Here is a 233,637-nt window from a genome sequence, read left to right on the forward strand (position 1 = left end):
CAGATGAGTCATTTTCTCATGGTCTTCCACATGATTTTATTTTCAGAAAATCATCTTTTTTGTGGACTATCACTGACACAAATACCTGCATCCCATACTCCATTTTCTGCAACTGTCTTTGAATGAAGTTCAAACTCTTCACCACTGAGGTGTTGGTTACTCAATGATTGCTGAAGTGCTCATCATCTTTCATTTCTGGTCTGCTGGTTTATTTCATTATAGAATTTCTAAAGTGTGGAAACAGGTTATTTTGCCCACAAGTCCACACCAACCCCCCTCCCCCCGAATAGTAACCCACCTAGACCCATTTCCCCTACCCTATTACTCTAATTTTACCCATGGCTAATGCACCTATCGTACACATTTACCTGAACACTGTGGGCAATTTAGCACGCCAGTCCACCTAATCTGGACATCTTTGGATTGTGGGAGGAAACCAGAGCACCTGGAGGAAACCCATGCAGACACAGGGAGAATGTACAAACTCCACACTGACAGTTGCCCGTGCTGTGAGGCAGCAGTGCTAACCACTGAGCCACCGTGCCGTCCTCAAAGTCTATGCCTTAGTAATTACTGAAAGTTGATTGTATTGACTTGGGGGATGTTCCTGCTTTGTTTTTTTTTATTATTGGTGAAAGTACAGTGTTACTAACCCGTTACAGGTGACATACATATTCTTCACATGTGACCAAAACACTTGGTAGTAGTAGGTGGTTTAACAGCTGATCCATCCTTTTTGGCTTCTGTCTGCACATGAAGTCTGCTCCGATTTCAGGTGATGTAATATTGAATTCAGATCTCAATATGAGACACAGCTTGAGAAACCACAAGTTTTGTTTACCACGGAAGTCCGTCACTAAATATATTCACAAGAAAGTTGCCAACATATCTTTAACCAAATAACAGAGTCAAGAGTGTGTTGCTGGAAAAGTACAGCAAGTCAGAGGGTATTCGAGGAGCAGGAGAATCGACATTTCAGGCATATGCCCTTCTTCAGGAATGAGGCTTGTAGGCCGGGAGCTGAGAGATAATTGGGAGGGGAAGAGTTTGGGGGGAAGGGAACTGAGAAAGCAATAGATGAAGGTGAGGGAGAAGGTGCCAAGCTGGGGTAGGGGGAGGGGTGGTGGGGTGGATCTGATAGATGGAAAAGGTGATGGACAGGTTAGGAGGGCGGTGCCGAGTTGAACACTTGGGACTGGGATAATGTAGGGAGAGGGGGAATGTGGAAGCTGTTGAAATCCACATTTATCCCATGTTGTTGCAGGGTCCCAAGGCGGAATATGTCCTTGATGGAGTGGGAGGGGGAGTTGAAGTGTTCATCCACGGGGCAGTGGCGTTGATGGTTGTGGTGTCCCAGAGATGTTCTCTGAAACGATCCACAAGAAGGCATCCTGTCTTCTCGATGTCGACAGCCTTCCTTAACCAAATAACAAAGTTTTATTACGTAACAGAAGGAAAATGTGCACCTAGCAATAACTATTTCAAGCAGTCTTATTAGAAATATAAGAAATTAAGATTCAACATTCATAACAACCTTGCATACACCCAGATCTCAGTGAAGGGTCGCCATGCCTTCCAGCTTAAAGCTGCTGGATCAGTTGGCATGACTATAATCAATTATTTTCAGCAATATATTTTCATTTACCCAGAGCTATCTTGTTTAGTTCATCTCTTATTTCGTTTCTTAACTAAAATGTTGGTCATTTCTTAGTTAATGCTTATTTAAAACTTTCTGCTTCTGGAGTTTGCTTCAAAACAAATCATGGCGTCTTTCCAGCATTGAATGCTTTGGAGACTACTATTAACAGGACTTCAGCTGCTAACGGCCTCTTCATTCTGAATAAGTCATACATATAGTTCTTCTTCTACATGCTGCTGGCTTTCTGTGTCACTAAACTCCTGTTGCTAGGCAAAAGCAGTTTATTTTTCTTCTGAAAACAAAAAAAATGCTGGAAATCACAGCAGGTCAGGTAACATCCATGGAGAGAGAACAAGTTAATGTTTCGAGTCAAGATGACTCTTCATCAAAGCTGATGTGAAGTGTGGAGGGGGCAGCATTTATGCAATAGTGGGGATGGGGTTGTTTTGCTGGGGGAGAAAGGATGTTGATAGTGCAGATTAAGTAATGAGAATGGCAGAACAATGGTGTGTCAAACTGCCAAATCAAAAAGAACAGATAGAACATTGGAGTGGGGGGAGAGGAGGGAAGACATGGTGATAGAGAATGCAACAAGTAAAGCTAAAAGAAGGGGAAGAAATGGGAGTGAGTTCACAGTCTGAAAGTGTTGAACATTTTTTTTATCCAGAAGATTGTATCATTCTTAGTCTGAAGATAAGGATGTTCTTTTGGGCTACCTTTGGGAAGATGGTAATGGAATAGGATGCTCCAGCTGGAGCTCATCTGCTCTGCCCACCCTTATTCCTTTCACCTTTTCTTTGTTCTCTTCACATTCTCTTCCTCCTCGTGTTTTTTTTACCTTTATCTCCTTCTTCCCTTCGACCTCTGGCCTTTGATGACTCCCAGCATCCAGCAACCTCCGGCAAGAGACAGTGATTCCCACATCTGGCAAATGATGATTCCCAACTTCCGTGATGATCTCTGGCCTCTAGCAAATGACGATTCCCATCCTTTGGCAATGAATCTTGACCTAGTGCAGAGACCTCCTGCCTGGTGTAGTGGTCTCCAGGCCTTGGTGTGGTGATCTCCTGCTATGGCACATGGGCTTCCTCCCATTGGGACCTTCTGGTGTGGCATGGCAACCTTCTGGTCTCCTGCAGGGTGGAGGAAATCCTTAGTTAATGGTGTTTTGGTTGTGAAGCTGCGTTTAGAGCCACGGAAATGTTACTGCACTGAAGGAAGTAATTAAGCTCATCATGTTTGTGTCAGCCAAATAAAGGTGTTCCCTTCCCAGCACGGGTTGTACAATTACAACATTGAAAAGGCATGTGGATGAGTGTATGAACCAGGAAGAGTTTAGAGGGAAATGGGCCAAATGCTGACAAATGGTGCTAGATTCATTTGGGATACCTGGTCAGCATGGACAAGTTTGACTGAAGAACCTGTTTCCATGCTGCACAGCTCTATGACCTGATCCATAGCTTTGTAGATTAGAGCACTTCAGGTGTAGATTTAGATTCCTTACAAATGCGTTGAGTGCCTCAGCCACCAAACTGGGAAATGAATTCTCGGCACCTACCACCCTCTGAATGAAACAGATTTTCCTCATGTTCCCTCTAATTATTCTACCAAGCACATTAAATCTGTGCCTCCTTGTAATTGATCTGTTTGCTAGGGGACGTGAGTCCTGTCTGTCCTCTGTATCCAAATGCTATGTTACCTTGTATGCATAATTAAATCACCTTCTGTCTCTTCTTCTAAGGAAGACAACCTAGTCTACCCAATCTTTCCTTGCACCTGCAATTTTGAAGACCTTGCAACATTATTGGAAATCTCCTGTGTAGTCTTTCTAGACCAATTATATTATTCCATAATGTGACCAGAACAGTATACAAAAAAAGTTCTAAGACTCTGAGGGGCATGAATAGGTTGGATAGAAAATGGTTGTTCCCCTTATGGTTGTTCTCACATAGAAGGAAGGTATCCCATTTGCCATCTTTGTTACCTTTCCACCTGCCCTTCAACCTCAGAAATTTGTGGATGTGCACTCCAAAATCTCCCACTCCCTTTTAGCCTTCCCTATTGTGTTTTTCCTTGCTTTGTTTGCCCTCCCCAAATGTTTCTCTGCATTGAATTCCATTGCCACTTTTCTGCCCACTCAACCAAACCATTGATGTCATTCTGTAGTGGACAGCCATTTTCTTCGGATTCAACCATTTGAGCAATTTCTGGATCATCTGAAATTTCCCAATCATGGAACCTATGTTTAAGTCTAAATCATTAATATATATCACAGATAGGAAGGGACTCAACATTGATCCCTGTAAAATACTGCAAGAAGCTGTTTTCCATTCATAAAATGATCCATTGACTATTACATGGATGTAGGTTTGCTTGCTGAGCTGGAAAGTCCAGTTTCAGATGTTTCGACACCATACAAGGTAACATCATCAATCAGCCTCCGAATGAAGCTCTCGTGGTATGGCCTGCTTTTTATTTATGTGTTTAGGTTTCCCTTGAGTTGATGCTGTCATTTCCTGTGGTAATGCCATTTCCTGTTATTTTTCTCAAGGATTGGTAAATGGAATGCACATCAATGTGTTCGTTGATAGAGTTCTGGTTGGAATGCCATGCTTCTAGGGATTCTCGCGTGTGTCTCTGCTTGTTTGCCCTAGGATGGATGTGTTGTCCCAGTCGAAGTGGTGTCCTTCCTCATCTGTGTGTAAGGATACTAGTGAGATACCACTCTGCCTGTTGAATCTCACTTTGAATGTCACCCACTGATTTGTCACTGACTTTCCGTCAAGAAGCTGTAACCTGTCCCGATGCTGCCAGATCTTCTTTCAGCCTTGTAAAGTATGGCTTGCCCAATCCAGCATCTGCGGTCCTCACTTTCTCCTCCAATTTGGAGTTCCTATTGTTACTTTCCATTATGATGCTCAATATAATTGTATTCTCCTCAAAATGCTATTCATCCACCTGCCCAGCTTCATTTGCCAAAACTAAATCCGGAATAGTGCCCTCTCTTTTGGACATGTTATGCGCTGGCTGCTCATACTTATTCGAGACCTCATGGTTCTAAGCAATCTTCTATACAAAGAATAGCTTGTGCTGAACACCCGTGACTTTATATTCTTCTCTTTGGACCTGCAATTTTCAAATCTGAAAATTAGGATGACACAAGTGTTCATGATTGAATAGAATATCCTTCCTTATTCTATCAACATTTTTCATCATTTTGAAACATCTCAATAAGGTTACCTCTTAATTTTCGAAAGGAGAATAAGCCCAATTTCTCTAATCTTTCCTTGTATTTAAAATCCTTCATTCCTGGTATCATTCTAATAAATCTCCTTTGAACTTTCTTCAGAGATTTAACATTCTTCCTTCAATAAGGTGCTGAGAACTTAACACCATGCTCCAAATGTGGTCTGACCAATGATTTGTTGATGTGTAGTATTCCTTCCTTGCTTTTATATTCTATGCCTCTATTTATAACCCCAAGGATTCTTTAAGCCTTCTTAACAATGTTATCAACTTGCCTGGCCACCTTCAAAGAATCAATTGTACCTATGAACTCCAAGGTCCCTTTGCTCCTGTGCTCCCCTCAAAGTTGCATCATTGAGCCTGTATTGTCTGTCTATGTTTCTTCTATCTAAATGCATTGCCTCACATTTCTCTGCATTTATGTTTGTTTGCAAGGTGTTCATTTGCCCAACTTGTCAGCGTCCTTCTGAAATCATTCAGCATCATCCTCACACTTCAACTATTCTCCCGAATCTAGTGTGATCTGCAAATTTAGAGATTTTGCTCTCAACACCCATCTCTAAATTGTGTATATAAATCAGAAAAGGCAGGGGTCCCTATACTGATTTCTGGGCAACATTACATTCAATTTGTCTCCAATTGTCTATACCCACCCTCTATTTCCTGTATTTTAGTCAATTTCTCATCCATGCTGCTAAGGACCTATCAATCCCAAACATTTCTAATTTGCTAACCAATTTGCCATGCAGCACCATAACAAATGCTTTCTGAAAATTCAAATGTACAACATCCACATCGTTACCCTTTTCCACTGTCTAGTATCACCTGATCAAATAGCTCAATTAAATGTTTCAGATGTGACCTGTCTTTGACAAAACCATGTTGACTGTCTAGTATTAACTTATTTTAATCTAAGTATATATTTACCTTCTCCCATATTATTGCCTCCATCAGTTTTCCAATTATTGATGTTTAAGATGTTTTGAGATTGATGTTTATTATCCCCTACCTTATCTTGCTTGAAAGTTTCATGACCAAGGATGTTGAGCTGACGTCCTTGCCTCTCCTTAAGCCAAGTTTCCATTATGGAAATGATAGCATGCTTCCATGTACCGATTGGTGCCTTCAGCTCATTCATGAGACTCCTTGCATTCACATGTATATCTTTAAATATTGCCAATTTTCTGTGCTCTATGTTGTTTGACTTCTTTTGCTTATGGACAATGCTGCAAGTGCTGAAAAGACAGGACAAGATGATAAAATGCCAAGATTTCAAATAATTTGCAAATGGTTTGACCATGAATCATGAGGTGAAAGTGAGGACTGCAGATGCTAGAGATCAGAGTCAAGATTAGAGTGGTGCTGGAAAAGCACAGCAGGTCAGGCAGCATCCAGGAGCAGGAAAATCGACATTTCAGGCAGGAGCCCTTCATCAGCAATGAGGCTGGGAGCCTCCGGGGTGGAGAGATTAATGGAAGGGGGCTGGGGCTGGGGCTGGGGAGAAGGTAGCTAAGTATGCAGTAGGTGAATGAAGGTGGGGATGAAGGTGATAGGTCAGAGAGGAGGGTGGAGCAGATGAGTGGGATGAAAGATGGACAGGTGAGACAGGTCATGAGGATGGTGCTGAGCTGGCAGATTGGAACTGGGGAGAGGGGAAATGAGGAAATTGATGAAGTCCACATTGATGCTTTGGGGTTGAACTGTGTGGAGACAGAAGATGAGGCATTCTTCCTCCAAGTGTCGGGTGGTGAAAGAGCAGTGATGGAGGAGGCTCAGGACCTGCATGACCTTAGCAGAGTGGGAGGGGAGTTGAAATGTTTGACCACGGGGTGGTGGGTTTGATTGGTGCAGGTGTCCCAGAGATGTTCCCTAAAGCAGTCTGTGAGAAGGCGTCCAATCTCCCCAATGTAAAGGGACCAACCGATACAATAAATGACATTTGTGGATGTGCAGGTGATACTTTGATGGATGTCGAAGGCTCCTTTGGGGCCTTGGATGGAGGTGAGTGGGGGAGGTTGGGTGCAGGTTTTGCAATTCCTGCAGGGGAAGGTGCCAGGACAGGAGAGTGGGTTTTTTGGGGGTGCGTGGACCTGTCCAGATAATCACGGAGGGAACCGTCTTTGTGCAAAGTGGATAGGGGTGGGGAGGGAAATATATCCCTAATGGTGGGGTCTGTTGGTAGCGGAAATGTCGGCAGATGATGCAGTTTATGTGGAGGTTGGTGGGGGAGAAGGTGAGGACCAGGGAGTTCTGTCCTTGTTGCGGTGGGAGGGTTGGGATTTGAGGGTGAAGGTGTGGGATGTGGATGAGATGCGTTGGAGGACATCTTCAACCATGTGGGAGGAGAAATTACAGTCTTTAAAGAAGGAAGCCATCTGAGATAGAGTGACCATTCATAGGCATACCTCACTCCTGTCTTTCTAGTCATGTTACTAGGTATTGTTGAATCAGAGCCACCCTTTCCTTCTCTAGCATTAACCCTGCTTTTAAAACCATGGTGTGAACATGATGAACAAAGTCTAATGCTTGTGATAGAACAGCACTCCTTGTCTGTGCACATCTATGCCATGAGTTCTCAAACAGACACACTTTATCATATTGTTGGGTCAGACATCTATTTTGCCTCAGCGGGTTTTGGGAAGATTTGTAGCTCAGATTGAGGTTTTGGGTGTAGGTTTGCTGGCTGAGCTGCAAGGTTTATTTCCAGACATTTCGTTCCCCAACTATGTAACATTTTCAGTGGGTCTCAGGCGAAACAAAGCTGAAAATTCCTGCTTTCTATTTATATGTTTGGGTTTCTTGGGTCGGTGATGTCATTTCCTGTGGTGATGTTATTTCTTGTGGTGAAGTCAATTTCTGTTCCTTTTCTCTAAAGACTCTAATCCTCTAACGCTGTGCTAGATCCTTGCTTCCTCCACCTTACGTAAGCTGCCTTTTTCCTTTTGACAAGAAGGTCCTTTGTTCTCGTCATCCAAGGCAGCAGTGCTAATCATTGAGCCACTATGCCATTTCACTGGAATTCCGATGAATGGAGGGGGATCTAATGGAGACGTATAAAATTTTAATGGGACAAGACAGGGTAGATGCAAGGACAATGTTCCTGATGGTGGGTGTGTGCAGAACCAGGGTTCACCGTCTGAGGATTCAGGGTGGGTCATTAGGACAGAGATGTGGAAACATTTCTTCACCCAAAAAGTGGTGAGTCTGTGGGAATCATTACCACAGGAAGTAATTGATTTCAAAACATTGAATGTATTCAAGAAGCAGCTAGGTATAGAACCTGGGACAAATGGGATCCAGGATTAAAGGGGAGAAAGCAGAATTAGGATATTAAGTTGGATGATCAACCATGATGGTGAGGAATAGCAAAGCAGTTTCAAAATGCCGAATGGTTTCTTCCTGCGTCTACCTTCTTTGCTTATGTCTCTGTGTTTCTATATGTCTATGTTTTTAGATGAATATTCAATTCCATTTTGAATGCCTCGATTGATCCTGGCTTTATCACACTCTCTAACAATGCATGTCAAAACTGAATCACTGAAGAAAAGTTTTCTTTGTATGCTACTGAAGCTATTACCAATTTCCTTGCATTTGTGTTCTCCATTATTGAGCCTTTCACCAATGGGAATACAGGGTATTTGGTTTATTGTTTTGAACTGGTCTGTCAAATCTCTTTTCATCGTTTTCTTACTTGATGAAAAAGGGAAGATTTTTCCAAATCATCGTTTTAAATAAAAACACTTCACCCTGATCAATGTGGATTTCCCCAAATCGAAATAGGATTCTCTGCATGATCGTACTATGAGTGATTTGATTTAGTAAACTGTGAAGGATGGATGGTCTCAGGGCGTGAGGGTATCGGAATTGCACATGGGTGATCTTGGCTCTCCAAGATTCCAACCTTGCAGCTAAATGCGTCATCACCACTGTCTGAGGTCAACCAGTGAGCTGGTGGTTAAAAATCACACAACACCAGGTTATAGTCCAACAGGTTTAATTGGAAGCACACTAGCTTTCGGAGCGACGCTCCTTCATCAGGTGATCCTGATGAAAGCTAGTGTGCTTCCAATTAAACCTGTTGGACTATAACCTGGTGTTGTGTGATTTTTAACTGTGTACACCCCAGTCCAACACCGGCATCTCCAAACCATGAGCTGGTGAGTTGTCTGCCCAATGGGATTGAGCAATGCAAAGCTTTGGTGATCAGTGCTAGGACCTGCCGACGCTAACAATGGAGTGTGGCGTGTGGGCTGAGGCCCTCAATGTCATTGTGACCAAACAATGCTGCGGGGGTGTCATAAGCGAGCTGTGGCCAGAGGCAGAAGGGCTGGCTCAGGGGATCGGCTGGAGTCAACACCAGCAGCAAGACCGCTACACCCTTCAGCACGCTGGACAGCGACAGCCGAGACCTCCAGTCATGGTGAAACAGATCTGAATTACACTCCTTCAATTGTGACAGAACTCTAACTCGGTGAAAGGGAATCCTTTGCTTTGACCTCGGGAGCAGTAGGACAGTCCCTGAAGAATCATGCGGTTTGGGAATTTGTCAGCGTTTGATCAGTAAACCAGCGGGAGTTTCAGCCTCTCGCTCCCGACATGTTTTCAGACAATCTGTAGCTCGGCGGGGGACACTCAGAACCGAAACATGGAAACGTTAGTGGAATCTACCGAGTTTGTAACGAACACTCTCCAAATTTCCCATCACAGTCCCACACAATCCCGCCAGTGGCAAAACATCGTCAATGTGATCAGTAAGCGACAGGACCGCCTGACCGATATCGATGGCGTCCCAAAGCGGAGGTTCACCATCAAGAATGAGTACATCGAGGACATTAACCAGCAGATCCAATCCAAGCTCACCGGCAGAGCCAGGAGCTCCATCTTCCCGGCACTACAACCGACAGCAGCCGTCAGCGAGAATCTATCTGACATCTTCGTGTCTCCTGGATATACCTACCGGGGAGTCTTACTGCCCACAATAAACCAAACATTCAAATCCACTGAGTTGGAGAAGCTGTACCAGCGCTACTTCGCCCGGCAGAGACGTATCTCCCTTATGATGATGAACATCATAGACTGTTTCACCAAGTTTAACATTTTGATGGTGTTTTTCTTTTCTACACCTGAACTGATTCAGCCCTTACTGAGTGGGGTGACTGGCCTATTCATTCTGTTTTCTTCCATCTTGTGTTTTCTGGTGCAAGCCGGCAAAGATGCCGTATCGCACAACTACCTGCAATATCTCGGCCTTGCTACATGGTTCTACCAGTCTACACAGTCTCTCCTGAGCTGGGGCATGGGCTTGGAAACCAATGAGACCTGGTTCATTCTATTCATTGTATTCGGCACTTATACCATGCTGCCTATTCCGCTCCTCTGGGGTATCCTTGCAGGCTCCGTCACCTCAATAGTTCACTTGCTAATTGAAGGATTTCGGTATTCCAGAGGGACCATTCTTCTACATCAGGTACTTCTCAATTGCTATCTTTTTCCCCAATTCTCCTGAACTGCTTACTATTATACGTTTATATTAATTAAAGAGCTATTTTAATCCGGAATATAAGCGGGGTAGGATCTAGCATAATCGTGTTTTCCTCTACCAAATCTCTCCGCAACTTCTTTTGATCCAAGGAACAATGTTCACATCCTTTTGAATATACTTGATAATTAATATACCTCAGCCCTGAACCGTTTGGTAAGTCTTCACTGCAGCCTATCAAGGCTCTTCCTCCTTCAGAACTGGATGTAATAGTCTGGTTAGTGAATAACCAAAGTTTTATCAAGATTCAGTATACGTTCGCTGCTTTTGCATTCAGTGACTCCACTTCATCCCAAGCTCAGGAAAGTTTGCTAACTGCATTCTTAATACATTCCATTATCTTTGAATTCTTAGATCACTGCTATCCTTAAGTACTCTCTAGAAGTGTTTTATTATGTTTATTTTGCCTCTCCCAATACCTTCTCTCTCACACATCTATGCATTAAATTATATCTGCTTTCCTTTATTGGTCAGAGTATTGAGTACAGGAGTTGGGAGGTCATGTTGTGGCTGTACAGGACATTGGTTAGGCCACTGTTGGAATATTGCATGCAATTTTGGTCTCCTTCCTATCGGAAAGATGTTGTGAAACTTGAAAGGGTTCAGAAAAGATTTACAAGGCTGTTGCCAGGGTTGGAGGATTTGAGCTATAGGGAGAGGCTGAACAGGCTGGGGCTGTTTTCCCTGGAGCATCAGAGGCTGAGGGGTGACCTTATAGAGGTTTACAAAATTATGAGGGGCATGGATAGGATAAATAGACAAAGTCTTTTCCCTGGGGTCGGGAAGTCCAGAACTAGAGGGTATAGGTTTAGGGTGAGAGGGGAAAGGTATAAAAGAGACCTAAGGGGCAACTTTTTCATGCAGAGGGTGGTACGTGTATGGAATGAGCTGCCAGAGGAAGTGGTGGAGGCTGGTACAGTTGCAAGATTTAAGAGGCATTTGGATGGGCATATGAATAGGAAGGATTTGGAGGGATATGGATCGGGTGCTGACAGGTGGTACTAGATTGGGTTGTAGTATCTGGTCGGCATGGATGGGTTGTACCGAAGGTTCTGTTTCTATGCTGTACATCTCTATGACTCTATGTCTTCCCATTCATAGACTCTACACTGTTTGCTGTTCTCTGAATTTGTAATGAGCTACTTCCAGTAATGGTAATCATGAAACTATCATCAGTGGTTCTAAAATCCATCTGGTTTACCAAAGTCCCTTAAAAAAAGAAATCCAATATCCTTACTTAGTCTGGCTTCCATTTTTCTTCATACCAACAGCAATGCCCTCTTAATTGTCCTTAGAAATCACCTAGCAAACCACTGGTTATATGTACAAAACTGCTACTGAAAAGTCAATAAGGAGTGTAACTAGACTAACCTGACACCAACCTCGGTGGTGGAAATGTCAATGGTTAACCCAGGCTTGTTGAACCAGAAAATTCTAATTCCTAATGGATCAAACATTAATGAGTATTGTGTGCAATTCTAGTTGCCACATTATTGGAAGGATGTGGAGGCTTTGGAGAAGGTGCAAATGAGGTTTACAAGGATTTTGCCTGGATTAGAGTGAATCAGCTATAAGGAGAGGTTGGATTGCTTTGGCTCCAATGACGAAGGCTAATGGAAGTACGTAAAATTATTAGAGGTATTGAAAGGGTGGATAGTCAGGTTTTTTTTCTTAGGGTGTAAATATCAAATACTAGGTTGAAGATGAAAGGGGGATGTTAAGAGGAGATGTGTGAGGCACAATTTTATATAGAGGGTGGTAGGTGCCTGGAATGTGCCAGCCATGGGATGTGGTAGAATTAGATACATAGAACATTTACTCAGAAAACACATGAACAGGCAGGGCATAGAGGGATACATGGGCCAAGTGCAAGCAGATGGGATTAGTTTGTAATGGCATCATGGTCCGCACAGACATAGTGGGTTAAAGGGCCTGTTCCTGTGTTATACTGTTCCCTGTTCTGTGTTCTAATGTCTTGTGGCTTGTGTGAAAATTTGGCAAGGCTGATGAAAGGATTTTGCCCAAAATGTAGATGTTACTGCTCCTCGGATGCTGCCTGAACAGATGTGCTTTTCTAGCACCTCTAATCCAGAATCTGGTTCCCAGCATCTGCAGTCATTGTTTTTATCTTGAAAATTTGGCAAGCCATTCCATAGATTCATTAAGCAACAGCCTGACATAGTCATACTCACCAAATCAATCATACTGTACAGATCACCTAGATTCATTTATCACCTTTCAGGTCCTGTTCCATTGGCACAAAACTGTACATCTGAGAGAGAGTTGTCCATGAAGTCATCAATATTGACTTCAGACCTCAAGCACCCTCACCGCATCTGGTAACACATAAGCAAGAAAACTTGCTGCTGGCTACCTACTATCTTCCCCTCAGCCGATGAGCTATGACTGACAGAGCTCACCAATCCCAAAGGGCATAATTAGGAATGTTGCAGATGGTGAAGGAAACAATAAGAAGAAAAGCAGACTTGATCTGATGCTCACAAACCTACCAACCACAGAAAGAACAGTTCACAAATGTATTGGTAGGAGTGACCACGACATAGAATTTGTAAATATGAAATTCCGCCTCACATTGAGCATACCTTCCATCATTTCTGTGTCACGACCATCATTCTAGACATATAGATTTAGGATAGCTCGACCACCTCATGACTGGGGGCAATAATGAAGCACTGTGGGATGTAATGGATTGCATTGAACCACTCTCTGAAACCTTATGGCTGAGCATATCCCTCACTCTACAATTTACCACAGATTAATGAAGAGGGGCAGCATCAGGTGTACCTAAATACTAGGTGTTAATCTGATTAACCTACAACACAGAGCATGTCAAACTACATTAGCAGCAAGTAATAGACAGAGCTAAGTGACTCCACCACCAACAGATCAGATAAAGCTCGGCAGTCCTGCCACTTTGAGTCATGAAACATGATGTTCAATTAAACAATTCACTGGAGAAGGTGGTTTCACAAATATCTCCATCCTCAACCATGGGTGAGCCTAGCACACCAGTGCAAAAGATAAAGTTGAAGCATTTCAAACAATCTTCAGCCAGGTGCACCGAGTGGATAGTCCATCATGACCTCCTACTGAGATCCCCAGCATCTTTAAAGAATTTGTTTCACTCAACATGATATCAAGATGGGTGGAAGGCACTAGATATTACAAAGGCACTGGGCCTTTGCAAACGTCTGTCAGTGGTACTCCAGATATGGAGGTGCTGGTGTTGGACTGGGGTGGACACGTCGTAAGTCACATGACACCAAGTTATAGACCAACAGGTTTATTTGAAATCACAAGATGTCAGAGCACTGCTCCTTTGTCAGGGGAAATGAAGAAAAGCATACAGGCACAGGATTTACACGCAGAGAGATAAAAAAAATCATACAAGTGTTGTGAGTGGAGTGTCAACAGACTGAGTATTAAGTCTCTGCAGTGATCAAAAGTGTCAGACAGTGTGAGTAAAGTGTCAACAGCTGAATAGCAAGTGAAGGGATGACCTACAGTCCAATTCACTGAGGCAGAGAGATAATTACAAAAAAAAAAGATGGTGCTGAGACAAACCAAACTGCTGAAATAATATGATATTATAATATGGTAATATGATAGGTAGAGGAGTCACATGCCAAGGGTGTAATCAAAGTAACAAGTCATCCAAAACTGTACAAACTACTTAAGGTTGAGAGATCATCACACGTTATCAAAGTTATTATGTCAAAATAAGACAGTAAGCAAGATTTTACAAATATAGAACAATATGATGGGGTTACATGTAGTGAAACATGAGCCAAGATCACGGTTCAGGCCATCTTCATAGGTATAGAACTTGGCTATCAGTTTCTTATCAGCGATTCTGCATTGTTGTGCATCTTGAAGGCACCTTGGGAGACACTTGCCGAAGATCAGAAGCTAAATGTCCCTGACTGGGAAGGAACATTCTTTGTCCTGAGTAGACAACATTGGTGAGTCATATGATTACCTGCTTGTACTGTGGTGGATGTGTTCATAGTATCCATGTTGATGAGCTGGCATTTCTTGCAAAGGTTGTGTTGTGTGGTGTTGTGTTCGTTGTTGTCCTGAAGGCTGGGTAGTTTGCTGCAAACAATGGTCTGTTTAAGATTTGGGGATTATTTGAAGGTGAGAAGTAGTGGCGTACGGATGATCTCAGCAAGATGTTTGCCAACAATAATGACGTATTGAAGGCTGCAAAGAACATGGTGCAGTTTCTCTGCTCTAGGGACATATTGGGGGATGCAGGGTGGTACTCAGTCAGGTCTTGTATCTATCAATTGAGGAGGATGAGGACAGGTAGATGGTACAAACTGGTTGGTCAATGGGAGGAATTGATCAACCAGCTCGTACCCTCTACCTGTCTTAACCTATTCCCACTTCCCCCCTCTGCCCCCACCACCCCCTTTATCTGCAGCTCCCACTACACCCATCCCCAGTCCTGAAATATTGACTTCTCCAAAGTCTGGGAGAAGATTTGTAGCTCGGGTGCACGTCGTTGTGGTTCTGTTCGCCGAGCTGGGAATTTGTGTTGCAGACGCTTCGTCCCCTGTCTAGGTGACATCCTCAGTGCTTGGGAGCCTCCTGTGAAGCGCTTCTGTGATCTTTCCTCCGGCATTTGTAGTGGTTTGAATCTGCCGCTTCCGGTTGTCAGTTCCAGCTGTCTGCTGCAGTGGCCGGTATATTGGGTCCAGGTCGATGTGTTTGTTGATTGAATCTGTGGATGAGTGCCATGCTTCTAGGAATTCCCTGCCTGTTCTCTGTTTGGCTTGTCCTATAATAGTAGTGTTGTCCCAGTCGAATTCATGTTGCTTGTCATCTGCGTGTGTGGCTACTAAAGATGGCTGGTCGTGTCATTTCGTGGCTAGTTGGTGTTCATGGATGCGGATCGTTAGCTATCTCTCTGTTTGTCCTATGTAGTGTTTTGTGCAGTCCTTGCATGGGATTTTGTACATTACATTGGTGTTGCTCATGCTGGGTATCGGGTCCTTCGTTCTGGTGAGTTGTTGTCTGAGAGTGGCTGTTGGTTTGTGTGCTGTTATGAGTCCTAGTGGTCGCAGCAGTCTGGCTGTCAGTTCAGAAATGCTCCTGATGTATGGTAGTATGGCTAGTCCTTTGGGTTGCGGCATGTCCTCGTTCCGTTGTCTTTCCCTTAGGCATCTGTTGATGAAATTGCATGGGTATCCCTTTTTGGTGCAAATACAACCCATACTCTGGGTCAGATATGTAGATGATACCTTTGTAATCATTAAAAACACAGAAATGGAGAACACACACCGGATCATCAACGCCACACTCACAGGAATCCGATTCACGAGAGAGGAAGAAAAGGACAACCAGCTCCCATTCCTGGACGTGATGGTACAGAGAACACCGAACGGAGAATTCAGCACGAAGGTATACAGGAAAGCCACACACACAGACCAACTCCTGAACTATGAAAGCAACCACCCCAACACACACAAACAAAGTTGCATCAAGACACTGTTCAAAGGGCCACAACACACTGCTGTACAGCAGAACTGCAAAAAGAGGAAGAAGAACACTTATATAATGTATTCACCAAAAACGGATACCCATGCAATTTCATCAACAGATGCCTAAGGGAAAGACAACGGAACGAGGACATGCCGCAACCCAAAGGACTAGCCACACTACCATACATCAGGAGCATTTCTGAACTGACAGCCAGACTGCTGCGACCACTAGGACTCATAACAGCACACAAACCAACAGCCACTCTCAGACAACAACTCACCAGGACGAAGGACCCGATACCCAGCATGAGCAAAACCAATGTAGTGCACAAAATCCCATGCAAGGACTGCACAAAACACTACATAGGACAAACAGGAAGACAGCTAACGATCCGTATCCATAAACACCAACTAGCCATGAAACGACATGACCAGCTATCCTTAGTAGCCACACACACAGATGACAAGCAACATGAATTCGACTGGGACAACACTACTATTATAGGACAAGTCAAACAGAGAACAGGCAGGGAATTCCTAGAGGCATGGCACTCATCCACAGACTCAATCAATCAGCACATCGCCCTGGACCCAATATACCGACCACTGCAGCGGACAGCTGGAACTGACAACCGGAAACAGCAGATTCAAACCACTACACATGCTGCAGGAAACATCACAGAAACGCTTCACAGGAGGCTTCCGAGCACTGAGGATGTCACCTAGACAGGGGACGAAATGTCTGCAACACAAATTCCCAGCTCGGCGAACAGAACCACAACAATATTGACTTCTCCACCTCCTGATGCTGCCTGGCTTGTTGTGTTCTTCCAGTCTCCTGCCTGTCTGCTTTGGATTCCAGCATTTTCAGGTTTCTTTTGTTTCTTAAAATTAAGACAGCATTTGACTGAATGTGGTATCAAGGAGCTCTAAACTTGAATCAATGGAAGGCAGGACAAAACACTTCTAGGAGTCACATGTGATATCAAGGAAGATAGGTGTAGCTAGACTCTTAGAGTCAGCCTAGATTAGAGTGGTGCTGGAAAAGCACAGCAGTTCAGGCAGCATCCGAGGAGCAGGAAAATTGACGTTTCGGGCAAAATGTCCTTCATCAGGAATACATGATGAAGGGCTTTTTGCCTGAAACGTCACTTTTACTGCTCCTCGGATATTGCCTGAACCGCTGTGCTTTTCCAGCACCACTCTAATCTAGACTTTGGTTTCCAGCACTTGCAGTCACTGTTTTTACCTCTTAGAGTCAGCCTTTACAGTATGGGAGGAGGCACTTCAGCTCATTGGACCAATGCCCGTCACCAAATGTCCATCTGAGCCCCATTTTTCAGCATTTGACTTCTGGGCTTATAAATTTTTGGCCTGTTTAGTTTCAATGTATAAAGGTTTTAAATGTCTTGAACCTGCCCCTACTACCCTTTTAGGTGACAAAAGCTATAAGCAGTAAGTACTCCATCAATGGTCTAACTGACATAATTTACAGATTTATCATAACCTCTTTGATCTTGCATTCAATACTTTGACCAATAAAGGCTGGTTTCTGGAGGTCAATCATCTCAATCCCAGCTATTTCAGCAATAGTTCATCAAGTTGCCACATAGAATACTGCTAAGTAAGATATTAGTGACGAGGTACTGGCGTGGATAGAGGTTTGGCTGACTGGCAGAAGGCAGAGATTAGGGTTAAAGAGATCTTTTGCATGATGTCAACTGTTGACTTGTGGACTACCACGGAGATCTGTATTGGGACCACAACTATTCATGTCATACATTAATAATCTGGACAAAGCAACTGAGGGCATTGTTGGAGGGGCCGATAAGTGGAGGGGCAGGGAGCATTGAGGAGGCAAGAAGGCTTCATAAGGATTTGGGCTGGCTGACATTTATTAATGCCGGAGGAAAGATCACAGAAGCGCTTCACAGGAGGCTCCCAAGCACTGAGGATGTCACCTAGACAGGGGGCGAAACGTCTGCAACACAAATTCCCAGCTCGGCGAACAGAACCACAACAACGAGCATCTGAGCTACAAATCTCCTTACAAACTTTGAGCCCATCTAACCAACACTATTCCATTCTCATCCATATGTGTATCCAATGACCATTTAAATGCCCTTAAAATTGGCGAGTCTACTACTGTTGCAGGCAATGCATTCCATGCCCCTACTACTCTCTGAGTAAAGAAACTACCTATGACAGCTGCACTATATCTATCACCCCTCAATTTAAGGCTACGTACTCTCGTGCTAGCCATTGCTATCTGAGGAAAAGGGCTCTTACTGTCTACCCTCTGTAACTGTCAGGTTATCTTATATGTCTCAATGAAGTCACCTCTCAACCTTCTTCTCTCTAACAAAAACAGCCTCAAGTCCCTCAGCCTTTCCTCGTAAGACTTTCCATCCATACCAGGCAACATCCCAGTAAATCTCCTCTGAACCCTTTCCAAAGCTTCCACATCCTTCCTATAATGCAGCGACCAGAACTGTATGCATCAATCCAAGTTGCAGCCTCACTAGAGTTTTGTACAGCTGCAGCTACAGATGATCTCATGATTCTGAAACTCAATCTCTCCACCAATAAAAGCTGACACACCATATGCCTTCTTAACAACTCTATCAAGCTGGGTGGCAACTTTCAAAATTCGATGGACCTTGGCACCAAGAGCCCTCTGCTCACCTACACTACCAAGAACCTTACCGTTAGCCCAAAACTCTGTACTCCTGTTACTCCTTCCAAAGTGAATCACCTCACACTGTTTTGCATTAAACTCCATTTGCCACCTCTCAGCCCGGCACTGCAGCTTGTCTATGCCCCTCTGTAACCTACAATATTCTTCTGCACTATGCACAACTCTACCGACCTTAATGTCATCCACAAATTTACTAACCCATCCTTCTATGCCCTCATCTAGGTCATTTATAAAAATGACAAACAGCAGTGGATCCAAAACAGATCTTTGTGGTACACCACGAGTAAATGACCTCCAGAATAAATATTTCCCATCAACTACCACCCTCTGTCTTCTTTCAGCGAGCCAATTTCTGATCCAAACACTAAATCACCCTCAATCCCATGCCTCCATATTTTGTGCAATAGCCTACCATGGGGAACCTTATCAAACCCCTTACTGAAATCCATATACACCACATCAACTGCTTTAACCTCATCCACTTGTTTTGGTCATGTTCTCAAAGAACTCAATAAAGTCTTTGAGGCACAACCTACCCTTCACGTTGACTATGCCTAATCAACTTATTCCTTTCCAGATGATTATAAATTGTATCTCTTTCACCCTTTTTAACACTTCACCCACAACTGAAGTAAGGCTCATTGGTCTATAATTATAACTCTACTCCCCTTCTCGAACAAGGGAACAACATTTGCTGTCCTCCAGTCTTCTGGCACTATACCTGGAGACAATAATGACATAAAGATCAAAGCCAAAGGCTCAGTAATCTCTTCCCTAACTTTCCAATGAATCCTAGGATAAATCCCATCTGGCCCAGAGGACTTATATATTTTTACACTTTCCAAAATTGCCAACAGCTCCTCCTTGTGAGCCTCAGTCCCATCTGTATTTCAGTATTCTCCTCAACAACATTATTTTTTTCTCATGTGAATATTGATGAAAAGTATTCATTAAGCACTTCCCCTATCTCCTCTGACTCCACGTACAACTTTCCACTACCATCCTTGATTGGTGCTAATCTTACCCTCGTCATTCTTTTATTCCTGATATACCTATAGAAAGCCTTAGGGCTTTTGTTGATCCTATCTGCCAATGACTTCTCAAGTCCCCTCCTGGCTCTTCTTAACTCTTATTAGGTCTTTCCTGCTAATTTGTAACTCTCAAGCACCCTAAGTGAGCCACAACATCTCATCATAACGTAAGCCTTCTTCCTCTTGACAAGAGATTAAACTTCCTTAGTAAAGCACGGCTCCCACGCTCAACAACTTCCTCCTTGCCTGACCGGTACATACTTAGCGAGGATTTGCAGTAGCTGTTCTTTGAATAAGCTCTGCATTTCAATTGTGCCCATCCCCTGCAGTTTTCTTCCCCATCTTAAGCATCCTACATCCTGCCAATTTGCATCGTAATTGCCTTTCCCCCAGCTATAAGTCTTGCCCTGTGGTATATACCTATCCCTTTCCATCACTAAAGTAAACCTAACCAAATTGTTGTCACTATCATCAAAGTGCTCACTTACCTCCAAATCTAACACCTGGCCGGGTTCATTCCCCAGTACCAAATCCAATGTGGCCTTGCCCCTTGTTGGCCTTTCTACATACTGTCAAAAAACCATCCTCCACAAATTAGACAAAAACTGATCCATCTAAAGTACTCAAACTATAGTATTCACAGTCAATATTTGAAAAGTTAAAGCCCCCATGACAACTACCCTGTTACTCTCACTCCTATCGAGGATCAACTTTGCTATCCTATCCTCTATATCTCTTGAACTATTTGGAGGCCTGTAGAAAACTCCCAACAGGGTGACCTCTCCTTTCCTGTTTCTAACCTTAGTCCATACTACCTCAATAGACATGTCCTCAAAAGTCCTTTCTGCAACTGTATTACTGTCCTTGACTAACAATGCCACACCTCCCCCTCTTTTACCATCTTCTCTGTTCTTACTGAAACATCTATACCCCGGAACCTGCAATAACCATTCCTGTCCCTGCTTTACCCATGTCTCTGAAATGGCCACAACATCAAAATCCCAGGTACCAACCCATGCTGCAAGTTCACCCACCTTATTCTGGATGCTTCTGGTGTTGAAATAGACACACTTCTAACCAATTTCTTGCTTGCCGGTACCTTATTGCGCCCGTGAAATCTTATTTCTGACCTCTTTACACTCAAACTCCCATATACGTAAACTACAATTCGGGTTCCCATCCTCCTGCTGAATTAGTTTAAACCCACCTGAGGAGAATTAGCAGATTTCCTCCTCAAGATATTGGTGAAGCAGACTTGATGGGCTGAATAGCCTCATTCTCCTGCCTTTTCTTATGGTCTTATAGTCTAAGGTAGAGTCCCCGGCTAATTGTTTTTTACTAACTGATGAATTTGGGCATTACTGACTGGGCTTGCATTTATTTATCATTCCTAATTTCCCACACGGCAGTTCGAAGTCAACCATATGACTGTAGGTCTGAGCTCTCATGTAAATCTGACCAGGAAAGGCTGGCAGATTTCTTATAATGAACACTTGTGAACCAGATGACTTTTTACAAGGATTGATCATCACGACCTGGTTGCCATTCGGCTAGCTTCATTCATTCAAGATTTTCATTAAATTCAAAGTTCATCATCTGAATGGTGAGATTTGAGCTCAATTCCCTTGAACCATTAGCCTCGGGCTTTTGATTTCTAGTGATGTGCCATCCCTTACAAAGTTGCCAGAAAATGTTGCAAGTCTTAGTATTTTGAGAATTTTGGAATTCAGTAAAGATGAGCCAAATAAATGATAAGGGGAGAGTAAAATATGAATGTAAAAATACCAAGAAACATAAAAATGAATTGTAAAATACTCTGTTGCTGTGTTAAAACATAAAGAATAGCAAAGCAAAATATGTGTCCATTACATTTATATCAGGAGACAGAGAAATGGCTGAGAAACTAAGTAAGTACTCTGTGTTTGTCTTCATACAGGAAGACACAAGAAGCCTCACTGAAATGTTTAAGATACAAGGGTCTCGTGACAGTGTGGAATGGAAAGAATTAGTATTAGTCAAAAAAAGTAGTATTGTGGAAATTAATGGGACTAAAATATAACAAATCTAGGAAATCCAAAGACTTCCCCCAGAGCACTGAAGGAGCTGGTCACAGAGACACTGGATGCATTAGTGATCACAGATTCAGTCAGACAGATGAATGACTGTCGGGACAGATGAGAAGGTAGCTCAGCAATGTCCTGTGGCTATTCCTGCTCAAACATGGATCAAGTTTTGGGTGCTGTTGAGGACGATAATCTCTCAGAGGAAAATAGAAGTTGCAGCCAGATCTCGGGCACCAAGAATAAATCTTAAGCAGAGTTTGTTGAGATTCAAAAGAGTAATTGTTACAAGGGACTCTCCCATCAGGGGCACAGACAGGAGATTCTGCGGGCGTGAGCATGAATTCAGGATAGCATATTGCCTCCCTGATGCTACAGTCCAGGACGTCTCAAAACAATTGCAGCAGTTTGTAAAAGGGGAGAGTGAGAAGCTGGGAGTTGTTGGTCACATTGTTAAAAGCGACATAGTTATGGAAAGAGTTGAGGATTTGCAGAGTGAACATCGGAAAAGTTATGTAGAAGATTAAAAAGTAGAATCTGTAAAAGGTAGTGATCTCTTGATTACTCCCAGTGCATTTGCTAGTGAGAGTAGGAATGATAACATACGGCAGATAAATCAGTGGCTGAGGAGGGGGTGCAGTGGTCAAGGATTCAGATTGTTGGATCATTGGAATCTCTTCTGGATTCACCTGAACTGGAAGGGAACTAATCCTCTGGTGGGGAGATTTACGAGCGCTATTTGGGAGCCTTTAAATTAGTAGGGGTGGGGTTGCTGTGATGTGATGGATCCTAAGTGGTAATGAGAATGGGAAGACAGGTGAGGTGGTCCTGAATTAAAAATGAGCAAGTTAATTAGAAAAGGCAGGCAACAGCAAGTCAGCTAAATGCAGGCAAATGGGATTAGTTTAGTTTGGAAAATGTGATTGGCATTGATGAGTTGGACTGAAGGATCTGCTTCCATGCTTTATGACTCTATGACTGTATCTTTAAAAATTCTACCTGTTTTGCAATAGAAGGCTGCAAATGTAACCCTACTATTTAAGAAAGGAGGGAGAGAGAAAAACACAAGGAATTGTAGACCCGTTGTAAAGCTAGACATTACAGACACTGAAGATCTGAAATGAAAACAGTATGTGCTGTAGATATGCAGCAAGTTTGGCAATATCTCTGGATAAAAATCAGAGTTAGTCTTTTTAAATCTGATATGTCTTCTTCAGAACTGTTCTTCAGGAATATGGTGGTGAGATGATTGATGAACTAAGATCTAAAATCGTAGATTAGGCTCAAGGGGCTGAGTGGCCAAATCCTGCTCCTGTGATCTTCTGATCATCCTTGCATCCTTTCAAATAGGATCACCCCCAGACTGCCTGTAATTCATCCTGTCCAGCACAGCTCAGTGGGCTTCACTCTGTTCTGAGTCAGAAGATTGCAGTTTGCATATCACTTTGCTGGCTTGAGAACATGATCCAGTCTGTCTCTCTCATGTCAGGACATTGCATGGGTTAATGTGCTGGAAGAAACATTAAATTGTAGCTATTCATGCTCCTTAAGGCAGATGCTAATATGTTAAAAAGTTATTGAGAAATGAGCTGTGGAGGTGCCTTTAATAAAAACTTAAAGAACTGTGGATGCTGGAAATCAAAAGCAAAAACTGAAATTGCTGGAAAACTTAGCAGTTCTGGCAGGATTTGTGGAGAGAGATCAGGGTTAATGTTTAGGGTTCAATGACTCTTCCTCAGAACTGATATTTTTAGTGTCTGGCTAATAGTTATCCCAAAACCAGCATCATTGTGGCTAATTAAATGTTGATGTTTATGGGATATTCTTGTGTGTAAATTGGCTGCCATATTTCCACATTGCAATGGTTACAGAAGTACTTGACTGTATGTAAGGAACTTTGGAACATGTGTAAGTAGTGAAAAGCATTAGAGAAAAGCAACTCTTCCTTGTAACTATACTGTGAAATGTGCCATGTCATTGATCATTGGTCTTGCAGTTCATCCAGCACATGGCAGATACCTTGCCATCACCTCCACACTTTGTAATCAGAATGCTTTGTGTTGCTGTTACAGGTTTATGTCAAACTGCTGTTGCTGCTTTGTACGAACCTTGCCAGTCTTTTTATAAGCTACCTTTCTGTCCGGGCACAACGAATGGCATTCTTGGAGACCAGGAAAAACATTGAAGGCCGACTCCTGCTGGAGGATGAAAATGAAAGACAGGTAAAAGAAATGGGGAAGACTTATTGATTTCCACAGATTATGAGTTACTAAGTATGTTTTTTGCTGAGGATTTCCCTCAGTTCCATCCACCTATCCTCTGACCACATCCCCTAGTCCCACTACTCACAGCATCATCATATTATTCAGTCACTGTGCCCTTCAATCCTACTGACTCACCTTCTTACCATATCCCTCAGCATAGTACTGTACCCTTCAATCTCACTGACATATCCTCCTACTGAATCCCTCAGTACTGTTTGGTGACCTTCAATCCCACTGACTCACATCCTTACCATATCCCTCAGTACTGACCAGCCAACTTTATACAGTACCCCTCATTCCTAGCTGCTTACCTTTGAGTGGAATGTGCGGGTGGTGACATTCTCAGCTGCCCTTATTCTTCAAGGTGGTAGAGCCATAGACCTGGAAGATGCTACTGAAGGAGCATGAGTGAATTGCTGCACTGCATTTTGTAAGTACCACACACTGTTCTTTCTGGGGGTCTGCCTGTGATGGAGGATGTGAATGTTTAAGGTGGTAAATGTTTTGGCAGTTAGGTGGACTTCTTTGTCCTGGAAGGCATGGAGATAATACAACACAAAAGGAGGTTATTTCAACCTATCAAGTAAATGCTAGCTCTTTGCAGAATAGTCCAGTCTACCCAGGTAAGGTTCAAGGACTTAAACAGGAAAAAGATTTAAATTGTTGGGTCCAGGTTAGTTTTTGTTTCGGAGAGGGGTGATGTCGGCATTTTTAAGGAGAGAGAATCAAGACTTAAAGAGAGAACATCAGTCACAATATCAGCTAACAGGAGAGGATGCTGGGTATCCAGTAGTTCAATGGGAATAAAACTGGGAGAAAAGTAGGTACATCTCATGGATAAAGTGGGTTTAGAGAGGACATAGGGACAATGGGTCAGGGATTGGAGAAAGGGGCAAATTCAGGCTGAGGGTGGAAGGAGCTTAAATAGGGTGTCATCGGGTGTATTCGTTGAAGTGAGGGGCAAGGCAGAAGCAGTTGATTGGATTTTCTTGACCACAAAGTCCTGACACCTCACACTTAATGGAAGTTAGGCTAGGGTGGCAGATGGATTCCAAAGGCAGCTTATGACAGAGAAAAGATGCACTTCTTTTCCTTTGTGTTGACGAGCAGTACAAGCAGATCACAGGAAGCAAGGATGTACAGATCAAAAAGACCGAGACAGAGGCATACAGGTTACATTGCACAGGGCCATATCGACGTTAGCAAAATCAGCGTTATTTAAGGCTGGAGAGTCCATTCATCAGTCTAATAACGGCTGGGAAGAAGCTGCTCCTGAACTCACTGGTGCATGTGTTCAGGCTTCTGTATCTTCTGCCTGATGGAAGAGGTTGTAGGAGATCATTACTGGGATGAGATGGGTTTTTGATGATGGTTGGCAGCCTTTCCACAGCAGCGAGCCGTATAAATGGAGTCCACGAATGGAAGGTCGTCTTCTGTGATGGTCTGTGCCAGTGAGAAACTTCTGTAGTTTCTTATGATCCTGAGCAGAGCAGTTCCCATAGCAGGCACCTGGACAGTATGCTCTCAATGGTACATCTGTAGAAGTTGATGAGGGTCCTTCTGAACATGCCAAATTTCCCTAACTGCTCAATGAAGAAGAGGCGTTGTTGGTTCCTCTAGACTGTCACGTCTACATGGGGGAAATGTAAACAAGACCGAGGCTAATCCCCTAGGATATGGGTTCAAATCCCAAAAAATGGGAGCTGGTGAAATTTAACTTCAGCCATTACATCTCGATTACAAAGCTAGCCTCAGTGATGGTGACCATAATAACTATGTTCTGTGTGGGGTTGGGCGGGAGTGTCAGTTCAGTTTCATGGAAAATGATAAGGTATTTCTCCTTCTATCAAATAGATATTTAGTTTTTGGAACTGTTAAAGGGGATTGTCTCTCCGAGAAAAATGGAAGGGCCAATCAGTTATTGAACACTTGGAATGATTTTTATGTTAGGCAATGTTTGATAAGATTTAATAGAATTATTGTTATAGGGGACTCTTCTATCAGGGACACAGACAAGAGATTCTGTGGCAGTGAGTGTAAATTTAGGATGGTTTGCTGCTTTGCTGGTGCTAGGATTAAGGACGTTTCTAAACATTTCAAGCATATTGTTAAAAGTGAGATTGCCAGAACATGTTGTACACGTTGGTAAGAATGACATTTTTAAGGAAAAGATTAAAGCAGTACAGTGTGAATTGAAGACATTAGGTAGAGGATTAAAAAAAACCTTGAAAGTAGTAATTTCTGGTTTGCTCCCAATGCCAACCTCAAAAAAGGAAAGGAACAAAAAGTTAAAGAGTTAAACCAATGGCTGAAGAGCTGGTGTATTGTTCAGGGATTCAGGTTTTTAGACAATTGGAAGGTCTTTTGTGAAAGAAACAACCTGTTCAAAAGGATGGGTCTAATCTAAACTGGAAAGGGATCACTATCTTAGCAGGGAAATTTGTTCAGCCTATAAAAGGAGACTTTATAGTGTTTGAGAGGGCGAGTGGAGGAATCCTCAGTAGCGGTGTAAATGGAAGGATCGATGGGTAAGGTTGTGAATGTGACAGCATGTCAATTAGAAAAGAAAGACAAGAGAGAGTCAGAGTATATAGTAACTTTGAAGAACTAAATTGCATTTATTTCACTACAAGTGGTATCAGAGTTAAGGCTGATAAACTCAGGTCATGTTTAAGAACATGGGATTAGAACATCAACTATTACAGAAACTTGGCCGAGAGATGGACAAGACTGCTAGCTTAATGTTCCGGGTTTTATATGCTTTAGGAAGCATAGAAAAAGAGACAAGAAAGGAGGGCGTTAGTGTTTTTGATTAAGGGATATATAACTGCTGTAACTAGGAAAGATAGTTCTGAAAAATCATCCAGTGAAAATATATTGGAAGATATTTCAAATCAGAAAGGAAAAATCACTTTGTTGGATTGTACCTTAGGGTCCCCCAATAGTAAGAGAGAAATTAAGAAAGAAACATGTAGGGAGATCTCAGATATATGTAATAATGGAAATTTTAATTTTCCTAACATTGACCAGAGCTACCATTGTGTTAAAGGTTTGGATGGTGAAGAATTTGTCAAATGTGCTCAAGAAATTTTCTTTATCAATATGTGGACCTTCCTACTAGAGAAGGAGCAAAACTAGACCTTCTTTTAGACAATACGGTAGGGCAGGATTTAGATTAGAATGGTCATGGAAAAGCATAGCAGGTCAGGCAGCATCCGAGGAGCAGGACAGTCGACGTTTCGGGCAAAAGCCCTTCATCAGGAATAGAGGCAGGGAGCCTCCGGGGTGGAGAGATAAACAGGAGGGGGGCAGGGCAGGTGACTGAAATAAAAATGGGGGAACACTTTGGGTCTAGTGATCATAATTCTATTAATTTCAAACTGGTTGGGGAAAAGGATAAGTCTTTCATAAATGTTAAAGTTTTTAATTTAATTAAGGCAAATTTTAATGTTGTGAGACAAGAACTTTCAAAAGTTGATTGGAATAGATTGTTCACAGGTAAAAGAATGCCTGACAAGTGGGAGGAGATCAAGAGTTTGATGATGAGAGTTCAGAGGTATTTTGTTTCCATTAGAGTGAAGGGTAAGGCTGGTATGATTAAGGAACAATGGATGAATAAAGATATTGAGGTTCTAGTCAAGAATAAAAGAGAATCTTACTTTAGATATAGACAATATGGTTCAATTGAACCTCTTCATCAGTATAAAAAGTGTAGGGCCATTCTTAAGGAAGAAATCCAGAAGGCAAAGAGGAATATGAGAGAGCATTTGCAGAAAAGGTTAAGGATAATCCAAAGAGATTCTACAAATACATTAAGAGCAAAAGAGTAACTGGAGACAGGGAAGGGCCTCTGAAAGATCAAGGAGGTCATCTTTGTGTTGAACCCCAGGAGACGGGAGAGATAATAAATGAATATTTCACATCAGTTTTTACTGTGGAGAAAGAAATTGAGTCTGCAGAATACAGAGAAATAAACTTTAATGTTTTAAAAACTGTTCACATTAGAAGATGTCTTAGACAATATAAACATAGAACATAGAACAATACAGCACAGAACAGGCCCTTCGGCCCACGATGTTGTGCCGAACATTTGTCCTAGCTTAAGCACCTATCCATGTACCTATCCAGTTGCCGCTTAAAGGTCACCAATTATTCTGACTCTGCTACTCCCACAGGCAGCGCATTCCATGCCCCACCACTCTCTGGGTAAAGAACCTACCCCTGACATCCCCCCTATACCTTCCACCCTTAAATTTATGTCCCCTTGTAACACTCTGTTGTACCCTGGGAAAAAAGTCTCTGACTGTCTATCTATTCTCCTGATCATCTTATAAACCTCTATCAAGTCACCCCTCATCCTTTGCTGTTCCAATGAGAAAAGGCCTAGCACTCTCAACCTATCCCCGTGCGACCTATTCTCCATTCCAGGCAACATCCTGGTAAATCTCCTCTGCACCCTCTCCAAAGCTTCCACATCTTTCCTAAAGTGAGGCAACTAGAACTGCACACAGTACTCCAAATGTGGCCTTACCAAGGTCCTGTACAGCTGCAACATCACCTCACGATTCTTGCATTCAATCCCACTGCTCATGAACGCTAATACACCATAGGCCTTCTTACAAGCTCTATCCACCTGAGTGGCAACTTTCAAAGAGCTATGAACATAGACCCCAAGATCCCTCTGCTCCTCCACCTTACTAAGAACCCTACCATTAACCCTGTATTCCACATTCTTATTTGTCCTTCCAAAATGGACAACTTCACACTTGACAGGGTTGATCTCCATCTGCCACTCCTCAGCCCAGCTCTGCATCATATCTAAGTCCCGTTGCAGCTGACAACAGCCCTCCTCACTATCCACAACTCCACCAATCTTCATATCGTCTGCAAATTTACTGACCCACTCTTCGACTCCCTGTTCCAAGTCATTAATAAAAATTACAAACAGCAGAGGACCCAGAACTGATCCCTGCAGAACTCCACTTGTAACTGGGCTCCAGACTGAATATTTACCATCCACCACCACTCTCTGACTTCGACCGGTTAGCCAGTTCTCTATCCAACTTGCCAAATGTCCCACTATCTCATGCCTCCTGACTTTCTGCATAAGCCTACCATGGGGAACCTTATCAAATGCCTTACTAAAATCCACGTACACTACATCCACTGCTCTACCCTCATCCACATGCTTGGTCACCTCCTCAAAGAATTCAATAAGACATGTAAGGCAAGACCTACCCCTCACAAATCCGTGCTGGCTGTCCCTAATCAAGCAGTGTCTTTCCAGATATTCATAAATCCCATCCCTCAGTACCCTTTCCATTACTTTGCCTACCACCAAAGTAAGACTAACTGGCCTGTAATTCCCGGGGTTATCCCTATTCCCTTTTTTGAACAGGGGCACAACATTTGCCACTCTCCAATCCCCTGGTACCACCCCCGTTGACAGTGAAGACGAAAAGATCATTGCCAACGTTACTGCAATTTCCTCTCTTGCTCCCCACATAATCCTAGGATATATCCCGTCAGGCCCGGGGGACTTGTCTATCCTCAAGTTTTTCAAAATGCCCAACACATCTTCCTTCCTAACAAGTATCTCCTGTGGCTTACCAGTCCATTTCATACTCTCCTCTTCAACAATACGGTCCCTCTCATTTGTAAATACTGAAGAAAAGTACTCATTCAAGACCTCTCCTATCTCTCCGACTCAATGCACAGTCTCCCACTACTGTCCTTGATCGGACCTACCCTCGTTCTTGTCATTCTCATGTTTCTCACAAAGTCCTTGAGGTTATCCTTGATCCTACCCACCAAAGATTTTTCATGCCCTCTCTTAGTTCTCCTAATCCCTTTCTTCAGCTCTCTCCTGGCTATCCTGTATCCCTCCAACGCTCTGTCTGAATCTTGTTTCCTCAACCTTATGTAAGCCTCCTTCTTCCTCCTTACAAGACATTCAACCTCCCTCGTCAACCAAAGTTCCGTCACACGACCATCTCTCTCCTGCCTGACAGGTACATACATATCAAGGACACATCGTATCTGTTCCTTGAAAAAGTTCCACATTTCGACGACATCCTTCCCTAACAGCCTATGCTCCCAATTTATGCTCCTCAGATCCTGTCTTGCATTATCGTATTTACCCTTCCCCCAAATGTAAAACCTACCCTGTTGCACGCACCTATCTCTCTCCATAACCAAGGTGAAAGTCACAGAATTGTGGTCACCATCACCAAAATGCTCACCCACTAACAAGCCCATCACTTGTCCCGGTTCGTTACCAAGTACCAAATCCAATATGGCCTCCCCTCTGGTCGGACAATCTAAATACTGAGTTAGAAAAGCTTCCTGGACACACTGCACAAACACCGCCCCTTCCAATAAAGGTGGATAAATCTCCACGACCTGATCTGATGTATCCCAGATTGTCGTGGGAAGTAAGGGAGGAAATTATGAGACCTTTGCAAAAATGTTTGCATCATCTATAACCACAGGTAAAGTGCCTGATGACTGGAGGGTGACTAATGTTGTACCTTCATTTAAGAAAGGTTTTAAGGATAAACCAGGGAACTCTTGACTTGTGAGTCTGACTTCGGTGGGTAAATTGTTGGAGGTGGTTATAAACAATAGGATGCATGGACATTTAGAGATGAAAAAATTGATTAGGGATAGTCAGCATGGTTTTGTGTGAGGAAAATAATGTCTCACAAACTTGATTGAGCAGAAGTTACCAAAAAGGTTGATGGTAGCAGAGCAGTAGATATTATTTGGACCTCAATAAAGCCTTTGACAAGGTTCCGTGTGGTAGACTACTTAGTAAAGTTACATTTCATTGGGTTCAGGATGAGCTTGCCAATTGTTTCACAGCAGGAGACAGAGCGTAATGGCGGAGGGTTGCTTTTCAGACTGGAGACCTGTGACCAGCAGTGTTCCACAGGGATTGGTTCTGGATCCTTTTTTGTTTATCGTTTATATAAATCATTTGGATGAGAATACAGAAGGTATGGTTAGTAAATTTGTGGATTCCACCAAAATTGATGGCATAGTAGAGAGTGAAGAAGATTTCTAAGTTTACAAAGGAATCTTAATCAACTGGGTTAATGGGCTGAAAACTGACGGAGGGAGTTCAATCTGGATAACTGCAAGGTATTGCATTTTGGTACAACAAACAAGGGTAGAGCTTATACAATGAACGGTAGAACAGAGGGACCTTGGGGTGCAGGTATATAATTCTTTAACATTTGTGTCACATACAGACAGAATAGTTCAGAAGGCATCTGGCATGCTTGCCTTCAACTGATCAGTCCTTGGAGTATAGGAGTTGGAATGTTATGTTGAGATTGTACAGGACATTGGTGAGGCTGCTTCTGGAATACTGTGTCCAGTTCTGGTTGCCTAGTTATAGGAAGGATATTATCATGTGCAGATGAACAGACAGATCTCAGTGTCCAGGTGCATAAATCCCTGCAAGTTGTCACCCAGGTTGATAGAGTTGCTCAGAAGGTCACCGCATTATAGGAAGGATGTGGAAGCTTTGGAAAGGGCTCGGAGGAGATTTACTAGGGTGTTGTCATGTATGTAAGAAAGGTCTTACGAGAAAAAGCTGAGGGAACTAAGGCTGTTTTGTTGGAGAGTAGAAGGTTGAGAGGTAACTTAATTGAGACGTATAAGCTAATCAGAGGGTTAGATAGGGTGGACAGTGAGAGCCTTTTTTCTTGGATGGTGAAGGCTAACATGAGGAGACATTGCTTTAAATTGAGGGGTGATAGATTTAGGACAGATATCAGGGGAAATTTCTTTACTCAGAGAGTAGTAGGGGTGTGGAACGGCCTGCCTGCAACAGTAGTAGACTCGCCAACATTAAGGGCATTTAAATGGGCATTGGACATACACGTGGATAATAATGGAATGGTGTAGGTTAGACCAAGACTCGCTCGGCGGACCAAGTAACGGCTGTCTGGTGGTGTTTTTGAAATCGCGGGGTAAGTCCAGTACGTGGTTTTTTTTCAAACAGCTAAAAGTTTTCAAGTTTTTTTTAAGCGCCTAGCGGACCCGGAAGCTGGTGCCGCGCTAGGTTACCTGGGTAGGGTTTTTTTCTTATATAAGCGCGCAGGCGAGGAACCTGAGGCACTACAGGGGTAGAGCCTCCCACCCGCCCTCCTCCTCTAACCTAATAATAAGACCCATTGTGGCAAGCAGGTAAGTGCTGCATTTTGCTTGTTTTTTTCTTTAGATTTAGTTTCAAAGCTTACTTTTTCGAGGGATGGCAGTGCAGGCAGTGCAATGTTCCTCTTGCAACATGTATGAGGTGAGGGAAGCCATTAGCGTCCCTGCTGATTACACTTGCAAGAAGTGCACCCATCTCCAGCTCCTCCAAGACCGTGTTAGGGAACTGGAGCTGGAGTTGGATGAACTGCGGATCATTCGGGAGGCAGAGGTGGTCATAGATCAGAGTTTTAGGGAAGTAGTTACACCGAAAGTTATAGAGAGATGGGTGACAGTGAGGGGGAGTGGGAGGAACCAGCCAGTGCAGGGACCCCCTGCGGTCATTCCCCTCAAGAACAAGTATACCGCTTTGGATACTTGTAGGGGGGATGGCTTATCAGGGGTAAGCAACGAGGTTCAGGCCTCTGGCACGGAGCCTGTCCCTGTTGCTCAGAAGGGAAGGGTGGAGAAAGTTAGAGCGATAGTTCTTGGGGACTCAATAGTGAGGGGTACAGATAGGCGGTTTTGTGGGGGCGACAGAGACTCACGATTGGTATGTTGCCTCCCAGGTGCAAGGGTACGTGATGTCTCTGATCGTGTTTTCCGGGTCCTTAAGGGGGAGGGGGAGCAGCCCCAGATCGTGGTCCACGTTGGCACCAACGACATAGGTAGGAAGAGGGATGAGGATGTCAGGCAGGCTTTCAGGGAGCTAGGTTGAAAGCTCAGAGCTAGAACAAACAGAGTTGTTGTCTCTGGTTTGTTACACATGCCACGTGATAGAGAGTCGAGGAATAGGGAGTGAGAGCAGTTAAATGCGTGGCTACAGGGATGGTGCAGGAGGGAGGGATTCCGGTTTCTGGACAACTGGGGTTCTTTCTGGGGAAGGTGGGACCTCTATAAACAGGATGGTCTACACCTGAACCTGAGGAGCACCAGTATCCTTGGGGGGAGGTTTGCTAGTGCTCTTTGGGAGGGTTTAAACTAACTCTGCAGGGGCATGGGAACCTGGACGGTAGCTTCAGGGTACAGGACCTTGAGTGTAGGGAGGTTAGGAACAAGGCATCGATTTCGAAGGAGGGTGCCTGTAAACAGAAAGGTGGCTTGAAGTGTGTATACTTCAATGCCAGAAGTATAAGAAATAAGGTAGGTGAACTTGCAGCGTGGGTTTGTACCTGGGACTTCGATGTTGTGGCCATTACAGAGACGTGGGTAGAACAGGGGCAGGAATGGCTGTTGCAGGTTCCAGGGTTTAAATGTTTTAGTAGGGTCAGACATGGGGGTAAAAGAGGGGGAGGTGTGGCATTGCTTGTCAAGGATAGCATTACAGCGGTGGAAAGGACGATGGAGGAAGACTTGCCATATGAGGTAGTTTGGGCTGAGGTTAGAAATAGGAAAGGTGAGGTCACCCTGTTAGGTGTTTTCTACAGGCCTCCCAATAGTCCGAGAGAAGTAGAGGATAGTATTGCGAGGATGATTCAGGAGAAGAGTGAAAGTAGCAGGGTGGTTGTTATGGGGGACTTTAACTTCCCAGATATTGACTGGGAAATCTATAGCTCGAGTTCTTTAGATGGGTTGGTGTTTGTCCAATGTGTGCAGGAGGGTTTCCTGACACAATATGTAGACAGGCCAACAAGAGATGAGGCTATACTGGATTTGGTTCTAGGTAATGAACCAGGCCAGGTGTTAGACTTGGAGGTAGGTGAGCACTTCGGCGACAGTGACCACAACTCGGTGACTTTTACTTTAGTGATGGAGAGGGATAAGTGTGCACTGCAGGGCAAGAGCTATAGCTGGGGGCAGGGAAATTATGATGCGGTGATGCATGACTTAGGATGCGTGGATTGGAAAAATAGGCTTCAGGAGAAGAATACTAATGATATGTGGAGATTGTTCAAGGAACACCTATTGAGTGTCCTTGATAAGTATGTACCTGTCAGGCAGGGAGTAAAGGGTCTTGTGAGGGAGCCGTGGTTTAATAGGGAATTGGAATCCCTTGTGAAAGGGAAGAGGGCGGCCTATGTAAGGATGAGGCGTGAAGGTTCAGTTGGGGCGATTGAGAGTTATAAGGTAGCCAGGAAGGATCTGAAGAGAGAGCTAAGAGCAGCGAGAAGGGGACATGAAAAGTCCTTAGTTGGTAGGATTAGGGAAAACCCAAAGGCTTTCTATAGGTATGTCAGGAATAAAAGGATGACTAGGGTAGGTATCGGTCCAGTCAAGGATAGTAGTGGGATGTTGTGCGTGGAGGCGGAGGAGATTGGTGAGACACTAAATCAATACTTTTCATCAGTATTCATTCAGGAACGGGACTCTGTTGCTAGTGTGAATATTGAGTCACAAGTGATTAGAATGGATGGCCTTGAAGTATGTAGGGAGGAGGTTTTGGGAATACTGGAAAGGATGAAAATAGATAAGTCCCCTGGGCCTGATGGCATTTACCCTAGGATCCTCTGGGAAGCTAGGGAGGAGATAGCAGAGCCATTGGCCTTGATTTTTATGTCGTCATTGTCTACGGGAATAGTGCCAGAAGACTGGAGGATAGCGAATGTGGTCCCCTTGTTCAAGAAGGGGAGTAGGGACATCCCGAGTAACTATAGGCCAGTGAGTCTCACTTCTGTTGTGGGCAAAGTCTTAGAGAGAATTGTAAGGGATAAGATTTATGAACATCTGGATAGGAATAATGTGATCAAGGATAGCCAGCATGGTTTTGTGAAGGGCAGGTCGTGCCTCACAAACCTTATTGAGTTCTTTGAGAAGGTGACTAAGGAGGTGGATGAGGGTAAAGCAGTAGATGTGGTGTATATGGATTTTAGCAAGGCGTTCGATAAGGTACCCCATGGTAGGCTAATGCAAAAACTACGGAGGTATGGCATTGAGGGTGCATTAGAGGTTTGGATTAGGAATTGGCTGGCTGGAAGGAGACAGAGGGTAGTAGTTGATGGACTAGGTTCATCTTGGAGTGCAGTTACTAGCGGTGTACCACAGGGATCTGTTTTGGGACCGTTGCTGTTTGTCATCTTTATAAATGATCTAGAGGAGGGGCTTGAAAGCTGGGTGAGCAAGTTTGCGGATGACACAAAGGTCGGTGGAGTTGTGGACAGTGAAGAAGGATGTGGCAGGTTACAGCGGGATATAGATAGGTTGCAGAGCTGGGCAGAAAGGTGGCAGATGGAATTCAATGTAGCTAAGTGTGAAGTCATTCACTTTGGTAGGAGTAACAAGAAGATGGATTACTGGGCTAATGGTAGGCTACTTGGTAGTGTGGATGAGCAGAGGGATCTTGGTGTCCATGTACACAGATCTCTGAAAGTTGCCACCCAGGTAAATAGTGCTGTGAGGAAGGCATATGGTGTACTGGGCTTTATTGGTAGAGGAATTGAGTTCCGGAGTCCTGAGGTCATGTTGCAGTTGTATAAGACTCTGGTGCGGCCTCATCTGGAGTATTGTGTGCAGTTTTGGTCGCCATACTATAGGAAGGATGTGGAGGCATTGGAACGAGTGCAGAGGAGGTTTACCAGGGTGTTGCCTGGCATGGTAGGAAGATCGTATGAGGAAAGGCTGAGGCACTTGGGCCTGTTCTCATTGGAGAAAAGAAGGTTTAGGGGAGATTTGATAGAGGTGTATAAGATGATTAGGGGTTTAGATAGGGTAGACACTGAGAACCTTTTACCGCAAATGGAGTCAGCTGTTACTAGGGGACACAGCTTTAAATTAAGGGGTGGTAGGTATAGGACAGATGTTAGGGGTAGATTCTTTACTCAGCGGGTTGTGAGTTCATGGAATGCCCTGCCAGTAGCAGTGGTGGACTCTCCCTCTTTATGGTCATTTAAGCGGGCATTGGATAGACATATGGAAGTTATTGGGCTAGTGTAGGTTAGGTAGGATTTGGTCGGTGCAACATCGAGGGCTGAAGGGCCTGTACTGCGCTGTATTTTTCTATGTTCTATGTTCTATGTTCTATAGATGGGCATCAGATTATGTTCACAGGTCAGCTTAACCTGAAGGGCTGAGGGCCTGTACTGCGCTGTAATGTTCTATGTTCTATGTAAGCTGCACAGGATTCAGAAGAGATTTCCCAGGATGTTTCTGGGTATGGGAGGCTTGAGTTATAAAGAAAGAGTGATAGGCTGGGACCTTTATCAACCTTTTTTACTGGAGTATCGGAGGTTGAGAGGTGACCTGATAGAAGTTTGTAAAATAATGAGAGGTATGGATAGGGTTAACGGTAATTGTCTTCTCTCTAAAGTAGGGAAATTCAAGACTAGGTGGCACATTTTTAAGGTGAGAGGAGAGAGATTTTTAGATTAGAATCCCTACAGTGTGGAAACAGGCCCTTCAGCCCAACAAGTTCACACTGACCCTCTGAAGAGTAACCCACCCAGACCCATTCCCCCCTGACTAATGCACCTAACACTATGGGCAATCTAGCATGGCTAGTTCATCAGAAATCATAGAATCTGTGTGGGTAGAGATGAGGAACTGAAAAAGGAAAGAAGGATCCTGACAGGCCTTATGACCAGGCTTTCCAGCAGTAGTCAGGTTGTGGGGCAGAAAATAAATTAGGAGATGGAAATGGCATGTAAGAAAGGCACTGTTGTAAGACTCATGACAGACTGGGAAAATTAGGTTAGTAGTAGACCCCAAGAAAAGGAATTTGTGGAATGATTGGAACGATATCAGCCAGGTAGAATCTGAGTTCCCTGACTGGGATTTTTAACCTGATCCTAACCGAGGGAGTCCTGGCTAACAAGCTTGATCCTGGTTTCGGTGCTCAAAGTTTAGAGTGGGACTTGAATTCACAACCTTCTGAAATGATCTAAGGCTAACAAAAGTAGATAATAGAAAGATGATAAAATTAAATTTATATTCTTACTTTAGTATCCCAAGAGAGCAAGAATAGGACAAAAAATAAATTCAGATCCAATAAACGTTATCAGACAACAAATTTTCAGTATAATCGAGAACAATTGTGGTTTTAAAACACAAATTTATGGGACTGAAGAAATGAGCTTCATTGGATTAAGTTAAGTTATGTAGTTAGCTGGAGACAGTACTAATTAACATCATAACTGAATTTCTGCACAGGTTATATGATTTTCAAAATTCACCTGGATATCAGATATCAGTGAAAAGCTGTCCAAATCAAAAGGAAGTCCATTATGCTAGACTCAGCATTTAAAATATTGATAAAAATGTTGTTAAAGTTGATCTATTTTAATTAAGGAAATTCAACTAAAACTCGAGTGGATTTATTGAATGCCATTCCTTTTAAAGTGTTCATTATAGTTGGGTTAAACAAACCATCCAGAGGTCAAGGAGCAGCTGCATACATAATAGCGTTGTCTTTTCCCAGTCTATTGATAAAAAGTAAAATATCCAAGTTGCATAAGACATGATAAAAAATATAGAGTTGACAGTAGTATCTCTAAGTTCCGTTCGGAGAGTGGACCTCAGAGGTTCATGTGTGGCATTGACCTCCTAAATCATAGGTCAGAGGTTATTCTGTCAGCACACCAACTGGTATTTGCAGAACCTCAAAGGAACCTTGGAGCAGTGGCTGCACAGTTTAAAAGGAGCATTGGCTGAAGCCTCTTTTCAATATATTTTCAAATCAACCTGTTTGGAAGTTATTACAAAGCACGGTGGCTCAGTGGCTAGCACTGCTGCCTCACTGCACCAGGGGCCTAGGTTTGATTCCAGCCTTGGGTGACTGACATTCTCCCTGTATCTATGTGGGTTTCCCCCGGGTGCTCCGGTTTCCACCCGCAGTTCAAAAATATGCAGGTTAGGCAGATTGACCGTGATAGATAGCCCTGTAGTGTCCAGGATGTGCAAGATAGGTGGGTAAGGCTTAGTAAATGTGGGGTTACAGGAAGATGGTGGGGGTTGGATCTGGTTGAGGTGCTCTTCAGAGGGTTGGTGTAGACTCAATGGGCTGAAGGGATTCTACGATTCTGTCTCTGGGCAGGTGGGACTTGAACCATAACATAAAACAATTTGCACAGTATATCAAGTCAAGGATACATACCATAAATTGTCAAAACGTGTATCATTTCATTTTGTTGCCTTATCAATACAAGAAATCAGTTTATTTCCTCATTATATCACCAACCTAACCTCAAGATTTCAAAACAAATACACTATGATTCCCACAGGAGAATCAATTCTAATCACTAATGATCACATCATAGCTTTCAATCATTTCATCAGCTTTTCAGTAGGAGGAGACAAAATGCCGAACCTCAACAGCTGTTATGTTGTTGCCAAATCTCCGCCTGATGGATTACACTTTGCACAATAAGCCCAAACTCCGGGTTTTTTTGTATTGGAGAAATCAAGGACTTGATGTGCTTATACATCCCTGAAGATAACAGGGCAGGTGGGTAAAGTGGTTAGGAAAACATATGGTATTCTTGCCTTTATTAGTCAAGGCATAGAGTTTAAGAGCTGGAAGGTCATACTGGTATGATATAAAATGTTGTTTAGGCCACAGCTCGAGTATTGTACACATTTCTGGAATCCACATTATAGAAGTGATGTGACTGCACTGGATCGTGTGCAGATGAGACTGAACAGGATGTTGCCTGGGTTGCAGAGTTTCAATCATGAAGCAAGATTGATCAGACTGGGGTTGATTTCCTTGGAACAGAGCAGATTGAGAGGGAACATGTTTGAATGTAGAACATAGAAAAGTACAGCACAGAACAGTCCCTCTGGCCCACGATGTTCTGCCGAGGATTAATCCTAATTTAAAATAAAATAACCTAACCTATGCCCCCTCAATTCATTGCTATCCATGTGCATGTCCAGCAGTCACTTAAATGTCCTCAATGACTCTGCTTCCACCACCACCATGGGAAATGCATTCACAACTCTCTGCGTAAAGAACCTACCTCTGATGTCTCCTCTATACCTTCCTCCTAACACCTTAAAGCTATGACCACTTATGACAGTCAATCCTGCCCTGGGAAATGTCTCTGGCTATTGACTCTATCCATGCCTCTCATTACCTTGTGCACCTCGATCAGGTCTCCTCTCTTCCTCCTTCTCTCCAGAGAGAAAAGTCTGAGCTTTGTCAACCTCTCTTCATAAGACAAGCCCTCCAGTCCAGGCAGCATCCTGGTAAACTTTCTTTGCACCCTCTCCAAAGCCTCTATATCTTTCCTATAGTAGGGCGACCAGAACTGGACACAATATTCCAAGTGTGGTCTCACTAGGGTCTCGTAGAGCTGCAGCAAAACCTCATGGCTCTTAAACTCGATCCCCCTGTAAATGAAATGCTTTAAGCATCCATCTGCTTTCTTAATAACCCTATCCACATGGGTGGCAATTTTGAGGGATCTATGTACTTGAATCCCGCTGTTCCTTCACACTGCCAAGAATCCTGTCTTTAATCCTATATTCAGCATTCAAGTTTGACCTTCCAAAATGCATCACTTCACATTTATCCAGGTTGAACTCCATCTGCCATTTCTCAGCCCAGCTCTGCATCCTGTCTACGTTGCGCTACAGTCTGTAATAGCCCTCAATACTAATAAAATCTACAAAGAGAAGAGGCTCAAGAACAGGTCCCTGTGGGACCCCACTCAACACTGACCTCCAGGTGGAATACTTTCCATCTACGACCTTCTCAGCCTTCTGTCAGCTAGCAATTCTGAATCCAGATAGCCAAATCGCCCTGTATCCCATACTTCCTGATTTTATGAATGAGCCTACCAATATCAAATGCCTTGCTGAAGTCCATATCCACCACATTCACTGCCCAACCTTCGTCAATCTATCTCATCACCTCCTCAAAGAATTCAAGATTTGTGAGGCATGACCTGCCCCTCACAAAGCCATGCTGACTGCCTTTAATCATGCCATGCTTTTCCAAATAGTCATAAATCCTATCCCTCAGAATTCTTTCCAAAATCTTGCTGACCACAGATGTAAGACTGACTGGTCTGTAATTGCCAGGGATTTCCCTATTCCCCTTCTTGAAAAGAGGAACCTCCCTCCAATCCTCCGGTACGACTCCCGTGAAGAGTGAGGAAGCAAATATCCCCGCCAGCGGCTTAGCAACCTCCTTTCTCGCTTCCCAGAACAACCTAGGATAAATCTGGTCTGGCCCTGGGGACTTATCATTCTTAATGATTGCCAAATTTCCGGCACATCAACTTCATCAATCTCAATCTGTTCAAGCCTGTTTCCCGGCTCCTCAAAGTTCTCGTTCACAGCAAGGTCCCTTTCCTTAGTGAAAATCAAAGCAAAAAACTCATTTGGGGCTTCCCCTATCCGCTCAAACTCCACGCAAAAGTTCCCTACACTATCCCTGACTGGTCCTACTTTCTCCCTGATCATTCTCTTATTCCTCATATATGAGTAAAATGCCTTTGGGTTCTCCCTGATCCTTTTCACCAAGCCTTTCTCATGCCCCCTCCTGGCTCTCCTCAGTCCATTTCTGAGCTCCTTTCTAGCTAGCCTGTAATCCTCTAAAGCTGTGCTAGATCCTTGCTTCCTCCACCTTATGTAAGCTGCCTTCTTCCTTTTGATGAGAAGCTCCTCTGTTCTCATCATCCAAGGGTCCTTAATCTTACCCCTTCTTACCTGTCTCAGTGGAACAAATTCGCGCATCACTCACAACAACTGCTCCTTAAACAGTCTCCACATGTCTGCTGTGCCCTTTCTGTGGAACAATTGCTCCCAATCTGTATTTCCCAACTCCTGTCTGATAGCGTCATAATTTCCTTTTCCCCAATTAAATATCTCCCTCAGTAACTGCTCCTTTCCCTCTCCATGGCTATGATAAATGTGAGGCAGTTATGGTCATTGTCACCAAAGTGTTCTGCCACCGCGAGATCTGACACCTGTCTTGGCTCATTGCCAAGCACCAAATCCAAAATGGCCTCTCACCTTGTCGGCCTGTCTACATACTGAGTAAGGAAACCCTCCTGAACACACCTGACAAAAACAGCTCCATCCAAACCACCTGCACCAAGGAGATTCCAGTTAATATTGGGAAAGTTGAAGTCACCCATAACAACAACTCTGCTATATCTGCATTTTTCCAAAATCTGCCAGCTTATGAGTTCTTTGATCTCCCTACTGCAATGAGGGTGTTTGTAGAAAACCCCCAGTGAGGTGGCTGATCCCTTGATGTTCCTAACTTCCACCCATACTGATTCAGTAGAGAAACCTTCCTCAACAACCTTCATTTCTGTAGCTATGATGCACTCTCTGATTAGCAATGCCACACCCCCTCCTCTTTTTCTACCCTCCCTGTTCTTTTTAAACGTTCTAAACCCTGGAACATCTAGCAACTATTCCTGCCCCTGTGAAACCCACGTGTCTTGTATGGTCACAACATCATAGTCCAATGACTGATCCCAACTTGGCCTCAACTTCATTTTCCTGCCTGCCATAACCCTTCAACCGAGTTTTAATTAAAAATCCTTTATCTCCTCCTTACATTTACTCAATGTCCAAAGATATAGTTTGAGATGGACAAAATTATGAGGGGGATAGATAGGGTAGACAGGGAGGAGTTGATGTAGTGATCAATGATTGGGGGTATAGATTTAACATAAGGGACAGGAGATTTTGAAGAGATATGAGAAAAATCTTTTTCACTCAGAGTTTGGTGGGAATCTGGAGCTCACTGCTTGTAAAATGGTGGAGACAGAATCCCTCATAATATTGAAATAGTACTAAGGTGTGCACTTGCGATGCCAAGGCACACAAGGCTATGGATCAAGTGCTGGGCAATGGGATTGGAGTGGTTCGGTACCTGTTTCTGACAAGCGCAGATGTGATATTGATCGTTATGACTACACATTTCAATATGTTATGATTTTTACCAAATTTCTCCTCCAATTCTATTTTAATAATAATGTTTAATTCAGGTCTTCATCCACAAGACTAAACTTCTCATCTTTGGATTTTATGATATTAAGTCCATACTGAAGCAGCCCTATGAATGTTTTGATTCATGTTAGTTAAACTATTCTTGAAAATAAACTCATAAGCATGTATTCAATTTTTAACCCTCTATGTAAGATGGTCTAGTTATTTAGCTTATTCATTGCTTAAACCTACTTACCACTGCTTTTCAGAAAATCTTAGTAGGAGGAAGACCACTATTGAAAGTGGTATTGAGATGAAAATATATAATTCAAACTGCAAATATCATAGAATATTCCACAGGTTACAGTGCAGCATAGAGTTATGAAATTGTAGGTATATACTGTACCTTTAAGAGAGTTGCAAAGCTGGCAAACCTGTCATGTGACTGACTGCAATCACAGAGTGTGCTGAAAAATTTAAAAGTGTAATATTTGGCTGTGAAACAAACAGCTGAGTTGAGTTGTTATGTCCCACAACAATTCAAGTTTAGCCAATCAGTTTAAATTATGCCCCAAGATACCAAAACCCAATTGAGTTTGAATTTTACTGTTTTGGCGACATCAAACCAATGAGACAATACAATGTTCTGGGGAATAAAACTCAGGCATTTTGAACAGTTAGCCAGAGCGGCAAAGAGCACCAATACAGACGGCTCACAGACCCACTCTCTGAAAGGTACCTTTATCAATGAAAGACCTGTGCAACAGAAGACCAAAGAAAAGACACCAGAAAATCTACACAGGAAGATTGACAGCTGGCTGGTTTTGAAACTTGATTTTTTTGTAAATCTTAATCAGGGTTTTGTTTGGATTGGTATATTGTTGTAAAGTGAGAGATAAATGGAGGCTTACAGTGTAAATAGCTGTTGTTTAATGTTCTCTTTTCTTGGAGTTAAAGAATAAATTGTTATTTTTTTCTTTAATTAGTGGGATTTGGGTAGTTCTTTGTCACTCGTACTTAACAGATTACGAGGTGAGGTGAGCTTTTCTGTGGGTCTGGTTTAAATTAGCAGAAGGGTTTACTGGGTCATAACAATAGCTAGATGGACAGAAATTGCCTCTATTCACTACGACAGTTTTATGAATTCAGATGATTTCTTAAATCAGTGCTGATAAAGGAAAAGTTTTGCCTTACAACGTAGCGATACAATCACTTTCAAAAATCTTCATTGTATCAATATAATGTTTTGGCAGGAATTAGAGAAATTCATTGTTTACTAAAACTCTGCAGTAGTTACGTTAACCTAACATGTGATCTTTGTGCATTTTTCATTTCTTATTTAGTTCTAATTAGGCATAGAATCAAGTGCAGGTTTTTTAACTTAGCAATTTGCAAAACCAGTGACTAAAGTTCAACCATCTTACATTTTCATAAGCACTCTGAAATAAGCTTACAAGTAAACTTCACCTACAAATGTTATAGCAATAATTAAGCGATACAGGAGCTTCCTTTGATTTAAAGTTATGATGTGTTGAGGTCATGAATGGGTGTTGTATATATGCAAGTTATTTATTTCCAAAAGTATTATTTACTATTGATCACAACTTTCATGCATTATCTGTGCCACGTTATTGGATCAATGACATTCAAACTACAATACATGTAGTTTTTACAGTCTTTAAGAGGGAGGTGGGGAAAGAGTAGATCAGGAGTTTTGCCTGATTGTTGTCCTAGTCTGCTTGACATCGAGTATAGACAATGGATGTTCAGTTAGTCTATGCATCCTTTGCTTAAATAGCTTGCCAACATTCATCAATGAGGATATACGCTTAGAGAAGGGGCTACTGGTTTACATCAAACTCAAAATATACCATGTACTTTTAATTGGAATAGGGCAATAGGATAGAACAAACCTTACCGAAAACTAGAAGCTCATTTCACTAGAATGAAACATCCAATTTTAAGAATACAAGTAGAATTTATGGGTGGCTGTTGTACCCTTTTGTCTCTTTTGTGTAAAGCATACTTTCAAATCCACTGTGCTGATCTTTTGATCTATTCTGAATAGTACATGGGTAGAGATGAAAAGGCATTGGAGTGAAATAATCTATTATAGTCGCTATTGTAAACCAATCATTTGATAACTGCTACCAGTAGATTTCTAAAAGCAAGCCTGTGCTTGCTTATTTTGCAAATAAGTTTGATATCACTCAGCATTGCAAACAAATCATCTAGCCAACTGACCCCCTCACAAAGACAGGCGAATCAGGCACCTTCTCACTGCTATCAAAAAACAAAGAACAAAGAAAATGTACAGCCCAGGAACAGGCCCTTCGGCCCTCCAAGCCTGAGCCAATCCAAATGTACTGTCTAAACCTGTCGCCCAATTCCTAAGCATCTGTATCCCTCTACTCCCCACCTACTCATCTGTCCAGACGCATTTTAAATGAATCTAACGTGCCTGTCTCTACTACCTCTGCTGGCAACGCGTTCCAAACGCCCACCACCCTCTGTGTGAAGTACTTGCCACATGTATCCCCCTTAAACTTTTCATCTCTCACCTTGAAAGCATGACCTCTCGTTATTGAATCCTTCACCCTGGGAACAAGCTTGTCTCTATCCACCCTGTGTATATCCCTCATGATTTTGTAAACCTCAATCAGGTCCCCACTCAATCTCCTTTTTTCTAATGAAAACAAACCTAACCTACTCAACCTCTCTTCATAGTTAACACCTTCCATACCAGGCAACATCCTCATAAACCTTCTCTGCGCCCTCTCCAAAGAGTCCACATCCTTTTGGTAATGTGGTGACCAGACTGTACACAGTATTCTAAATGTGGCCGAACCAATGTCTTGTACAATTTTAACATGACCTGCCAGCTCTTATACTCAATACCCCGTCCAATGAAGGCAAGCGGACTATATGCCTTCTTGACCACTCTATCCACCTGTGCAGCAACCTTCAGGGTACAGTGGACCTGCACTCCCAGATCTCTCTGCCCATCAACTTTTCCCAAGGCTCTTCCGTTCACTGTATAATTCGCTCTGGAATTAGTCTTGCCTAAATGCATCACCTCACATTTGTCTGGATTGAACTCCATCTGCCACTTCTCCACCCAACTCTCCAGCCTATCTATATCCTCCTGTATTCACTGACAGTCCCCTATGCTTTCTGCTACTCCTTCAATCTTCGTGTCATCTGCAAACTTGCTGATCATACCAACAGTGCCCTCTTCCAGATCATTTATGTATATCACAAACAACAGTGGCCCCAATACTGACCCCTGTGGGACACCACTGGTCACCTTTCTCCATTTGGAGAAACTCCCTTCAACTACAACTCTCTGTCTCCTGTTGCTCAGCCAGTTCTTTATCCACCTCGCTAGAACACCCTGCACACCATGTGACTTCACCTTCTCCATTAGTCTACCATGGGGAACCTTAACGAACACCTTACTAAAGTCCATGTATATGACATCAACAGCCCTTCCTTCATCTAACAACTTGGTCACTTCCTCAAAGAACTCTATCAACTTGGTAAGGCACGATCTCCCCCACACAAAACCATGCTGCCTATCACTGATAAGCCCATTCTTTTCCAAATATAAATAAATCCTATCCCTCAGTACCTTCTCCAGTAACTTTCCCATCACTGACGTCAGGCTGTCTGGTCTGTAGCTATTTGGAATATCCCTACTACCCTTCTTATACAGGGGGACAACATGAGCAACCTTCCAGTCCTCTGGCACCTCACTTGTATTTAAGAATGCCACAAAGATATCTGTCAGGGCCCCAGCTATTTCCTCTCTTGCCTCCCTCAGCAACCTGGGATAGATCCCATCCGGCCCTGGGGATTTATCTACCTTGATAACCTCTTGTTTACCCAACACATCTTCCCTACTTGTGTCAACATGATCCAGACTAATCAAACTTCTATCTCTAATCTCACGATTCATCATATAATGAAAACAAATGATTGCAGATGCTGGAATCTAAAACCAAAAGACAAAATGCTGGAAGATCTCAGCAGGTCTGGCAGCATCTGTAAGGAGAGAAAAGAGCTGACCCTTTGATAAAGGGTCAGTTTGACTTGAAACGTGAGCTCTTTTCTCTCTTTACAGATGCTGCCAGACCTGCTGAGATTTTCCAGCATTTTCTCATTTGGTTCAAGATTCATCATGTTCCTCTCCTCAGTGAACACTGATGCAAAGTAATCATTCAGAATCTCACCCATTGTCTCAGCTTCAACCCACAGCCTTCCTTCATTATCCTTTAGTGGACCAATCCTTTCTCTAGTTACCTGCTTGCTTCTTATATAAGAATAAAAGGCTTTGGGATTCTTCTTAATTCTGCTCGCTAAAGCTGTTTCATGACCCCTTTTAGCCCATGTTGGCCTGAAGAACAAGATGGTTTGTCAAACATAGAAACAAGGAAATAATAGCAGGAGTAGACCATTTGGCCTTTTGAGCTTGTTCTATCATTCATTACAATCAAAGTTGATCATCCAACTCAATATCCTGTTCCTACTTTTCTCCTCTATCCTTTGATCCCTTTAGGTCAAAGTGCTATACCCAACTCCTTGATATTATGCAATGCTTTGGCCTTGACTGCTTTCTGTGGGTGGACACATTTCTCCTCACCTCAATCCTAAATTACCCACTCTGTAGCATTAGATGATTATCTCATATCCTTAGACTGTGACCTCCTGGTTTTGAACTTCCCTGTCATCAGGAACATTCTTCCTGTATCTACCCTGTTAGAATGTTATAGGTTTCTATGAAACCGCTCTCATTCCTCTAAACTGCAGTGAATACTATCTGAATCTTTCCTCATACACCAATCCTATCTTCCCAAGAATCAGTCTGGTAAACCTTTGCTGCACTCCCTGTTTGACAAGAACATCCAAGGAGACAGAAACTGCTCACAATATGCCAGTGTCTCTTCATCAATGCCCTGCATAATTGCAGCAGGATATCCCTGCACTTGTAGTCAAATCCTCATGCTGTTAAGGCCAACATACCATTTACCTCTTAACTATCTCCTGCACCTACATGCTTACCTTCGGTGACTGGTGTGCAAGGACACTCAGCTCTCGTTACACATTCCCCTGTCTCAATTGAGAACTATACAGATAATAATCTACCTTCCTGTTTTTGCTCCCAAAGTGAATAACTTCACATTTATCCACATTATCCTGTCCCTGCCATGCATATGCCCACTCACTCGGCCTGTCCAACTCACTGCAGCATCTCTGCATCTTCCTCACAGCTGACCCTCTCACCTGGCTCTGCAACATCTGCAAATTTGGAGACATTACATTTAGTTCCCTCATTTAAATCGCTGATATATATTGGGAATAGCTAGGATTCAAGTATTGATCCCTCCGGCAATCTCCTATGTGGGACTTTATTGTAAGTCTTGTGAAAGGCCAAATAAGCCTCAGCCAGTGATCCCCCTCATCAGCTTTACTGGTTATATCCTTGACAAATTCCAATAGCTTTGTCAAGCCCTTTCATGAATTCAGCCTGATTCTGTTCAATCCCTGTCGTTATTTTCCTAGTACTCAGCTATAACATCTTTTTTAATGAACTCCAGCATTTTCCCGTGCACAATGTCAGATTCACTGCTCAATAAATCCCGGTTTTCCCTCCACTTCCCTTCTTAAGTTCTGAAATATTGGGTTATATTAGCCACTCTCCAAACCATAAGAAGTCTTCCAGAATTGATAGTATCTTTGGAGGTGACCATCAATGCATTCACAATTTCGAGGGACACTTTCTTAAGTACATGTGGAATGTAGATTATCAGGCTCTGGGGGTTTAATGGCCTTTAATCTCATCAATTTCCCCAACAACATTTCAATAGACAATAGACAATAGAAATTAAGTGCAAGAGTAGGCCATTCTGCCCTTCGAGCCTGCACCACCATTCAATATGATCATGGCTGATCATCCTCAATCAGTATCCTGTTCCTGCCTTATCTCCATAACCCTCGATTCCACTATCCTTGAGAGCTCTATCCAACTCTTTCTTAAATGAATCCAGAGACTGGGCCTCCACTGCCCTCTGGGGCAGAGCATTCCACACAGCCACCACTCTCTGGGTGAAGAAGTTTCTCCTCATCTCTGTCCTAAATGGTCTACCCTGTATTTTTAAGCTGTGTCCTCTGGTTCGGCACTCACCCATCAGCGGAAACATGTTTCCTGCCACCAGAGTGTCCAATCCTTGAATAATCTTATATGTCTCAGTCAGATCCCCTCTCAGTCTTCTTAACTCAAGGGTATACAAGCCCAGTCGCTTCAATCTTTCAGCGTAAGGTAATCCCGTCATTCCTGGAATTGACCTCGTGAACCTACGCTGCACTACCTCAATAGCCAGAATGTCTTTCCTCAAATTTGGAGACCAGAACTGCACACAATACTCCAGATGTGGTCTCACCAGAGCCCTGCATAGCTGCAGAAGTACCTCTTTGCTTCTATATTCAATTCCTCTTGTTATGAAGGCCAGCATGCTATTAGCCTTCTTCACTACCTGCTGTACCTGCATGCTTACCTTCATTAACTGGTGTACAAGAACACCCAGATCTCCCTGTACTGCCCCTTTACCTAAATTGATTCCATTTAGGTAGTAATCTGCCTTCCTGCTCTTGCCACCAAAGTGGATAACCATACATTTATCCACATTAAACTACATCTGCTATGCATCTGACCACTCACCCTAACCTGTCCAGGTCACCCTGTAATCTCCTAACATCCTCATCACATTTCACCCAGCTGCCACCCAGCTTTGTATCGTCAGCAAATTTGCTAATGTTATTATTAATACCATCTTCTATATCATTAATATATATTGTAAAAAGCTGCGGTCCCAGCACTGATCCCTGTGGTACCCCACTGGTCACCGCCTGCCATTCCGAAATGGAGCCGTTTATCACTACTCTTTGTTTCCTGTCAGCCAACCAACTTTCAATCCAAGTTAGTACTTTGCCCCCAATACCATGTGCCCTAATTTTCTCACTGACCTCCTGTGTGGGACTTTATTAAAAGCTTTCTGAAAGTCCAGATACACTACATCTACTGGATCTCCCTCATCCATCTTCAGAATTACATCCTCAAAAAATTCCAGAAAATTAGTCAAACATGATTTCCCCTGCATTTGTGTCGTAATTTCATCTGGAACTTCATTCCCTTCCAGATGCGTCGTAATTTCATCCTTTATAATAGCATCTTTCCCACTACTGACGTCAGACTAATTGGTCTATAATTTCCTGCTTTCTCTCTCCCACCTTTCTTAAAAAGTGGTACAACATTAGCCACCTTCCAATCCGCAGGAACTGATCCCGAATCTATCGAACTCTGGAAAATAATCACCAACACATCCACGATTTCCCGAGCCACGGAGACTTATCAACCTTCAGACCTAACAGCCTCTCCAACACCAATTCTTGGCAAATATAAATTCCCTTCAGTTCAGGTCCTTCAGCCACTGTTACCTCAGGGAGATTGCTTGTGTCTTCCCCAGTGAACACAGATCTGAAGTACCAATTCAATTCTTCTGCCATTCCTTTGTTCCCCATAATATATTCCCCTGTTTCTGAACTCAAGGGCCCAATTTTAGTCTTCACCAATTTTTTGCCTTTCATATACCTAAAAAAGCTTTTACTACCTTCCTTTATATTTTGGCCAGTTTACCTTTGTACCACTTTTTCTCTCTGTATTTCCTTCTTAGTAATCCTCTGTTGTTCTTTAAAAGCTCCCCAGTCCTCTGTTTTCCCATTTATCTTTGCTATGTTATACTTTTTCTCTATTAACTTTATATGTTTCTTAACTTCCCTCGCCAGCCACGGCCGCCCATGCCTCCTCCTGGGATCTTTCTTCCATTTTGGAATGAACTGATCCTGCATCTTCTGCATTATACACAGAAATATCCGCCATTGTTCCTCCACTGTCATCCCTTTTTGAGTTTTCTGCCTCATTGATACAGTTGTCTTTCTTGACTTCCCTTGTTCCAACTTTCCCTTCAATTTCCTTCTTAAATATCCAATGTGTCCCCTCCCCCCTCCCCCCACCCACTACTTAGTTTAAATGCAGCATTTCCCTACAAATACTGATTTTCTTCAGGTCCGTGCTATCGCTAAACATTGTCTTTTTCAACATTTCTGAGATGTTCATTGTGTCCATCTCATTGGTTCCTCAATTTATTGGTAAAGAAAACCATTCTGTATACCATTAAAGCTGTGGTTTGAATGTCTCCTTAATACATGGAATCAAAAGCACACAAATGCCATTTTATGTGACTCAATAATAGGTAATTCCATACTAGAATAGTAAAACTACGTTGTGCATAGAATCTACTTTCCTGGAATTTGTAGTTTGCTACACTTGACATGCTGAAACATTGCCACTTGGTGGTGCTGTTAGTAACATTTGAAATCATGATGTCTCTGAGCAGGCAAATACAAGATTTTATCCCAGGAAACACACCTAGAAGTACAAGGTGATGTATATTGGGGGAGGATGAGAAAAATGATCCCTACACTGAAGGGCAAGTGCAGAAAAACTTCAGGCTCAGAATTAAACACATAAAGGGACAGAAAAGCTGGTGAAATCCTTTGAGGGAGTGCAGAGTGAGTCAATATGATATGATGAATAAGGTTTTCTCATTATAAAATTGGTGAAGATTAGTGGTAGATTAAAACAGGAAACAATTTTAGAACTAGCAAAATGAGACAAAAAAGGGCGAAAAATGAGTGTGAGAGAAAGCTAGCTTTAAAGATGGTAAATAGTCCATGTTCTTACAAGTGTTTAAATGGGAAAAAGAGTTATTAATGCTCCTCAAATGGAAACATAGAAACAGCAGTAGGCCATTCAGCCCCTGAAACCTGCTTCACCATTCAATAAGATCATGGCTGATCTGTGGTTTAACTCTCAAGGTACCTGACTCGTGTCCTTACCCTTTGATGCCCTTGTTTAATAAACAGTTGTCTATCTCAAATTTAAGTTTGACAATTGCAATAACATTGACCACTCTTTGAGGAAGAAAGTGCCAAATGTCCATGACTCTTCACATTTAGAAGTGCTTCCGAATATCTCTCCTGAATGGCCTGGCTCTAAACCTTAGACTATGTCCACAGTTCTAAAATCTTCAACCTGGGGAGATAGTTTATCTTTATCTACCCTGAGTCTCCCCATTAATATCCAGAACACCTTGATTAGATCATTCCTTAACTTTTTCCATCTTCAGAGAAGAAAGGCCTAATCTGTTCAGTCTCTCCTCATAACATAACCCCTGAAGTCCAGGTACAAACCTTGTGAACCCATGTTGAACTCCCTCCAGGTCTCATATACCCTTCCTCAGATATGGTGCCCAGATCTGTTCACAGTACCTTAGTTGGGCCTAACTTGGGTTTTGTGTAGCTGCAGCATTATGTCTACAGCCCTGTACTCCAGCCCTTTAGATATGAAGACCAGCATTCCATTAACTTTCTAATTTCTGCACCTGTCCTTGGCATTTTAAAGAGACTCCCAAATCTTGTTGGACATCCGCTGTATTTAACTTTATGCCAAATAAATACTACCCATATCTATCAATATTTTGGTCTGAAATGGATAGGAGAAAGTGAGGACTGCAGATGCTGGAGATCAGAGCTGAAAATGTGTTGCTGGAAAAGCGCAGCAGGTCAGGCAGCATCCAAGGAGCAGGAGAATCGACATTTTGGGCGTAAGCCCTTCTTCAGGAATGAGGAAAGTGTGTCCAGCAGGCTAAGATAAAAGGTAGGGAGGAGGGACTTGAGGGAGGGGCGTTGGAGATGCGATAGGTGGAAGGAGGTCAAGGTGAGGGTGATAGGCCAGAGTGGAGTGGGGGCGGAGAGGTCAGGAAGAGGATTGCAGGTTAGGAGGGCGGTGCTGAGTTCAAGGGATTTGACTGAGACAAGGTGGGGGGAGGGGAAATGAGGAAACTGGAGAAATCTGAGTTCATCCCTTGTGGTTGGAGGGTTCCCAGGCGGAAGATGAGGCGCACTTCCTCCAGGCGTCGTGTTATTATGGTCTGGCGATGGAGGAGTCCAAGGACCTGCATGTCTTTGGTGGAGTGGGAGGGGGAGTTGAAGTGTTGAGCCACGGGGCGGTTGGGTTGGTTGGTCGCTGAGGAAGGAGATGTGGCTGTGGTAGCAAGTCTGTTAAACCAACCAACCCAACCATCGCGTATTCCCAATTCCTCCGCCTCCGCCGTATCTGCTCCCAGGAGGACCAGTCCCACCATAGAACACACCAGATGGCCTCCTTCTTTAGAGACTGCAATTTCCCTTCTCACGTGGTTAAAGATGCCCTCCAACGCATCTCGGCCAAATCCCACACCTCCGCCCTCAGACCCCACCCCTCCAACCGTAACAAGGACAGAACGCCCCTGGTGCTCATCTTCCACCCTACCAACCTTTGCTCAAACCAAATCATCCGCCGACATTTCCGCCACCTCCAAAAAGACCCCACCACCAGGGATATATTTCCCTCCCCACCCCTTTCCGCCTTCTGCAAAGACCGTTCCCTCCGTGACTACCTGGTCAGGTCCACGCCCCCCTACGACCCACCCTCCCATCCTGGCACTTTCCCCTGCCACCACAGGAACTGTAAAACCTGTGCCCATACCTCCTCCCTCACCTCTATCCAAGGCCCTAAAGGAGCCTTCTATCCATCAAAGTTTTACCTGCACAACCACTAATATCATTTATTGTATCCGTTGCTCTCGATGCGGTCTCCTCTACATTGGTTCCTTGGACTCCTCCTAGCAGAGCGCTTTAGGGAACATCTCTGGGACACCCGCACCAATCAACCACTCCGCCCTGTGGCCCAACATTTCAACTCCCCCTCCCACTCTGCCGAGGACATGGAGGTCCTGGGCCTCCTTCACCGCCGCTCCCTCACCACCAGACGCCTGGAGGAAGAACGCCTCATCTTCCACTTCAACCCCAGGACATCAATGTGGACTTCAACAGTTTCCTCATTTCCCCTTCCCCCACCTCACCCTAGTTCCAAACTTCCAGTTCAGCACTGTCCCCATGACTTGTCCGGACTTGTCCGACCTGCCTAGCTCCTTTTCCACCTATCCACTCCACCCTCTCCTCCCTGACCTATCACCTTCATCTCCTCCTCCACTCACCTATTGTACTCTATGCTACTTTCTCCCCACCCCCAGCCTCCTCTAGCTTATCTCTCCACGCTTCAGGCTCACTGCCTTTATTCCTGATGAAGGGTTTTTGCCCGAAACGTTGATTTCACTGCTCCTCGGATGCTGCCTGAACTGCTGTGCTCTCCCAGCACCACTGATCCAGAATGTGGATAATCTCCGCCTCATTCCATTAAAGTCTACCTGACTTAAACCCAAAATTCTAATATCCAATCTTTGCTTATCTCTTGTTATGATCACTATTTGACAAATGCTTATGAACAACTAGGTCACTAATTACATCAGGCTCATTGCTCATTACTAGGTCCAATATTCCTTGTCCCCTTGTCACATCTAAGACATATTACTGGAGGAAACTATCTCGGACACACTCCAGAAATTCACAACCTTCTGGCAGGCACTTGTTAGTCTATTCCAGTCAATGTTAAGATTAAAATTCAAATACTTTGCTTTTGCTACATTGTTGCCTAATTTCAGTTTTCATAAATTTAATGAAGCACTTCTGAGCTGCGATCAGGTGGTTTACCTATGAGATGTATTGTCGTTTTAGTTCCTTTATGGTTCCTCTGTTCCACACATAAATTTCTCACTTGGCCTACTCCCCTCATTACATCCTCCCTCATCATAGAAATGGTTTTGTTGCTAATCAGCAATACCACTCCACCCCATGTGCTGTTTTCTCTATCCCTCCTTTGATCCTTATCACCTGACATGTTTAGTTCCCAGTCCTGACCAGCCTGTAGCCCTGTCTCTGTAATGGATACTGGAGCATAGTTTCCAATTTAAATCTGTGTTTGCAGTTCATGTAATTTGTTCCTTACACTCTGTGCATTTGTATAAAGACCTCTTATTTTGCCTGTACGCTCTATCCTATCCTTCAGTATCTTTTTGTTATTTCTCTCTCTTGTCTTATTCAAAACACTATTTATAGCCTTGCCTTGTTCATCAAACGGGCTCTGCTTTTTCATCCTATTAACCCCTCTACCTTCTCCTCACGTGCTGACCTGCTGCCTTCTCCTCACGTGCTGACCTGCTGCCCTTGTTGCCATGCCCCTGATTTAGTTTCAACTGTCTCAAGTGGCATGAGTGAATTTTCATGCAAGGATATTGGTGCCCTTCCAGTTTAAGTGCAATCTGTCCTTCTTGTATGGGTCCCACCCGACCTGGAACAGATCCTGATGATTAGATTCCCTACAGTGTGGAAACAGGCCCTTCGGCCCAACTAGTCCACACCGACTGTCTGAAGAGTAACCCACCCGGACCCATTCCCCCTAACTAACGCACCTAAAATCTGATTGAAGATTTGTAGCTCGGGTATCCGTTGTTGTGGTTCTGCTCGCCGGATTGTTAGCTGTCTTCCTGTTTGTCCTATATAGTGTTTTGTGCAGTCCTTGCATGGTATTTTGTAAACTACGTTAGTTTGGCTCATGCTGGGTATTGGGTCCTTTGTTCTAGTGAGTTGTTGTCTGAGCGTGGATGTTGGCTTGTGTGCTGTTATGAGTCCTAAGGGTCGCAGTTGCAAATACCATGCAAGGACTGCACAAAACACTATATAGGACAAACAGGAAGACAGCTAACAATCCGCATCCATGAACATCAGCTAGCCACAAAACGACACGACCAGCTATCTATAGTAGCCATACACTCAGACAACCAGCAACATGAATTTGACTGGGAAAACACCACTATCATAGGACAAGCCAGACAGAGAACAGCCAGAGAATTCCTAGAAGCATGGCATTCATCCCCAAACTCCATCAACAGACACATTGACCTGGACACCATATACAAACCACTACAGCTGAAACTGACACCCGGAAACGGCAAGAACATCCATCAACAGACACATCGACCTGGACCCCACATACAAATCACTGCAGCTGAAACTGACACCCGGAAGCGGCAAGAACAAACCACTATAAATACCAGAAGAAACATCAAAGCAGCGCTTCACACGAGGCTCCAACAGCACTGATGATGTTCCCTAGCCAGGGAACGAAACGTTTGCAGCAAAAACTTCCAGCTCGGCGAGCAGAACCACAATAACGCACCTAACTCTATGGGCAATGTAGCATAGCCAATTCACCTAACCTGCGCATCTTTGGACTGTGGGAGGAAACCCACGCAGACACGGGGAGAATGTGCAAACTCCACACAGACAGTTGCCCGAGGCTGGAATCAAACCTGGGTCCATGGCGCTGTGAGGGAGCAGTGTTAACCACTGAGCCACAGATACCTGACTCCCTCTTTAGCTATGTATTTAGCTGTACTGTCTTCCTATTTCTGGCCTCACTATCATGTGGCATGGGGATTAATCTTAGAGGTAAAAACAGAGAATGTTGGAGAAACTCAGCACGTCTGGCAGCATCCAGAGAGAAACAAAGTTAAAGTCAGATAGAATGTTTGTGTGAGAAACTAAGCTCACACACTTCAATAATTTCAGTCCGAGACAAAATCTGAATCAGTAGTGTCCTTTATTTTACTGTTGCAAGAGAGTGTGATGTCCACTGTCTGTCTACAAGGCAAGGGACTCATGCACCGAATTCAACGAATACTAGATATTTATATAATTTGGTTCCTATATTTTGTTTTTTATTTCATTGCTCCTCCCCTGTTTACATCCTCCACTTCCCTAAGCCCGGTCCCCATTACTCCTGTTTATCTCTTGCCTTATCCGGCCTTGTCTGTGACAAAATGTTCATTTCTGGCCTCACAAGGCCGTTTGACCTCATCCTGCTGTGGGTCATTGTTAGGCATATCCTTTCCTTACCATTATCTACTCCCTCCATCTGTGCCTCCCCTCACAGCATCTTATCGTTAAGACCCTTTTAATTGGGGTTTGTTCCTGTGTTTCTGTAAAAGTGGGAAACAGATGTTTATACCTACCGTTTGTCCAGGCGTATCGAGCTTAACTGTCTCCCCTCACAGCATCTTATATAGTCGCCTGTAATATCTACCATTGTTTTGCAGTCCCGTTTCCTTCTTGCATACAATTTTAGCTAATACAAAAAAAAATTATGTATTTCCTCCACATAGTTTCCATTCTTGTTGACTCAGCTCTTGGCTGAAACAATTACACACTGGTGTGAGTTCATTTACTTTGTATAAGTAATTATAATTGCAGAAGTAACACTACCCCACCCACATCCCACATTTGGATGGTTGTTCTTGATTGGTACAAATTCAATGGGCCATAGGAACATTTTCTATGCTGGAGATGTCTATGACTATATGACTTGTAAGTAAATGTTTTGAGTTGACATGACACTTCTTCAGGACTGAAGAAAGCTGGAAAATGGTGATTTTGATGCTGTTGACGGGGGCAGGAGGTGGGGGGGGCGGGGAGAAACAAATCGAACAGAATGATGTGGGTCCCCAGAGTAAAAATGAAAGTCAGTGCTAATGGTTTAAAGGAGGAATAGAAATTCAAAATAGTGTAAATGATTGACGTAAAAAGGATAAAATGGATCAGCTGTACTGAAAGCCAAGGGTAAAAAATGAGGTCTGCAGATGCTGGAGATCACAGCTGAAAATGTGTTGCTGGTTAAAGCACAGCAGGTTAGGCAGCATCCACGGAATAGGAAATTTGACGTTTCGGGCATAAGCCCTTCATCTGATGGGCTGTAATCAGTTGTTGGACAGAGGTCATGCTCTGAAATTGTTAAATATTGAGTACTAAAATCTGTAAAATGCTTAAGCAGAAGACGAGGTGGTATTTAAAGGGTTTTGAGAAGATTTGTAGCTCAGGTTGAGGTTCTGGATGTAGGTTTGTTCGCTGGGCTGGAAGATTCATTTTCAGACGTTTTGTCACCAACTAGGTAACATCTTCAGTGGGCCTCTGGACGAAGCACTACTGATGTTTCCTGCTTTCTATTTATGTGTTTGGGTTTCTTTGGGTTGGTGATGTCATTTCCTATGGTGATGTCATTTCCCGTTCTTTTTCTCAGAGGATTGTCAATGGGATCCAAGTCATTGTGTTTATTGATAGAGTTCCGGTTGGAATGCCATGCTTCTCGGAATTCTCGTGTGTGTCTCTGTTTGGCTTGTTTGTCCTAGGATGGATGTGTTGTCCCAGTCGAAGTGTGTCCTTCCTGATCTGTATGTAAGGATACTAGTGATAAATAGAACATATAAGTAGAAAGCTGGACTAATCAGCAGTGCATCGTCCAGCGGTTCACTGAAGATGTTACCTAGTAGGGTGATGAAACGTCTGAAAATGAACCTTCCAGCTCAGTGAGTGAACCTACATTCAGAGGTGGTATTTCTCCAGTTTACATTCAGCTTCACTGGAACAGCTGCAGCTGGCTCAGCTTGGATTTGTTAGCATGGCAGCAAAATGATTTTCTAACATCAGTTATTAGATTCTCAATGTCATCTCCATTTTGATTACATACCCTTCTCAATAATCAATACCACCACCTTTCCCACTTTCTTTCATTTTCTCTCCAATCTTTGACATTCAATGGTGTTACCATCACTCAATCTCGTGTATCCACAACATGGGATTTAACATTGACCACAAACTGGAATTAAATTAGACTAGCCATAAAAATACAGTGGCTACAAGAGCAGGTCAGAAACTAGGAATACTGCCATGAAAAACTCACCTCTTGACACCTCAAAGCCTGCCCACCATCTACAAGGCACAAGTCAGGAGTGGGATGGAATGCTCCCCACTTGCCTGGATGGGTGCAACTCCAACAACACTCAAGAAACTTGACATCATCCAGGACAAAGCAGCCCACTTGATTGGCACCACATCCACAAACATCCACCCCCTTCACCACTGATGCTCAGTAGCAATAGTGTGTACCATCTACAGATATTCACGAAGGTTCCATCAGCAGCAACACCTTCCAAACCCATGACCACTTCCATCAAGAAAGGCAAGGGCAGCAGATACATGGGAACACCATCACTTGCAAGCTCCACTCCAAGCCACTCACCATCCTGACTTGGAAATATACTGTCGTTCCTCTGGTGTCATTGCGTTAAATCCTGGAATTTCCTCTTGAATGGCATTAGGCTCCACCTACACCACATGAATTACAGTGATGTGAGAAGGTAGTTCACCACCTTCTGAAGGACATCTTGGTATGGGCATCACAGTGGCTCAGTGGTTAGCACTGCTACCTCATGGCACCAGAACTCAGGTTCAATTCCACCTTCAGAAGACTGTCTGTGTGCAGTTTGTACATTCTCCCCGTGTTTGCGTGGGTTTCCTCCAGGTGCTCCGGTTTCCTCCCACAGTCCAAAGATATGTAGGTTAGGTGGATTGGCCAATCTAAATTATCCATAGTGCCCAGGGATGTGCAGGCTACATGGATTAGCAATGGGAAATACAGCACAGGGTGGGGTTGGAATAGTGTTCAGAGGGTCAGTGTGGACTTGATGGGACTGTAGGGATTGTATGAATAAATGGTGGCCAAGCCAGTGATGGCAATATCCTGTGAATGACTTGCCCTTCTTTGAGCTAGATCACTGTTACCATCAGAACACCATACTATCATGTGACAGTCTATGTCTCTAACTCAGCAATCTTAATTTACCACAATCCATCCATTTATATATATTCAATATAATCCTAACTTTATTACTTATCTCCTTGTGCTGAATCTCCCAAAATTCTTTGTCCCTTGATATCCCACTTTTGTGTTTTCTTCTGGTTATCATACCTCTTTCAAGTTTGATTGAATACTCTCAAACAGCACTAGCAAATCTCCCCATCAAGAATCAGATCTGCATAGGTCCCATCTCTCCCAGAACTCTTATCAAGCTCCTGCGAATCTGATGGCCTTCCTCCTGCACCATTCATTTACTGTATACTTCTAATTCGATACTCATTTGCATGCATTAACTTTTATGCATTAATTTGTGAATCCTATATGACCTTGATTGAGCTTCTAATTCCATATTCTTTCCACCACAAAGATTATCGCCTTCCTCTAAAATATCTTGTTTTAATTCATCCATCACTGTTGACCGCACCCCCCCCCCCCTCCACCCCAGCTCTGTGATCTGCAATAGCCCAAAGTTCCATCAGAACACTGCTTCCCTCTCTCCAGGAACTTACACATGCTCACCTCCAAGGCTCTACCATCGGTGCTCATGCTAACCAGGCTGCTTGACCTCCAAACCCTGGAGTTTCCTCATTCTCCTGACCTACTGTATCTCTCTTCTAACTCTCTCTGTCCTCCTTCAAGATCCTCTTTACATCTATACTTTTGATAAGCTTTTGATCCCCAGTAGCATACATCCTGGCTCAAGAAAGGGTAGGACTGGGTATTAAATATGTTTGGAGGCAAGGTTTTCAGGAAAGATAGGAAAGACCTAGGGTGGCTTGAATTCAAAACTCTTTTGAAATGTTTGGAATTTTTTATCACCCTAAAGTGCAACATGAGTGCTTGTTCTAAAGGTGCACACTGCTTTCTATAAAAGTGTAATTTTATTCGCATTTAATATTATTTGATTTTAGACCAATCAAGGATCAGGAGTTCCTTTTGACTGGTTTCTGGAAATGGAATGTATCCCATGCACGGAGTGCAGACTTTGCAACCAAGAGGCCTGGACTGTGGTGCTCAGTCACGTGATTAGTGTCAGTAGCTGTCACTTATCACTCAACCACAGACAGTCCCTCTCTTCAAAAAAACATCATTAATGTTTACTGCTTGACCTGCAAATGTGCTGTCAATGTGTAGGGTGGGTGATGAGAAGAGAATTGTAGGGTGTAATTGTGAGCTAACAGGGAGTGCAGGATAAGACCCACAAAGAGGTGGAACACTATTGAGAGTGATGGAGGAGGACAGGGGCAAAGAAGGTTAAGAAAATGTTATGGAACAAGTTGGGGAAGCACACATACTCTCCTGGCTCCCTGGCAACTATTTTGTTTTTAAATGTGCTCAACAAAGGATGATGTCTCTCTTTTAGATCTTTTGTTGTCAGCCTTGACTGCTTTTTCGATTGTTGTAAACATCATCTTCTGCTGTTCAGCTCCTGGTCATTGTTTGCTCAAATCTTGGAGGTGTGTCAGTTTGTGTGAGACTTGTGCCATTCTGCTTTGTGTCTGGAAGAAAGGAAAAGTGAGTTCCCATATCTCTATCTGATTCCCACCTAAAAGTAATTTGCACTTGTTTCATTTTTGAACAGGAGAGGCTGGTTCTCTCGGTGTTACCACGTTTCATGATGTCGGAAATCATTAATGATATGTCTGATGCAGCAGAAAAGCAAGGGGCATTCCACAAAATCTATGTTCATCAATATCAGAATGTAAGGTGAGTACCTATAGGTGAGCACTGAAATCAAGCTGGACACTGAATGAAATGTTGGACCATGTACACTGGGAGGAGTCATTCAGGTGCAGAAGGAGTCCCATCAATTGTACCATCAGAGAATGGGAGTAGCTTCACTTTGGTTACTTGATTTGAACCTGTTATAATCTTGTGCAGCTATATTAAATCTCCTCTCAATCTCCTATGCTCCATCCATGAGCATACAGATTAGGAGTAGGAGTCGGCCTGTCAACACCTTGAGCTTTACCATTCAACAGGATTATGGCGAATCTGATTATTCTACATTCTCCCATACCCACAATGACATTTCACCCCTCACCCCTTGTTCCTCAAAGGGGAACAAGCCTACTTTTTCCTACCTATCCAGATAGCTGAAATCTCCCATCCCTGAGCCATTCCGATATATCTTCTCTGTGGATTCTCATGGACCCTTCCATCTTTCCTAAAGTGTGTTTGATGCATTACTCCAGTGTGGATCCGAATGATACATGGGGCCAAACACCCACTAATAGGAAGACAGTGAAATGGGAAAGTGTGTTCATGTTGGTAGGACAGATGGTGGCAGTAATATGTAGTGGGGGTTTGGGGAGTGTGAATAGACAGGTGGTGGTAGATGATAGACAGGGAGGGCAGGCAGGCATTGCTAGGATGAGGGATGTGGGCAGGAAGCATAAAGATGTAGATTAGAGTTTGTGTTGAGGTTAGGAGAGGGTGTGGGGAAGATGGGCTTCATAGCACAGAGGGTGCCAGAATGGTAATGGCAGGCGAGACAGTGCAGGTGAGCATCATATGATGTTGGGGGTCGAAGGGTGTTAGTAGGATTTGGAGGGAAAGGCATTAGGATGGGGGGAGAAATTAGCTTTTGTAGCATGGTTGGGAATAGATATGTGCTGAAAGGACAGATGAAGCAGACAGCTGTCAGAAGAATGTGTGGGGAGGGGTGCAGATGGAAATTGATAATGGTTGTGGTGGGTGAATTTAACTTCCCATATATTAGTTGGGACTCCCTTGGAGCCAGGGGTTTGGATGGCGGGATATTTGTTAGGTGCGTCCAGCAGGGTTTCTTGAAGAACTATGTAAACAGTTCAAATAGGGAATGAACCCAGCCAGGTGATTGAAGTTTTAGTGGGGGAGCATTTTGGGAACAGTGACCATAAACCCATAAATTTTAAGTTATTTATGGACAAGGATATGAATAATCCTTGGGTGAATGTATTATATTGGGAGAATTTTAGGCAGAAACTGAGAAATGTTGATGAGGGTGGCTGTTTGAGGGTAAATTCACATCTCGTATGTGGGAATCTTTTAAAGACCAATTAATTAAAGTTCAGGACCTGCATGTTTTTATGAAAATGGAGGATAAGGATGGCAACATTTGGGAACCTTTGATAACAAGAGAAATTTTGAGGTTAGTCAGAAAGAAATTGAGGCATAAGTAAGGTTTAGGAAAGTGAAGACAGACAGAGCCCTCAAGGAGTATAAGGAAAGCAGGAAAGAACTCAAACATGAGTTAGGAGGGCTGAAAGAGGCCAGGAAATAACATTGGTAAACAGGATTAAGGAAAATCCGAGGGCTTCTTATACAGGTATAAGAAGTAACTAGGCGAAAAGATAGGTCCACTTACTAACAAAGCAGGTAACTTATGCTTGGAGCAAGAGGATGCGGGTGAGGTCCTTGCATTGGTATTCACAAAGTTGAAAGACATGGGTGAATGGTGAGTCTCAAGAGGGGTATGTTGATATTCTAGGGTATGTTGATATATAAAAAAAGGTGTTGGTTGTTTTGAAAAGAATTAAGGTAGACAAATTCCTAGGAGCTGATGGGATCTATCCAAGAATACTGAGGGAGGTGAGTAAGGAAATCTACTGGGACTTTCTATGAAATCTTTGAATCATCTTTAGTCAGGAGAGTGCTCTTAGAAGCCTGGAGAATAATCAACCTTGTTCCCTTAGAAAAGCAATTAGTGATAGTTTGGGAAATTACAGGCTAGTGAGCCTTATGTCAATGGTAAAGAAATTATTGGAGAAGATTCTTAGGGACAGGTTTTATTCAAATTTGGAAAAATATGGACTTACTAGCAACAAGCAGTATGGCTTTATGTAGGGGAAATGGTGTCTCACAAACCTGCTTGAGTTTTTTGAGGAAGTGATAAAGATGGTTGATGAGGGCAGGGCAAGGAGTTATGTTTACATGGACTTTGACAAGGTATCCCCATGGTAGGCTGATACAGAATGTGAAGTCACCTGGGGTCACCTTGTGAGCTGGTAAGATGGATACAGAACTGGCTTGGTCAGAGAAGAAAAAGGGTAGCGGCGGATGGCATTTTTCTGACTGGAGATCCATGACCAGTCATGTTCCACAGGAATAGGTGATGGGACCCTTGTTGTCTGTAGTAAATATATACCATTTGGAGGTGAATGTAGGTGTTCTGATTAATACATTTATGGATTACACAAAGTTTGTGGAACCTGTCAGTAGTGAAAAGGATTACCAAAGCATACAGATAGGCTGGAGACTTGGGTAGAGAAATGGCAGATGGAGTTTAATCCAGTCAAATGCAAGGTGATGTATTTTGGGAGATCTAATGCAGGAGAGAAGTGTACAGTAAATGGCAGAAACTTGAATAGCATCAACATGCAGAGAGATCTAATTGTAAAGATCCACAATTCTCTGAAGTAGTGACAAGTGGACAAGGTGGTGAAGAAGGCGTATGACATGCTTCCATTCATCATTCAGGGCATAGAGTGTAAAAACTAGCAAGTCATGTTGCAGCTATATAGAACTTTAGTTAGGCCACATTTGGAATATTGTGCACAGTTCTTGTCCCACATCACCAGAAGGCCTAACATATGCTGATCGGCTCAGGATCCTGGGGTTGTATTTATTAGAGTTTAAAAGGTTGAGCGGAGATCAAATAGAAACTGACAAGATAATGCATGGCTTAGAAAGGGTGGATACTGGGAAGTTGTTTCCGTTAGGCGGGGAGACAAGGACACGTGGGCATCGCCTTAGAGTTAGAGGGGGTCAATTTAGAATGGAAATGAGGAGACATTTCTTCTGCCAGAGAGTGGTGGGCCTATGGAATTCATTGTCACAGACTGCAATGGAGACTGAGACGTTGGGTGTCTTCAAGGTCGAGATTGATAAATTCTTGATCTCGCAAAGAATTAAGGGATACGGGGAGAGTGCGGGTAAATGGAATTGAAACACCCGTCAGTCATGATTAAATGGCGGAGTGGACTCGATGGGCCGAATGGCCTTGCTTCCACTCCTATGTCTTATGGTCTTATGTGGAGGCTTTGGAGAGGGTACAGAAACATATTACCAGGATGTTGTCTGGTTTGGAGGGTATTAAATATGAGAAGAGATTAGTACATAGAACAAAAATCTTTGTATGTTTTCACTTGAACAATGGGGGCTGGGGCAACCTGATAGAATTTTACTAAATTATGAGACACAGAGATAGAATGGAGTGATGGAGTTTTTTTCCCCCAGGGTCGAAATGTCAATTACAAGGGGTCATAGGTTTAAGTAAAAAGGGGAATGTTTAAAGGAGCTGAGAGAGGCAAGGCTTTTTTACAGAGGGTGGGAAGTACCTGGAATGCACTGCAAGAGGAGGAGGTGGAGGTGGATACAATATCAATGTTTAAGAGACATGTTGACAGATACTTGAAAGACAAGGAATAGGATGATACAAACTGTGTAGGGGCATAAAGTTTTTAGTTTGAAAGGACATCATGTCTCAGTGCAGACTTAGTGGGCTGCAGGGCCTGTTTTGTGTGGGGCAGACAGAAATAAAGTAGGGTAGCAATGAAGGTCTTAAATACATGATGTTATTTTTAAAGCCAATACTAACTGTGGTTTGAAAGTCTCCTTAATACATGGAATCAAAAGCACACAAATGCCATTTTATGTGACTCAATAATAGGTAATTCCATACTCAAATAGTAAAACTATCTAACTTGTACATAGAATTTGTAGTTTGCTACACTTGACATGCTGAAACATTGCCACTTGGTGGTGCTGTTAGTAACATTTGAAATCATGATGTCTCTGAGCAGGCAAATACAAGATTTTATCCCAGGAAACACACCTAGAGAGTACAAGGTGATGTATATTGGGAGGATGAGAAAAATGATCCCTACACTGAAGGGCAAGTGCAGAAAAACTTCAGGCTCAGAATTAAACACATAAGGGGACGGAAAAGCTGGTGAAATCCTTTGAGGGAGTGCAGAGTGAGTCAATATGATATGATGAATAAGGTTTTCTCATTATAAAATTGGTGAAGGTTAGTGGTAGATTAAAACAGGAAACAATTTTAGAACTAGCAAAATGAGACAAAAAAGGGTGAAAGATGAGTGTGAGAGAAAGCTAGCTTTAAAGATGGTAAATAGTCCATGTTCTTACAAGTGTTTAAATGGGAAAAAGAGTTATTAATGCTCCTCAAATGGAAACAAAATTCATAACATTGCAGGGTCTGACACAAAAACTGGTCTGGTAACATTTGTGGAGACACAAAGTAAAAGTCAATTAGAATGTTTCGATGGTTGTCCTGGATAGGCACAGACAATGGGCTGGAGAGCTCTATGACTGTATGACTCTACCCATTTCACCAGTTTCCTCATTTCCCCTCCCCCCACCTTACTCCAGTTCCAACCTTCCAGCTCAGCACTGTCCTCATGACCTGTCCTACCTGCCTTTCTCCCTTCCCACCGATCCACTCTAACCTCCCCTCTGACCTATCACCTCCATCCCCACCCCCATTCACCTGTTGCACTCTTTGCTACCTTCCCCCACCCTCCCCTTTGACCTATCACTTCCATCCCCACCCCCATTCATCTATTGTACTCTATGCTACTTTCTCCCCACCCCACCTCTCTCTCATTTTTCTCTCTACCCTGGAGGCTGCCTGCCTCTATTCCTGATGAAGGGCATTTGCCCGAAACGTTGATTTTCCTGCTCCTCGGATGCTGCCTGACCTGCTGTGCTTTTCCAGCACCACTCTGTTCTAAACCCTGACTCTACCCATGCCCATGTAGAAAGCTTCAACAGTGATCTTGAGTTTATATCACGCTACCTGAAACCCCACCACACAGTTCTGTACTGTCATTACTGCCCTGTTTTAACACCATCACCTTGATAACTTGTTATGGTCTCTCTACCCTAATTAGTTTGTATTTGTTTCTTTAATAGACCCTCAGAATGTGACTCTTAAACCTATCATGTTATTCCTGCCACTTAGTTTGTCTCCAGCATCACATTTTTGAAAATGTTTTCTTTTTTTTTCAAATCTTTATTCAATTTCCACCACCAGGAAAATAGGAAAACACCCGAGTGGCCTGTGACAAGCAGTGCCCTTCACATCAAAGGGCAATGCTGTGTGAACAAAACAGTGAAGGGGAGGGCAGGGACTAAATCAAAATAGAGTTGGAGGGGGAAATGATGCACTCCACTCCCTGCGGCGCCCACCTCTCCCTGAACAACTCCAGGGTGTTGGTGGGGACCGCGTGCTCCTTCTCCAAGCACACCTGGGCTCTAACGTAACCGCGGAAGAGGGGCAGGCAGTCGGCCCTAATGACCCCCTCCACAGCCCGTGAAAATGTTTTCTAACTATCTGTCTGCCTCAATTAATTGGATTATAGGTAATCTTTTCAATTCCTATTCAACTAGTGACACTTTACTCACACTGTCTAACACTTTGGTCACCTGCAGAGACTTACTATTCAACACTCCACCCACACCATTGTTTGATTTTTTGAATACTCTGCCTATAAATCCTGTGTCTGAATGCTTTTGTTTACTTCACCTGACGAAGGAGCAGCGCTCTGAAAGCTTGTGGTTTCAAATAAATCTGTTGTGCTATAACCTGGTGTCATGTGACTTCAGACCTTGTCCGTCCCAGGAGAAAGTGAGGAGATCAGAGTCTAGATTAGAGTGTGGTGCTGGAAAAAGGAACAGGAGAATCGACGTTTTGGGCATAAGCCCTTCTTCGGGAATCAGGAGGGTGTGCCAAGCAGGCTAAGATAAAAGATAGGGAGGAGGGACTTGGGCGAGGGGCGCTGGGAATACGATAGGTGGAAGGAGGTTAGGTGAGGGTGATAGGCCAGAGAGGGGGTGGGGGCGGAGAGGTCGGGAAGAAGATTGCAGGTCAAAAAGGCGGTGCTGAGTCTGAGGGTTGGGACTGAGATAAGGTGAGGAAAGGGGAAATGAGAAAGCTGGAGAAATCTGAGTTCATCCCTTGTGGTTGGAGGGTTCCCAGGTGGAAGCTGAGGTGCTCTTCCTCCAGGCGTCGTGTTGCCATGGTCTGGCGATGGAGGAGGCCAAGGACGTGCATGTCCTTGGCGGAGTGGGAGGGGGGGTTAAAGTGTTCAGCCACGGGGCGGTTGGGTTGGATGATGCGGGTGTCCCAGAGGCAAGTAGGTGGCCTGTCTCCCCAATATAGAGGAGGCCACATCGGGTGCAGCGGATGCAGTAAATGATGTGTGTGGAGGTACAGGTGAATTTGTGACAGATATGGAAGGATCCCTTGGGACTTGGAGGGATGTGAGTGGGGAGGTGTGGGCGCAAGTTTTGCGTTTCTTGCAGTTGTAGGGGAAGGTGCCAGGAGTGGAGGGAGTATGGATCTGACAAGGGAGTCGCAGAGGGAGTGGTCTTTCCGGAATGCTGATAGGGGAGGGGAAGGAAATATATCCCTGGTGGTGGGGTCAGTTTGGAGGTGGCGGAAATGACGACGGATGATACAATGTATATGGAGGTTGGTGGGGTGGTAGGTGGGGTTCTGTCCTGGTGGCGAATTGAGGGGCGGGCTTCAAGGGCGGAGGAGTGGGAAGTGGAGGAGATGCGGTGGAGAGCATCGTCAACCACATCTGAGGGGAAATTGCGGTCTTTGAATAAGGAGGCCATCTGGGTTGTTCGGTAGTGGAATTGGTCCTCCTGGGAACAGATGCGACGAAGGCGAAGGAATTGGGAATATGGGATGGCGTTTTTAAAGGGGGCAGGGTGGGAGGAGGTGTAGTCCAGGTAGCTGTGGGAGTCATTCGGTTTATAGTAAACGTCCGTGTTGAGTCGGTCGTCCGAGATAGAAATGAAAAGGTCTAGGAAGGGGAGGGAGGAGTCTGAGACAGTCCAGGTAAATTTGAGGTCGGGGTGGAAGGTGTTGGTAAAGTGGATGAACTGTTCAACCCCCTCGTGGGAGCACGAGGCAGCGCTGATACAGTCATCGATGTAGCGGAGGAAAAGGTGGGGGGTGGTGCCAGTGTAGCGGCGGAAGATGGACTGTTCCACATATCCTACGAAGAGGCAGGCATAGCTGGGGCCCATGCGGGTGCCCATGGCAACTCCTTTGGTTTGGAGGAAGTGGGAGGATTGGAAAGAGAAGTTGTTCAGAGTGAGGACCAGTTCAGTCAGTCGAAGGAGGGTGTCAGTGGAAGGGTACTGGTTGGTGCGGCGGGAAAGGAAGAAGCGGAGGGCTTTGAGTCCTTCGTGATGGGGGATGGAGGTGTACAGGGACTGGATGTCCATGGTGAAGATAAGGCATTGGGGGCCGGGGAAGCGAAAATCATGGAGGAGGTGGAGGGCGTGGGTGGTGTCCCGAACGTAGGTGGGGAGTTCTTGGACTAAAGGGGGAACAGGGCAGTGTCAAGGTATGCAGAGATGAGTTCAGTGGGGCAGGAGCAGGCTGAGACAATGGGTCGGCCGGGGCAGTCAGGTTTGTGGATTTTGGGCAGGAGGTAGAAACGGGCGGTGCGGGGTTGTGGGACTATGAAGTTGGAGGAAGTGGATGGGCGATCCCCTGAGGTGTTGAGGTTATGGATGGTCTGGGAGATAATGGTTTGGTGGTGGGAGGTGGGGTCATGGTCAAGGGGGCAGTAGGAGGAGGTGTCCGCGAGCTGGCGTTTGGCCTCAGCTGTATAAAGGTCGGTGCGCCAAACTACCACCGCGCCTCCCTTGTCTGCCGGTTTGATGGTGAGGTTGGGGTTGGAGCGGAGGGAGTGGAGGGCTGCACGTTCCAAGGGTGAGAGGTTGGAGTGGGTGAGAGGGGTGGGCAGGTTGAGGTGGTCAATATCGCGGCGGCAGTTGGCTATGAAGAGATCGAGGGTGGGTAAGAGGCCAGTACGGGGTGTCCAGGTAAATGGGGTGTGTTAGAGGCGGGAGAAGGGGTCGTCAGAGGGTGGGCGGGAGTCTGGTTGAAGATGTAGGTGCGGAGGCGAAGGCGACGGAAGAAATGCTCGCCGCGTGTTGAACTCATTAATCCGGGAGCGTAGGGGAATGAAGGTGAGGCCTCTGCTGAGGACTGATCTTTCATCCTCAGAGAGGGGGAGGTCTGGAGGGATGGTGAAGACCCAGCAAGGCTGGGAGCTAGGACCTGCTGTGGGGCTAGAGCTGGGAGTGGGGGGTGGAGATCGATCCCTGCCCCCACGCCCATCCTGCCCACACACCTAACCGCGCCCCCACTCCGATCCTCGCCCCCACACTGAGCCCTGCCCCCCACAAATCTCTGCCCCCATGCCTAACTCCACCCCCACACTTAACCCCTCCCCCACACCTAACCCCACCCCACTCCTAGCTCCAGTCCCACACCAGGTCCCAGGCCTATCACCCTCACCTTAACCTCCTTCCACCTATCACATCTCCATCGCCCCTCCCCCTCCTCCCTACCTTTTATCTTAGCCTGCTTGGCACACCCTCCTTATTCCTGAAGAAGAGTTCATGCCTGAAATGTCGATTCTCCTGCTCCGTGGATGCTGCCTGACCTGCTGCGCTTTTCCAGCAACACATTTTTAAGCCTTGTCCATCCCAGTCCAACACTGGCACCTAATTAAAGTAGATGTTTTGTGACTGGTATGACACTTCTTAGAACTGAAGGGAGCTGGAAAATGGTGATTTTGATATTGTTGACAAAGGGGGAAGGATCGAATGGAACAGAATGGTGAGGGTGCCTAGAGTAAAAGATAAAATGAGTGGTAGTGGTGATATAGGATACCTGTTTTTATTTGTTCATGATATAGGGACACTATCTGGATCATATCTGAGATAACATCTGGAGAGGTGTCCATAATTGTTGGAGAATTGAGCCTAACTGAACAGAGATCACACAAGCCAGATTGGGTAAAATTGACAAGCTGTTTACTGCGAGCGATATCGCTGGAAGAGAAACTGACCTCGACTGAGACAGAACTGACAGTGTGTACGGGTAGATCAAGGGTTCTCCTCCCTGAGTTGAGAAATCAGTTTTTATAGGAATACAGTGCAATGATGCTGATTAAAGATAGTGAAAATACTATGGTCTTGATAGTCAAGTAACCCAGTTACCATGGTGATAATCACAATGCAGTTATCAGAAGAATATCCTGAATGTAGATACAATGAGACATCCAGCAGCATTAAACAGTTGTTAATGGGATCAGGAGATTCCAGCTTCCTTCGAGGGGAAGTGAGAAGGTCCCTTTTCTTGGCAGTAAGATGTTTCCAATGTTTCTCTCCTGTGAGCGAGCTATTCTGGTGTCTCTCTGTCTGACCTGAGCTTTGTGTGGCTTTGGTATCACTGGAGTATGAGACTGCCCTTAAGACTTTGGGAGAGCTGTGTTTATCGGGTCCAGGAAGTTTATTGTCAGTTTGTCTTGGGAAGTGTATTCCCTGGTCTGTGAGTGACTATAGTCATGCCTGGTTTCCCTTATCAGCCTGTTTGGTCAGTGCTGAGGCATTCTGGGTGTTCCTTGTATGGTTTAGACTGGCTTGGTTTCCTGTGTTCTGTATAGCTGTGCTGAGGGTAGGCAGGGGGCAGATCTCATCCCACAATAATGTTGATTTTCCTTTCTTACATAAGAACATAGAGCTCAAGACCTAGGAGCTGGAGTAGGCCTTTCAGCCCCTTGAGTCTGCTGCACTATCCAATACAATCATAATTCATCTCATCTCAGCCTCAAATTAACTTGCCTACACATTCTCCATAACCCTCCACTCGTTAATAATTCAAAATCCCTCTATCTCTTCCTTAAGTTTACCTAATGTTCCAGTATCCACTGCAGGATATGATAGCACCTCTCTCTTTGAGAGAAATCATTTCTCCTCATCAATGTTTTAAATTGCTTAACAACCAAATTAAGCAAAACTCATGCTAAAATATAACCACTTGTTCTAGATTGCTCTACACGAGGTAACATTCTTTCTAGGTCTACTCTTGTACACTTTATTAGATCTGCTCTCATTCTTCCAAACTCCAGAGGGCATAAACCTAAATTGCTATATCTCTCTTCAAAAAATCTGTCCTTTCTGGGATCAGTCTAGTAAACCTCCTCTGAACTCCCTCCATTACAACTATCTCCTCCTCAATTAAGAGTGCGCAATACTCCAGGTGCAGTCTCACTAATTTTACTGTTTCAGAAACACTTCCCTACTTTTATGCTCTATTTATAGAATCGTATAGTCACAGAGTCGTAGAGATGTACAGCATGGAAACAGACCCTTTGGTCCAACCCGTCCATGCCGACCAGATATCCCAACCCAATCTAGTCCCACCTGTCTGCACCCGGCCCATATCCCTCCAAACCCTTCTTATTCATATACCCATCCAAATGCCAGTTAAATATTGCAACTGTACTAGCCTCCACCACTTCCTCTGGCAGCTCATTCCATACACGTACCACCCTCTGTGTGAAAAGGTTGCCTCTTAGGTCTCTTTTATATCTTTCTCCTCTCACCCTAAACTTATGCCCTCTAGTTCTGGACTCCCCCACCCCAGGAAAAAAAAAACCTTTTCTATTTATCCCATCCATGCCCCTCATGATTTTGTAAACCTCTATAAGGTCACCCCGAAGTTCCCGAAGCTCCAGGGAAAGCAGCCCCAGCCTGTTCAGCCTCTCCCTATAGCTCAAATCCTCCAACCCTGGCAACATCCTTGTAAATCATTTCTGAATCCTTTCAAGTTTCACAACATCTTTCTGATAGGAAGGAGACCAAAACTGCACGCAATATTCCAACAGTGGCCTTTACAGCCGCAACATGACCTCCCAACTCCCAAGTCCTAATAAATAGATACATAAATAATGTCAACATTTAGTTTGCACTCCTCATTACCTGCTGTACCTGCATACCCATTTGCCTACAATTCATCACGAGGACACCCAGATCCCTCTGCACCAAAGCATTCTGAAGTTTAATTCCATTTAATTAATAAGTTGCCTTTCTATTCCTCCAAACAAAATGAAAAATCTAGTGAATTTGAGGTAACAGTCATGGGGTCATTTATTGACTGACTGGTGCCATTTGGATCACACAGAATCAAGGACTAGTGTGTAAGTATGTGAGTCCTTGCATGTGTGTGCACATGTGTGTGTAGGTATGTGTGTGAGCATGTGTGTGTACATGTGTGTGCATACGTGTGTGTGTACTTGTATGTATGTGTACATGTGTGTATGTACGTGTGTGGTGTATGTGTTTGTATGTACGTGTGTGTACTTGTGTGTGCAAATGTGTGTGTTCATGTATTTGTGTGTACATATGTACCTGTGTGCATGTGTGTATGTGTGTACCTGTGTATGTGTGTGCGCGTGCGCACGTGTATGTACGTGTGTGTGTGTGTATGTGTGTACCTGTGTATGTGTATGTGCGTGCGCGCATGTGTATGGGTGTACATACGTGTGTGTGTGTTTGTGTGTGAGTGTATGTGTGTATTTGTGTGTGTGTGTGTATGTGTGTGTGCGTGCGCGCATGTGTGTGGGTGTACATACGTGTGTGTGTGTGTGTGTGTGTGTGTGTGTGCGTGCGCGCATGTGTGTGGGTGTACATACGTGTGTGTGTGTGTGTGTGTGTATTGTAACTAATGACCTGTTTGTTTTCCAGTATTATTTTCGGAGATATCAAAGGTTTTACCAACCTGTCCATGGGCCTTGCGCCACAGCAGTTAGTCCTCTTGCTAAATGAACTCTTTGCACAGTGTGACGATCTGGCCGAGGTTAGTTGAATTCCATTCTCCACATGTGTACTCGTGTCATCAGTGATTCCATCCAGAGACCCAAGGTAATGCTTTGGGAACAATCCCAGAATGGTAGACAATGAGATTTAAATTTGGTTAATAAAAGGTCTGGAATTCAGAGCTAGTTTCTGTAATGGTGATCTTAGAATTATCTTTGATTATTGTTATAACTCATCTGGTTTACTATTAATGAAGGAAATCTGCTATTTTGCCTTGTCTGACCAATAAGTGACTGAAGTCCCCCAGCAAATGGTTGTCCTTGAACTGCCTCTGAAGTAGCTGAGTAAACTACTCAGTTCAAGGACAGTTAGAGATGGACAACAAATAGACAATAGACAATAGGTGCAGGAGTAGGCCATTCTGCCCTTTGAGCCTGCGCCACCATTATTAAGATCATGGCTGATCATCCTCAATCAGTATCCTGTTCCTGCCTTATCTTCATAACCCTTGATTCCACTATCCTTGAGAGCTCTATCCAACTCTTTCTTAAACGAATTCAGAGACTGGGCCTCCAGTGTCCTCTGGCCAGTCATAGCCAGAAACACCCATATTCCACAAAATAATAAGAAGATACATGACCAGCTGGGAGGACTGTTGCCTGTGCCAGTGGGAGTGTGTCGCAGACAACAGTGGCACCCATTCCTTGCAGTTAAAAATCACACAACACAAAGTTATAGTCCAACAGGTTTATTTGGAAGTACAAGCTTTCAGAGCGCTGCTCCTTCATCAGGTGGAGGAGGATCATAGAGCACAGAATTTATAGCAAAAGATCATAGTGTCTTACACTGATGTAATAAGTTTAAAAAACTTAGATTGCTTTCATCTTTTAGAATGGGTTGCCGGTTTCCATTCATTAATATGTAAATCCCAGAATTTCTTTCAAGTCACATTACCGAGATAACTTAAGGTTTTACAAACAAAAATCTGCATTGCAGAATTATATTTGCAGATACATTCTATTTTGTTCAAAGTGCATGCAATCTGTAGGCAGTCAACATTTTTAATAATCCATATATTCCTACTTTCTGAATTCCTACTTTGGAAATAGAACCAGTCTGACCCAAGGTTGGGGTACAGGCAGACTGTAACCTAATTTTCTAAGAGGTCTATGTTCACTTTGATCTCTTGCTTCTTATTGATACTTTTCAAGAACTCTGATTGTCAGTTTTTGTACTGTTCACAGGTTTGCCTGGTAGTTTTTTTTCTCTCTCTTTATTGTTTGTTTTGGCATCTTTTACTGGATTTTGAAGTTATCCCAGTTTTTGGGACCATCACTGACTTCTGTCTCCTTACACTCTGTTTTTTTCAACTTAATACTATCTTTAATTTCCTTAGTTAGCCCATGTTCAGTTTATCTCTCTCTTAGAATCTTTCCTCCTCATCGGGGTGTAGTTTTGCTGAGATCATAAAGTAACTTCTTAAATGTCTGCCACTGCTTGCTTACTGTCATTCCTGCTAATCAATCTGCCCAGATCACATGAGCTAATTCTTTTCTCATTTAATTGGAATTCCCTTTATTTAAGTTAATCACAATTCCTGACCCAAATTTCTCACTCTCAAACTGCCCTTGAAATGTTGTAATTATAGTATTATAGGAAATAAAAGATATACAGATGAATACCCAATTGGAGAAATGGTGTTAGAGGCACGATTCCTGGGACATTGGGTCTGGAATTTAGATACGGGATTGTCCATGATCCATACTGAAAGGCAGATCCGGCAGACAGGGGCACCAGCCAAATCCTGCTCCTAGTTTCTATGCTTCTATGGTTAAATGGTTAGTTATAATCAGCACGAGATTTCTTTGCCCATCATTGACCTGATGCCATGAGAATTCATGGTCAATGTTGAGGACCCACAGGACATCTCTTGCTCGATTGTGCGGTCACTTGTGCTGGATCTGGGGGGATGGCTCTAATCTGGGAATAGTGATGGTAGTATCTGGAATGTTGTCTGTAAGGTACAATTCCGTAAGTATAAGTATCTTAGACTGTTACTTGACCAGTCTGAGACTGCTCTCCCAATTTGTAACCCCCAGCTGTTAGTAAGAATGGCTTTGCCAGGTTGACAGGACTGAGTTTGTGATTGTTTTTAGTGTTTGTGATTGGGTGTGATTGTTTCTGACATTTAGTTCGATGCCATGTGGTCTGTCCAGTGTCATTCCTTTGAGATTTGTTTAAGAGGTTTTGATTTGAGTAAGGGGCTTGTTAGGCTATTTCAGGCAGCAGCTCAATCACATCCCTGGTGATCTGAAGTCACATGTCAGCAGGTCCAGGATGGCAGATTTCCTCCCCAAAACAGCATAAATGAATTAAATGGATTTTTATGACAGTTATATTCTAGATTTTCAATTTTTTTAAAGTTCAGATTCCACCATCTGATATAGTGAGATTAGAATTGGGTTCCCCAGAACATGACCATGGTCTCTGGATTACCATTCAGGTGATAATATCACTATTCCATTTCCTTTCTGAAAAATTCAAAAATTAAAAATAATTCTGAGCCTTCTGTGTGCTTCACAATTGAGAGCTCCCCTCCTGCCATGGGGAGGCTCCTGGAAGTGTTATGTGCAATAAGGATAATAGACCAGACCATCCGAAATCTCTTTGCTTCATCATCCTTGAACCAGTTGACATATGGGTCAGGTTTCTGTGTCACCATGGAGAGGAAATCAGGCACAAAGCACCGCATTTTGTTTTATTTGCTGATAAAATAATTTCCCTCCATCTTCCTGATACAATGTTTATTTTTGTGGCTGTTTCATAACTGAAAGGACACTTAACCAATTAAATTTTACTCACAATTGGCCTCCTATTTTCCTAGTATTTGATTGACATCCAAATAAAGTTTTATTGATTTTATTGGATGAGCTTTAATTTTCTTTTCACCTGCACTAATTGCTATTTGCAAAGCTCCTGTGCACGAGACATGAGGATGATAAGTGAATGGCTACAGGGAGTATCAGGTGTATGAGAGGGCAAGAATAAAGCTGGGGAAATGGGTGGAAGGGTGCAGTTTATCTGCAATAAGAATGATATAAGTAATTAGGCTGCTTTAGATAAGAAACAAGACACACCTTCTGAGCAGCCTTCCTCCAGTCCCGCCCTTGTGCATTGTGTCACACTCGCGACCTGCAGGTTGGACTTTCCATATCATGATGTAGAGGAGCCGGTGTTGGGCTGGGGTGGACAAAGTTAAAAATCACACAACACCAGAGCACCAAGTAAACCTGTTGGACTATAAGCTGATGTGGTGTGAGTTTTAACTTTTTCCACAGTATGGTGAAGCAAATGCCCTGGACAGATATGAGTTAGGTGTGTGTGTTCTGAAGCCACAAATGGGGTCTATTCGCTTTTTTTTTAGACTCCCTACTGTATGGAAACAGGCACTTCAGCCAAACAAGTCTACACTGATCCTCCAAAGAGTAACCCACCCCCTACCGTATATTTACCCTTGACTAATGCCCCGAACCGACACATCCCTGAACACTATGGACAAGTTAGCATGGCCAATTCACCTAACCTGCGTATCTTTGTACTGTGGGAGGAAACCCACGCAGACAAATCGAGAATGTGCTAACTCCACACAGACAGTCACCCAAAGCTGGAATCGAACTGGGGTCCCTGGCGCTGTGAGGTAGCAGGCTTAACCACTAAGCCATTGTGCTGCCAATAATTATATGAGCCATCGTGCCTCCAACAATTGAGCATAAAACAAAAATCCAGGAACTCCTAAGATGTTTAAAAAAGAGCAACAATTCAGAATTTTAGAAAAGCATCCCAAGCAGCTTCGTAGGAGATTTACAAAACAGAGTGGGAGGTGGAGCCACATGAGGAGATAGATGACTAAGACCTTGGTTCAAAAGGCAAATTATAAAGAGGCACTTAAAAAAAGAATATAAGATAGAGAGTCCGAAAAATATAGTGAGGAAATCCTGAGTTTGGGGCTGAGGCAAATGAAGTTATGACCCTCAGTGATAAAGCATATTTATAACAGTGGACATACAAGTGCTGGAGGAGATTTGCAGAGGACATCTGGGGCAGATAGAGGCACTGATGCTCTCTTCCTCTTGTCAGTCAGTTAAATGGTCAGTTAATCTCTGGAGTTATTCAGGGCCTGAAACACTCATGTTTCTGGTGTCAAATGACATTCCAGCTATTGGAATCAGTCAGGTACAAAACATTTAAGTTCTTCATAAGAATTCATCCAAAGAGAAATTAGTTTAAACATTTGACCTTCCACTCACTAGGAACACAACTGTTTACGGATCAAGATTCTGGGTGACTGCTACTACGCTGTTTCGGGACTGCCTGACCCACGTGATGACCATGCCCATTGCTGTGTGGAACTGGGTCTAGGGATGATCCGAGCAATTCGGTAAGAAAGCCAATTATTACCCGTTACAGGGCCACTTTGTTCAGATATTTGTTCATATATCTGACTCAGTACAGTCCCCAGACATTCACCGGTTACCATCATAAAACTTCATCAATCATTTCTTTAGCTTGTGTCTTTTAAGATTAAAGTCCCAATTCTGTTACAATGTGGAAGCTATAAACTGGGGAATATGCACCAATGGGATGTATACCCACATCACATGGACTGTAGTGGTTCAAGAAGGCAGTTCACCACTGCCTTCTCAAGAGCAACGAGGACTGAGCAATGAATGTTGGATCAGGCACTGACACTCACATCCCAAGGATAAATAAAAATGATATCTAAGAAATGAGGCTGGTAACAAACAAAATGTAGATGATTGGGTCACTAACAATCTCAGTAACTTAATTTGTCCTTTCAAAATGGCAGCTTAGGTTGGCTGCTCACTTCCAAACGTGTTTATCTTCTGTCATTTTAGGTTATGGTGAGGTAATGCTGCAATAATATTGTCATGTCCTATCATACTTTGATGGGTTTATTTGAAAACACTAGCTTCGGAGTGCTGTTCCTTCAACAGGTGCTAGTAGCAGTGACCTGAAAGCTATTGTTTCCAAATAAACCCTTTGGACTATAACCTGGTGTCGTAGTATTTTTGACCTTGTCCAACCCAATTGAACACTGGCACCTCCACATCATGGCTATTGTACTTTCATAATGATGAGTGGCCACCCAATTTCTGGACACAAAATCCAGCACCAACATTGCAATAATGTTGCTACTCTGCACTGGATTGTTAGCCAGGATTATGGTCTCAGGTCTTCCCGGTGGGTTTTGAACCCATTATGTTCTGAGTCAGATGAAGAGATTTCCACCTACTCCATGATTTGCTCCATTAATCCCATCAGATACCATGGGGTTAACCCATCTCCATACTGAATGGATACATAAGAATAGGTCTTTAATCAGGTCAGAGTGCTGGAAACAGAATGAAGGTTATACCTGAAGGACTTAATTTCAAGTGACACCAGCTTTCTTCAGAAAATATAGATGCCTTTATGCAACATTTCCAAGCCTAGAATAATAGGCCAACGTTCCCAAAAGAACCAAAAACCATTCTCTGGCAACTAACAGAAGACACAAGAGGCTAAATCCATAAATTTCTGATGCAATATCGCAGGGTTAGAGCAATGGAGGAGAGACCACCCAATAGAAAATCAGTGAAAGAAAATCAAGGCAAGCTTCAATAAGCAGGTGACCTGGAAAAATCCGGCTGGTAGCAGATCCCAAGGAAAGGAATTTGTGGAATGTCTACACAGCTTGTAGTAGAGCCCACTAGGGAACAGATAATTCTGGATTTGGTGATGTGTAATAAAACAGATTTCATTAGGGAGCTTAAGATGAAGGCAATGACCATAATATGATCAAGTTCACCTGCAGTTTGAAAGGGAGAAGCTGGAATCAGATGTTCATGGTATTACAATAAAGTAAAGGTGACCATAACGACATAAAAGAGGAGCCGTCCAAAGTTGATTGGAAGAAGAAGCCCAGCAAGGAAGATGGTGGAGCAGCAATGAAAGGAGTTCTTGGGGGAAATTTGGGGCGCACAGCAGAAATTCCTCCCAAGGAAGAAGAAATATCCTTAGGAAGGATAGGGCAACCATGACTGACAAGGGGAGTCAGGGACAGCATAAAAACAAAAGAGAATACATAGAATATGGTGAAGATTAGTGGGAAGCCAGGGGATTGGGAAATCTTTAAAAACCAGCAGAGGATAACTAAAAAAGCAATAAGAGAGAACAAGATGAAATATGAGGGTAAGCTAGCTAGTGATATACAAAAAGATTGTAAGAACATTTTTCAGATATAAAAAAGGCAGGAAGGAGGCAAGAATAGACATTTGACCACTGGAAAATGAGGCTGGAGAAGTTGTGATGGGAACAAAGAAATGGCAGAGGGACTGAATAGGTATTTTGCATCTGTTTTCATGGGAGAAGATGCTAGCAACATTCTAGAACTCAAGAGAATGAGAAGACAGAGGTAAGTGTAGTGGCCATCACCGATGAGAATGTGCTGGGAACTTGGAAGGTCTAATGGACTACACCTCAGAGTTCTGGATATTTAAGATAGCTAAGGAGATTGAGGAGGCACTGGTGGTAATCTTTCAGGAATCACTGGAGCCAGGGAGGGTCCCAGGAGACTAGAAAATGGCTAATGTAACACTAGTGTTTACGAACAGAGGGAGGCAGAAGACAGGAAGTTATAAGCCGGTTAACCTGACCTCAGTCATTGGGAAGATTTCACAATCTGTTATGAAGGATGAGATTACAGAGTACTTAAAAATGTATGGGACTTTGTCAAGGAGAGGTCAAGCCTGACAAAGAGTCTGAATTCTTTGAGGAGGTAATGAACACGTTAGACAGAGGAGAGCTAGTGAACATGATCTATTTGGATTTCCAGAAACCGTCTGACAAGGTGCTGCATAGGAGGCTGCTCAATAAGAGCCCATGTGTTAGGGGTTATGTCCTGGCATGGGTAGAGGATTAGCTGGCTGGCTGACTGACTGACAGAAGGCAGAGAGTGGGGATAAAGGGGTCTTTTTCACAATGGCAGCTGGCAACGAGTATAATTCCATAGGGATCAGTGTTGTGACCACAACTATTCACATTATACATTAACGACCTGGACGAAGGAACTGAGGGCACTGTTACTAAGTTTGCAGATGACCCGAAGAAAGATGGAGGGACAGGATGGGGAGGTTGGGGGTGGGTGCTGCAGAAGGACTTGGACAGGCTGAGAAAGTAGGCAAAGAAGTGGCAGATGAACACAATGTGGGAAAGTGTGAGGTTATGCACCTTGTTAGGAACAGTAGAGGATTAGACTATTTTTTAAAGGGGGAAAGACTTTGGAAATCTGAAGCACCGAGATTGCGAGGTCCTGGTTTAGAATTGTCTTAATATTAACATACATTTTATTTGGTGTTAAGAAGGCAAATTCAATGTTAACATTCATTTCAAGAGACTGTATAAGGCTCTGGTCAGACCAAATTTGCAATATTGTGAGCAGTTTTGGGCTCAGTCTCTAAAGTAGGATGTGCTGGCCTTGGAGACAGTCCAGAGGAAGTTTACAGGAATGATCCGAGGATGACAAGCTTATTATATGGGGAGTGGTTGTGGATTCTGGATCTGTACTCGATGGATCAAAGAACAAAAAAGCAAAGAAAATCACAGCATAGGAACAGGCCCTTCAGCCCTCCAAGCCTGTGCTGATCCAAATCCTCTGTCTAAACCACCGCTTATTTTCTAAGGATCTGTATCCCTCTGCTCCCTGCTCAATCAGGTATCTGTCTAGAGATACATTTTAAATGACACTATCGTGCCCGCCTCTTCCACCTCCACTGGTAACACATTCCAGGCACCCACCACCCTCAGTATAAAGAACTTGGAGTTTAGAAGAATGATTAGATTAGATTCCCTACAGTGTGGAAACAGACCCTTCAGCTCAACAAGTCCACACCGACCCTCCAAGAGGGGATTTGATTGAAACTTATAGAATACTGAATCGTGTGTACATGGAAAAAAATGTTTCCACTAGTCAGTGAGTCTAGGACTTGAGAGCACAGACACAGTGAAGGGACTACCTTTTAGAACTGAAATGAGGAGGAATTTCTCCAGATGGAAGGTGGTCAGTCTGTGGAACTCATTGCTGCAGAAGGCTGCTGAGGCCAGATCACTGAACTTATTTAAGACAAGATGGCATTTGTGAACCAATGGATTTTTTATGATATTTAACAGTGGCTACATAGTTGTAATTTGAGTTACTTCTAATTGAATTCAAATTTCACTATCTGCCATGATGGGTTTCAAAGCAACGACCCCAAAACACAGAGCCTGGTTCTTAGGATGAATTGTCCAATGATGTTGCCAGTACTTTACAGCCTCCTCCAGAATGTTTACAGAGCTGACAATATTGTGAGACCTTCGAAGATCTTTCTCAGCAACATTATCAGACAAACATTAATATTGAGCCATGTAGCAGAAACATAGCACTATGTTTATCCAGCACTTTTGACATAGTAGAATGTTGAAAAATTTCAATAAAACTTCAATAGCAAATTAAATGCAAGTCAAATAAATAGTATAGTATTTGAGTAGATGGTCAAAACTTTGTCTAAGAGGCAGATGTTAAGGAACATAGTCATCGAATAATGATCTTAGAGTAATTATGGTACAGAGATAAGTTGGCCCATCAAGCTCATGCACCCTCTCCGAACAGCGGTGCAATAACTTCTATTAACCCTTTCTGTAATCCACCACCATATGAGTTTATTTCCCTCAAAAGTCCAGTCAGTTACCAATTAAATTATTTATCGTCTCTACTTACACTGCTCTCCTGGACGAAGGGTTTGGCAGCACTAACCTCTGACAGTGCAGCACACTCCCTCAGTACTGACCCTCCGTAGTGCTATATTCCCTCTGTACTGGACCTCTGACAGTGCGGTGCTCCCTCAACACTGACCTTCTGATGACGCTATGGCACTCCCCTCAGCAGTGACTCTCCAACAGTGTGGCACTCTCTCAGTACTGACCCTCAGACACTACGGCACTCCCTCAGCAATGAGCCTGTGATAGTGTGGGGTTCCCAGGTACTGACCTTTCAACCTGGTCAAGGGACTTCACAATCCTTCCAAAGGTGTAATTGGAACTGGGCACGGTTGTAGTCTAACATGTGCTTTATTGAGTTCCAGCATAGCTTTCCTGCTTCTGTTGTCAAATTGTGCTTAGTGCCTCTTTAGTTTCATATTGTGACTTTCCTCAAAATTGTCACATCCATCCCATCTAGGCCAAATAACTTCTCTGCTTTTAATGCTGCCAAAATATTTAAGTAACTTATCTTCATCTATTTTTACCTTCTCCAATTTCCCAACTGCCTTCACCTTTACTGAAACATTGGCTCTGTCCTCTTTTTGAGTGAAAACAGGTATAATAAACTCAGGAGGAGGCCCTCTCACTCCTCCAAACAAATGTCATGCAGAGCACACACTATACCTGCCCCACGCCCCCTCTAAAACTCTCTCTACACACACAGACAGACACAGACAGAAATAATATGGTGTCATGATGGAGGTAAAACAAATACTGGGCAAACACTTCAATGGCACCAGATCTCAGGATTTGGTGAATTGTCCCTTTGTTTCCCAACTCCTTCAGTTTTCTGATCTTTTCCATCCAGTTCTCTCAGGTCTTCATAGACAATACAGAGTGACTGACTCACAAATTGTAATTTCTCTGACTTATTGGTTGATAACAGCACCTTACGTCAACCGACAGGTGATACCAGCTGACATGCTTTAGCTTCAGGCATTTTACTCGAAAGAAAAAGAGAGAGAGAGAGAGAGACCACCTCCCCTTCTAGAATTCCAAAAGCTTCTCTCTGTATCATTTTTGTTCATGTCCACTTGTTGTTCCTTCCCAGGAACCATCAAAGCAGTAAGTAAACACAGGAGAAAGTGAGGACTGCAGATGCTGGAGATCAGAGCTGAAAATGTGTTGCTGGAAAAGTGCAGCAGGTCAGGCAGCATCCAAGGAGCAGGAGAATCAACGTTTCGGGCATGAGCCATTCCTGAAGAAGGGATCATGCCCAAAACGTCGATTCTCCTGCTCCTTGGATGCTGCCTGACCTGCTGCGCTTTTTCAGCAACACATTTTCAGCTCAGTAAGTAAACACAACTTACAGTGACTTCCAATAATTTTCACAAATTAGTTTAAGTACAGAAACTTAATCTGAACTATCAACATCCTTTCTCCACCAGCACTCACCACCCTCCACCCTCACAAACCCATGGCCCCCAACTATAGCATAAATGCTGCCCCCTCCACACTTCATCTCAGCTTGAATGAAGAGATATCTAAACTCAAAACATTAGCTTGCTCTCTCTCCATGGATACTGCCTGACCTGCTGGGATCTCCAGCATTGGTTATTTTCAGTGCAGAAATTTCTGTCTGCTTTTTATTGTCAACAATCCTTTTCCCAATTAAGTCCACAATCAAAAGTACAGTAAAATCCAAAGGAACGGTCTTTATGCTCTCAACTTCATGACCTTCTCACTGTGGTGCCACTGCAGTGTCTCAGTATTTCCATTAAATATAACATGTTGAATACTATTTCTGCTGATTGTGTTTTCTATCATTTAGGAAGATCAGGTCAAGTTTTCAAGCAGACATTGATATGCGGATAGGGATCCATTCTGGCTTTGTCCTGTGTGGTGTACTGGGTCTACGGAAGTGGCAGTTTGATGTGTGGTCATTGGATGTAAGCATAGCTGACGAGCTAGAATCTACTGGTCGACCTGGGTAAGAGTGTACCAAACGTTGGAGAGACAGAGAAGGAGTTAAAAAGACAGTGAAAAACAAGTGTGTGATCAAGACTCAGAATTGTATGTGATTGAGGAACAAAATCTGAGTTATGAAAGAAAAACTACATTTCATTACTCCTTTTCTGACCTTAAACCCAAGTTGCTTTGCACCTGGTGAAAGGCAGAGACTATAAGTAAAGCAGCAGCCAATTTACTTGTAGTCGACTCCCACAAAGCGATAAAAACCAGTTAATCTGTTTCAGTAATTCCCATGCTGTTCAAATATAGCTGCAGAATCTTTTACGCTACCTCCAAGAGGACACATCAAGCCACAGCTTAATGTCTCCTCTGAAAACTCCCATCTGCCGCTGCAAAGCATTCCCCCAGTATGTGCTGGAATAACCCTCAACTGGTTTTAATTCTTATGGTTTTTGCATTCAAGTCTCTGACTGGGACTTAAGCCCACAACCTTCTGATCCAGGTGTGAGAGTCCCCCCCATTGTGTCATGATTAAGTATTTAAATGGCCGAGGATGGGAATGCCATGGCTCTGGAAAGGGGTGGTGGTGGATTGGTTATGTGTGACTGTAAAAAAGAAGGCAACCACTGAATGGATGAAATATTTCAAGGTTCAATGGAAAGAAAATGTGATTAATGAACATGGAAAATCTGAGTGATAGAAAGAAAGTGAGAAGGTGAATAACTACGGTACTTCACAAAAGCACAGCTCACCTAGAGCAGGGAAGTCATCCAGGCAGAGACAACAAACAGAGAATAAAAGGAAAATGTGTAACCATGATTCATATGAACACAGTCAGAGGTACAAAGAGAGACACAGACTCTCTTGTTTAACAAGAGGCCAAACAGACTAACAGGGAAATGAAACAAGACCAAGGGTCTTGGGGCAAAGAGAGGGGGAAGCACTTGGGAGAGTGTGTGACTGAAAAACAGTTACCAATTTTCAAACAGAGACAGTGAATGTGAGGCAGGGAAGAGATCAGGTAGATAGGAAGATATAAATGACAGAGAGGAAGAAGCAACTGTCATATATTTGTGAAATAAGATTATTTAGAAAAGTACCAAAACCAGCACGCTGGATAATCGATGCTATTTCCTGTGTCTTAGGCGAATCCATATCTCTGAAGCAACTTTGAAACATTTGAGAGGTGACTATGAAACTGAAGTGGCTCATGGCCACAAACGTGGTGATTTATTGGAGCGATATAACATTAAAACCTACTTCATCAAGCACGATGAATTCACTGGGGATGCTCCACGAATACGAGTTAGTATTGCGAAATCAGATGCTGGAGCTCCAAGATCACAGTTTGAGCGTAGAAAAACGGAGACTATATTCAGCAGCAGTTTTCACATTGATGCCAGTCTGCTCCGAGTCATGGAAGCTGAAACCCCATGGAGGCTTGACCATCCTTTCAACAGAGTAGTTGGTTTGAATAAAGTGAGTAAAATTTCCAGCCCATTAGATTATCCTTTTCCCGTTGTACAGTATCATGCTCTCGGACATGTGTTGTTGCCATTCCCATTTAGTCATTGGGTTGAAAAGATTATATCTTAAAACTAAACAATGTGGATTGGACAAGACAAATCTTTGAAAGGAATGAGATTGTGAGCTGTGCAGTGTTCTGACCACCTGGCTGGACTCAGAGGGGTAAGGTGGGGATATCAGCTGAGACATTGACAGATTCATGGGGGAGGAAGGGGCACAGATTGAAGCTGAGGATCATGTCCTTACACATACATGCAGTCTTTAACAGAACTCACTGAATCAGGACTGGACCTCTTCCCTAATTTCATGGAACACTGAAGCCAATAATAAAGAAAAGATAATGCCTTGTCTATGAAGCCCTTTGGAATACCCATTGAATCACCTTCTGAAGTGTGGACGCTGCACAGTGCAGTAACAAAGCTGTGTTTAAACAGCAATCAGTTACATTCTTCAGGGAACGAATAGTGGTCAGGATCCCAGAACATGCCTGTCCTTCTTCAAAACAACATCATGCGATGTTCTGTATCCAGGTGAGAGAGGACAGGAGGTGTGTTTGTGGTACATCTATAAAAGCTAGCATCATTCAATACAGACTGGGAGTGTCTCTTGAGTGAGGCTTTGAACTCAGAACCTTCTGATAGCAGGTACTGCTTCCAGTTGAACCTCAGAAGGAAAGATTGAAGCTGTTTCCTCCCAGATGAACATAGCCTTGTTGATTACAGTTACACACTGATTAACCACCAATTCTATAACCTTCCTCACCTCCAGGCTGCTGCATTGTTACATAATTTCAGATGTTCCTTTTCCTTTTCATTATTCCTCCAGATCATTGCAGCTCTAATGAGAAAAAAGTCCCAGAGATCTGAGAAGGGCATAAGCCCAGGAGCCCCCTCCTCCAGGTTTGATGAGATCAACAGGAGAGTTGAACATGCCATTGAGGTGCGCAGCAGTGACAAGCTGCGGGATGCCTATCTTAATGAAATCACACTAACATTTAAAGACTCTGGTATTGAAGAGAAGGTAATGTGACTGTCTTATTGGGTTCTTGTTTGAAGGAGTGGATTGTAGAATAACTTTAATATTGTCAAATGACTGCAAAACTTGTAAACATGGGCAAAGAGCTGGAAATTTCTTGTGGCACATTTTTGCACCTGCAATGAGTGCTGTCTAACCTGGAGACCTCCAAGTGGCCAGAAATTAACTCATTTTGGCTAAAGTTTGTTCATTCTTGTTCATTTTAAGTGAGACTGTAAACAAAGGGCCCTCATTTAACTACTTAAGGGTCGAATTGTGCCTGTTTAAAGTGACTACTTGGAAGTCTCAAAGAAGTCTAATACCTTTGTAAATTGTTTCGAAGGCAATTCTATGCTTTTTTCATGATCTTACGATGGCTACTTTGTGCAAAAGCAGGCTTCCACAAATAGCAAAGTGATAACAAACAGACCATTTGTTTTTGCAATGTTGATTAAGAGGTAAGTGTTGACCCTGAACAGCAGGAAGGATGCCACTGCTGCTTTAAAACAGTGACATAATCTTTAATCGCCTCTGAGAATCCAGAGTGGGCCTTGGTTTCAGATCTCACCTGAAAGATGGATTTGAAACGCTTATGTGAGATTTAAACTTATGTTTGTCTGTCAAGGTTTCTGGATTACTAGTTCAGTAATGTGCCCAAAGATATGCAGGCTAGATGGATTGCTCAAGGTAAAATGTAGAGTGTAGATTAGAGTGGTGCTGGAAAGGCACAGCAGGTCAGGCAGCATCTGAGGAGCAGGAAAATTGATGTTTAGGCCAAAAGCCCTTCATCAGGATTGCTTTTGCCTGAAACATTGATTCTCCTGCTCCTGGATGCTGCCTGACATGCTGTGCTTTTCCAGCACAATTTGAATCTAGACTCTGGTTTTCAACATCTGCAGTGCTCACTTTAGCCTAGTAAGATGTCAGGTTACAGGGTAGGGTGGGATGCTTTTTGGGGGGGTGGGGTGGGAGGGTGTCATGTAGACTTGATGGACTGAATTGCCTCCTTCTGCTCTGTAGGGATTCTATGGTTCTATCATATTCCATCTTTAAATGAATGTGCAGCTGAGCGTTGTCATTTACTCTTGGAATAGAATGGAATGACCTTTATTGCCACAAGAGTAGGGGAAACGTTTAAATGTCACCAATTACATGGCCAACTTAGATACCAGAGTACCAACGGCACAGCTTCTTTTGTTGCAAGATTTTAGACAACACTGAAATAAAATGCCCAGCATTACAGAAATAAAGTTCTGTCCAGCAGGAACACCCTGACACATTGCTTTCAGTTTTCACACTATGCCAGCAACATACACACCGGGAGGCTGCTGTGCCTGGCCGGGAGATCACCATACCACACCGGGAGGCTGCTGTGACTGGCCGGGAGATCACCATACCACACTGGGAGGCTGCTGTACCTGGCCGGGAGATCACCATACCACACCGGGAGGCTGCTGTGCCTGGCCGGGAGATCACCATACCACACCGGGAGGCTGCTGTGACTGGCCGGGAGATCACCATACCATACTGGGAGGCTGCTGTACCTGGTCGGGAGATCACCATACCATACTGGGAGGCTGCTGTACCTGGTCGGGAGATCACCATACCACACTGGGAGGCTGCTGTACCTGGCCGGGAGATCACCATACCACACCGGGAGGCTGCTGTGCCTGGTCGGGAGATCACCATACCATACTGGGAGGCTGCTGTACCTGGTCGGGAGATCACCATACCATACTGGGAGGCTGCTGTACCTGGTCGGGAGATCACCATACCACACTGGGAGGCTGCTGTACCTGGTCGGGAGATCACCATACCATACTGGGAGGCTGCTGTACCTGGCCGGGAGATCACCATACCACACTGGGAGGCTGCTGTGACTGGCCGGGAGATCACCATACCACACTGGGAGGCTGCTGTACCTGGTCGGGAGATCACCATACCATACTGGGAGGCTGCTGTACCTGGCCGGGAGATCACCATACCACACTGGGAGGCTGCTGTGACTGGCCGGGAGATCACCATACCACACTGGGAGGCTGCTGTGCCTGGCCGGGAGATCACCATACCATACTGGGAGGCTGCTGTGCCTGGCGGGGAGATCACCATACCACACCGGGAGGCTGCTGTGCCTGGCCGGGAGATCACCGTACCATACTGGGAGGCTGCTGTGCCTGGCCGGGAGATCACCGTACCACACCGGGAGGCTGCTGTGCCTGGCCGGGAGATCACCGTACCATACCGGGAGGCTGCTGTGCCTGGCCGGGAGATCACCGTACCATACTGGGAGGCTGCTGTGCCTGGCCGGGAGATCACCATACCACACCGGGAGGCTGCTGTGCCTGGCCGGGAGATCACCATACCACACTGGGAGGCTGCTGTACCTGGTCAAGAGATCACCATACCACACTGGGAGGCTGCTGTACCTGGCCGGGAGATCACCATACCACACCGGGAGGCTGCTGTAGGAGAAGGTTGCACCAGGCCGGGAGTTCTCACTTGAGGCAGCGCTTCATCACTTGCTGGAGGCCGGGGATTGTCTCTGAGTGAGGGGATCATCTCCAGAGGCCGGGGGTCGTTACTCACTGGAAGTTGATGCTCATTACTCCTCGCTGGTGGTCGCCGGAGGCTAGGGGTCAAAGAGAAAAAAAATGAAGAAATAAAAAGCAATAGACAGAAGGGAAAGAGAAGAGAAAGAAGAAGAAAAGAAGAGTGGGCGGTGTAGACAAACTCCTACTCTGTTGCTATTTAGCAACATATGTTTGCTCCACATGCAGTGTACCTCTCTTTCTACTTCATAGCTTCACCATTGCTTACCTCTCTTGAGATTCTCAATATCCCACTGTGCTCTCATTTTAATTCCAATCTCTCTCCCACTCTCCCACTATCACTCTGTGCAGTGCTTGAGAAGACATTGAAAATACACTTTCGGTTTGATAACGGGTAGTGATGCCTTCGTGGTATTGTTGTTAGACTGTTAGTCCGGAAACTCACCTCATGTTCTGGGGACTTCGATTTGAATCCTGCCTTGGCAGGTAGTAGAATTTGAGTTCAGTAAAAAAAAATCTGAAATTAAGAATCTACAAATGTCCAGAAAATCATTGTCAGTTGTCAGAAAGACAAGCGCGGTGGCTCAGTGGTTAGTGCTGCTGCCTCACAGCACCAGGCACCTGAATTCAACTCCAAATTGGGTGATTGTCTGTTTGGAGTTTGCACGTTCTTCCCACGTCAGCTCTAGTTTCTTCTCTCTGTCCAAGATATTCAAGTTAAGGTGATTTGGCCATTTTAAATTACCCACAGTGTTCAGGGATGTGGAGGTTAGATGGGTTAACCGTGGGAAATATAGGGTTACAGGGATAGTGTAGGGGGATGGGTCTGGGTGGGATGCTGTCCAGAGAGTTGGTCTGAATGTATTGTGTTAATGGCCTGTTTCCACACTGTAGGGAGTCTACAGTCCTGTCCCATCCAGTCGTGAATGGGTGTGGACATTTAAATGACTCATCGGAAGAGGAGGTTTCACAAACATCTCCATCCTCAGTGATGGAAGAGTCTAACACATCCTTGTAAAACATAAGACTGAAGCTTCCACTGTAATCCTCAGCCAGTAGTGATTAGATTAGATTAGATTATCTACAGTGTGGAAACAGGCCCTTCGGCCCAACAAGTCCACACCGACCCGCCGAAGCGCAACCCACCTATTCCCTACATTTACCCCTTACCTAACACTACGGGCAATTTAGCATGGCCAATTCACCTGACCCGCACAACTTTGGGCTGTGGGAGGAAACTGGAGCACCCGGAGGAAACCCACGCAGACACGGGGAGAACGTGCAAACTCCACACAGTCAGTCACCTGAGGCGGGAATTGAACCCAGGTCTCTGGTGTTGTGAGGCAGCAGTGCTAACCACTGTGCCACCGTGCCGCCCTAGTGCTGAGTGGATGATTCATCTTGGCATCCTGCAATGGTCCCCAGCATTACAGATTCCAGTCATCAGCCAATTCAATTCACTCCACTTGATATCACAAAATGGTTGGAGACACTGGATACTGCAAAAGCTAGACCCTGACAACTTTCCTGCAATTGTATTGAAGATGTGCACTCCAGAAATTGCCGCTCCCCTAGCCAAGCCCTTCCTGTACAGCACGAGCATCTACCCGACAATGTGGAAAATTGCCCAGATATGTCCTGTACGTAAAAAACAAGTCAAATTCTATGCGATCAATTACCACCTCATAAATCTACTCTTGATCATCAATAAACCGATTATAGGAGTCATGATTTGGAGATGCCGGTGTTGGACCGGGGTGTACAAAGTTAAAGATCAAACAACACCAGGTTATAGTCCAACAGGTTTCGGAGCGATGCTCCTTCATCAGGTGATAGTGGAGGGCTTGATCGTAACACAGAATTTATAGCAAAAATTTGCAGTGTGATGTAACTGAAATTATACATTGAAAAATTGATTGTCTGTTAAGTCTTTCATCTGTTAGAATACAGATATATTTCACTTCTTTCATGTGTAAATCACAAAACCCTTTATTTAAAGTTTCATTCTTGGGTTAGCTGTTAACAATGGTGATAGCTAGACAATATGTTGAAGGTGTTAGCCCCCTGTGTTCTCTGTCTATGACCTGATGTTTAGATTAATTCTAATCTAAAAAGTGAGATAACAGAGTTTTACATGAATGCATGCAGTTTTTGAGCAAAGTACAATGTAACTCTGCAAGTACAAATTCATCCTGCAAAATATATGTGTGCATGTGGGTCTTTGTCTGTGTGTCTGGGGTAGGGGTTGTGAGTGTGAGAAAGTGTGTGTGTGTGTGTGTGTGTGTGTGTGTGTGTGTGTGTGTGTGTGTGTGTGTGTGTGTGTGTGTGTGTATAGAGTGTCTTGTGTCTGTGAGGGGGTGCATGTGGGAGTGTGGGAGTGTGTGTGTCTATTAGGGTGCGTATGGGTGTCTGTGTGCGTTTGTGTGTGTACCTGTGTCCGTGTGTATGTGAGAGTGTGTATGTGTAGGAATACCTGTGTGTGTGTGTGTGTGTGTGTGCGTGTGTGTGTGTGTGTGTGTGTGTGTGTGTGTGTGTAGTGCAATGGTGATCACCTGTAATGTGACATGAACCCAAGGTCCTGGTTGAGGCCCTCCCTATGGGTACCGAACTTAGCTATCAGCCTCTGCTCGGCCACTTTCCTCTGCTGCCTGTCCCGAAGTCCACCTTGGAGGATGGTCACCCGAAGGTCCGAGGCTGAATGTCCTGGACCACTGAAGTGTTCCCCAACTGGGAGGGAACCCTTCTGTCTGTTGATTGTTGTGCGGTGCCCATTCATCCGTTGTCGTAGCCTTTTCTCGGGGAAACTGAGCAATGGCTATGGCAATGGATGAATGGGCACCGCACAACAATCAACAGACAGGAGGGTTCCCTCCCAGTTGAGGAACACTTCAGTGGTCCAGGACATTCAGCCTCGGACCTTCGGGTGACCATCCTCCAAGGTGGACTTCGGGACAGGCAGCAGAGGAAAGTGGCCGAGCAGAGGCTGATAGCTACGTTCGGTACCCATAGGGAGGGCCTCAACCAGGACCTTGGGTTCATGTCACATTACAGGTGATCACCATTGCACTACACACACACACACACACACACACACACACACTTTCTCACACTCACAACCCCTACCCCAGACACACTGACAAAGACCCACATGCATGCATATATTTTGCGGGATGAATTTGTACTTGCAGAGTTACATTGTACTTTGCTCAAAAACTGCATGCATTCATGTAAAACTCTGTTATCTCACTTTTTAGATTAGAATCAATCTAAACATCATGGCATTGACAGAGAACACAGGGGGCTAACACCTTCACTATTGTTAACAGCTAACCCGGGAATGCAATTTTACAACGAAGGTTTTGTGATTTACACATGAAAGAAGTGAAACTATCACTGTATTCTAACAGATGTAAGGCTTAACAGACAATCAATTTTTCCATGTATAATTTCAGTTAGATCACACTGTAAATTTTTGCTATAAATTCTGTGTAACAATCGAGCCCTCCACTATCACCTGATGAAGGAGCGTCGCTCTGAAAGCTAGTGTGCTTCCAATTAAACCTGTTGGACTATAACCTGGTGTTGTGAGATTTTTAACTGATTATAGGAGCTATCAAGCAGCACCTGCTCAGCAATAACCTGCTTGGTGATGCCCAGTTTGGGTTCCACCAGGGTCACTCAGCTCCTGACCTCATTACAGCCTCGGGTCAACATGAATTCCAGAAGGGAGAGGAGAGAGATAGCCTTTGACATCAAGAGTGCATTCAACTGAGCTTGGTGGCAAGGAGCCCGAGTGAAACTACAAACAGAACTGGGTATCAGGGGGCAAACTCTCCAGTGGTTGCATTCACAGCTTTTGTTGAATTCATTGAGAGGATGAGGCATTTCTGAGTGGGCCAGCATTTATTGCCCATCCCTAATTGCCCAGAGGACAGTTGACATTCAACTACATTGCTGTGGGTCTGGAGTCACGTGTAGACCAGACCAAGTAGGGATGGCAGTTTCTTTTCCTTCAGGATGTCAGTGAAGCAGATGGTTTCCCCCCACAAGTGACAATGGATTCATGATTCATTAGGTTCTCAATTCCAATGTTTTATTGAATTAAAATTCTACCATCAGTAATGACAGGATTGCAACCCAGGTGCCCAGAATATTACCTAGGTCTCTAGTTTAACAATACAGTGATAATACCATTAGGGCACCGACTCTCTGACACATAGGAAGATGGTTATGGTTCTCAGAAGTCAGTCATTTCAGCTCCAGGATGTCTCTGCAGGGGCTCCTTCGGATAGTGCCTGACACTTATCTTCAGCTGCCTCATCAATGAATTTCCCTTGATCACAAGGTCAGAAGTAGAGATGTGTACGCAATATTCAGCACCACGCACGGCTGCTCAGATACTGAAACAGTCCATGTTCAAATACAACAAAATCTGGACAAGATCCAGAATTGGTCTGACAAGTAGGAGAAAGGGAGGACTGCCATGCACTGCCACCTAATCTCCCTGCAGTCAGCCCTGCCTCAGCTCAGGGCCACACTCTCCCTGACCTGCAAAGGACCTCTGCTGTTTTACAACCTCAGAAGAATTTACTCAGATGCTGCCTGACCTGCTGTGCTTTTCCAGCACCACATTCTCGACCTTCGTCTGACAAGTGGCAAATAACATTTGTGCCACACAAATGCCAGGCAATGACCATCTCCAATAAGAGACAATCTAATCACTGCCCCTTGACACTCAATGGCGTTACTATTACTGAATAACTACTTTCAATTCCCACTATCAACATCTTTGAGGTTACCATTTACCAGGAATTTAACCACATAAACACAGCTGTAATAAGAGCAGGTCAGAAGCCAGGAACACTGCGGTAAGTAACTCACCTCCTACTCCTCAAAACCTGTCCTCCATCTACAAGGCACGAGCCAAGAATGTGAAAGAATACTCCCCACTTGCCTGGGTGAATGCAGCTCCAACAACACTGAAGAAGCTTGACACTATCTAGGACAAAGCAGCTGCTTGATTGGTATTACATACACAAGCATCCACACACCCCACTACCAACACTCAGTTGCAGCAGTGCGTACCATCTACATGATGTACTGCAGAAATTCATCAAAGATCCTCAGATAGCACCTTCCACACCCACAACCACTTCCATCTCAAAGAACTGAGGTAGCAGATACATCTGAACACAACCACTTCAAGTTCCCCTTCAAACCACTCCCCATCCTGCCTCGGAAGCATATAACTGTTCCTTCACTGTCACTGGGTCAAAATCCTGGAATTCTGTCCCTTAGGGCATTGTGAGTCTCAGTACTGCACATGAACTACAGCAGTTCAAGAAGACAGCTCACCACGTACTCATGGACATCGACAAGAGTGGTCCTAAAGGAATAGTGCTCAATTGAGGAAGGCCAACTATAGCAAAATTCGACGGGAGCTGGGAGATATGGATTGGGAACAGCTGTTTGAGGGTAAATCCCACATTTGATAGATGGGAGGTATTTAAAGAGAGGTTAATTAGAATGCAGGACAGACATGCCCCTGTGAAAATGAAGGATAGAAATGGCAAGATTAGGGAACCGTGGATGACAGGTGAAATTGTGAGACTAGCTAAGAGGAAAAAGGAAGCAGACGGAGGTCTGGGCAACTGAAAACAGATGAAGCTTTGGAAGTGTTTTGGGAATGTAGGACCAATCTGAAATTAAGAATTAAAAGGGCTAAAAGGAGTCATGAAATATCTTTTGCAAACAAGGTCAAGGAAAATCCTAAAGCCTTTTATTCATATATAAGGATCAAGAGGGTAACTAGGGAAAGGGTTGACCCACTCAAGGACAAAGGAGGAGAGTAATGCATTGAGTCAGAGAAAAAGGTGAGGTTCTTAATGATTACTTTGCATCAGTATTCCCTGAGGAGAGGGACATGATGGATGTTGTGGTTAGGGGTAGATGTTTGATTGCTCTAGGTCAAGTTAGCATAAGGAGGGAGGAAGGATTGAGCATTCTAAAAGACAGTAGATGGAGAAGTCCTCAGGTCCAGATGGGATCTATCCCAGGTTACTGAGGAGAGCGGGAGAGAAAATAGCTGGGGTATCTTCGCAGCATCCTTGAACTCGGGTGAGTCCCGGAAGACTGGAGAATTGTTAATGTTGTCCCCTTGTTTAAGAATTCCCTAATCAACCTCACCCATCTTATTCCTGCATAGGTCCTCATGCTGTTGCAACAAAGCTTTCAACTGAGTTCTTTGCTCCTGAGTTTAGATCAGTGTGATGCTAGAAAAGCACAGCAGGTCAGGCAGCATCTGAGGAGCAGCAAAATCGATGCTTCGGGCAAGAGCCCTTCATCAGGAATAGAGGCAGGGAGCCTCCAGGGTGGAGAGATAAATGGGGGGTGTGGGGCTGGGGAGAAGGTAGCAAAGAGTACAATAGGTGAGTGGGGGTGGGGATAGAGGTGATAGGTTAGAGAGGAGGGTGGGGGCAGGTAGCAAAGAGTACAATAGGTGAGGGGGTGGGGACGGAGGTGATAGGTCAGAGAGGAGGGTGGAGTGGACAGGTGGGAAGGAAGATAGGCAGGTAGGACAGGTCAAGAGGGCAGTGCTGAGCTGGAAGGTTGGAACTGGGGTAAGATGGGGGAGGGGAAAGCTTTACCCTCACCCACCTGTTTTGTCTCCTTTTCAAAGAACTCAGTAAGGTTAGTGATTCACAACCTAGCCTTCACAAAACTGTCTTGACTCTTCCAAATCAAATTATTCCTTTCCAGATGATTATAAATCCTATTTCTTATAACCTTTTCCAACACTTTACCCACTAACAAAGTAAGGCTCACTGGCCTATAATTACCTGGATGTTCCCGACTCCCCTTCTCAACAAGGGAACCACATTTGTTATCCTCCAGTCTTCTGGCACCATTCCTGTAGACGATGATGATATAAAGATCAACGCCAAAGGCTTGGAAATCTCCTCCCTGGTTTCCCAGAGAATCTGAGGATAAATCCCAACCAGCCCCGGGGTCTTGTCAATTTTCAGATCTTCCAAAATTGATAAAATCTTCTCTTTTTCAACCACAATCCCATCTGATCTAGTAGTCTGTATCTCTGTATTCTCACGAACATTGCCTTTTCCAATGTGAATATTGACGAAAAGTATTCATTAAGCTCTTCCCCATGTCCTCAGATTCCACACACAACTTCCCACTACAATCTTTGATTGGCCCTAGTCTTACTCTAGTCAGTCTTTTATTCCTGATATATCTATAGAAGGCCTTAGGGTTTTCCTTGATCCTATCCGCCAACAACTTCTCTTCTTAGTCCTCTCTTTAGATCTTTTCTGTCTAATCTAAACCTCTCAAGCCCCCTAACTGAGCCTTCACACCTCACCCTCACATAAGCCGCCTTCTTCCTCTTGACAAGAGCTTCAACTTCTTTAGTAAACCATGGCTTCCTCTCTGCCCGATGGGTGTATACTTATCAAGGACCCGCAGTAGCTGTTCCTTGAATAAGTTCCACATTTCAAGTGTGTCCATCCCCTGCAGTTTCTTTCCCCATCCTATGCATCCTAAATTTTGCCTAATCACATCATAATTACCTTTCCCCCAGTTATTGAAGGGCGGCACGGTGGCACAGTGGTTAGCACTGCTGCCTCACAGCGCCAGGGACCTGGGTTCAATTCCCGCCTCAGGCGACTGACTGTGTGGAGTTTGCATGTTCTCCCCGTGTCTGCATGGGTTTCCTCCGGGTGCTCCGGTTTCCTCCCACAGTCCAAAGATGTGCGGGTCAGGTGAATTGGCCATGCTAAATTGCCCGTAGTGTTAGATAAGGGGTATATGTAGGGGTATGGGTGGGTTGCGCTTCGGCGGGTTGGTGTGGACTTGTTGGGCCGAAGGGCCTGTTTCCACACTGTGAGTAATCTTATACCTCTTTCCCTGCGGTATATACCTATCCCTGCCCATTGCTATTGTAAGCATTTCCAAATTGAGGTCACTATCACCAAATGACTCACCTGCTTCCAAATCTAACACCTGGCCGGGTTCATTCCCCAGCACCAAATCCAAGATGGCATTGCCCCTTGTCGCCCTGGCTACATACCTTGTCATAAAACTCTCCTTTACACATTGAACAAAAACTGACCCATCTAAACTACTTGAACTAGAGCATTCCGAGGCAGTACTGGGGAAGTTAAAGTCCCCCATAACAACTACCCTGCTACGCTCACTCCCATTGAGAATCGTCTTTGCTAACCTTTCCTCTACGTCCCTGGAACAATTCGGAGGCCGATAGAAAACTACCAACAGGGTGACCTCTCCTTTCCTGTTTCTAACTTCAGCCCAAACTACCTCAGTGGATGAGTCCTCAAATGTTATCTCAGCTGCTGTAATACTGCCCTTGATTAACAATGCCACACCCCCTTCCCTTTTACCATCGTCTCTGTTCTTGCTGAAACATCTGAATCCCGGAACCTGCAAAAAACCATTCCTGTCCATCCTCTAGCCACGCATCTGAAAATGGCCACAACATTGAAATCCCACGTAGCAACCCATGCTGCAGGTTCACCCACCTTATTCAGGATGCTCCTGGTATTGAAGTACGCACATTTCAAATCAACATCCTGATTGCCGGTGCCCTCTCGCGACCTTGTAAACCCCTATCCCTGACCTCACTACCCTCAACCTCCTGTACACTGGAACTACAATTCAGGTTCCCATCCCCCTGCTACATTAGTTTAAAGCCTCCTGAAGGGCATTAGCAAATTTCCCCCCCAGGATATTGGTACCCCTCTGGTTCAGGTGAAGACCATCCTGTTCGGAGAGGTCCCACATTCCTTAGAAAGAGCTCCAACTGTCTGAGAATCCAAATCCCTCCCTCCTGCACCTTTTCCTGCACCATTATGTCAGACAGGATGTCTGCTAACTGAACCTCAACTTCTTCATCTTTCCTTTTAATGTTTTTCGTGCTATGATTTATGTTGGTGGGACCTTGTTACTACACAGTTTGGGAAAATCACAGGGTATTTTTCTTTGAACTCCTCAGTTCCCTGGTCTTCTCCACAACAAGAGATGTCACTTGCACCTTGGATCCTTCTAAATCGTTCCTAAGAACAAACTGGATTCCTGCAATTGACACACTGTCAATCACTCCCACTGTAATTTCCCCAGTCCTGAGTTGGCACTCCAACCTGATCTTATACAGGGGGAGTCTCTGTCCATCTAGCCCATAAATTATCACTCTCTCGGGTAACAGATGAGCAAGAGTGCAAATATGTTTATCTCTTACTATTAGAGTCTGGTTAGATCCCATATCTCTCAAAATTATAACTCTTGTCCTTCTCCCCCTGTTCTTTCTGAGTTAACTTTACCCACAGAGGCAAATTCTTTCTAGAGATCAGGCACTAACCTCATACCCAGCCACTGGCTTACCTTCTTTCACCATATCTTTTCCCACAGTTGCTTTTCTTTAATGACCAGCACTGTGACTCTATGTGTCCCACCTTCTGCCAGTGAAAGCACCTTATCTCAGTGCCCTTCTTCAACCACCAGCACTGTAATATTCTGTGTCCCACTCCATTAGTGAAAACACTGGAGGCTTTTTCACCTCCTTTTCTCCCTCTTGGGCTTCTTTTGTAACCTGTGGTGGCTCAGAGGGCTGAAAGCTGCAAATGTGTTGCTGGTCAAAGTACAGCAGGCCAGGCAGCATCTCAGGAATAGAGAATTCGACGTTTCGAGCATAAGCCCTTCATCAGCCCTTTCCTGATGAAGGGCTTATGCTCGAAACGTCGAATTCTCTATTCCTGAGATGCTGCCTGGCCTGCTGTGCTTTGACCAGCAACACATTTGCAGCTGTGATCTCCAGCATCTGCAGACCTCATTTTTTACTCAGAGGGCTGAAAGGCCTACTCCTGCTCCTAGTTCTTGTGTTCTTATGTTCTAAACAATTACCAGGGTTGTTTACTCTTTGTTTTGTCACTTTGGATCTCCCTGTCTCCCAATTTCCATCCCCCACCGGATGAAATTCTTGCTGGAAGCTAAACTTTGGCTTTGTACCAATACATATTCATCTGCCATCTCTACTGCTGTTCTCACTTCCCAACTGTCTGTACATCCAAATGAATTTGTATCACCTCTGGAAGTGAGTTTTTAAATTCCCCAGCAGAATATTCTCTCTTAGAGCCTTATCTATTTTTAAGGCCCGCACCCATCTATCAAAATGTCTACGTTTAATTATTTCGAACTCAACATAAGTCTAACCTGGTTCCTTCTTTATTTATGTTTCTGAACCACTGTTTGTAGGCTTCTTGTACTGATGCATGAGCACTCAAAATAGCCTGTCTGACATCTTCATAATCTCTTGACCCCTCACATGATAGTGCGGCAAATACCTCACTAACTCTGCCTACCAGTTTAGTCTGAACTGGCATTACCCACAAGTCCTCTGACCATTCCATCTGCATAGCCAATTTTTCAAATGAAATAAAGAAGGCTTCGACATCTTGTTCATAAAAATGTGGCAGTGTTTTAACATATTTGTATACGTCACTACCTTCTCTCTTCATCTCCATCCTCTTAGCGACTTTGCTGACTAAGTCGCAATTTCTGAAGTTCAAACTCTCCATTTCTCTTTTTCTCTCTCCCTTTATTCTTCTCACCCTTTCTCCTTCTCTTTCTCTTTCTTCTCTGTCTCTTCACTCAGCTAAGAACCTTCTCTCTCTTTTTCCTCTCTCTCTCTTTCTCTCTCCCTTTCTTTATTTCCCACCTCCATTTTCTTCAACTGTACTTTAAGTTTTCTAACTGTACTGCACTTGTCTGTTTCTCTGATACACCTAAGTGCTAGAGGAATTCCAATTTCAGCTTTACTTTTGTCATTGGTTAAACCAATTTTAACCTCTTTCTAATTCTAAAAGGATAGTCTTTTTCTGTGCTTCTAAACTTTCTTGGCAAATTTGGGAATCATCTTCAAATCACAGGACCTCTTTTGCAGTTTTAACGACCATTTCTCTCACTTTTAATTTAAGCAGCCACAAGTACCCAAAATTAAACAAATTGTCTCCTGTTTTATTTAAACTTCTAGGATACTAATCAATAGATGCTTAAATTTGCTGGGTTCTTTTACCCTAAATCTGTTCAAATCTGTCCAACTCTCAGACTGGTTCTGTCTAAACCTGTCCAAATCTCGGACCCAAGCCCCCAAACTGTTATGGCGCAATGGCAAACAGTTCTGTTAATTAAACCAAACACACAGAAAAGTTCACTTCGCCTTGTAGTCTGTTAAAGTATGAGTGACAGAGGACTATCCAAATTCCACTATTTAACAAAAATATCAATTTTATTCTTTAATGCTAAAAGTGAACATTAAACAACAACTATTTTACAACTCTAAGCCTCCTTTCTCTTAAAGATTTGTTATCTACCTCCCACTCTATAACGATATACTAATCTAATAAAGCCTCTATTAAATTTACAGCAATTTAATTTTCAAAACCAGAGCGTGGTTGTGTTCTCTAGTGTTTGTCCTGATCTCCCTGGGTCATCTTCAGTCTTCTGCTGTAAAGATATTTTATGTGAAAAGGATACCTTTGACAGAGAATGTTGTGAATTGCAGTTTTTCAATGGCAGGTGTTGTTCTTTCTCTGGCTAACTGCCCAAAATGCCTATACTTTCCCACCCCAAACATCAGATTGTCTTATTGGTTCAAAGTTGTCAAAACAGTAATATTCAAATTGAATTGGGTTTTTGTATCTTGGAGAAAGTGAGGACTGCAGATGCTGGAGATCAGATCTGAAAATGTGTTGCTGGAAAAGCGCAGCAGGTCAGGCAGCATCCAAGGAACAGGAGAATCGACGTTTCAGGCATGAGCCCTTCTTCAGGGATCTTGGGCACGTATCTTGGGCATAATTTAAACTGATTGGTTAAATTTGAACTCCTGTGAATGCAACTGAGGTATCTAGGTTACGACCAAATGTTACATCTTTCAGTTTTCCAGTACAGGGTACATTCTGAAATTGCGAGTCAGTCAAGTGAAAGGTGCCTGCACGTTTTCAGCTTTTACTCTCTCTTAAAGGTCACAATACATGCCTTCAACTTCATAACAAGGGCAACTAGGGATTGGCAATAAATGCTGTCCATCTAGTGATGCCCATGTCCCACAAATGATTTAAAAAAGGAACTTTATTTTCTGGGAAGGGTTTTGCAGGGTGGGCTGTGGAGTTTTGAGCATTTCGATAATCTAGCAGAAAACTGACACGTGTTGTCTTATACACACCAGATGGCCTCCTTCTTTAGAGACCACAATTTCCCTTCACACGTGGTTAAAGATGCCCTCCAACGCATCTCGTCCACATCCCGCACCTCCGCCCTCAGACCCCACCCCTCCAACCGTAACAAGGACAGAAAGCCCCTGGTGCTCATCTTCCACCCCACCAACCTTCGCACAAACCAAATCATCCGCCGACATTTCCGCCACCTCTAAAAAGACCCCACCACCAGGCATACATTTCCCTTCCCACCCCTTTCCGTCTTCCACAAAGACTGTTCCCTCCGTGACAACCTGGTCAGGTCCACACCCCCCTATGACCCACCCTCCCATCCTGGCTCTATCCCCTTCCACTGCAGGAACTGTAAAATCTGTGCCCACACCTTCTCCCTCACCTCTATCCAAGGCCCTAAAGAAGCCTTCCACATCCATCAAAGTTTTACCTGCACATCCACTAATATCATTTATTGTATCCGTTGCTCCCGATGCGGTCTCCTCTACATTGGGGAGACTGGACGCCTCCTAGCAGAGCGCTTTAGGGAACATCTCCGGGACACCCGCACCAATCAACCACACCGCCCCGTGGCCCAACATTTCAACTCCCCCTCCCACTCTGCGGAGGACATGGAGATCCTGGGCCTCCTTCACCGCCGCTCCCTCACCACCAGACGCCTGGAGGAAGAACACCTCATCTTCCACCTCGGAACACTTCAACCCCAGGGCATCAATGTGGACTTCAACAATTTCCTCATTTCCCCTTCCCCCACTTCAACCCAGTTCCAAACTTCCAGCTCAGCACTGTCACCATGACTTGTCCGGACTTTTCCAACCTGCCTATCTTCCTTTCCACCTATCCACTCCACCCTCAACCCCCCCCCCCCGACCTATCACCTTCATCCCTCCCCCACTCACCTATTGTACTCTATGCTACTTTCTCCCCACCTCCACCCTCCTCTAGCTTATCTCTCCACCCTTCAGGCTCTCTGCCTTTATTCCTGATGAAGGCCTTTTGCCCAAAACGTCGATTTTACTGCTTCTCGGATTCTGCCTGAACTGCTGTGCTCTTCCAGCACCACTGATCCAGAATGTGGGTTCCAGCATCTGCAGTCATTGTTTTTACCTTATATCTGAGTACATAGAGCACTCTTTCTTTGAATAGCACAACCAATTGGTTGATATAGTTTTGATCACTAAGTGAAGTCAGTGTTCTGGGCAATCATTGTGCATTGTTTCTGATATTCAGTATCGCAGGGTACGGGATGAAGTTTTCACATCTAATGTTCTCTGTTCCTTCATCGTAATGCTGTTCATCGTCATTGTGGATTCCTTATTCTATGTGCCGGAGTAAGTATTAATTATTATCGATTTATTCTGTGTGTTTAGCCCAAAGTAAGACCCTGTTGAGTGTATATATAGTCAATTTGAAAGGGTGAAATAGTTGGGAGCTGTCTCTATGAAACAGATGACCTCATTGGTTCTCAAAAAGGAAAAGACAAGTTCTGGTCAAAATGCGATTCTGGTTTGTAGAATTAACCATGAAATTGGAACGTTCAGGTGGACTAAAGTGCATTTCTGCCTGAGACTGCTTCTTGAGTATTGCTAAAAAAGACATATTTTGTTGAAACTTTCCCTTGCACTCAAAAGAACAATTCACAAGAATACCAAATTAAGGGGAAAAAATCAATATTCATACTGCATGAGAGGAGAGGTCTGATTGTTTGGCAAGTGGATTCGGATTGGTAGAAGTGTTGCCATTGAGAATCCATCCATTAATGCTGCTTGACCATTAACAGCCAGGCTTTGTTCATTGAAAATCAGCCACGTTGTCTCTGATTGTGCAGGACAGAACAGTGAATGCTGGCACCTGTTTTATTGAGTTGAAAAAAGCACAGCATGTGTATGTTTGATGTCTGTCTGCAAAGAACAAGTCCTGATGTGAAGGTGCCAGAGTTGGACTGGGATGTACAAAGTTAAAAATCACCCAACACCAGGTTATAATGCAATAGGTTTATTTGGAAGCACTAGTTTTTGGAGCACAGCTTCCTGATGAAGGAGCAGCGCCCCCAAATCTAGTGCTTCCGGATAAACTTGTTGAACTATAACCTGGTGATGTGTGTTTTTTAACTTTGCAAAGAATAAGGCCCAGTATGTTAATATACTGAGCTTCCAATAAATGCAGGTTTACTACGCTGTGCATCTGACTAACAATCCTAGATCAATTGTCAGCATAATTCCTCACACACTCAGGATTATCCAACAAATGTTGTCCAATTTCAGGATCACATCTAATGTTGGACACTGTGCTGTGGGTTTTGCAAACAGTGGCTAGTTGGATGCAGGCAGCACCTTGTTTCTTGTGAACAGCCTGCACTGGAATTTATATACAGCTGCCACGGTATTCATTCGTGTGATAGACACATGTCTTTTTAGCTTGTTGACACAGTCCTGTTAACGATGAAAACATGAAATGACACTTAACCTCTACTCTTCCATGTTTCCAATATGTTGAAAATATGTTTCCTTTAATTTAATCCACTGCTCTATGTAAGATTTTTTCCCATGTCTTAATGGGCTCCAACCTGCAATCAAATTCATGTCTGAAATGGTCAGTCTAGCGAACTGTCTTTCTGCAGTGAACTAGTTAAAAGTTGCTTTGGGACGTAAAGACAAGTTGTGGAGGCCAGAAATCATTAGTTAGACAAAACTCTCTGATTGGCTTCTGGCAAGGCAGTCAGGTTGTGTGTGAACAATACAGAGGCAGAGGCCTTGAGATTAGAAGAGACAGTATCTATCCTATTCTTCATCTGCAGTTAAATAGCAAAGAACTCAAAGATAGCTAAACTCTCCCACCATTTGTTATAAGCTTTATGTCAAACCAATGACTGAAAGACTGAATATGTATCAGTTATCCTGTGTCTTCAGCAAAGAACTGAAAGAATCTAGAAATAAGGAGACTGGAGATCAGAAAGTCTTGGAGAAGCAAAAGGGTCACCTGTTATGGACCAGGCCAGACCCCCTCAAAACATTTCAAGAACATAGTCCAGACCCTAGGTTTGCGAGTTGTTCCAGGATATTCCAGGAGGGATGCAGCTGGCCCAACCACGTAGTTTGAAACAAAACAGAATTTATTTGCAAGATTCCCAAATGAAACACAAACAAAAGAGAACAGAATACAGAATAACTTAACCTATCTGAAAATTCACCAGACTATCCCAACCTAACGATACTGTTCCAAGTACTGGCAACAATCCCCATAAACACCCCTTGGCACAAAAGATAAAATCAAACGCAGTGTCTTACAGGAGAGAGGCAGAAGGCAGAGGGAGTCAAGTAGCTTTTTCACTGACCAGCAGCCTCAAAACGGACTGACTGCTTTCTCGGAACTGCCAGACTGTTAAAACCCAAACCAGGGAAAAGCCGAGCTGGGATAACTGGCCACTGTCCTTTCAGTGGGCATGTGTTTTTTTAAATTTAAAAGTTTCTTCAAGTAGATCAACCCGACATTTCAGGGCCTGTGTCTTGTAAAACACTTTTGAGAAAAACCAAGGACAACACAACCTTGTTGAGGGAGTGGCATCATGGCACACCTGATCAAACCCTTCAGATGTCATTACCCAACTGTGTTTCCCCAGTACATTTCCCTCCAGAATATATATGGCTGGTTCTTTGTTTGTATCTGGCAATATGCATATGCAGAGATTTAGGAAAGTGACATAGCTTAAGATAGGAGAGTTCTAATTAATGTTTTTGTTTCCCTGTGATTAGAATTTATTTCTTCATAAAAAAACAGAAGTTTCTTGTTAATTACAGAAATTTGGTCAGTGTTTTCTGTAACCTGTGGAAATGGGAGATTTGAGTAATTTGATTAAATGTTTAAGTTTTGTGAAAACCCCAGGCATCATGATACTCCATTACTAGTGCACTTTCTTAAGTAGATTCTGACAGGTATATTGGCATGGCTAGAGAATTCGCTAATGAGCAGGGAACAGTGAGTGGGAATAAGGTGTTCGTTTTCAGATTGACAACCCATGGGCAGTGGGATACCATAGGGATCAGTACTGGGACTGCAACTGTTCGCAATATACAATAATGTCTATAGTGAAGGAAGTGAATACACTGTAGATAAATTTGCAGGTGACACAAAGAAAAGGTGGCAACTCAAACTGTGAGATGAATACAGAGTTCACAGAGAGATATTGATGGATTATGTAAGTGGGCAAAATGATGGCAAATGGAACTCAGATGGGAAACTGAAGTTATTCATTTGGAAGGGGAGAACAAAAGAACAGAGCATTGTTTAAATGGAGAGATACTGCAGAAAGCTGCAACACAAAGGAATGTGGGATTACTTACACGTAAAACACAGAAATCTAGCACAAGGGGCAGCAAATGATCAGGAAGGCTAATGGAATGGTGGCCCTTATTTCAAGGGGGTTGGGGGATGAGAAGGGATAAGTCTTACTGCAACAGTGCAAGAAGTTGGTGAGACCACATCTGGAGTACTGTGAGCAGTTTCGGTCACTCATTTGAGGAAGTATATCATTTTATTGGAGGCAGTTCAGAAAAGGTTCACGAGGATGATCCCTGCTATGATTGGAGCTATACTCACTGGAGTTTAGAAGAATGACAGGTGATTTAAGTGAACCAAACAGAATTCTTAAGGAGTTTGACAGGTTCAATGCTGAGATATTCTCATGGGACCAGAGAGGACCAGAGAGTATTCTCTCAGAATTAAGAGACACCAATTTAAGATTGAGCTGAGGAGAAATTTTCTCTCTTGGAGGTTTGAGAGTCTTTGGAGCTCCTTACCACAGAGAGCTGTGGGGGCCAGGTCTTTGTGTTACTTGTAATTCTGAGGTTGAGAGATTCTTGATCAGGGAAATCAAGGGTTACAGAGAAAATGTGTGAAAGTGAATATAAGAAGAATCAGCTCATCCATGACCCTATGGAATGGGCTGAACATTCTATATTTATTCCTATTTCGTACGCTTTTATGGGCTTAATCTCTGAGTTAAACTCCCATCAATGGGTGAGCTGCAACAAATTATGAAACAGATGAAAAGCAGCAAAGGTTGGGACCATTGTGATATTCCAATGGAGGTTTTCAAACCTTTATTCTTTGTCCACATTCTGTACATTTTGGAGGAAAAAAGGACTCTGTGCTAAACCTCAGTCATCACTGCACCCTTCGGTCCTTCCACTTTAGGATTATGGCAGTTGTAACTAACTTCATAAATCACAGATTGCTATTCTTAATTAATTAATTAATCACTATTATTAATAGGATGGGAAATAAACTGTATTCTGGAAGCTACCAATGGATTTCCCTATTTTCCATAGCAGGAAAATTCTGAACACACATTCTCCTGAATCACATATTCCTTCCAGCTGAGAAAATCCTCAATGTGTCTTTAGATCTACCAGAGGAATGTCCGACGTGACTTTTGTTGTTGGACAGTGCATGCTTTACTAATTTCGTTTTTTGGCGGAAAAGACATGTCATGGGAAATATTCAATGGGAAGCAAGTGAAATTTGATTCCAACATTGTGACAGGAATATATAAACATCTGAACTGACCCTGTATCTCAGTATTCTCCTTGATAACATTGTCTTTTTCCAGTGTGAATACGAATGAAAAATATTCATTTAGTGCTTCCCCTATCTCCTCTGAGTCCACACACAACCTCCCACTACTATCCTTGATTGGCCCTAATCTTACTCCAGTCAATCTTTTATTCCTGCTATATCATAGAAAGCTTTAGAGTTTTCCTTGATTCTCCCCGCCAATGACTTCTCATGTCCCCTCCTGGCCTTTCTTCGCTCTCTCTTTAGGTCTTTCTTGTAACTCTCAAGCGCCCTAACTGAGCCTTCACATCTCACCCTAAGATAAGCTTTCTTCTTCCTCTTGACAAGATATTCAACTTCCTTAGTAAACTACAGCTCCCTCACTCGACCACTTCCTCCCTTCCTGACAGGTACATACTTATCAAGCTCATGCAGTAGCTGTTCCTTGAATAAGCTCCACATTTCAATTGTGTCTATACCCTGCAGTTTCCTTCCCCATCCTATGATGTCTAATTGCATCAGAGTTGCTTTCCCCCAGTTATATCTCTTGCCCTGTGGTATGTACCTATCCCTTTCCATTAGCTAAAGTAAACGTAACCAAATTGTGGTCACTATCATCAAAGTGCTCATCTACCTCCAAATCTAACATCTGGCCGGGTTCATTACCCAGTACCAAATCCAATGTGGCCTTGCCTCTTGTTGGCTTGACTACAAACTGTGTCAACGAGGAGAATGTGAGGACTGCAGATGGGGATCAGAGCTTAAAAATGTGTTGCTGGAAAAGCGCAGCAGGTCAGGCAGCATCAAAGGAGCAGGAGAATCAACGTTTCGGGCATAAGCCCTTCTTCAGGAATGAGGAAAGTGTGTCCAGCAGGCTAAGATAAAAGGTAGGGAGGAGGGACTTGGGGAGGGGCGTTGGGAATGCGATAGGTGGAAGGAGGTTAAGGTGAGGGTGATAGGCCGGAGAGGGGGTGGGGGCGGAGAGATCAGGAAGAAGATTGCAGGTTAGGAGGGCGGTGCTGAGTCTGAGGGTTTGGACTGAGAAAAGGTGGGGGGAGGGGAAATGAGGAAGCTGGAGAAATCTGCATTCATCCCTTGTGGTTGGAGGGGTCCTAGGCGGAAGATGAGTCGTTCTTCCTCCAGGCGTCGTGTTGCCATGGTCTGGCGATGGAGGAGGCCAAGGACCTGCATGTCCTTGGTGGAGTGGGAGGGAGAGTTAAAGTGTTGAGCCACGGGGTGGTTGGGTTGGTTGGTGCGGGTGTCCCAGAGGTATTCTCTGAAATGTTCCGCAAGTAGGCAGCCTGTCTCCCCAATGTATAGGAGGCCACATCGGGTGCAGCGGATACAATAGATGATGTGTGTGGAGGTGCAGGTGAATTTCTGATGGATATTGAAGGATCCCTTGGGGCCTTGGAGGGAAGTGAGGGGGGAGGTGTGGGTGCAAGTTTTGCATTTTTTGCAGTTGCAGAGGAAGGTGCCGGGAGTGGAGGTTGGGTTGGTGGGGGGTGTGGACCTGACGAGGGAGTCGCGGAGGGAGTGGTCTTTCCAGAACGCTGACAGGGGTGGGGAGGGAAATATATTCTTGGTGGTGGGGTCCGTTTGGAGGAAATGATGAAGGATGATCCAATGTATCTGGAGGTTGGTGGGATGGCAGGTGAGGACTAGTGGGGTTCTGTCCTGGTGGCGATTGGAGGGGCGGGGTTCAAGGGCAGAAGCAGCATCCTGTACACGTTGGACAAAAGCTGACCCATCTAAAGTACTCAAACTATGGTATTTCCAGTAAATATTTGGAAAGTTAAAGTCCTGCATAACAACTACCCTGTTAAATTCGCTCCTACACAGAATCATCTTTGCTATCCTTTCCTCTACATCTCTGGAACAATTTGGAGGCCTATTGAAAACTCCCAACAGGGTGACCTCTCCTTTCCTGTTTCTAACCTCAGCCCATACTACCTCAGCTGATGAGTTCTCAAAAGCCCTTTCTGCCACCATAATACTGTCTTAGGCTAACAATGCCACACCTCCCCCTCTTTTACCATCTTCTCTGTTCTTACTGAAACATCTAAACCCCAGAACCCCCAACAACCATTCCTGTCCCTGCTCTATCCATGTCTCTGAAATGGCCACAAAATCGAAGTCCGAGGAACCAACCCTTGCTGCAAGTTCACCCACCTTATTCAGGATGCTCCTGTGTTGAAGTAGATACACTTCAAACCACCTGCCTGCTTGCCAGTGCACTCTTGTGACGTTGAAACCATATTTCTGATCTCAATACTCTCAACCTCCTGTACACGAACTACAATTCAGGTTCCAATCCCCCTGCTGAGTTAGTTTAAACTCCCTGAAAAGCATTAGCAAACTTCACCCCCAGGATATTGGTACCCCTCTGGTTCAGTTAAAGACTATGCTGTTTGTAGAGGTCCCACCTACCCCAGAATGGGCCCCAGTTATCCAGGAATCCAAAACCCTCCTTCCTGCACCAACCCTTTAGCCACGTGTTCAGCTCCTCTCTCTCCCTAATCCTGGCCTTGCACTGTGGCACTGGCAACAAACCAGAGATAACAACTTCCACCCTAGCTCCCTGAATTCCTGCCTGAAACCCCCATCTCTCTTCCTACCTATGTCATTGGTGTCTATGTGGAACACGACATGGGGCTGCTCCCTGTCCCTCTCAAGGATCCCAAAAACATGATCCGAGACATCATGAACCCTGGCACCTGGGAGGCAGCACATCAACCGTGAATCTCTCTTGTTCACACAGAGCCTCCGACTTGTCTCCCTATTTATGGAATCCCCAATGACTAAAGCTCTGCTTATCTTCCCCCTTTTCTTCTGAGCAACAGGGACAGACTCTATGCTAGTGACCTGTCCCCATGGCTTACCCCTGGTAAGCTGTCCCCCCCAGCGGTATCCAGAACAGTATCTTGTTATGAGGGGATTAGCCACAGTGGTTCCCTGCACTGCCTGCCGTTCCCTTGCCATCTCCTTTCGTAATTCGTGTGCCTTTTTCCTGTACCTGAGGTATGAGTACCTCCCTGCAACTCTTCTCAATAATTTCCTCCAGCTTCCAAATGATCCGAAGTTCATGCATAGTTTTATGTTGTGAATTCCACCTTCCCATCTCCCTCCAAGAGCCTTTGGTTTCTCTTATAAATAAAACTACTAAGCAATCCTCACAAATTGATTTTAAAACTAATCTGAATTTGACTTTATGTGCTGTAGATTATAGGATTATGGACCATGAGTGGGAAGCAGGATTTTGGTGGATCCAGTGTTATGGGTTGGCACAGTTAGTGTTGGAAAATCTCTCTCCTTCTATATTGGCTGCTGTGTTGGATAATTGTCTCATTCAAGCACTGAACAAGAGTTTTTTGAATTGTTTGCAATTTGCCTAACACACAAATCCCCCATTTGTTTTCTACCCACAGGCACGAAATGAGGATTGGCCATTTAGTCTCCATTGTGTTAATTTACTGCTGTCTGCTATTATGCATTATGGCTGAGGCATTTAACTGTCTCCCAAAGGCCATGCATGAACTGTGTAGCTGGATTCAAGAGACATACAGTGTCAGAACTACAATCATGCTGCTGTCTATCGCAATCAACTTTGTCTTATCCATATATGACATGGTGAGTGATAAGTTCTTAGGGCACCCAACCTTGGGATTTGGCAGGCTTGTCATATTTTTACCCCCCCATCAATATTGCTATACAAATCTCAGCTCTGCATCAACTATGTCTTTATTCCCACTGTGTCGTCATTAATGGGGGGTTTGTTGCTCATCTTACAGTCACCTTTGAGAAAGTAATTCATCCGAAATTACAGAGGCACAGCGCTGTTACATTCCAAAAAACCTGGTGATGAAGGATTAAATGAGAACTAAATTTTACTGACCATTCTACACAATTATTGGCAGAGATCCACACTACAAGCTCTACATCCTCTCAATTTAACCACTTCTGTGTTAATTGTTTCCCGATAATGGCTTTTTAAAGAACCAGTTTCTGTTCCTGTTTATAGGAAGAGAGGTAATTCCCCAAGTTAAACCCATTACTTGTCTATTATTAAACATTGTTAAACTCACAGGTTCATTAGAAAAATGGGTTAAATGAAAATAAAAGAAAAAAGAAAAGAAGGAAGAAAACATGATCAGATGGTCTAAGATAATGATGTTGCCCTCAGAGTCCTCTGAACCTTCACCAAGCTCTTCCCTTTGAGAAAAGCTGGTCTGCTTGCATACACATTTCAATGTGCTGCCCAAAATAGAACAAACTGTATACTTGCTGGGGTAGGAGGCATATCACCCAACAAAGAAGACCATTTTATATTTTGCCCTCGGACTAATTGAGGGCAAATGATAAAATATATAAAATATCCTGAGCTGCATGGTGGCTCAGTGGTTAGCACTGCTGCCTCATAGCACCAGGGAGGTCAGGCAGCAGTTCCTAGGACGCTGCCTGACCTGCTGTGCTTTAACCAGCAACACATTTTCAGCTCTGATCTCCAGCATCTGCAGACCTCACTTTTTACTCATAGCATCAGGGACCCAGGTTCAATTCCAGCCTCGGGTGATTGATCTTCCAGGTGCTCTGGTTTCCTCCCACAGTCCAAAGAGATGCACATTAGGTGAATTGGCCAAGCAAAATTGTCTATAGTGTTCAGGGATGTGTAGGTTAGGTACACTCTAGATAAATGTAGAGTAATAGGGTAGGAGAATGAGTCTGGGTGGGATATTCTTTGGAGGGATGGTGCGGACTTGTTGGGTCAAATGACCTTTTTACGCACTGTGTGGGTTTGGCCATAAACATTGTGTCTAGAGTGAGTTCTCTGAGTGAACCTGCCATTCCAGGATGGTCGGAGACAAAAACAGAAAGTATTGGAGAAAATCAGCAGGTCAGGCAGCATCTTCTGAGGCGAGAGAAACAGAGTTATGTTTCATGTCCAGTGACCTTTCTTCTGAACTCAAAGTGAGATGGAGAGTCCATACACTGCCTGTGGTGATTGGAGGAGCAGCAAGAAAGGGAAAAATGGAAGTGTTCCTTTAAACACTGTGTGCGGTTAAATGTTGGAGAAATATAGAACATAGAACAAAGAACATAGAAAAATACAGTGCAGTACAGGCCCTTCGGCCCTTGATGTTGCGCCGATCCATGCCCACCTAACCTACACTAGCCCACTATCCTCCATATGCCTATCCAATGCCCGTTTAAATGCTCATAAAGAGGGAGAGTCAACCACTGTTACTGGCAGGGCATTCCATGAACTCATGTCTCGCTGAGTAAAGAAATAAAGCAGCAGTTAACCACTGCGAGACAGGAGAAATATTTCTGAACCCAATCAAGGATCAGGCTGTTTTGGATCTGGTAAAGTGTAATAAGGAGGAAAAAGTGAGGTCTGCAGATGCTGGAGATCAGAGCTGAAAATGTGTTGCTGGAAAAGCGCAGCAGGTCAGGCAGCATCCAAGGAACAGGAAATTCGACATTTCGGGCATAAGCCCTTCATCAGGAATGAGGAAAGTGTGCCCAGCAGGCTAAGATAAAAGGTAGGGAGGAGGGACTTGGGGTAGGGGCGATGGAGATGCGATAGTTGGAAGGAGGTCAAGGTGAGGGTGATAGGCCGGGGTGGGGTGGGGGCGGAGAGGTCAGGAAGAAGATTGCAGGTTAGGAGGGCGGTGCTGAGTTCGAGGGATTCGACTGAGACAAGGTGGGGGGAGGGGAAATGAGGAAACTGGAGAAATCTGAATTCATCCCTTGTGGTTGGAGGGTTCCCAGGCGGAAGATGAGGCGCACTTCCTCCAGGCGTCGTGTTGTTATGGTCTGGCGATGGAGGAGTCCAAGGACCTGCATGTCCTCGATGGAGTGGGAGGGGGAGTTAAAGTGTTGAGCCACGGGGTGGTTGGGTTGGTTGGTCCGGCGTCCCAGAGGTGTTCCCTGAAACGTTCTGCAAGTAGGCGGCCCGTCTCCCCAATATAGAGGAGGCCACATCGGGTGCAGCGGATGCAATAGATGATGTGCGTGGAGGTGCAGGTGAATTTGTGGCGGATATGGAAGGATCCCTTGGGGCCTTTGAGAGAAGTAAGGGAGGAGGTGTGGGCGCAAGTTTTGCGTTTCTTGCGGTTGCAGGGGAAGGTGCCGGGAGTGGAGGTTGGGTTGGTGGGGGGTGTGGACCTGACGAGGGAGTCACGAAGGGAGTGGTCTTTTCGGAATGCTGATAGGGGAGGGGAGGGAAATATATCCCTGGTGGTGGGGTCCGTTTGGAGGTGGCGGAAATGACGGCAGATGATACGCTGTATACGGAGGTTGGTGGGATGGTAGGTGAGAACCAGTGGGGTTCTGTCCTGGTGGCGGTTGGAGGGGCGGGGCTCAAGGAGGGAGGAGCGGGAAGTGGAGGAGATGCGGTGGAGGGCATCGTCGATCACGTCTGGGGGGAATCTGCGGTCCTTGAAGAAGGAGGCCATCTGGGCTGTACGGTATTGGAACTGGAATGCGGCGGAGACAAAGGAATTGGGAATATGGGATGACGTTTTTACAGGGGGCAGGGTGGGAGGAGGTGTAGTCCAGGTAGTTGTGGGAGTCAGTCGGTTTATAGTAGATGTCTGTGTTGATTCGGTCGCCCGAGATAGAAATGGAAAGGTCGAGGATGGGGAGGGAGGAGTCTGAGACGGTCCAGGTGAATTTGAGGTCGGGGTGGAAGGTGTTGGTAAAGTGGATGAACTGTTCAACCTCCTCGTGCGAGCACGAGGCAGCGCCGATACAGTCATCGATGTGCCTGAGATAGAAATGGAAAGGTCTAGGAAGGTGAGGGAGGAGTCTAAGACGGTGTAGTAAGTGTAATAAGGCAGGTTTAATAATAATATCAGAGTAAAAGATCCCCTCGGAAAGAGTGACCATAAAATGATAGAACTTAACAATCAATTTAAAAGGGAGGAACTTGGGTTAGAAACACAGATGCTCAACTCAAACAAGGGCGATTGCAAAGTAATGAGGCCAGAACTAGATGGAGTGCATTTGGAAAGGAGTTAAGCACCAAAGATGGTTGAGCAACAATGGCAGACTTTTAAGAAACCAGTTCTTGGATGATAGCAAAGATAGATACTGCTGAGGAAGCAGGATTCAACGAATAGAATAACCCAAAATGGCAACGATTAGTGGTAAGCCAGAAGATTGGCAAAGTTTTAAGATCAGCAAAAGGTAATAAATAAAAGGGATGGACAAAATAAACTAGGAGGGTGGCATGGTGGCTCAGTGGTTAGCACTGCTACCTCACAGTGCCAGGGACCCTGGTTCAATTCCAGCCTCGGGTGACTGTCTAGGTGCACATTCTCCCCATGTCTCCATGGGTTTCCTCCAGTTTCCTCTCACAATGAAAGATGTGCAGGTTAGGTGAGTTGGCCTTACTAAATTGCCCATAGTGTTCTGGGATGTGTAGGTTAGGTGCATTAGTCAGTGGTAAATGTAGAATAATGGGGGATGGGTTTGGGTGGGATACTCTTTGGAGGGTTGGTGTGAACCTGGGCCGAAAGGCCTGTTTCCATACTGTAGGGATTCTAAGTCCAGCAAACTTTGTTTTAACTAGTACCTTCTGAGCTAGTACTCTCAATAAACTGGCAGAAATTATACACCTCAAGTGCCAATGAAGCTTACTTATTACTTATTATTCTGTCCAATTATTATCAATTTTAAATTCTTTTATCTCAATGTCAATTTTATTGTTCAATGAGATGGTCACACTAAATAGCAACAATTGATTCAATTTCAAGTCAATTTCTCCTCAAATATCGCAATCTATCACAATGTCCGAGTGATCAGTTGAGGATAAGTGAGAAGGCTGTCTGCAGGTAAGTTTTATTTCAGGCAAAATCACATTTAAGTGATATATGCTGTAAATGAACTATAACAGTGCTGTGTGTACATCCTCTACTACATTTCTGTTACTGAGTGTGTGTGTTTATGTTGATTATGAGGTCCTCATGATTATCCAGACTGGCACGTTGCTGGTCCCATAAATGCTGGTGAATAAATTGTCTGCTGCAATATCAAGACAGACTGCAAGAGCTTCTTCAAATATATAAAAAGGAAAAGAGAAGCCCAGGTTAACATAAGGTCCTTAGAGAAAGAGATGAGGAATTAATAATAGGGGACCAGGGAATGACAGAGGAGTTGAATAAATACTTTGCATCAGTCTTCACAGTGGAAGACACTAATTGTATCCCAAAATTACTTTATTTTTAAGGGACAAAAAAGAGGAAAGCAAATAAATACGATAACTTAACTGTTACTGGAGAAAAATCTACAAGGGAAACTATAGTGAGGTTAAAGACTGATAGGTCCCCTGAACCTGATGAGTTGTATCCTGGGATATTAAAGGAAGGAGCTATAGAGATAGTGAATGCACTGGTAATAATGACTGCCATTAATTTTCCTGGAAAAAGTCATAGAGGTTTGGAAAACTACCAATGCCATATTTTTATTTGAAAAGGGAAGCAGTAAAAAATCAGGTAACTATCTGACACTAAAACAGAAATTGCTGGAGAAACTCAGCATATCTGGAAGCATCTGTAGCAAGAAGACAGAGGTAATATTTTGAGTCTGGTGATTAATCTTCAGAAAAATATAATATTTAACAGTATTCCAACCTGGATTTGAATTTTTTTTACCCTTGTCCAGTCCCTTCCCACTTAGATCCACAATTCTTTGTCAGTTTTACAGTATACATCAACTTCAGAATTTCCCGTTTAGGTGCACCAGATGCCTTCTGTTCATCAGGAACCCCGATTGTCATGCTCTTAAAGCTCTCTGCTTTGCCTTGCAAGAAAGGCCTGAATCGTTCCCATCCAGCATCACTCTCCTCCACCTAGTCGAGCTTATCCTCACCCTGACCAACTTGTCCTTTAACTCATCTCAATTTCTTCAGATTTCTTCAGGAGTGGCTATGGGACCTGCATGGGCCCCAGATTTGCTTGTTTCTTTGTGAGATATGTGGACCATTCTTTGTTCCAACCCTACTTAGGTTCCTCCCCACAGTGATTTATCCAGTACATCAATAACATCATTGGTGCTGCTTCTCTCTGCATCTGGAATTGGAAAAAAATATCAATTTCACTTCCAATTTCCACCCTGCTGTCACCTTACATGGTCTATCTCTGACTCCTACCTATTCTTCCTCAACATCTTGAGGGACAGTCTGGTCACCAACATCTAGTGCAATCCCACTGACTCCCACCATTACCTGGACTATAATTCTTCACACCCTGCTTCCTGGAAAGACTTTATTCCATTCTCCCAGTTTCTTCATCTCCATCACCATCACATGTATTATAATAATGCTGCCTTCCACAGAAAGGACCTCAGAAATGTCCACCTTTTTCCTCAATCAAGGACTCCCTGTCACTGTGGTTGATAGGATCATTAGCTTTGTCTGATCCATTTCCCACACTTCAGCCCATATCCCTTCTCTTCCCTCCCACCAACAGCAAGAGGGATCCGCTTGTCCTTACTGACCATCTCAACAGCATCCAAATCCAATGGATCAAGAACCACTATTTCTCCACCTCCAATGGGATGCCATCACGAGACACATATTCCCCCCATCTCCCCTCCCTTGTCAGTCTTCCACAGAGACCATTCCTTCCGGGATATCTTGGTCCACTCTTTCTCCACTTTTTAACATCGTTCCATGCAATCGCAGAAGATGTCACATCTGCCTGTTTACTGCCACCCTTCCTCACGATCCAAAATTCCAGACACACCTTCCTCGTGAAGTTACTTTACTTCAAACGAATCTGCTGTATTCACTGATGACATGTGGGTTTTTCTGCACTGGAAATGAAACGCAGATTGGGGAACACCTGCATTTTATCCACAAAAAGGATCTCAAGCTTCCTGTTCCCCGTCACTGTAACCCCTCCACCACCCTGTTCCCTGTCACTGTAACCCCCCCCCCCACCCTGTTCCCCGTCACTGTAACCCCCCCCCCCACCCTGTTCCCCGTCACTGTAACCCCCCCACCCTGGTCCCTGACCAACATCTCTGTCCCAGACTTGCTGCAGTGCTCCAGTGAAGCTCAGCACAAGCTGGAAGAACAGCCCCTCCCCTTCCACTCGGGGACCCTGTCCCCCTCCCCACTCAATATCCAGGTCAGTAACTTTAGAACCTGAGCACCTTCTTTCAGGTCCTTTACCCATCCCAACACACCAGGCCTTCTTTCAGCACAGCCCACCCATTCTCACCTACTCATGGTCCCCATTATCATCCTTTCTTTCTCCCTGGCTAATGATTACTCATCACTTTGTCCAGCTGGTGTTGCTTTGTTAGGGCTCCATGTTCACCTTTTGTTTACACCATCCACAAACCGCACCCCCCCCCCAACTCCCCACCCACCCCAATCTGCCACACCATCTTCAGCATATACAGCACCTTTTCCTGGCTACAAACCCAACATTAACTCACCTCTCTCTCCACAGACGCAGCCAGACTTGCTGAGTCCCTCCAGCAATTTCTGTTTATGTTGGGGCAGTAGGAGAAGTTTGGAATTGATACAGTCTATGGAGAGAGTGTGGTTTCGTGACATCTGATTGAGGACTATGATGAGCGGGGTAATGGGATTGTTTTGGGTTTGAGACAGGGTTATGGTGAGGGAGTACAACAATTGGATTAGCTTGGGGCTGCACCAAGGGTACGGGGAGAGAGAAGGGCACTGCGATTAGTTTAGGATTGAAACACACAGGGAGAGGGTCGGACAATGGGATTAGAGTCACAGAGTCATAGAGATGTACCACATAAAAACAGACCCTTTGGCCCAACTTGTCCATGCTGACCAGATATTCTACATTAATCCAGTATTTTAAAAATGCTTTCATAATCAACGAATTTAACTTCCTGGGACAAAAGATCTCCACAGACAGGTTAGGCAAGCATGACTGTGAGTTGGTCAATTCTCATGGATTCTTGTAATTCTGATTTATCTCATCTCTCCCCAGATTTGGTGCCCTGGTTTGAATCCATTTCCAATGGAAGTGTTTAATGCCACAAACCGGGCTCAGTCAACAACGAATATCTGTGATCAGATTGAGGTACGGCACCCATTGGTTTCTACAATTCTGATTGTTTTCTCTGACTGAGGAAAGTTGATCGAAGGGTCACACCACATTATTGGGAACAGTGACAGGTGTGATAGTGTGTTTGCTATGTTTCAACGAGAACTGAAATGAAATGACAACAAAAGTGTGTATTTATATAGCCCCTTCAATGTAATGAAACACTTCAAGGTACTTCACAGGAACATTATGAAGCAAAGTAAGTATAATTTGGTAAACATTACAAACGCAAGACTGCAAGATGACGTAGACTGGGACCTGAATATTGAAGGGTACATGGCATTTTGGCAGGAGGAGAACTTAGAAAAAGTTAGGGGTGGGGGGTGGGAGGGGCCTCTGTTACTGAATAATGATATTAACACCACAAAGAGGGTTGATGCAAACTCGGGAAACAAAGCTGAGAAGTGGTTTAGGTAGAGATTAGAAATCTTAAAGGCAAAAAGTAATTTAAGGGAATACAAGTAAAATATTATGGATGCTAAAAATCTAAAATAAAACATGGCATGCTGGAGACACTCAGCATCTTTGGAGAGAGAAACAGAGTTAATATTTCAAATCTCATATAACTCCTTAAAAATTAACAATTCATAGCATGTTTTCAGGATTTTGTTTAGATCAGTGTGTTCTGGAGCTATCCAGAGAGCAAGCGATACACAACATTCAGGTCTTGTGCAACAGGGTAAGCTTCAAGACCTCAAAGTAAAGGCACCGCGAGGTAGCAGTGACCATGTTATGATTGAATTTTATATTCAATTTGACAGAATGCAGAATGAGGCCAAGTTTTTAATAGGAGTAAGGTAAACTTGAATGGTATGGGACAAGAACTTTCAAAAATTAATTGGAGTAGACTGTTTGGTGTTTCTAGGACTGGAGGCCTGTGACCAGCAAATTCCACACAGTCCACTTCTGTTTCCAAAAGAGAAAATGCTGGAAAATCTCAGCAGGTCTGGCAGCATCTGTAAGGAGAGAAAAGAGCTGACACTTCGAGTCTAACTGACCCTTTGTCAAAGCTCAAGGAAGACTATTGTTGGAAATGGAGACAGAAAGGTCAAGGAAAGGAAGGCAAGTGTCAGAGATGGACCAGGTGAAGGTGATGGAGGGATGGAAACTGGAAGCGAAGTTTATCAATTTTTCTAGGTTAGGATGAGAGCATGAAACCGCACCAAAATAGTCATCGATGTACCGATAAAGCAGTTGTGGGAGGGGACCAAGAAATGCTGGCCTGGAACAAGAAATGCTCCACTTACCCCATGAAAAGGCAGGCCTAGCTCAGACCCATGTGGGTACCCATTGCTACACCTTTGATTTGGAGAAAATGGGATGAGTTGAAGGAGAAGTTGTTGAGAGAGAGAACAAGTTCAGCCAGGCGGAGGAGAGTGGTGGTGGATGGAGATTGCTCGGGCCTCTTTTTGAGAAAGAAGCGAAGAGCTTTCAAGCCGTCTTGGTGTGGGTTGGAGGTGTAAAGGGATTGCACATCCATGGTGAATAGAAGGTGGTTAGGGCCTGCGAATTGAAAGCTGTCAATGTGTCGCAGGGCATCAGAGGAATCCCGGATGTAGGTGGGGAGGGAGTGAACCAGAGGAGTAGGGATGGAGTCAAGGTAGGAGGAAATAAGTTCAGTGGGGCAGGAGCATGCTGACACAATGGACCTGCCGGGACAGTCCTCCTTGTGGAGTTTGGGGAGCAGGTATAAACGGGCTGTCCAGGTTTGGGAGACCATGAGGTTGGAAGCTGTGGGGGGAGGCATCTGCAGGAAATGAGGTCAGTCACGGTGTTGGAGACAATGGTTTGATTCTCAGTGGTGTGGTCATGCTCCAGGGGGAGGTAGGAGGAGGAACCTGAGAGTTAGCGTCAGCCTCTGCGAGGTAGAGGTCAGTACGCCAGATAACAACAGCACCCCCTTTGTCAGCAGGTTTGATGACAAAGTTGGAGTTGGACCTAAAGGAGCGAAGGGCAGAATGTTTGAATGGAGAGAGGTTGGAATGGGTGAGGGGGCAGAGAAATTAAGGTGGCCAATGTCCTGTCGACAACTGTCAATGAAAAGATGGAGGGCAGGAAATTGTCCTGGCGGGGGTGTCCAATTAGAGGTGGAATGCTGGAGGGATGTGAAGGACCTGTGGAGCGGTGGGTGGGGGGCGGAGCTCTTGCCCAAAGAAGTGAGCACGAAGGCGACGGCGACGGAAGAAGAACTCAGCATCATGCCGAGCCCGGAATTCGTTGAGGTGGGAACATAAGGGTACAAAGCTGAGTCCTTTGCTGAGAACAGCTTTGACAAAGGGTCAGCTAGACTCAAAATGTCAGCTCTTTTCTCTCTTTACAGATGCTGCCAGACCTGCTGAGATTTTCCAGCATTTTCTCTTCTGGTTTCAGATTCCAGCATCCGCAGTAATTTGTTTTGATTTTAGCTTTTATCCAGTTTTGTTTGTCATTTATAGAAATGATTAAGATGAGAATGTAGAAGGTATTGTTAATAAGTTGGTGGATGACACCAAAATTGATGGTACAGTGAACAAAGAGATTCAGAGGGACCATTGAAATCCCTCACTCCCGAGATTTAGGAGTTCAGTTAGATAATTCTATCACATACAGGCAGGGTGGTTAAGAAGGTATTTCGCACGCTGTCTTCATTGCTCAGAGCATTGCATGTGGAAATTGGGATGTCATGTTGGGGTTGTTACAGGTGATGGTGAGGCCTCTTCAGGAATAGTGTCCAGTTTTTGCCACCCTGTTATCAGAAGGATATTATTAAGCTGGAGGGGCTTCAGATTGATTGACCCGGGTGTTTCTGGGAAAGGAGATCTGAGTTATAAGGAGAGGCCGGATAGGTTCAGACTATTTTCACTGGAGCGTCGAAGACTCAGCGGTGACTGTATAGAGGTTTATAAAATCATGAAGGGTATACATAAGGTGAATGGCAGGTGTTGTTTTTCCTAGAGTAGGGATTTCATGACAGGATAGAACATAAAGTATGGAAAATATAATTAAAAGATGAATAAGGAAAACTAGAGTTTGAGAGAAGTTTAACTGGAGCTCTAAAAACCAACATTGAAAATTATTTTAGATTTTCTTAAAATTTAAAAAAAGGATGAATTAATTATATCCAAGGTTACTACGGGAAGTGAGGAATGAGATTGCTGCGCCCCTGGCGATGGTCTTTGCTTTCTCACTCTCCACGGGAATAGTACCTGATGATTGGAGAGAGGCGAATGTTGTTTCTCTGTTCAAGAAAGGGAATAGGGAAATCCCTGAGAATTGCAGACCAGTTACATCTGTGGACTTCACCAGTTTCCTCATTTCCCCTCCCCCCACCTTACCCCAGTTCCAACCTTCCAGCTCAGCACTGTCCTCATGACCTGTCCTACCTGCCTATCTCCCGTCTTATCTATCTGCTCCACCCTCCCCTCTGACCTATCACCTCCAACCCCACCCCCACCCACCTATTGTACTCTTTGCTACCTTCCCCCCAGCCCCACCCCCCATTTATCTCTCCACCCTGGAGGCTCCCTGTCTCTATTCCTAATTAAGGGATTTTGCTCGAAACGTCGATTTTCCTGCTCCTCGGATGCTGCCTGACCTGCTGTGCTTTTCCAGCACCACTCTGATTTAAACTCTGGTTTCCAGCATCTGCAGCCCTCAATTTTGCCTTACATCTGTGGTAAGCAAGGTACTGGAAAGGATTTTGGGAGAGAGGATTTATGAGTATTTGGAAAAACATAGTTTGATTAAATATAGCCAGAATGGCTGTGTGAGGGGCAGGTCATGCCTCACAAACCTAATTAAGTTCTTTAAGGATGTGAAAAGTCAAGTTCAAGCAGTAGATGTGGGGTATATGGATTTCAGTAAGGCCTTTGATAAGGTTCCCCATGCTAGGCTCATTTAGAAAGTGAGAAGGTACGGGATACAGGGAAATCTGGCTGTCTGGATACAGAGTTGGCTGGCTGAAAGAAGGCAGCGTGTAGTAGTGGATGGAAAGCATTCCGCCTGGAGGTCGGTGACCAGTGGTGTCCCGCTGGGATCTGTTCTTGGGCCTCTGCTCTTTGTAGATTTTATAAATGACTTGGTTGAAGAGGTGGAAGGGTGGGTTGGTAAGTTTTCTGATGACACAAAGGCCGTTGGTGTTATAGATAGTATCGAGGGCTGTTGCAGGTTACAACAAGACAATGACAGGGTGCAGAGCTGGGCTGAGAAGTGGCAGATGGAGTTCAACCTGGACAAATGCAAAATGATTCATTTTGGGAGGTTGAATTTGAATTCTGAATACAGGGTTAAAGACAGGATTCCTGGCAGTGTGGAGGAACTGCAGGTTCTTGGGGTCCATGTACATAGATCCCTCAAAGTTGCCATCCAAATTGATAGGGTTGTTAAGAAGGTGTATGGTGTTTTGGCTTTCATTAACAGGGGGATTGAGTTTAAAGAGCTGTAGCTCTATAAAACCCTAGTTAGACCACACTTGGAATATTGTGTCCAGTTCTGGTTGCCTCATTCTAGGATGCTTTAGAGTGGGTCCAGAGGAGATTTATCAAGATGCAGTCTAGATTGGAGGGCTTGCCTTACAAAGAGAGGTTGAGTGAACTCGGTCTTTTCACACTGGAAAGATGAAGGAAAAGAGGTGACTTGATAGAGGTGTACAAGGTAGTAGAGTTGATAGCCAGAGACTTTTCCCTGAGGCAGAAATGACTGTCATGAGGGGTCATAATTTTAAGGCGATTGGAGGAAGATATAGGGGTGATGACAGAGACAGGTTGTTTAAGTGGAAAGTGGTGGTTGATACACTGCCAGCGATTGTAGTACAGTCAGAGACATTAGGGACATTTATGCGACTGTTGGACAAGCAGATGGATGGCAGTAAATTAAGATGTGTGTGGGCTAGGTTGATCGTTGGTTGAAGGACATGTAATGAAGGCTGTACTGTTCTGTGTTAGGGGTGCCACGGTGGCTCAGTGGTGAGCTCTGCTGCCTCACAGCGCCAGGGCCCCGGGTTCAATCCCAGCCTCGGGTAACTCTTGGTGTGCGGAGTTTGCACATTCTCCCCATTTCTGCGTGGGTTTCCTCCGGGTGCTCTGTTTTCCTCCACAATCCAAGATTAGGTGGATTGGCCATGCTAAATTGCCCATAATGTTCAGGAATATGTGAGTTAGGTGCATTAGTCGGGGTAAATGTCAAGTGATATGATAGGGGAATTTAAAAAAAATGTTACATTACCTTATAGTTATTCATAATATAAGTTAGAAAAGCAGAGTTAAAAGGATATTTATCACAGACAGATAAACAAACTGCAATAAATATTGTTGCAGTAGTTCAGCACAGCAGCTTCCACACATGGTCTGACTGGCCTCGCAAGGAGCTGACCATCTGTGCCCGATCCCAGTCCAACAACTGTTCCCATTCCACTCCAGGTCTCCAGCCCACTCTGCTCCATCTCTCAGTCACTCCAGGTCTCCAGCCCACTCTGTTCCGTCTCTCAGTCACTCCAGGTCTCCAGCCCACTCTGCTCCATCTCTCAGTCACTCCAGGTCTCCAGCCCACTCTGCTCTGTCTCACATTCACTCCAGGTCTCCATCCCACTCTGCTCCGTCTCTTAGTCACTCCAGGTCTCCAGCCCACTCTGCTCCGTCTCTCAGTCACTCCAGGTCTCCAGCCCACTCTGCTCTGTCTCACATTCACTCCAGGTCTCCAGCCCACTCTGCTCCGTCTCTCAGTCACTCCAGGTCTCCAGCCCACTCTGCTCCGTCTCTCAGTCACTCCAGGTCTCCAGTCCACTCTGCTCCGTCTCACAGTCACTCCAGGTCTCCGGCCCACTCTGCTTCGTCTCTCAGTCACTCCAGGTCTCCAGCCCACTCTGTTCCGTCTCTCAGTGCTCCAAGGTAAGTTTTCTTGTCAGAAAAAAAAACTTTAAAATCTTAGAAAAAAGAGAGAGGATGAAAAATGGGAAAAGAAAGAGGCCAGACTGACGAGCCCTGGGCTGCAGAGCCCAGACATTGCCCACTCCTCTGCCATCTTGATTCTTGTGTTGTACCTAGATTTCAAGGAGACATTTGAAAAGGTGCCTCATTAATTTATTTCACTCTGAGGATGGTGGGAACCTGGAATGCACTGCCTGGGGATGCTATGACCATATGCTCCTATGACTCATGACCCCTTGAGAGGATTTTTCTGTCTAATGTCTGTTTTCATTGAAGTATGGGTGAATTTTAAACATTGTCTCCCTAGTTCTAGATTCTCCCATAAGGCAAAACTTTCTTTCTTTATCTACCCTTTAGAGACTCCTAAACTTGTCGTATATATTTCAATAAAGTTGCTTCTTATTTTTCTAATGTCTAGCAGATACAAGCCGAGCCATTCTACCTCCCTTTTCTCATATGTCCCACCTTCCCCTCCTCCCTATTCCAGGTATTAGTTTAGTAAACCCTTTCTGAATTGCTTCCAAAATATTTACATTTCTCTGTAAATAAGGTGACCAATACAATACAACTTTTCTAGATGTGGCCTTGTACAAATGAAGCATAACTTCCCTACTTTTATGTTCATTCCCCCATCCCAGGAATAAATTATAATATTTTGTTAGCGTTCTGTATTATTGGCTGTACCTGTGTACTAACCTTTTGCAATTCATCCCTCTGCATTTCAGAGCTCTTCAATCTCTCACCATCGAGATAATGTACTTATTTTCCATTCTTCCTCCCAAAATGGATAATGTCACATTTTGCCTCATGATACTACTGGAGTTTAAAAGAATAAAGGTGACTTGATTGAAACCTAAAAGATTCTGAGGCATCTGGCAGGATAGATGTGGGAAATAAATTACCATGTCTGAGAGATCTTCTGAGAGAATGGTTTTTAAAAATAAGGAAATGCCCATTTAAGACAAAGAGAAGAAATGTTTTCTCATAGAGAGTCATAATTTATTGGAAAGTCTCTTCCTTAAAGAACACAATGGAAGCATAGCCTTTGAATATTTTTAAGGGGGAGGTGATGTAATGTTTGATTAGGAGAGAGCTGAAAGGTTATTCAGGAATATGGAACTTACGAGTAAAAAATTAGGTCTGCAGATGCTGGAGATCACAGCTGAAAATGTGTTGCTGGTTAAAGCACAGCAGGTTAGGCAGCATCTCAGGAAATTCCCTATTCCTGAGATGCTGCCTAACCTGCTGTGCTTTAACCAGCAACACATTTTCAGCTCGAATATGGAACTTACACCAGGCATAAATCTACTGAATAGCTCAGCAGGCCAGAGGTGTCAAGTGGTCTATAGACTTATGGATGCTCACAGCACAGAGGAGGTGATTCAGCCCAATGTGTTCATGCCAGTCAACAAAGATGTGACCACACTAATACTGTTTCCCAGGTTTGGCCCCTGAACCTGGAGGCTATGGCAGTGCGGGTGAATATTCAATACTGCTTAATGTTACAACTGACTCAGCCACCATTTCAGCCAATACATTCCAGCCTCCAACCACACTCTGATAGAGAAATAATTCTCCTCTCCTCTCCTCTTAGCCTTTTACCTTTTACATTAAAGCTCAGACCTCAGATAATTTACCGCTGTACTAATGTAAAAACAGTACCTTCGTCCCTGCGATCTAGGCCCCTCTCATATTCCTCAATCAGGTTCCCTCTCAGCCTCCTCTGCTCTAAAGAAAGCAATCCAAGCCTCTCCAGACTCTCTTCATCACTAAACTACTCCATCCCAGGAAACATCTTGGTGAATCTCCTCTGTATCAAATTTTTCCTGTGGTGCAGAGGCCAGAATTGTTGTGGTGTAACCAATATTGTTTACAGCTCTACCATAACCTCCCTGCTCTTATATTCAATGCCTCAACTAATAAGGATGAGTATCCCATCTGCCTTCCTGACCACCTTATCTACTTGCCCTGCTACTTTCAGGGATCTATAAAGGAGCACACCAAGGTCAATCTGATCCTCAGTACTCTCCAGGGCCTTGCCATTCACACTGTAACTTGTTTTGTTAGCCTTTCCCCGCCTTCCCCAAACCTCACACGTTTTCAGGTTGAATTCCATTCTACACTGCTCTTCCCAGATCACCAGTCCATTGATATGCTCCTGTACATAATGGCTTTCCTCACAATTTAGGAACCTACTAATTTTCATGTCATCTGCATATCATTGCTCATACCCCAACATTGTACTCCACAAACAGCAACAGTTCCAGCATCCAGTCCTGAGGAATCCCACTGGAAGCAGGCTTCCAGTCACAGGAACAGTCCTCTACCTTCACCCTCTACTTACTGCCTCTCAATCATTTGGATCCCAAGTGTCACTTTGTCCTGGATCCCATGTGTTCTTACTCTCTTGACCAGTTAGCTGAGGGGCCTTATCAAAAGCCTTGCTGAAATCTATGTTGACCACATGAAATACAGAGAGAAATGTTCCAGTGTGATTTGGACAGACTGAGTGAGTGGTTAAATGCATTGCAGATGCAGTATTATGTGGATAATTGTGGGGTTCTTCACTCTGTTAGTAGAAATAGTAAGGTGGATTATTATTTGAACAGCTGTAGTTTGAGAGAGGGGAATATTCGATGAGTCCTGGCTGTCTTCATGCGCCAGTCACTGATGATGAGTATGCAGGTGCGGCAGTGAGAAAAGCCTTACAGTTGTTGGTCTCAATGTGAGAGGGTTCGAGTACAGGAACAATGATGTCTTGCTGTAATTACATAAAGCATTGGTGAGGCTACTTGGGAAATTGTGTGCAGCATTGGTCTCCTAATATGAGGAAGGATGTTCTCACTGTCTGGGGAGTAGACTGGAAGTTTATCAAATTGATTGTTGGGATGGAAGAGCTGATAAATGAGGAGAGATTGAGTCAGTTGGGATTATACTGATTGGAGTTTAGAAGAATGATCTTATAAAAACTTTTAAAACTTTAACAGAACTCAACCGGTTAGATATAAGAAGTATATTCCCGATGGAAGGGGAATCCAAAACCGGGGTCAGTGTTCAAGGATTTGGGGTAAACCTTTTAGGATTAAGATGAGGAGTAGGGGTATGGGTGAGTTGCGCTTCAGCGGGTCAGTGTGGACTTGTTGGGCCGAAGGGCCTGTTTCCACACTGTAAGTAATCTAGAGAAATTTCTTCACTCAGAGAGTTTGGGTTTGATGTATTCTTGTCACCTGTACCAAGATACAATGAAAAATTGTTTTGCGTGCTACACAGGCAGATCATACCATACAAAAGTGCATCAGAGTAGCAGAACAAGGTGCAGAATACAGTATTACAGCCACAGAGAAGGTGCAGAGAGAGAGAGAGAGAGATCAGAATTAACATTTGAGAAGTGCATTCAGAAGTCTGATAATAGCAGGGAAGAAGCTGTTCTTGAATCTGTTCATACATGTAGACAACTTTTATATCATCTGCCTGATGGAAGAGAGTGGAAAGGAGTGTAACCGGGTGGGGGGGGTGGGGGGAAGGGTCTTTAATGATGTTGGTTGATTTCCCAAGGCAGTGGGAAGTATAGATGGAGTCAGTGGATGGGAGGCTGGTTTGAGTGATGGACTGGGCTCTCTGTAGTTCCTTGCAGTCTTGGGAAGTGCCATTGCTAAATGCATTCATGAAGATTGGTCAAAGGTTTTGTGAACGTACCAAATTTCCTTAGCCTCCTGAAGAAATAGAGACACTGTTCTGCCTTCTTGACCATTGTGCCAATGTGGGTGGACCAAGACAGATTGTTGGTGAACATCGCTCTCAGGAACTTGATGCTTTCGACCATCTCTATCTCATTACCTTTGATATAAACAGGGCAAGGCCCTCCACTCCACTTTCTGCAGTCAATGACCAGCTCCTTTGTTTGTTGACATTGATAGAGACATTATTATCTTTGCACCATCTCACTCAGCACTCAATCTCTTTTCTGTATTCTGTGTTGTCATTGTTTGAGATCAGACCTACAACAGTGATGTCATCAGCAAACTTGTAAATGGAGTTGGGGTGGAATGTGGCCTCACAGGCATGAGTGTATAAGGACTGTAGGAGGGGGCTGAGTACATAATCTTATGGGGCACCGATGTTGGGATTACGGTGGAGGAGATGTTGTCACCAATTCTTACCAATTTTGTCTATGGATTAGGAAGTTAAGGATCCAGTTGCAGAAGGGGAGGTGAGTTTGTTTGGAATCATGGTGTTAAAGGTGGAACTGTAGTCAATAAATTGGAGCCTGACATAGGTATTCTTGTTATCCACATGAACCAGGGATGAGTGTAGGGCCAGGGAGATGGTGTCTGCTGTGGACTTGTTGCACTGGGAGGTGAATTGCAAAGAATCAAGACGATATAGTAGGCTGGGGTTGATGAGATCATAACTAACCTCTCAAAGCACTTCCTAATGATGGAGGTCAGAGCCACCGGGTGGTAGTATTTGAGACGTGATACATAATTTTCTTTTGGTACCAGGATGAAATTCACAACCACAAAAAGCGGTTGAGACCAAAACATTGAGTTTTCAAGAAGGAGGTAGATAAAGCTCATTTAGCAAACGGGTCAAGGGATGTGGTGGGATGTGGGTGGTTGGGGGGATGGGGTTGGTTGTTGGCAAGAGTGAGGTATTAAGCTTGATGATCAGCTGCGATCATAACGAATAGCACGGCAGGTTCAAAGGGTTGACTAGCCTATTCCTGCTCCAATCTCCTATGTTTCTACATTTCTACAACACAAGGAACTCTCTGGAATTCACTGCTCCTGAAGGCTATTGAAGCCAAGTCATTGAGTGTATTTAAGTCAGAGATAAATAGGTTCTTGATCAGTAAAGTGATCAAAGGCTACAGGGAGAAGGCAGGAGAGTGGGGTTGACAAATATATTAGCCACGAGCAAATGGGAGAGCAGGCTCAGTGGACCGAATGACCAAATTTTGCTCCTTTATCTTATGGTCTTGTGGTGTTTTGGTCATTGTGGTTGGTCACAGTGGAGAGATGTGAAATTGGTGGGTTTCTTGCAGATGGGGTTTCTCAGCCATCTGTGGGTCAGCTGTCCACATTGTAGCATAGCACCTCAGATATTGATGAGGGACATTTAACACGGTGTTCTGAGCCATAGTTGTATGTAGTTTAAACTGTATTCAATTTTTCAGTTGCAGTTTGATACAACTAAATGATTTCTAGGGCATTTCACAAAATTGTTAAGAATTAACCCCATGCATTGGGTCTGGAGCCACAACTAGGCCCGGCCTGGTAAAGGACAGCAGCAAATTCTGTCTTCTAAAGAACATCAGTGAACATTATGAGGCTTTACAATAATCTGGTAGTTTCATGATGATCATTACTGAGATTAGATTTTGATTATATATTTGTTAATTGAACTCAAATTTCAGCATCTGCTGCAGTGTTATTTGAACTGATGAGCCTGGAGAACTCGTCTGGGTCCCTCCATCATTCATTCAGTCACTTTATGATGTTGAAGTTAGAGACATGTGGATACCTGAGGAAAACGAAGACAGTTGAGTTGGTTTATTTTAACTCACAAGGTGAGATTCAGGAATGGTCAAAGAGGGTTATGAACGTTCTTTACTCGAATTGCCTGTGTGTCATAAATCTGACCAGGGTTTGACTTGCCTTGGATTTTATTTTAACCCTGGAAGCCATTTTTTAATATCAGTCTGTTCTTTGGAGCAAGTGGACTCAAACTAATCCCTTTATACCTGGGAGCAAACTTTCCAGGAGTATCGCAAGGGCAGGATATCTTAGAACTAAATCTGTTCATCGTATTCAAAGTGTCTTCTGGCAAGTGACTTGTACCATTTTAACTCTATTTTTATACTCATTTCCCTTTGAAAGAAAAGGCCAATATTTTATTTGTCTTCCTGTTATGTGCTGAGCTTATTTGGTGATTCCTGCACGATAGTTAATCCCATGACTTCATGAAATAAATAATGTGAGCTGCTTTATTCATTCCTGGGACTGAGGGCAGTTGAGACAACCACATTTCTGGAGAGCTGGAGTCAGAAGTTGGCTAAACCAGGTAAATGCAGCGGATTAATGAACCAGATGGGTTTTTACAACAACCAACAGTGGTTACATGATCACCGTGAGGCCAGCTTTTGATTCCAGATTTTTATTAAATTCAAATTTCACCATCCACCATGTGTAAATCCCTTATCCCCAAAACACTAATTCTGAAGAAGGGTTACAGGACCCAAAGCATTAACTCTGCTTTCTCTCACAGATGCTGCCAGACCTGCTGAGTTTTTCCAACAATTTTTGTTTTGGTTTTCTCTCAGAACATTAGGGTGGGATTCTGAATTTCATCCAGTGACAATAACACTAAGCAACCATCTCCACCAGGAGTTCCAGGAGTTAGTGAAGGCTAGTCTGATATGTGGGCAATGGTTAGATCTAGGAAATGCTGCAGCTTTAGTTAGTGAAGGATAATCTGCATCTGTACATGGTCACCACTGGACTTAAAGATGCTTCTGTAAGCATAGTCCAACATTTCAAAGAAAGAACAGAAAACCTGGATAGAATAATAAATGGGCCAAGACAATATGTGAAGTTACTCTAATCCTGACATTGTATCTTTTTGTAGTATTTTGTCCTGTGCGGGGTGACAGCGTTGATCAGCTGTGCTGCATTTCTTCATCTACATTCAGTTATAAAGCTGGTGTCTGTCATCTTAATCACTGCCGTCTACACCTACATCACCCACGTCAGTTTCAAATATTTGAATGTGCACTTGCATGAAGAATTGCCCAGGTAATCTTGCATGGAACATCTGATGAGATATTGTTCACAAATCAGCCCTTTGATCTGTCTGAAACCTTTTTTCCTATAGCAGATTCCAAAACTGCACTGTTCTCTAATTGTGGTCTCACTGAGGTTTTTATATAAACTCATCGTTACATTTCAGCCTTCATATTACGTTCTCAGAAGGAGAATGTTATGCATTAGTACACAGTGGCAGATATTGGAAGAATGCATAACATTCTGGAGGCTGTTGGTTTGGAGGAGATTATAGAGATGCATTTCTATCACAGCTCATTTTAACCTCTCTGTTCAATGAGGACAACTGCAGTTTCTATAGTCTCCACACAACTGAAATTCCTTACTCCTTAATGTGTGTACTTTTTAATCATTCCCTTAATGCACCTTATGTTACAATTACTGCTCACTAGACATTTTCCCATCAGTATTTCTGTTAGCTTCTGTGGATTATTTCCCATTTTGAGGTGAGGTAGAATTTTTTTCCCTCACTGAGTTTAATACACAGGTAACACACGGCCGGTTAGCCTGACACTGGTCATTGGTAAGATTTGAGATTGTATTATTAAGGATGAGTTTGTGGAGTACTCGGAAGTGCAGGGTAAAATAGGACGGAGTCAGGGTGGCTTCGTCAAGGGGAAGTCATGCCTAACAAATCTGTTTGAATTCTTTGTGGAGGTAACAAACAAGTTTGACAAAGGAGAACCAGGAGACATGATCTACTCGGATTTCCAGAAGGCCTTTGACAGGAGACTGCTAATAAGAGAAAAGCCCGTAGTGTTCAGGGTAAGGTCCGGGCATGGACAGAAGGTTGGTTGTGTTCAGGGTAAGATCCGGGCATGGACAGAGGGTTGGTTGTGTTCAGGGTAAGGTCCGGGCATGGACAGAGGGTTGGTTGTGTTCGGGGTAAGATCCGGGCATGGACAGAGGGTTGGTTGTGTTCAGGGTAAGATCCGGGCATGGACAGAGGATTGGTTGTGTTCGGGGTAAGATCCGGGCATGGACAGAGGATTGGTTGTGTTCGGGGTAAGGTCCGGGCATGGACAGAGGGTTGGTTGTGTTCGGGGTAAGATCCGGGCATGGACAGAGGGTTGGTTGTGTTCGGGGTAAGATCCGGGCATGGACAGAGGATTGGTTGTGTTCGGGGTAAGGTCCGGGCATGGACAGAGGATTGGTTGTGTTCGGGGTAAGGTCCTGGCATGGACAGAGGATTGGTTGACCAGCAGAAGGCAGAGAGTGAGAATGGAAAGTCTTTTTCAGGATAACAGCTGGTGACTGTTGGACTTCTCTAGGTCAGTGAAGGGACCACAACTATTCACGTTATATATTAACGATCTAGACAAAGGAACTGAGGGCATTGCTGCTAAGTTTGCAGATGACACAAAGATAGATGGAGGGGCACAGGTCGTGTTGAGGAGGCAGGAAGGCTCGGAGAATTGGAAAAGAAGTGGCAAATGGAATGCAATGCAGGAAAGTATGAGGTTATGCACTTTAGTCAGAAGAATGAGACATAGACAATATTCTAAATGGTGAGAGACTTTAGAAATCTGAAGCACAAAATTACTTGGGAGTAATAGCTCAGGATCCTGTTAAGGTTAACATGCAGATTCAGTTGGTAGTTGGGATTCATTTCAAGAGGACTTGAATACAAATGTGGAGATGTACAGCTGAGGCTGTATCAGGCTCTGGCTGGGCCTCATTTGGAATATTGTGAGCAGTTTTGGGCCCCTTACCTGAGGAAGGGTGCGTTGGTGTTGAAGGGGATCTAGAGGACATTTACAGTAATGGTCCTGCAAGGTGAAGGGTTCGCCATATGAGGAGAGGTTGCGAACTCTGGTCTGAGCTCAGTGATGTTCAGAGGGATGAGGAGGGATCTGTTTGAAATTTAGAGAATGCTGAGAGACCTGGATAGAGTGGATATGGAAAAGATATAGGAGAGACTGGGACCTGAGGGGACATCTTCGAGGAGAAAGTGAGGACTGCAGATGCTGGAGATCAGATCTGAAAATGTGATGCTGGAAAAGCGCAGCAGGTCAGGCAGCATCCAAGGAGCAGGAGCAGGCAGCATCCTGAAGAAGGGCTCATGCCCAAAACGTCAATTCTCCTGCTCCTTGGATGCTGCCTGACCTGCTGCGCTTTTCCAGTATCACATTTTCAGACCTGAGAGAACAGCCTCAGTGTGAAGGGATGACCCTCGAGAACTGAGATGAGTAGCACTGCTGTCTCACAGTGCCATGGACTCTGGTTCAATTCCAGCATCAGGTGACTGTCTGTGTGGCATTTGTACATTTTCCCCGTGTCTGCGAGGGTTTCCTCCCACAGTTCAAAGATATGCAGGTTAGGTGGGTTAGCCATGGGAAATATGAGATTACAGGGATAGGGAAGGAAGGGATGGGTCTGACAGGATGCTCTTCAAAGGATTGGTGTGGACATGATGGGCCAAATGGCCTACTTCCACACTATAGGGATTCTATGAAATTTATGAATTTCCTCAGCCAAAGGGTGGTTCAGGTGTGGAACCCATTGCTGCAGAGGGCTGTGAAACCTAATTGTGTGAGTGTATTTAAGACAGAGATAGATAAGGTCTTGATTAGTATTGGGATCAAAGGTTATGGGGAGAAGGCAGGACAATGGAGATGAGAATCATATTAGCCATGATCAAGTGGCAGAGCAGATGCTAATTCAGCTCCTAAATCTTATCATGTTATGGTATTATAAATCGTCATGACTACAGAAATACTTACAATCATTGACTTTGGGTACACAGAGAACACAGCCTACAATTACCTTCCGTTACTCGCAGTTTGTGATCTGATCTCATTAAACCATTCAAGATTCTGAAGTGGTTTAACAGGATTGACACTGAGACCTTGCTCCTACTGGTTGTGGAATCAAGAACACGTGGATAAGGGGCCGATGGATTAGGACAGAGAAGCAGTTAAGTGTGTTGAGACCAAGCTTGGACATGATGACGTAAACAGTATAGAAAGCTCAAGGGCTGTATATTTTCATGGGAGATGATGTCACTGGCAAGACCAGAATTTGTTGCTCTTCCATGATTAGGCCTTGACCTGAGTGGCTTGCTTGGCCATTTCAAAGGAATCACATTGCTGTTTGTCTGCAGTCATGTGCTCACTATACCTTGTGAGGACAGCAGATGCCCTTCCTAAGGGATATTCGTCGGCTTGTCTGTAGCTGTTCCTGTTCCATATGTTTTGATGTTGTGCAATATTCTCTTCATAATGTGACCTATTATTTCAATCCATGTAAATCTCCTCCTGTTTTTGTTAACATCCTATGATAATATTTCTAATTAAACAGTTCCTCCATCATCCATTCTTCCTTATTTCTAGATATATTTTAGCTGATTTGTTTCTAAACCTCTGTACATTGATGCACAAAACATTTAACATCTATTATTCTAAATATAAACTGGAATCAGATTCCAGATCACAGTATGTTTGCTCATTTTTAGTTGGATTTTGATGAAATGTATAAATATTTTTAAAATACAGAAACAAACAAATGCCAGCCATCTTTTTTCTGAATTCATTCACAGCCTGTAGGCATCACTGGCTGGGTCCAGCATTTATTGCCTGTCCCTAGTTGCCCCTTGAGAGGTCGGGGTGGTGCCTTCTTGAACCACTGCAGTCCATGTGATGTAGGTAGATCCACAATGCCCTTAGGGAGGGAATTTCAGGATTTTGACCCAATGACACTGAAGGAACAGTTATACATTTCCAAGATGGTGAGTAGGTCGGAGGAGAACTTGCAGGTGATGAGGATCTTCTAGAAGTGGTCATGGCTTTGCAAGATTCTGTCTAAGGAGTCGTGGTGAATTTCTGCAGTGTATCTTGTAGATAGTACACCCTGCTGTTACTGAACGTCAGTGATGGAGGATGTGCATGTTTGTGGATCTGGTGCCAATCAAGTAGCTACTTTGTTTTGGATGATGTCAAGCTTCTTTGGAGTTTTTGGAGTTGCACTCATTCAGGCAAGTGGGGAGAATTCCATCACATTCCAGACTTGTGCCTTTTCGATGGTGGACAGGCTTTGGAGAGTCAGGAGGAGAGTTACTCACTGCAGTTCGTATGAGGAAAGGCTGAGGCACTTGGGGCTGTTCTCATTGGAGAAAAGAAGGTTTAGGGGAGATTTGATAGAGGTGTACAAGATGATTAGGGGTTTAGATAGGGTTGATAGTGAGAACCTTTTTCCGCTAATGGAGTCAGCTGTTACTAGGGAACACAGCTTTAAATTAAGGGGAGGTAGGTATAGGACAGATGTTAGGGGTAGATTCTTTACTCAGCGGGTTGTGAGTTCATGGAATGCCCTGCCAGTAGCAGTGGTGGAATCTCCCTCTTTATGGTCACTTAAGCGGGCATTGGATAAGCATATGGAGGTTATTGGGCTAATGTAGGTTAGGTATGCTTCGGTTGGCGCAACATCGAGGGCCGAAGGGCCTGTACTGCGCTGTATTTTTCTATGTTCTATGTTATTCCCAATCTCTGATCTGCTGTTTAAGCTGCTGTATTACTTCTTATTGTAGGGGATACAATGATATTAATTTAATTGAAAGTCAAGTGGCAATGGTTAAATTCTCTCTTGCTGGACATTTTCGTTGACTGGCATTTTTAAAATGTGAATGTTACTTGCCACTTGTCATCCTGAGCCTGGATATTTGGGTCTGGACTGCCTCACTGTTTGAAGAGTAACAAATTATACTCAATGTTGTGTAACCATCAGAAAATTCATCAAAGTAGAACACGAGCATAGACAGACAATTGGCTATCTAGTGGAAGAGAGTGAGGTAAAGAGGGCATTTTCAGGATGGCAAACTGTAACGAGTGGAGTGTCACAGGGATTAGTGCCAGAGTCACAATAAATTACAGTATAATGTTATTGACTTGGATGAAGCAAATGAGTGTCCTGTTGTCAAATTTGCAGATGACACAAAAGTAAGTGGCAAGGTAATTGCTGAGGATAACAGAGTCTGGAGAGGGATACAGACAGGTTAAAAACTTGGCATATGCAATGTAAAGTAGAAAAGTGTGAAGTTATAGACTTTGTCAGGAAGAATAGAGGAGCTCTATTATTTAAATGGAGGAAGACTGCAGAAAGCTGCAGTGCAGAGGGATTTGAGAACCCTTGTGAATAAACAAAAACAAGCTAGCATCAAATTCCATAAGGTAATATGGAAGGAAAATGGAATTAGCAAGTTTTGAGAAGATTTGTAGCTCAGGTTGAGGTTTTGGATATAGGTTTGCTCACTGAGCTGGAAGGTTCATTTTCAGATGTTTCGTCACCATGCTAGGTAATATCTTCAGTGAGCCTCCAGATGAAGCACTGCTGGTGTTTCCTGCTTTCTATTTATACATTTGAGTTTCCTTGAGTTCGTGATGTCATTTCCTGTGGTGACATTATTTCATATAATGATGTCATTTCCTGTTCTTTTTCACAGGGGGTGGTAAATCGGTCCAAGTCAATGTGTTTGTTGATACAGTTCCAGTTGGAATGCCATGCTTCTAGGAATTCTCGTGCGTGTCTCTGTTTGGCTTGTCCTAGGATGGATGTGTTGTCCCAGTCAAAGTGGTGTCCTTCCTCATCTGTGTGTAAGGATACTAGTGAGAGAGGGTCATGTTGTTTTGTGGTGAGTTGATGTTCATGTATCCCGGTGGCTAGTTTTCTGCCTGTTTGTCCAATGTAGTGTCTGTTACAGTCCTTGCATGGTATTTTGTAAATGACATTAGTTTTGCTTGTTGTCTGTATAGGGTCTTTCAAGTTCATTAGCTGCTATTTTAGTGTGTTGCTGGGTTTGTGGGCTACCATAAGTAGTCTGGCAGTCATTTCCAAGATTTCTTTGATATCGGGGAGAGTGGCTAGGGTTTCTGGACATGTTCTGTCTGCTTGTTGTGGTTTATTGCTGAGAAATGGGTGGACTGTGTTCATTGGGTACCCATTCTTTTTGAATACATGGTATTGGTGATTTTCCTCTGCTCTGTGTAGTTCCTCTGTGCTGCAGTGTGTTGGCTTGTTGAAATAATGTTCTAATGCAGCTTCATTTGTGGGTATTGGGATGATTGCTTCTGTAGTTCAGTATCTGGTCTGTATATGCTGTTTTCCTGTAGATGCTGGTTTGAAGTTGCCCATTGGCTGTTCGCTCTACTGTGACATCTAGGAATGGCAGTTTGTTGTTGTTTTCCTCCTCTTTAGTGAATTTTATGTCAGTAAGGGTATTATTGATGGTCTTGAAGGTTTTCTCTAATTTGTTTCGTTTAGTGATGACAAAGGTATCATCCACATAGTTGACCCAAAGTTTGGGTTGGATGGTTGGCAGATCTGTTTGTTCGAATCTCTGCATTACTGCCTCTGCTAAGAACTCTGATATTGGAGATCCCATGGGTGTTCCATTGGTTTGTTTGTAGGTTTTGCTGTTGAAGGTGAAGTGGGTAGTAAGGCATAGGCCCACTAGCTACACGATACCGTCCTTGCTGATGAAGTTGGTGGTGTTTGGTGTATGTGGCTTTGGGTCTTCTAATCGTCAGTGTTTCCTTGGCCAGGTTGATGTTGATGGATATGAACAGGGCTGTTACATCAAAGGAGACCATTAATTCATCCTCTTCTATCTTGATGTCTTTGATGGTCTTCAGGAATTCTTGGGTGAAGTAGATGGAGTGGCATGAGTCTTCTACTAAGTGTTTTAGTCTTTGATGTAGCTCCTTGGCCAATCTGTAAGTTGGTGTTCCATGTGGAAGATTATGGGTCTTGGGGGGGGGCTGTGTGTGTGTGTTGGGGGGGGGGGTGTAGGTGGCGGGGAGGCTCCTGGTTTGTGAATTTTGGGTAATCCATAGAAGTGTGGTGTGTTGGACACCACTTTGACTGGAACAACACATCCATCCTTGGACAAGCCAAACAAAGACAAGCATGAGAATTCCTCGTAGCATGGCATTCCAACCAGAACTCTATCAACAAACACATTGACTTGGACCCCATTTACCACCCCCTGAGAAAAAGAACAGGAAATGACATCACCATAGGAAATGGCAGCACCACAGGAAATGACACTACCAACCCAAGGAAACACAAACATATAAATAGAAAGCAGGAAACACCAACAGTGCTTTGTCCAGAGGCTCACTGAAGATGTTACCTAGTATGGTGGCAAAACGTCTGAAAATGAACCTTCTAGCTCAGCTTGCAAATGGAATGTTATTTCAAAGGAAATGGAGTATAAAAATAGGAGGTCTGGCTAAAACTATACAAGGCCCTTTAAACTACACCTAGAATACCTGAATAGTTTTGGTCCTTTTATTGATGGAAGGGAATATTCACTAACTGATCCTGGGTATGGAGGGACTTGTGTAATGACAAGAGGTTGAGTAGGTTAGGCCTGTACTCATTGGAATATAGAAGAATGACAGGCCATCTTGTTAAAATGTGCAAGATTTGTATAGGAGAATCCAGGACCTAGGGGCATCATCTCAATGAAAGGGATCACTCGTGGTATGCAGAGATGAGAGATTTTATCTCTCAGAGGGGAGTCAATCTGTAGAATTCCAACTGGAACTGTGTCAACAAACACATTGACATGGTGATGGTGAGGTCTGGGACATTGTCTGTAAGTTCTGATTCTGTGAGTGTGTGTGGCAGGCTGTTGATTGGCCCGTTTGTGAGACAGCTCTCCCAGTGTTGGTCCGTCTGTGAGACAGCTCTCCCAGTGTTGCCCGTTTGTGAGACAGCTCTCCCAGTGTTGGTCCGTCTGTGAGACAGCTCTCCCAGTGTTGCCTGTCTGTGAGACAGCTCTCCCAGTGTTGGTCCGTCTGTGAGACAGCTCTCCCAGTGTTGGTCCGTCTGTGAGACAGCTCTGCCAGTGTTGGTCCGTCTGTGAGACAGCTCTCCCAGTGTTGGTCCGTCTGTGAGACAGCTCTCCCAGTGTTGCCCGTCTGTGAGACAGCTCTCCCAGTGTTGGTCCATCTGTGAGACACATCTCCCAGTGTTGGCCCGTCTGTGAGACAGCTCTCCCAGTGTTGCCCGTCTGTGAGACAGCTCTCCCAGTGTTGGTCCATCTGTGAGACACATCTCCCAGTGTTGGCCCGTCTGTGAGACAGCTCTCCCAGTGTTGGTCCGTCTGTGAGACAGCTCTCCCAGTGTTGGTCCGTCTGTGAGACACATCTCCCAGTGTTGGCCCGTCTGTGAGACAGCTCTCCCAGTGTTGGCCCATCTGTGAGACAGCTCTCCCAGTGTTGGTCCGACTGTGAGACAGCTCTCCCAGTGTTGGCCCGTCTGTGAGACAGCTCTCCCAGTGTTGGTCCATCTGTGAGACACATCTCCCAGTGTTGGCCCGTCTGTGAGACAGCTCTCCCAGTGTTGGTCCGTCTGTGAGACAGCTCTCCCAGTGTTGGTCCATCTGTGAGACACATCTCCCAGTGTTGGCCCGTCTGTGAGACAGCTCTCCCAGTGTTGGTCCGTCTGTGAGACAGCTCTCCCAGTGTTGGTCCGTCTGTGAGACACATCTCCCAGTGTTGGCCCGTCTGTGAGACAGCTCTCCCAGTGTTGGCCCATCTGTGAGACAGCTCTCCCAGTGTTGGTCCGACTGTGAGACAGCTCTCCCAGTGTTGGCCCGTCTGTGAGACAGCTCTCCCAGTGTTGGTCCGTCTGTGAGACACATCTCCCAGTGTTGGCCCGTCTGTGAGACAGCTCTCCCAGTGTTGGCCCATCTGTGAGATAGCTCTCCCAGTGTTGGTCCGACTGTGAGACAGCTCTCCCAGTGTTGGCCCGTCTGTGAGACAGCTCTCCCAGTGTTGGCCCATCTGTGAGACAGCTCTCCCAGTGTTGGTCCGACTGTGAGACAGCTCTCCCAGTGTTGGTCCGTCTGTGAGACAGCTCTGCCAGTGTTGGCCCGTCTGTGAGACAGCTCTCCCAGTGTTGGCCCGTCTGTGAGACAGCTCTCCCAGTGTTGGTCCGTCTGTGAGACAGTTCTCCCAGTGTTGGCCCGTCAGTGAGACAGCTCTCCCAGTGTTGGTCCGTCTGTGAGACAGCTCTCCCAGTGTTGGTCCGTCTGTGAGACACATCTCCCAGTGTTGGCCCGTCTGTGAGACAGCTCTCCCAGTGTTGACCCGTCTGTGAGACAGCTCTCCCAGTCTTGGATACCAAATATGATCAGTTCCTGTACCTCCAGGGCAACAATCACTTCCTGGGGTTGAGCTGGAAAAACATGTAATATTTTTGCAGAAGAATCTAATGATGTCTTTATCTCTTCCCTTCGTCCTCTGTGCTTTTAGATCTTATTCGGATTGGCAGCGGGGAATCATCTTTCTGCTGATGTTCCTGTTTGTGGTGACGGTCTTTTACCAAGGACGACAGGTAACTCTGCTAAACTCCTAATTGCTCTCAACATTCAGTGGCAGTGTGGTGGAATGGCTGGGTCTCAGATACTTGGTGAAAGGTATATCCTAACTGCCCATCCCAGGGAACCTACCGCATGCAGTCCTTAGAAGCGCAGGCATCATGCAATGCTGCAGAAGTTATAACTGATCTCTGGATGCAGTCTCATTGAATATGTTTGATGTTGAGATGGACAGCCTTTTGATCTCTGAGGAATCAAGGGACATGGGTGACCAGGTGGGCAAGTAGTTTTCCCCCTTGAAGGTCAGTCACAATCATTGGAACAGTGGAGCAAATTTGAGGGGCTGAATGGCCTATTCTCTTGCTCCCATTCTTTATGTTGTTATGTCACAGTCATTCCTATGATGCCCTCTCACTTAAACATGAGGCACTTGCTCCATTTTATTGTCTAGAACAAGATTCATCACTCCTTCCTTCTTTGCTGAGCTTGGAAATATACTGATCAAGTAAGTTCTCTGATATAGTGTAGGAATTGCTGTTGCTCCTTATGCTGTTATTTTCACAGTCACATTTGAGGAATTTTTGTGTCAAAGAACTTATTACCTTCCAATTACATTAAACTCTTTCTGTTCTGTTCTGTCAGATTGAAGCAACTGCCCGTCTGGACTTCCTTTGGAGATTACTAGCCAGACAGGAAATGGAGGAAATGGCAGTGCTGCGGAAACATAATGAGGATCTGTTGAATAACATGCTGCCCAGTCACATCGCACGGCATTTCCTCAACAAGGATCCAGATGATGAAGTACGATAATAGCTCCAAGTGGGACAGCACGGGGTTAGATACAGAATAAAACTCCTCCTACACTGTACCCCATCAAACACTCCCAGGGCAGGAGCACAGGGTTAGATATTGAATAAACCCTTTAAAAACGTTGTCAGGTTTGATCCAATATCCAATCTTTCTCCATTCAGCTGTGAATATTTCATTGTTAAGTCTATGTCTAAGTTTCTTTTGATCAACAGAGTTGAATTTTCTTCAGCCATCCTTTCAGTCTGCACTTTACAGAACCTTCTGGCTGAAAATGTGTTGCTGGTTAAAGCGCTGCAGGTCAGGCAGCATCCAAGGAGCAGGAGATTCGACGTTTCGGGCATAAGCCCTTCATCAGGAATGATTCCCGAAACGTCGAATTTCCTGCTCCTTGGATGCTGCCTGACCTGCTGCACTTTAACCAGCAACACATTTTCAGCTCTGATCTCCAGCATCTGCAGTCCTCACTTTTTCCTTGAAGATTTAGAACTTTTGGCTCTCTGCTTCAAATCATGATCTTCATGTTTTCTCTAGTGACCAGAGTTAGTTCCGAAATGGTTATCCATTTTTGTGGGAGAAATAGAAAGGCAATGTATTATTGAAATGGAAAGAAACCTCAGAGTGCTTTGGACTAGAGGGATCAGGATGTCTCTGTGCATGAAGCACAGAAAACTAGGACAGCAGGTCATAAAAAAGGCAGTTGGAATTATGTTATTCATTGTGAAAGGAAGAGAATATAAAAGTTGAGAAGTATTCCTGCAATTGTACAAGGCATTAATGAGCCTGCACCTGGAGTATTACTTACAATGTTCTTCCCTTGACCTGAGGAGGGATATAATTGCATTGGCAGCCGTTCACACAAGGTTCATGAGATGGGATCTCAAAGTGAGCACTGTGCTCCATGAAGAGAGATGGAGCACAGTTTCGGCACACCTGCCTCCAGTTTAGAACAATAAGGGGAGATTTAATTGAGATATAAAAGGAGATTGACAGAGTAGACATAACCTCTCCTTCGCATGAGGCTGGGGGGGGGGAACAAGCAGGGGTCAGGAGTGTGGTGCTGGAAAAACACAGCAGTCAGGCAGCATCCGAGAAGCAGGAGAATCGACAATTTGAACATAAGCCCTTCTTCAGGAATGAGGCTTGTGGCTGGGGTGGGGAATGGAGCTGAGAGATAAATGAGAGGGTGGGTGGGATTGGGGAAAGGGAGCTGAGAATGCAATGGATTGATGAAGGTGAGGGAGAAGGGGATAGGTCAGGGGGACATGGGGTGGATAGATGGGAAAGGTGACAGACAGGTCAGGAGGGCGGAGCCAAGTTGAAGGTTTGGGACTGGGATAATGTGGGGGGAGGGGAAGTGAGGATGCTGTGGTAATCCACATTTATCCCGTGTCATTGCAGGCAGTCCCCCCCACATTATCCCAGTCCCAAGCCGCCAACTCGGCACCACCCTCCGGTCCTGTCCATCACTCCACCCTCTGACCTATCACCTTCTCCCTTACCTTCATCTACCAATCACATTCTCAGCTATCTCCCTCCCCACCGCGCCCCCACCACATCCCATTTATCTCTCAGCACCTCTGGTCCACAAGCCTCATTCCTGATGAAGGGCTTATGCCCAAAACATCGACTCTCCTGCTCCTCGGATGCTGCCTGACCTGCTGCGCTTTTCCAGCACCACACTTACAACTCTGATCTCCAGCATCTGCAGACCTCACTTTCTCCCAGCAGACAAGCAGGAGCTTGGAGGATCACAGCAAGGCAGGCAGCATCAGGAGGGAGAGGGATACAGCAAGGCAGGCAGCATCAGGAGGGAGAGGGAACACAGCAAGGCAGGCAGCATCAGGAGGGAGAGGGATACAGCAAGGCAGGCAGCATCAGGAGGGAGAGGGAACACAGCAAGGCAGGCAGCATCAGGAGGGAGAGGGACACAGCAAGACAGGCAGTATCAGGAGGGAGAGGGACACAGCAAGACAGGCAGTATCAGGAGGGAGAGGGAACACGGCGAGGACCCTGAGCTCACAACTCCACACATGGTCACACACTCCTTTGTGTACTCCACACCCTTTGGTTTCCTTTATTTCCCCTGTATTCCCACATATCCTTTTACACCACAATGTCCATCAAATTCCCCTGTAAGTGAAACTCCTCAAACCCTCCAGCAGCCGTCATCAATCTACGCTCTCTCCATACTCCCCATGGCCCCTGAATACCAGCTGGACCAGCTACACCCACTCACCAAATGGACAGAACTCCCCAGTCTCACAATAACAACAGCCGGTCTTCGAAATGCCCAGGAAACAAATCAAAATAAACAATTAAATTAAAAATTCACGTGTTCCTTGTAGAAAATCACAACTGTTGATGAAAACTCACAGCATGAGTTACCTGCATTTCTGACCACCCTTTGCACTTTACAACTGTCAGTCAGCAAAATCTAGGCCGAGGTCTTCAGTTTTCCCAGCACTTAGTTGGAAGAAGTTTCTGCATATCAGTATTTAAGTCTTTTTGTCTCCGCAGTAATCTGTTTTATAATAACACCAACCCTGCTGTTGGTTAATACTACTGCCTCTCTGCTTGGATATTGACCTCTGTCGGTGTTTATACTAATTTTGTTATGTGTAAATATGATCTGCCATTTTAAGTTAATGCTAACCCTACACTGTATGAATAATGTGGCTATTCTGATGATATTGGCCGTTTCTTTAATCATTGCAAATTCAATGTGATTTCTTTGCTGTTTCGTTATTTCCAGGAGCTCTATTCTGAATCACATGACAATGTCGGCGTTCTGTTCGCTTCCATCCCAGAATTTGCTGCATTTTACTCACAGGCTGAGGGAAACCAACAGGGAATTGAATGCTTGCAACTGCTTAATGAGATCATTGCTGACTTTGATGATGTAAGTATTCTAGTTTTGAATTTGGAATCTAGTATAGACCAGGTCTTTCCCCTCCTAAGGGGAATCCAGAACAAGGGGGGCATTTGTTGAGAGTGAGATGGGAAAGATTTAAAAGGGACCTAAGGGGCAACTATTTCATGTGGAGGATAGTGTGTGTATGGAATGAGCTGCCAGAGGAAGTGGCGGAGCCTGGTACAATTACAGCATTTAAAAGGCGTGGGTAAATGAATAGGAAGGGTTGAGAGGGATATGGGCTGTGCTGGCAAATGGGACTGGATAAATTTAGGACATCTAATCGGCATTAACAAATTGGATTGAAGGGTCTGTTTCTGTGCTCTACATCTCTATGACTCGATGACATACGACAGGGTGATAGTCTTTACAAAAGTGCCTGTACGACACCTGTGTTTGTTGATTCTCACCGTGCACAAGGTGTCTGGAGTAACTGAATAAATACTTACCCTTTGCAGCATCCTGGATGGTGTTGAATTTGTTAAGTGTTGTTGGAGCTGCACCCATCCAGGGCAGGTGGGGATTATTCCATCACACACCAGACATCCTGCAGTATTATGCTGAATATCAACTGCCCTCTGAAGGGCCGAGTGATCTACTTGGTTCAGGGGCAGCTAGAGACAGGCAGTAGACAGGAGCAGCTAGAGACAGGCAGTAGACAGGAGCAGCTAGAGACAGGCAGTAGACAGGAGCAGCTAGAGACAGGCAATAGACAGGAGCAGCTAGAGATAGGCAATAGACAGGAGCAGCTAGAGACAGGCAGTAGACAGGAGCAGCTAGAGACAGGCAGTAGACAGGAGCAGCTAGAGACAGGCACTATACAGGAGCAGCTAGAGACAGGCAGTAGACAGGAGCAGCTAGAGACAGGCAATAGACAGGAGCAGCTAGAGACAGGCAGTAGACAGGAGCAGCTAGAGACAGGCACTATACAGGAGCAGCTAGAGACAGGCAGTAGACAGGAGCAGCTAGAGACAGGCAATAGACAGGAGCAGCTAGAGACAGGCAGTAGACAGGAGCAGCTAGAGACAGGCACTATACAAGAGCAGCTAGAGACAGGCAGTAGACAGGAGCAGCTAGAGACAGGCAATAGACAGGAGCAGCTAGAGACAGGCAGTAGGAAATGCTGGCCAGCCAATGATGCCCACACTTCATCAGCGAATAAATAAACAGAGTCTAGATCAGAGTGGCAGTGGAAACACAGCAGGTCAGGCAGCATCCGAGGAGCAGGAACATCAATGTTTCGGGCAAAAGGCCCTTCATCAGGAATAGAGGCAGGGTGCCTGCAGAGTGGAGAGATAAATGAGAGGGGGGTGGGGGTGGGGCGAAAGTAGCATAGAGTACAATAGGTGAGTGGGGGTGGGGATGGAGGTGATAGGTCAGGGAGGAGGGTGGGGGAAGGTAGCAAAGAGTTTTGCCCAAAACGTCGATTTTCCTGTTCCTCAGATGCTGCCTGACCTGCTGTGCGTTTCCAGAACCACTCTCATCTAGACTCTGGTTTCCAGCATCTCAGTCCTTGTTTATACCCCGAGGAAATAAACAGTCCCAGTGTACAAAAATACCTCATTTCCCGTTAGTGCCAATGTGTTACACTGCAAGCTGACCAATCATCAGTGTACCACACTGTAACCTGACCAATCATCAGTGTACCACACTGTAAACCTGACCAATCATCAGTGTACCACACTGTAACCTGACCAATCATCAGTGTACCTCAATAGAACATAGAACATCGAAGATAGAACAGTACAGCACAGAACAGGCCCTTCAACCCACGATGTTGTGCCGACCATTGATCGTCATGTCTGTCCCCTCAAATTTCTGTGACCATATGCATGTCCAGTAGTCTCTTAAATGTCCCCAATGACCTTGCTTCCACAACTGCTGCTGGCAATGCATTCCATGCTCTCACAACTCTCTGTGTAAAGAACCCGCCTCTGACATCCCCTCTATAATTTCCTCCAACCAGCTTAAAACTATGACCCCTCGTGTTAGCCATTTCTACCCTGGGAAATAGTCTCTGGCTATCGACTCTATCTATGCCTCTCATTATCTTGTATGCCTCAATTCGGTCCCCTGTCCTCCTCCTTTTCTCCAATGAAAAATGTCCGAGCTCAGTCAACCTCTCTTCATAAGATAAGCCCTCCAGTCCAGGCAGCATCCTGGTAAACCTCTTCTGAACCCTCTCCAAAGCATCCACATCTTTCCTATAATAGGGCGACCAGAACTGGACGCAGTATTCCAAGTGCAGTCTAACCAAAGTTTTATAGAGCTGCAACAAGATCTCACGGCTCTTAAACTCAATCCCCCTGTTAATGAAAGCCAAAACACCATATGCTTTCTTAACAACCCTGTCCACTTGGGTGGCCATTTTAAGGGATCTATGTACCTGCACACCAAGATCCCTCTGTTCCTCCACACTGCCAAGAATCCTATCCTTTATCCTGGACTCAGCTTTCAAATTCGACCTTCCAAAATGCATCACCTTGCATTTATCCAGGTTGAACTCCATCTGCCACCTCTCAGCCCATCTCTGTATCCTGTCAATGTCCTGCTGCAGCCTACAACAGCCCTCAATACTGTCAACGACACCTCCAACCTTTGTGTTGTCTGCAAACTTGCTGATCCATCCTTCAAACTCCTCATCCAAATCATTAATAAAAATTACAAACAGTAGCCCTGTGGAACACCACTCACCACTGACTTCCAGGCAGAATATTTTCCTTCAGCTACCACTCGCTGTTGGCCAGCCAATTCTGTGTCCAGACAGCTAAGTTCCCCTGTATCCCATTCATCCTCACCAATCATCAGTGTACAACACTGCAAACCTGACCAATTATCAGTGTACCACATTGCAAACCTCACCAATTATCAGTGTACCACACTGCAAACCTCACCAATTATCAGTGTACCACACTGTAACCTGACCAATTATCAGTGTACCACACTGCAAACCTCACCAATTATCAGTGTACAACACTGTAAACCTGACCAATTATCAGTGTACCACACTGGAACCTGACCAATTATCAGTGTACCACACTGTAAACCTGACCAATTATCAGTGTACAACACTGTAAACCTGACCAATCATCAGTGTACCACACTGTAAACCTGACCAATTATCAGTGTACAACATTGCAAACCTGACCAATCGTCAGTGTACCACACTGTAACATAGAACATAGAACATTGAAGCCCTTTGGCCTTCAATGTTGCGCTGACCAGTCATAGCAATCTGAAGCCCATCTAACCTACACTCTTCCATGTACATCCATATGCCTGTCCAATGACGATTTATATGTACTGAAAGTTGGCGAATCTACTACCGTTGCAGGCAAAGCATTCCATACCCTTACTACTCTCTGAGTAAAGAAACTACCTCTGACATCTGTTCTCTATCTATCACCCCTCAGTTTAAAGCTATGCCCCCCCCTTCCTCGCCATCCCCATTCTTGGAAAAAGGCTCTCCCTGTCCACCCTATCTAACCCTCTGATTATCTTATATGTCTCTATTAAGTCACCTCTCAACCTTCTCTCTAACGAAAACAGCCTCAAGTCCCTCAGCCTTTCCTCATGAGCGCTTCCCTCCATACCAGGCAACATCTGAGTAAATCTCCATTGCACCTTTTCCAAAGCTTCTACATCCTTCCTACAATGCGGTGACCAGAACTGTACACAATACCCCAAGTGCAGCCGCACTAAAGTTTTGTACAGCTGTAGCATAACCTCATGGTTCCGGAACTCAATCCTTTTATTAATAAAAGCTAAAATACTGTATGCCTTCTTAACAACCCTGTCAACCTGGGTGGCAACTTTCAGGGATCTGTGTACCTGGACACCGAGATCTCTCTGCTCATCTACACTACCAAGAATCTTACCATTAGCCCAGTACTCTGCATTCCTGTTACTCCGATCAAAGTGAATCACCTCACACTTGTCCGCATTAAACTCCATTTGCCACCTCTCAGCCCAACTCTGCAGCTTATCTATGTCTCTGTAACCTACAACATCCTTTATCACTATCCACAACTCCACCGACCTTAGTGTCATCTGCAAATTTACTAACCCACCCTTCTACGCCCTCATCCAGGTCGTTTATAAAAATGACGAACAGCAGTGGACCCAACACCGACCCTTGCGATACACCACTAGTAACTGGACTCCAGGATAAACATTTCCCATCAACCAGCACCCTCTGTCTTCTTTCAGCAAGCCAATTACTGATCCAAACTGCTATATCTCCCACAATCCCATTCCTCCGCATTTTGTACAATAGCCTACTGTGGGGAACCTTATCGAACGCCTTGCTGAAATCCATATACACCACATCAACCTGTTTACTCTCATCCACCTGTTTGGTCACCTTCTCAAAGAACTCGGTAAAGTTTGTATGGAACAACCTACCCTTCACAAAACCGTGCTGACTATCCCTAATCAAATTATTCTTTTCTAGATGATTATAAATCCTATCTCTTATAACCTTTGCCAACACTTTACCAACAACTGAAATAAGGCTCACTTGTCTATAATTACCAGGATTGTCTCTCCTCCCCTTCTTGAACAGGGGAACCACATTTGCTATCCTCCAGTCTTCTGGCACTATTCTTGTAGACAATGATGATGTAAAGATAAATGCCAAAGGCTCGGCAATCTCCTCCCTGGCTTTCCAGAGGATCCCAGGATAAATCCCATCTGGCCCAGGGGATTTATCTATTTTCACACTCTGCAGGATTTCTAATACCCCTTTCTTGTGAACCTCAATCCCACCTAGTCTAGTAGCCTGTATCTCAGTAATCTTCTTGATAACATTGTCGTTTTCTAGAGTACCTGACCAATTGTCAGTGTACCACACTGTAACCTGACCAATAATCAGTTGATTGACAGTGTTTAATTGGCAAAGATCTGGCAATGGAGTAATGTGAAAATGTGAACATATTAACCTCTTGTCAGGAAGAATAGCAAACCAGCATATCATTTGATATAATTTTACACAAATGGAAAGAGAGAGAGATTGCAAATCCTTCTGGTATAGGGAGATCTGAATGGCTTGCTACCTGATTCCAAGTAATTAATATGCAGGTAGATCAGTGTTTTCATTTATTGCAAAGGAATGGAATATAACAATGTAGCAAAATATAGACTGTATAAGGTGTTGCTGAGACTACGTCGGGAACATTGTCTACAGTTTCTTTCTCCCTGGTTCCAAAAGGGTATAATTACATTTGAACAGTTAAGAGAAGATTCCTATGAATGATAATAGGCTGACAGAGTTATCTTATGAAAGGTTGGACACGTTGGCACCTTATCTGTTTGAGTTTGGAAGAATGAGATATACTTTCATTTATATATACACATATTGAAAAAACATTCAAACTCTCTATTATGGTCAGTGTATGGAGTGATTAAGGGGAACATAGAATGTAGAATAATACAGCACAGGAACAGGCCCTTCAGCCCAGCATGTCTGTGCTGCCCATGATGTGATTCTAAACTAATCCCATCTGTCTGCACATAGCCCCTATCCATCTATTCCCTGCCTGTTCATGTTATTGTCTAAATGCTCTGAAATATTGCTATGGCATCTGCTTCTCTCATCTCCCCTGGCTGCATGTTCCAGGCAGTTACCTCCCTCTGTGTAAAAACCAAAGTCTTACACATCACCTTTAAACTTTCCCCTTCCACCTTAAACTAATACCCCCTGGTATCTCACATTTCCATTCAAAGAAAAAGACTCTGACTATCCAAACTAGCCATGTCTCTCATATTTTTATCTGTTTATATTAGGTTACCCCTCAGCCTCCAGCATCCCAGCAAAACCAAATCCAAGTTGGTCTGCCATCTCCTTACAGCTAACACACTCCAATCCAGGCAGCATTGTGGGAAACCTCTCCTGCATCCTCTCCAAAGCCTCCACATCCTTGTAATGTGGTGACCAGAATAGTACCCAATACTCCAAAGATCCCTCTGTGTATCAATGCTCCTAAGAGTCCTGCCATTTCCTCTTGCATTTGAGCTCCCAAAATGCATCACCTCACACTCCTCTGGTTTAAACACCATCTGCCATGTCTCCCCCCAACTTTCTAACTGAAGTATATCCTACTGTATCCTTTGCCAACCTTTCTCATCCATAATTCCAATTTTCACGTTAGCTAAAAACTTACTAATCAGACTATCTTCATTTTTACTGAAAATGTGTTGCTGGTTAAGGCACAGCAGGCCAGGCAGCATCCAAGGAACAGGAAATTCGACGTTTCAGGCCAGAGCCCTTCATCAGGAATGAGGAGAGGGTGCCAGGCAGGCTAAGATAAAAGGTAGGGAGGAGGGACTTGGGGGAGGGGCGATGGAGATGTGATAGGTGGAAGGAGGTCAAGGTGAGGGTGATAGGCTGGAGTGGGGTGGGGGCGGAGAGGTCAGGAAGAAGATTGCAGATTAGGAGGGCAGTGCTGAGTTGAGGGAACCGACTGAGACAAGGTGGGGGGAGGGGAAATGAGGAAACTGGAGAAATCTGAGTTCATTCCTTGTGGTTGGAGGGTTCCCAGGCGGAAGATGAGGCGCTCCTCCTCCAGCCGTTGTGTTGTTATGTTCTGCCGATGGAGGAGTCCAAGGACCTGCATGTCCTCGGTGGAGTGGGAGGGAGAGTTAAAGTGTTGAGCCACGGGGTGGTTGGGTTGGTTGGTCCGGGCGTCCCTGAGGTGTTCTCTGAAGCGTTCCGCAAGTAGGTGGCCCGTCTCCCCAATATAGAGGAGGCCACATCGGGTGCAGCGGATGCAATAGATGATGTGTGTGGAGGTGCAGGTGAACTTGTGGCGGATATGGAAGGATCCCTTGGGGCCTTGGAGGGAAGTAAGGGAGGAGGTGTGGGCGCAAGTTTTATATTTCCTGCAGTTGCAGGGGAAGGTGCCGGGAGTGGATGTTGGGTTGGTGGGGGGTGTAGACCTGACGAGGGAGTCACAAAGGGAGTGGTCTTTGCGGAACGCTGATAGGGGAGGGGAGGGAAATATATCCCTGGTGGTGGGGTCCATTTGGAGGTGGCGGAAATGACGGTGGATGATACGCTGTATATGGAGGTTGGTGGGGTGGTAGGTGAGAACCAGTGGGGTTCTGTCTTGGTGGCGGTTGGAGGAGCGGGGCTCAAGGGCAGAGGAGCGGGAAGTGGAGGAGATGCGGTGGAGGGCATCGTCGATCACGTCTGGGGGGAATCTGCGGTCCTTGAAGAAGGAGGCCATCTGGGCTGTACAGTATTGGAACTGGTCCTCCTGGGAGCAGTTGTGGCGGAGACGAAGGAATTGGGAATATGGGATAGCATTTTTACAGGGGGCAGGGTGGGAGGAGGTGTAGTCCAGGTAGCTGTGGGAGTCAGTCGGTTTATAGTAGATGTCTGTGTTGAGTCGGTCGCCCGAGATAGAAATGGAAAGGTCTAGGAAGGGGAGGGAGGAGTCTGAGACAGTCCAGGTGAATTTCAGGTCGGGGTGGAAGGTGTTGGTAAAGTTGATGAACTGTTCAACCTCCTCGTGGGAGCACGAGGCAGCGCCGATACAGTCATTGATGTAGTGGAGGAAAAGGTGGGGGGTGGTGCCAGTGTATCTTCATTTTAATCCAAATCATTTATAAATATAACAAACAACTGAAATCCCAGCACTGACCCCTGTGGAAAACCACTGGCAACAGACTTTCACTCAGACAAACACCCTTCACAGCTACCCTCTGTCTTTTATAATCAAGTCAATTTTGTTTCCAACTTTGCAACTCACCGTGGACCCACATCACTTAACCTTCTCGACTAACTTACCATGAGGGGACCTTGTCAAATGCTTTAACAAAGTCCTTCCTCGGATAAGAAGACCAAAACTCTACACAATAGATGTGGCTTAGATTTAAGGTAAGGTGCACGAGGTTGAGAGGGGGTTTTGGGAAATGTGCTGTCACTGGGAAAATGTTTTTTTTAGATTACTTACAGTGTGGAAACAGGCCCTTCGGCCCAACAAGTCCACACCGACCCGCTGAAGCGCTACCCACCCATACCCCTACATTTACCCCTTACCTAACACTACGGGCAATTTAGCATGGCCAATTCACCTGACCTGCACATCTTTGGACTGTGGGAGGAAACCGGAGCACCCGGAGGAAACCCACGCAGACACGGGGAGAACGTGCAAACTCCACACAGTCGGTCGCCTGAGGGGGGAATTGAACCCGGGTCTCTGGCGCTGTGAGGCAGCTGTGCTAACCACTGTGCCACCGTGCCGCCAAATGTGGAACTCATTCAGGGTGGGACAGGCAGGCACCCTCATCACATTGAGGAAGTATTGTGATTTGTAGTGTGATGTCAAGGCACACAAATCAATGGGCCAAATGCTGTAAAATGGGATTAGAACAGTTGGGATGTTTTTGATCAGCTCAGAGGTGATGGGCGGACGGGTCTTCTCTGTGATGTCAATCTCAATGGCTCCCTGAGCCTCCTTTGTATGATATGTAATGTTGATGTAAATTGAGAGGTTTCCTTTGTTTCTCTCTGTAGCTGATGGCTGATGAACGCTTTCTTGAGATTGAAAAGATCAAGACCATTGGGAGTACATATATGGCAGTGTCTGGACTAACATCAGATCAACGGGTATTCCTACATCTACATGTTCAACCTTTTGTTGCATTAATCTGACTAGATGCATGTTAAATGTGAGATAATACAGAAAGTCCAGAGAATGTCTTGTCTATTGACCATCAATTTGGTTGTTATTATTATTGGGAAGTAATCTAAGCCTTTAACCAACATAAAGCTGTTGACTCGAGACACAATGGGCTGATGGGCCTTTGTCTGTGTTGTTAACCTTTATGACTGTGGGATTGTATGAGGGAGGGACAGACTGGGCAATTCATCAGTGTGTATTCCAGCACTTAGCCCATAGCCTTGAACACTTTGCAAGCGCACATCTCCATTCTCCTTCAATGCGATGAGGATTTCTGTCTCTGCCACCCTTAAAGGCAGTGAATTCCAGATTCCCACCTCCGAATGAAAGCACTTTTCTTCACACCTCATAGAATGCCCAGAGTGTGGAAGCAGGCCATTTGGCCCATCGAGTCCAACTGACCATCTGAACAGCATCCCACCCAGACTCAACACCTCCCCAACCCTATCCCCATAACCCCCTATTTTCCATGGCTAATTCACCTAACCTACGCATCCTTGCATACAATAAATAGTTTAGCATGGTCAATCCACCCTAACCAGCACATGTTTGGACTGTGGGAGGAAACCAGAGCACCTGGAGGAACCCACGCAAATACGGGGACAATGTACAAACTCCACACAGTTGGTCGTCCGTGACTGAGATCGAACCCAGGTCCCTGGCTGTGAGGTTGCAGTGCTATCCATGAACCACCACGCTGCCTTGAACTTTCTTCCCTTTACTTAAATCTATGTCCCCATTGACCCTCCATCAAGGGGAAACATTCCTGTTTGTTTTCTTTATCGATACCTCTCATAATATTATACACCTCAATCATGCCCCCTCTCAATCTGCTCTCAGGAAATCAATCCCAGTTTTTCACTCTCTTCACAAGTAAAACTCTCCAGCCCAGGCAACATCCTTGTAAATCTCCTCTCCAGTGCAATCAGATCTCTGCTATGGTGTGGGTTCCAGAACAGTATTCAATACTCCAACTGTAGCCTAACAAACATTTTGTTGGGTTCCAGTATCACATCACTGCTCTTGAGCTGTGTACCTCGGCTAATAAAGCCAGGCATACCATATGTCATCGTTACCACTTTATCCACATGGCCTGACACCTTCAGGGACTGAACGTGCTCACCTAGGCCCCTCTGATCCTCAGTGTTTTCACAGTCCTACCATTCATCATCGATTCCCTGTCCTTCAGTTCTCTGGCATTTCTCCTGTAGCCAGACAGGAATTGAAAATTATTGCCTGCGCCACTACTGTTTCCCCCATTGTCTCACTCAACAGCCTGGGACCTATTTCATCCAGCTCTGAGATTTATCCACCTTTAAATCTGTCAGAACACTCAGAACCTCCCCTCTGTCTGTGTTAATTTATTTAATAGTATTGCTGTCCTTCTCCCTGATTTCTGTACCCACACTGTCCCTCTCACTAATTACACACAATATTCAGTTCGAACCTGACCTACATGATCTGGCTCGATGCACTTAATGTGCCCTACTCTTTCCTTCATTTTTATTTTATCCTTAAAGTACCTGTGAAAAGCTTTGGATTTTCCTTTATTTTCCCTGCCAGTACCTTTTCATATCCCCTTTTAGCTCTGTTAATCTCTGTTTCAAGTTCCCTCTTGTACACTCTGTACTACTCCATGGATTCAGCTGTTTTGAGCTCTCAGTATCTGCCATAAAGCACCATTTTTCTGTTAACCCAATTCTGTACATCCCTCGATGTCCAGGTTCACAAGATTTGGTGGTGTGAACAACTGACAGACTGTGAAAATACAAGCATCTCTGCAAATCAGTTCCTTCCAAGAAAAGCAAACATTGACATTTCACAGCTGACTTCACAGAGACCTCTTTGCTGGAACAATTCACAGCTGGGAGTGTCAGCAGCTGAATGTTTGTCGTGAAGACTTATAAAACTTATAAATCTTAATTTTTTTTGTAAATCTATGATAGTAGAGTGAGTATAATGATTTTTATATGTCAAGATCTGTCTATTTTTTTTGACATATAACATAGCTCTTACGTTGTCCCAGAGCAGTGTTTTTAGAGCAGTAAGTCTCTGTTTTCTGGGTCTTTAGATTAAAGTGCAAAAATTGCCTTTAATAGAGTGATGTGCTCTTTTCTGTCAGATGTGGAAGATTAGGGAGAGTTTCAATGTTCCTAATGATTATGTCTGCAATTAGTGTCTTTGGTTATGAATCCTGTCATGTTGCATGGATCCTTTGGAGCGACAGTTAAAGGCAATGAGGAATTTACGGGAGCTAGGGGGTCTGTGGATGGCAGTTAGAGGAAGGGAGAAAAGCCACTGATACAGTCAGGAAGAAGGGTTAATTCCAGGAAAGGTATGAGAGGTAGGCAGGTAGTGCAGGAGTCTCCTGTGGCTATCCCCATTTCAAACAAGTACGCTGTTTTGGAAAATTTATGGGGGTGATGGACTCTCAGGGGAATGTAGCACGGACAGCCAAGTTTCTGGTATTGAGACTGGCTCAAGTGTAATGGGGGTGTGTTGAGTTCCAAGTAATCGATTGTGACAGGGGACTCTCCATTCAGAGGCACAGACAAACATTTCTGCAGCCAACATGACAATTCAGAATGGTGTGTTGCCTCCCTGGTGCCAGGATCTCTCAGAGAGGATGCAGAATGTTCTCAACGGGGAGAGGGACCAGCTGGAGGTCATTGTACAGATTGGTATTAATGACACTGTAGAGAAAGGGATGAGGTTCTGAAGTGAGATGTAAGAAATTGGGCAGGAGGTTAAAAAGTAGGTTCTTGAGGATAGTAATATCTGCATTACACCTGGTGCTGTTGTTGAGAGAAGAAATAGAAGGATGGAGCAGATGAATGTGTGTCTGAGGAGCTGGTGCAGTGGCAGATTTCACAGTTTTGGATGATTAGAATCTCTTCTGGGGTATCTGAGATAAATCTGAGGTTAGTACAGTTGAGAAGAGGAGCAAGTCAAGCAAGAGCAAGGCAGAGAATGAGGTAAAACTGATCAATTAAACTGCATTTATTTCAATGCAAGAGGCTGACAGGGTAGGCAGGTGAACTCAGGGCATGGTTAGGAACATGGGACTGGGATATCATAGCAATTACAGAAACATGGCTCAGGGATGGGCAGGACTGGCAGCTTAATGTTCCAGGGTGTAGATGCTAAAGGAAGGATAGACAGGTGGCAATAGAGGGTTGGGATTGGGGGTTGGCAATTTTGGTTAGGGGTGACATTATGACATTATCTAGAGAGGCTGTTATTTGGATGGGACTGAGAAATAAAAAAAAGGGATGATCACCTTATTGGGATTGTAGTTAGCGGGAAATTGAAAAGCAAATTTGTAAGGATTTGTGAGAATACTAGGGTGGTAATGGTGGAGGAATTTGACTTTCCAAACATTGACTGGGACGACCGTAGTGTTAAGAGCTTGAATAGAGAGGAATTTTTAAAGAGTGTGTTATTCAGTGTGTGGATGTATAACCGCGAGAGAAGGTGCAAACCTTGATGTTCCTTGAGGGAAATGAGGCAGGGCAGGTGACTGAGGTGTCAGTGGGGGAGCACTTTGGGGCTAGTCATCATAATACTATTAGTTTTAAAATAGTGATGGAAATGCTAGACTGGATCTGAAAGTTCAAGTTCTAAATTGGAGGAAGGCCAATTTTGATGGTATTAGACAAGAATTGTCAAAAGATGATTGCAAGCAGATATGAGCAGGTAAAGGAACAGCTCGAAAGTGGGAGGCCTTTAAAAAATGAGATAACGAGAGACCAGAGACAGTATGTTCTTGTTAGTGAGAAGGGCAAGACCGGTGGGTTAGGATAACAAGAGAAATTGAGGGTTTGGTCAAGAAAAAGAAGGAGGAATATGTCAGGTTTAGGCAGCTGTGATCGAGTAAATCTCTCCACAGTATAGGGGTAGTAGGAATATACCTCAGAAGGAAATCAGGAGCGCAAACAAGGGACATGAGGTAGCTTTAGCAAATAGGGTTCAGGAAAATGCAAAGAGATTGTACAAGCACATTCAGGGCAAAAGAGTAACTCGGGAGATAATACATTCCCTTAAAGATCAACAAGACCATCTATGTGTAGAACCACAGGAGATAGGTGAGATACTAAATGAGTATTTTGTGTCAATGTTTACTATTGAGAAGGATATGAAAGCGAGAGAACTTAGAGAGGTAAATAGTGACATCTTGAAAAGTGTCCATATTACAGAGAGAAGGTGCTGGACATCTTAAAACACAAAAAGGTAGATAAATCCCTGGGATGTGATCAGGTATAAACTGGAAATGAGGAAAGTGATTGCTGGAACCCTTCCTGAGATACTTGGATCATTAATAGCCACATGGCAGTGACGGAAGGCTGGAGGGTGGCTAATGTAATGCCATTATTTAAGAAAGACAGTAGGAAAGCCAGAGAACTATAGACCAGTGAGCCTGATGTCAGTGGCGAGTAAATTGTTGCAGGAGGTTCTGAGGGAAAGGATTTAAATGTATTTGGAAAGGCAAGGACTGATTAGGGATAGTCAACATGTTCGTGGGAAATCATGTCTGACTGACTTGATGTTCTTGAAGAAGTAGCAAAGAAGATTACATAGAACATAGAACATAGAAAAATAGAGCGCAGTACAGGCCCTTCGGCCCTCGATGTTGCGCCGACCAAAGTCTACCTAACCTACACTAGCCCAATAACCTCCATATGCTTATCCAATGCCCGCTTAAATGACCATAAAGAGGGAGAGTCCACCACTGCTACTGGCAGGGCATTCCATGAACTCACAACCCGCTGAGTAAAGAATCTACCCCTAACATCTGTCCTATACCTACCACCCCTTAATTTAAAGCTGTGTGCCCTAGTAACAGCTGACTCCATTAACAGAGAAAGGTTTTCACTGTCAACCCTATCTAAACCCCTAATCATCTTGTACACCTCTATCAAATCTCCCCTAAACCTTCTTTTCTCCAATGAGAACAGCCCCAAGTGCCTCAGCCTTTCCTCATACGATCTTCCTACCATACCAGGCAACATCCTGGTAAACCTCCTCTGCACCCGTTCCAATGCCTCCACATCCTTCCTATAGTGTGGCGACCAAAACTGCACACAATACTCCAGATGAGGCCGCACCAGAGTCTTATACAACTGCAACATGACCTCAGGACTCTGGAACTCAAATCCTCTACCAATAAAACCCAGTACACCATATGCCTTCTTCAGAGCACTATTTACCTGGGTGGCAACTTTCAGAGATCTGTGTACATGGACACCAAGATCCCTCTGCTCATCCACACTACCAAGTAGCCTACCATTAGCCCAGTAATCCATCTTCTTGTTACTCCTACCAAAGTGAATGACTTCACACTTAGCTACATTGAACTCCATTTGCCACCTTTCTGCCCAGCTCTGCAACTTATATATATCCCGCTGTAAACTGCCACATCCTTCTTCGCTGTCCACAACTCCACCGACTTTCGTGTCATCCGCAAACTTGCTCACCCAGCTTTCAAGCCCCTCCTCTAGATCATTTATAAAGATGACAAACAGCAATGGTCCCAAAACAGATCCTTGTGGAACACCGCTAGTAACTGCACTCCAAGATGAACCTATTCCATCAACTACTACCCTCTGTCTTCTTCCAGCCAGCCAATTCCTAATCCAAACCTCTAATGCACCCTCAATGCCATACCTCCGTAGTTTTTGCATTAACCTACCATGGGGTACCTTATCGAACGCCTTGCTAAAATCCATATACACCACATCCACTGCTTGACCCTCGTCCACCTCCTTAGTCACCTTCTCAAAGAACTCAATAAGGTTTGTGAGGCAGGACCTGCCCGTCACAAAACCATGCTGACTATCCTTGATCACATTATTCCTATCCAGATGTTCATAAATCCTATCCCTTACAATTCTCTCTAAGACTTTGCCCACAACAGAAGTGAGACTCACTGGCCTATAGTTACTCGGGCTGTCCCTACTCCCCTTCTTGAACAAGGGGACCACATTCGCTATCCTCCAGTCTTCTGGCACTATTCCCATAGACAATGACGACATAAAAATCAAGGCCAATGGCTCCGCTATCTCCTCCCTAGATTCCCAGAGGATCCTAGGATAAATGCCATCAGGCCCAGGGGACTTATCTATTTTCATCCTTTCCAGTATTCCCAAAACCTCCTCCCTACATACCTCAAGGCCATCCATTCTAATCACTTGTGACTCAATATTCACATCAGCAACAGTGTCCTGTTCCTGAGTGAATACTGACAAAAAGTATTGATTTAATGTCTCTCCAATCTCCTCCGCCTCCACGCACAACTTCCCACTACTATCCTTGACTGGACCGATACCTACCCTAGTCATCCTTTTATTCCTGACATACCTATAGAAAGCCTTTGGGTTTTCCCTAATCCTACCAACTAAGGACTTTTCATGTCCCCTTCTCGCTGCTCTTAGCTCTCTCTTTAGATCCTTCCTGGCTACCTTATAACTCTCAATCGCCCCAACTGAACCTTCACGCCTCATCTTTACATAGGCCACCCTCTTCCCTTTCACAAGGGATTCCGATTCCTTATTAAACCACGGCTCCCTCACACGACCCTTTACTCCCTGCCTGACAGGTACATACTTATCAAGGACACCCAATAGCTGTTCCTTGAACAATCTCCACATATCATTTGTGTTCTTCCCTTGAAGCCTATTTTTCCAATCCACGCATCCTAGGTCATGCCTCACCGCATCATAATTTCCCTGCCCCCAGCTATAACTCTTGCCCTGCAGTGCACACTTATCCCTCTCCATCACTAGAGTAAAAGTCACTGAGTTGTGGTCACTGCCCCCGAAGTGCTCACCTACGTCCAAGTCTAACACCTAGTCTGGTTCATTACCTAGAACCAAATCCAGTATGGCCTCACCTCTTGTTGGCCTGTCTACATATTGTGTCAGGAAACCCTCCTGCACACATTGGACAAACACCGACCCATCTAACGAACTCGAGCTATAGCTTTCCCAGTCAATATCTGGGAAGTTAAAGTCCCCCATAACAACCACCCTGCTACTTTCACTCTTCTCCTGAATCATCCTCGCAATACTTTCCTCTACTTCTCTCGGACTATTGGGAGGCCTGTAGAAAACTCCTAACAGGGTGACCTCACCTTTCCTATTTCTAACCTCAGCCCAAACTACCTCACATGGCAAGTCTTCCTCCATCGTCCTTTCCACCGCTGTAATACTATCCTTGACAAGCAATGCCACACCACCCCCTCTTTTACCCCCATCTCTGACCCTGCTAAAACATTTAAACCCTGGAACCTGCAACAGCCATTCCTGCCCCTGTTCTACCCACGTCTCTGTAATGGCCACAACATCGAAGTCCCAGGTACCAACCCACGCTGCAAGTTCACCTACCTTATTTCTTATACTTCTGGCATTGAAGTATACACACTTCAATCCACCCTTCTGTTTACAGGCACCCTCCTTCGAAATCGATGCCTTGTTCCTAACCTCCCTACACTCAAGGTCCTGTACCATAAAGCTACAGTCCAGGTTCCCATGCCCCTGCAGAGTTAGTTTAAACCCTCCCAAAGAGCACTAGCAAACCTCCCCTCAAGGATACTGGTGCCCCTCAGGTTCATGTGTAGACCATCCTGTTTATAGAGGTCCCACCTTCCCCAGAAAGAACCCCAGTTGTCCAGAAACTGGAATCCCTCCCTCCTGCACCATGCCTGTAGCCACGCATTTAACTGCTCTCTCTCCCTATTCCTCGACTCTCTATCACGTGGCACGGGTAACAAACCAGAGACAACAACTCTGTTCGTTCTAGCTCTGAGCTTCCAACCTAGCTCCCTGAAAGCCTGCCTGACATCCTCACCCCTCTTCCTACCTATGTCGTTGGTTCCAACATGGACCACGATCTGGGGCTGCTCCCCCTCCCCCTTAAGGACCCGGAAAACACAGAGACATCACGTACCCTTGCACCTGGGAGGCAACATACCAATCGTGAGTCTCTGTCGCCCCCACAAAACCGCCTATCTGTGCCCCGAACTATTGAGTCCCCAATAACTATCGCTCTACCTTTCTCCACCCTTCCCTTCTGAGCAACGGGGCCAGGCTCCGTGCCAGAGGCCTGAACCTCGTTGCTTACCCCTGGTAAGTCATCCCCCCCCACAAGTATCCAAAACGGTATACTTGTTCTTGAGGGGAATGACGATTGATGAGACAGAGCGGTGGATATTGTCAATATTTACTTCAGTAAGGTGTACAAGGTTCTGCATCGTAGATTGGTTAGCAAGGTTAGATCCCATGGAATCTAGGAGAAACTAACCAATTGGATACAAAATTAGCTTGAAGGTAGAAGACAGAGGATGGTGGTGGAGTGTTGCTGGAGACCTATGACCAGCAGTGTGCCACAAGGATTAGTGCTGGGTCCACTGCTTTTGGTAATTTTCATATGAATGATTTGGATGTGAATATAGGAGGTACATTTAGTAAGTTTACAGATGACACCAAAATTGGACATGTAGTGGACAATGAAGAAGGTTACCTCAGATTACAACAGGATCTTGATCAGCTGGGCTGATGGGTTAAGGCATGGCAGATGGAGTTTAATTTAGGTAGATATGAGGTGTTGCATCTTGGAACTGCAAATCAACTCAGGACTTATCCACTTTGTGATAATGTCTTGGAGAGTGTTGCTGAACAAAGAGACCTTGGAGTGCGAGTTCATAGTTCATTAAAGGTTGAGGCACAGGTAGACGGGATACTGCAGAAAGCATTTGGTATGCTTGCCTTTATTGGTCAGTGCATTGAGTACAGAACATTGGTAGGCCACTTTTGGAATACTGCATTCAATTCAGGTCTCCCTGAATTGTTGTGAAACTTGAAAGAGTTCAGAAAAGATTTAAATTAGATTAAATTAAATTAGATTAGCTTCCCTACAGTATGGAAACAGACCCTCCGGCCCAACAAGTCCAAACTGACCCTCCAAAGAATAACCCACCCAGACCCATTCTGGATCAGTGGTGCTGGAAGAGCACAGCAGTTCAGGCAGCATCCAAAGTGCAACGAAATCGACGTTTCGGGCAAAAGCCCTTCATCAGGAATAAAGGCAGAGAGCCTGAAGCGTGGAGAGATAAGCTAGAGGAGGGTGAGGGTGGGGAGAGAGTAGCATAGAGTCACGACATGGTTGAAGAGCTTCAGGGCAGAGGAAATGACCTGGGAGTTGCAGTCGGAAAGGGACTCCCTGGATCAATTTAGCATGGATGTTGCTGGGTTTGGAGGGAGAGGCTGAATAGACTGAGGCTATTTTCCCTGACCCTCTGAGGCTGAGGGGTGACCTCATAGAGGTTTATAAAATCATGAGGGGCATGGATATAGCAAATAGCCAAGGTCTTTTTCCCAGGGGAGAGAAGTCCAAAACTAGAGGGCATATTTATGAGAAGGGAAAGATATCAAAAGGGACCTAAGGAATGACATTTTCACAAAGAGGATGGTGTGTATATGGAATGAGCTGCCAGAGGGAGTGGTGGAAGCTGGTACAGTTGCAACATTTAAAAGGCAGCTGGGTGTGAATATGAATAGAAAGGGTTTCGAGGGATATTGGCCAAGTGCTGGCAAATGGGACGAGATTAATTTAGGATAACTGGTTGGGTTAGACGAGTTAGGTTGAAGGGTCTGTTTCCATGCTGTACATCTCTATGACTGTCTGACTCCATATTTCTTTCTTGATTGCAAACCTCTGTTGGAAACACTTATACCGAAAGGTAGCTGCTCCCAGTCCACCATCACATATCATCCTGATCACTCGTTTATACGAGCCCAACACAAACATCACTCTACATTTATTAACTGTTGAAAATCCTATGATCTCAGTGTCCACAATCCCTCAATCCCTGAGTACAACAGGTGACTTGTTGCCTAGTGATCCATCAATCTTTGAGTAGAATCCTTCCAAGTAACAGGAGGTATGTCAGCAAAATTTCCAAGGAGTATGCTGTCAGTGACCAAAAGCTGATCTCGAAATACAGTCACTGAGCAGAGTGGGTATCTGATCTAAACGCAGTCACTGAGCAGAGTGGGTATCTGATCTAAACGCAGTCACTGAGCAGAGTGGGTATCTGATCTAAATACAGGCACTGAGCAGAGTGGGTATCTGATCTAAATACAGGCACTGAGCAGAGTGGGTATCTGATCTAAATACAGGCACTGAGCAGAGTGGGTATCTGATCTAAATGCAGGCACTGAGCAGAGTGGGTATCTGATCTAAATACAGGCACTGAGCAGAGTGGGTATCTGATCTAAATACAGTCACTGAGCAGAGTGGGTATCTGATCTAAACACAGTCACTGAGCAGAGTGGGTATCTGATCTAAACGCAGTCACTGAGCAGAGTTGGTATCTGATCTAAATACAGTCACTGAGCAGAGTGGGTATCTGATCTAAATACAGTCACTGAGCAGAGTGGGCATCTGATCTAAATACAGTCACTGAGCAGAGTGGGTATCTGATCTAAATACAGGCACTGAGCAGAGTGGGTATCTGATCTAAATACAGTCACTGAGCAGAGTGGGTATCTGATCTAAATACAGGCACTGAGCAGAGTGGGTATCTGATCTAAATACAGGCACTGAGCAGAGTGGGTATCTGATCTAAATACAGTCACTGAGCAGAGTGGGTATCTGATCTAAATACAGTCACTGAGCAGAGTGGGTATCTGATCTAAATGCAGGCACTGAGCAGAGTGGGTATCTGATCTAAATACAGGCACTGAGCAGAGTGGGTATCTGATCTAAATACAGTCACTGAGCAGAGTGGGTATCTGATCTAAACGCAGTCACTGAGCAGAGTGGGTATCTGATCTAAACGCAGTCACTGAGCAGAGTGGGTATCTGATCTAAATACAGTCACTGAGCAGAGTGGGTATCTGATCTAAATAAAGTCACTGAGCAGAGTGGGTATCTGATCTAAATGCAGTCACTGAGCAGAGTGGGTATCTGATCTAAATACAGGCACTGAGCAGAGTGGGTATCTGATCTAAATACAGTCACTGAGCAGAGTGGGTATCTGATCTAAATACAGTCACTGAGCAGAGTTGGTATCTGATCTAAACGCAGTCACTGAGCAGAGTGGGTATCTGATCTAAATACAGGCACTGAGCAGAGTGGGTATCTGATCTAAATACAGGCACTGAGCAGAGTGGGTATCTGATCTAAATACAGGCACTGAGCAGAGTGGGCATCTGATCTAAATACAGGCACTGAGCAGAGTGGGTATCTGATCTAAATACAGGCACTGAGCAGAGTGGGTATCTGATCTAAATACAGGCACTGAGCAGAGTGGGTATCTGATCTAAATACAGTCACTGAGCAGAGTGGGTATCTGATCTAAATACAGGCACTGAGCAGAGTGGGTATCTGATCTAAATACAGGCACTGAGCAGAGTGGGTATCTGATCTAAATACAGTCACTGAGCAGAGTGGGTATCTGATCTAAATACAGTCACTGAGCAGAGTGGGTATCTGATCTAAATACAGGCACTGAGCAGAGTGGGTATCTGATCTAAATACAGGCACTGAGCAGAGTGGGTATCTGATCTAAATACAGTCACTGAGCAGAGTGGGTATCTGATCTAAATACAGGCACTGAGCAGAGTGGGCATCTGATCTAAATACAGGCACTGAGCAGAGTGGGTATCTGATCTAAATACAGGCACTGAGCAGAGTGGGTATCTGATCTAAATACAGTCACTGAGCAGAGTGGGTATCTGATCTAAATGCAGTCACAGAGCAGAGTGGGTATCTGATCTAAACGCAGTCACTGAGCAGAGTGGGTATCTGATCTAAATACAGGCACTGAGCAGAGTGGGTATCTGATCTCTAAATACAGGCACTGAGCAGAGTGGGTATCTGATCTAAATACAGGCACTGAGCAGAGTGGGTATCTGATCTAAATACAGTCACTGAGTAGAGTGGGTATCTGATCTAAATGCAGTCACTGAGCAGAGTGGGTATCTGATCTCTAAATACAGTCACTGAGCAGAGTGGGTATCTGATCTAAATACAGGCACTGAGCAGAGTGGGTATCTGATCTAAATACAGGCACTGAGCAGAGTGGGTATCAGATCTCTAAATACAGGCACTGAGCAGAGTGGGTATCTGATCTCTAAATACAGGCACTGAGCAGAGTGGGTATCTGATCTAAACACAGTCACTGAGCAGAGTGGGTATCTGATCTAAACGCAGTCACTGAGCAGAGTGGGTATCTGATCTAAATACAGGCACTGAGCAGAGTGGGTATCTGATCTAAAAACAGTCACTGAGCAGAGTGGGTATCTGATCTAAATACAGGCACTGAGCAGAGTGGGTATCTGATCTAAATACAGTCACTGAGCAGAGTGGGTATCTGATCTAAACGCAGTCACTGAGCAGAGTGGGTATCTGATCTAAACGCAGTCACTGAGCAGAGTGGGTATCTGATCTAAATACAGTCACTGAGCAGAGTGGGTATCTGATCTAAATACAGGCACTGAGCAGAGTGGGTATCTGATCTAAATGCAGTCACTGAGCAGAGTGGGTATCTGATCTAAATACAGGCACTGAGCAGAGTGGGTATCTGATCTAAATACAGGCACTGAGCAGAGTGGGTATCTGATCTAAATACAGTCACTGAGCAGAGTGGGTATCTGATCTAAATGCAGTCACTGAGCAGAGTGGGTATCTGATCTAAATGCAGGCACTGAGCAGAGTGGGTATCTGATCTAAATACAGTCACTGAGCAGAGTTGGTATCTGATCTAAATACAGGCACTGAGCAGAGTGGGTATCTGATCTAAATACAGTCACTGAGCAGAGTGGGTATCTGATCTAAATACAGGCACTGAGCAGAATGGGTATCTGATCTAAATACAGTCACTGAGCAGAGTGGGTATCTGATCTAAATACAGTCACTGAGCAGAGTGGGTATCTGATCTAAATACAGGCACTGAGCAGAGTGGGTATCTGATCTAAATACAGTCACTGAGCAGAGTTGGTATCTGATCTAAATACAGGCACTGAGCAGAGTGCGTATCTGATCTAAACGCAGTCACTGAGCAGAGTGGGTATCTGATCTAAATACAGTCACTGAGCAGAGTGGGTATCTGATCTAAATACAGTCACTGAGCAGAGTGGGTATCTGATCTAAATACAGGCACTGAGCAGAGTGGGTATCTGATCTAAATGCAGGCACTGAGCAGAGTGGGTATCTCATCTAAATACAGTCACTGAGCAGAGTGGGTATCTGATCTAAATACAGTCACTGAGCAGAGTGGGTATCTGATCTAAACGCAGTCACTGAGCAGAGTGGATATCTGATCTAAACGCAGTCACTGAGCAGAGTGGGTATCTGATCTAAATACAGTCACTGAGCAGAGTGGGTATCTGATCTAAATACAGTCACTGAGCAGAGTGGGTATCTTATCTAAATGCAGTCACTGAGCAGAGTGGGTATCTGATCTAAATACAGTCACTGAGCAGAGTGGGTATCTGATCTAAACGCAGTCACTGAGCAGAGTGGGTATCTGATCTAAACGCAGTCACTGAGCAGAGTGGGTATCTGATCTAAACGCAGTCACTGAGCAGAGTGGGTATCTGATCTAAATACAGGCACTGAGCAGAGTGGGTATCTGATCTAAATACAGTCACTGAGCAGAGTGGGTATCTGATCTAAATACAGGCACTGAGCAGAGTGGGTATCTGATCTAAATGCAGTCACTGAGCAGAGTGGGTATCTGATCTAAATACAGGCACTGAGCAGAGTGGGTATCTGATCTAAATACAGGCACTGAGCAGAGTGGGTATCTGATCTAAATACAGTCACTGAGCAGAGTGGGTATCTGATCTAAATACAGTCACTGAGCAGAGTGGGTATCTGATCTAAATGCAGGCACTGAGCAGAGTGGGTATCTGATCTAAATACAGTCACTGAGCAGAGTTGGTATCTGATCTAAATACAGGCACTGAGCAGAGTGGGTATCTGATCTAAATACAGTCACTGAGCAGAGTGGGTATCTGATCTAAATACAGGCACTGAGCAGAATGGGTATCTGATCTAAATACAGTCACTGAGCAGAGTGGGTATCTGATCTAAATACAGTCACTGAGCAGAGTGGGTATCTGATCTAAATACAGTCACTGAGCAGAGTGGGTATCTGATCTAAATACAGTCACTGAGCAGAGTTGGTATCTGATCTAAATACAGGCACTGAGCAGAGTGGGTATCTGATCTAAATACAGTCACTGAGCAGAGTGGGTATCTGATCTAAACGCAGTCACTGAGCAGAGTGGGTATCTGATCTAAATACAGTCACTGAGCAGAGTGGGTATCTGATCTAAATACAGTCACTGAGCAGAGTGGGTATCTGATCTAAATACAGGCACTGAGCAGAGTGGGTATCTGATCTAAATACATGGCACTGAGCAGAGTGGGTATCTGATCTAAATGCAGTCACTGAGCAGAGTGGGTATCTGATCTAAATACAGTCACTGAGCAGAGTGGGTATCTGATCTAAATACAGGCACTGAGCAGAGTGGGTATCTGATCTAAATACAGTCACTGAGCAGAGTGGGTATCTGATCTAAATGCAGTCACTGAGCAGAGTGGGTATCTGATCTAAATACAGGCACTGAGCAGAGTGGGTATCTCATCTAAATACAGCCACTGAGCAGAGTGGGTATCTGATCTAAATACAGTCACTGAGCAGAGTGGGTATCTGATCTAAATGCAGGCACTGAGCAGAGTGGGTATCTGATCTAAATACAGTCACTGAGCAGAGTGGGTATCTGATCTAAACGCAGTCACTGAGCAGAGTGGGTATCTGATCTAAATACAGGCACTGAGCAGAGTGGGTATCTGATCTAAATACAGTCACTGAGCAGAGTGGGTATCTGATCTAAATACTGTCACTGAGCAGAGTGGGTATCTGATCTAAACACAGTCACTGAGCAGAGTGGGTATCTGATCTAAATGCAGTCACTGAGCAGAGTGGGTATCTGATCTAAATGCAGTCACTGAGCAGAGTGGGTATCTGATCTAAATGCAGGCACTGAGCACAGTGGGTATCTGATCTAAACGCAGTCACTGAGCAGAGTGGGTATCTGATCTAAATACAGTCACTGAGCAGAGTGGGTATCTGATCTAAATACAGTCACTGAGCAGAGTGGGTATCTGATCTAAATACAGTCACTGAGCAGAGTGGGTATCTGATCTAAATACAGGCACTGAGCAGAGTGGGTATCTGATCTAAATGCAGTCACTGAGCAGAGTGCGTATCTGATCTAAATACAGTCACTGAGCAGAGTGGGTATCTTATCTAAACGCAGTCACTGAGCAGAGTGGGTATCTGATCTAAACGCAGTCACTGAGCAGAGTGGGTATCTCATCTAAATACAGGCACTGAGCAGAGTGGGTATCTGATCTAAATACAGGCACTGAGCAGAGTGGGTATCTGATCTAAATACAGTCACTGAGCAGAGTGGGTATCTGATCTAAATGCAGTCACTGAGCAGAGTGGGCATCTGATCTAAATACAGGCACTGAGCAGAGTGGGTATCTGATCTAAATACAGTCACTGAGCAGAGTGGGTATCTGATCTAAATACAGTCACTGAGCAGAGTGGGTATCTGATCTAAACGCAGTCACTGAGCAGAGTGGGTATCTGATCTAAATGCAGTCACTGAGCAGAGTGGGTATCTGATCTAAATACAGGCACTGAGCAGAGTGGGTATCTGATCTAAATACAGTCACTGAGCAGAGTGGGTATCTGATCTAAATGCAGTCACTGAGCAGAGTGGGTATCTGACCTAATTACAGGCACTGAGCAGAGTGGGTATCTGATCCAAATGCAGTCACTGAGCAGAGTGGGTATCTGATCTAAATGCAGTCACTGAGCAGAGTGGGTATCTGATCTAAACGCAGTCACTGAGCAGAGTGGGTATCTGATCTAAATACAGGCACTGAGCAGAGTGGGTATCTGATCTCTAAATACAGGCACTGAGCAGAGTGGGTATCTGATCTAAATACAGGCACTGAGCAGAGTGGGTATCTGATCTAAATACAGTCACTGAGTAGAGTGGGTATCTGATCTAAATACAGGCACTGAGCAGAGTGGGTATCTGATCTCTAAATACAGTCACTGAGTAGAGTGGGTATCTGATCTAAATGCAGTCACTGAGCAGAGTGGGTATCTGATCTCTAAATACAGTCACTGAGTAGAGTGGGTATCTGATCTAAATGCAGTCACTGAGCAGAGTGGGTATCTGATCTAAATACAGTCACTGAGCAAAGTGGGTATCTGATCTCGAAATACAGGCACTGAGCAGAGTGGGTATCTGATCTCTAAATACAGGCACTGAGCAGAGTGGGTATCTGATCTAAATACAGTCACTGAGCAGAGTGGGTATCTGATCTAAACGCAGTCACTGAGCAGAGTGGGTATCTGATCTAAATACAGTCACTGAGCAGAGTGGGTATCTGATCTAAATACAGGCACTGAGCAGAGTGGGTATCTGATCTAAAAACAGTCACTGAGCAGAGTGGGTATCTGATCTAAATACAGTCACTGAGCAGAGTGGGTATCTGATCTAAATACAGGCACTGAGCAGAGTGGGTATCTGATCTAAATACAGTCACTGAGCAGAGTGGGTATCTGATCTAAATACAGTCACTGAGCAGAGTGGGTATCTGATCTAAATACAGGCACTGAGCAGAGTGGGTATCTGATCTAAATACAGTCACTGAGCAGAGTGGGTATCTGATCTAAATACAGTCACTGAGCAGAGTGGGTATCTGATCTAAATACAGTCACTGAGCAGAGTGGGTATCTGATCTAAACGCAGTCACTGAGCAGAGTGGGTATCTGATCTAAATACAGGCACTGAGCAGAGTGGGTATCTGATCTAAATACAGTCACTGAGCAGAGTGGGTATCTGATCTAAACGCAGTCACTGAGCAGAGTGGGTATCTGATCTAAACGCAGTCACTGAGCTGAGTGGGTATCTGATCTAAATACAGTCACTGAGCAGAGTGGGTATCTGATCTAAACGCAGTCACTGAGCAGAGTGGGTATCTGATCTAAATGCAGTCACAGAGCAGAGTGGGTATCTGATCTAAATACAGTCACTGAGCAGAGTGGGTATCTGATCTAAATACAGTCACTGAGCAGAGTGGGTATCTGATCTAAACGCAGTCACTGAGCAGAGTGGGTATCTGATCTAAATGCAGTCACTGAGCAGAGTGGGTATCTGATCTCTAAATACAGGCACTGAGCAGAGTGGGTATCTGATCTAAATACAGTCACTGAGCAGAGTGGGTATCTGATCTAAATACAGGCACTGAGCAGAGTGGGCATCTGATCTAAATGCAGTCACTGAGCAGAGTGGGTATCTGATCTAAATACAGGCACTGAGCAGAGTGGGTATCTGATCTAAATACAGTCACTGAGCAGAGTGGGTATCTGATCTAAATACAGTCACTGAGCAGAGTGGGTATCTGATCTAAATGCAGGCACTGAGCAGAGTGGGTATCTGATCTAAATACAGTCACTGAGCAGAGTTGGTATCTGATCTAAATACAGGCACTGAGCAGAGTGGGTATCTGATCTAAATACAGTCACTGAGCAGAGTGGGTATCTGATCTAAATACAGGCACTGAGCAGAATGGGTATCTGATCTAAATACAGTCACTGAGCAGAGTGGGTATCTGATCTAAATACAGTCACTGAGCAGAGTGGGTATCTGATCTAAATACAGGCACTGAGCAGAGTGGGTATCTGATCTAAATACAGTCACTGAGCAGAGTTGGTATCTGATCTAAATACAGGCACTGAGCAGAGTGGGTATCTGATCTAAACGCAGTCACTGAGCAGAGTGGGTATCTGATCTAAATACAGTCACTGAGCAGAGTGGGTATCTGATCTAAATACAGTCACTGAGCAGAGTGGGTATCTGATCTAAATACAGTCACTGAACAGAGTGGGTATCTGATCTAAATACAGGCACTGAGCAGAGTGGGTATCTGATCTAAATGCAGGCACTGAGCAGAGTGGGTATCTCATCTAAATACAGGCACTGAGCAGAGTGGGTATCTGATCTAAATACAGTCACTGAGCAGAGTGGGTATCTGATCTAAACGCAGTCACTGAGCAGAGTGGATATCTGATCTAAACGCAGTCACTGAGCAGAGTGGGTATCTGATCTAAATACAGTCACTGAGCAGAGTGGGTATCTGATCTAAATACAGTCACTGAGCAGAGTGGGTATCTGATCTAAACGCAGTCACTGAGCAGAGTGGGTATCTGATCTAAATACAGTCACTGAGCAGAGTGGGTATCTGATCTAAATACAGTCACTGAGCAGAGTGGGTATCTGATCTAAATACAGTCACTGAGCAGAGTGGGTATCTGATCTAAATACAGGCACTGAGCAGAGTGGGTATCTGATCTAAATGCAGGCACTGAGCAGAGTGGGTATCTCATCTAAATACAGGCACTGAGCAGAGTGGGTATCTGATCTAAATACAGTCACTGAGCAGAGTGGGTATCTGATCTAAACGCAGTCACTGAGCAGAGTGGGTATCTGATCTAAACGCAGTCACTGAGCAGAGTGGGTATCTGATCTAAATGCAGTCACTGAGCAGAGTGGGTATCTGATCTAAATACAGTCACTGAGCAGAGTGGGTATCTGATCTAAATACAGGCACTGAGCAGAGTGGGTATCTGATCTAAATACAGTCACTGAGCAGAGTGGGTATCTGATCTAAACGCAGTCACTGAGCAGAGTGGGTATCTGATCTAAATACAGTCACTGAGCAGAGTGGGTATCTGATCTAAATACAGTCACTGAGCAGAGTGGGTATCTGATCTAAATACAGGCACTGAGCAGAGTGGGTATCTGATCTAAATACAGGCACTGAGCAGAGTGGGTATCTGATCTAAATGCAGTCACTGAGCAGAGTGGGTATCTGATCTAAATACAGTCACTGAGCAGAGTGGGTATCTGATCTAAATACAGGCACTGAGCAGAGTGGGTATCTGATCTAAATACAGTCACTGAGCAGAGTGGGTATCTGATCTAAATGCAGTCACTGAGCAGAGTGGGTATCTGATCTAAATACAGGCACTGAGCAGAGTGGGTATCTCATCTAAATACAGTCACTGAGCAGAGTGGGTATCTGATCTAAATACAGTCACTGAGCAGAGTGGGTATCTGATCTAAATGCAGGCACTGAGCAGAGTTGGTATCTGATCTAAATACAGTCACTGAGCAGAGTGGGTATCTGATCTAAACGCAGTCACTGAGCAGAGTGGGTATCTGATCTAAATACAGGCACTGAGCAGAGTGGGTATCTGATCTAAACGCAGTCACTGAGCAGAGTGGGTATCTGATCTAAATACAGGCACTGAGCAGAGTGGGTATCTGATCTAAATACAGGCACTGAGCAGAGTGGGTATCTGATCTAAATGCAGTCACTGAGCAGAGTGGGTATCTGATCTAAATACAGGCACTGAGCAGAGTGGGTATCTGATCTAAATACAGGCACTGAGCAGAGTGGGTATCTGATCTAAACGCAGTCACTGAGCAGAGTGGGTATCTGATCTAAATACAGTCACTGAGCAGAGTGGGTATCTGATCTAAATACAGTCACTGAGCAGAGTGGGTATCTGATCTAAATACAGTCACTGAGCAGAGTGGGTATCTGATCTAAATACAGGCACTGAGCAGAGTGGGTATCTGATCTAAATGCAGTCACTGAGCAGAGTGGGTATCTGATCTAAATACAGTCACTGAGCAGAGTGGGTATCTTATCTAAACGCAGTCACTGAGCAGAGTGGGTATCTGATCTAAACGCAGTCACTGAGCAGAGTGGGTATCTAATCTAAATACAGGCACTGAGCAGAGTGGGTATCTGATCTAAATACAGGCACTGAGCAGAGTGGGTATCTGATCTAAATACAGTCACTGAGCAGAGTGGGTATCTGATCTAAATGCAGTCACTGAGCAGAGTGGGCATCTGATCTAAATACAGGCACTGAGCAGAGTGGGTATCTGATCTAAATACAGTCACTGAGCAGAGTGGGTGTCTGATCTAAATACAGTCACTGAGCAGAGTGGGTATCTGATCTAAACGCAGTCACTGAGCAGAGTGGGTATCTGATCTAAATGCAGTCACTGAGCAGAGTGGGTATCTGATCTAAATGCAGTCACTGAGCAGAGTGGGTATCTGATCTAAATACAGTCACTGAGCAGAGTGGGTATCTGATCTAAATACAGGCACTGAGCAGAGTGGGTATCTGATCTAAACGCAGTCACTGAGCAGAGTGGGTATCTGATCTAAATACAGTCACTGAGCAGAGTGGGTATCTGATCTAAATACAGTCACTGAGCAGAGTGGGTATCTGATCTAAATACAGTCACTGAGCAGAGTGGGTATCTGATCTAAATACAGGCACTGAGCAGAGTGGGTATCTGATCTAAATGCAGTCACTGAGCAGAGTGGGTATCTGATCTAAATACAGTCACTGAGCAGAGTGGGTATCTTATCTAAACGCAGTCACTGAGCAGAGTGGGTATCTGATCTAAACGCAGTCACTGAGCAGAGTGGGTATCTAATCTAAATACAGGCACTGAGCAGAGTGGGTATCTGATCTAAATACAGGCACTGAGCAGAGTGGGTATCTGATCTAAATACAGTCACTGAGCAGAGTGGGTATCTGATCTAAATGCAGTCACTGAGCAGAGTGGGCATCTGATCTAAATACAGGCACTGAGCAGAGTGGGTATCTGATCTAAATACAGTCACTGAGCAGAGTGGGTATCTGATCTAAATACAGTCACTGAGCAGAGTGGGTATCTGATCTAAACGCAGTCACTGAGCAGAGTGGGTATCTGATCTAAATGCAGTCACTGAGCAGAGTGGGTATCTGATCTAAATACAGGCACTGAGCAGAGTGGGTATCTGATCTAAATACAGTCACTGAGCAGAGTGGGTATCTGATCTAAATGCAGTCACTGAGCAGAGTGGGTATCTGATCTAAATACAGTCACTGAGCAGAGTGGGTATCTGATCTAAATGCAGTCACTGAGCAGAGTGGGTATCTGATCTAAATGCAGGCACTGAGCAGAGTGGGTATCTGATCTAAATACAGTCACTGAGCAGAGTTGGTATCTGATCTAAATACAGGCACTGAGCAGAGTGGGTATCTGATCTAAATACAGTCACTGAGCAGAGTGGGTATCTGATCTAAATACAGTCACTGAGCAGAGTTGGTATCTGATCTAAATACAGGCACTGAGCAGAGTTGGTATCTGATCTAAATACAGTCACTGAGCAGAGTGGGTATCTGATCTAAATGCAGGCACTGAGCAGAGTGGGTATCTGATCTAAATACAGGCACTGAGCAGAGTGGGTATCTGATCTAAACGCAGTCACTGAGCAGAGTGGGTATCTGATCTAAATACAGTCACTGAGCAGAGTGGGTATCTGATCTAAATGCAGTCACTGAGCAGAGTGGGTATCTGATCTAAATGCAGTCACTGAGCAGAGTGGGTATCTGATCTAAATACAGTCACTGAGCAGAGTGGGTATCTGATCTAAACGCAGTCACTGAGCAGAGTGGGTATCTGATCTAAATACAGTCACTGAGCAGAGTGGGTATCTGATCTAAACGCAGTCACTGAGCAGAGTGGGTATCTGATCTAAATACAGTCACTGAGCAGAGTGGGTATCTGATCTAAACGCAGTCACTGAGCAGAGTGGGTATCTAATCTAAATACAGGCACTGAGCAGAGTGGGTATCTGATCTAAATACAGGCACTGAGCAGAGTGGGTATCTGATCTCTAAATGCAGTCACTGAGCAGAGTGGGTATCTGATCTAAATACAGTCACTGAGCAGAGTGGGTATCTGATCTAAATACAGTCACTGAGCAGAGTGGGTATCTGATCTAAATGCAGTCACTGAGCAGAGTGGGTATCTGATCTAAATACAGTCACTGAGCAGAGTGGGTATCTGATCTAAATACAGGCACTGAGCAGAGTGGGTATCTGATCTAAACGCAGTCACTGAGCAGAGTGGGCATCTGATCTAAATACAGTCACTGAGCAGAGTGGGTATCTGATCTAAACGCAGTCACTGAGCAGAGTGGGTATCTGATCTAAATACAGGCACTGAGCAGAGTGGGTATCTGATCTAAACGCAGTCACTGAGCAGAGTGGGTATCTGATCTAAATACAGTCACTGAGCAGAGTGGGTATCTGATCTAAACGCAGTCACTGAGCAGAGTGGGTATCTGATCTAAATACAGGCACTGAGCAGAGTGGGTATCTGATCTAAACGCAGTCACTGAGCAGAGTGGGCATCTGATCTAAATACAGTCACTGAGCAGAGTGGGTATCTAATCTAAATACAGGCACTGAGCAGAGTGGGTATCTGATCTAAATACAGGCACTGAGCAGAGTGGGTATCTGATCTAAATACAGTCACTGAGCAGAGTGGGTATCTGATCTCTAAACGCAGTCACTGAGCAGAGTGGGTATCTGATCTAAATACAGTCACTGAGCAGAGTGGGTATCTGATCTAAATACAGGCACTGAGCAGAGTGGGTATCTGATCTAAATACAGGCACTGAGCAGAGTGGGTATCTGATCTAAATACAGTCACTGAGCAGAGTGGGTATCTGATCTCTAAACGCAGTCACTGAGCAGAGTGGGTATCTGATCTAAATACAGTCACTGAGCAGAGTGGGTATCTGATCTAAATACAGTCACTGAGCAGAGTGGGTATCTGATCTAAATGCAGGCACTGAGCAGAGTGGGTATCTGATCTAAATACAGTCACTGAGCAGAGTGCGTATCTGATCTCTAAACGCAGTCACTGAGCAGAGTGGGTATCTGATCTAAATACAGTCACTGAGCAGAGTGGGTATCTGATCTAAATGCAGTCACTGAGCAGAGTGGGTATCTGATCTAAATACAGTCACTGAGCAGAGTGGGTATCTGATCTAAACGCAGTCACTGAGCAGAGTGGGTATCTGATCTAAATACAGTCACTGAGCAGAGTGGGTATCTGATCTAAACGCAGTCACTGAGCAGAGTGGGTATCTGATCTAAATACAGTCACTGAGCAGAGTGGGTATCTGATCTAAACGCAGTCACTGAGCAGAGTGGGTATCTAATCTAAATACAGGCACTGAGCAGAGTGGGTATCTGATCTAAATACAGGCACTGAGCAGAGTGGGTATCTGATCTCTAAACGCAGTCACTGAGCAGAGTGGGTATCTGATCTAAATACAGTCACTGAGCAGAGTGGGTATCTGATCTAAACGCAGTCACTGAGCAGAGTGGGTATCTGATCTAAATGCAGTCACTGAGCAGAGTGGGTATCTGATCTAAATACAGGCACTGAGCAGAGTGGGTATCTGATCTAAACGCAGTCACTGAGCAGAGTGGGCATCTGATCTAAATACAGTCACTGAGCAGAGTGGGTATCTGATCTAAACGCAGTCACTGAGCAGAGTGGGTATCTGATCTAAATACAGGCACTGAGCAGAGTGGGTATCTGATCTAAACGCAGTCACTGAGCAGAGTGGGTATCTGATCTAAATGCAGTCACTGAGCAGAGTGGGTATCTGATCTAAATACAGTCACTGAGCAGAGTGGGTATCTGATCTAAATACAGTCACTGAGCAGAGTGGGTATCTGATCTAAATACAGGCCCTGAGCAAAGTGGGTATCTGATCTAAACGCAGTCACTGAGCAGAGTGGGCATCTGATCTAAATACAGTCACTGAGCAGAGTGGGTATCTAATCTAAATACAGGCACTGAGCAGAGTGGGTATCTGATCTAAATACAGGCACTGAGCAGAGTGGGTATCTGATCTAAATACAGTCACTGAGCAGAGTGGGTATCTGATCTCTAAACGCAGTCACTGAGCAGAGTGGGTATCTGATCTAAATACAGTCACTGAGCAGAGTGGGTATCTGATCTAAATACAGGCACTGAGCAGAGTGGGTATCTGATCTAAATACAGGCACTGAGCAGAGTGGGTATCTGATCTAAATACAGGCACTGAGCAGAGTGGGTATCTGATCTAAATACAGTCACTGAGCAGAGTGGGTATCTGATCTAAATACAGGCACTGAGCAGAGTGGGTATCTGATCTAAATACAGTCACTGAGCAGAGTGGGTATCTGATCTAAATACAGTCACTGAGCAGAGTGGGTATCTGATCTCTAAACGCAGTCACTGAGCAGAGTGGGTATCTGATCTAAATACAGTCACTGAGCAGAGTGGGTATCTGATCTAAATACAGTCACTGAGCAGAGTGGGTATCTGATCTAAATACAGTCACTGAGCAGAGTGGGTATCTGATCTCTAAACGCAGTCACTGAGCAGAGTGGGTATCTGATCTAAATACAGTCACTGAGCAGAGTGGGCATCTGATCTAAATGCAGTCACTGAGCAGAGTGGGCATCTGATCTAAATACAGTCACTGAGCAGAGTGGGTATCTGATCTAAATACAGGCACTGAGCAGAGTGGGTATCTGATCTAAATACAGTCACTGAGCAGAGTGGGTATCTGATCTAAATACAGGCACTGAGCAGAGTGGGTATCTGATCTAAATACAGTCACTGAGCAGAGTGGGTATCTGATCTCTAAACGCAGTCACTGAGCAGAGTGGGTATCTGATCTAAATACAGTCACTGAGCAGAGTGGGCATCTGATCTAAATGCAGTCACTGAGCAGAGTGGGTATCTGATCTAAATACAGTCACTGAGCAGAGTGGGTATCTGATCTAAATACAGTCACTGAGCAGAGTGGGTATCTGATCTAAATACAGGCACTGAGCAGAGTGGGTATCTGATCTAAATGCAGTCACTGAGCAGAGTGGGTATCTGATCTAAATACAGTCACTGAGCAGAGTGGGTATCTGATCTAAATACAGGCACTGAGCAGAGTGGGTATCTGATCTAAATACAGGCACTGAGCAGAGTGGGTATCTGATCTAAATACAGTCACTGAGCAGAGTGGGTATCTGATCTAAATACAGTCACTGAGCAGAGTGGGTATCTGATCTAAACGCAGTCACTGAGCAGAGTGGGCATCTGATCTAAATACAGTCACTGAGCAGAGTGGGTATCTGATCTAAACGCAGTCACTGAGCAGAGTGGGTATCTGATCTAAATGCAGGCACTGAGCAGAGTGGGTATCTGATCTAAACGCAGTCACTGAGCAGAGTGGGTTTCTGATCTAAATACAGGCACTAAGCAGAGTTTGTATCTGATCTAAATACAGTCACTGAGCAGAGTGGGTATCTGATCTAAATACAGTCACTGAGCAGAGTGGGTATCTGATCTAAACGCAGTCACTGAGCAGAGTGGGTATCTGATCTAAAAACAGTCACTGAGCAGATTGGGTATCTGATCTAAATACAGGCACTGAGCAGAGTGGGTATCTAATCTAAATGCAGGCACTGAGCAGAGTGGGTATCTGATCTAAATACAGTCACTGAGCAGAGTGGGTATCTGATCTAAATACAGGCACTGAGCAGAGTGGGTATCTGATCTAAACGCAGTCACTGAGCAGAGTGGGTATCTGATCTAAATACAGGCACTGAGCAGAGTGGGTATCTGATCTAAACGCAGTCACTGAGCAGATTGGGTATCTGATCTAAATACAGTCACTGAGCAGAGTGGGTATCTGATCTAAACGCAGTCACTGAGCAGAGTGGGTATCTGATCTAAATACAGGCACTGAGCAGAGTGGGTATCTGATCTAAATACAGTCACTGAGCAGAGTGGGTATCTGATCTAAACGCAGTCACTGAGCAGAGTGGGTATCTGATCTAAATACAGTCACTGAGCAGAGTGGGTATCTGATCTAAATACAGTCACTGAGCAGAGTGGGTATCTGATCTAAATACAGTCACTGAGCAGAGTGGGTATCTGATCTAAACGCAGTCACTGAGCAGAGTGGGTATCTGATCTAAATACAGGCACTGAGCAGAGTGGGTATCTGATCTAAACGCAGTCACTGAGCAGAGTGGGTATCTGATCTAAATACAGGCACTGAGCAGAGTGGGTATCTGATCTAAATACAGGCACTGAGCAGAGTGGGTATCTGATCTAAATACAGGCACTGAGCAGAGTGGGTATCTGATCTAAACGCAGTCACTGAGCAGAGTGGGTATCTGATCTAAATACAGTCACTGAGCAGAGTGGGTATCTGATCTAAACGCAGTCACTGAGCAGAGTGGGTATCTGATCTAAATACAGGCACTGAGCAGAGTGGGTATCTGATCTAAATACAGGCACTGAGCAGAGTGGGTATCTGATCTAAATACAGGCACTGAGCAGAATGGGTATCTGATCTAAACGCAGTCACTGAGCAGAGTGGGTATCTGATCTAAATACAGGCACTGAGCAGAGTGGGTATCTGATCTAAATACAGTCACTGTGCAGAGTGGGTATCTGATCTAAATACAGGCACTGAGCAGAGTGGGTATCTGATCTAAATACAGGCACTGAGCAGAGTGGGTATCTGATCTAAATACAGGCACTGAGCAGAGTGGGTATCTAATCTAAATGCAGGCACTGAGCAGAGTGGGTATCTGATCTAAATACAGGCACTGAGCAGAGTGGGTATCTGATCTAAATACAGGCACTGAGCAGAGTGGGTATCTGATCTAAATACAGGCACTGAGCAGAGTGGGTATCTGATCTAAACGCAGTCACTGAACAGAGTGGGTATCTGATCTAAATACAGGCACTGAGCAGAGTGGGTATCTGATCTAAATACAGGCACTGAGCAGAGTGGGTATCTGATCTAAATGCAGTCACTGAGCAGAGTGGGTATCTGATCTAAATACAGTCACTGAGCAGAGTGGGTATCTGATCTAAATACAGGCACTGAGCAGAGTGGGTATCTGATCTAAATACAGGCACTGAGCAGAGTGGGTATCTGATCTCTAAACGCAGTAACTGAGCAGAGTGGGTATCTGATCTAAATACAGTCACTGAGCAGAGTGGGTATCTGATCTAAATACAGTCACTGAGCAGAGTGGGTATCTGATCTAAGTACAGGCACTGAGCAGAGTGGGTATCTGATCTAAATGCAGTCACTGAGCAGAGTGGGTATCTGATCTAAATACAGTCACTGAGCAGAGTGGGTATCTGATCTAAATACAGTCACTGAGCAGAGTGGGTATCTGATCTAAATACAGGCACTGAGCAGAGTGGGTATCTGATCTAAATACAGTCACTGAGCAGAGTGGGTATCTGATCTAAATACAGGCACTGAGCAGAGTGGGTATCTGATCTAAATACAGTCACTGAGCAGAGTGGGTTTCTCATCTAAACGCAGTCACTGAGCAGAGTGGGTATCTGATCTAAATACAGGCACTGAGCAGAGTGGGTATCTGATCTAAACGCAGTCACTGAGCAGAGTGGGTATCTGATCTAAATGCAGTCACTGAGCAGAGTGGGTATCTGATCTAATACAGTCACTGAGCAGAGTGGGTATCTGATCTAAATACAGTCACTGAGCAGAGTGGGTATCTGATCTAAATACAGGCACTGAGCAGAGTGGGTATCTGATCTAAATACAGTCACTGAGCAGAGTGGGTATCTGATCTAAATACAGGCACTGAGCAGAGTGGGTATCTGATCTAAATACAGGCACTGAGCAGAGTGGGTATCTGATCTAAATACAGGCACTGAGCAGAGTGGGTATCTGATCTAAATGCAGTCACTGAGCAGAGTGGGTATCTGATCTAAACGCAGTCACTGAGCAGAGTGGGTATCTGATCTAAATACAGTCACTGAGCAGAGTGGGTATCTGATCTAAATGCAGTCACTGAGCAGAGTGGGTATCTGATCTAATACAGGCACTGAGCAGAGTGGGTATCTGATCTAAATACAGTCACTGAGCAGAGTGGGTATCTGATCTAAATACAGTCACTGAGCAGAGTGGGTATCTGATCTAAATGCAGTCACTGAGCAGAGTGGGTATCTGATCTAAATGCAGTCACTGAGCAGAGTGGGTATCTGATCTAATACAGGCACTGAGCAGAGTGGGTATCTGATCTAAATACAGTCACTGAGCAGAGTGGGTATCTGATCTAAATACAGTCACTGAGCAGAGTGGGTATCTGATCTAAATACAGTCACTGAGCAGAGTGGGTATCTGATCTAAATACAGGCACTGAGCAGAGTGGGTATCTGATCTAAATACAGGCACTGAGCAGAGTGGGTATCTGATCTAAATACAGGCACTGAGCAGAGTGGGTATCTGATCTAAATACAGGCACTGAGCAGAGTGGGTATCTGATCTAAATACAGTCACTGAGCAGAGTGGGTATCTGATCTAAATACAGGCACTGAGCAGAGTGGGCATCTGATCTAAATACAGGCACTGAGCAGAGTGGGCATCTGATCTAAATACAGTCACTGAGCAGAGTGGGCATCTGATCTAAATACAGGCACTGAGCAGAGTGGGCATCTGATCTAAATACAGGCACTGAGCAGAGTGGGTATCTGATCTAAATACAGTCACTGAGCAGAGTGGGTATCTGATCTAAATGCAGTCACTGAGCAGAGTGGGTATCTGATCTAAACGCAGTCACTGAGCAGAGTGGGTATCTGATCTAAATACAGGCACTGAGCAGAGTGGGTATCGGATCTCTAAATACAGGCACTGAGCAGAGTGGGTATCTGATCTAAATGCAGTCACTGAGCAGAGTGGGTATCTGATCTCTAAATACAGGCACTGAGCAGAGTGGGTATCTGATCTAAATGCAGTCACTGAGCAGAGTGGGTATCTGATCTAAACGCAGTCACTGAGCAGAGTGGGTATCTGATCTAAATACAGGCACTGAGCAGAGTGGGTATCGGATCTCTAAATACAGGCACTGAGCAGAGTGGGTATCTGATCTAAATGCAGTCACTGAGCAGAGTGGGTATCTGATCTCTAAATACAGGCACTGAGCAGAGTGGGTATCTGATCTAAATGCAGTCACTGAGCAGAGTGGGTATCTGATCTAAATACAGTCACTGAGCAGAGTGGGTATCTGATCTAAATGCAGTCACTGAGCAGAGTGGGTATCTGATCTAAACGCAGTCACTGAGCAGAGTGGGTATCTGATCTAAATACAGGCACTGAGCAGAGTGGGTATCGGATCTCTAAATACAGGCACTGAGCAGAGTGGGTATCTGATCTAAATGCAGTCACTGAGCAGAGTGGGTATCTGATCTCTAAATACAGGCACTGAGCAGAGTGGGTATCTGATCTAAATGCAGTCACTGAGCAGAGTGGGTATCTGATCTAAACGCAGTCACTGAGCAGAGTGGGTATCTGATCTAAATACAGGCACTGAGCAGAGTGGGTATCGGATCTCTAAATACAGGCACTGAGCAGAGTGGGTATCTGATCTAAATACAGTCACTGAGCAGAGTGGGTATCTGATTTAAATACAGGCACTGAGCAGAGTGGGTATCTGATCTAAATACAGTCACTGAGCAGAGTGGGTATCTGATCTAAATACAGTCACTGAGCGGAGTGGGTATCTGATCTAAATACAGGCACTGAGCAGAGTGGGCATCTGATCTAAATACAGGCACTGAGCAGAGTGGGTATCTGATCTAAATACAGGCACTGAGCAGAGTGGGTATCTGATCTAAATGCAGTCACTGAGCAGAGTGGGTATCTGATCTAAACGCAGTCACTGAGCAGAGTGGGTATCTGATCTAAATACAGGCACTGAGCAGAGTGGGTATCTGATCTCTAAATACAGGCACTGAGCAGAGTGGGTATCTGATCTAAATACAGGCACTGAGCAGAGTGGGTATCTGATCTCTAAATACAGTCACTGAGTAGAGTGGGTATCTGATCTAAATGCAGTCACTGAGCAGAGTGGGTATCTGATCTCTAAATACAGTCACTGAGTAGAGTGGGTATCTGATCTAAATGCAGTCACTGAGCAGAGTGGGTATCTGATCTAAATACAGTCACTGAGCAGAGTGGGTATCTGATCTCTAAATACAGGCACTGAGCAGAGTGGGTATCTGATCTCTAAATACAGGCACTGAGCAGAGTGGGTATCTGATCTAAACACAGTCACTGAGCAGAATGGGTATCTGATCTAAATACAGTCACTGAGCAGAGTGGGTATCTGATCTAAATACAGTCACTGAGCAGAGTGGGTATCTGATCTAAATACAGGCACTGAGCAGAGTGGGTATCTGATCTAAATACAGTCACTGAGCAGAGTGGGTATCTGATCTAAATACAGTCACTGAGCAGAGTGGGTATCTGATCTAAATACAGGCACTGAGCAGAGTGGGTATCTGATCTAAATACAGTCACTGAGCAGAGTGGGTATCTGATCTAAACACAGTCACTGAGCAGAGTGGGTATCTGATCTAAACACAGGCACTGAGCAGAGTGGGTATCTGATCTAAATACAGGCACTGAGCAGAGTGGGTATCTGATCTAAATACAGGCACTGAGCAGAGTGGGTATCTGATCTAAATACAGTCACTGAGCAGAGTGGGTATCTGATCTAAATACAGTCACTGAGCAGAGTGGGTATCTGATCTAAATACAGGCACTGAGCAGAATGGGTATCTGATCTAAATACAGGCACTGAGCAGAGTGGGTATCTGATCTAAATGCAGTCACTGAGCAGAATGGGTATCTGATCTAAATACAGTCACTGAGCAGAGTGGGTATCTGATCTAAATACAGTCACTGAGCAGAGTGGGTATCTGATCTAAATACAGGCACTGAGCAGAGTGGGTATCTGATCTAAATACAGTCACTGAGCAGAGTGGGTATCTGATCTAAATACAGTCACTGAGCAGAGTGGGTATCTGATCTAAACGCAGTCACTGAGCAGAGTGGGTATCTGATCTAAATACAGGCACTGAGCAGAGTGGGTATCTGATCTAAATACAGGCACTGAGCAGAGTGGGTATCTGATCTTGTTTCCACTGGACTGTTGCTGCAATGATAGTCAGTGTATCTCGCGGCAACAAATGACTGCCCATGCCAGGAATAGTGAGTGTAAAACATGGTCCGATGTTGCTGAAATGCCATCATCCTTGCCCCCCCAATACCAAGAAAGAGTAATGCTGAGATTCTGTTCCAGGATCATGGTCCTGGCTTCGATGCAGATTGGACACACCTGTGTAACCTGGCAGACTTTGCACTCGCTCTAGAAAACACCATGGAGGAGATCCATCGACATTCCCACATCAATTTTAATCTCCGTGTTGGTAAGTCTCCAGACAGGATCAGTCAGAACAGACTGAGAAAATGCTGAATTGTTCATTATAGTTGGTATTCAGAATAGAGAGATGTAAACATCCCTCCAGGTTATGATGGTCTGAGCGGATGTCATTCCTGGATTTGTCGTAGTCCAGTCTGAAACTTGGCTTGATAGATTAGATTTTGGTTTGATTCTGAGAAAGTTGTCTCTCACTGAATCATAAACACTCAATGCTGCAATTCTCTATTTGAACATTACAACAAAGCTATTTCTTAACAAAAGATAAATAGAATAAATTGCACCATCTTTACAAGTTCAAAGATTTTTTTAACAGTAAAAGTATAATTCTGTCAATCTCAAAACACAAATTGAAGCAAAATTAAGCAACGTTTGTACCATAACCAAAACATGCCATACTACAACAATGAAAACATACTCATACCGTGCTCACAAAGACTCCCTGTAATCTAACACTCAGGTAGGATTAAGTCACTTCTAACTTCACCTTTTATTCTGGAACAGCAGGTCACTTCTTCCTCCTGCTCGCACACACCTTAACCTTCAGTGTACTCAGCTTCACATCACGTCTTCAGGGTTTTATCCCAACAGAGTTCTTCTCTCTGGGGTTAACCTAGTTCATCGCATATTCAGCCTGTAACAGAATCACTACCCTGCACACTCATCCTGTGGCTTTTTAAGGCCACCCACACCTTCAATACCTCCACACTCCTTCTGTCAAACTGATCAAAAACCTCAAAATCTATTTCCCGAATTCTGGACTGACATTCTCCTTTCCGAAGTGAAGATAAACATGAACAATCCATTTAATATCCTACTAATATTCTCAAGCTCCTGCACAGACTGCCCCTTGGTGCTCAATGGACCCTCCCTAATCTGAGCTCCCTAATCTTACCCTCCCTAATCTTACCCGCCCTAATCTTACCCTCCCTAATCTTACCCTCCCTAATCTTACCCACCCTAATATCACCCGCCCTAACCTTACCCACCCTAACCTTACCCACCCTAATCTTACTCTCCCTAATCTTACCCTCCCTAATCTTACCCGCCCTAATCTTACCCACCCTAATCTTACTCTCCCTAATCTTACCCTCCCTAATCTTACTCTCCCTAATCTTACCCTCCCTAATCTTACCCGCCCTAATCTTACCCACCCTAATCTTACTCTCCCTAATCTTACCCTCCCTAATCTTACCCACCCTAATCTTACCCGCCCTAATCTTACCCTCCCTAATCTTACCCTCCCTAATCTTACCCGCCCTAATTTTACCCTCCCTAATCTTACCCTCCCTAATCTTACCCTCCCTAATCTTACTCTCCCTAATTTTACCCTCCCTAATCTTACCCTCCCTAATCTTACCCGCCCTAATCTTACCCTCCCTAATCTTACCCTCCCTAATCTTACCCGCCCTAATCTTACCCTCCCTAATCTTACCCACCCTAATCTTACTCTCCCTAATTTTACCCTCCCTAATCTTGCCCACCCTAATCTTACCCTCCCTAATCTTACCCACCCTAATCTTACCCTCCCTAATCTTACCCTCCCTAATCTTACCCACCCTAATCTTACCCTCCCTAATCTTACCCGCCCTAATCTTGCCCACCCTAATCTTACCCACCCTAATCTTACCCGCCCTAATCTTACCCACCCTAATCTTGCCCACCCTAATCTTACCCTCCCTAATCTTACCCTCCCTAATCTTACCCACCCTAATCTTGCCCACCCTAATCTTACCCGCCCTAATCTTACCCTCCCTAATCTTACCCGCCCTAATCTTACCCGCCCTAATCTTACCCTCCCTAATCTTACCCTCCCTAATCTTACCCGCCCTAATCTTACCCTCCCTAATCTTACCCGCCTTAATCTTACCCTCCCTAATCTTACCCACCCTAATCTTACCCTCCCTAATCTTACCCTCCCTAATCTTACCCACCTTAATCTTACCCTCCTTAATCTTACCCTCCCTAATCTTACCCTCCCTAATCTTACCCACCCTAATCTTACCCACCCTAATCTTACCCGCCCTAATCTTACCCACCCTAATCTTACCCTCCCTAATCTTACCCACCCTAATCTTACCCACCTTAATCTTACCCTCCTTAATCTTACCCGCCCTAATCTTACCCTCCCTAATCTTACCCTCCCTAATCTTGCCCACCCTAATCTTACCCACCCTCATCTTACCCTCCCTAATCTTACCCTCCCTAATCTTACCCTCCCTAATGTTCCCCACCGATATTTTTCGATGTCCCCTCTTTGCTCTCCTAATTGCATTCTTAAGTAATCCCTTGCATTTGCTGTAATCCACTTGGACCCCCATTGCTTTGCTGCCTTTGTTTGTGTTAAAAGCCTTTCTTTTCCTTCTTATCCAGACTTTAATATTCCCAGGCATCCAGGGGTCCCTGCGCTTATTGCTCCTACATTTTACCCTCAAAGGACTCTTGTGGATTCCGTTTTGAATGCTTCCTGTAGATTTACTCAGAAGTATATTTTCCCAGTCTACTTTAGACAGATCCGATCTTATTTCAGTAAAACCTGACTTCGACCCCAGTCTAAAACTCCAGTTCTACAACAAACTTAAAACATGCTGTAATGAAAACAGAAATTGCTGGAAAAGCTCAGCAGGTCTGGCAGCATCTGTGGAGAGAAATCAGAGTTAATATTTCGGATTGATTGATCCTTCCTCAAAACGCTTCTGTTTTTGTTTCTTATTTATAGCATCCACAGCGCTTTCAGTTTTTAAAACACACAGTGTTGCCAGCACGATCGTTAGAATGCTCTCCAAAATGCCACCTCAAACACGTGTCTGGTTTCATTTCCCAGAACTAGTTCCAACCTACCCAATGTTGGACTTTATGCATGTCTGTATAAAAAGTTCTACTGAATACATTTGAAGAAATCTGCTTCCTCTAAACCTTCACACTGTTAATATCCCAATTAGTATTGAGGAAGTTGAAACTCCCTAATATAATTACCCTATTCTTATTTTCCCTTAGCTATGAGTGTTTCTCCTTAGATTAAAAAAGAACAAGTTCCAGAAATCTGTGGCAAATATCAGGCAGCTTTATTTACTTTAATGCGTTGCAAGGCATGTTAAAATAGACAAAGTAAAAACAGAAACTGTCAATGCTGTAAATCAGAAACAAAAGCAGAATTTGCTGGAAAAGCCTAGCAGGTCTGGCAGCATCTGTGGAGAGAAATCAGAGTTAATGTTTCGCATTGAAGGCCATCCAGTTGTATCAAATGTTATAAAGAAGAAAGGATTGAAACTTGATGGGCCATGTGGAATTGTCTCCGACCCTGGAAACAATACACAGGCAGGAAGCTGGGAGAACACTCCAGGTCTGACAGCATCAAGAGCACACCCTGCACAGGCCTCCTCACTGACAGCTGGAGACTGGTGCCAACATTGGGAGAGCCGTCTCACAGGAGAGGCAAGCACCAGCCTGACACAGTCAAACTCACGGAATCCTACCTTACAATGTTCCAGACACCATCATCACCATCCCGGGATATGTCCTGTTCCACTGGCAGCACCGTGGGATACTGTCAGGAGAGGGTTGCTCTGGGAGTCCTCAACATTGACTCCAGATCTCATGAAGTCTCATGGCTTCAGGTTAAACAGAGACAAGAAAACCTTCTGCTGATCACCACGTACTCCTCCATGTTGAACCACATTTGGAGGAAGCACTGAGGAAGGCAAGGACACAACATGTCCCCTGGGTGGGGGTTTCAATGGCTATCAAGAGTGGCTCAGCAGCAGAATTCCTGATGAAGCTGGTCAGGTCTAAAGGACAGAGCTGTGAGACTGGATCAGCGCCAGGTGATGGGGGAACCAACACGAGGGAAAAACATCCTTACTAATCTGCCGACTGCAGAAGCATCTGTCCATTACAACCTCGATGGGCTGAATAGCCTGCTTCTGCACTGTAGGGTGGCGTGTCACTGACAGTCAGAGAGTAAGAGTAACCTCTGCACTGTCCTTGTGGAGACAAACTCTGTTAGTTCCTTCACCTCCTGCCGCAGACCCAGTCTCGCAACAATTCTTGGTGGTAGACATTGAGATTAATGCCCATCGTGTAGTGTGGCACTATCACCGTGCTAAATGGGACAGACTTTGAACACATCTAGCAGCTCAAAATTGGACATCCATGAGGCGCTGTGGGCCATCAGGAGCACCAGAACAGTACTCCAGCACAATCTCTAACATGGTTGAATGGAGAGTGCAGGGGGGCATGTCAGCAGCAGGACCTGGGATATCTGAAAATGATAAGGGGACATGAGATAGCTTTGGCAAGTAGAATTAAGGAGAATCCAAAGGGTTTTTACAAATATATTAAGGACAAAAGGGTAACAAAGGAGAGAATAGGGCCCCTCAAAGATCAGCAAGGTGGCCTTTGTGTGGAGCCACAGAAAATGGGGGAGATACTAAATGAATATTTTGTATCAGTATTTACTGTGGAAAAGGATATGGAAGGTATAGACTGTAGGGAAATAGATGGTGACATCTTGCAAAATGTCCAGATTACAGAGGAGGAAGTGCCGGATGTCTTGAAACAGGTAAAGGTGGATAAATCCCCAGGACCTGATCAGGTGTACCCGAGAACTCTGTGGGAAGCTAGAGAAGTGATTGCTGGGCCTTTTGCTGAGATATTTGTATCATTGATAGTCACAGGTGAGGTGCCGGAAGACTGGAGGTTGGCAAACGTGGTGCCACTGTTTAAGAAGGGTGGTAAGGACAAGCCAGGGAACTATAGACCAATGAGCCTGACGTCGGTGATGGGCAAGTTGTTGGAGGGAATCCTGAGGGACAGGATGTACATGTACACCTACCCCACTGGTTCTCACCTACCACCCCACCAACCTCCGTATACAGCGTATCATCCGCCGTCATTTCCGCCACCTCCAAACGGACCCCACCACCAGGGATATATTTCCCTCCCCTCCCCTATCAGCATTCCGCAAAGACCACTCCCTCCGTGACTCCCTCGTCAGGTCCACACCCCCCACCAACCCAACCTCCACTTCCGGCACCTTCCCCTGCAACCACAAGAAATGCAAAGCTTGCGCCCACACCTCCTCCCTTACTTCTCTCCAAAGCACCAATGGATCCTTCCATATCCGCCACAAAGTCACCTGCGCCTCCACACACATCATCTATTGCATCCGCTGCACCCGATGTGGCCTCCTCTATATTGGGGAGACAGGCCGCCTACTTGCGGAACGTTTCAGAGAACACCTCTGGGACATCCGGACCAACCAACCCAACCACCCCGTGGCTCAACACTTTAACTCTCCCTCCCACTCCACCAAGGACATGCAGGTCCTTGGACTCCTCCATCGCCAGACCATAACAACATGACAGTTGGAGGAAGAGCGCCTCATCTTCCGTCTAGGAACCCTCCAACCACAAGGGATGAACTCAGATTTCTCTAGTTTCCTCATTTCCCCTCCCCCCACCTTGTCTAAATCAAATCCCTCAGACTCAGCACCGCTTTCCTAACCTGCAATCTTCTTCCTGACCTCTCCGCCCCCACCCCACTCCGGCCTATCACCCTCACCTTGACCTCCTTCCACCTATCGCATCTCCAATGCCCCTCCCCCAAGTCCCTCCTCCCTACCTTTTATCTTAGCCTGCTGGACACACTTTCCTCATTCCTGAAGAAGGGCTTTTGCCCGAAACGTCGAATCTCCTGTTCCTTGGATGCTGCCTGATCTGCTGCGCTTTTCCAGCAACACATTTTCAGCTCTGATCTCCAGCATCTGCAGACCTCACTTTCTCCTCGTGTATTTGGAAAGGCAAGGATTGATTCAGGATAGTCAACATGGCTTTGTGCGTGGGAAATCATGTCTCACAAACTTGATTGAGTTCTTTGAAGAAGTAACAAAGAGGATTGATGGGGGCAGAGTGGTGGTTGTGATCTGTATGAACTTCAGTAAGGCGTTTGACAAGGTTCCCCAGGGGACACGGTTAGCAAGGTTAGATCTCACGGAATACACGGAGAACTAGCCATTTGGATACAGAACTGGCTCAAAGGTAGAAGACAGAGGGTGGTGGTGGAGGATAGTTTTTCAGATTGGAGGCCTGTGACCAGTGGAGTGCCACAAGGATCGGTGCTGGGCCCTCTGCTTTTTGTCATTTACATAAATGATTTGGATGTGAGCACAAGAGGTACAGTTAGTAAGTTTGCAGATGACACCAAAATTGGAGGTGTAGTGGACAGCGAAGAGGGTTACCTCAGATTACAACAGAATCTGGACCAGATGGGCCAATGAGCTGAGAAGTGGCAGATGGAGTTTAATTCAGATAAATGTGAGGTGCTGCATTTTGGGAAAGCAAATCTTAGCAGGACTTATACACTTAATGGTAAGGTCCTAGGAAGTGTTGCTGAACAAAGAGACGTTGGAGTGCAGGTTCATAGCGCCTTGAAAGTGGAGTTGCAGGTAGATAGGATAGTGAAGAAGGTGTTTGGTATGCTTTCCTTTATTGGTCAGAGCATTGAGTACAGGAGTTGGGAGGTCATGTTGCAGCTGTACAGGACATTGGTTAGGCCACTGTTGGAATATTGCGTGCAATTCTGGTCTCCTTCCTATTGGAAAGATATTGTGAATCTTGAAAGGGTTCAGAAAAGATTTACAAGGATGTTGCCAGGGTTGGAGGATTTGAGCTATAGGGAGAGGCTGAACAGGCTGGGGCTGTTTTCCCTGGAGCATCAGGCTGAGGGGTGACCTTACAGAGGTTTACAAAATTATGAGGGGTATGGATAGGGTAAATAGACAAAGTCTTTTCCCTGGGATGGGGGATTCCAGAACTAGAGGGCATAGGTTTAGGGTGAGAGGGGAAAGATATAAAAGAGACCTAAGGGGCAACTTTTTCACACAGAAGGTGGTACGTGTATGGAATGAGCTGCCAGAGGATGTGGTGGAGGCTGGTACAATTGCAACATTTAAGAGGCATTTGGATGAGTAGATGAATAGAAGGGTTTGGAGGAATCTGGGCCGGGTGCTGGCAGGTGGGACTAAATTAAGTTAAGATATCTGGTCAGCATGGACGGGTTGGACTGAAGGGTCTGTTTCCATGCTGTACATCTCTATAACTCTCAGAGCTCTTAACGCTTAAGCCTACCAAGGTACTTCACAGGAGAGATTCTCAATCCACTTGGAGAGGTAAGTTTAAGCTGGGACAGTAAGCATGCTTTGCCAAAGGGAAGTCATGCCTCAAAATTCTGGTTGAATCTTTGGAGATGGTGACCAGCTGTGTCAATAGGACAATGCAGTTGATGTAGGTTATATGGATATCAGCAAAGCCTTTGACAAAGTCCCAAAGGAGAGACTGATCAAGAAGGTAAAAGCATGTGGGATCCTGGGTAACTTGACAAGTTGGATGCAAAATTGGCTAAATGGTAGGAGACAGATGGTAGTGGGAGAAGGCTGTTTGTGTGACTGGAAGCCAGTTTCCTGTAACATACCACAGGGCTCAGGGCTGCGTCCCTTATTGTTTGTTAGAATCATTAATGAAGTAGGTGAGAATATGGACAGTTTTGTCTGGCTGGTTAACGGTGAGGAGGAAGAGTTTTGGTTCTCGGGGGATAAAGAAGGATTGATCGAGAGTCAGAAAAGTAGATCAGTGGCAGATGGAATTTAACCCTGATAAGTGTGAACTGATGCACTTTGGAAGAATTAACAAGACAAGGTGCTACTCAATGAATGGCAGCACACAAGGAAGCTCAGAGGAACAGAGGGGTCCTGGGATACTTGTCCACAGATCCCTGAAGGAGGCAGGACAGGGTAATAGGGCTGTAACAAAGGCAGATGGGACCCTTGCCTTTAGCTGTCAAGGCACAGACTGTAAGAGCAGGGAGGTGATGTTGGGGCTGGACAGGACCTTGGTCAGGCCCCAGATTGAGGACTGTGTGCAGTTCTGGGGTCCCCACGCTACAGGAAGGATGGGATTGTACTGGAGGGGGTGCAGAGGAACTTCACCAGGATGGTCCCCGGGATGGAACATTTCAGCGATGAAGAGAGGCTGGATAAGTTAAGGCTGTTTTCTTTAGAGGGCAGAATGCTGAGGGGGGGTCCTGATAAAGTTGTATGTGATTATAAGGGGCATGGAGACGGTGAATAGGAAGCAGCTGTTCCTCTCAGTTGAATGGTCAGTAACAAGGGAGCATAAGGTGAAAGACAAGAGGCTGACAGTGTTGTTGAGAAGGAAACCTCACAACCTTTACAAAGTACCTGGATGAGAACTTGAAATGTCATAACATTCAAAGCTATGGGCTAAGTGCTGCCATGTGTGACTTATGTAGATTTAGTGTTGTTTTCACAGCACACACTCAGTGTGTCAAAGGGCCTCTTCTGTGCTTTTGACTCTGACTTTAAATCAACTGCGGGTAAAATTGCAGCAGTTTTGTCTCTAGGTCTAAACTGTCTTTGGTTTCTCCAAAGGCCTTGCCATTGGGGATTGAGTAAGCATATCAACTTGTGGCATTTAAGCCATTTTGTTTCCCTAAAATGCCAAACCTAAGATTATGTATCACCTGTTAGTCAAGCCACATCTCAGGGATTCTCTCTCCCTTGTCTTCTCCATCCCATCTCCTTCCCTCCTGCTCCCTACCCACTCCCTCTTCTCCCAGAGCTGTATTGCCTCAGAGTCGATTATAAAGCTATACCACATCAATCATCAATGTGAATTGGCTTTGATGTGATTGGTGAATTAGGAACACTGTTTTCAAAACACAAACTTGTAAAATGTGTGTTGGCTATAACGTGATTAGATTGCCAACACTTTAAGCATTATGTGTGTTGTGCAATTTTTGTATAGGGCAGGTTTGCACATGAAAGGAACTATCGGGTTATAGACGACAGCGAAGTAAGGTTGGTGAGTGTCTGCTGATAACTGCTGCTCTTGTCTTTGCCAGGATTCGCTCAAGGACCAGCGGTTTCAGGCGTTATAGGGGTTAAGAAGCCACAATATGACATCTGGGGTTCAACAGTGAATTTTGCCAGTCGCATGGATAGCACTGGCATCAGTGGCAAGATCCAGGTGCCAAAAGAAACCTTCGATATTCTTGACACCCGTGGCTTTTCTTTCGAATACAGAGGCCGAGTTTTTGTCAAGGGTGTGTCTGAGAAGTTTGGTGAAGTTGAGACATATTTCCTGGAAGGGAGAGTCGCAAAGGCAGTGACACACAAATGGATGAGGAGGCAAAGTGCACAGCACTCCTTCTCTGTCATCCTGTCAGGCTTATCCCAGAAAAGACAGTCAGCAAGGTACCCTCTATGAGTGGATAAACTGATGCAGGAACAAATTCAACACATGGTCCAAGTTCTTTGGACTCCTTGGGAATTTCAGCTTCAAGAAAGCTGCCACCAAATTTAATTAGTTTCAAACTGTCATGGACAAAATAATGTTGTGAATTTATCAAGGAAAGACAATGTAAATGGTTATATATAACTGGACTGGACTGTGATTAGATAGAATGGTGCAAGACCAGGCTGTGAAAGGATTACATAGTCCTTGGGTCAACAACTTTGTCATGGTCCAAGTACAATGAATGGGTAAATGCTGAGAATCCTGTCCCTGAGAAGGGTTCCCACAGCATGTTCTCAATGAGGTGATACCAGCTCGGTTCGAAGTTGGGCTGTGAGTTGGGGATTAGCAGCTTGGCTTCCAGTGATGAAATCCTGGAGCCAGCCGATGGAACCAGCACTGGCTGAGGACTGAAATGGGCAGAGCAGTAACGTGGCTCGGTCACTGTGTGTCACTGTCTCATACTCTGAGCACAGGAGCGGGTATCCAATGAAGCGCAGCCTACCACAGACTGGAATCTGCACAACAGCATGTGGAAGTTGGAGATGGGGTGGGGAGGGGAGTGGGAATCAAAAGGAAAATCTAAGGGAAAGAAAGACTAGAGGATAAGTGTGTTAGCAAACTGTATGTCATACCAATGTGTCAATGTCATACCAATAACATTTGTACCATACTTATGGCACCTTAATATAATATACAAAGGAATAAGTCTGGAATTGGTGAGTATTTTATAGAGATGAGGGTTGGGTTGGGTGTTGCTCCATGGGGGGGAATAGCTGTGTTGATGATGGTTACACAACATTTACATTGGAAATTAAATTAGGCTTGGACATTAAATTAGGCTTTAAAAAGACTGGGTAACCTTGTGCTGAAATCATTTTATTACAGTATTCCATTGCCTTATTCAAAGATTGGATCCTGTGGGTCTAAGGAAGCCAAGGGCATGACCATCAACAGAAGAGTGACTGAAATCAGGATGCACATGAGGGCAAGAGATGGACAATACTGTACAATCTCAGAGTGCGAAACAGCTGGAGGAGGCAAAATGTGGGGGAGCTAGACCGAGGGTAAAACGGATTGGGTAGAGAGAGTAGGGGGGCCAGAGAAGGAAAAGGGAAAGGATGGGGAACAGAGATTGGAGAGAGCAAAGCAAAGGAAAGGGGAGAACAGGAGAGTTTCCCACAGACACCACACTGAAACCATTGGCATTTCTCATCCTGTCCCAGGCACCTCAGCTCCAATCTAACATCCAACCTCATCCCAAAGATTTCCCTGGATCTAATTGCAGGGACTGCAGCTCTCTAGCTGGGGACCATACTGCAGCTCTCTAGCTGGGGCCCATACTGCAGCTCTCTAGCTGGGGACCATACTGCAGCTCTCTAGCTGGGGACCATCCTGCAGCTCTCTAGCTGGGGACCATACTGCAGCTCTCTAACTGGGGCCCATACTGCAGCTCTCTAACTGGGGACCATCCTGCAGCTCTCTAACTGGGACCATACTGCAGCTCTCTAACTGGGGCCTATCCTGCAGCTCTCTAACTGGGGACCATACTGCAGCTCTCTAACTGGGGCCCATACTGCAGCTCTCTAGCTGGGGCCCATACTGCAGCTCTCTAACTGGGGCCCACACTGCAGCTCTCTAGCTGGGGACCATACTGCAGCTCTCTAGCTGGGACCCATCCTGCAGCTCTCTAACTGGGGACCATTCTGCAGCTGTCTAGCTGGGGACCATCCTGCAGCTCTCTAACTGGGGACCATACTGCAGCTGTCTAGCTGGGGACCATCTTGCAGCTCTCTAACTGGGGACCATACTGCAGCTCTCTAACTGGGACCATACTGCAGCTCTCTAACTGGGGACCATACTGCAGCTCTCTAACTGGGGACCAAACTGCAGCTCTCTAGCTGGGGACCATACTGCAGCTCTCTAACTGGGGCCCATACTGCAGCTCTCTAACTGGGGCCCATACTGCAGCTCTCTAACTGGGGACCATACTGCAGCTCTCTAACTGGGGACCATACTGCAGCTCTCTAACTGGGGCCTATCCTGCAGCTCTCTAACTGGGGACCATACTGCAGCTCTCTAACTGGGGCCCATACTGCAGCTCTCTAGCTGGGGCCCATACTGCAGCTCTCTAACTGGGGACCACACTGCAGCTCTCTAACTGGGGACCATCCTGCAGCTCTCTAGCTGGGACCCATCCTGCAGCTCTCTAACTGGGGACCATACTGCAGCTGTCTAGCTGGGGACCATCCTGCAGCTCTCTAACTGGGGACCATACTGCAGCTGTCTAGCTGGGGACCATCTTGCAGCTCTCTAACTGGGGACCATACTGCAGCTCTCTAACTGGGGACCATACTGCAGCTCTCTTACTGGGGACCAAACTGCAGCTCTCTAACTGGGGACCAAACTGCAGCTCTCTAGCTGGGGACCATACTGCAGCTCTCTAACTGGGGACCATACTGCAGCTCTCTAACTGGGGCCCATACTGCAGCTCTCTAACTGGGGACCATACTGCAGCTCTCTAACTGGGGCCTATCCTGCAGCTCTCTAACTGGGGACCATACTGCAGCTCTCTAACTGGGGCCCATACTGCAGCTCTCTAGCTGGGGCCCATACTGCAGCTCTCTAGCTGGGGCCCATACTGCAGCTCTCTAACTGGGGACCACACTGCAGCTCTCTAACTGGGGACCATACTGCAGCTCTCTAGCTGGGACCCATCCTGCAGCTCTCTAACTGGGGACCATACTGCAGCTGTCTAGCTGGGGACCATCCTGCAGCTCTCTAACTGGGGACCATACTGCAGCTGTCTAGCTGGGGACCATCTTGCAGCTCTCTAACTGGGGACCATACTGCAGCTCTCTAACTGGGACCATACTGCAGCTCTCTAACTGGGGACCATACTGCAGCTCTCTTACTGGGGACCAAACTGCAGCTCTCTAGATGGGGACCATACTGCAGCTCTCTAACTGGGGACCATCCTGCAGCTCTCTAACTGGGGATCATACTGCAGCTGTCTAGCTGGGGACCATACTGCAGCTCTCTAACTGGGGCCCATACTGCAGCTCTCGAGCTGGGGACCATCCTGCAGCTCTCTAACTGGGGACCATACTGCAGCTCTCTAGCTGGGACCCATCCTGCAGCTCTCTAGCTGAGGACCATCCTGCAGCTCTGTAACTGGGGACCATACTGCAGCTCTCTAGCTGGGACCCATCCTGCAGCTCTCTAGCTGAGGACCATCCTGCAGCTCTGTAACTGGGGACCAGACTGCAGCTCTCTAGCTGGGGACCATCCTGCAGCTCTCTAGCTGGGGACCATCCTGCAGCTCTCTAGCTGAGGACCATCCTGCAGCTCTCTAGCTGGGGACCATACTGCAGCTCTCTAACTGGGGCCCAGACTGCAGCTCTCTAACTGGGACCATACTGCAGCTCTCTAACTGGGGACCATACTGCAGCTCTCTAACTGGGGACCAAACTGCAGGTCTCTAGCTGGGGACCAAACTGCAGCTCTCTAGATGGGGACCATACTGCAGCTCTCTAACTGGGGACCATCCTGCAGCTCTCTAACTGGGGATCATACTGCAGCTGTCTAGCTGGGGACCATACTGCAGCTCTCTAACTGGGGCCCATACTGCAGCTCTCGAGCTGGGGACCATCCTGCAGCTCTCTAACTGGGGACCATACTGCAGCTCTCTTACTGGGGACCAAACTGCAGCTCTCTAGATGGGGACCATACTGCAGCTCTCTAACTGGGGACCATCCTGCAGCTCTCTAACTGGGGATCATACTGCAGCTGTCTAGCTGGGGACCATACTGCAGCTCTCTAACTGGGGCCCATACTGCAGCTCTCGAGCTGGGGACCATCCTGCAGCTCTCTAACTGGGGACCATACTGCAGCTCTCTAGCTGGGACCCATCCTGCAGCTCTCTAACTGGGGACCATACTGCAGCTGTCTAGCTGGGGACCATCTTGCAGCTCTCTAACTGGGGACCATACTGCAGCTCTCTAACTGGGACCATACTGCAGCTCTCTAACTGGGGACCATACTGCAGCTCTCTTACTGGGGACCAAACTGCAGCTCTCTAGATGGGGACCATACTGCAGCTCTCTAACTGGGGACCATCCTGCAGCTCTCTAACTGGGGATCATACTGCAGCTGTCTAGCTGGGGACCATACTGCAGCTCTCTAACTGGGGACCATACTGCAGCTCTCTAGCTGGGACCCATCCTGCAGCTCTCTAACTGGGGACCATACTGCAGCTGTCTAGCTGGGGACCATCCTGCAGCTCTCTAACTGGGGACCATACTGCAGCTGTCTAGCTGGGGACCATCTTGCAGCTCTCTAACTGGGGACCATACTGCAGCTCTCTAACTGGGACCATACTGCAGCTCTCTAACTGGGGACCATACTGCAGCTCTCTTACTGGGGACCAAACTGCAGCTCTCTAGATGGGGACCATACTGCAGCTCTCTAACTGGGGACCATCCTGCAGCTCTCTAACTGGGGATCATACTGCAGCTGTCTAGCTGGGGACCATACTGCAGCTCTCTAACTGGGGCCCATACTGCAGCTCTCGAGCTGGGGACCATCCTGCAGCTCTCTAACTGGGGACCATACTGCAGCTCTCTAGCTGGGACCCATCCTGCAGCTCTCTAGCTGAGGACCATCCTGCAGCTCTGTAACTGGGGACCATACTGCAGCTCTCTAGCTGGGACCCATCCTGCAGCTCTCTAGCTGAGGACCATCCTGCAGCTCTGTAACTGGGGACCAGACTGCAGCTCTCTAGCTGGGGACCATCCTGCAGCTCTCTAGCTGGGGACCATCCTGCAGCTCTCTAGCTGAGGACCATCCTGCAGCTCTCTAGCTGGGGACCATACTGCAGCTCTCTAACTGGGGCCCAGACTGCAGCTCTCTAACTGGGACCATACTGCAGCTCTCTAACTGGGGACCATACTGCAGCTCTCTAACTGGGGACCAAACTGCAGGTCTCTAGCTGGGGACCAAACTGCAGCTCTCTAGATGGGGACCATACTGCAGCTCTCTAACTGGGGACCATCCTGCAGCTCTCTAACTGGGGATCATACTGCAGCTGTCTAGCTGGGGACCATACTGCAGCTCTCTAACTGGGGCCCATACTGCAGCTCTCGAGCTGGGGACCATCCTGCAGCTCTCTAACTGGGGACCATACTGCAGCTCTCTTACTGGGGACCAAACTGCAGCTCTCTAGATGGGGACCATACTGCAGCTCTCTAACTGGGGACCATCCTGCAGCTCTCTAACTGGGGCCCATACTGCAGCTCTCGAGCTGGGGACCATCCTGCAGCTCTCTAACTGGGGACCATACTGCAGCTCTCTAGCTGGGACCCATCCTGCAGCTCTCTAACTGGGGACCATACTGCAGCTGTCTAGCTGGGGACCATCTTGCAGCTCTCTAACTGGGGACCATACTGCAGCTCTCTAACTGGGACCATACTGCAGCTCTCTAACTGGGGACCATACTGCAGCTCTCTTACTGGGGACCAAACTGCAGCTCTCTAGATGGGGACCATACTGCAGCTCTCTAACTGGGGACCATCCTGCAGCTCTCTAACTGGGGATCATACTGCAGCTGTCTAGCTGGGGACCATACTGCAGCTCTCTAACTGGGGCCCATACTGCAGCTCTCGAGCTGGGGACCATCCTGCAGCTCTCTAACTGGGGACCATACTGCAGCTCTCTAGCTGGGACCCATCCTGCAGCTCTCTAGCTGAGGACCATCCTGCAGCTCTGTAACTGGGGACCATACTGCAGCTCTCTAGCTGGGACCCATCCTGCAGCTCTCTAGCTGAGGACCATCCTGCAGCTCTGTAACTGGGGACCAGACTGCAGCTCTCTAGCTGGGGACCATCCTGCAGCTCTCTAGCTGGGGACCATCCTGCAGCTCTCTAGCTGAGGACCATCCTGCAGCTCTCTAGCTGGGGACCATACTGCAGCTCTCTAACTGGGGCCCAGACTGCAGCTCTCTAACTGGGACCATACTGCAGCTCTCTAACTGGGGACCATACTGCAGCTCTCTAACTGGGGACCAAACTGCAGGTCTCTAGCTGGGGACCATACTGCAGCTCTCTAACTGGGGCCCATACTGCAGCTCTCTAACTGGGGCCCATACTGCAGCTCTCTAACTGGGGACCATACTGCAGCTCTCTAACTGGGGACCATACTGCAGCTCTCTAACTGGGGACCATACTGCAGCTCTCTAACTGGGGCCTATCCTGCAGCTCTCTAACTGGGGACCATACTGCAGCTCTCTAACTGGGGCCCATACTGCAGCTCTCTAGCTGGGGCCCATACTGCAGCTCTCTAACTGGGGCCCACACCGCAGCTCTCTAACTGGGGACCATACTGCAGCTCTCTAGCTGGGACCCATCCTGCAGCTCTCTAACTGGGGACCATACTGCAGCTGTCTAGCTGGGGACCATCCTGCAGCTCTCTAACTGGGGACCATACTGCAGCTGTCTAGCTGGGGACCATACTGCAGCTCTCTAGTTGGAGCCCATACTGCAGCTCTCTAACTGGGGCCCATACTGCAGCTCTCTAGCTGGGGACCATACTGCAGCTCTCTAGCTGGGGCCCATCCTGCAGCTCTCTAGCTGGGGATCATACTGCAGCTCTCTAACTGGGACCATCCTGCAGCTCTCTAGTTGGGGACCATACTGCAGCTCTCTAACTGGGGCGCATACTGCAGCTCTCTAGCTGGGGACCATCCTGCAGCTCTCTAACTGGGACCATACTGCCGCTCTCTAGCTGGGGACCATACTGCAGCTCTCTAACTGGGGACCATACTGCAGCTGTCTAGCTGGGGACCATACTGCAGCTCTCTAGTTGGGGACCATACTGCAGCTCTCTAACTGGGACCATACTGCAGCTCTCTAACTGGGGCCCATACTGCAGCTCTCTAACTGGGGACCATACTGCAGCTCTCTAACTGGGGACCATACTGCAGCTGTCTAGGTGGGGACCATACTGCAGTTCTCTAGCTGGGGCCCATACTGCAGCTCTCTAGCTGGGGACCATACTGCAGCTCTCTAACTGGGACCATCCTGCAGCTCTCTAGTTGGGGACCATACTGCAGCTCTCTAACTGGGGCCCATACTGCAGCTCTCCAGCTGGGGACCATCCTGCAGCTCTCTAACTGGGACCATACTGCCGCTCTCTAGCAGGGGACCATACTGCAGCTGTCTAGGTGGGGACCATACTGCAGCTCTCTAGCTGGGGACCATACTGCAGCTCTCTAACTGGGACCATCCTGCAGCTCTCTAACTGGGGACCATACTGCAGCTCTCTAACTGGGGACCATCCTGCAGCTCTCTAACTGGGACCATACTGCAGCTCTCTAAATGGGGCCCATACTGCAGCTCTCTAGCTGAGGCCCATACTGCAGCTCTCTACCTCGGGATGTTCAGTCCCGCTCCACAGTTACATGTGTCGGAGTACAGGGCATACTGGGAAATGTTTCAAACCAGATCTGCATTTTAATGTGGTCAGGTCCTTTATCAGACGGGACCTCCCAGCTACATATCTGCTGCAGGAGTTGGTATCGCCCTGGCACTGAGTATAAAATTCAGATTAATATGAACTCAGAATCCTCCAATCCTGATCAGGTTTGTTAGTGATTGGACAGTGTGGTGCTGTGAAGGACCTGGATTTATTCTGAGGAGGGAATCCAGTCTGTGTGATTCTTCCCATTCTCCGCCATCCATTGGGACAATGTTCAGGGAAGCTGCAGCAGACAACTTTATCATTGTTGCTTGGGCAAGGTGAACAACCCTGAACCTCTCAGGATAGAAACTCATTGACATGGTTTCCAGCCACGTTTTCTCTCATAGACCTCATGCTCAAACAATGACACAAAGGCCAGACTCTGGCCTGGACCCCAACTGACTGGCTGTAACATTTCGAGCAGTTAATAATCATCTCACTATACATTCCACACTGGCCAGAATTAGCCCATCCCCTTGAGGCTATGCCAATGCAAGTGAATGTTGAAATACCTGCTTTAATGTTGTGAAAGTTTCTGAATGAACCAACCTGGCAGTCAGTGAATTCTAGACACCCCCCAAGCCCTTGAGTGGTGTCTGTTAGCATCTGAACCAGTCCAAAGTCTGAACAGCAAAACTCTTGTCGACAATTTGTAACACATTTTTATTATCAACTTGGAGAAACCATAAAGGAAATGGGAAGGGTGTGGTCGCTCGCAAGTTCCATATTACCCATCTTCGAAAACACTTCATCAAAGTTCCAGTCTAACGGCAGACACAGCTGCAGCCTGAAACCTCTGTGTTTGCTCATGAATCAATCCCATCATTGATTCCTCATAGAATACAGGTCAATGGGAGGGTTTGGCTGAGTCATTAGGAGGGCAGGAGGCAGCAAATGAAGTAGATGATAGTCAGCTGGCCAAAGTGAGGGCTGGAGGGGATGAGGCCAAGCTAGGGCTGAGAGTAGTTCATGTTCTATTGAGGCTTGGATGGAAAAGAGTGAAACACCAGAGAGGACAGGAATTATGCTGAAAATGTGTTGCTGGTTAAAGCACAGCAGGTCAGGCAGCATCCGAGGAACAGGAAATTCGACGTTTCGGGCCAGAGCCCTTCATCAGGAATGAGGAGAGGGTGCCAGGCAGGCTAAGATAAAAGGTAGGGAGGAGGGACTTGGGGGAGGGGCGATGGAGATGTGATAGGTGGAAGGAGGTCAAGGTGAGGGTGATAGGCCAGAGTGGGGTGGGGGCGGAGAGGTCAGGAAGAAGATTGCAGGTTAGGAGGGCGGAATTGACTGAGACAAGGTGGGGGGAGGGGAAATGAGGAAACTGGAGAAATCTTCTTACAGGACAGGAATTATGTCTGGAGGTGAGGCAGTATCTGCAGGAGAAGTAAGGAATAACTGAGGAGCAGGAAACAACAATGTATTTTCGCAGATACCACAGAAAACGATTCCACGGATATGGGGTTCACGCTGTACTTGCTGCAAATGTGTTGCTGGTCAAAGCACAGCAGGTCAGGCAGCATCTCAGGAATAGAGAATTCGACGTTTCGAGCATAAGCCGATGAAGGGCTTATGCTCGAAACGTCGAATTCTCTATTCCTGAGATGCTGCCTGGCCTACTGTGCTTTGACCAGCAACACATTTGCAGCTGTGATCTCCAGCATCTGCAGACCTCATTTTTTACTCGAAGACTTCACGCTGTACTTGTCTGGATTAAATAAGACATCGAGTTTAAGAGCAGGGAAGTTATGCTGGAATTGTATAAGATGTTGGTTAGGTCACAGCTTTAGAGTTGTGTGCAGTTCTGGTATCTGCATTATGGGCAAGATGAGATAGCACTGGAAATGGTGCAGAGCGAGATTTACCAAGATGTTGCTTGGGCTGGAGAGTTTCAGAGACGGAGGGTGATTGCAGGGACAGGGTTTGTTTTCCTTCAAGCAGAGGAGAATGAGATGGGACATGATTAGGGATGTCTACAATTATGAGAGCTGTCGATGTGATAGGAAGGAGCTATTCCCCTTGATGGAGGGATCACTGAACACGGCGTAGATTTAAAGAAGGGGGCTGGAGATTGAGACAGGATGAGACGAAACAATATTTCACCACAGGGTAAAATATCAAGACTCGCTTTCTGGATGGTGGTGAAGATTGTATGGGGAAGGTCTTTGATTACTTCTGTCCCAACGAAGGTCTCCTCAGTGCTCATCTCTTATAACAACTCCAGAGAATCCTGGAGGTTCCTGAAGTAACACAAAGCATCCCTCACCTTTTCCTGTGCATCAAACACCTCAACTCCCTCTTGTTTCCAAACCTGCAATTCCCTTCTCTTCTTCTCTTGAAGACTCTCACATTACACTCATTCTTCACCTTTTCATGACAGTTGTGCAGTTTGATTCCCTCCCGCTCAGTCATCACTTTCAATCTCCTTCAGAAGTTGGGTAATGCCACAGCTCACATTATTTCTATCCAAGCACCAAGACTGGATCCTAACAGGAGGCTGTGACTGGCAGAGCTTATTGAGAGAATGGAACAGAGGAACCTGCGTGCGATCAGGGGAAGGGGGTGGAGTGAAGGGAATGGAGGAGATTTGGTGAGGGGAGGGTAAATGGGTAACGGAGAGTGGATGGGTGTTAGTGATTGGGACAGGAGTGAGGGGGAGGAGGGGAAGGGGAGAATGAGGGGTGAGAGTGATGAGGCAGTGATTGGACGTTTGGGTGTGTGGATGGTAAATGATGATTTTGAGTGGGATGGGGATTGGGACAGTGAATGATTGAACAACAGAGAGTGGTTAGGGACTGAGCTTGGAGAGTGAGAGTTTGGTTGGACAGAGGTCTGGAGGTGGACTTAGTGAGAAGGAAGTGACGGGAATGATTGGGAAGGGATGTTGGGAAGTGAGGGGTGGGTGACAGGAATGGGGAGGGGTGACAGGGATGGGGAGAGTGAGCGAGGTGTGTTGGGGCAGGAAGAGTTGGGAGTGAATGACTGGGGCGGATGACTATATGATTGGAGGGGACAATTGATGTGGTTTATTTGGACTTTCAGAAGGTTTTTGACCAAGTCAAAGAGATGAATGTGTAAAATTAAAGTGCACGGGCATGGGCAATGTATTGAGATGAATAGAAAATTGGTCAGCAGGCAGGAAACAGAGTAGGAATAAATGGATCTTTTTCTGCGCAAATGAGATCAGGGCAGGTAGAAAACAATGCGTAATTCTCCTGATAGCTTGTGAACCTGCAGCTTTTTCAGTTATTGGGAGATTAATACTTCCTGAGGCACCATCTTTGAGAGTTGATGGATTTAGTTAAGGCATATTAGAACCCAAGCCTCCTCTAATTCTGAGACACTATTGATTTTACTCAGCAGTTCGAGAACCAGGGCAATCTGGGTCAGGATTTTTGATGAGGTTAAGATGTCAGAGGCATGTGACTTTGTTTTGATCTGAATGAGATGCTGAGAGACCGTTCAGTATGTGGGCTGAATACTATAACCTTACAAAGTGCCTATTGCTGAAGCCCAGCTGGAATTCAGACAGACACTACAACTGGCTTTGTCATTGGGAAAGGCTGCAAGTGGAGCATATGAATGACAGGGTACACTGATGGAAGGGGACACCCTCCTCAGGCTGACTGACCTTGGGGGACATCATTGAACAAAGGCAATTGCCCGGCCTCACTCTGGACATATCCTTGACAGAGGGACTCCATGTCAGCCAATAGCAAATCCCCAAAACAATGCCAAGTCTCAGCCAAATGGTTAATGTTTCTTCAGGATCCTGCCCCTCACGACATTGTAGTTGCTGCGTTATGTGGACCCAGGACAGGAAAGGAGTCTGACCAGACCTGGACTGAGTCAGGGAACTCATAGGCTGGTCTCCAGGAAAGCCCACCCACAGCTGGGTTGGAGCAGTTACATTACTCAGCAACATCCATATCAGAGCCAACCAAAATAAACATCTGGTTAAATGGTGACCGGGTTCTAATGGAGCTTGATGCTGATGTGGCTGTATCAGTGATCACAGAACCACACTCTAACAAGATTCACCCTGCACTCTAACCTTTCAGTTTGCACATGCCCTTGTCTAGACTGTGAACCTGTCCCAGGGAACCTTTACAGATTCAGGATAAAACTTGGGTTCTGGTCTTGTCTGAGAAGCAGCTGGTTCCGTTCCCACTGACTGGAGTAAAAGGCTCAGGCCCAAACCTGATGGAGTGAGATTGGTTCAGAAAGATTCACCGGGATTGGCTCAACATTTCTCAATCAGAAAACGGCTGCCTGGGGGGATTCTAATGAAATACCTGGACATTTTCCAGGAAGGTCAGGGGACTGTCAATGAAGCCAAAGCACCTTGTGCACTGACCAGGAAGCAATCCCATGATCCTGCAAGGCCTGCCCAGTGCCATTTGCCTCCCGGGCAAAACTAGAGGCAGAAATCCGAGGCTGGGCAACAAAGGGAAGATCAAAGCAGCCCAGATTGTGGAACGGGCAGCACCGATCAGACCGATTGTGAAACCTGACGGGTCGGTGCACCTTTGTGGGGATTTTATACAAACAGTAAACTGCTTCTTGCAGCTGGATAAATCCCCAATTCCCTGGTCTGGGGGATTTATAAACAAACCTGGTGGGAGCCGGGTGCTGTCCTTCACAAAGTTGGCCATGAGCCAAGCACACTTGCAATCGCAGTTAGATGAGGATTACCAGCCGTATGCTCCAGTTACTGGTCGTCACGGTTTATGTCAACAGACAAGACTGCCATTCGGCATATTATCAGCCTGTGGCATTAGAATTTTCAAATTCTAATTCATCTATCAGACAGGTTTCTTTAAAAACACACAAATGTTGGTTTATTCAAAATTTTATCAATGAATATGCAGCATTGGTTAACATACAGTTTGTTAGATGAAAATACAAATGTTTTATTCTCGAAATAAACTCAGGAGCACAGACACAAATACATGTTTTTTCACAGTGTGAAAAGAGGCAAAAATAAATTTCCCACTGCAAAGATTCATTTTGAGATGATACACACTGGCCAATAAATTTTAGTTCTCAAAGGTGAACAAAAGGTTTTGGGATGTTCAGGTTTGTTTGACTTGATTTGATTTGATTATTGTCACATGTACCAAGATACAGTGAAAAGTATTATACTGCACACGATCCAAAACCATACCTTACATAATTACACCAGGGGAAAACAGAACAAATGCAGAATATTGTGTTACAGCGACAGAGAAAGGTCAACTCTAATCCATGAGAGGGCCATTCCTAAGTCTGATAACAGTGGGGGAGAAGCTGGTCTTGTTGGTACGTTTTCAAACTTTTGTATCTTCTGCCCGATAGAAGATGCTGGAAGAGAGTATCAGCAGGCTGTGAGGGGTCCCATTCCTGGGGAAAGGCTTATGTCCGAAACATCGATTCTCCTGATCTACGGATGCTGCCTGACCTGCTGCGCTTTTCCAGCAACACAGTCTCAACTGTGAGGGGTCTCTGATGATGTTGGCTGCTTTCCCGGGGGAGGGGGAAGCATAGACGGAGACAATGGATGGATGCCGGGTCTGCCTGATGGACTGGGGCTGTGTTCACAACTCTCTGTAGTTTCTTGTGTGGTCTTGGGCAGAGCAGTTGCTGTAACAAGCTGTGATGTATCTGGATAGGACGCTGTCCGGGGTACATCTGTAAATATCGGTCAGAGTTCTTGTGGGCATGCTGCATTTCCTTCACCTCCTGAGGAAGTCGAGACGTTGCTGAACTTTCTTGACCGTTGCATTGATGTGGATGCACCAGGACAGATTGTTGGTGACATTTAGGAACCACCTCCACCTCAGCCACATATCTACAGACAGGGGGGTGTCCTCCCCTTCACTTCCTGTAGTCAATGACCAGCTCCTTCCTTTTGCTGGTGTTGAGGGAGAGATTGTTCCCTTTACACCACGTCGCTGTGCCCTCTATCTCCTTCCTGTATTCTGTCTTGCTGTTGTTGGAGATCTGACCTGTTACAGTGGTGTCATCAGCAAATCTGTAACTGGAGTTTGAGCAGAATTTAGCAACACAGTGGTGAGTATAGAGGAGGACAGTAAGGGGCAGAGTACTCAGCCTTGTGGGCAGTGCAGGATGGGATTGACCTGGCACATGGAGCCCAGTCTGGGCAGGTGCCTCTGGGACCTCTCCTGCTCAGGAAACAGAATCAAGGATTTTTTTCCGATGACTTTTCAAAGGCAATCAGGTGACTCATGGGATTCAGCACAAAGCTGCTGCAGAAACAGACAGCAGCTCCCTTATTCCAGGACTTTCCCTGACTGAAAATCCAAGATAGTAAAACATTGTTCAGATAGAACAGGCATAAAACCCAGCTTCAAACACAGTCAGGTATCTTTTCTGACCAGTACCAACAATTACCTGAAATGACGTGATTTCCAAGATTTACCATGTTAAAGAAGATGTTCCTCATCTTTTATTGAACTATTTAAAATTAACTATCCAAGTATCCCTAAACCTACAAACCCAAGAACCCCCATCGTAGGCTAGTCCAGGCGATTGATTCACAGGGGATCCACAGACAGTTGGTAAGTTATACACAACACTGGCTTGATCACAGAAGACAGAGGGCAGTTGTGGAGGGGTGTTTTTCTGACAGGAGGTCTATGACCTGTAGTGTACAGCAAGGATCAGTGCTGGGATCTTTGTTTGTTATACTTATAAATGATTTGAATAAAAAATGTGTACTGCACTGTCACAAGGTCAGTACTGAGGGAGTGCCGCACTGTCAGAGGGTCAGTCCTGAGGGAGTATTGCTCTGTCACAGGGTCAGATTTCAGGGAGTGCTGCACTGTTGGAGGGTCAGTGCTGAGGGAGTGCCGCACTGTCAGAGAGTCAGTGCTCAGGGAGAGCTGGACTATCAGAGGGTCAGTGCTGAGGGAGTGCTGCACTGTCAGAGGGTCAGTGCTGAGGGAGTGCCACACTGTTGGAGGGTCAGTGCTGAGGGAGTACCGCACTGTCAATGGGTCAGTACTGAGGGAGTACCGCACTGTCACAGGGTCGGTGTTGATGGAGTGCCGCACTGTCACAGGGTCAGTACTGAGGAAGTGCTGCAATGAGACAGTAAAACGTCTGCCCTCTTAGGTAGGTTTTAAAATCCCAACATTTTAACTTACTTCTAAATTCACAACATCTCAAGAAATTGGAGCCAGAGTGGGCCACTTGGCCCTTTGAGTTGCTTCATGACTTCCTAAGATCAGGTCTGATCAGATTTTGGATTTGTCTGCTGTCTCCTGTCTCTCCCCTATGACATTTACTTTGGTCTTGAGCAAAACTCTGTTTTAGCTCAGTCTTAAATCAGTTCAGTGAGCCAGACTGCACTGCTCTTTGGAATAAAGAATTCCAAAAATCCTCAAAGAATAAATTCCTCCTCAGCTCTGTTCCAAACCAGAGCCCTGTTTTAATCAGCTCCCCAGTTTCTAGACTTCTCCAGGAGATGAAACATCCTTTCAGAATCTGTCCTGTCAAGACCTGCTCAGGATCAGAAACATTTCAAGAAGATCATCTCCCATTGTTTGAAATCACACTGGTATGAATGCCATTTGTATGTGCAACTTAATGCACTTTGGGAGGAATGTAGTTTTGAAAGGCATTATATAAATTAAGTTCTTTTGTAAAAACAAATATCAGAATGTGAAATTGATAATTATTTAACCAGGCAGGATTGTAAATTGTGAAGGCAGAGAGGCTGCGAGGAGATGTAGACAGGTTAATGAATGGGCAAAAATGTGACAGATGAAGGAGCTTTGAAAATAGGAAAGAATTTGTTCAAAATCTGTGAATTTTGTAAATGTTCATATTCAAAGGGGTCTGGGTATGCTCTTACAGGAAATGCAATATCATCTTTGCAGAAGGTGTCAGAACCACATACAAGGTGTCTCCTCAGTGTGACTGAAGGTCATGATATTGAAGCAGACAGGACAATGGATGGAAGTGGGAGATCATCAATCAGCACATTGATTGGTGGAACAGGATCTGGGGGGTTAAAGGTTGGCAAATGGTCAACTCCTGTTCCTATTTTGTGGATTAACTTTCTTATTTCAGCAAATCAGGAAGTTTATTAATAGCTTCTTCTCCATTCTTGGTGAACTCCTCTTGATTCTGAGTGACTTTGCTCCGTGCTGCCTGTTTTGCTGCTTCACATTTTCTCTGAATCCCCTTAAACGTGTCGTCTGAGCCCTGTCCACCCAGCAATGAGCTCAGCTCACCCAGTGGCTCTTTAAGGTGATCCTGATAAATCTGCACGTAGGTTTCAGACAGAGCCCCCACGCTGTCTGAGATACTGACTGCCTGGGACACCTGGATCTGATTGCTGGCTAATATCTCTGCAGCACGCTGTGAGCCTGCTTCACCCCCAGCACCAAACTTTGTAAATGTGCTCAGGCAGCTTTCAGTTAACTTGGGGACCAATTGAATGAATTTGATCATGTCTGCCCAGTTGGATTGGACCTTCCCGAGTACCTTCAGGCCTTCAACCATCAGCTGGAGATTGGTCTTGACAGACTCCTCCTGGGTCTGAGTGTCCTGTATCTCTCTCGATAATTGCTCACTCTCTTCATCCAAACGTTTCATCTCTTCAGAACAGGCTTTGTACTTGTCTTGTGACTTCTCCAGCTCAGCTCGGACTTGCTGGATCTTCAGTTCTGCTTGTTCTCGAACCTCGCTGAGGAACTCGCTGATTTCCAAGTTGGATTCTGAGGCTTTTTTATTTTTGAAATTATTAATCAGCGTTATGAGGAACATTAACCCTTTCGCCAGCATCACTGCAAGCTGCAATGGGTTGCTCAGATTACTCAACAGATCCATAATTTCTGGGATCATCACCATCATCTTCTTCAGTCCTTCCTCACAAAACTCATCAACTTGAGCACTGGAGCTCACATCATTGTATTTATTGAGGAGTTGCTCATGCTCTTGGGAAACCTCACTCCATTTCTTATCCAAATCAATCTTCTCTTGCTCTATTGCCTTCTTCCTTTCTCTGTTTTTTTCCAGGAGTTTCCTTATTTCTCCCAGTTGATCCTGGCTGGCAATCTGGGAAGCTTCACACATTTCCAGCAGCTCATTGTAAAGACCACTCAGCTCAGAGAGTCTCTGTTCCACTGAAGCTGCATTTTCCTTGCACTGATCTACACAGACCTTAACTCTGGCCAGTTGCTTGGCGGAGGGTTGTGCTTGAAGACTCCCCTTCAGTTGTTTACAACTTCTCTGGATGTTACGCAGGTTATTGCTGGTCGCATCAAGTGAGTTTATGGTTTCATTGCAAATCTTCATCAGGCAGCTCTTGAAAGACTCTGGATTTGAAAACAGGGATTTCTTGTCTGAGCTGCTTTGCTTCAGTTTAACATCATTTATTTTTCTGACCTGTCTCACGAGGTCACTTAAAACGGTGATGGATGCAATTGTTGGTAACAGAAAATTCTCCACATTAATGTGGGACTGCACCATCAGGCCAAAGCAGTCAGAAATTTGCTTTTCAGGTGAGAGTTTGGATAGTCTGCCTGACATCGCTGATATCGCCTGCAGCGAGGAAGAGCACAATGAGGAGAAAACACACATTTTTAGCTCCAAGATAAACAGCCTCAGCTTTTCCAACCTAATGTTGCAACTGAAACTCATAACACCTGGAACCTTTCTGGGAAATCTCCTCTCACCGTAGCCCATCCCCCACCTCAAGGACTCTTGCATTCTTTCTAACTTTCTCCTGGATACAATACTCTAGTTACCAGCTCATTAGAGCTTTCTAAAGGTTCAATCAAACTTCTCTTTGTTTACACTCAGTGCCCCTGTTTATGAGGATGGCAGACACTTTGCAAACCACACTCTCACTTTGGGAGAGACCCATGAGCAGGCCCTTTGACCCACGATGTTGTGCCAAGGTTTAATCCTAATCTAAAATAAAATAATTTAGCTTACACTGCAGCCTGCAGTAGCCCTCGATACTTTCAACGGCACCTCCAACCTTTGTGTCATTGGCAAATTTACTAACCCACCCCTCAACCTCCTCATCCAAGTCATTTATAAAAACTACAAAGAGCAGAGGCCCAAGAACAGAGCCCTGTGGGACCCCACTCAACACTGACCTCCAGGCAGAACACTTTCCATCTACAACTACTCTCTGCCTTCTGTCAGCCAGCCAATTCTGAATCCAGATAGCCAAATCTCTCTGTATCCCATACTTGTTTAGATTAGATTAGATTACTTACAGTGTGGAAACAGGCCCTTCGGCCCAACAAGTCCACACCGACCCGCCGAAGCGCAACCCACCCATACCCCTACCTCTACATATACCCCTTACCTAACACTACGGGCAAGTTAGCATGGCCAATTCACCTGACCCGCACATGTTTGGACTGTGGGAGGAAACCGGAGCACCCGGAGGAAACCCACGCAGACACGGGGAGAACGTGCAAACTCCACACAGTCGGTCGCCTGAGTCGGGAACTGAACCCGGGTCTCAGGTGCTGTGAGGCAGCAGTTCCTGACTTTATAATTGAGCCTACCATGGGGAACCTTATCAAATGCCTTGCTGAAGAACACATACACCACATCCACTGCTCGACCTTCGTCAACCTGTCTTGTCACATCCTCAAAGAACTCAGTAAGATTTGTGAGGCATGACCTGCCTTTAATCACGCTATGCTCTTCCAAATAGTCATCAATCCTGTCCCTCAGAGTTCCAGTTGAAAACTGACCCTTCTATTCTTTAAGCCTAAGTTCGGGGCTCTTGTGACACAGTGATAGTGTCCTCACCTCTGAGCTAGGATGCCTGGCTTCAAGTCCCACCTGCACCAGAGGTGTGTAATGATTCCAGGTTGATTAACAATATCTATCAGCCTAAGTTCTATTTGTGAATTCTGTCATGTGACACTTTGTTTAACTCTTTCATAAAATCCATGTCAGCCATATCCACATATTCCCTTTATCAATTTCTCTATCACTTCATCAGAACCACCAATGAGTTTAGTCAAATATTGGAAAAGCAGTAGGCAATTCAGCCCATTTTGCTTGCCCTGCCATGCTGACTCTCCTTCGCTTACCTCAAATCCCTCCACCCCAATTACTTCATCAAATCACTGTCAATATTAATGTGACTGGCCTGTAGTTGCTAGGATTGAGCACACAACCTTTATGAAAGAATAATTGAGTCCACTTTTACAGAAGGCTGATAGAGGAAAACTAGGAATTACAGAGCCAGGCAGCCTAGCATCTGTGGTGGGAAATCGGAGTCTACCGTCAGCTGAACGCTTAGAACATTTTCACTTAATCAGGGAGAAGCAGCAGGGATTCAGGGCATGTAGGTCCTGCCTGACAAACCACACTGAATATCTTGAAGAAGTAACTGTTAGTAGACAGGGAATATCTACTGGTGTTATTTATTCCCAATGACATTTGATAAAGTCTCTGTAAGAGCCTTAATGAAGGTGGAAGCCCATTGGAGTTGAGGGCAAATTACTGACATGGCTCAGACATTGGGTAGACAGAGAGGAGGGATAATGGGTACGTACTCAAATTGGCAGGTGTGACCAGGAGCATCCCACAAGGATCTGCATTAGGGTCTCAGTTATTCATGGAATTTATGAACAAATTTTGATAAAAATATAGAAATGCACTTACCCAAATTTGCTGATGACACGAAGTTGGATGGTAGCATAGGTGATAGCATAAAGTTACCAGGGGATGTTGACAGACTAAATGAATGAGAAGAAAGTGAGGACTGTAGATGCTGGGGATCAGAGCTTAAAAATGTGTTGCTGGAAAAGCGCAGCAAGTCAGGCAGCATCCAAGGAACAGGAGAATCAACGTTTCAGGCATAAGCCCTTCTTCATGAATAAGGAGGGTGTGCCAAGCAGGCTAAGATAAAAGATAGGGAGGTGGGACTTGGGGGAGGGGTGTTGGGAATGCGATAGGTGGAAGGAGGTTAAGGTGAGGGTGATAGGCCGGAGAGGGTGTGGGGGCGGAGAGGTCGGGAAGGAGATTGCAGGTCAAGAAGGCGGTGCTGAGTCCGAGGGTTGGGACTGAGATAAGGTGGGGGGAGGGGAAATGAGGAAGCTGGAGAAACCTGAGTTCATCCCTTGTGGTTGGAGGGTTCCTAGGCAGAAGATGAGGCACTCTTCCTCCAACCATCGTGTTGCTATGGTCTGGCGATGGAGGAGTCCAAGGACCTGCATGTCCTTGGTGGAGTGGGAGGGGGAGTTGAGGTGTTGAGCCACGGGGTGGTTGGGTTGGTTGGTGCGGGTGTCCCAGAGGTGTTCTCTGAAATGTTCCGCAAGTAGGCGGCCTGTCTCCCCAATATAGAGGAGGCCACATCGGGTGCAGCAGATGCAGAAAATGATGTGTGTGGAGGTGCAGGTAAATTTCTGACGGATATGGAAGGATCCCTTGGGGTCTTAAAGACTAAGATGAATGGGCAAAACTGTAGCAGGTGGTGTTCAATGAAACCGAGGGTGAGATCCATTTTGGCCTGAGGAAGAATGGATCAGGGAACTTTCTAGATGGTATGAAGTTAAATACAGTGGGTAGCTGAAAATGTGTTGCTGGAAAAGCGCAGCAGGTCAGGCAGCATCCAAGGAGCAGGAGAGTCGACGTTTTGGGCATAAGCCCTTCTTCAGGAATACAGTGGGTACCCAAAGAGACATTGGATACTTAGGTGCAGAGATGTTGAAAATGTCACAATCAGGCACAGAAAATAATCATGAAGGCTAGTGGAATGTTAGCCTTTATATCTAAAGGGCTGGCGTACAAGGGTGTGGAAGTTACACTGTAACTATACAAAACCCTGGTTGGACTCCACTCGCAGTACTGTGAGCAGATACCACCCTTTAGGGTGGCCTTGGAGGGATACAGTGTAGATTTACAAGAGTGATACCTGCTCTTCAGATGTTAGGTTATGAGGAGAGATTATACAAATTAGGCAAGCTGTCTACAGAATTTAGAAGGTTAAAGGGTGATCTAATTGAAGTCTTCACCAGATATTAACATGAAAAGACAGTTTAGATAAAAATAAACTGTTCCCACTGGCTGGGGATTCTATAACTAGGGATATAGCCTGAGAATGAGGGCCCGACCATTCAGGAGAGATGTCAGGAAACATTCCCACACACACAGGGTGGGAGAGATTTGGAACTCTCTTCCACAGGGGGCAGGGGATGCTGGATCAGATGCTAATTTTAAATCTGAGAGAGATAACTTTTTGTTCAGCAAAGGTATTAAGGGATATGGAGCAAAGGCAGGATGTGGAGTTAGACCATTGATCAACCACAATCACAATATTCCCTTTTTGCCAGAGACATTTTCTTCTTCATTTCCCATCTCAACATATTGTATCTGGCCTGGGTCACATTTGAAGAGTTCCCTTGACAGACATCACAATCCCACACTTTAATCTGTCTGTGACAGTATCAGTAACAGTGACTACTGCACAGTCCTTGTGGAGACATTGAGGATACCCTCTATCATGTTGTGTGGCACTATCACCGCACTGAATGGGACACAGTTGTCTGTCTTCAGCCAATTCGATTCACTCCACGTGATTTCAAGAAATGGTTAGAGACACCGGATACTGCAAAGGCTGTGGGCCCTGAACACATTCCAGCAATAGGACTGAAGGCTTGTGCTCCACAATTTGACGCTCCCGTAGCTACAGTTACAACATTGGCATCTACCCAACAATGTGGAAAATTGCCCAGGTATGTCCTGTACATAAAAAGCAGGACAAATCTAACCCAGCCAATTATCGCCCCATCAGTCTACTCTCCATCATCAGTAAAGTGATGGAAGGGGTCAGTAACAGTACCATCAGGCAGCACCTGCTCAGCAATAACCTGCTCAGCGACACCCAGTTTGGGTTCCCCCAGGGTCACTCAGCTCCTGACCTCATTACAGCCTTGGGTCAAACATGGACAAAAGGAGCTGGATTCCAGAGGGGAGGGGAGGGGAGGGGAGAGGGTCAGCCCTTGACATCAAGGCTGCATTCGACTGAGGAGCCCTAGTTAAACTGGAATCAATGGGTATCAGGGGACAAACTTTCCAGTCGTTAGATCAGACCTGACACATGGAAAGGTGGTTGTGGTTTTGGAGGTCAGTCAGCTCAGCTCCAGGACATCGCTGCATGAGTCCCTCAGGGGAGTGTCCTAGGCCCAGCCATCTTCAGCTGTTTCATCAGTGACCTTCCCTCCATCATAAGGTCAGGAGTGGGAATGTTCGCTGATGGTTGTACAACGCTCAGCACCATTCCCAACTCCTCAGATAATGAGGTAGTCCATGTTCAAATGCAACAAGAGCTGGACAATATCCCGGCTTGGAATACTGTGTGCAATTCTTGTCTCCCTGGTATATGAAGGATTTTAGGAAACTTGAAAGGGTTCACAAAAGATTTACAAGAATGTTGCCAGAGTTGGAATGTTTGAGCTGTAGGGAGAGGCTGAATAGGCTGGGGCTGTTTTCCCTCGAGGGTTGGAGGCTGATGGGTAACCTTATAGAGGGGCATGGATAGGGTAAATAGACAAGGTATATTTCCCCAGGATGGGGGAGTCCAAAACTGGAAGGCATAGGTTTAGGGTGAGAGGGGAAAGACATAAAAGAGACCTCAGGAGCAATTTTTCACGCAGAGGGTGTATGGAATGAGCTGCCAGAGGAAGTGGTGAAGGCTAGTACAATTACAACATTAAAAAGGCATCTGGATGGGTATATGATTAGGAAGGGTTTGGGGAATAGGGACTAAGTACTGGCAAATGGGACTAGATTTATTTTGCATACCTGGTCAGCATGGATGAGTTGGGCCAAAGGGTCTGTTTCTGTGATGTATGGCTCTATGACTCTGTGTGGCAAGTAACATTCGAGCCACACAAATGCCAGACTATGACCGTCACCAGTAAGAGACAATCTAGCCACCGCCCTTGACATTCAATGGTGTTACCATCACTGAGTCCCCCCCACTATCAACTTCCTGGGGGTAATCATTGATCAGAGACTCAGCTGGACTCACCACATAAACACAGTGGCTATAAGAGAAGGTCAGAGACTAGGGATACTGCGGGGAGTAACTCCCTCCTGACTCCCCAGAGCCTGCCCATCATCTACAAGGCACAAGTCAGGAGTGGGATGGAATACTCCCCACTTGCCCCTGGGCGGGTAGGCTCCAAAAACACTCAAGAAGCTTGACACCGTCCAGGACAAAGCAGCCGTTTGATTGGCACCACATCCTCAAACATCCACTTCCTCCACCAAACACATGACCACTTTCATCTAGAAGGGCAAGGGCAGCAGATAGATGGGAACACCACCCCCTCCAGGTCACTCCCTGGCCTGACTTGGAAATATATTGCCGTTCCTTCAGAGTTCCTGGGTCAACATCCTGGAATTCCCTCTTCCAGGATAGTGTAGTCTAATTACAGCACACGGACTGCAGTAGTTCAAGAAGGCAGCTCACCCCCACCTTCACAAGGGGCAACTAGGGATGGGGAATAAATGCTGGGTTCAGCCATGATAGCGGACAAGTGAATTTTTAAAAAGTCACTAAATATGCTGTTTAAACTTCAACTTTTGCTGAATGCCTTGTTACCTGCCCTGAGCGAATGCTGTAAATAATTCACGTCCTCTTGATCATAAACCCGTGACTTATTTTATCTGATACTCATTCCATCCGACAGGTCAAATACATCCCAGATTTTCTAACTCTCCAATGAAACAATCTCAGCTCCGCAATGCTCCATCGGATAAAGTTTCTGGGTAAACTTGGCTTCCATCCCCCTCGCTGAATGTTATAGGGACTGGCTTCAGCTCACTCTCCCTCTGACTCGCTCTCCCTCCGACTCACTCTCTCCCTCCAACCCACTCTCTCCCTCCCACCCCCTCTCCCTCCGACCCTCTCTCCCTCTGACTCACTCTCCCTCAGATGCTGCCTGACCGGCTGTGCTTTTCCAGCCCCACACTAACTGAGTCTAACACCGAGACCACTCAGCCATGCTCCCTCCTGTAAGCTGGGATCAGGGAACTATCTGCAGCTGGAGGGTCTAACTCCACTCACACTTCCCGGAATCTCCCAGAGTTTGGGGCGAGGGTGTTCTCTCCAGAGATTAATCCGTTCTGGAATAATCGAGCCCGGAGCCCCCTGGATTGGATCCAGTAAACATTCTTGTTGTTGATTTTGAAAATGAAACAGTGAGCATGGAGCCACATGAACAACTCGGATAAATCTGCACTGAGTAAATCCTGAAATAAGTGTTACCTCTTCACGGTGATACCAGTTTCTCTATTTGTTCGGCCTTTCTCTTGCCTGTTCCAATTGCTAGTGTTTGGATAAAAGACCACCATTCTACTAAATACCCCCCGATAATTCAGGAAGACCGGGGGAATGGGTGGAACCCTCTGTCAACATTCCTGACTGAGCTGTCATTCCAGTTTTCCTGAAAATGTTTACTTCCTTGCCAAGTGGAAAAGTGCAAATCCCGGTATGGAGTTCTCTCTGGAAACTGAAGCAGGAATCGGGATGTGTGTGGGGTGGCAGATTGTGGAGGGGGTCAGTGAATTCTTAAAGTACATCTAGGAAAGTTTTTTTAACTCAGTGCATTGAATATCTGACGGGACTGTCATGGAATGATGGAGGTATACAGCACGGACACAAGCCATTTGGCCCACATTGTCTATGCTGCCCAGTTTTCACAATCAATCTAATCCTGCATTTTGGGAAAGCAAATCTTAGCAGGATTTATACACTTAATGGTAAGGTCCTAGGGAGTGTTGCTGAACAAAGAGACCTTGGAGTGCAGGTTCATAGCTCCTTGAAAGTGGAGTCGCAGGTAGATAGGATAGTGAAGGCAGCGTTTGGGATGCTTTCCTTTATTGGTCAGAGTATTGAGTACAGGAGTTGGGAGATCATGTTGCAGCTGTACAGGACATTGGTTAGGCCACTGTTGGGATATTGAGTGCAATTCTGGTCTCCTTCCTATCGGAAAGATGTTGTGAAACTTGAAAGGATTCAGAAAAAGATGTGACCAGGGTTGGAATTTCTGAGCTACAGGGAGAGGCTGAACAGGCTGGGGCTGTTTTCCCTGGAGCATCGGAGGCTGAGGGGTGACCTTATAGAGGTTTACAAAATTATGAGGGGCATGAATAGGGTAAATAGACAAAGTCTTTTCCCTGGGGTTGGGGAGTCCAGAATTAGAGGGCATAGGTTTAGGGTGAGAGGGGAAAGATATAAAAGAGAGCTAAGGGGCAACTTTTTCACACAGAGGGTGGTATGTGTATGGAATGAGCTGCCAGAGAATGTGATGGAGGCTGGTACAATTGCAACATTTAAGTGGCATTTCGATGGGTATATGAATAGGAAAGGTTTGGAGGGATATGGGCTGGGTGCTGGCAGGTGGATTGGGTTAGGATATCTGGTTGGCATAGACGTATTGGACTGAAGGGTCTGTTTCCGTGCTGTACATCTCTATGACTCTATGACACTATGAGTTGGCAGTAGCCACCATTGAGCTAACTTCAACTGTTGAACCACCTGCCATGGTGAGACTTAAACCCGTGAACCCAGAGCATGAACTCAGCCATTCCTGATCACTGCCCAAATGTCATTCCCCATTCAGTCCCAACTCCAAGTTGTGGGAGAGCTCAGTGGGACAGTCTTCCCCAGTAATTCCCCAAACCAGAGCCCTCTCCACCAGTCATTTCTCAGAGTGAACAATAAAACTAGCACTTAGCACCAGTGATGTCATTCACAGGAAACATTGCTTTAAGGTAACATTTACAACAACCACAGTGACCTTTCAGTCTGCACTTTCAAGGGTTAATTTTTGTGAATCACTCAGGGATAAATCTCTCTTCCCCAGGAAACTTGTAGCACCATTTTTGTTTTCAATACATGATACAAATTTGACCATGAAAATCTGTAAGTCATAGCACTCATAAACATTAGTGGATTTCAAAGTTAATTTTTATTCAATCAAGGGATTTGGGCATCATTGGCTGGGTCAGCAAATATCCGTTATCTGGGTCAGCATCAGGCCATTTGGAGTCGAAGCCCTAGTGCAGCACTTTCCCACAAAATCAGTCTCCAATTACCGTCACCAAATAACACACTGTTTGTTCACTTCATTTAGCACAGGCTGCTGCCTGTCGCCCAAAGTCACCGTCCAGCTCTCAGTGCAGGGTTACAGATTTCCAAATCAAAATCTGTTAAAGAAATGAAATAATGATGAGTTAGTGAGGGTTACAAAACAATCCCAAAGTTTGACACTGTCCAGGCCAAAGCAGCCGCTTGATTGGCATCACATTCACAAACTCCCTCCACCACCAGTGCTCAGTGTGTACTATCTACAAGATACACTGCAGAAACTCACCAAAGATAATCATGGAGCACCTTCCAAACCCATGACCACTTCCATCTAGAAGGACAACGGCAGCAGATACATGGGAACACCATCCCCTGCAAGTTCCCCTCCAAGCTTTTCCCCACCCTGACTTGGAAATATCTCGCCGTTCCTTCACTGCTGCTGAGTGAGAATCCTGGAATTCCCTCGCTAAGGGCATGGTGGGTCTAGTTACAGCATTCCTGGTGAAGGGCTCTGTCCTGAAACGTCAAATTTCCTGTTCCTTGGATGCTGCCTAACCTGCTGTGCTTTAACCAGCAACACATTTTCAGCTCTAGTTACAGTACACGGGCTGCAGCGGGTCAAGAAGGCAGCTCACCCCCCCAGCTTCTCAAGGGGCAACTAGGGACGGGCAATAAATGCTGGGCCCATCCACTGATGCCCATGTCCCACAAATGAATAGAAAAAAGTGCTTCACATATGGATGTGGTAACTAATGCTCATGCTCACCTGTCAAAATGATTTTGTTTAACCCTTTCAGCTGTAGCACAGGTTTGCCATGGCTGCTTCCATCGAATCTCAAAGCGTTGCATATTTGCCTTGGACGCTAATTCATATGCAGCCAATACGGTTTTTTTTTTACAATATCATAATCCCAAGAAACCTCCTCTAACAGTGAAGCTGACATTTTCCTGTGCTTTACCTGTTAACGTGCTCTGCACAAACTGTATGCAGTCTCCTTTTCCCGATTAATCTGCTTTGCTATTTTCTCAGATGACCTGAAGAATGCCTCCACAAACTCTCAGATTTTGGCAAATCACCTTTCTGTACTGGACTTTAATTTATAATCAGATTCTCCCCACTGGGGCCTGAGAGAACGAAGCAAGAGAAATAATGCTGGAAACCGAGGAGTGGCAGAGGAGTTGATTTTAAAACTTTACGTCGGGGTTCACAGTAGACCAAACTAATAACATCTTAAATAATTGTGGAGTTAATGCACAGGGGAGTGGGGAGGAAATAAATCTGCTTACTGTCATGAGAAAAACAAGTGTTAGGGAAATCACATGTGCCGTGGCCCTGATGGATTGTATCCTGGGATTTCAAAGGAAGAAGCAACAGAGATAGTGAATGTGCTCGGAGTCATCTTCCATGAATCCTTAGATTCTGAAATGTTGCAAAGGATTGGAAAACTCCCTCAATGTAACGCCTTCAAAAAGGAAGAGAGACAGAAACCATTTAACTGTCAGCTATGAGGAAGGCCACTGATGCTGAAACGTTAATTCTGATTTCTCTGCACAGATGTTGCTTGACCTGCTGAGCTTTTCCAGCAACTTCTGTTTTTGTAACGATAGCTTAACATCTATCATTGGGAACAAGTTAAGAGTCTATTATAAAGGATGTAATAGCAGAAAATTTTAAAATGTATAATTTAGCAAAGTCAGCATGGCTTCATGAAAGAGAATTCTTTCTGGAGAAATTTACTGGATTTGTTCGATGAGGTAATAAGTGGGATTGAGAAAGGGGAGGGTGTAATGTAATATATTAATAACTTGGATGAGGTAAATGTAAATACTGTAGCAATGTTTGCTGATGACACATAACTAGTTGGGAAGAATGACACAGAGTCAACACAGGGATAGAGACAGATATGTGAGTGGGTAAAGATTTAGTGGTTAGAATAAAACATGGGGAAATATGAGGCTTTGTACTTTGGCAGGAAGAATAGAGGAGCTGACTATTGTTTAAAAGCATAAGATTGCAGAAAGCTGCAACATGGAGCCATTTTGGAATTCTCGTTCATAAATCACAAAAACCTAGCATCTAAATTCAGCAAGTAATAGGGAAGGGAGTTGAGGAGGTTTGGCCTGCACTTAGTGGAATTTAGAAAAGTGAAAGGTGACCTTATTGAAGCATACAAGATTCTTAAAGGGGCTTGGCTGGGGAGTTGTCTTTCAGCTTGTGGGAGAGTCTACAACAAGAGAGCAACATCTCAGACTAAGGGTCACCCATCTAAGACAGGGGTGAGGAGAAATTCCTTTCCTCATAGAGTAGTGAATCCATAGAGTTCTTTACTAAAAAGGCTGTTGAGGGTGGGTTATTAAATATATTCAAGGCTGAGAGACAATTTTTTTAATCAGTAAAGCTTTTAGGGAAAAGGCAGCAAAGTTAAGTTCTCAGCTTTGATCACATTGAATGGTGGGACAGACTCAATGGGCTGAATGGCCTAACTCTGCTCTTACATCTCATGGTCTTATGGCTTTTCACTATTTCTAGAATTCTTACAAGCTCTTTCCTGTGATCATATTCATGTTTAACATGTTTTAATAACCTGCTTTGCATTTCCCTTGGCTGTATTTCTGCTGTAGGCCATGTAAACACTAGCCATTAGCTGTGTATTCTGAAACCTTTCAGTGTATTTTCCAGGAGAAAGTGAGGTCTGCAGATGCTGGAGATCAGAGCTGAAAATGTGTTGCTGGAAAAGCGCAGCAGGTCAGGCAGCATCCAAGGAACAGGAGAGTCGACGTTTCGGACATGAGCCCTTCTTCAGGAATCAGTGTATTTTCCGGGGTCACCCGAGTGAACTCGCCCCATTATCACATTGCTTGGTTTGCTCAGATCCAATTTTATAATGAACTATGTCGCAGTCAGACATTATTACCTAAAATTCTTTCATGTTATGATCACTATTTCCCAAAGACTCCTTCACAACGAGATGATTAGTGCACCCTTTCCCATTACAAACCAAGTCGAATTTATGTTCTACACAGGGCTGGAGTTTCTCTTTCTCAGCAGGAGTGGTGATTTAATTAAACCCAGTGAATGTGTCAACTAGAATCGACAGTTGAAACTGTCTTACCCATGTTATATCAATCTGTAATCCCCTGATTGATACTGTGCCCAACATTAGGACTGTGGCTTGATGGCATATAAATTACTAACACCAATAATTATCAACCATTGCTGTTTCTTAGAACTCCTCCAAACAAAGGCCACATATCGATCCTTCGACCAATATGTTTTCTTAATAATGCAGTGATCTTAGAGTCATAGGGATGTACAGTATGGAAACAGATTCTTTGGTCCAACATGTCCATGCAGACAAGGTATCCCAACGCAATCTAGTCCCACCTGCCAGCACCCGGCCCATATCCCTCCAAACCCTTCCTATTCATATACCCATCCAAATGCCTCTTAAATGTTGCAATTGTACCAGCCTCCACCACTTCCTCTGGCAGCTCATTCCATACACGTACTATGCTCCGTGTGAAAAAGTTGCCACTTAGGTCTCTTTTATATCTTTCCCCTCTCACCCTAAACCTATGCCCTCTAGTTCTGGACTCCCCGACCTCAGGAAAAAGACTTTGACTATTCATCCTATCCATGCCCCTCATCATAAGGTTACCCCTCAGCCTCCGACGCTCCAGGGAAAACAGCCTCAGACTGTTCAACCTCTCCCTGTAGCTCAGATCCTCCAACCCTGGCAACATCCTTGTAAATCTTTTCTGAACCATTTCAAGTTTCACAACATCTTTCCGATAGGAAGGAGACCAGAATTGCACACAATATTCCAACAGTGGCCTAACCAATGTCCTGTACAGCCGCAACATGCCCTCCCAATTCCTGTACTCAGTACTCTGACCAATAAAGGAAAGCATACCAAACGCCACCTTCACCGATCCTTGTGGCACTCCACTGGTCACAGGCCTCCAGTCTGAAAAACAACCCTCCACCACCACCCTCTGTCTTCTACCTTTGAACCAGTTCTGTATCCAAATGGCTAGTTCTCCCTGTATTCCATGAGATCCAACCTTTCTAATCAGTCTCCCATGGGGAACCTTGTCAAACACCTTACTGAGGTCCATATAGGTCACATCTACTGCTCTGCCCTCATCAATCTTCTTTGTTACTTCCTCAAAAAACTCAATCAAGTTTGTGAGACATGATTTCCCACGCACAAAACCATGCTGACTATCCTGAATCAGTCCTTGCCTTTCCAAATACATATATATCCTGTCCCTCAGGATTCCCTCCAACAACTTGCCCACCACTGAAGTCAGGCTCACTGGTCTATAGTTCCCTTCCCCTTCTTAAACAGTGGCACCACGTTTGCCAACCTCCAGTCTTCCGGCACCTCACCTGTGACTATCGATGATACAGATATCTCAGCAAGAGGCCCAGCAATCACTTCTCTAGCTTCCCACAGAGTTCTCGGGTACACCTGATTAGATCCTGGGGATTTATCCACTTTTAACCATTTCAAGACATCCAGCACTTCCTCCTCTGTAATCTGGACATTTTGCAAGATGTCACCATCTATTTCCCGACAGTCTATATCTTCCATGTCCTTTTCCACAGTAAATACTGATGTAAAATACTCATTTAGTATCTCCTCCATTTTCTCTGGCTCCACACAAAGCCTTGCTGATCTTTGAGGGGCCCTATTCTCTCCCTAGTTACCCTTTTGTCCTTATTGTATTTATAAAAACCCTTTGGATTCTCCTTAATTCTGTTTGCCAAAGCTATCTCATGTCCCCGTTTTGCCCTCCTGATTTCCCTCTTAAGTATATTCCTACTTCCTTTATACTCTTCTAACGATTCCCTCAATCTATCCTGTCTATGCCTGACATATGCTTCCTTCTTTTTCTTAACCAAACCCTCAATTTCTTTAGTCATCCAGCATTCCCTATACCTCCCAGCCTTTCCTTTCACCCTGACAGGAATATACTTTCTCTGGATTCTTGTTATCTAATTTCTGAAGGCCTCCCATTTTTCAGCCGTCCCTTTACCTGTGAACATCTGCCTCCAATTAGTTTTTGAAAGTTCTTGCTTAATACCGTCAAAATTGGCCTTTCTCCAATTTAGAACTTCAACTTTTAGATCTGGTCTATCCTTTTCCATCATTATTTTAAATCTAATAGAATTATAGTCGCTGGCCCCAAAGTGCTGCCCCACTGACACCTCAGTCACCTGCCCTGCCTTATTTCCCAAGAGTAGGTCAAGTTTTGCACCTTCTCTAGTAGGTACATCCACATACCGAATCAGAAAATTGTCTTGTACACACTTAAGAAATTCCTCTCCATCTAAACCTTTAACACTATGGCAGTGCCAGTTGATGTTTGGAAAGTTAAAATCCCCTCCCATAACCACCCTATTATTCTTACAGATAGCTGAGATCTTACAAGTTTGTTTCTCAATTTCCCTCTGACTATTCGGGGGGTCTATAATACAATCCCAATAAGGTGATCATCACTTTCTTATTTCTCAGTTCCACCCAAATAACTTCCCTAGATGTATTCCTGGGAATATTCTCCCTCAGCACAGCTGTAATGCTAACCCTTATCAAAAACACCACTCCCCCTCCTCTCTTGCCTCAATTTCTATCCTTCCTGTGGCATTTATATCCTGGAACATTAAGCTGCCAGTCCTGCCCATCCCTGAGCCATGTTTCTGTAATTGCTATGATATCCCAGTCCCATGTTCCTAACCATACCCTGAGTTCACCTGCCTTCCCTGTTAGGCCCCTTGCATTGAAATAAATGCAGTTTAATTTATTAGTTCCACCCTGTCCCTGCCTGCCCTTGGCTCTTATTAGGAGGTGTCCCCCAGCAGCTTTGCCTTTGGAAATATCCATCTGAAATGTAGAATTTCCTGAGATATTCACGTTCCTGTCTTGGTCTCCGTGGAGCCCTGTCTCTGTAATTGCAATTACATTCGAGCAAAGGTTATGGGGCATTGATACTGACAAGGCACTTGACATTTCGAACTCCAGGTTAAAGTTCCAGGGTCATGGGTGTAAATTCAATCATGGCAAATGGAGAAATTTGAATTCAATAAAAATCTGAATTTGAAAACTGGAGACAACTGTTGATTGTCATTAAGCCATGTTTGCAATCAGCCATCCTTACCTAATTGGGAAATGGAATATATTAATACATTCTTAATTCTTGTGACTCCAGACTCACAACAATGTGGTAGAATCAGGGAGGCTCAACATGGACATAACATAGCTGCCCTGGCAGCATCACCCACATCCCAATAAATACCAGCCCTGGCAGCATCACCCACATCCCAATAAATACCAGCCCTGGCAGCATCACCCACATCCCAATAAATACCAGCTCTGGCAGCATCACCCACATCCCAATAAATACCAGCTCTGGCAGCAACGTGCCCATATCCCAATAAACACCAGCCCTGGCAGCATCACCCACATCCCAATAAATACCAGCCCTGGCAGCATCACCCACATCCCAATAAATACCAGCCCTGGCAGCAACACCCACATCCCAATAAATACCAGCCCTGGCAGCATCACCCACATCCCAATAAATACCAGCCCTGGCAGCATCACCCACATCCCAATAAATACCAGCCCTGGCAGCAACACCCACATCCCAATAAATACCAGCCCTGGCAGCATCACCCACATCCCAATAAATACCAGCCCTGGCAGCATCACCCACATCCCAATAAATACCAGCCCTGGCAGCATCACCCACATCCCAATAAATACCAGCCCTGGCAGCAACACCCACATCCCAATAAATACCAGCCCTGGCAGCAACACCCACATCCCAATAAATACCAGCCCTGGCAGCATCACCCACATCCCAATAAATACCAGCCCTGACAGCATCACCCACATCCCAATAAATACCAGCCCTGGCAGCATCACCCACATCCCAATAAATACCAGCCCTGACAGCATCACCCACATCCCAATAAATACCAGCCCTGACAGCATCACCCACATCCCAATAAATACCAGCCCTGGCAGCATCACCCACATCCCAATAAATACCAGCCCTGGCAGCATCACTCACATTCCATGAAAGAAAGTCCAATTTCTTCAGACTGAAAATTGAAAACATCTCGGTGCAATGTGACTCAGATCGCCCCAAATCAGAGAGTCGCAGTAACTGGAAATCAGAATCAACATGGGCAGTAGTGTTTCGGAAGAAGCGTTTCGGGACCTGTAAGCTCAGCTCTGCGTTCTCTCCACAGATGCTGCCAGACCTGCTGAATTTTTCCATCATTTTCTGATTGTAATTCTGATACTGGGAGAGATGCCTTTAATTGAACGTTTTCACCTTTGGTCTCCATTTCACGCCATTTCTTCTGCATTTGCTCACTCCTTCCCCACTTCCTTTTTCTTGGCTGGCTTCAATTGAATCTGAGATTGGTCTCAGACCCCTATTCCCCAGATAATCACACCCTAAACCATCGACCCCACGACCGGCCACCTTCCAGCAACGCGGCTCCCCTCCCCACACACACCCACACACCCACACACACACCCACACCCCCACATACCCACACACACCCACACACCTCCCGCCCACACACCCCCACACCCCCACACACACACCCGCACACACCCATACACCCACACACCCACACACACCCACACACACACACCCACACACCCACACACATACACCACCACCCTCACACACAGCCACACACTCACCCATACACACCCACACCCCCACACCCCCACATACCCACACACACCCACACACCTCCCGCCCACATACCCCCACACCCCCACACACACACCCACACACACCCATACACCCACACACCCACACCCATACATCCACACACCCACACACACCCACACACACACCCATACACCCACACACACACCCATACACCCACACACCCACACACATCCACACACACACCCATACACCCACACACACACCCACACACACCCCCACACACCCACACACACACCCACACACACCCATACACCCACACACCCACACACACACACCCATATACCCACACACTCACACACACACCCATACATCCACACACACGCCCACACACACCCACATACACACACCCCCACACACCCACACACACACCCATACATCCACACACCCCCACACACACACCCACACCCACACACACCCCCACACACGCACCCACACACACACACCCACATACACACACCCACCCACATACACCACCACCCTCACACACACCCATACACACACACACACACACACACACACATCCACACACACGGTCACACCACCTCCTGCCAAACCAAAGAACTGCTCCCAGTGCCCCTGAAATCTGGTGCCCGCCCTCCTGCACCATATTTCCAGCCAGGATTTCCATTTCCCATTGCTCAATGCTCCTGTTTCTAAATCGACTCTCGCACGGGCCTGGCTGTAGTCCTGAAATTATTTCTTTGATGAACCTGCTTTTCGATCTCCTTCCCAGCTCCCGGGGAGATCCCTAACCTTATCAATACTTGCAGAACCTTTTTTTCCTCAGTGTCGATACCAACATGGACGATGGTTCCTGATTGGTTACCCTCATACAGAGCAATGTGCTCCTTGTGCTAGGGAGGCCATCGTACAGTCCCACTCACAGAAATGCTTGTTCATCGAGAATCCTCTGTTAGCCCAGCTCTTCCCCCTTTCCTCACACAGTGGTTAAAAAATTACTTTTTTTGTATATCTATTAATTCTTTTTTAGGAAAAGACTATAGCAGAGAGGTATCAGAAAGTATTTTAACTCAAACTTGTACAAAGTAACTAAGTAATTAACTAAGCAGAGATGGCTGGGCAGGTGATGTGCTGTAGCTGTATGATGTGGGAGCTGGCTGATCCCATTGTGAACAGCAGTGACCACATCTGCAGCAAGTGTTGGTTGCTGGAAGAACTCCGGATCAGAGTTGATGATCTGGAATCTGAGCTTCAAACACTGCGGCACATCCGGGAGGGGGAGAGTTACCTGGACATTTTGTTTCAGGAGGCAGTCACACCTGGGAGATTAAGTAATTCACATTCAGCTAGTGATCAGGCACATCAGAGTGTGACTGTAAGTGAGGCAGGTAGGGGGAACCTGAGTTCAGGAGTGCAGGAGCCTCAGCCCTTGACCTTGTCCAACAAGTATGAGATTCTTGCTCCCTGTTCGGATGAGGAAAAGGGCTCTGGACAGGATGAGCCAGCTGACCACGGCACCATGGTGCAGAAGGCCATTCAAGAGGGGGGAGCTAATAGACAAGTAGTTGTTATAGGGGATTCTATCATTAGGGGGACAGACAGTATCCTATGCAAGCCGGATTGGGAGTCTCGCATGGTGCCAGGGTGCGGGACATCTCCAATCGGCTTGAAAGGATATTGGAGCGGGAGGGGGAGGATCCAGTTGTTGTGGTCCACGTTGGGACTAACAACATTGGCAAGACTAGCGTGGAGGACCTGTTTGGGGATTATGAAGCACTAGGAAGGAAATTGAAGCACAGGTCCTCAAGAGTCATAATCTCCGGATTACTGCCCGAGCCACGTGCCAATTGGCATAGGGATAAGAAAATTAGGGAAGTAAACACGTGGCTGAGGGATTGGTGTGGGAAAGAGGGATTCCACTTCATGGGGCATTGGCATCAGTTTTGGAACAGGGGAGATCTGTACCGTTGGGACGGTCTCCATCTGAACCGATCAGGTACCAATGTTCTAGCGAAGAGGATAAATAGGGTGGTCAGTAGGACTTTAAAAATGAAAGCAACAGGGAGTATGGAGTTAAATGGAAAGATGAGCAACAGGATAGCATATGTGCAGGCGGATCTAAACTCGAGGCAGACTGGGAATGCAGCAAAAAGGAAGGATAACTTAGGACATCACATGATTTCCAATATCTCTAATGATAAAGTTAGCATTAAGGCACTTTACCTGAATGCTCGTAGCATTCGTAACAAAGCAGATGAACTTACGGCACAGATCACTGTGAATGATTATGATGTGGTAGGTATCACAGAGACGTGGTTACAGGGGGGTCAGGACTGGCAGTTAAACATCTAAGGATTTTCAACTTATCGAAAAGACAGGGAGGTGGGCAGAGGGGGTGGGGTGGCCTTGTTAGTTAAGAACAAAATTAAATCTATGGCACTGAATCACATAGCGTTGGATGATGTGGAGTCTGTGTGGGTGGGATTGAGGAACCACAAAGGCAAAAAAAATAATGGGAGTTATGTACAGACCTCCTAACAGTGGTCAGGACCAGGGACGCAACATGTACCGGGAAATAGAGAAGGCATGTCAGAAAGGCAAGGTCACGGTGATCATGGGGGACTTCAATATGCAGGTGGACTAGATAAATAATGTTGCCAGTGGATCCAAAGAAAGGGAATTCATGGAATGCTTACAGGATGGCTTTTTGGAACAGCTTGTCATGGAGCCCACAAGGGAGCAGGCTATTCTGGACCTAGTGCTATGTAATGAACCAGACTTTATAAAAGATCTTAAAGTAAGGGAACAATTAGGAAGCAGCGATCATAATATGGTAGAGTTCAGTCTGCAGTTTGAAAGAGAGAAGGCAAAATCGGATGTAATGGTGTTACAATTAAATAAAGATAATTATGAGGGCATGAGAGAGGAACTGACAAAAATAGACTGGAAGCAGAGCCTAGCGGGGAAGACAGTAGTGCAAAAATGGCAGGAGTTTGTGGGTATAATTGAGGACACTGTACAGAGGTTCATCCCCAAGAAAAGAAAGATTATCCGGGGAGGGATTAGACAGCCATGGCTGACAAAGGAAGTCAGGAAATGTATTAAAGAAAAAGAGAGAGCCTATAAAGTGGCCAAGAGCAGTGGGAAATCAGAAGATTGGGAAGGCTACAAAAACAAACAGAGGATAACAAAGAGAGTAATAAGGAAGGAGAGGATCAAATATGAAGGTAGGCTAGCCAGTAATATTAGAAATGATAGTAAAAGTTTCTTTCAATGCATAAGAAACAAATGATAAGCAAAAGTAGACATTGGGCCACTTCAAACTGATGCTGGAAGCCTCATGATGGGAGATAAGGAAATAGCAGGAGAACTTAACAAGTACTTTGCGTCAGTCTTCACAGTGGAAGACATGAGTAATATCCCAACAATTAAAGGGAATCAGGGGCTGAGTTGAGTGTGGTTGCCATTACAAAAGAGATAGTGCTAGAAAAGCTGAAAGGTCTTAAAATTGATAAATCTCCTGGCCCCGATGGGATATATCCTAGAGTTCTGAGGGAAGTGGCTGAGGAAATAGCAGAGGCGTTGGTTGAGATCTTTCAAAAGTCACTGGAGTCAGGGAACGTCCCGGACGATTGGAAGATCGCTGTTGTAACCCCCTTGTTCAAGAAAGGATCAACACAAAAGATGGAAAATTATAGGCCAATTAGCCTAACTTCGGTTATTGGTAAAATTCTAAAATCCATCATTAAGGATGAGATTTCTAAATTCTTGGAAGAGCAGAGTCTGATTAGAACAAGTCAACATGGATTTAGTAAGGGGAGGTCATGCCTGACAAACTTGTTGGAATTCTTTGAAGTGGTGACAAGTAGCTTAGACCAGGGAAACCCAGTGGATGTGGTCTATCTAGACTTCCAAAAGGCCTTTGATAAGGTGCCACATGGGAGGCTGCTGAGCAAGGTGAGGGCCCATGGTGTTCGAGGTGAGCTACTGGGATGGATTGAGGATTGGCTGTCTAACAGAAGGCAGAGAGTTGGGATAAAAGGTTCTTTTTCTGAATGGCAGCCAGTGACAAGTGGAGTCCCGCAGGGTTCAGTGTTGGGGCCTCAGCTGTTCGCATTATATATTAATGATCTGGATGAAGGGACTGGGGGCATTCTAGCGAAGTTTGCTGATGATACGAAGTTAGGTGAACAGGCAGGTAGTACTGAGGAAGTGGGGAGGCTACAGAAGGATCTAGACAGTTTGGGAGAGTGGTCCAGGAAATGGCTGATGGAATTCAACGTGAGCAAGTGCGAGGTCTTGCACTTTGGCAAAAAGAATAAAAGCAAAGACTACTTTCTAAATGGTGAGAAAATTCATAAAGCCAAAGTACAAAGGGATCTGGGAGTGCTAGTTGAGGATTCTCTAAAGGTAAACATGCAGGTTGAGTCCGTGATTAAGAAAGCGAATGCAATGTTGACATTTATCTCAAGAGGGTTGGAATATAAAAGCACCGTTGTGCTACTGAGACTTTATAAATCTCTGGTTAGGCCCCATTTGGAGTACTGTGTCCAGTTTTGGTCCCCACACCTCAGGAAGGACATACTGGCACTGGAGCGTGTCCAGCGGAGATTCACACGGATGATCCCTGGAATGGTTGGTCTAACATACGAGAAACGGCTAAGGATCCTGTGATTGTATTCATTGGAGTTTAGAAGATTAAGGGAGATCTAATAGAAACTTACAAGATAATACATGGCTTGGAAAGGGTGGACGCTAGGAAATTGTTTCCATTAGGCGAGGAGACTAGGACCCGTGGACACAGCCTTAGAATTAGAGGGGGTCAATTCAGAACAGAAATGCGGAAACATTTCTTCAGCCAGAGAGTGGTGGGCCTGTGGAATTCATTGCTGCAGAGTGCAGTGGAGGCCGGGACGCTAAATGTCTTCAAGACAGAGATTGATAGATTCTTGTTGTCTCGAGGAATTAAGGGCTACGGGGAGAATGCTGGTAAGTGGAGTTGAAATGCCCATCAGCCATGATTGAATGGCGGAGTGGACTCGATGGGCCGAATGGCCTTACTTCCACTCCTATACCTTATGGTCTTCTGGTCTTAGGTGAGCTGGTCATGCTACCTCTGATCTTACTTTGACTCTCTCCTCTGAGGGCCCATTGTCGTTCCCAAAATCCAGAGTGGAAAACTGGTGTGTGACTGAGATCATTTTAGGAACTGCCTGGTTTTCTTGGACTGCCTGGTGGCTTCCAATTCCTTCTCTGCTTGCAGTCTCCAAGTTGCAGTGGGGGCTCACCTCTTTAAGTGTGCTATTCCAATAATCCGAATTCCTGATGAAGGACTTTTACCCAAAACATTGATTTTCCTGCTCCTGGAATGCTGCCTGACCTGCTGTGCTTTTCCAGCACCACTCTCATCTTGACTCTAATCTCCAGCACCTGCAGTACCCACTTCTGTCTATTCACAGAGTCCTCTGTCTCACAAATTCCTCAACAGTGACCCCAGCCATACCCAACATCCAAAACGCCCACAGCTCAGATCTCTGCAGCTGATGACACCTCCTGCAAATGTGCTGAGCTCTATCAAATGATGCATCTGTGACATCCTACACCCCACAGGCTCCATCTTCCACTCAGCCGAGTTGCTAACTGTACATGTGATTTATTGAAAACAGGCTAGTTTTCCAGCTCCTCACCATCCAGCTCCCAACCGCAGCAACTCAGATGGTGATGAGACCATTTCATTCCCACTTGACCTAACTTACCAAGCTCAGGCTGCACTGAGACCTCGGTACTTAAACATATCAGATTTAACAGCCCGTTCAGGGTTTTATTACACACACAGGGCTCCTGGACTAGCAGTGCGGACATTACCACTGTACTACAGTCCTGCTGCTCTGCTACTCCAAATGATTCGGATTACAACAGGATCTGGACCAGATGGGCCAATGGGCTGAGACGTGGCAGATGGAGTTTAATTCAGATAAATATGAGGTGCTGCATTTTGGGAAAGCAAATCTTAGCAGGACTTATCCACTTAATGGTAAGGTCCGAGGGAGTGTTGCTGAACAAAGAGACCTTGGAGTGCAGGTTCATAGCTTCTTGAAAGTGGAGTCGCAGGTAGATAGGATAGTGAAGAAGGCGTTTGGTATGCTTTCCTTTATTGGTCAGAGTATTGAGTACAGGAGTTGAGAGGTCATGTTGCGGCTGTACAGGACATTGGTTAGGCCACTGTTGGAATATTGCGTGCAATTCTGGTCTCCCTCCTATTGGAAAGGTGTTGTGAAACTTGAAAGGGTTCAGAAAAGATTTACAAGGATGCTGCCAGGGTTGGAGGACCTGAGCTACAGGGAGAGGCTGAACAGGCTGGGGCTGTTTTCCCTGGAGCGTCAGAGGCTGAGGGGTGACCTTATGGAGGTTTATAAAATTATGAGGAGCATGGATAGGATAAATAGACAAAGTCTTTTCCCTGGGGTCGGGAGTCCAGAACTAGAGGGCATAGGTTTAGTGTGAGAGGGGAAAGGTATAGCAGAGACCTAAGGGGCAACTTTTTCACACAGAGGGTGGTACGTGTATGGAATGAGCTGCCAGAGGATGTGGTGGAGGCTGGTACAATTGCAACATTTAAGAGGCATTTGGATTGGTATATGAATAGGAAGGGTTTGGAGGGATATGGGCGGGTGCTGGCAGGTGGGACTAGATTGGGTTGGGATATCTGGTCGGCATGGACGGGTTGTACCGAAGGGTCTGTTTCCATGCTGTACATCTCTATGACTCTATCCTTGTAAATCTTTTCTGAGCCCTTTCAATTTTCCCAATATCTTTCCAAAGGAGGGAGAAACGCAATATTCCAACACTGGCCTAACCAATGTTCTGTACAGCCGCAACATGGCCTCTCAATTCCTGTACTCAATATTCTGATCAATAAAGGAAAGCATACCAAACACCTTCTTCACTATCCTATCTACCTGTGACTCCACTTTCTAGGGGCTATGAACCTGCACTCCAAGGTCTCTTTGTTCAGCAACACTCCCTCGGACCTTACCATTAAGTGTATAAATCCTACTAAGGTTTGCTTCCCAAAATGCAGCACCTCATATTTATCTGAATTAAACTCCATCTGCCACTTCTCAGCCCATTGGCCCATCTGGTCCAGATCCTGTTGTAATCTGAGGTAACCCTCTTCGCTATCCACTACATCTCCAATTTTGGTGTCATCTGCAAACTTACTAACTGTACCTCTCATGCTCGTATCCAAATCATTTATATAAATGACAAAAAGTAGAGGTCCCAGTGCCAATCCTTGTGGCACTCCACTGGTCACAGGCCTCCAGTCTGAAAAACTACCCTCCACCACCACCCTCTGTCTTCTACCTTTGAGCCAGTTCTGTATCCAAATGGTTAGTTCTCCCTGTATTCCGTGTGACTCACTGGAATTTAAAAGGCGGTTGTCAGGGGGCTGTGAGTCGGTGTGAGAGAGAGCAGTGGGGCTAGAGTTCTTGTGCTTATTTAACACTGAGATCGATAGTTTCTGCAGCAGTTGTAGAATTAAAGGATTGTGGGAAAATACAGTAAAATAGAAATGAGGAGTATCAGCCAAGAACCTGTTTCTTAGAGTCTTATGGAGTGAGGTTTAAGGGAAACTATGGCAGAGGCCTGGCAGTTGTGATGTTGCCTGATTGTGACAGGAACCCAGTGATGGAACGATGTCTCAGTGACCAGTCCTGACCCTGCCTGATCCTCACACACTCAGTAACACAGGATGTATGATCTTGAGGAGTAACATAGACACTGACTCATTTTATCACCAACCTAACAGCAGCTGCAGGCCTATGATTGAGCATTGATATTTCAAATATTTCTTGAGAGCCTGTGAACATCTTTCTTCCCTTTAATAGTTCCTTCCTCTTTCTGCAGCTCTGTGAAAACACAGAAACATTGCACCATCGGCCCTGCCTCTGCCTCTGCTACATAAGTTGGTGAGATTTCTCTCCTGTGAAGTACAGCAGCTGGACTGACAGGATTGTCCCCTGGAATGATGTGCAGAGTGCTCTGGGTAATGGTGCTGTCGCTCTGTGTTGCTCTGGGTGAGTATGGGCTTCGGTTTAGTGAGGGAGC

General features: G+C 45.1%; 3 protein-coding genes across 4 annotated transcripts in view; 2 read left to right on the forward strand and 1 right to left on the reverse strand.

The window, feature by feature from the left end:
- Positions 1-9,116: 9,116 nt before the first annotated feature.
- Positions 9,117-192,749, forward strand: LOC132819266 (adenylate cyclase type 8-like). Its single transcript, XM_060830693.1, has 19 exons — positions 9,117-9,305; positions 9,492-10,352; positions 23,793-23,942; positions 60,338-60,462; positions 72,322-72,433; positions 76,704-76,831; positions 83,024-83,182; positions 84,309-84,642; positions 85,516-85,710; positions 87,011-88,168; positions 117,040-117,132; positions 122,826-123,020; positions 129,687-129,853; positions 139,138-139,219; positions 139,845-140,003; positions 142,765-142,911; positions 151,442-151,534; positions 182,758-182,884; positions 191,815-192,749. Exons 1-19 carry the CDS (start codon positions 9,117-9,119, stop codon positions 192,177-192,179), a joined length of 4,839 nt encoding a protein of 1,612 aa, XP_060686676.1. The 3' UTR covers positions 192,180-192,749.
- Positions 192,750-204,594: 11,845 nt separating this feature from the next.
- Positions 204,595-216,152, reverse strand: LOC132819610 (polyamine-modulated factor 1-binding protein 1-like). The gene is made up of 2 exons (XM_060831186.1): positions 215,983-216,152; positions 204,595-209,273 (listed from the first exon to the last, which is right to left on the reverse strand). Exon 2 carries the CDS (start codon positions 209,259-209,261, stop codon positions 207,789-207,791), a length of 1,473 nt encoding a protein of 490 aa, XP_060687169.1. The 5' UTR covers positions 209,262-209,273; positions 215,983-216,152; the 3' UTR covers positions 204,595-207,788.
- A 17,294-nt stretch (positions 216,153-233,446) lies between these two features.
- Positions 233,447-233,637, forward strand: part of LOC132819294 (uncharacterized) — a 51,675-nt gene continuing 51,484 nt past the window's right edge. For both annotated transcript variants that reach the window (XM_060830732.1, XM_060830733.1), the window contains exon 1: positions 233,447-233,606. In XM_060830732.1, the coding sequence (XP_060686715.1) occupies positions 233,555-233,606 (52 nt within the window). In that variant the 5' untranslated portion in view covers positions 233,447-233,554. The remainder of the gene's footprint in view (positions 233,607-233,637) is intronic.

This window comes from Hemiscyllium ocellatum, chromosome 10 (genome assembly GCF_020745735.1).
Source record: "Hemiscyllium ocellatum isolate sHemOce1 chromosome 10, sHemOce1.pat.X.cur, whole genome shotgun sequence".
Classification (NCBI taxonomy): domain Eukaryota; kingdom Metazoa; phylum Chordata; class Chondrichthyes; order Orectolobiformes; family Hemiscylliidae; genus Hemiscyllium; species Hemiscyllium ocellatum.

Coding starts and splice junctions, on each gene's coding strand:
- LOC132819266 (XM_060830693.1), top strand. CDS start 9,117: ATGGAGTGTGGCGTGTGGGCTGAGGCCCTCAATGTCATTGTGACCAAA. Junction 10,353..23,792: donor GGACCATTCTTCTACATCAG/GTACTTCTCAAT, acceptor TTGCTGTTACAG/GTTTATGTCAAACTGCTGTT. Junction 117,133..122,825: donor ATATCTGTGATCAGATTGAG/GTACGGCACCCA, acceptor CATTCACTCCAG/GTCTCCAGCCCACTCTGCTC.
- LOC132819610 (XM_060831186.1), bottom strand. CDS start 209,261: ATGTCAGGCAGACTATCCAAACTCTCACCTGAAAAGCAAATTTCTGAC.